The following is a 287,191-nucleotide window of genomic DNA, read 5'->3' on the forward strand; positions in this document are numbered from 1 at the left end:
TTGAGCTGGACCTGTGATAAATGTCATCCAGGTAGTGTATATAGTAGTATAGTCTAGTCTAAGTTCCTCTGCAAGAGGAACATCTTTAGTATGGAGGGACCTCAGGAAGAACTGGTATTTGATCCCAGTCTTGCTGGTGAGGCTTAAAGATGAGGAAGAAGGAATTCAGGTAGTAATAAGCACAGTTCTTTTTTCTTTTTTTTTTTTTTAAAGATTTTATTTATCTGACAGAGTGAGAGCAGGAACACAAGCAGGGGGAGTGGGAGAAGGAGAAGCAGGCTTCCCACTGAGCAGGGAGCCCGATATGGGGCTCGATCCCAGGACCCTGGGATCATGACCTGGGCTGAAGGCAGACACCTAACGACTGAGCCACCCAGGCGCCCCAACAAGCACAGTTCTATCTGGAGCAGAGGGAACCAGAAGAACTGTTTATGAGATAAACTCAGGTGACTGAACCTTGTGACTTCTGGATGCGTTAGAATGTACTCATCTGGGTGTTTTCAGAATATTTATTCTTTAAAACAACCTAATGAGGTACGTGGGTATCCCTGTTTAAAAGAGGCAAGTCTTGGGGTGCCTGGGTGGCTCAGTTAAGCGTCTGCCTTTGGCTCAGGTCATGATCCCAGGGTTCTGGGATCGAGCCCCACAGCCAGGAGCCGGCTTCTCTCTTTGCACCCCTGCCCCGCTCATGCTTGCTCGCTTGCTCTGAGATAATAAAATTCTTTTTTTTCTTTTTTTTTTAAAGAGGCAAGTCTTGAACGAGTAGGATTTTAAGAGTAAACTAAAAAGCTTCTTAAGTTTTACCCTAAGCAATAATCAGATGAGTTTGAAATCACACTGTTAGGCAAAGTCCCTTGTTTTCAAGAGACCAGTATTAGCCAGCATTGATAGCCTTGTGAGTGCTGTGCTCTGGGGGTGCAGACCCTAAGTGACTTACCTTATTTCTTAGGGCACTTCCTATATTCACCTACCTTGCACTGTGTGCTCTGTGCTGGGTATGCAAGCTGACTCAGTCCCCCTTCCTCATGGGCTCACAAATAATGGGAAACCGTCTAAGTATTTTAATTCTTACCTGGTGTTAGATTTTTAAATCCCCTGTGTTTGTGTTCATGTCTTAGAAGTGGCTAGCCATCATAAACCAGGAATTAAATTGACTAATAAGGCAAACATCTCCCAAGAGTGATGAACAAGTAAAACAAGGTAACTCCCAGCATGGTCCTTTGCAATCCCTAGGTAGCTATGCAAATGTTGCATTGATGCAAATGGTATTAGTGGTTCTGGACCAAAAAGTAATCAATAGGTGGTGGGCATTTGATGTTTCAAAGCATAACTAGGTTTCTTTTTAATTAAAAGAAGTATTTGTGGGGCTCCTGGGTGGTCAGTCGGTTGAGGGTCCCGACTCTTGATTTCAGCTCAGGTCTTGATCTCAGGGTCATGAGTTCAAGCCCTGCTTTGGGCTCTGCATTGGGTTCCACACTAGGCACAGAGCCTACTTAAAAAAGCATTTGTGTATTTGTGATTCTTGCCATCAAGCCAATAGAATTACTGCAAATATTAGATACGACCACATGGGGGAGGTTTTTAATGCCTTAAAAAATTAGTATACTTGATAGTAAATGTAAAAACATATGCAGTCCTTTTAAGTAGTGGGCAGAGGGGGCTAAACTTAGGTTTTCAGCAATAGCCCTGCCACTTAAAGGCTGTGCGGGTAAAATATCTAGAATCTAAATTATTGTGAGGATTACATGAGGTACTTAATCCGTGGTAATAGTTAAATCATTCAGAGAGAAAATTTGGTGAACATTCCTTCAGATAACTACCTGTTTAGATATTCACAAAGACATTCTTGGTACATGGACCTCATACTACATGTATCATTCCATTATCATTTTTTACTGATTATGTCCTGGTTTTGCAATTCCATAGGTGTCACCTACTGTAATTTGCCTTGTAGTTGTCTCAAAAACTCAACAGGAATGGGAACTTTGGCATGTATCTTTTATATTTTGTATATTTTGCAAAACTATATATCAAAAGTCTGATAAAGTTCTCAAAAAGTGCATGAGAATGTCATTTCTTCGCATTCTTTCAAAATTGGTTTTGAAAGAATGATACTGTTTTTATTTTGTTACACTCTGTTTTACTTATTTGATTAATGAATATCTTACATTTCCTTTTTGGGAGCTGCCTATTCATGCCTTATTCTAGTTTGTCTCTTTTGGAACATTGTAATTGTTAACCCTTTATCATGTGCTACAAATATTTTTCCCAGTTTTCTCTGTCTTTTCATCTTGTTTAGAAGTTTAAGAATTTTATTGGTACTGTCCCTAATGATTTTTCTTACCTGTTTTTAAAAAATGGATCAGTCTAATTAAATTGATTTTTTTTTTTCCTGCTTCCACTTCTGTTTAATATGGTCTTCATCTGTCTTTCAGACTTAGACATTTATTCATCCTTTTTATTTTTTTTATTTTTTATTTTTTTTTAAAGATTTTATTTATTTATTTGACAGAGAGAGACACAGCGAGAGAGGGAACACAAGCAGAGGGAGTGGGAGAGGGAGAAGCAGGCTTCCTGCGGAGCAGGAAGCCCAATGTGGGGCTCGATCCCAGGACCCTGGGATCATGACCTGAGCCAAAGGCAGACACTTAACAACTGAGCCACGCAGGCGCCCCTATTCATCCTTTTTAAACAAGTTTCCAAATGTCTTTTCTTTGTAATGTCTTTTCTGACACAGTTGGAAACAGCATATGCATACTATTTGTCCATATCTACCCATATGTGAGCAGCTAGGGTTTGAAGGTTTCCTTCAACAACTGTTCTCTTCATTTAAAAATCATCTTTTCTTTGGGATGCTTGGCTGGCTCAGTCGGTAGAGCATGCAACTCTTGACCTCAGGGTCCTCGTGAGTTTAAGCCCCATGATGGGCATAGAGTTTACTTTTTTAAAAAAAGGCAACTTAAAAATCATCTTTCCTTCAAGTGACAGCTGTTCATCTTTTTTTAAGTAAATTCTATGCCCCACGTGGGGCTTAAACTCATACGGGACCCCCAAGATTAAGAGTTGCATGCTCTACTGACTGAGCCAGCTAGGCGCCCCCCTCCTTACTATTTTTTAATCAAAGTTATGCATATGTGTGGTTTTAGAAGTATTTTACAAGACATCTAAAAACAATCTCTTCTTTCGCAGTCTGAACTCTAGCCTTAGATATGCATCTGCCTATTCAACATCCCTACTTAGATCTCTAATAAACACCTAGACTTTTTTTATCCCAAACAGAACTCTTGAGTTTTGCAGCCCAAACCTGCTCTCTCCCCAGACATCTCCATCTCAGTAAATGGCAACTTATCCTCAGACCAAAAACCTAAGTCCTTGACTTTTTTCTCTCTTAACACCACATATACTTGATCACCAAATCCTCTTAGCTCTACCTTTACAACATATGCCGACATTTAACACTTAGGACCTTTACTACAACCACCCCAAGTCACTTTCTACGCTTACTGCACTAAAAGCTGCCTAAGTGTTCTCTTTCCACCTGTGAGCCCCACTGAGGCATTCTGTACATCCAGCATCTAGAGTGATCTTTTAAAATATAAGTTATTGGGGCGCCTGGGTGGCTCGGTTAAGTGTCCAGCTCTTTTTTTTGTTTTTAAGCGTCCAACTCTTGATTTTGGCTCAGGGTCATGAGATCTGAGCCCACATCAGGCTCCGTGCTGAGCATGGAGTCCCACTTAAGATTCTTTCTCTCCCTCTCCCCCACCCTTGGCGCCCCCTACTCACGCACATTTTATTTTATTAAAAAATAAAATGTAAGTCACATGATGTCTCATAGGTTCAAAAACCTCCAGTGGTTTCCCATCTCATTCAGAATAAAATTGAAAATCCTCATCTTGCCCTATAAGGGAGTGTTAGGATCCTGGTGGAAAACAGATGGATGTCATACTCACATTGAGGAATTTGGAGAGAATCTACTAAAGGAACGTTTTACAAAGATGTGAGTGGGGTTTAGGGAAGCCACAGGGCATACTGCCTATGATTCCCTCGAGCTAGCAACCTTGGGGAAACCTTAGGCATTTCCACCCCTAGTCTGAAGACTGCAAGGGAACTCAGAGCTGGGGAGGGTCACCTGACAGAAGCTGTGAGCCTCACTAAGGACTGCTACCTTCTGATTGAATGCAGGAGCTTTCCATTGGTCAAATCTCACAGGAAGCCAGAGGTCAAGGGGGCCTATTGATATGGTACATGAACATCAGATTCCCAGGCAGCAGAGAACGGTGGAGAGTGGGTCTGGAGGGATAAGAGGAGAGTATCCAGCACAAAGGGCCCCTGTTACCTGGCCTCCTCCAGCCACCTCTATTCATCTACCACCCTTTCATGTCCTGGTGGCATGATTTCAGACACTTCCCAGAGCCATTGCACTTGTTAATTCCTCAGCCTGGAAGGCTCTTACCCCAGCTATCCACGTGGCTTGTTCCTTCCTTTAAGTGTGTTCAACTGTAACGTCATAGGCCCTATCTAAACCCTCCCACCCAGCACTCCTTCCCCTTAGTCCTGCAGTTCAGAGTACCGATTACTATGTGACACATTATGTTGATATTTTCAGATTATAAGACCCATTAGATCAAGGACCTTGTTTGTTCACTGCTATATCCCTAGTGTTTAGTATTATAATGTCTGGTACGTCCTAGGTTCTCAATATTAATGCACATAAATGTTAACTGAATGCACACGAGAGTAGAAAAAAATTTTTGGAGATCTTGGAAAAGGGCTTTTTTTCAACCCTCAATGATGATTGATAGAGAACCTGACTTGGAATAGAATCTAGGTGGGAAATTTTTCCTAAAAATTTTTAGCGATTATTGTATGTAGATTAAAAAACTGCTGTTGAGAAGTCAGGTGTCATTCTGTCTCCCACTCCTTTGTTTGTAACCTGTCTTTTTTCTTTTTTTTTGGACTCGCTTTTAGGATCACCTCTTTATTGCTTGCTTTTCTCAGTTTTGCAATAATACCTTGGTTTTATTTTTATTTTTTTTTAAGATTTTATTTGACAGCACAAGTAGGCAGAGCGGCAGGCAGAGGCAGAGGGAGAAGCAGGCTCCCCACTGAGCAAGGATCCTGATGTGGGGCTTGACCCCAGGACCCTGGGATCATGACCTGAGCCAAAGGCAGATGCTTAACTGACAGCCACCCAGGCGCCCCCTCAGTGAGCTATTTCAGTCTCAAAATTGCCTTGCAGTTCTGGGAGATTTTCTTGAATTATTCCTTTAATGTTTCTTTCACACTATTTTCTGTGTTCTCTTTCTGGAACTCATTATTTGCTCAGACATTCTGGACTGATCCTCTTATTTTTTCATCTTTTACCAACTATTGTTCATCTCTTTTCCTACATATTTTAAATTTCCATGCCAGTGGTATATTGTTAAGTATTAAATGTATGTCGGGCGCCTGGGTGGCTCAGTTGGTTAAGCGACTGCCTTCGGCTCAGGTCATGATCCTGGAGTCCCTGGATCGAGTCCCGCATCGGGCTCCCTGCTCGGCAGGGAGTCTGCTTCTCCCTCTGACCCTCCCCCCTCTCATGTACTCGCTCTCTCTCATTCTCTCTCTCTCAAATAAATAAATAAAATCTTTAAAAAAAAAAAAAAAAAGTATTAAATGTATGTCGTGTGTATACATATGTGTGCATACATGTATGTTGTGGGTATACACGTGTGTTGTACACATGCATGGATGTATGTTGGCGAATGTTTAACTCTTGTGAGGGAGGTGACAACCTGATTTGTAGTGTTTACTACTTCTGTGGTGTAAAAACTCCCACTATAGCCTATTTCAGGCTACCAGCGGGCTGTCATGATGTGGAGTTGGGAAGAGATGCTCAGTAGTAGACCATTATATAGGATTTTCCCTATACAGAAGCAATAAACGTAAGTGATTTCAAGACCATGGATAATAGTAAAACTATAAAACAATCAGGAAATAATAGCTTTTGAGTATTCATTATATTTGTTTTGAATATAATTTATTTACTTTTGAGTTTATATATTTTATTTTTAAATAATGCCTGTGTTTAACTGGCTTGCAGAATTCTTGAAAATTTAACAGTTGGCTCTTGTGAGCCCTTATGAGCCAGATCCAGTTCACCACTGCTCAGAGCTCATTTTTGTTCCTTTAATTTTTTTTTTTTAAAGATTTTATTTATTTATTTGAGAGAGAGAGAATGAGAGACAGAGAGCACGAGAGGGAAGAGGGCAGAGGGAGAAGCAGACCCCCTGCTGAGCAGGGAGCCCGATGTGGGACTCGATCCCGGGACTCCAGGATCATGACCTGAGCCGAAGGCAGTTGCTTAACCAACTGAGCCACCCAGGCGCCCCCTTTAATTTTTTTTTTAAGATTTTATTTAGGGGCACCTGGGTGGCTCAGTTGGTTGAGCATCTGCCTTTGGCTCGGATTCTGGGGGTCCTGGGATTGAGTCCCACACATGGGGCTCCCTTTTCCGTGGAGCAGGGAGCCTGCTTCTCTCTCTCCCTCTGCCTGCTGCTCCCCCTGCTTGTGTGCGCTCGCTCGCTCGCTCAGTCAAATAAATAAATAAAATCTTAAAAAAAAAAAAAGATTTTCTTTATTTGAGGAGTGCCTGAGTGGCTCAGTTGGTTAAGCGTCTGCCTTCAGCTCAGGTCATGATCCCAGGGTCCTGGGATCGAGCTCTGCATTGGGCTCCCTGCTCAGTGGGGAGCCTGCTTCTCCCTCTCCTTGCTATCTCTGTCTCTTTCAGATAAATAAATAAAATCTTTAAAGAAAAATCTTAAATAAAATAAAGTGCTTATAGTTGCACATTTAAAAAATATTTTATTTGAGAGAGCGCACAAGCAGGCAGAGCAGCAGGCAGAAGGAAAGGGAGAAGCAGGCTTCCTGCTGAGCAGGGAGCTTGACTCTTTCCCAGGACCCCAGATCATGACCTGAGCCACCCAGGCACCCCTAATTTTTTTTTTAATAGAAACCTGTTGTTTCATAGGTATTTCTCATTCTCAACTCTTTCTGCCTCTACATGTTAGGTTTTGCTGTTGCTTGTTTGTCATTTATGTTAGAGAGCTTCCTCAAATACCCAGTCGTCCTTGCAAGAAATTGAACTGTGATGCCTATAGCGTATAGTGTTTGAATTGTACCCTGATGCAGTTACTCTTTCTTGCCACCGGGTGGCACATACTGTTGTTGCTGGTGCTAACACTTACCCTATAATCTGTAGCTTCGTATAATTTAAATGTGCTTTCACATTTATTATTTCTTTGATATTCACAATTTCCCAAAAGTTAACTCCAGATATTCTTGGAAGGAGGCTTGGCATAGATTCAAAAATACATATATTCCATTTTAAAGGTAGGGAGGGGCATCTAGGTGGCTCAGTCTGTTGGGCATCTGACTCTTGATCTCAGCTCAGGTCTTGATCTCAGGGTTGTTAGTTCACACCCCACATTGGGCTCTGCACTGGGTGTGGAGCCTACTTAAAAAAAAAAAAGATGGGGAAATTGAGGTTCAAAAAAGGTAACTCAAACCAAGACCATTAGGAGGTCTAGTGTTCCTATCACTATACCTCGATGCCTCTTGCAATCCTTTTTTTTCAAGTGTTTTTGTTTTGTTTTGTTTTTGTTTGTTTTTATGAGGAGTGCAAATAATAAAGACCCATGTTCAGGGCACCTGGCTGGCTCAGTCAGTAGAGCATGCAACTCATGATATAGGGGTCGTGAGTTCAAGCCCCGTGTTGTGCATAGAGATTAGTTAAAATAATAAACACATACATACAAAGGTTTAAAAAAAAAGATCCATGTTCTTCTAGACAAATCAACTTAAAAATTATTAATAGTAACATTTTAGCTAATTCCTAATGTATGGAAATATATCCACTAGAGAAATCAAATTTATTTTATTTTTCTCTGTAGGCTCCACACCTAGTGTGGAGCCCAGTGCCAGGCTTGAACTCACAACCCTGAGATCAAGACCTGAGCTGAAATCAAGAGTCAGATGTTTAACCGACTGAGCCACCCAGGTGCCCGAAAAATCAACTTTTAAAATCTCCAGACATCTAAGTGAATTTAGGCGCTGCTCTCTTTTATATTGTTTCTCTCTAATTTTGTTACCTATAAGTAAAAATTCACATTCTCCCGAGCTAAGGATAAGAGTTGCCTTTCTGCTCCAAGCAAGTGTGTTGCCAGCATTCCAACCTCACCTGCACTCACTGCTGCTGGCGTGTTGCTGTAGCTCCAAATACAGTGACATACGTAGTGGTAGCTTGGGAGTGATAGCCCCACGTCGGGAGAGTGGTGCCTCTAGCGGGGAGGAGCTGAGCAGGATTGGGCGGGGCTGTGCAGACAGGTGCACCTGTGTCCGTAATGCTTTTATTTTTTTTAATTTATTGTTATTTTTTAGATTTTATTTATTAGAGAGCATAAGCGGGGAGAGAGGCAGGCAGAGGGAGAGGGGGAAGCAGGCTCCCTGCTGAGGAGGGAGCCCAACGATGCAGGGCTCCATCCCAGGACCCTGGGATCAGGACCTGAGCCGAAGGCAGATGCTTAGCCGACTGAGGCACCCAGGCGCCCCTGTAATGCTTTCTTTTCTAACCTCGGTTTAGGTACAAGGGGTTTTTGTTACAGTCTCTTTGTCTTTTTGTATGTCCAACATAAAAAGTCTCTGTGAGGTCTACAATTATAAAAACAGTTTGTTCACTCAGTAGATATTTATTGAGCACTTCTGGGACAAATATTCTTCTATACAGCAGTGAACGGCAGTCTAGCTAGGGTCTGGATTCATCGCTGATTCATTCACAACGCACATTGAACGCACCAGATGCTGGTAAGATGACCCATGCCTGGTCCTGCTCTTTAAAGGACTTGCAGACTAGTATGGGGTGGGGCACATTATCCATGAAGTATGCAAACCTCACAAGACAGAATGAGCTTCAGAAGAGAGATGCCGATAAGTGTTAAGGAAAAATCACAGAATTTGGAGGGCTTCACAGAGGAGATGAGGAGATGGCAGTTAAGCTGGGTCAGGAAGGACATGTTGGGCAAGCAGGGAGGGGGTGCACTGCAGGCAAAGAGCCTCCTAAGCAGAGGGAACAGCATGAGCAAAGAATGGAGGTGGAGAGTGTGCAGTGTGAGGGTCCAGTGAGTATTTTACTTTGATTGGTGAACTTAGTAGTAAAGTCTGGAAAAGGAGTTACGTCAACTCCCAGAGGGCCCAGGTCCAGGCCAAGTTGCTAGACTATTCTGTAGGAGACCTAGAGCTATTTGCTGTTAGTAAGGGCCGATAGGGCAGGGGAATGGCTCCTGGGTGGGCACAGACGGGACCTGCTGAGACAGGTGCAGGTGGGAGATGGGTCACAGGAGTAGAATCCACAGGACCTGGCAGCTGCTTCAGTTTGGGTTGGGAGTGCTCTTCCCAGGTGGTTATTCAGTGTCTGCTTGAACTCGTTCAGGGATGGGAAGGTCACCACGCACGATTTGGGTTTTTACTGCTGGATAGTAGTCCCTCATTTGTGTACTAGGTCTCACATGGAACTCTACTGCACAGGAGTGCAGTGAGGGGGAAGGAGGTAGAAGAGGAGGAACTTGGAAAAATAGAAAGGATGCTATCTATCTCTGCAAGGGACTGTCCTCTCTGGTTCTGGTAGTCAATGTGCCTGAGGGTGAGCCCAGCTGGGACTTCTGAAGGGGGAGAGGCTGCCTTGGGGCTGTGTTCCTTTAGTCATTGACCAACAGGCTGGAGGTTGTGGCTCGTGGATTGCTTTGTGGTGCCCATAAGGGGATGCCATGGTGCTGGGATTGGTATGCCCTACCTATGGGGTTGGGGGGGGGGACTTGGGGCAGAGAGACCGTCTAGTACAGGAGGTGGGCAGTCTTGTGTCATCCTGGGGGTCCTGCTCTGCTGGCATTTCCTCTTTTAGTCTCAACTGATCTGGGATCCTCTCACCATGAGCCGTCACATTGGCCCTCACACTCCACCAATATGAGTTTAGGCTCAAAGATTGGTCTCCTAAGGAAGACTGATAGGTAGGTACCCTTTGAGGGTCATTAGAACCTTCCCCGTTGCCCTAGATCTCTCCAGCTAACTTGTTGCAGTGCCTGAAATCCCTCACCAGAGAGGCACACACATTTCCTAGAGGGTCTGGCACATTATTTGAGAGCCTACTTTAGTACACTTCTTTATTAACAAGTTCACAGATTTCAAAGGGTGTGGTTTTTGTAAATTGTAAAGCCCTACTCTTAAGTAAAGTGTCATCATCGATGCAAATCATCCCTGAGCACTAACCACTCCTAACTCAGGATCAGGGAGTTCTGGATTATAAAACCTTTTGCCTCCATAATCTCACTGCAGCTTTATAGCAACCTTGTGCTGCAAATTATTAAACTTCTTTTTGCCTCAGTTTCCTCCTGTAAACCGGATATAAAGTCCCTGGCCCAAGGTCATATGACCAATATGAGGCCACAAAGACTGGACATTAGATTTTAGAAACAGAGGGCTTATTTCTTCTTATTTTCTCAAAGCAGCCTGGAGTGTGACACTCTCAACTCTGTTGAAGGACAGGTCTCCGACTTGTGAAAGCCCGGTGAAGAATGGGTGGGGGCTGGAAAGGGAAGCCATAGTCATCATGGGTGGGTGTGTGAAGGCATCCGGACATCATCGCAGGAGGTCACTGAGGAAGTTGAACTGGGACTTTGGAGTGTGGTCAGTTAGCCATTCAGGTGGTGAGATGTAGGTCCCACTACCCCAGGGGGAAGAGCCTGGGCTGGAGAGTCTGTGACTAGCACAGTCAGGATGGCCCCTGGTCTGTCAGGGCCTAAGCCCAGTTTTCTCCATCCCTGCACTGCCTCCCAGTGGTGGCCAAGTCTCACTGCTGGGCTGATCCTTATCTGGAAAAGGAGGTTGGACCAGGTAGGCATGCTAAGTTCTGGAAGCAGGTAAAACTATTCAAGTCTCCAACACCTCCAGAAGACAGGCGCTGGGGCAGGAAGAATGAGTGTTTCCAGTCCTAACGGAATCACTTTTTCCTCCAGCCTAACGGATGCCCTTCTGGCCTTGCATCTGCCTAAAGGTTGGAAAATCAGGTGTATTGTGAGTCATCTGGGCTCTGCCCAACCTGCCCATTTCTTCACTCAGCTACGTTCTCTAAAGGCTTCCAATGGCCCTGGCCCCTCTCCTCCCCTCTCCTCCCCTCTCTCATCCATCCATCCATCCATCCATCCATCCATCTATCCAATCAACAAATATTTATTGAACTATGTGTCAGGTAATGTTTTAAGGTTTAGGATACAAGAGTGAACAAAACCAGACATAGTCCCTACCCTCATGGAGCCTGCAGGGTTTTGGAGGAGAAAGGTATTCAAATAGTCACCATGCAAATGTGGATGCCAACTGTAACAAGTCCTACAAAGATTTGCCTGGTGCTCCAAGAGCCTACCAAGGTTGGGTGGGTGAATCTCACCAGGTAGGCAGAGAGGTCTTCTCTGAGGAGGTAACCCTTGAGCGGTTAATCTGCAGGGAGGGGGAGCAGAGTGGGCATTGCTGGCACAGGGATATGAAGGCCTTGTGGCAGAGGGAGCACAGTGAGCGTGGGGGAGGGAGAGTGGGGCTGGCGGGAGGGAGAGACTGAGGCAGGACTTTGTGGGCCTTTTAAACAACCTGCCTTTGCTTTAGAGCAACAGGGATAGAGGGCGTTAATCAAGGGGAGTGACATGATCAGCTTTACATTTTGAAAATATTCTGTCAGCTTGCTGTGTGAAGAATGGATGTGGGTGGATAGAAGGGCCTAGTGAATTTGCAAGACCAGTAAGGAGGCCAGAGTCCAAAGGAGAGATGACTGTAAGCTTGGACTAGGTGTTAGGGTAGAGATGGAGAAGAGTGGAAAAATTAGAGAAACATCTAGAAAGTAAATTTGTCAAGACTTGGGTTCAGGTTGGCTGTGGGGAGCGATAGAGAGTACGAGGTATGAGAAATGACCTCCAGGCCTCCGACATGGGCAAGAGGAGGGACGGTGGTCCGTTCCTGCAGGTAGGGGACACCAAGGAAGGGGCAGGCATGGGCAGCACATTATGAGTTCAGTGTTGGAGACGCTGGGTTTAAACTGTCTTTAAGATCTCCACACAGAGATGCCAAATAATAACTACCACTCACTGGGCACTTACATGTGTTAGGCTTGAGGCAGAGAGTATCAGCGCCTCCATTGTTCACAAGAACACACAGGGAGGGGTAGAAACTGAAGCCATGGTCAAGTGGAATTGCCCCTGGAGAGGAGTCCAGCTTCTTTCCTCTCTTCCACCCCACCTCCAGCAGGGCCCCACTCAGGGCTGCCCTCCCGTCCTGGGCAGTAAATGGGGTGCCTGGATCACCCCGGGTGTGGTAAATGGTGTCAGAGATGGCCACAACGAAACCCCCTGTCCCACTTGTCTTCTTGGAACCTTACTCTTCTGCAATCAAGACGTGGTGTCTAATCATCCTCCTCATCAATCTGGCAGGCCTGTGGCTTGCTTGTAACCAATAGGATTCTGAGAAGTGACACCTGAGGACTTCCGTAGTGAGGGCAGGAAAGGCCTTGTTGCCTGGGACACTCCTGTGTGGGGTCCTGAGCCGCCACGCAGGGCCGCTGGGACCCTGCTGCCTCCATGCTGTGTGAGCCGAGGCCATGCGTAGGCGCTCTGGAAAACCGCCACAGGTCCGGCCCGGGCAATAGGCAGTACTAACCTTGGGGCACGCGGGTGAACATACCTCCGCGAGACTCCTGCCCCCAGCCTGGAGTCGCCCCCAGCCACTGATCTTCCCAGCGGAGGCCCCAGACATTTCAGAGCAGACAAACCATTCCTGCCGCGCCCTCTGATTTCTTGACCTCCAGAACGCTGAGCAAAATAAGATGGTTGTTTGGAGACACTGACTATGGGGATAATGTGTTTCACAGCAAAAAGAACCGGAACACCTTACTGAGGAGGGGGAGGGGCTCAGTGGAGGGACAGGGCGGTGGCCTCCCCGCCTCTCTCCGTTTGCCGTGACTTCCAGTTCTCGCCTGTCTCACCCTGATTGGAATGACCCGGGGACGTGTCTGTCTGCCCTGTCAGGCTGGCTGGGAGCCCCCGCGGGAGGAGGACGGCAGCGCTGGCCTGGTCGCCCCATATCGCAGGCGCCCGGCTTAGAGCCCGACAAGAAGAGCGTCGGTAGACGCTTGCCGACTGCATGCAAGCCTGCACTTGGTCTGATGTTTATTTCGCCGAGAGTGGGGATCCCAGACTGCTTCCGAGGTTCGAGGTTCGGGGGAGCCGGCGGAAGCTCCGGCTTGCGGCTGCCTCACACAGATCCATGATGGGACTGGAAGCAGTTTTTCAGAAAGCATTCTCATGAATACAGCATTTTGATTGAAACAATGATTTGATTGAAAATAAAGATTCCCCAGTTGCTGGTTGTTGTTGTTTTTTTCCTATAGTGTCAGCTGTTTTCATGCTCCAAAAAGCAATTTCCAACCCTCTAAGAGTTTTTAAGCATTTTTGTCCATTTCAGAACTTTTCCGAGTTTTCCCCCTAAGTATTTGTAATTTGTTTTAGCCTGCTTTTACTGCTTTTCAATATTTGTAGTGATTGAAAGTTGGAAGAGCCTAAGGGTCTAATTGATGAGGGGACTACTTGGGGCCACTGACTTAGAATCTCAGAGGAGATGGGGCGCCTGGGTGGCTCAGTGGTTGGGCGTCTGCCTTCCGCTCAGGTTGTGGTCCCGGGGTCCTGGGATCAGGCCCCACATCGGGCTCCCTGCTCCACGGGAAGTCTGCTTCTCCCACTCCCCCTGCTTGTCCTCCCTCTTTCACTGTACCTCTCTCTGTCAAATAAATGGATAAAATCTTAAAAAAAAAAAAAAAAAAAAAGAATCTCAGAGCAGGAAAGCCAGGCACTTTATTGGGGTGCTCATTTTTTTGTGTGTGTATGATAAGTTGAGGCTCCAAGAAAACAAGGGCTTGCTCAGGGTCACACAGTGAGGGGACAGTGAGGATTAGAACCCAGTGTCCTGGCTCCTGGCCTAGTACCCTTTCCCTTCTGTTCCTGCTCCAGGTATGAGCAGAAATGGTCTCTAGGTGAAATTAAATCTTTTTCATGTCTCTGTTTTCTGATGTTTCTGAGGAAATATAAATTGCCTTTGGCAGAAGATTAAAAAAAAAACAAAACAGAGTAAAAGAAAGAATAAAAAAATCCTATTAAAGGCATTTCACCTGAAGGACCCATACCCCTCTCCAACTCCTACACACACACACACACACACACAGTTCTACTGCCTGCCCATACAGCATTGCCTCTTTTAAGACAGTGGCCTTTAGGGACATTCTGGCTCAGACTTATGATCACACAGATCCCAGCTTTGAACCACCGGGTCCAGGAAAAGCCAGTATATTCTGGGGGCACATATCCTCCCTGAAGCCTACCCACCCAAGATGGAGTAGATGCCAAGTGGAAAGTGGTAGGCCCTGAAGAAAGACGTGAGCCCTAAGGAGCCCCAGCAGAGGGCAGCAGGAAGCTGGCCCAAAGGCTCTTGGGAGTCCCCCCCCCCCCCCCCCCCCGGCTAAAAATATCACTGGGGGTCTGGAGGCCCCATAGAGGAGATTTAGGTCAGGTTCTGAGGAAAGGGAGTGGAAACGCTAGTTTCGGTTTGTGTATGGGGAGGGCCTGTGTAAGCTTGGGGAGACAAGAATTAAGAAGTCAAAATTGTCAGAGGTGAGGATGGGGATTAAGCTTTGTGCAGGCTGGGAGGGACTGGGTCTGTTTTATGCGAGCAGCTATGCTGTTAGAACAGTGCCTGGAATACAATATACATTAAATGAATATTTGTTAATCAAATGCACAAATGAAGATACTGTTGGGTGGGGGAGGGAGGGAAGGAAAGGGATGGCAAATGTTTGAGTGGAAGACAAAAAGGAATTTTTACTTGTTGAGCACCTGTTTGTTAGGCGATATACCAATAATAAGCTCTTTAAGTTCATGATCTCTCTTTTCAAGTTAGGTTTTTTTTTTTAAAGATTTTATTTATTTGACAGAGAGAGAAAGAGAGCGCGCACAAGCAGGGGGAGTGGCAGGCAGAGGGAGAAGCAGGCTCCCCGCTGAGCAGGGAGCCCAACGCAGGGCTCAATCCCAGGACCCTGAGATCATGACCTGAGCCGAAGACAGATGCTTAACCGACTGAGCCACCCAGGCGCCCCTCAAGTTAGTGTTTTAATTGAAAAATAGTACATTCTTAAGGGTAAAAAATACTAATGGGGCGCCTGGGTGGTCAGTCAGTTAAGCATCTGCCTTCGGCTCAGGTCATGATGGGGGGGGTCCTGAGATGGCGCCCCACGTGGGACTCCCTGCTCAGTGGGGAGTCTGCTTCTCCCTCTCCCTCTGCCTCCCTCCCCACTACCTCTGCTTATGCTCTCTCTCTCTCACATAAATAAAATCTTTAAATAAATAAAATCTTTAAATAAGTAAAATAAAAAATACAAAAAAATTTAAAAATTAAAAATAAACCTCCCTCTCATACCTGACCCTCAAGCCTCCTCAGAGGCTGACGATGTTTTTTGCATATCTTTGTAGAACTTTTATATGCATGTCCTTTGTGGGTCACCTGCTCCCTGCCATATCTCTTTGAACCTCCAGGCTGAGATCAGAGTGGCATTTCTCCACTTGATCTTAGCCAAAAGGCCGAGAAGCGATTAGAGTGGCATTTCTCAAGTACGCTCTGGGACCACCTTCAACAGAATCACCTGGTGGGGATATCACTTATTTAAATGCAGAATTTGAGGCTTCACATACACCACCAAAATCAGGATAAGGGAATCCCTGATTTTAACAAACTACCTTGGGCATTCTTTTCTTTTTTTCTTTTTTTTAAGTTTTATTTATTTTTTTTTTTAGTAATCTCTACACCCAACGTGGGGTCCAACTCACAATCCTGAGACCATGAATTGCATGTTCTTCCAACTGAGTCAGCCAGGTGCTCCCCCTGGGCATTTCTGATACCCACTAAAGTTTGAGAAGCACTGACCTGACTCACACAATCACTACATGGGGGAGGGTCCAAATAGTTCTGGGTAGAGGGGCGCCTGGGTGGCTCAGTCGGTTAAGCATCTGCCTTCAGCTTGGGTCATGATCCCAGGGTCCTGGGATCCAGCCCTGCATCGGGCTCCCTGCTCAGCGGGAAGCCTGCTTCTCCCTCTCCCACTCCCCCTGCTTGTGCTTTCTCTCCCACTCCCTGTCAAATAAATAAATAAAATCTTTAAAAAAATAGTTCTGGGTACAAATCGAGGATCCACTATGCCCTCATCTTGTGACCTTGACCTTGGGTACAGCATTTTACTTGTTGTCTCATCTGCTCAGGCTGTCATAACAAAGTACCTCAGGCTGGGCAGCTTAAATAATAGAAATTTATTCCCTTACAGTCCGGAGGCTGGAAGTCCAAGATCCAGGTGCCAGCAGAGTGAGGCCTCTCTTCTTGGTTTGCAGATGGCGGCCTTCTCCATGAGCCCTCCCACAGGCTTTCCTCTGTGCCTGTGAAGAGATGAGATGGAGAGAGGGGTATAGGGGTTCGGAGAGCGGGCAGGGAATCAGCACTCTGGTCTCTCTTCCTCTTTTTTTTTTTTTTTTTAAAGATTTTCTTTATTTATGAGAGAGAGAGAGAGAGAGAGAGAGAGCATGAGTGCCTAGCAGGGAGCCCGATGTGGGACTCGATCCCAGGACCCCAGGACCATGACCTGGGCTGAAGGCAGACGCTTAACTGACTGAGCCACCCAGGAGCCCCTCTCTTCCTTTTCTTATAAAGACACCAGTCCTAATGGATTAGGGCCCCATCCTTATGACCGCATTTAATCTTAATTACTTCTTTAAAGACCCTATCTCTAAATAGTCACATTAAGGATTAGGATTTCAATATACAAATTCAGGGGGTACATAATTCAGTCCATAATATCTCTTATTCCTGTCCTTCCCCCCAATTTGGTGTTTTCCTCCTCAAGGCATGTCTCTCCCATTTACTCAAGTTTTATAAACTTTGTAGTAACCGCTATTTTAAATATATATATGTGTTGGTTTTCTCCACATTGAATTTTCACATTTCTAATAAGTTTATTGCCAGCTACTTTAATTTTTTTTTTTTTTAACTTTTCCACCCCCCAATTTTTATTTGGTAAATGTTCTGATCTATAAAACAGTTGCAAGATAGGGGCGCCTGGGTGGCTCAGTTGGTTAAGCGACTGCCTTCGGCTCAGGTCATGATCCTGGAGTCCCTGGATCGAGTCCCGCATCGGGCTCCCTGCTCAGCAGGGAGTCTGCTTCTCCCTCTGACCCTCCCCCTTCTCATGTACTTGCTCTCTCTCATTCTCTCTCTCTCAAATAAATAAAATATTTTTAAAAAAAAAAAAAAAAAAAAAAACAGTTGCAAGATATACAATGAATATTCATATTCCTAGATTTATCAATTGTTAACCTTTTGCCACATTTCCTTTACCTTTCTCTACATAGCTCTACTTTTTCCTGAACCATTGTCTTCAGGCTCCTGCAGTGCTCCCCCAGCCGCTCCAGAGCACCTCTGGTCTCCCAGCATCTAAAGGACATACTTCTTCCACATAATGAGAATTCTTCAGGGGAAGGAACCGTGGTGTGTGCTCCACTGAAGCTCTAGGATTTTGAAGTGTCTACTGCCAATAGGTGTTCAAGAAATAGGAGAAGTGGCATGCCCAAGGCCGCACAGCCTTGTGAGGGCCAGCACTAGAATCTCACGCAGGTCTGACAGACCCCAAAGTTCATGCTCTTCCATAAGGCCATACTGTCCTCTTGATAGCAAAGCAGATTTTTTACAGGAGAATAATGTATTATTGGTTATCTGGAAGCTGAACGTTTGGGGGCACGTGTTTGGTTGACTGAATTGCATTTTGATTCATCTTTGAGCATGAACTATTTTGCATTTAAGTTGCTGGCTTAGTGCCAAGCACATCAGCAGGACTATCTCGTATAAAATGAAGTCCTTCACTGTGGCTGATCAAGGGAAAGAGTCTCTGTACAAAAGCTCCTTTTATCATAGGTGGTAGTGATTTGTCCTGAGACGAATTGGTTGGAAAGGGGAGGGCCTTGGACAGGTGTCAAAAGGTGTGTTCCAGTCTAGGCTATGTTATATAACTAGTCACACAACTTGCCCTCTGTGGGCCCCAATGTCTTCATCTAAAAATGGGGATTAAAAACTCTTGCCTTGGGACGCCTGGGTGGCTTGGTCAGTTGGGCATCTGCCTTCAGCTTGGGTCGTGATCCCGGGGTCCTGGGATCAAGCCCTGCATCTGGCTCCTTGCTCGGCAGGGAGCCTGCTTCTCCCTCTGCCTGCCACTCCCTCTGCTTGTTCTCTCTCTCCCCCTCTCTCTCTGACAAATAAATAGGTGAAATCCTAAAAACAAAACAAAACAAACTCTTGCCTTGCCCACCTCCTAGAGATGCTGTGATCGAAAGGGGAGAAAGCACACAAACCTTTGTGTTTTAAATCCATCATATACTCCATCCGCTCAGTACCAGTTCAAATATTAGTAACTGTGCTCTGAGAATCATGTAAAACTTGAAAAAAAAAAAGAATCAATTACTTCATTTTTATTAACTGAAAATTTTGCCATGGTCAGGCCACAGGCTGGGAAAAATTCACATCTTGTTTTGATCAATCACAGGAGGTATCTATCTGGAATGGAACTGGCACCACATCTGTGCTCTCATTCAAATGTTATTTCTTAGCCTAGTGAGTACCTTTCCTTAATTGTATGAAATGATAAATGTGAGAAAGAATTCTCTAGGGCTTGATAGCTTGAGGTCAATAGTGGTGGTTATTAACCTCGGGAGTACATTAGAATTGCCTAGGGAGATTGAAGATCATACCAATGCTACCAACACCAATTGTATTTCTTGGGAGTAGGGCCCAGGCTTTTTTCCTTTCCTTTCCTCCCCTCCCCCTCCTTTCCTTTCCAAGATTTATTTATTTATTTTAGAGAGAGAGAGCATGAGTGTGCGGGGCAGAGGGAGAGACAATCTCAAGCAGACTCTGCACTGAGCATGGAACCCGACACAGGGCTCAATCCCACGACCCTGAGATCACAGCCTGAGCCGAAACCAAGAGTCCGATGCTTAACCAATTGTGCCACCCAGGCACCCTTGGGCTTTTTTCTTTTTAAAGCAACTAGGTAGGGGCGCCTGGGTGGCTTAGTCGGTTAAGCATCTGCCTTCAGCTCAGGTCATGATCCCAAGGTCCCGGGATCCAGCCCCGTGTTGGGCTTCCTGCTCAGCAGGGAGCCTGCTTCTCCCTCTCCCTTTGCCCCTCTCCCAGCTTGTTCTCTCTCTCTCAAATAAATAAAAATCTTTAAAAAAAATAAAGCAACTAGGTAATTTTAATGGGCAGTAAGGTCTATAGGTACATGAAAGTGTGAAATGAAAAAGCTCTAACAGTGCTGTCCAATTGAAACATAACGTGAGCCACAAAGGTGAGCAAATATATGTAACTTAAAATTTTGTAGTAACCACTATTTTAATAATAAATTTTGCATAACCCAATACATTCAAAATATTATTTCAACATGTAATCAACACAATTATGAATGATATATTTTTTAAAAAGATTTTATTTATTTATTTGACAGAGAGAGATATAGCGAGAAAGGGAACACAAGCACGGGGAGTGGGAGAGGGAGAAGCAGGCTTCCTGCCGAGCAGGAAGCCCAACACGGGGCTCCATCCCAGGACCTCGGGATCATGACCTGAGCCAAAGGCAGATGCTTAACGACTGAGCCACCCAGGTGCCCCCATCATATAGATTTTATACATATATGTCTTGCATATATTTTTTCATTAGGATTATTCCTAAGTTGTTTGTATATTTGCTACTATTATAAGGGAGAAGAGTTCAGCAACTGATTATTGAGCTATTGATTTTGTGGTATCATCTTGGTCCTGGATTCCCTTATAATTCTAAGATTTTGGGGTTGTTTTCCACATTTAAAGCATCATGCCAAATTATCTGCAAATAAAGATAATTTTATTTCCTTCCCAATACTTAAATCTCTTATTTCTGTTTCAGATCTTACTATGTTAGCAAAAACTTCTAAAACAACATTAAATAATAGCATCACTATAGGTATGCTTGTTCTTTTCTTGTTAATGTTTTCTTATTTTAATGAGAATGTCTTTAAATGTTTCATTGTTAAAGAATGTTTCTTTTGGGGCACCTGGGTGGCTCAGTCGTTGAGCGTCTGCCTTCCGCTCAGGTCATGATCCCAGAGTCCTGGAATCAAGCCCCGCATCGGGCTCCCTGCTCGGCAGGGAGCCTGCTTCTCGCTCTCCCACTCCCTCTGCTTGTGTTCCCTCTCTCGCTGTGTCTCTCTCTGTCAAATAAATAAATAAAATCTTAAAAAGAAAAATGTTTTTCTTTTCTTTTTTCTTCTTCTTTTTTAAAGATTTTATTTATTTATTTGAGAGAGAGAATGAAAGAGAGAGATCCTGGGACTCCAGGATCATGACCTGAGCCGAAGGCAGTCGCTTAAACAACTGAGCCACCCAGGCGCCCCTCTTTTTTCTTTTTTTTTTAATAAAGATTTTATTTATTTATTTGAGAGAAAGACTGAGAGAGAGAGCATGAGCAGGGCAGAGGAAGTGGGAGAAGCAGACTCCCCCACTGAGCAGGGAGCCCAATGCGGGGCTCGATCCCAGGACCCTGGGATCATGACCTAAGCTGAAGGCAGATTCTTAACTGACTGAGCCACCCAGGCATCCCTCTTTTTCTTTTTTTTCCATCAAGATTTTATTTATTTGAGAGAGAGAGAGTGGGAGCATGAGCAGGGAGGAGGGGCAGAAGGAGAAGGAAAAGCAGACTCCCCACTGAGTGGGGAGCCTGAGCCCAATGAGGAGCTTGAGGCAGGGCTTGATCCTAGGACCCTGAGATCGTGATCTGAGCCACAGGCAGATGCTTAACCAACTGAGCCACCCAGTCGCCCCTGTTAAAGAATGTTTCTGAGAGAGATACTCTCAAAAAAAAACATTTGGTTATTTGTAATTTTCTAATACTTTTAAAAAACTTTTTGAGATAATTATTGATTCACAGAATTTTGCAAAGACAGTATGGATTCACAGAATTTTGCAAACACAAAATTTTACTCTCCACCCAGTTCCCCAGTGGTTTATATCTTATGTAACTGCAGGACAATAACAAAAGCAGAACACTTACATTGGTACAATGTATATTTCTATAGTCATTATTTTGGCTTGTGTAGCCACCATTGCAATCAAGATACAGAACTGTTTCATCACTACAAAGACCTCCCTCATGCCATTCCTTTATGGCCACATATTTCCCCTCCCCACCACCATCCCTAATGCCTGGCGACCACTAGTGAGTTCTCTGCCTCTATAATTTTTTTTTTAATTTTGAGGATGTATGGTATCAAGTAATATGTAGCCTTTTCAAATTGGCTTTTTCAGCATAATGCTTGGAGATCCATTCAAGTTGCTGTATCAATAGTTTGTTCCTTTTTATTACCAAGTAGTATTCCATGGTTCAGATGTACCATAGTTTTGTTTTGTTTTTTAATATGGAACGCTTCAGGAATTTGCATGTCATCCTTGTGCAGGGACCATGCTCACCTCTGTATTGTTCCAACTTTAGTATATGTGCTGCTAAAGGGAGCGCTGTACCACAGTTTTTTAAACATTCACCTATTGTAGAACATTTTGTTTCCAGTTTTTGTCTAATACAAAAAGCTGCTGTGACCAATCATGCACAAATTTTTATGTGAACATATGTTTCATTTCTTTTTTTTTTTTTTTTTTAAAGATTTTATTTATTTATTTGAGAGAGAGAGAATGAGAGACAGAGAGCATGAGAGGGAAGAGGGCACAGGGAGAAGCAGACCCCCTGCTGAGCAGGGAGCCCGATGTGGGACTCGATCCCGGGACTCCAGGATCATGACCTGAGCCGAAGGCAGTTGCTTAACCAACTGAGCCACCCAGGTGCCCCCATATGTTTCATTTCTGAGATAAATGTCCAGGAGTAGGATTGCTAGGTCATATGGTAAGTGAATATTGATTTTTTAAAGAAACTGCCAAAACTATTTTCCAGGATGGCTCTAAGATTTCACATTCCCACTAGCAAAGTGTAAGAGATACAGTTTCTCTGCATATTCACCAGCATTTGATATTGTCACTATTTTTAATTTTAGATTCTAACATAATTTTAAAAATCAGTGATGATTTTATCAAATACATATTTTGGCATTTATTGAGATAATTTTATGGGATCTCTTATTTGCTTTCTTGATGAATTGCATTATTTTATCCTTAAGTATACATATACTTTTTTTTTTTTTCCAATGTCACATTTTACTTTTTGCGGGGAGAGAAGAGGAGGAGGAAGAAGAGGGGTAAACAGGATCTCACTGGAATCTCCAAAGTGTATGAGACTGGTAGTACAAAGATGGGAGGAGATGGCTAGGCAGATTGGATGGAAGGCCTCCAAGATTCTTTTTTCTGATTTCTATACTCTAATGAAAATGATATGACATATATGTAAGTGCCTAAAACATGGTATTCAGTAAATGTCAGTTGCTTTTCCTAGCAGGGTTCTCCACAGGCTAGGTTGTACCTAGACATCATCATCCTTCTCTTTTCCAGGAATGAGGCTCACCTGGAAAACTAGGGCACTAACAGTACAGTAGTTTGGATGATGCATTTGGTTAGCTGGCTCAGTGCAGGGTCTCACTGTCTCCCTGTCCTCCCCACTCCACTCCGCCAGGGATAGGCTAAGAGTAGTGTCCCAAACGGCAGCCCTGGGGCCTAGCCAGCTTTTCCCAACAGATTCCAAGTGTAGGGCTGTGGGTTGCAACTCTCCAGTGCACAGTCCTCTCCTTCTGGTGATGATACTTGTACAGAGAGACACAGACATGTGTGCTGATTTTGCTGGCTGTCTTCAGGATCTCAACAGCCTTGCTGTGCTCAATCTCTTGGAAATCGACATCATTCACAGCTAGGGTCTGGTCTCTTTCCTGAAGTCCTGCTCAATGTGCGTCAGAGCTGGGAATCACCTTGGAAATGAAGACACCTAGCCGGGAGGCCTTTCCTCCTTGGATGTTAAATCCCAACTGAGCTCCAGGGGGCTTCTTCAGTGTGATGACTGAGGGCAGAAACTGGGTCAACTCATTGTTGTAGCCTTCATGGCACACCCTCTCCTGCGGAGGAATCCCTGCTGGGGGCGGGGGGGTGGGGGGAGGGCAGCGGTTCTAACAGGCAGGTAGGAAAACTGCCAGGTAGTCATCGTAAAGAATCTGGCTGTCCACCTCCAAGGCCGCACCGGCCAGCCTCAGCCACCTCAGGCTCTGCTCACTGCCAATTCCACATATATGTTTTAAAAGGAAAAAAAATATCAAACAGTACAAAAAGGAACACAAGGAAAAGTAAGTCTCTTCCCATCACTACCACTGAAAAAATCACTTTACCTGTTTCTTGTGTTTTCATCTACTATATATATTTGTATTTATATTTATTTATGTATTAGTTTTATTGAGATAAAATTGACATATAACACTGTGTAAGCTTAACAAGTACGTGTTGATTTGATGCTTACATATTGTGTAGTGATTACCATAGTAGCATTAGCAAACACCTCCATCACCTCACATAATTACCATTTGTTTTTTTGTGGTGAGAACATTTAAGATCTAGTCTCTCAGCAACTTTAGAGATTATTGTTAACTATAATCACCATGCTGTATATTAGATCCTCAGAACTTAAAACCGGGTGTTTGTACCCTTTGACAACATCTCCCCATATCCCCTACCCTCTGGCATCCACCATTCTACTCTCTGTTTCTAGGAGTTCACCTATGAATTTAGATTCTGCAGATTAAGTGACAAGTCACAAGCGGCATGTTATGACTGAATATATATCTATATTCTATATAGATATTCTATATATTCTCTCTCTATACGTCTGTATTCTCATATATAGATACCTGTATCTATATATGTCTCACAACTTCTTTATCCAGTCATCTGTTGATGGACACTTAGGTTGTTTCCATATCTTGGCTACAGTAAATACAGTTCATGCAGTTAACATAGGAGTGCAGATAGTTCTTTTCTTTGTTTTCATTTCTTTTGGATATACACCCAGAAGTGGGATTGCTGGATAATATGGCAGTTCTATTTTTAATTTTTTTAAGTTAGTTTGAGAGAGAGAGCGAGAGCACAAGTGGTGGGGGAGGAGGGGCAGAGGGAGAGGGAGAGAAAGTCACAAGCAGACTTCCCGCTGAGCACAGAGCCCGACATGGGGCTCGATCTCAGAATCCCGAGATCAGGAACCGAGTAGAAATTAAGAGTTGAATGCTTTCCAACTGTGCCATCTAGGTTCCCCTGTTTTTAATTTTTTGTGGAAACACTAGACTATTTTCCATAGTGGCTGTACAAATTTACATTCCCCCCCATGGTGCACAAGGTTTCCCTTTTCTCCACATCCTTGCCAACACTGATTATTTCTTGTATTTTTGATGGGAGTCATTCTAACAGGTGTGAGGTGATATTTCATGGTGGGTTTGATTTTCATTTTCCTCATGATTGGTGATGTTGAGCATCTTTTCACGTTATCTGTTAGCCATTTGTGGAAAAATATCTATTCATATCTTCTGCCCATTTTTTTTAAAAGATTTTATTTATTTGAGAGAGAATGAGAGAGAGAGAGAGAGAGGGCATGGGGTGGGGGAGGGTCAGAGGGAGAAGCAGACTCCCGGCTCAGCAGGAGCCCAACTTGGAATTCCATCCTGGGACTCCAGGATCATGACCTGAGCTGAAGGCAGTTGCTTAACCAACTGAGCCACCCAGGCGTCCTCTTCTGCCCATTTTTAATTGGACTGTTTTTGGCTATTGACTTGTATGAGTTCCTTATATAGTTTGGATATTAACCTTTTATCAGCTATATGATTTTAAAATATTTTTTCTTCCATTCTGTAGGTTGCCTTTTCATTCTGTTGATTGCTTCTTTTGCTGTGCAGAAGCTGTTAGTTTGATGTAGTCCCACTTACTTATTTTTGCTTTTGGTGCTTATGCATATGGTAGCATATCTGAAATATCATTGCCAAGACCAACGTCAAGGAGCTTCTTCTCTATGTTCTTTTTTTTTTTTTTTTTTAAGATTTTATTTATTTATTTGACACAGAGAGAGAGAGAGAGCACACAAGTAGACAGAGTGGCAGGCAGAGGGAGAGGGAGAAGCAGGCTCCCTGCTGAGCAGAGAGTCCAATGCAGGGCTCAATTCCAGGACCCTGGGATCATGACCTGAGCCGAAGGCAGCCACTTAACCAACTGAGCCACCCAGGTGCCCCATCTCTATTTTTTTTATAGGAGTTTAATGGTTTTGGGTCTTAAGTCTTTAATCCATTTTAAGTTAATTTTTGTGAGTAGTGTAAAATAGGGATCCAATTTCATTTTTTCTGGATGTGATTATCCAGTTTTCCCAACACCATTCATTGAAGAGACCATCCTTTCCCCATTGAGTATTCTTGGCTTATTTTGTCAAATATTAGTTGACCGTATATGTGAGGGTTTATTTCTGGGCACTCTATTCTGTTCCATTGGTCTATTTTTATGCAAATACCATACTGTTTTGATTACTATAGCTTTGTAGTATAGCTTGAAATCTGGGATTCTGCCAGCTTTTTTTTTTTTCTCAAGATTGCTTTGGCTATTCAGAGTCTTGTGGTTTCATATGAATTTTAGGATTGTTTTTACAACTTCTGTGAAGAATGCCATTGGAACTTCAGTAGGGATTGTATTGAATCTCTAAATGGCTTAGGGTTGTATGGACATTTTAATGATATTAATTCTTCTCATCCACAAACACGGGATATCTTTCCATTTATTTGTGTCTTCTTTAATTTCTTTCATTTAAGCCTTATAATTTTCAATGCAAAGATCTTTCATCTCCTTGGTTAAATTTATTCCTAAGCATTTCATTGCTTTTGATGCTATTGTGAATGGAGTTGTTTTATTTCTTTTGCAGATATTTTGTTGTCATTCTATAGAAATGCAACTGAGTTTTGTATGTTGATTTTGTATCCTGCAACTGTACTGAATTTGTTGATTAGTTCTAACAGTTTTTTTTTTTTTTTGGTGGAATTTTTAGGATTTTCTATGTACAAGATAATATCATCTGCAAACAAGACAATTTTACTTCTTCTTTCCCAATTTGGATGCCTTTTATTTATTTTTCTTGCCTAGTTGCTCTGGCTAGGACTTCCAGTGTTATGTTGAATAGGAGTGGTGAAAGTGGGCACCATGGTCTTGTTTCTGATCTTAGAGGAAAAGCTTTCAACCTTTTGCAGTTAAGTATGATGTTAGCCAGAAGTTTGTTATATATGGCCTTTATTATGTGGAGGTATGTTCCTGCTGTACCCAAGTTGTTGAGAGTATTTAATCATGAAAAGATGTTGTACTTCATCAAATGACTTTTATTTTTTTTTTAAAGTCTTTCTTTTAATCATTTTTTTAAAAGATATTTATTTATTTATTTGACAGAGAGAGACACAGTGAGAGAGGGAACACAAGCAGGGGGAGTTGGAGGGGGAGAAGCAGGCTTCCCGCCAAGCAGGGAGCCCGATGCAGGGCTCAATCCCAGGACCCCGGGAACCATGACCTGAGCCAAAGGCAGATGCTTAACAACTGAGCCACCCAGGTGCTCCTGCTTTATCTTTTTTTTTATGTCATAATTGAGGGAAAGTAAAAGTATGCGTGTGCACACACACACACACACACACACACACAAAGAAAATAAGAATATTCATGCCACCCAAAGATAATTGCTTTGTGAAGATTTTGGTGTAGGACTTTCAGTCTTTCCCCCCAATATTTCCAGACCTTACCTAGGATCCAACAACTAAGATATCGTCAGGTAGGATAATCCAGAGCCTTACTCTAGAACTATGGCTGGCATTCCTTCTGTTTACTACCTCTTTTTATTTTATTTTTTATTTTTAAAAGATTTTATTTAAGTAATCTCTACACCCAATATGGGGCTTGAACTCACAACCCCAAGATCAAGAGTCACATGCTCCACCAACTTAGCCAGCTAGGTGACCCTTTTAATTTTTTAAAAAAAATTTTTATTTGAGTGTAGTTGATACACAATCTTGTATTAGTTTCAGATGTATAACATAGTGATTCAATAGGTGTGTATACATTATGCCATGCTCACCACAAGTGTAGCTACCACCTGTCACCATACAGTGCTATTAAAATACCTTTGGGGCACCTGGGTGTACAGTTGGTTAAGTGTCCGACTCTTGGTTTTGGCTCCGGTGGTGATCTCAGAGTTGTGGGATTGAGCCCCATGTTGGGCCCTGCAGAATCTCCTTGAGACTCTCTTTTCCTCTCCCCTTGCCCCTCCCCCTTGTGCTCTCTCTCTCAAATAAATAAATAAATAAATCTTTAAAAAAAAAAATCTTTGACTGTATTCCCTATGCTGTGACTTTTATTCCCATGACTTATTCATTCCATAACTGGAAGCTGGATCTCCCACTCCCTTTAACCCATTTTACCCATTCTCCCATCATCCTCCCCTCTGGCAACCATCAGTTTGTTCTCTGTATTTATAGTTCTGACTTTGTTTATTCATTTGTTTTGTTTTTTAGATTCCACAAATGAGTGAAATTATATAGTATTTGTCTTTCTCAGTCTGACTTATTTCACTTACAGTACCCTCTAGGTCCATCCATACTGTTGCAAATGGCATGATCTCATCCTTTCTTATGGCTGTGTAATATTCCACTGTGTGTGTGTGTGTGTGTGTGTGTGTGTGTGTGTGTGTGTGTAATCTCCCCAATGTTTATCTTTCATTCTAATATGTGGTGTATCGCATCTATTGATTTGCATATGTTGAGCCATCCTTTCATCCCAGAGATAAATCCCACTTGATCATGGTATATGATCCTTTTAATGTGCTGCTAAATTAGGTTTGCTAATATTTTGTTGAGAAATTTTGCATGTATATTCATCAGGCTATTGGCCTGTGGCTTTCTTGTAGTGTTCTTTTTTTTTTTTTTTAATTTGAGAGAGAGAGACAGAGAGCAAGCATGAGTTGGGGGGAAAGGCAGAAGGAGAGGGAGAAGCAGGCTCCTGGCTGAGCAAGGAGTCTGATGCAGGGCTTGATCCCAGGACCCTGGGATCATGGCCTGAGCTGAAGGCAGACACTTAATAGACTGAGCCACCCAGGTCCCCTTCTTTTAGTCTTCTTATCTGGCTTTGATATCAGGATAATGCTGGCATCTTAAAATGAATTTGGGAGTGGTCTCTTGTTTGAGAAGGACTGGTATTAACTCTTCTTTAAATGTTTAGTAGAATTCACCATGGAAACCGTCTGGTCCTGGACTTTTCATTGTTGGGAGAGTTTTGATTACTGATTCAATCTTCTTGCTTATTATTGGTCTGTTCAGATGTTCTATTTCTTCATGATTAAGTCTTGGTAGGTTGTATGTTTCTAGGAATTTATCATTTCTTCTGGGTTATCCAATTTGTTGGCATGTAACTGTTCATAGTAATCTCTTATGATTCCTTGTATTTGTATAGTTGTAGTGTCCTCTTTTTCATGTCTGATTTGAGTCTTTTTTTTTCTTAGTCTAGGTAAAGATTTGTCAATTTTGTTTATCTTTCCAAAAAAGTAGCTGTCAGTTTCATTGATTTTTTTTTTTTTTAAAGATTTTATTTATTTATTTGACAGAGAGAGAGAGAAAGAGCGCACAAGCAGGGGGAGTGGGAGAGGGAGAAGCAGGCTTCCCGCCGAGCAGGGAGCCTGAGGCGGGGCTCGATCCCAGGACCCCGGGACCATGACCTGAGCCGAGGGCAGACGCTCAACCGACTGAGCCACCCAGGCGCCCCTCATTGATCTTTTTTATTGTTTTTCTGTCTTTATTTCATTTATTTCTGCTTTGATCTTTGTTATTTCCTTCCTTCTGCTAAATTGGGGCTTAGTTTGCTATTTCTTTTTTTAAGATTTTATTTATTCATTTGAGACACAGAGATAGAGAGAGAGAGAGCATGAGCAGGGAGAGAGGCAGAGGGAGAGGGAGAAGCAGACTCCTTGCTGAGCCAGGAGCCCGATGTGGAGCTCGATCCCAGGACCCTGGGATCATGACCTGAGTCGAAGGCAGACGCTTAACCGTCTGAGCCACCCAGGTGCCCCTGCTATTTTTTTAAAAAGATTTTATTTATTTATTTGAGAGAGAGAGACAGCACAAGTGGGGAGGGGCGGAGGGAGAAGCAGACTCCCTGCAGAGTGCAGAGCCCAACATAGGGCTTGATCCTAGGACTCCAGGATCATGACCTGAGTGGAAGGCAGACGTTTAACCAACTTAGCCATCCAGACACCCCTTAGTTTGCTATTTTGATTTCTTTTTTGACCCATTTCTTTTTTAACTCATACTTGTTCAGGAGTATATTATTTATTTATTAAAACATTTTTTCTTAATTGAGTAAATTCTACCCTCAACATGGGGCTCAAACTAATGACCTGGAGATCAAGAGTTGCATGCCCTACTGACTGAGCCAACCAGGTGCTCCAGGAGTATTTTTTAAAAAAGATTTATTTATTTGAGAGAAAGAGAGGGAGAGAGAGAGAGAGCAGGGGGAAGGGCAGATGGAGAGAGAGAATCTCAAGCAGATTCCCCACTGACATGGGGCTCTATCTCATGACCCTGAGATCATGACTGGAGATGAAATCAAGAGTTGGACGCCTAACCGACTGAGCCACCCAGGCACCCCAGGAGTATTTTATTTAATTTCCACATATTTGATACTTTTTCAGTTTCTTCCTGTTACTGATTTCTAGTTTCACATCATTGGGGTCAGAAAAGGTACTTGGTATGATTTCATTCTTCTTAAATTTGCTAAGACCTGTTTTGTGACTTATCACATGATCTCTCCTGGAGAATGTTCTCTGTGCACTTGACAAGAATATGTGTTCTGCTGCTGTTGGATGGAATGTTCTTTGAATGTCTGTTAGGTCCATTTGGTCTAAAGTGTCATTCAAGTCCATTGTTTCATTATTGATTTCCCGTCTGGATGATCTATCCATTGTTGAAAGTGCGGTATTGAAGTCCCCTGCTATTATTATATTGCCTATTTCTCCCTTTGGATCTGTTAGTATTTGCTTAATAATACTTAGGTGCTCTAATGTTGAGTGCATATATATTTGTGATTATCTTCTTGATGAATTACCCCTTTATCATTATATAATGATCTTCTTTGTCTCTTGTTACTGTTTTCAGTTTAAAGTCTATTTTGTCTGACATAAGAATAACTACCCTGTTGTCTTTCGGTTTCCATCTTTCCATCTGGAATATCTTTCTCCAATCCTTCACTTTGAGCCTAGGTGTGTCCCTACGCTGAAATGAGTTTCTTGTAGGCACCATTTTGTTTTTTTAATTTTAATTTAAAAAGATTTTTTTAAAGTTTATTTATTTATTATTTTTTAAAAAGATTTATTTATTTATTTTAGAGAGTGAGAGCAAGTAGGGGGAGGGGCAGAGGGAGAGAATCTTCAAGCAGATTCCCAGCTGAACATGGGGCCAGACTTGAGGCTTGATCTCACAACCCATGAGATCATGACCTGAGCTGAAATCAGGAGTCAGATGCTCAACTGACTGGCCACCCAGGCACCTCTATTTACTTTTAAGTAATCTCTACACCAAGGTGGGGCTTGAACTCACGACCCTGAGATCAAAAGCTGTATGCTCTTCAGCTGAGCCAGCCAAGCATACCAGGTCTTGTTTTTTAAATCCATCCAGCTACTCTATGACTTTTGATTAGAGAATTTAACCATTTACCTTCAGAGTAATTATTGACAGGTAAGGACTTACTAACACATCTTAGTAATGGTTTTCTGGCTATTTTATAGTTCATTTGTTCCTTTCTTCCTCTCTTGCTGCCTTCCTTTGTGAAATGATAATTTTCCTTAGTGGTATGCTCTGATTCCCTTCTCTTTATCTTTTGTGAACCTACTGTAGGTTTTTGCTTTGTGGTTACCATAAGGCTTACATAAAACATCATATAGATAGAACAGTCTATGCTGATAACAACTTAACTTTGGTTGCATAGAAAATCTTTACCCTTTTGCTCTCCTCCTTTTGTTTTTGATGTCACAGTTTACCTCTTTTTATATTGTATATTCACTAACAAATATTGTAGTTATTTTTAATATTCTTGTCCTTCATCTTTTATCCTAGAGTTAAGTGGTTAACATACCACTGCATCACAGTATCAGAGTGTTCTGAATTTGTCTACATACTTATCTTTACCAGCATGTGTATATTTTGAGGTGTTTTCCTGTTACTAATTAGTATCCTTTTTCAGCTTGAAGAACTCCTTTCAGCATTTCTTATAAGTCAGGTCCAGCAGTAATGGACTCCCTTAGTTTCTGTTTTTCTGGGAAATTCTTTATTTCTCCTTCATTTCTGAAGGATAACTTTGCCAGATAGAGTATTTTGGTTGGTAGTTTTTTTCTTTTAGCAGTTTGAATATATCATCCCATTCTCTCCTTGCCTCTGAGGCTTCTGTTAAGAAATCTGCTGATAGCCTTATGGGGGTTCCTTGTAAGTTACAAGCATCTTTTCTTTTCCTGCTTTTAAGATTCCTTCTTTGTCTTTGATTTTTGGCAGTTTTATTATAACGAGTCTTGGAGAAGGTCTCTTTGAGCTTCTTGAACTTGGATATCCAAAGCTCTCACCAGATTTGGGCAGTTCGCAGCCATTATTTCTTTAAATAAGCTTTCTTCCCCCTTCTCCCTCTGGAACTCTATAATTGATAAATTATTTCTTTTGATGGTATGCCATAATTCATGTAAGCTGTCTTCACTTTTTCATTCTTTTTTCTTTGTTCTCCTCTGATTGGATAATTTCAAAGTTCCTATCTTCTAATTCACGATTCTTTTTTCTTGATCCATCCTGATTTTTTTTTTAAAGATTTATTTATTTGAGAGAGAAAGAGAGAGTTGGGGCGGGGAGGGCAGGGGAGAGGGAGAGTCCCAAGCAGACTCTGTGCAGAGCACAGAGTGAGACACAGGGCTTCTTCATCTCATGACCCTGAGATCACGACCTGAGCCTAAACCAAGAGTCCGTGGCTTAACCAACATCACCACCCAGGCACCCTCTGATGATGGTTTCTATTGCATTTTTCATTTCATTCATTGTATTTTCAGCTCCAGAATTTTTTTTTTTGGTTCTGTTTTATTATTTCTATCTCTTTGTTAAACTTCTCATTTTGTTGATGTATTGTTTTCCTGATTTCATTGGATTGTCTTTCTGTGTTTTCCTTTAGCTCATTGAGTTTCCTTAAAACAGATATTTCAAATTATCTATTGGGTAAATTGCAGGTCTCCATATTGAGATTGGTTACTGAAAGATTATTGTGATCTATGTTTCACATTCCTTGAAGTTTTGTATTGCTGTCCCAATATTTGAAGGAACAGTCACCTCTTCTAGTTTTTAGTAACTGCCTTCTTCAATGCATCTAAACTTGTGTTTTTCCTCCAGCTGTGTGCTGGAACTTCTTCGCTGGAAACCTGGACTTCTACAAAGACTCTCTCATCCGTAAGTGATTGTCTAAGACAGTGCTTTCCAGGGGCTCCTGGATGAGAGGAGCTGGAGTTGATTCATGGGCCACTGCAGGGTCCACAGTGGGACCAAGGTATGTATGCCTATTGTCCAATGCAACATGTGGGTGAGACTCTTCCCAGGTCCCTTGACATATGGTACTGGATCCCACAGCTCCCACAAAAGCACTTTTGTCCATGGATGGATGCCAAATTACTGTTGTTGGGGGTGGGTGGGGACACAAACAAGGGATATCTTATTCAGCATGATGCTCCCTATACATTAATAGCAGTATACCATACACTCAGTTCTGCATCTTGTATTCCACTTAATATCTTGGAGACCATTCCACATCAGTAGACATCTAGCTCATTCTTTTTTAAAAATTATTTATTTTAATTTTTAGACTTTATTTAGAGCAGTTTTAGGTTCACAGTAAAATTGAGAGGAAGGTACACAGATTTCCTATATACTTCCTGCCCCCCTGCCCTCTAAACACATAGCTTCCCCCATCATCAACATCACTTATAGAATGGTACATTATTTAACAAGGATGAACCTACACTGACACATCATAAGCACCCAAAGTCCACAGTTTACCTTAGGGTTCAATCCTGGTGCTATACATTCTATAGGTTTGGATAAATGTGTAATAACATGTACCGATTATTATAATAGTATACGAAGTATTTTCCCTGCCCTAAAAATCCTCTGTGCTCTGCCTATTCACCCTTCCTCACCACCCCTGCCTACAGAACTCTTTTTCACAGAAGATATTAGCACAGAAAATGTCCATAATTTACCAAAGTGCTAATGATCCATTGATGCCAATGTCATATGAAATTCTAGAATTAACAGATAACTTATATTGTAAAGAAATATATTTCACTTATTCTTTTTTCCACTGCTACCTCATTCTTTTTAACAGCTGAATATCATCCCCTTGTAGGAGTATGACATAATTTAATTAACCTGTTATTTTCTATTTAAATTGAGGCATGATTGACACATGACATTATATTAGTTTCAGGTGTACAACATAATGATTCAATATTTGTATATATTGCAAAATATCACCACAATAAGTCTAGTTAATATCCATCACCATACAAACCTGTTCTTTTCTTTTTTTTTTTTTTTAAAGATTTTGTTTATTTATTTGACAGCGAGAGAGGGAACACAAGCAGGGGGAGTGGGAGAGGGAGGAGCAGGCTTCCCGCTGAGCAGGGAGCCCAACGCGGGGCTCGATCCCAGGACCCTGGGATCATGACCTGAGCCGAAGGCAGATGCTGAACCGACTGAGCCACCCAGGCGCCACCAAACCTGTTCTTTTCTGACAGACATTTAGGTTGTATACAGTCTTTTGTAACTGTTGACAATGCTGCAGTGAATACTCTGGTACACAAGTCTTTGTGTCTCTGTGTGAGTACTAATGTAAGATAAATTTCTAGTAGTGGAATTGCTAGGTCAAAAGGTATTGCATTTAAATTGTAATAGTTGTTGCCAAATTGCCTTCAAAGAGACAACCATTTTATAGTTCCACCAACAATGTCTTTCTCTACAATGTACATTTTTGCCAATCTGATATCTAAAAAATAGTATCTCACCTTAGTTTTAATCTGTTATTATGAGGTGGTTGAGTATCTTTTTATTATTTTTATTATTTTATTATTATTTTTAAAGATATTATTTATTTGTCAGACAGAGAGAGAACAAGCAGGGGGAGCGGCAGGCAGAGGGAGAAGCAGGCTCCCTGCTGAGCAAGGAGCCCAATTTAGGACTCGATCCCAGGACCCTGGGATCATGACCTGAGCTGAAGGCAGATGCTTAACCGACTGAGCCACCCAAGCGTCCCTCTTTTTGTTTGTTTAGAAGCCACTTGTATTACTTTTCTGTGAACTGTGTTCATATTCTTTGCCCATTTTATTATTTTAAATTAATATTTAAGAATAAAAACACAACTTTCTCATTGTCATTTGCTCAAGAACCTCCCCAAAGGCTGGAGGCCCTTTCAAACAGGTGTTCGGTGGTCCCCACAATCACACCAACTCCCTCTTTCTAACTTGTATCAGCCTCCTTCCCCAATACCACTGTCTGTCTCAAGGAAGGGCATCTTTATGGTCTCAACATCCCATACCCTTCCCATGAGCCTGTGTTTGCTCTCCCATCCTCCCCCTCTGGGATGCTCTCTTCTCAGCCAATCCTGACCACTCCTTCTGGGCCCAACTGATTGCCACCTGTCTAGGATGCCTTTCTGAATAAGAGTGCCTACACTACCTAGCGTCTCCTGTGAGCCTTTCCACCAATTACAGCCTATACCGCTGGAAGGTTGGCCTTGACATCTCCCAGAGCCCAGTTTCCTCTCCTGTCTATGCTCAGCATACAGGGGTGTCAGTGTGGAGTGTGTATTGTGCTCCTTTTCAGCATTTATTGAATGTGTACATGAGTCAGGCACTGCTCTAAGCACTGAGAATATGGCAGTATATGAGACAGAACAAGGTCCCGCCTCTCATCCTGCTGAAATTTTAGTGTATGTGCAGGTGGCTAATATACAACATACAAGGCAATAAACACACACGAGGATACGAATGTCAATTAAGTGTACACAAGCAACGGAATAGATAGTGAAGGCAGAAGGGAAAGGGTCTCCTTTGGACAAAGGGGCCAGGGGAAGGATGCCCCTGGAGCTGAGAGATTCGAGCACAGGCCTATGAGAAGGCTCCAGCTATGTAAAGAACTTCCCAGAGGCCCTACTAGAGGCCCACTCTGGCGGGTCTGCTCTTCTAAAGATAGACTGAGATGCAGCAGGTCCACAGCGTCTCTCTTTCTGTCATTTGACAGGAATTGAAGGCAGAAGCCTACACTCCAGTTAACTTCAGGGCTCTGTGTGGTGTATGTGGGGAGAACCTGCACCTTCCTGCTTCATATCCGAGCTGCAAACCTGGGAAAATGAAATCATGCTTGACCTGACATTAATAATGGAGCACCTGCTCCAGGCCAGGGTTCATTTAATCACTTTACACCATTGTAACTTCATATCTTCGCAACAATCCCTTGTGGTACTTACTAGTCACTTTATTTTACAGAGGAAAGAACAAACCGAGGCTGGCAATATGGATGCAACCTGTTTAGGTTTGCCTGGTTCAGAAAGAAGTACAGCTCCCGGAGGCAGAAGGTCTGTCATGGGGGTCGGGTGGGGTTCCCTGGAGCATTCGGGGAGCACCTTGTTTCCGGAGTTTGCCCGCGGCGCCCCGACAGCGGCCCTCGGCCCCGCCCGGGTCTCCCGGGCTCAGGGGCCAAGGGGCGCGCGGTGGGCGCGCCCGGGCCGGCGGGCTGGGGGCGGGGAAGGCGCGGGGACAAAGGCCGCGGCCACCGCGCTCCGGTCGGCCCGTGCGGCGGCGAACTCCGGCGGCGGTGCTGGGACTCGAGACTCCCAGGACGTCGCCGCGCGCCGCGATGAAGCGCCCCAAGCCGCCCCCGGGGCCCGCGCAGGCAGAGCCCGCCGGCCCGCCGCCCGCACCGCCCCCTCCGCCCCCTCCCCCGCCTCCGCCCCCTCTCCCCCGCCCCGCGGCGGCCGCGGCGGCTCGGCGCTCGGCGAACATGGCGGCGGCGGCGGTCGGGCGGGACACTTTACCTGAGCACTGGTCCTATGGCGTGTGCCGGGACGGCCGCGTCTTCTTCATCAAGTGCGGCGCGGGAAAGCGGGCACGCGGGCGTGGGCGCGGGGCCGGGCGGGGTGCGGGACCGGGCGGGCGCCCCCGCAGCGGCGGCGGCGCTAACAGGTGCACCTCTCTCCCGCAGTGACGAGCTCCGCCGCACGACCTGGCTGCACCCGCGCACCGGGGAGCCAGTCAACTCGGGCCACATGATCCGCTCAGGTGGGAGCCGGGCCGGCGGGGTGGGCGGCAGCGCTCGGGGGGCGCGCGCCCGGGCGGCTCAAGTTTGACCCGACTTTTTTGGCATTTCCGCAGACCTGCCCCGCGGCTGGGAGGAGGGCTTCACGGAGGAGGGAGCCAGCTACTTCATCGAGTGAGTGACCCGGGCGCCGCGCTCGCACCTGTGCGACGGGATCCGACCGGTTCCCGCCGCGCGCCCCCGCCCCCCGCCTCCCGCGCGGGTCCCGGGCGAGTTGGCGCGCACAGCGCCGCGGCCGCACTCCTGTGGGGTTTTGTGTGCCGGAGTTGTGTGGCGGGCTCCGGGAGAGGGGGCGGCGGGGTCTGCCTCTCCGCGGGGGGCCGCAGTCCGGGCCGCAGACGGGGCGGGGGCCGCAAACTGCCCCCTGCTCCTGCGGTTGCGCGGGATTCGGGCGCCGGTGTGAGGGGCCGGACACTCCTCCCCGCCGGGGTCCCGGGCAGCACCGCGCCCGGCAGTGCCCCACTGGGAGGGGGGGTGGGGGGGCGAGTGGAACTAGGAGTTGCGTCCGGGGTCCGGGAACTGGGGGCTGGGGAGTAGAGACGGAGGGAATCTCGTGTGGGGAGGACTTTGGCTTCGACCGGGTTCTCTGGGGTGGTGGGGGAGAGTCGGAGCCGCACCCCCCTCGCCCTCCAGAGCGCGGGCCAGCGGGGGAGCGGTGGGGGTGGGGAGGGAACCCATCAGCCAATAATACTCCTCGAACACTGCGCGTCTGGGAAAGCCGGTGCTCCACGGGGACAGTCACTCCTACCTCCGCTGGTCAAGCGGTAGTTGTTCAGAAAAAGCCCGCGAGCGTTGCGCCCCTAGCCAGGTTACCCCGGACCTGGGTCTGCGGAGATGGAATCGCGGGGCAGTACTCGAGGGCGCCGCCCAGCCGCGGGCACTAGTGTGGCCGTTACTTTCCCACTCCGCGCGGGTACCTGTGCTGCTGCGTTTCTCTGTAACGCTTTGCGTGCTCGCCGCGTCAGCTCCCTGCGGTCAGAAGGTGCTTTTGGTCCTTTGCCCAGTGCCTGGCACAGAGTAGGCACTCGGCAAATCTTTGTTTACAGAATGAATGAACTCTCCGAGGTCTGGACGGTGGTCTGACAAGTACTATTACTTTTGGGGCATGTGAGTCAGAATTCCTTTCTTCACCCTCTGGAAACACTGCTAGTCAGTAGTGGAGCAGCCTAGTCGAAGCTCGGTGGTCACAGAAAATCCTGGATCCTCCCTCCCTAGTTAGGGCTCTTGCCTGATGTCTGAAATTCTGGTGGATGAGATTTATACAAGTGAACACTAGGACTGTGGCTGGGGTCCTGCCTCCCGTCTGTGTTTGAGAGAGAAGTCGGGGAGCTGGCTAAGACCTCAGAGCCTCTCAGTCAGTGGGCCTGTCTGACCCTATCTGCATTCATTGATATTTATTGGATTTCTCCTTGTGTGCCACACGTTGTTCTAGGCATTGGAACCACAGAAATGAAAGAGGCAGACAACGTGTGAGTGCTCATGGAGCTTGCAGTCTAGTGGGGAGAGGGAGCAGAAAATAAGTTTAAAAACCAAGAATAGTGTCAGCAGTAACTATTATGCAGAAAATTAAAATAACGTAATGTGATATCAAGTAACTGGGTGGTGGTGGTGGATTGAGAGGTCTGTGGTGGTGTTTCTGAATAGGTGACATTTAAGGTAAAATTTGAATGTCAGGAGAGACATTGTGTTGATGAGATGGCAAAGCATTTCCAGAAGACACCAGCCAGTGCAAGGGCTTGAAGGCAGAAAGAGCTTCAAGTTCAGAGTGGAGAGGCCAGTGTGGCTGGAATATGGTGAGCAAGGGAGAAGGTCACAAGAGAAGAGGTTACAGATAGGAGAGAGCAAATGGTGTAGGACGTTAGGAGCCAGGGTAAGGGGTTTTTAAACTTGATTCTAAGCCCAGCGAGAAATCACGGGAGGGTTTTAAGTGGGGGGCAAGGTGATTTGATGTGCATTTTTAGAAAGATCATTCTCCCTGCTGTAGAGTGGGCTGTATGTAGGTGGCAGCTGTAGTGGGCAGGATAGTAGTAGCAGGCTGTGGCTGATGACTTGACGAGGGGGTAGCACTGGACATGCTTTCATCTGAAGCAGGCAGATTCAGGCTTGATGATCTGGACAGTCTGTGAGAGAAAGAGAGTCAAAGAGGACTCCCAAAGATGAGCTCCTGAGTGGATGGTACTCCTGTCACTCAGGTGGGAGGGCTGGGAGGAGGAGCAGGTTGGGAGGGGGGGTGTGGGGGCGTGGGGGGTGGGGCATGAGCTCTTGTTCTGACATGTGAGATATGAGTATGTCCACTAGTCAGATGGATGGATCCTGAAGCTCAGAAGAGAGAGGACTGCAGAGGTGTATTTGGGTATTGTAGGTGATGTTCAAGGCCACAAGATTAGTTGAACTCACCTTGGAAGAGAGCATAGACAGAAAAATGACCTAAGCCTTGGGACATAGCTGCATTTAGAGGTTGGGGAAAGAGGTGGATCCAGCAAAGGAGACTGAGAAGGTAGGAGGAAACCCAGTAGAATGAGGGTTCACAGAAGCTTAAAGGACAGAACCTGACTGGAGTAGGTAGAGGGGAAAATATGGGGTGCAGAATGGGGTCAATAAACATAGGTGAATCTTTCAGGCAGTTTTGTTATGAAGCAGGTTTGAGACATTAGCTGAGAATTGGGGAGGTTTTGGGTTTGAGGTGGGGGTGCGGGTGTCTGTTTTTTTAGTGGGAGAGGGTAGAGCATGTTTTGTTCTGCTGGGAATGATCCAGTAGAGAGGGAGAAATGGATGATGCAGGAAAGAGATGGGACCGTTCCTGGAGCAGTGTTTCTGACAAGGTGAGAGGGTGGGGATCTGGGGATCCTGGGTGTAGGTCTCAGGGGTCCCAGCTGGGAACAGGGCCTTTCATCCATTTGACGGGAGGGAGGGCTGCCCATGTCAGAGCCCATGCTAGGGGGCTGATAGGTTCAGTGAGGGGAGACATGGGTATTCCTGTCTGATAGTATCTGTCTTTACTGTGAAGTACTAGGCTAAGTCTTGAGTTGGGGGACTTGAGGGCTGGGTAGGACTCTGTCAGCCATTGCTGCAGCCTCCCGCCCTTCTCTCTTTTGCTGACTCTTCTGTGGTGACTCTGTGAAGTTCCTAGTGATTATCCTATAGCAAGCTCTGGCTCCCCACCCCGAGGGTGTCCTCCCAGGCCTAGGGGAAAGCAGTATGTGACTGATCCTCTACCTTCAAAGGCCAGCCATACGGGGAGGCTGGGACACTGTGGCAGCCCACTCTATTTCCTGTCTCCTGAGACAACTTCTTGAGAGACTGAAGGGTTTGGGAGTAATTGTTCTTCTTTTCCTCACATAAAAAATGCTTTGCTTTAGTCAGCTTTCTTAGATTTGCTCTGATCATTTCTGAATGTTCTATTTATTTATTTATTTATTTATTTACTTTTGGATCCTCCTCTAATATGCCTCAGTTAGAGGGACAAAGCATTGGCATAGCTGGTTTTATTTTCCCCAGTGGATCCTTGGTCTGGAAGGTTTTGTGAGGTTTTCAAGATGCATTAGTTGCTCCTGATATTTAGCAGATGTTTGATACTCTCCAGAGTACCTACATTTCTTTCTTTCTTTCTTTCTTTCTTTCTTTCTTTCTTTCTTTCTTTCTTTCTTTCTTTCTTTCTTTCTTCCTTTCCTTTCCTTTCCTTTCCTTTCCTTTTCTTTTCTTTTCTTTTCTCTCTTTCTCTCTCTCTCTTTCTTTCTTTTCTTCAATACAGGGTTCTTTAACCCTGCTGTACATAAGAAAACCCAGAGTGATTTTTCTTTTTTTTTTTAGTAATCTCTACACCCAACATGGGCTTGAACTCATGACCCTGAGATCAAGAGCCTTATGCTTTACCAACTGAGCCAGCCAGCCAGGCACCCCCAGGAGTACATTTCTTAAAGCAGGAAAACTCGAGCTAAGGCTGGTGCATTTTGGTTTTGATTTCTGCACTTGGGTTCAATTTTGGTGTTTAGGGGAAAAACATAAAAGGAATCTACTGCTGGTTCCCCTAATTCTAGACTTGGTGATGCTGATATCCTCTTTAAGAAGACTTATACTCTGGGGGTACCTGGATGGCACAGTTGGTTAAGCATCTGCCTTTGGCTCAAGTCATGATCCCAGAGTCCTGGGATTGAGCCCCAGGTCGAGCTCTGTGCTCAGCCGGGAGCCTGCTTCTCCCTCTGCCTGCCACTCCCCCTGCCTGCCACTCCCCCTGCTTGTGCTTTCTCTCTCTCTCCATCAAATAAATAAAATCTTTTTAAAAAAAGAATATCCTTAAAGTGGGGTGCCTGGGTGGTGCAGTTGGTTGAATGTCCGACTCTTGGTTTCAGCTCAGGTCGTGATCTTAGGGTCGTGAGACTGAGCCCCACATCAGGCTCTGTACTCAGTGTGGTCTGCTTGGGATTCTCTCTCCCTCTCCTGCCCCCCCCCCCCCGCCCCCGTTCAGCGAGGAGTCTTCTTCTTCCTCTGCCCCTCCCCCTGCTCATGCTCTCTCTCTTTTGCTTTTTCTCTCTCTCAAATAAATACATAAAATCTTAAAAAAAAAACAACTTATACTCTAAAACTTTTCCACTTTCCCATGAGTCTCTTAGCCAAGTAGCAAGATATAATACTAATGGAGGTAATAGTGTCATTAACAGCAGCAGCAATAATAGTAGTAGCAATTATGTAATAGCCTCATCTTTTCCAGTTTTTGAAAAATGCCAGGAACTGTTTTATCACTATTATGTGATTTAATTCTCACAACAATTTGATGAGGTAGGAATTGTTACCAGTTCCATTTTACTGATGTGGAAACTCATAGTAATCCTGGGCATACCAACAGTAGAGGGCAGTTGGCTTTTTTTGGTACCTTTTCTTACTTGGTTTTTATAGCAGCAGAAGAGCAGAGATTATCATATTCTTTTTTTTTTTTAATTATTACTATTTTTTTAGATTTTTAAAAAAATTTATTTGACAGAGAGAGAGCGAGAGAGGGAACACAAGCAGGGGGAGTGGGAGAGGGAGAAGCAGGCTTCCGGCTGAGCAGGGAGCCCGATGCGGGGCTCGATCCCAGGACCCTGGGATCATGACCTGAGCCGAAGGGAGACGCTTAACCAACTGAGGCACCCAGGCGCCCCGAGATTATCATATTCTTTAAAAGATTTTATTTATTTATTTGACAGAGAGAGACACAGCGAGAGAGGGAACACAAGCAGGGGGAGAGGGAGAGGGAGAAGCAGGCTTCCCGCTGAACAGGGAGCCCGATGCAGGGCTCGATCCCAGGACCCTGGGATCATGACCTGAGCCGAAGACAGATGCTTAACGACTGAGCCGCCCAGGCGCCCCTATCATATTCTTTAGATGATCAAACTCCAGTCCATGAAGGTTCAGTGATTTGTGTGGGGTGCTTAGAGCTGGGACCAGAAAGTAGATCTTCAGTCTCTAATATGGTACCCATGGTAGTGGGGTGGCTTCTACCCTAGGTCACAGGTGTGAGGCAGCATTGATGCTTGAAGGAGCCTTGTGCCAAGTGCCATTGCTCTGAGTCAGACTGCCCGAGGCTCACAGGGCCAGAGTCCTTCTTGGCTTTTGCTGGGGATTGAGGCGCCTGAGAAAGGCAGCAGCCTTTGGTCTCCTGAGCTGATTGGTGGTGGTGCAAGTCTCTGATTAGTAAGAAGTGGAAGACAATTAATTAGTAAAAGCAGTTTGGCAGACACAGCCTTTTCAAATGTGAGACCCATGAGGGTGAAGTTCTAGAACAGGCCTTGGGAGCAAGAGTGTTACACTGGGCTGGTTTTCGGGGGTTTTGTCGCACCCTGTGAGTTGGGTTCTCCCTACAGCAGGCTTTGAATAGGTCCTGAGTCAATAAAGAGGATGAATGGAGAGAGGAGGGGTCAGGCTGATACCCTGTTCTGCATTTCTGAGACATTGGTACCCAGCCCAGCGCTGGGCTCTGAGTAGGCACTAAATATCTGGAGTGTGATTTTGTATTCAGCAAACCCATTTTCTCTGAAATTAAAGGGAAAGAGGAATTGGGGAATGAAGGCTGAACCAGGGATGACAGAATGTCCAGGGGGGTACCCCAGTGGGCTGTAGGCACCAAGTATAGAAGGCCCTTTGGAAAAGTCTGTGAATACTGGAAGGCCCAGGAAGGTGCCCTCTTGAGATTTAATTATGCCATCACCCAAGGGACAGTCTTCCAGGCCCCCCTGCATTTCCTGTCTGCCACATTTTTCTCCCCAGACAAATGTTGAACTTCATGTTAGTGAAATTTGTCTTGTAGAGTGCCAAACTGTTGGTTCATTTATTTGCCCTCTTTCTCATCTGTCATCTTTATCATTGCTGGGAATAGCAGTCCCAGAAACTTTATTTCAAACCAGAAAGTAACACCTCTGCAAAGAATTTCTGGGAAACAGCCGCTCACATCTATTTAAAATGGAAATTCTGAAACCTCTTGTTGAAGGTTAAGAAAAGCTTCTTCCAGCTTGGCCAGTTTTGGCATAATCCCACACTTTCCGTTTCATTTCCTGGTTGTTTTATCAAGAATGAAAACTGGCTCAGGGATTGAAGCTTTAGGTCCTGTACAAAAGGAACAACAGCGGTGTTGTGCAGAAAGCAGAAGAAAGGATTAGGAGCCGTGATTTGTACCATGTTCTCAAAACCAGCCCAGAAAAGATCTGGGAAAACCTCTTTAAGAAAAACGGTTGCAAGAGGCTCCTAAGGCTCTTCACCCCTGTGAGGGGTGTGCTTCAGAGAAAGGACAGGAGTGGGTGGTGAGAAGAGGTGCTATCCCCGATTTCCAGGGCCGTGTATGTGAAGAGGGTGGGTGGAGGTTTCATGTGCATTGATGGAGCTCTGTCCATTCTCTCAATATTTATGGGAGTAAACTTCAGGCTTCTTAAATTAGGGCTTTGGAAAAAGGAGTCTCTTTGAGAAAGCACATCAGAATGTGACTGTTTGGTGATTTAATGAGGGGCTTGCTCCAGTTTTCCCATGTCTTCAGAAGAGAGCACGGGTTTGAATCTCTGCTCAGTAAATTGGCATGGTGTCTTACGTCAGTACTAGCAGAGGGAGAAACACGGAGGAATATGGTTTTATTTGACTGTTGCCTTTAAATGGCTGTCAAAACATTTGTTTCCGATTTTCTGAAATGACAAGTGTTTTGGGTTAATGTTTTATTGTTTACGGAGTGCTTCATGAACATTAGCTGGTTGGAGGCTCACAATTACTGTATTTTTTAGTGCAGAAAAGTTGGCTCAGAGGGGTAAAGGGACTTCCTAAAGCCTCATGCTGTGTTAGGTCAGCCTTTTCAGAGTTCAGAGAAGACATGGACATGTTGTTGTCTCAGACAAGGGCTTCTCAGACTTTTCAGCCACAGCTGAATGACAGAAGAGGATGAAGGTGAACTCGCCTGGGAGATTGGATGGTAGGAAACGTCATCAAAATGTGGGTACTATCCAAAAATTCACGTAGACTTGACTCTCAATTTAACTTATTATAAAATCCCTTCCCGTATCTTCCATTAAGATCAGTGCTGTGGTAGGATGTATCATGTTCGTTGTATGGCTTTGTGTTTTCCTAAACAGAAACATGTGTTCCCAGGACACCAATTCCCCTGTTCTGTCGTAAGGGCCCAGGGGAGTGTGGGGAGACGGCTCATCGGCTTCCAGCCTCTCTGGGTTGTGCATCTCCAAAAAGGGCTGTATAGGCTCTGTGGAAGACATCAGCAGCTGTTGAGACCTCGGGTCATCTTCTGAGTTGTGCCAGACCACCCCTCTGTTTCCCATCCAGCCTACTCCCGGTCACCTGGATACTGGCTGGGTTTTTCTGGAAGCCAAAGCCAGCCAGGCAACTTCATCATGCAGACAAATGTGCAGGGGTTGTGTATGCGGTGGTAGTGTGTGTAAGGAGGTGGTGGGTAGGTGCATTGGCTCTAGATTCCCAGATTCTAATTCCAGTTCCACCAGTTACAGCTCCCTGTCCTTGGTAGGTTACCTACTCCTTTTAAGCCTCACGTCCTCACCAATGAAATGGGGATAAATGTGGGGATTACATGAATTAATTGGTGGAAAGTGTGCCTAGTAGGTGCCTGACACCTAGTAAATGCCCAATAAATGTGAGCTCCTCTTTGTACATCCACACATCTATAAGATGGGGTGGAAATGTGAATTCTGAGTCCTTATTACATTCAGCTGCTGCTGGAGAAATCTGGTGTCCTTGAACTGGGGTTTCCTGGGTCAGGAGAATGCAAACTGTAGGACTCAACTCAGAATTTGGACCAATAAAAACTGCATAACCATTATGGTTATTAAAAGGATGTCCTCATTCTTGGGAAATACTGACGTATTTGCTCTCAAATGGTTGAGAAAAAACTGTGTGTGTGTGTGTGTGTGTGTGTGTGTGGTAGGGGAGCGGATGATAGAGCAGATGGAGCAACATGTTAACAATGGGTGAGGCTGGGTGAGGGGTGCTATTCTTGCACCTCCTCTCTAAGTTTAAAATGATTTCCAAATTAAAAGTTAGTTAAAAAAAAAAAAACCAACACTAACCTTGACCATCAGGGCTATGCTGTCCCAAGGCCACGGGTACCTTGTCCAGGCTGTAGGGACCTGGGGACCAGGAGCCCAGGGTAATGAGGTGTGAAAACACTCCTGGGTTGGCTGTTTCCTGGGCATTTAGAAGCCTGCACAGATGTCCGCTCCTTAATCTGGGTGGCCACCTGGTTATCGGCTCTGACTGCTGAAGGACAGACTTATTGTCTGGTGCTTCCTGGGCCCCAGATGTCAACAGTAATAATCTTCACAGTATTCTATAGTTGAAAAACACATACATTCCTTTTAAAGGCAGGTATTTTTATTAGCCTCATTTTACAGATCAAGCAGTGGAGGCTGGGGGAGGGACAGGGTTAAAAGGTCTTTCTGATGAGCATCAGTAGGGGAGCTGGGACTTAGAACCTGAGTCGTCTTGGCTCCAAATTTGTGCACTGTTTCTACCATGGTGTCTTCTGACTTGCATAGCCACTCCCTCTGTACTGAATCCTCCTGTAGGGTTATCCTTTCCAAAATTGGTCCTCTGTACTTTCCCTGATGACCCTTTGGGCCTCCTTCAGAAAGTCCCCTGCAGGGCAAATGAGTGATGGGTGGGTTGGATGGTCCCTAGGCAGGGCAGTGGGCAGGTCCCTGGTGCTCTGGGAGAGAGGACTGAGACCCCCTCCCCTACCCCAACCATGTCAGCTGACCACAGCTTAGGGGCTGATGAGCCTCTTAAGCCTGCTTATAGCCAGGCTGTCTCTTTCAGGTTCTGCCAGAAGAGTGTTTCCAGCGTCATGGCCAGTGTTCTCAGGGTTTCTTAGGGGCTTTTTCTGCCAAGGCAGAGCCCTCACCCTCTTGAGGTCTGACAGCTTGGGGTTAGCATGCAGTCTCTTCCAGGGGCTGCTGGCTGCCTCTTGTGCTTCCCTGGAACAGTCTGCAGTGCAGGTGGGGTGCAGTGTGCTTGGGGATGGAGGGGGCAGAGGGCCCATTGAGGCCCTCTACCTAGAACCCTGGCTGCACAGCCTCCAGCGTTCTCTCCCCCTGGGTGAAGTGGGAGGTGAGACAGCCTCCTTCCCAGGAGGAGTGGAGTCAGAGCAATGTTGTAGGTTAGCGCAGTCACCTTTGCAATAATCATATCCTCTTCACTTGCAAACCGAGTTGTCTGTGCAGATCCAGAGATGGAACCAGTGGGCCACCTTGAAGAGTGGTGAACACCTTACTGGAGGGGCAGTTTAATGGGAGGCTGGATGGCGTTTGGTCCAGGATTCACCTGTTGAGTCATCTGCTATATGCCATTCTCCACACTGGGCGCTGTGGAGAGAGATAGATGTCATCTCTGCCCTCCAGCAGTGCCCAATCCAGGAGGTGAGAGGGACACTGGGCAGTTTCAGTATAAGTGACTGGGGCTGGGGGCCCTGAGGACGGGGCCCTAGGGAGCTTCAGAGGGTGAGTATGAGGAAGGCCAGGCATCTGTGGAGCAGAGCAACAGGCAGCCCAAGGCAAGAGAGGCCAGTGGAGGAAATTGGAAGGAACAAGGGGGTGGGGACGAAGCTAAAGTATGTGTGTGCTTGTCTGCATCTTGAAGAGGCTGGTGCTGAGTTGAGGCATAGTAGGGACTGGTCCCGGATAACACCCTTCATTAGTAGCTGAGCTTCAGGAGAGTGGTGTATTTGGGGATATTGCCCCAGGGGTTCCCCGGCTCCTGTGTCTGAGGGGTGGCGCCACGTGGGGGTTATAAAACATGAATTCTGGAGTCTGAGTACCAGGGTTGAAATCTCGGCTCTGCTGCCAGGTTGGACAGGTCACTTAAACCTCTCTGTGTCTTCAGATGTTTCTTCATCTGTAGAATGGGGACAATGACTGTACTGTCTGTCCGCTTAGAATAGTGCCTGGCTAATCTCACATGTTATGTAAGAATTAACTATTACCATTACTGCTCCTAGAGAGGAAGCCCCTTCCTGTGGTGAAGTGTGGCGTAGTCAGCAGAAAGCTGTGGTTCATTCTCTTCGGGGAAATCTCCTAAGATCAGGCTCCAGGAGGGAGAAGTGTGTTTTCTTGTCGAGACTTGTCCTTAAAAGGAAGCTGGATACTAAATCATTGGTGCCTAAATACCAAAGAAATGATTCTTCATCTTTGAAGCCCTGTGTGGCTGTGTCCAACCAGAGAGAAAATGAATAGGTTTTTTGTACTTAACGATCAACACATTTTCCAAATGGGCAGATTTGATACACTCCCCTTTCACCCTCCACCCCCATCCCCTGGTGAGAGTGTTCGCTGGTGTTAGTATTAGTGTTTGCATTGCCTGGCAGGGCATCTAGCTCTCTTTTTGGAGGTAGTGACCCTGGGATCTATCTATGCCAGAGCACTTGATGAAGGAGTAGTAAGGATGGACATGAAGTAGAAACTGTTCTAGAATGCTGAGTCAGAGCTTCTAGGGGGTGGGATTGGGAATCAGCATTATTACAAGTTCCACAAGTGCTTCTATGGATGCTGAAAGTGGAGACGTCTCAGAGCTCCAGCTTCCCCACAGTAATGATATTGTACAATAATGATAATGCTACTTTACTTCCTGGTGTTATTGAGAATTTATGGAGAATCTAATGTGATGATGGCCTGTCTGCAGCTCCTGTAGGCACATAGTAGGTGCTTAGGCATTTCGAGCCTTTTCATTTACAGGAGGCCCTCTGTTGGAACTGATTGGATGAAGCTGTGGGAAGGGCCCTGAGAAAGTGTCAGTAGGCACAGCTGTCTGTTAATGCCCACCTGTTACCCAGAGTAGATCCCCTGGCCCCTGGTGGGCCTCAGGTTTCCCCCATGGAGGTTGGGAATGTGCTGCCATTCCCTCTGCCCAGACGATGCTTGGCAGTCCTAGAGGCAGGCAGTGGGTCTGGTCATGTGGGTGAGCACTGAGTGGGGACTACATCTGCCTGGGGGTGGGGGGGTGGCACATCCACATCTCAGAACCCCAGGACCACTTAGAGATCCTTCCAAGGGCAGAGGAAGGCCTGGAGTAAGGGGTGTGCTTTTCTGAGTGATTGACATTGAGTCAGAGCAGGCAAGCAGGCTGCAATTAAGTTGAGAAATGGGAATGCTACTCTGCGTGGGAGAACAGATGTGTCCCGGCGGACAGTGGTGATGATGAGGAAGTCATAGAGGTGTCTGGTGTTGTAGGCTTCCCTGAGCTGGTCCTGGGGGAGATGGAGCAGGGGCAGGATTGTGACCCTGAGCTGGTCCTGGGGAAGATGGAGCAGGGGCAGGATTGTGACCCGGAGATGGAGCAGGGGCAGGATTGTGACTTGGTGCCACGAATGCTCGCCAGCTCTTTGGGAACAGTGTCAGGCACAGAGCCAATCCTCAACCAAATTGGTGTGGGTTGGTTGATCTGACATTTGGCCTGACCTTCTTAGCATTGGCAGCCATACAAGGAGAGAGCGTTGATTGGAATTGGGAGTCAATTGGGGTTGTAAGCTGACCACAATGTCCGTGGTCAGGATCCCTGGGAGGGGAAAAGGTTTCCTTCCTTGCCTAGGAAATTGTTGGGAGAGATTTTTTTTTTCTCAGCGCATTCTGACCTGGGGATTTAAAGAAAGATGAATGCTGCGAAGCTAAATATCTGTAATCACTGTACCCATTAATGCGTTTCTAAATGGCATTGGTGGTACCTGAAATTACATCCATTTACCAAGGCTTTGAATAATTACATTTTTTGAGCCCTGGTGTGTGGGTGGGAGCTGGAGAGTGCTCAGTCGGCTTCTCTCAGCCCTCCTCACCTGAAAATGCATAGACGTGTTTGTGTGTTTGGCACCAGATGGTTTATAAAACACAGTGGGGATATTAATTCTTTGCGGGAGAGGAAAGTAATTGGCTTCCTATTCTGTGAATAGATAGATATTTAAATTAGAATCCAAAGCACACTCTTTTTATTTCAAAAGCTCCATGTGTCTGAGGAGCCCAGTGATTTAAGATGCAATAACTGTGTTGTGTTATCACCTCGCTGGGCCTTTTGGGGCTGCTCCTTGGGGCTGGCAGGACTGGTTGGTGCTGATTGTCTTCTTGAGTCCATGGAAAGGTTTGAGAATTTGTTTTTAAGGTCTGTATTGGGATTTGGCTTGGTTTTGGGGTTCAGTGAGCTGAGCGCTAGGGCAGAAGGACTGTCAAACCGAGAAGCCAATGCTTTTGTTGAGTCCTTACTTGCTTGTTTTACAAATACTTATCTAGTGCTCACCACGGGCATTGTTTTAAGGGCTTAACAGACATGGGCTCATTTAATCCCACTACCAACCCTATGAGGTAGGTACTTATCCTCATTTTACACATGAGGAATGTGATGCACAGGCAGGTTAGGGAACTCACAGCACAGGTGTTAGGTGGCAGGGCAGGGATCATCCCCGGCTGCCCTTAATTGGTGGTCCTCATGGTCCCTTTGAGCCCTGCTTGGCCTGTTTCCACCATGCTCCATGGTGGACCGTGCTGCGGTAGATTAGGGGAACTGTAGGGTTGCGGTTGAGCACGCAGGCTTGGCAGCCCAACTTTGTGGCTGTGGAACTCAGGTGAGTCATTTAACCTCTGAACAAAATGGGGCAAATGCTGATATCTGTCCCGTGGGTCTTTTGTACTGGTTAAATGAGAGTAATACAGACAGTCCCTGACTTATAATGGTTCAACTTATGATTTTTTGACATGACCGTGGTGGGAAAGTGATACACATTCCGTAGACACTATACTTTGAATTTTGAGTTTTGATCTTTTCCCAGGTTAGCGACAGGTGTTGCGACATTCTCTGGTGATGCCGGCCTGCGGCAGTGAGCACAGCGCCGAGTCAGCCACGAGATCATGAGGGTAAACAACCGATAGACTTACAACCATTGGTTTTTTTTATTTTTATTTTTTTACTTTCAGTACAGGATTCAGCATTACAGGAGATTTTCAACACTTTATTATAGGCTTTGTGTCAGATGATTTTGCTCAACCGTAGGCTAACTGAAGTATTCTGAGTACATTTAAGATAGGCTAGCCTAAGCTATGGCGTGGATAGGTCAGGCGTATTGAATGCATTTTTAACTTTGATATTTTCAATACAGAGTGAGTTTATCAGGGTATAACCCCACTGTAGGTTGAGGAAGTATGGACATGTGAAATACTCAGTTCCCAGAGCATAGTAGAGTTCAGTAAATTTTAGCAAGTATTTCCATGATGTTTTTCTCTGTAATGGCTGATTGGTCCAAGCATATTTGGGTAACTCCTTGACTTATATCCCACAGTGACTCTTATCTTCTGATATACATGGAGGGTACTTGCGTATACTGTCCAGCTCAGATTCTCAGTTACAGGCATTTTCTAATAGAGGGCATTGAACATCCTGATGCATTTTGCTGAGGGTTAAAAATGTCCAACTGTACTTGCTATTTTTAACCACAGCTGCACCCTAATTATGCCGTTGGCTGTTCCAGCTGAGGGGGTGAGGCAATTTGGATATAGTTGCACCAAAGGTTGTATCTCACCCAAGCTCTGGCTTGCTTCCCCTGGGCAAGAGGAGAAATAGCTCTGGTGATAATGGAAAAATGGAGAGGGGAGGCTGGGTTCAGTTTGGCCTTTGTGTATCCGTTTTTGCCGTGTATTGGCACCATATTTGTTGTACTCTGGGGGATGTCAGGGAGCCCAGGGAACTGGTGAAGCAAGGTATCTGCACAGCTTCAGGTGATAGGATGGTCAAATGGTGTGTGACTAAGAGTCAGGTAAATAGTGTGGATGTAGCATGGAAAAGAATGTCCAGGAGGAAACAATTCAGGGGTTAGAGGAGTCAGGGAAGACTTGGGGGGTTTTATGAGTTGGGATTGGGTGGGGACAAGACAGGGAGCGGGTGCTTCAGGGGGACTAGCATTCATCATTCAGGGGTCCCTTCATTTAGCAGACTTTTACTGAGCACTGTGTGTGTGCCAAACGTTGGTCTGGGCACTGGATACCAAAATGAGTAAGGCAAAGTGGAGAGCATAGTTTTGAGAGGCACAATGGCCCTTGGAGCATGGTGTGGTACGGGATTGCCTGGGTTTGAATCCCCGCCCTGCCACTTACTAGCTCATGGATCCTGAGCAGGTTTAGGTAATTGGAGCATCGGTTTCTTCATCTGTAAAATGGGGATAATAATAATTGTGCTGGAGATTAAATGAGTTCATATAAAGTACTCAGAATAGTCTTGAACATAGAAAGTACTCCCGTGTGTTGGCTATTTATTATCCCTAGAATGTGACCTCCAGGAAGGCAGGAATTTTCTCTCTCGGTTGTGTTCACTGTTATATTGCTGGCTCTCAGAAAGTATCTGGTACATAGTAAGCATTCAGTTAATGAATCAAAGTGCCATTGGTGTCCTCCAGGAACCTGGGAGCCTGATCTCTGGTGGGGACACAGACATGTCAACAGCTAGACGATACTGTGCGAATGATATGATAAGGAGAGCATGGGGACTAGAGGGGCACAGAGGAGGGCCGGCCGGGGAAGGCTTTCTGGTGGGCAAGGGGAGCCTGAGCTGGACCTTGAAAAGCAGGGATTTGTTGGATGACAAGAGGGAGTTTGGCTGTTTATGGGAGAGGAAGCACCATGGGCAGAGCTGTAAGAGAACACGACTTGTTCAAGATGTGAGAAGGAGAGGAAGGAGATACAAAAAAGGGCTGCACCGAGGAGCTGCGGGTCTGTCCGGAGGGCAGGGCGGATCCAGGGCATGAGCAGGGGCGTGACCAGGGCCCCACCATGGTTGTATGGGAGGAGGAGAGGATATACTGGGGTGCTGGGCATCCGCAGAGGTGGGGCTGGAGGAAGTAGGTTGGAGCCGGTGAGGGATCCCACTCAGCAGGTGACGGGTTGGCCTCCAAAGGAGAAGCCAGGTAACCCATACTGCTGCCTGGCAGCACTCCTGCCTTAAAATAGAAAGAGATGGGAGATAAAGAGTGGGTGGTGTGAGTGTCCTAAGAGTGACCTAGTTAAGACCTGCCCCCCTGGGAGGGTGAGAGCCACCCTCACCCTGCTTACCTGGTCCCTCCTCAGCTCTGGGCGATGTGCATAAGTCCTGTGGCTGGTGACCTTGGCCCCACCCTGCTTATAGGAAGTCTGGTTCCCAGGCTGTGTACTCAGTGCTTCTAGGGGAAAGGTGGGTGGGGGGGGGTGCTGTGAGTAAGGGAAAGGAACAGGAAGAAGCTGGAGTCAATTGAAGAAGACTTTGAGGAAAAACTATATTTAGGCTTTAGCTTCCTACAGAGTATCATAATTCCTCATAGACTTAATTATCTGACAGATAGTAACACCCTTCCCCTCCCTTGTCTCCCCACCCTGCCTCCCAACTTCCTTAAATGCCACCCAGAGATAGTGGGGAGGAGTAAACCTGGAGGCTTTCACTTTCTTAGGCCCTCTGCCTCATTTTCCTTTGGTCTGTCTGATTTCTCTGAGGCCTTCAGGACTTATTTCTATAGCTGATAATTCCCATGCAGGATCTGCCTAAGGTCCTTGTGCAGGCCGTTTTAAACTTGACCTGGGGGGGCACCTGGGTGGCTCAGTCGTTGAGCGTCTGCCTTCGGCTCAGGTCATGATCCCAGGGTCCTGGGATCGAGCCCCGCATCGGGCTCCTTGCTCAGCAGGAGGCCTGCTTCTCCCTCTCCCACTCCCTCTGCTTGTGTTCCCTCTCTCACTGTGTCTCTGTCAAATAAATAAAATCTTTAAAAAAAAAAAAAAAAACTGGACCTGGGGTTGTGAGTCCCGCACACTGTGAAGATGGCCTGTGCAGGCGTGTGGAGTGGAGTCCTCTAACCATTGTGCCTGTTGGTGTTTTCCTGGTCTGCAGTCTGGTGTTGGGGGCGGGGGTGCCTCGAGCTTGTTTCTGTAATCACGTAAGCTTACTCAGCACCTCCTGTGCCCTTCACGTGGGAGTGGGCTCCTAGTACTTAGCCTGACAGGAGGGAAGAGTGTGAGCTCAGGGTCTTCCTAATGCCTCAGCTTCCTCTCATGGTGGGCAGGTGGCAAGGGTGGACAGAGTTGGCAGGGGCGAGGTGATGGCATAGGAGAGGTTCAGTAGGATCAGATCACATCTTACTTACAAATGTCACCAACAGGGGCGCCTGGGTGGCTCAGATGGTTAAGCGTCTGCCTTCAGCTCAGGGCATGATCTCAGGGTCCTGGGATTGAGCCCCGTATCAGGCTCCTGGTTCAGCGAGGAGTCTGCTTCTCCCTCTCCCTCTGCCTCTCCCCTGCTCATATTCCCTCTCTCTCTCTCTCGATCTCGATCTCTCTCTGTCACATGAATTAAAAAAAAATTAAAAAACAAACAAATGTCACCAACATTTTTTACACATCATCTGCTTTAATCCTCATGGTAGCCCTAAAAGGTATTATTCCTCCCCACTTTATAGATGAGGACGCAGAGGCCCAGAGAGACGATACGTCCAGGGTCACACAACTAGGAGTCTCGGTGTATTCTGATTCACCTATTGGCCCGCTTTTGCACAGCACGCATTTAAACCTTGTAAGAACCTTAGGTTGTATGTTACGATTCTCATTTGCACCTGTGGCTCTGAGACCCAGACTCAAATGACTTACCCAGCGTCACACAGTGGGAGGTAGTGGAGCTGGGACTGGGACTTAGATCACCAAGCTGCCTCACCGGCATCCTTGTGAAGGCATTCTTCCACCTTTAGAAGCCAGGAGCAGTTTGCTCATGAGCCACCCAGCCCTTCAAAGGCAAGGGGAGAAGGATGGTGAGTCCTGCAAGGAGAGGCCCCTCCTGGCCAGGTGACGGCTTCTGCGCCTCTCTTCACACCCAAACCCAGAGTCACATGGCTTCCTGCCTGGCATTCTGCCGTGATGCACTTTCCACACTTGTGTGTCTAGGCTGGGGCTCTGGAGACCAAATTCAGTTTGTCTTTTGGTTTACTCAGTATAAACAGCTGGTTTACTCAGTATAAACAGCTGCCAAATTACTTGGCATCAGGCACATTTCCAGGGAACTTTTAAAATCCTGCCATCTCTACTTTGAAATATATCTAGAATCAGATTGTACCCATGACCTGTTAACCACCTTAGTCCACGCTATTGTCATCTGTTGCCTGGACTGTTGCAATACCCTCCTAACTAGTCCCTGTGCTTTTCGCCCCCTCCCCCCAGTACAGCAGCTAGAGATTGTTCTCCAGTGGAATTTGGATTATGTCACCCCTCTCAAACCACCTAAAGGCTCCCATCTCCTCGAGGCTCTGCGTCATCTGCTCCCACCCCTGTTACCCCTCTGACCTCATTTCTTCCCGTGCTCCCTGCTGCTGTGCTCTAGCCATGTTGGCCTCCTTGCTGTTCCTCCACCATGTGAGCACAACCAACCTTCGGGCCTTTGCACTCACTGTGCTCTTTATCTGGAATGTTTTCCTAAAGATATTCCAATGGCCCACTGCTCCCTCACTTCCTTCAGGTGCTCAGATATCACCTTTTCAGGGTGGCTTTCTGGACTCTTCTCCCCCAGCACACTCTATTCCCTTAACTCTCCTCTCTTTTTCTTTAGAGTTCCAGCCAACCCAGACACATTATATTTTAATTTGTTTGTCTTTCCCACTAGAATTTAACAGAGTGTGTCTGTTTTGTTCAAGACTGTACCTCTAGTGCCTAAAACAGTGGTTGGAACAAGTAGGTGTCTAGAAAATAATTTTTTTAGCTTTATTGAGATATGATTGACAAAAAAAGTATGTATTTAAGATGTACCACCTGATGTTTTGAGATATATATATACACACACACACATATTATGAAATGATCACAATTGAGATAGTTAACACATGCGTAACTTCTTGTCATTACTTTCTTGGTGTGTGGTGAGAGAAGATAATTGTTGAATGAATTTATTAAATGGTACAGTGAACCCTGTGCTATTCTCTCTTGGGACTCTGCCTGAGAAGCTAGTCAGCCACTGAGTGGTGCCTCCCTGTACCCAAGGGACCTGTAGCCTGAGAGGCAGAGGGATGGGCCTTGGGTACGCTGGCTTGGGTACACTGGCTTGGGTGTCCCCAAAGACTCCTCTCCAGTCTGGGGATTACATGGCATTCTTATTTATCTCCATGCTGGCTTCCAGTCACTTCTGGGGAATTTTCTGAAAATCAATGTATTCTATCATGCTTATCCACAGTGACCACAGCAAATTAAAATATGTTGGCTTACCAGCTAACTACTGCGAGTATCTGAATGCCCGTTGAGTTTCCAAAGCCATACAGATCCTTGTGGAGGCCAGAGGAGATACCATCCCATACCTTGAGGTTCTCCCTGCGGAGTTGGATTTGAGCCATGCCCAGGACAACACTGTGATTCAGAGCTGAGGGTGGACTAGACCAGAAGGAAAGAAATCAAGGTCGAGTGAACACCTATTGTATGCCGTTCACAGGCACGATATTTATGTAGTTATCCCACACTGAACCTTGAGGTTCACGATTGTATGCCCATTTGTTGGGATGAGGAAATTAAAGCTCAGAAGGATGGGACCAAGACTCTCACTGACTTCAGAGCCTTAGGAGTAACTGGGAAAGGCTCTAAAGGGGAAATCACAACCCGGCTGTGAAGGACCATTAGTATTTGGGTCATGGGGACAGTGTGGCATTGAGCAGTGGCACAGACGATGAGACAGGAGTGCTCTATCAGGTGTGGCTTGGATGGTTTTGAGACAGCCTGTTGAATATGAATAGGTGTGTCATTCTTTTTCCTATTATTAATTACCTGGGAACTGGGAGAGGATGTTTTTAATGAAGCCCCAGAGAACTGGGGCTGGAGAAACCCCGGCATCAGCCCTCCCCCACATAGGACCTCTCCATCTTGGGATCACCAGGGACCATCCCAGACAATGCTCATCTGACTACATGCAGCTCAGCCTGGCTCCAGGAGCAGATTAGAACAAATCTCACTAGTGTTGGAAGTCTTGTGGTTGGGGAAGGGAGAACGTTGCCATGTCCTGGGTAAGGGAAGAGCCCAAAGAAAGGACTGGGGACTGTCACCTGGGTTTCCCTGTCTGGGCGTTGGGGGGTAATGCTGGCCTGATTCAGCATAGTAAGCCCTTATGAAGTCAATGCTTCTTGCCACCCAGTTTGTGCTGGTGGGGTTGGAGCTACTAAGAGGGCAAAAGGGCTGCCTATCTTGATATCAGTTTAATTAACTTGTTCATATAGTCATTTGCTCATCAGCATTTATTAGCTCCTACTCTGTACCAGATGGCACCGTGCCAGATTCTGGGGCTACAAAGACAAGGATGTCTTCAAGGAATTCATAATCCAGCACAGGGAGAAACAAACCAAAAATGATTTTCAGTGGGTAAGGGCTGTGGGACAAGAAAACAGCCTGGGGCTGTAGCATGGTGCCTACGGCCACAAAGCTTTGTGTTGGCATACTTGGGTTTGACTCCTAACCACTTATCATCTTTGATCCTGGTATGTTCTTGGTCTGGGCTAGGTGCTTACATGCTTTGTCTCATTTATTCCTTGTGTGAGGAAGACACACAAGGAATAAGTCTCTACTAGACAGTAGAGCTTCCTAGTGAGGGAAAATTTTTCCTCATTTTTACTTGAGGATTTTAAAACTTGGAGAGAATGAATAATTTGAGTCGCTCAGTAAATAAGTAGCAGGACTAGGATTCAAATCCAGGTCTTGACTCCAAAGTTCCTGTACTTTCTGCTCTATCCAGCTGAGGAGAATGAGTTTTGTTCACGCTCCTGCATGGCTGGTGCCCTCTGGGAGATGTAGCTTGGGGAAAAAGGTGTTTACTGACCATGAACTGCATAGGAGTTGATAGGATGACGTGACCAACCAGAATGCTAATTTTGTTTTAGGCTGCATTAATGAAAGTATGGTGCTCACAACATGGGAGATGATGGTGCTGCTCTGCTCACGGATAGAGTATTAGGGTCCATTTTGGGATTACCTTTTTAAGAGGTTATGTGACTACTCAAAGCCCTTCTGAGATGACTGTAATGGGCACTGGAAACCTTGTCTCCTGAGGAACAGCTGAAGGAACTCTGGGGATTTCATGTGGGGAAGAGGAGACCCACAAGGAAATGAGGGCTGGTTGCAAATATCTGAAGGGCTGTCACATAGAAGAGCCTTATTATCTGGGAAATCTATAGGGAGAAAGGTTTTGGCTCTGGGTTTATAACAGAACGTTCTAAAATATTCAGTATATAGTGAGTGAACTGTCACCAGAGGTCATCATGCACAGATGGAGGCACAGTGGAGAGTGAGGAGTAAATGTTCTCCACCATTCCTCGGCCCAGAGTCCCTGTCTGTGGCTCCGTCTCTGCTGCTGTGGGTGTGGCTCCCGGGAGTGGGTAGGAGCGGGAGGATTTAGATCAGATCTCAGCAGGCCCCAGGACTGCATGCACCTCCAGGTGTGGTAGGGAGAACACAGGCTTAGAATCAGAATGAGAAGACCTGGGTTTGGATCCTAGCTCAGCCCCTTACAGCTGTATAACCTTGGACAGCACATTTGCTCTCTCTGTAGAAGGGGATCACATCAGTTCCTCCCCTGCTGGACTTTTGTTAGGTAGTGAGTGAGAAAGCTCTCTGTCAAGGAGAAAGGGTTCAAACACAGGCGATTAAGAGGTGCTGCTCTGGCCACCAGGAGCATAATGAACTTCAAGGAGCTTGGCCTTCACAGTGTCTAGGAAACTTCACTCAGTGGTATTGAGGATTTATTAGGTGCAAATGCTTTAGAGAACTGGCTCCAGGTTTGTGCAGAGCCCTCTGAAATATTTTGTGATAAAGTAAGTTCCACATTGCTAGCGATGAGTAAAAGTCCCCTGCCCTCGAGACCTATTGAATGGAGGAGACAGGAGATGATGGAACAGGTGTTAAGAAGGGAGAGATCCAGGAGGCCTTCATGGAAGAGGTAACATTTGAGTAGGGCCTAGACAAATACTTCATTATGTGGGGAGAGGGGCAAAGGCCTAGAGGAGGCACAGGCAAACGGGTACAAATGACATGGAGGGAGAGAACCAGATGCTGGGTGGGTGTTTCCTGCCAGCTGGAGGACTCTTCCCTTCCTGACAGTAGAGCTTGAAGCTCTCTGGTAGTTGAAAGAGACCCAGATTTACTGCAGTTTGCTGGTGACACTTGGGTCATGAAGAGGCGGGAAGAGAAGTTCCTGGGAAGCTTTTTATATTCTCTTTGTTCCTCAGAGGAAGGTGAGGCCAGAGATGGGAGAGCATTTCCTAGCCAGCATAGGGTGAGCTGAGGCTGGAACCCAATGCCCCATACCTCATCTGGGGGCTGTCTTCACTGTGCCGCGTGGATGACTCTGCCCAGATTCCAATTTTCCTGGTTCTGCCTCCTGGCAGCCTGTTACCCTTAAGAGAGAAAAGGAGGAGAGAACAAAGTTGTATTTACCAAAGGGGCTGGTTGGGCAGGTCTTCGTGCTGAGGCCAGAGTCTAGGCCAAGGTCGGCTGGGCTGGCTCCTGGTGGGTGGAAGTGGGTGGGGTCAGGCCCTGGAGGGCCATAAGCTGGGGGCTTTTGGTTGGAAGTGACTGCTGGTAGGAACTGAGGTTTGTCCAGGGCATTGCCCTTGAGCACAGTGGGCTGGAAAGATTACAGCTCACACATTCTTTCTCAGATTAGGGCCTTGGGAGATTATGGGATACACAGGAGGCTGTAAGAGTCCTGTAAATTTCCCATTTAGGGCAATTAATTTGATGGATCGTAAAACAGCTCACCATTTCCTCTCCCCCTCCCTGGGCTGGGCAGTCAGACTGGCCGGAGAATGTCCCAGAACTCGCCCCCCCCCCCCCCCCCCCCCCGCCAAGCCCTGCACTGCCTTCCAGGGCCCCTTGTTAAAACATTCCCTGGGGGCAGGGGCTGGGCATGTCCTCCCCTCTGGTACAAGGAAGAGCACACAGTAGGTGCTTTATAGAGCCATGCAGAGCTGGTACATATCTGATTGGAGCTTTTCCAGGGTGTTGTTAGGGGTGGGATGGGATGGGGCTCGTGGTGGCAACTCCGGTTTATAGATGGGGAAGCTGAGCCCCAGGAGGTGAGGTAACCTGCCCAAGGTCACTCAGATCATTGGCGATAGCTGGGACTCTAGCCAGATTTCTCCTCTCCTGGGCCAGGGTGTGTTCTCCCCAGTTCTGGTGTGCTCAAAGTGAAAGTGAAATAAATAGCACTTTCTCTGGTTCTCTCCCCTGACTTCCAACTTGCCCCCAGCCAGTCACTGCTTTGGTGATTGTATACAAGATGTGACATGGTTCTACCCCCATCTCCTCCAAGCTGTTTTGCAGCATGTACTCCTCGTGCATGCTCACAGATGTGCTGTGGCTCATCTCGGTGTGTCCCTTCTCGGTGGGGTCTGGCACCTGTGACTGGTAAGGCGTTCCTGTGCAGTGCCTTTCTCTGGTGCCTCCTGAAGGCCCTGCCCTCCCCAGCTCACACTTGGGCTGGTGTAGTTGGTCCTGACTGTTTGTCAAGCCTCAGCCTTGTCTTCCCTCCAGGGACCCAAGACCATATCCTAATGTGCCTCCTGATTAAGGCCTTCCCAGGTGTTCCTAACTTGGGGCTTCTCTTTGTGTGGTCTGCATCGAGTCAGATCACACTGTTCACCTTGGCCTGAGCACAGCCCAGCAACGTCATATTGTGTATAGCACTCTCCTGCTTCTATGCCTTTGCTCTTGCAGTTTCCTTCCCCGGGAATGCCCCTGTACCATCCGGACAGCTCCTATGCATCCTTCAGGTTCAGACATTACCTCAGGAAGTCTTCGCTGACCACCCTCCACCAAGGCTTCGTGATATCGCTTCACTGGTGCTTTCATTCTTTTGTTCAGCAACTATGTCCTGAGAAGCTGTTGTGGACCCACAGTGTTTTAAGTGCTGGGGAGTATAGCATGTGAATGAAACGGAGCGCCTGTACTCATGGAGCTCACAGCCTAGCATCCTCTCTTGGCACATTATCTTCTTAGTTTATACAATGTTTCTCTGTCTCCTACCTTAGCCTGTGAGTTCTCCTCATGCCTTAGTCATTCATCTCTCTATCTCCAGCACTCAGCACAGGGTCTGGCCAAGAAAACCTTAAAAGTTAGCATTGGATGAATGAACGAGAGTCCCCTCTAACCCACCTGCAGGGTGCACACGTCCTGAGGCTTGTGTGCAGCACCCCCGCCTTCCCTCGGACACTCCCGGCACCGTGCATGCCTCTCACATGACCATCCTGCTTCATTTTACACCTTTTTGTGCCTACATCCTTTCTTTCTTCCTCACCTGGTTGTAAATTTCTTCAAGGCAGTATCCATTTCTAGTTCCGTTTTGTGTAGTTGGAGTTTCTGCCCTTCCTTATAGTAAAAAAGAGAGCAATATGTGAAGTGCTGCAGAAAGAAATAAAAATGTAAGGAGAGACCAAGTGCCTAGAGGTGCATCAGTGTATTCAGAAACCTCTGGAGGGCACCTGCTGTGTACCAGCCCTGAGCCACGTGCTGGGCATTTTTGATAAAGGGAACAGAGGCATCTGCCTTGAGGAGCCCAGATGGAGGAACTTGAGGACAGGTGGGGTGTAGGATGCCTAGACCCTTCCCTTTGGTGGCACCACAGAATTAAAAGGGGTGTCAGGCCTGGAGTTCAGTCCCATCTCTGTCCCTTGGTATCTGGCTGACCTTCAACAAGTGAGTCAACTTTTATTGAGCTTCAGTCTTCTCATTTATAATAAGGGGCTGGTAAGAACATCTCCTTTGTAGAGCCATTCATTCATTCATCCACCCATGGAGTTCCTAATCTGTGCCAGGCATTGGTCTAGATGCTGGTGAGGGGATTGTGAACAAAGTCAGTAAAAGTTTCTGCCCTCATGCAGTTTACATCTCAGTGGGAGAAACACTGGAAACAAAATGGTTAAAATACGTAGTATCAGAGGATGGTAAGCTCAGTGGAGGAAAAGAAGCCAGGAAAGAGGTGAGGAGCCCTGGGAGAGCAGGCTTGGTGGGGAGGTACAATGGTCAGAGGAGGCCTCTCTGCAGAGATAACATTTGAGTAGCAATGTGATCAGGCAGGTAGACAACTGGGGGCAAGACATTCCATGAAGAGGTAACAGCAAATGCAGAAGCCCTGAGGCCATAGTGTGCTTGGCTTGGTGAAAGAATAGCAAGGAGCCAGTGTGGCCAGGATGAAGGGAGTAGGAGCTGAGGTTAGAGAGAGAGAGGGGTGTGTGTGTGTGTGTGTGTGTGTGTGTGTGTGTGTGTGTGTGTGTATAGAATAGTTTGCAGACCTTTGAAGGGACTTTGGCTTTCACCGTTGAGTTAGGTGGTAGTCCTCACTTGGAGGGCTTTGAACAAAGGAGTGATATGATGTGCCTTTTGGTTTAGGAGAAGGATAATTCTGGTCGTTGTGCAGAGAACAGACAGCTCAGAGACAATGTAAGTAGTGTGCTTAGCACAGGGCCTGGCCTGGAAAAGCCTCCCTTAAGTGGTAGTGTCGATCTTGATGATGATGTTGTTAAAGATTGACCTGGATGCCTGCTGGTCCTGGCCTGGGCCCTCATCCTGTCTACCCTCTGCCCTCCCAGGAGCTACAGCATCCAGGATGCTTTCTCCCTGAAGAGAGTGATGGGTCCTGGGCTCAGGAATGAGGAGGAAGAAGGTGTCTGAATCTTCGGCTGCTTTTTTTCTTGATCTTCTGTTTAGTAGTCATGGTGAGAGGGTGGTGGCAGTGGTGCAGGAGAGGGGGCAGGAGAAAAGTCCTGGCCTCTGTAAACCTGGACCAGAGAGCCCGACCTGGCCATCGGGAGCTGCCCATCAGTTGCATGGCCCACTCCAGGTCGCGCCAAGCCAGCTGCCCCTGGAACATCTGTCTTCTCCATCTCTGCTCCTTCCTTCCCCTGGTGGTCTAGGATTCTCAGGAGGGGCTGGAGCTCTGCACACAGAGCTGCTCCGCTCCTCCCAGGACTTCACCATCAGCATCCGCTCCTGCCTTCACCCCCAGAATCTCAGGATCTCAGGCCTTTATGGAAAGGTCTGGGTCCCTGATGTCTCTGAGGCGGTTTACCTGCTCACCCTGTATAGAAAGGCCTCCGGCAGCCTGCTGATCAGACTGCTTCTAATGGATTACTTTGGATAGCAGGAGGAGTGCACGGCCTGACAAGGCGGCCCCTCCTGGAGTTGTCATATCCTCACTCTTCGGAGGCCCCATTCTGAAGTTGAAATCTCTTCTGCTCTGACTTCCTCCTTTGAAATACAGGGAGTTACTGTGAGTGATGGTTCCTCTTACCCCCACTTCTGTCTCCTGCCCACCCTCTATTAGGTAGAAGTTTACTGGTTTCTCAAGAGGCTCTGTGCAGTTCTGGCTCTGTTACTCAGGGATCACCTGGTTGAGGAGGTCAAGGAGAGCTTTGTAAAGTACATGGTGCTTGAGTAGGGTCCTGCAGGGTGAGGGGTTAGCCAGATCGGGAAGGGAAGAAAAGCCTCTGAGGCAGAAGGTAAGATGGTGTCTTTAAATAGTGTGTAGAGTTCAGGAATTCTAGATTCTAGGTAGTTTGGTATCACTGAAACAGTAGGGGGTGGGGGAAGTGGGGGAGGGAGGAAGAGAAAGGGAAGGAGGGAGAAAGAAGGGGGGAGGGAGAGAGAGGGAGGGAAAGAAAGGGGGAGAGGAGAGGGAAAGAGAAGGAGAGGGAGGGAGGGAGAGGGAGAGAGAATGTGTGTGTGTGTGTGTGTGCGTGCGTGTGTGTGTACTTGTGTAGGATACAGGGTACTGTGGGGAAGATGAAGCCTGAGAGGTCAAGTCAGAGCACACCAGAGTCAGAGCATGAAGGGCCACCTGTGACCTGCCAGGGGTTGTGGACCTGAGGTCAGAGGGCCGCCTAGGAGAATGGGTTTCTGGGGACCATGGGTCTCACATTCTCCTAGAACTGATACATGGGTTTTTGAGTGCCTCTAACTCTCCTTTCTGCTGTGGTCTGGGGTTGCTGATTAAACCTGTCCTTCGGACTCCCGCAGAGTGGAGTTGGGGACAAGTCAGCACCCTGAATGTGCATCGGACACCCTGTTTCTGCGTTCAGTGTACAGGTGCGCCTGGTTCTGGGCTCCTGCCTCTCGATAACCCCTCCGTGGTTGAGGTGGAGGCCAGGATGCTGTAGCCAGGGCTGGTCAGCCTCAGTTTGTCTCTGTCGCATACTTGGCTGGACACACGGGCCTTTCTCTGCCCTGGAGGGTGTCTCATTTATTCGGGGACTCGGCATGAACAGTGTCTGGACTCCAAGCCCTTGGCCAAACATTCCAGATTCTTTGGCCATAAACGTTTCCTAAAGGGGCCTGGGACCCTTCCAGGGCTTGGCAGTTTCTGCTTATGCCCCCACACAGATAGCTGTTTGTATCTGATTTCTGTATAGTCCCCAAAGTACGTTTCCAGCCTCCTGGGGGAGGGGGGTCCTGTCTCTCCCAGCCTGGCTGGCTCCTCGGGAAGCTTCTGGCAGACCCGCCTCACACTGCTGGCATAGGGAGTGTCCTCCCACCCTGTCTGTCCTTCCCTGGTGTCCTGGATGCTGAAGCGCTGATGGTGGAGTGGGGCTTTTTGTTTTGTTTTTAAATAGGGGCACCATGGGTAAACAGAGCGGTGTTTCTGGTGCTGTCGGGAGGGCCAGGACCCCACATTCCGGTTCCATGACGACAGCCTGTTTCGTTGCTGCTTGCCGGGCTGTGGGCAGCAGTAGTTTAGACCGAGACAATGGTGGCTCTGTTGAAATGCTGCTGAGCTCCAGCAGAATGCATTTTAATTGAACACTTTCCACCCTGAAGTCGGCGGGGAATCTGGTGGCCCACTCCTCCTCGTCCACTCCTTTGCTCTTCGCAGCTCAAGAGCCAGGTTGTTACTGCTGCGCCTTTCCCCCCTCTAATATTAGCAGCCTCTTGGCGGGGGAATGGTTTCCAGCCTGGGGGTGGCTTGCCCTGGGCTGACTTGGCACTGGGCAGAGAGAGGAGGGCTGGGGGTGAGGGCTGAAGGTGGCTGGGAGACATACCTATAACCGGGTCTGGCTGTCAGCGTGGGGCAGGGAATGGCAGGTACTCCGGGAAGCTCTCCTACCCTGGGACGGGACTGGCTGGTGCACTGGGTTGCAATCCTAGGGTATGCTTCCCAGCCTAACCTCTCTGGACCTCAGTTCCCTCATCTGCAAAATGGGGGTAGGAATAGTGTCTGACTCCTAGGACAGTTGTGAGAATTAAATGAATTTTTTTTAAAGATTTTATTTATTTATTTGACAGAGAGAGACACAGAGAAGGAACACAAGCAGGGGGAGTGGGAGAGGGAGAAGCAGGCTTTCCATGGAGCAGGGAGCCCAATGCAGGGCTTGATCCAATGACCCCGCGATCATGACCTGAGCCGAAGGTAGACGCTTAACGACTGAGCCACCCAGGCGCCCCAGAGAATTAAATGAATTTAACAGTATCGAGTGTTATGGGTAATACCTGGGACCTAATAAATACTCAATAAATATATTTGTCATTATGCCATTTTACTTTTTATTTTTTTGAGATTTTGTTTATTTGAGAGAGAGAGAGAGAGCATGAATGGGGGGCGGAGAGAGGGAGAAGCAGATTCCCCACTGAGCAGGGAGCCCGATGCGGGGCTCGATCCCAGGACCCTGAGATCCTGACCTGAGCCAGAGGCAGGCGCTGAACGACTGAGCCACCCAGGTGCCCCATATTATGTCATTTTAATATTATGTCGTGATCATCATTAATATTACATTTTACCCTGCAAGGGTTTCGTCTGAGACTGCAAGAGGGACAGAGCAATCAATATTCTTTCTAAAATGCAAATTTGCTCTCGTCGTTCTTTGGCTTAGAAAGCCTCAGTGAGTCCCCATTGATGCCACTGCATAAGGAGGAAGGAATTTCTGCTTACTGAAGGCCTACTGTGTGCTAAGTACTGGGCACTTGATGTACATCTGCTCGTTTAGAGTAAGTCCAAAGTGTAGCTTTCATCAGTTGGCCGTATTTTTATTTTAGTAATTTGTTTATTTATTTATTGAAGAATAATTGAAATACAATACCGTGTTAGTTTCAGGTATGTAACATGCTGATTTGATATTTATGTACATTATGAAATGGTCACCACAATAAATCTAGTTACCATATAAAATATTACAATGTAATATTACACAGAGTATATAATTATATTCTCTATGCTGTACATTACATCTCTGTGAGATATTTATTTTATTTTATTACTGGAAGATTGTGCCTTTTAATTGGCCCTTATCTTGCTTATCTTTTCTCCCCTACTCTGCCAAACCAAACCAAAAACAAAACAAAACATAAATCTACCTCAAAGGATGACTTGTTCTTCTCTGATGTTTCATTGGCCTTCATCCTGTATGTCTTTGTGCATGTTTTGCCTTCTGCCAAGGATGCCCTGTGGGTGGTGGTTGTGGATCTGGAGAAGTAGACTGGACTGGGGAGAGTTTGGGGATTCCTACAGGGGATGGTGGACGCAGCCTGTGTGAGAGCCCACTGGCCAGCCTGACTATAGGGGGCTGGCTCTGGTTGAATCCTGCTCCATCACTCACTGTGTGGCCCTAGATACACCCTACTAATAGCACCTGCCTCATAGGCTTGTTGTGAGGAGTTAATCCCCAAGTTTTCCCCAAGTTTTCAGAGTAACATCTGATCTACTGTGAGTGTCAACAGATGTTAGCTGTTTTTGCTTTTGCAATCTTTCCAGAGATTTGATGTAATGTTTTTCTGTTTGGAGCATTTATCTTTCCAGGCTCAACACTGGACCGGTTTTCTTTGGGGGGTAAGAGGAATTGGAGAGGTTCAGTGGACCAGGGAGGTCTAAGGAGGGGTTCCCTGTACTGCCCAGCACTTCCTGTGGCCTTTGGCCGTTGCTGTGGGCCAGGGACGGTTTGCCTCACTCCATTCTGTCCATGGCAGGACCCCTTCCTTCTCAGCCAGTGACTATGCTCCTTGATGTGGCCACTCCTTATGGTGACAGCTAGGTAACAGACACAGGGTAGACTCACAAGGTGTGGAGACTCTGTGTACACAGACCTGCTTGCTTATGGATGGATTTACCTGTCAGTGGATGGGCCACTTGGTAACCAGATGAGAAGTCTTTATGGACCACAGCGAAGTGCTCTGATTTGACATTAGCCGGATAACCCATTTCTGCTCAAGAAGGGTGGAGTGTGTATTTTTTCATCTTGCGGACTTCACAGGGCCAAGTTCTCAGAGACTGAGTATCTTGCAGGCACCTCTCACTGAAACAGTGAAACTGGTGTAGTTCCTTAGAGAGAGCAAGGGAAACAAAGAGCGGGGGATTTAACTTCAGGAAGCCATGCTGATTGCAGTTCACGTCCCCCTCGGTTCTCTGATTACTGGGCTCAGCAGTCAGGAGAGCTGGGGCTTTATCCTGGTTCTGTCACTGACTATATGACCTTGAGCAAGTTGGGCCTTAGATTCTATATCTGTAAAGTGGGAATATCCATCTAGCTTTGCCTGGCTCCCAGAGTAGTTTTCAAGGTCTTGTGTTCTTGTGTATTCATATTTGTTCACACATTCAATTAACCTTTGCTAGGCCTACTGAGTCCCAGAGCCAGGCATCTAAGTATGGACTGAATATGATCTCCTCCATCCTGGAGCCTAGAGAGGGAGGTCAAGTAGGGAAATTGTGTGAGTGGATAGCCATCATGAACATGACTGGCAAGTGCTTTGCTAGAAGCACATAGAAGGTATGTTGGTTCTTAACTCTGAGAGGTCAGGGGAGACTTTCCAGAAGAGGTGACACTTGAGTGGGGTAGAGATAAGAAGGGAAGGGGGCACAAGGTGGAGGCAAACACGGCTCAGCACTATAGAAATATGCCTAGGGGTGAAGGTGGGGTTGTGGGCATGTGGATGGGCTAAGGAGATGGGCTAAGGGTTGAGTCTCTGTCAGGGCTAGTGGCAGAATGGCTTGGGGCACTGGAGTGCAGGATCAGGTTGGTATTTTGCAAATCTCGTTCTGGTGGCCCTGTGCAGGGAGACCTGCTAGCTGCCCTGACCATGATCTGCCGTGACGATCTACATGAGAGATGATCCAGACCTGAACTGAGGCAGGACTGTTGGCACCGAGGAGGATGCAAGGCACATTTGTGTATCGATGTATGTGTGCGGATTTATATGTATGTGTTCTGGGAAAGGGTAAAACTCTCTGTGTGCACAGTGGGTAGTTTCATTGCTGATTGAGATTATCAGAAAGAAGTACAGACACCTAGCATTTCCACTGCTATGGCTCCATCCTTCCAGGGTGGTAAGTAGACAAATTGCAGAGGTTTATGTACAGGGATGGTCATTTGCAGCCTTGTTTATAATACTGAGAAATTGAAAACAACCTAATTGTCCATCAGTTAGGAGTCAGTTAACAAAATTATGGAGACATGCTACTGTAAAATGTTGCTGCCGGCCTATTTTTCTGAACACAGCAAGATAACACCCATGTGTCACATGAAAGAATAGAATAACATATGTACAGCACCTAGCCTGCTACCCCTTTCCCGTTATTTTCCATGATTCAAAAACCCATCGAGGTCAGATTTGCTCTTTTTCCCTGTGTATGACTGTCTTATGTTACTTGATAACTGTTCTGTGTCTGGGTCTCTACAAATAAGGACCATGCCTTGTTCTTGCTGCCTTGTTTCCCTCAAGCAACAGGAGTAGGTGGTGGCTAATTATTGCGGAATTTAATTGAGGGATGTGAACAAAAGGCCTTGTTATCACCATTAAGTGATATTAAGCTGTAGGCTGATTCTCCCTCTTATAAAAAGAAACAGTGTGTCTGGCTCATAAAGAAGCTTTTAAACTAAAGTTGTGTTAACAAAGACCTCTTCCAGAGACCTCCCTGCTTGGGGGGGAGCCGGAGGACATTCAGGCTTTGTTTCCTCTGTCTTAGGGAGCCAGCTGGAGGTGAGGGGAGATGAGGTGTGCTTGCTGTCCAACCGGTTTTCATGCACAACATCCGAGCTAGTGTGTTTTTGTAGGAGTGGCAAAGGGGTTGGGGAAGGTTTGCCTTACGTCTATTGGGTGCTAGCACCTTATGTTACCTGTTTCATCCTTACTGCAGCCTGAAGATGAAGGAAGGACTCTGTCTCATTTTGTAGACAAGGATACCAAGGCTCAGAGGTTGAGTAACTGGCTTAGGTTGCCCAGCTAGGAATCGGTAGAGCCAGGATTTGATCCCAGCTCTGTTTGCCCTCAAACTTTGCTTTGTGCTGACTGCTAATGATTCTAGAGCAGGGGCTGGTACCAGGCAGGTAGGCACTGTTGCTGTGTGGTTTGGCATTGGTGGTGGGCAAGGGGTGGGAGCGTCTGAGTTGGGGCAGGGTGAGAGTTAACCAGTCAGGTATTTATTTCATATCTGCTGTGTATGCAACATGATGCTGGGTACTGGAGGACACAGAGAAGAGGCCAGGACGACACTGTCCTTGTCTAGTTAGCCATCTGGTTGAAGTCACTCATTCTTATCTGGGGAGATAAAGCGGGAGGTGGTGAGGGATAAATAAGGATGGCAGAAAACAAGAGGTGGAGGGAGCCTGAAGAGAAGCAGTCAGTGGAACAGAGGTGGGCAGCAAGAGGATGGGGGGTTGTGAGGAATGGTGTAGGGATGGCGGGTCTGGCCTGAAGTGGGGGTGTCTTGGAGGTGAGGAGTGCGAGCTTGGTTGGGAGGCTTTGGACACCGGGCTGAGGAGTTTTTGCTCGATTCTCCAAGTGATGGGGAGCTATTAAAGGCTTTTTTAAAAAATTGAGATATAATTGACATACATTATATTAGTTTCAGGTGTACAACATAACGACTCAATATTTGTATATCTTGTGAAATGATCACCACAGTGAGTCTAGTTAACATCCATCACCACACATACAGATTTTTTTTCTTTAATGAGAACTTTTAAGATCCATTCTCTTAGCAACTTTCAATTATGTAATACAGTATTACTAAATATAGTTGCCGTACTGTACAGCATATCCCCAGGACTTATTTATTTTATAACTGGAAGTTTGTAGCTTTTGACTCCCTTACCTATTTCATCTACCCTCCTCCCCCCCCCCCCCCCCACCTGTGGCAACCACCGGTCTGTTCTCTGTACCTACGAGCTTGGTTGTTGTTGTTGCATTTAGATTCCACATGTAGGTGAGATCATAGAGTGCTTGTCTTTCTCTATTTGACTTATTTCAGTTAGCATAATGTCCTCAGGGTCCATCCATGGTGTTGCAAATGGGAAAATTTCATTCCTTTTTATGACTGAATGATAGTCCATTGTGTGTGTGTGTATACACATACCACAATTTATTCATTCATCCATCAATGAACACTTAGGTTGTTTCTGGATTTTGGTTAGTATAAATGATGCTGCAATGAACATAGGAGTGCAGATATCTTTCTGAATTAGTGTTTTTTTGTTTTCTTTTTTTTTTTTAAATGTTTTATTTATTTATTCATGAGAGTCACAGAGAGAGAGAGAGGCGGAGGTAGAGGGAGAAGCAGGCTCCCCGCTGAGCAGGGAGCCCGATGCGGGACTCGATCCCAGGACCCTGGGATCATGACCTGAGTCGAAGGCAGACGCTTAACCATCTGAGCCACCCAGGCGCCCCTGTTTTTTTGTTTTCTTTGGATAAATACCCAGAAGTGAAATTGCTGGATCATCTGGTAGTTCTATTTTTAATTTTTTGAGGAATCTCCATACTGTTTTCCGTAATAGTTGTACCAATTTACAATTTCTACCAAGTGTGCAAGGGCTCCCTTTTCTCCACATTCTCGCCAACACTTGTTATTTCTTGTCTTTTTGATACTCGTCATTCTGACAGGTGTGAGGTGATCTCATTGTGGTTTTGATTTGCATTTCCCTGATGATGACTGATGTTGAGCATCTTTTCATGTGTCTGTTGACGGCTTTTGAACAGAGAGCTGATATGGGGGGGTGGGGACAGTCCTAGGGTAGTTCATCCAGCCATGGTATAAAATGTGGAGCGACAGAGGGAGAGCTGCCTCACTTCTCTAAAATGTTTACCCATTTGCGAGAATAATGGTAGGAGGGGTAGGGATGTCCTGGCTGAGGTGGACTGGGTGTGTCAGATCTGTTTTGACTTGGATATGTGATGGTCCTGACAGTAAACAAAACAGGTGTGTGTGCTAATCCAGGGGGCGTATGGGATCACACTTAGAGAAGGGTTAAAGAATGGTTGGCACGCATTCATTTAACAATTATTCATGGAGTGTCTACCATTGCACTTAAGCTAGAGTACATGGTAGTGAGGAAAACAAGACATGATCCCCTCCCTGTCTGGTTTTGAAAGTGAATGTCATGTGAGGAAAAAAAAAGGGACAGAAAAAACATCTGAGCTGCTTTAAGGAAACAGTGTGCTCCATAGCCTGGTTGTTCCACTAGAGTGAAAACATTGCTTCTCACTATAGCTAAGATCTTATAGAGGAAACTCTGGGACAGAGTTTTACTGGAGGTGTGGGGTTTTAGACAGCATCTAGTCCAACCCCCTTAACTTAGAGGTGAGTTAAACAATGAGGCCTTCCAGAGTTTGGGGGAATTCCTATGAGCTGTACGGCACATTCCTGTAAATCTCTGTGATTCTCTCACTCCTGCCCTGTACTGCGCTGGCTCTTCTCCCTGGATGAGCCAGTATTTCCAGCCTGGTTTCTGCCCTTGGGTGGGAGAAGGGGCTGGAGGAGAAAAGGGGGATAGAGTGGACATTAAAAATGGAACGGTGAGGGGCACCTCGGTGGCTCAGTCAGTTGAGCGTCTGACTCTTGGTTTCAGCTCAGGTCTTGATCTCAGGGTTGTGAGATTTAGCCCCAAGTTGGGCTCTGTGCTGAACATGGAGCCTGCTTGGGATTCTTTTCTCCTGTTCCCTCTGCCTCTCCCCATTTGTGCATGCTCCCCCCCAACCCAAGTAGATAAAACAAACAAACAAAATCTTAAAAAACAAAACAAAAAGCAAGGAGGCCAGGGTCTAAAATATCCATATTACTGCATTTTTCCTGGTTTCCAGAGAAACATTTTTAAAAGCCTAAAATATTAGATTGAATTTGGATATCTCACTAGAGCCTGAGTAGTACTAGTAATAGTGGCTGATATGGCAGTAATAATAGCTTACATTGACTGGGTGTATTCTACAGTTCCGCACTTGGAACACCTAAGCTGAATGGGTTGCTGAGGAGATTAACTATTTCCGTATTAGAAGTCAAACCAAGCAAAAAACTCCTACCACTCACTGGTGATAATAGTCATACAGTGAATTACCATGCATCCATTTAAAATGGTGCTGTAAAATATTAACTAATGATATGGAAAATGTTCCCTGTACCTTGGTAGATAAAAGAAAATTATGGAACAGGCTGGCATTTGGAGGTTCTCAGTGAATGTTTAAACCCACATTCATACAAAGCAATGTTATCACCTTCCTCATTTTACTGGTAAGGAAATTGACTTGCCTAAAGGTCACATAGGATTTTGGGTTTGGGTCTTTTGTAAGAATACAGTGTTGTCCTTACTGTCTTCATCTGTTTCTATTAAAAAAAAAATAGACATTCTATAATCAAGAATTAATTGCTATGTTCGGAGCAAAAAAGACCAATGAGGCAGAGATACCTGTTTAAGAACCACATTGCTTTGTTTCCATAGCTCTTACAATTGGCAAAACACTTTATAGAATTTATAGTATATATAACATATTCCTAATTTTAAAAAGAATACATATTCATTATATAATTAGGAAAATAGAGAAAAACCCAAAGAAGGAAAAAATATTTATAATCTTTCAAGGATAATCATTGTTAACATTTTTTCTTCCTGTCTTTTTCTTTGCAAATGTATCATAAATTTTATAAACTTGGGATTGTGTTGTACATGTGTTTTTTTTTTTTTTTAAGATTTTATTTACTTATTTGACAGAGAGAGACACAGTGAGACAGGGAGTGGGAGAGGGAGAAGCAGGCTTCCCGCAGAGCAGGGAGCCTGATGGGGGCTCGATCCCAGGACCCTGGGATCACGACCCGAGCCGAAGTCAGACGCTTAATGACTGAGCCACCCAGGTGCCCCTGTACATATGGTTTTGATTCTTGTTTCTTTCACTAGTCTGTTGCAGACATTTCTCCCCATCATTAATTGTTCTTCTACAGTGTCTAGTTTTTATAGTGATCCTCAGATCTTGGACATTAGGTTGTTTCCAATTTTTTTCATTATTATGAATGATGCTGTTATTTTTTTTTTTTTTAAAGATTTTATTTATTTATTTGGCAGAGAGAGAGGCAGAGCCAGAGAGCACAAGCTGGGGGAATTGCAGAGGGAGAAGTAGAAGCAGGCTCCCCTCTGAGCAGGGAGCCTGATGCGGGGCTCGATCCTAGGACCCTGGGATCACCATCTGAACCAAAGGCAGGCACTTAACTGACTGAGCCACCCAGGCACCCCTGAATGATGCTGTTATAAAACACCCTTGGCTTTATGAACATCTCTGGTCGTTTCCTTAGTATAAAATCTTGGAAGAGCCATTGTTGAGTCCTAGGACATCAGCCTCTGATAATTCATTCTCCGTTTACAGTTTCTCTTTTGTTCCCTAAAATAACCTTTGAAGCTGGTTTGGGAGAGATCCATTGTATAGATTGGAAGCTGAAGTTCATAGAAGTTGCAATTTCTCAAGATAAGAAACTACTTTGGAATGATAAAAGGCATTGCTTTTAATCCAGTGAGTTAGAGAGAATAGAGTAGGAGGTGGTTCAGGTTTATCAGTTTTGTCATCCTATACAGACTTTCCAGAAATTTCACTTTCTATGGCTTCCCCCCATGTCATGGATCTGGGATCTGCCCTCTGGCCCCACATAGAACAGGTTTCTTTGTCAAGTATTCACAGAGGCTCCCATGTGGCCATAAGGATGCCCTTTTCTGAGTTAAATCATCCTTGTTTGCTCATGAAGCATGGTTTTTCATTTATTTACTATCTTTGGTACTACTGTGGACATACAGTAATTTATCAGTAACCCTCTTAATGTGTGTATTAATCAGCCCTTCAGGTTGGAAGTGACAGAAACCCAACTCAAACCAGCTTACACAGCAAGTGTATCAGTTCCAGTAACTGGGAACTCCAGGGGTAGATCTGACTTGGCCTTGGCACTATTAGTCCCCAAGTGCTCACTCTCCTAGGATCTGTGTGTCACTTCTTAGAGAAGATGTTGATTGGCCCTGCTTGGATCCTGGGCTCACCCTTGGATGAGTACCCCTTGGGTAGCTGACAGTTGCAACCTGGCAGTGCGGGGAGGTGGTCTTCACTGAAGAAAAGTATGTAAGCAATGCATGCCTATTATATTGTGATATGTAGGATTGAGCATTGTGTGCCAGGTGGGGTCTGGCCAGCTCAGAAGAGAATGGAATCACCATCTCTGTTTTTCTCAATATTATACTTCTATTAATGCAACCTAAAATCAAAATAGGTCCCCTATTAATGTGTAGTCATATCACATCAAGTGATGCTGCTCAGCCTCTCTCTCTCCCCTCTTGTATTATCTTTGCTGGGATATTTTGGACTCAAATTTAGGTTTTTAAGCTTATCCCTGTTAGATTTCATGTAGCTGTATTGGGTCCAGAGAATCAGCCTGTTGAGATCCTTTAGCCCTAATTCTGTCATGTGGCATACTGGGCTCCCTCCATCTCAGTGTACCCTGTAGTCAGGTGATAGGTGTGATTGACATTTAGTGGGGGTGGGGTGGGGGAATGAAGGCCCCATCCAGGCCGTCTGCATTAAAAGAGCCAGAATCTTCTACCTCCCCCTACCCTGCAAACCTCTACAGTTTTGTTGTTGTTGTTGTTTTATTTTTTGCGTCCCATGAGGTCAGCCTTCTGGTTCATGGTATGTCAGAGCTTTCCAGGAAGGGCATCAGGCAGTTGCTTTCCTACCGAGGCCCCAAATGGACTTAAGTTGAAGTAGGAAGGATCCAGGTTAGATATTAAGAACTTGTTGGCATGGGTGGGTATGGGAGGTATGCTGAGAAAGCACAGGTCCATTTCCAGAGGCTGCCAGGCACTGGCAGGTCCCTGAGAAGTCTTCAGTGGTACAGGGTGGCGAGCAGCGGAGTGGAAGTCCCTGTGAGCCTCGTTGGGTTATAGGTTGATTGTGCCAGCCTCCTGCATGCAGGCATTCCTGGTGGTGAGCGGGTGGCATTGGTGTTGCTCTGCTGAAGGCTCCAGACTGTGTTGTTCAGCTGCAAAAACAGTTTTCTTCCTTTGCAAGCAAGAAACACAAAGCGGCCCTTCAGAGAGGACAGCTAGATGGGCAGCCGTTCTGGCAGTATGTGGTGCTAATCTGATGCAGCATCAGATGGCCTGGCAGAAGCGGGCTGGACAGCAGGTTCCAGAGGGACCCCTGGAGAACAGAGGGCAGTGTGGGGAGCCTTGCCCTAGAAGGCCCTGAGTCCACTAACAGTGACAGGCAGGAGGCCTGATCTAGGCACTGGCTTGTCTGTGAGTCGAGCAGGAATGACACCAGAGAATGGCCTTTTGTCTGTGGCCCGGTGGGTCTGGTGGTGCCTGGTGTGCTGTGTGTGTGTCTTTGTGTCTAGATCTGAGTCTGTGAGCAGTTCCCCTTTCGGTTACCTGGGGGGAGAGGGAGGCAGTTCCCTCTGAGCGTGAGCATTAGGGGTGCCTGGGCTCTGCTCACCTCAAGGTGGGTCTTCCAAACCGCTCAATACTTTGGCAGTCTGTCCTGTTGACATCTAGGTGACTTCCTGTGACTTCCCAGTAGCTCTGTGTCCTCCTGCCTGCACCAGATCCCAGGTGGACTTTTGGTTTTGGCTCGGGCTGAATGGGGTTCTGTCTGCTCATCCTCGCTCTTTCACTCTGTCTCTCTCTCTCTCCCTTCCTCCCTCTCCTTCATTGCTTGTGTCACTTCTTTCTCCTTTGCTACATGCCCTGAGCCCCCATTCCACCCTAAGGGAGGTTGGGGGTTGATTAGACCAGGACCAACTTCCTCATATTTAGATGAGCCCCTCTTTCAGGGCAGCAGGGTTAATGAAGGGTCTAGAGTCCGAGGCTGAAGTTGGCTGCTGAGGAGGGGTTGAGGTGGCAAGTTGGCAAATCTGGGTGTCTCATGGGGGTGCCTAAATCACTCTGGTGCCTGGAGGACGTGACAAGTGCTTGTCTGGGGCTTGATTTGGGCTCCTGGGCTGTCACACCAGAGGAAACTGGTTTGCAGAGCACTTCTGCATTGGAGAAGGAGAGTGAGTGGAGGGAGGTGAGACAGCTGTTCTTTTCTGGATCCAGGGTCCTGTGGGCAGGAGGTGACTTGTGGGTAGACCTCAGGAATGGGGGAGGGTCTTGTGGCATCAAGCAGAGCTGTTTTCTCCCTTCCCCAGCCTGGTGGAGAGCTACATGTTGAATGTCTATTTAGCATTTGTCCTTGATCAGCACTGCCCAGGCCTCAGATACCCAGCTGAGGGTCTATTTGAAATTTCCTTATCTCAGCTCCAGGAGAAAAGAAGCCAGTTTGGGAAAATCTGAGTGGGGGAGAGGAGGAAGTTGCTAGTTGAGGTCTGCCCTGATGAAATGCTCTCTGGCCTGTTCTTGGAGTTGCTGGAGAAATTATATGTTAATGGGAATGTGCTTTTCTAAACTTTAACTAGCAAACTAAAGAAGCGTTTGCCTGTTAATAATGTACCTGGTAAGCTGTTGAGCTGAACTTTCACAGCCAATTTAAAAAATAAGGGAGAGAATTTAAAAAATAGGACATCCAGAGCACGCGTGTCCTGGAATGATTTCCGAGTTTCTGTTGGAATAAGCGGTTTTGTGCTGACTGGGAGGGTTTCAGCAGCCCTGTTCTTGTTGGTGGCCTTTCCAGGAGGTGCTGATGCTAGGCTCCCTGTCCCTGAAAAGTAATTTACTATGCAGCCCATTTGCAGATGAACCCGGAAGCCATTTCCCCACTTTCTGAAGCCATAAAGTTGGGGCAGCTTTTCCCATGGTGGGACAGCCCCGTCAGCGCGGCTGAGGCAGAGCTGCGAGCTCTCCACGTCCTGCGCAGGCAGATGCTCTAGGCATACAAGAGCCATAAAACCCTCCTGGCCCAACAAGGGTGGGACTGGCTAAAGGAATAAAGCAGGGAGTGGAGTTTCTGCTCTGGTATCTGAGATGACAAAGTCCTTCTGAAGAGTTTGCTTTGGAAAAAAGAAGAGGTTAAAAAAAAAAAAAAAGGTAAACACCCAAATCTCTGAATGGAAAATTTAGGGAAATTGAAACAAAGACTCCTCTTGGATTCTGAGTGGTGTGTGTTACTGCAGGAGGTTTGTACCTTTTGTTAGAGTCCCTGGATCTCAGTCAGGCCCTCTCTAAGCTTAAGCACCCAATTTCACTCTCACACCCTGGCTACTGACTCCGGATGTCGTTGTACCTTGCTGGCTCTCGCTGGTGCCCCGGTGGGCTTGTGGTTCAGTGTGGCCCCCGGAAATGAGCTCAGAGAGTGGACTTTGCCTGGCTTGTGCCTGCGTCCCTCAAAGTGCCTGACGCTAGTGGTTGCTCAGGGCATGTTTGTGAGATGCACGGGGCGGTTACTTACAGCTGCGTGCGCACACACACACACACACACACACACACACACACACACACACACTCTACGCCTCCGGTCCTGCCCCCAAGTCCGTCCTATCTCCCCAGCCTCATCCAGAGTTCTCCTCTTCCCTCTTGTGTGTCCTCACCCCACCTGTGTGAGCAGGCATTGCACTAGTGTTTTATGTCGACTGCCTCGCTTACTCCCCACAGCCACCCTGGCAAGTAGGTGACCGTGTTATAATGTTGCCATCTTACAGATGAGAAAATCAAGGTCAAGAGGGATTAATTAATTTGCCACAGAAGTTAATGGTGATACCACGGCTTACCCATAAATATCTCTGATTCAGAAGCTGAGTTCTTAACTTCTAGGCTATAAGCCTCCGTTTTTCTGGGCTTGGAGCTAGAAGAGAGTAGGTACCTGGGGGGAGGAAAAAAATGCTTCCATTCTCCCCTCCCCACCGTTCCACTGTTTACAGACAGCTGTCTCTCACTTCCCCCTGGCATAGGAGCCCCCTAAAGATGAGTTGGCAGTAGAGAAGTGTCAGGCTCTGAGGGGTTTGCGGTGGTGGGTTTTGTGAGTTTATTTCCCCCTATTATCATTATCATGGTTGTCGGTATAATATATAAAAATCGGAAGGGAAAAATGGCAACAAAGGAGGGTTCGGTCTAAGGTAGGAGTCTTCAAACTTTTTGATCATGTATGTCCCATTAATAAATTAGCATGTACCCTAATATATGTAGACTCATTTATAAATTATATACACAAACTGCTGTGCTAATGTACCTATAAGACAGACGCATACACACACACTTAAAAGGATGATATAAAAATAAACACGAACAGGTGTTCTAATATTTTCTTCCTGAACTGCAGTAGATCATCTTGAGCACCTCAAGGTTGAGTATGCCCCACTTTGGAGACCCCTGCTGTCCCCCCAGTTATCTGATCAGTGCTCTGCAACTGTAGTGCCCTGTGGGAGAGGGCACACACGACTGAACCCTCCATTTTTAGGTGCTCTGATTTTCAGAAGCAGGCAGGTCCTTGCCTCACAGCCTCATGGTTTTTGGTTAGAGTTTTACCAAATTGACTGGAACCAAGGGGGAAGCTTTCCTAGCTGCTGGTCTGACTTCAGTCCCTTGCTGTTACTCCTGAGCCTCTCAGTCAGTCCTGACAGCTTGCAGGTCATCCTAGGGATGGTGAGGGAATGGCCATCTCCTGGGGCTTGGGTACAGCCCAAAGATGGGGAGGATGTGGAGAAATTGGGACGCAGTGCATTGCTGGTGGGAAGGTTAATGGTGCAGCCACTATGGAAAACACTGGCGATTTCTTAGAAATCCAGATAGAATTAACCACATGATCTAGCAATTCAACTTTCAGGTATATACTCAAAGGAATTGGAAGCGGAGACTTTACAATAGCCAAAAGGTAGAAGTATCCATCAACAGATGAACAGATAAACAAAATATAGTATACACATGGAATGGAATACTGTTTGGCCATAAAAAGGAAGGAAATTCTTACACATGCTACAACAGGGATGAACCTCGAAGACATTATGCTAAGTGAAATAAGCCAGACAGAAAAGGATGTGCATTATTCCACTTGTATGAGGTACGTAGACTAGTGAAATACATAAAAAACCAGAAAGGTTAGAAGTTACCAGGGGCTGGGGTGGGGGGGAGGGAGGGATGGGTGTTATTGCTGCTAATGGTTATAGTGTTTCTGTTTGGGGCAATGAAAAAGTTTTAAAGAAATAAATAGTGGTGGTGATGGTTGCACAAAAAGGAGGAGGAAGCAAGGAGGAGAGGCTGGGGGTTGGGTTTGAAGGACAGGCAGTTGGTTACTTCCTTTGTCTGAATGTGGTGCAACTGTGGATCAGATGCCAGGCTGTCCCCATCCCTGTGGGCACTGGTGCCAGGCATTAGGGCTGCTAGAATGGGACACTTGTGGCCACACCCTGGCCATTCTGACTGGCTGTACAAATAGCTCTCCAGGCCCCCCAGGGGAACGGTCATCAAGATTGAGGCCATGAAGTAGGTCCGTTTGTCCCCCGTCTTGTCCCCTCTCCCCAGTCAGCTGATGACAGCTCTGGAACTGCAGCCCAGCACCCTGTGATTGCGGACACACCTCTCTGGCTGCCCCATTGTCAGAGCTCTCTGATTTTCAGAAGCAGGTAATGGTTTTCCTGGGAGGGTTGGAATCATGAAGTAGGGCAGACAGGTTTCTTTGGAGTTAAATTTAGGGCTTAGAATCCAGGGGTGGCTGAGAGAAACTGTATTTAACTGCTACCCCACCACCAAAAAAGAAAAAAAAAATGTTCTAAATTAAGCACGGTACATGGAACCTGAAGATACCTCAACCAAATTGGAACACATCCCTCTAAAAATAAAATATGCTGAAATCTGGAAAATACCATGTATGGCTGCTTGGTCAGGTGCTTGCTTCTCCGCTTTTCTATTTTTGCCACCCCCGTCCCAGGACTGGAGCGGCACAGGGACAGCGTCACCCTCCTCCCAGAAGAGAATAAGGCCTTGTCTCTCACGATGCATGGTCCCTGGGGTGGGGAGTGGAGGCTTCCTGTTCTACAGATGAGGAAGCTGAAGCCAAGAAGTGCCGTGACGACTGTCCCCATGGGTCACCATGGCCGCCCCTGCTTCTCATTACTCCCTTTCCCAAAATGTCGGTTAGCCCTTGGTTCTCTTGGGGGTGGGTGCCCTTAACTCAGAAGCCCCCTTAGTACCACCTAGTTCCCAAGGCTCCAGTGGCCAACCCCCACATCTTGGGCACTGTGATTTTTCTTGTTGCTCCTGGGTGCTGGCAGACCAGGGTGCATGAGAGATTCTCAGAAACACAGGTTCAAGGGCCCTATCCAGGGGCCCGTGTGCACAGGCAGAAGCTGAGCTTGCGGGAGAGAGGACTTGGATTGTTTTAGGAAGTAAGTGTTGTATGGAGAAGATAGTAACTGAAGTGAAAGATGGGAACTTATTGCATATTGGGCCTGTCTCCGAGGGTCTTTGTCCACACCTGGGCTCACGACAACCCTGAGAGGTGCACATTGTGATCATGGCCAGTTCGAGTGATAAAACTCTTAAGTATCCTGCCCAGGGCCACCCAGCCGGCAAGAGGTAAAGACGGGATCTGAAGCCAGGCAGTCTGTCTCCAGGACCTGTCCACCTAGCTTTGTGTAAGCCAGTCATTTCTGCCAAATCCACAGGGCTGCCTCCTCACCTGAGGCACAGAGTCGGGACTCAGGGCCCTGGTGCTCTTCCCATGACCTCCTGATTTGGGAAAAAGGACATAATAAAGGTTGCCCTGCTCCCTTCCCCCACTTATTCCTCTTCTGGAGTGGTGGTTGTGTCAGCCTGACTTTGGCATGCAGGCTCCTGCTTTCCATCTGGTGCATTTTGGTGGGGCTCACCAGGACCACCTACTGTGTGCATACCCTTTGATAGGTGTTCACCCAATATTATCTCACAATGGCCAAGGAGGTAGGTATTACTGCTCCCAATTTACAGGTGAGAAAACCGAGGCTCAGAGAGGTGAACAACTTGCCCACATTAAATAGCTCATTAAGGGCAGAACCTTAATGTGATCTCAGGACCACGGACAAGAGTCCGTGGCCTTTTTCCTCTCTTCCCTGGGCAGTGCAGTGGGCCTGCCATTGGCTTCCCTCACTCTTGACTCTGCCGAAATCCTATCTCTGGCTTTGATGATGCCAGGGTAGGTCTGAGGGCCAAGGTTGAAACAACATTGCCCCTTTCAGGAAAGATGCTGGGGCAGAGATGGGTGAGGAGGGTCCTAATGACCTCCCCCAGGTGTCCTGCAGGTCCTGTCCTGGGAGAGCAACAGCTAGGGTGCCCCTCTTTGGGCGTGGCCAGGGGATGGTGGTGTACAGGACCGAGGGCCTCTTTTCTGGGCCACTTCTCCAGTTGCCTGTGGCCCGTAACTGTAAACTCTCTGGAGTTCTCAGCCAAGGGAAGCAGAGGGAGGATCAGTGCCTTTGAGGGGCCAAGGCAGGTGTGACAAGCAGTTGCTCTTCCCTCTCTGAGGCTTGTCCTCTGATGAGCTGCATGGAAGCTGGCACCAGGATCACTCAGGCAGGGAGCTTTTCTGCAGCCCTTCCTGGCTGAGTTGCCGAGATTCTGTCATTTCTTCAGGATCCTTGGTCTTCCTGGTGAGCGGCAGAGGAGTAAGCTTGGGGCAGGGGTGGTTTGGGAGACTCACTGAGGAAACTTTGCTGAATGATTTGATTTTTCTAAAATTTGAGGGCTTTGGGGGCGCCTGGGTGGCTCAGTTGGCTAAGCGACTGCCTTCGGCTCAGGTCATGATCCTGGAGTCCCGGGATCGAGTCCCGCATCGGGCTCCCTGCTCGGCAGGGAGCCTGCTTCTCCCTCTGACCCTCCCCCCTCTCATGTGCTCTCTCTCTCTCTCATTCTCTCTGTCTCAAATAAATAAATAAAATCTTTAAAAAAAAAAAAAATAAAATTTGAGGGCTTTGTGTTTTGGGTTTGGAGAAAGCTGTAGCCAGAAAATGAGGAGGGGAATATGTTTTAGAGAATCAGGCTCTTCAGCCAGAGACCCCCACGGGCACAGACGGCAGTGGGCTTCCTGGAGGGGTGCAAGGGGGAGTTGCTGGCTGGGGCTGTTCTTGGGGAGCACGGACTGGAGATGTGGAGGGTGAGGACAGAGGTGATGAGAGGAAGCCCAAAGTTTGAGGACAAGTCTGGGTTCAAGGAGCTGCCCGATAACTAGAGTGAGAGCTTCTTCCCCACCCTGGGCCGGCCCCTTGTGTGCCTCAGTGCCCCCATCTGTATGTCGGGGGTGAAATTCTCTGCTGGCAGCATTCCTGCCATGCGGCTTTCAGGCTGCAGCTGCAGAGTGTAGCCGTTACTCTCTTGTTGTCATTATTTATTATTTAAGCACCTCTCTTGTGGCCAAGCAGGGGCCTGTGGGTGGAGTGTCACCTTAGGCTGCGGGTCCCCTTTCTCTGCTGGACCCTGCGATCACCTGTTTGTAGTTTAGCACCTACTGCTTGCTGGGGTGTGTACCGGGTGTCCCACATGGGTTAGTCACGGAGGCCAAGGAGCCGTCCTGGAATTTCCAGGGAGGCTCTTCCCTCCTGTTTGGGCTCCGGCAGCGTCTGTGTCTGCCGGTACAGGTGTGCATGTCCCTCTCTCCCTACCCTGTCCCCCTTCCCTCCCCCCCAACCAGGGACTGTTGCTCACTGTCATGATGCTTTAGTAAATCCAGTGGGGAGTGTGGAATCCAGATCTTCAGTGGCCTCTCATCTCATTCGTTTCCTGGCCCAGCTCAGGCCCTGGCTGCCATACCTCCTGCTCAGGGTGCCAGGCACTTGGGGGCTGTGCTGGCCTCTCCCAGGGCGGGGGGTGGGGTGGTGGCGCTTGGGGCTTTGATGGCTGTGGGAGCAAGAGTGCTTGGGCATTTGGGACAAAAAGGAATAGGAGTCAGTGTCCAGGAAAGAAGAGGTCATGGGAACTGAAAGGACACGTGGCCCAAGGTGGACAGAAAAGCCAGTTCATAGCAAGGGGTGTGGTTGGCAGAGCCATGGGAGGATGTGAAGGGGTGTGTGTGTGCGCGTGTGCATACAGTCTTAGTGGCACTGTGGAGGGCTGTGATGTGGAGTGTCCAAGGCCAGCACTCATCCTTGGGTCTTCAGTGCGCCCCTGGGGGCAGTCAGTTTCAGCTCTGAAAATCCACTGGCGTTATCTGGGCTCTTTCCCCTGTGTTTGACCTGGGGTTAGCCATTTGGAGGTGCGGGCCTTTGAGGGAACCCTCAGACCCCCCACCCTGGAGCCCCATTTTATGGGAGAGCTCCAGCCAGGAACAGCATGCTGATAAAGAAGTGTTTTCATTCTCAGGGATGTTAATTACCACAGATTAGATTTCTTCTGAGTGGGCCTTTTGTTGCAGGACCCTTTCTAACCAAGGTGGTTTCAATACTCCTGCGGTTTCCATGAGCCAATTCAGGTTCATTACTTTGGTCTGTTACCACCTGGGGTATTCAGCCCTGATGTTATTACTTATGGCCCCACTGGGTCTGGTTTTTCAATCTTGGTTTAACTCCTGGTCTAGCGTCTCCCTGAGACATCACTCTCCTTGGGTGCTGAGCCTGGAAAAAGATAACCCAAGCATGTAGACATGTTTTCTTGGCTCTGTGAGTTTTATTAAACATTTACAAACGTGTTTCCTTCAATTTCCTGAGGTAATCTGGCACAAACAAGATGGGCTTTGAATGCTCTTTTCAGTTGTCATGTTCATTTATAATCCCGTCAGTTCCCCCTCTGTGGAGGAGACTGGAAATGAATCGGGCACTGGTGGTAAGGAATCCAGGCTGGAAGTAGGAAAGGGTGGGGCAGTTGGTGGCTGGTCCCCAAGTGTGAAGACAGGGAGTTCCTGGCTTGGGCCGGGTCTGGACTCTCACCCACCCGCTGCCTTGACACTTCCATTCTTGCAGTGGACACTGCTTGGGTTTCTGAGAGCCTTCATGCTTTTCCTTTTCAATATTCTTTCTCTGGTTACAGCTGTTGTGTGACTAAGGAATTAGCAAAGAAGAAAATAAGTCACCCATAATCCTACCATCCCAAGATAATAGATAATGATAGTCAAGATCTTATTTCCTTATTTCCTTAAGATATTTCCTTGTAGATTTGGGGGGGGGGATTTAAGAATATTATTGAGGTCTTAATACTCTCCATATATGTCTATATCTTGTACTTGCAGAACAGTTATTTCTTATTACAGAAACAATGCACATTTGATTGTGGAAAACTTGGAAAATACCAAGGGAAAGCACAGAATGAAAAGTAAAAATTACACTGATTATTCATCCAGAGCCAACCATTTTTTGACTGTTTGCATACACTGCCAGTCTTTTTTCTCAAGGATATACACACATTATCTCTCACCACAAATTGGGATCATGCATATACAGACATCCTTTTTCTTTTCCCTTTTTACTTAAAAATATCCCATAAATTTGTGTCATGATATATAGTTTTCCTGAGACATGGTTTTTGAAAAATAATTTATTTAGGTGAAATTTATGTAATGTGAAATTAACCATTTTGAAATGAACAATTCAGTGGCATTTAGTACATACTCAGTGTTGTGCAACCACCACCTCTGTTTAGGTCCAAAACATTTCCCTCACTGCAGAGTAAAACTCCTTACCCTTTAAGTAGTTTCTCCCCCATTTTCCCCAGCCTCTGGCAACTAACCAGTCTCTATCGATTTATCAATCCTGGATATTTCATGTAAATGGAATCCTACATGAGACATGTTTTTTTTTGTGTGTGTTTTTTGTTTTTTGTTTTTTTTTTTTTTTAGACATGGTTTTTAATGGCTGCATGGTGTGCTTTTTATCTATTTGAATAGGGCCCAGGTCTTTAATGGGGGGTCCACCATCCAGGAACTGGGGTTCTGTCATATGGATATACCATAGTTTTATCTAATCCCTTGCTTCTGGACACTGAAGTGGTTTGCAGTTTTTTTAATGCCTGCAGGTAATAATGGGTTGAACATCTTTGTATGTAAATTTCTTTTCTGTATTTCAGATTAGCAAGGACATGTGTTCTTGAATATATCCATGCAGTTTAATTTGACGTCGTTGTGAACTAAAATCTTTCTTTTTCTTTTTTCTTTTTTTGGGGGGTCTCCTTGAATGAAAGACTCTTGCCTCTAACCTTTGGGCTCCCTGTTGCTTTTTGGGAAGTTTTGTCTCTTCCATCAAAGCAGTTCCTTAGCAAGGGTGGCACATGCTACCTTAAACACTGCAAGGTGATAGTGCCTCAGACTGCATGAAGGATGGACTGAAGCCTGCCTCTTCCCTTGGGGTCATCTGGGCTGCTTTTGCAGAATCTTTCTGTTCTTCAAGGGCAGCATAACTTTTGCAGAGACTGGTTAAACTACTTTAGATGGAGTTGACAGGGCTGGCCAGTGCTTGCAGAACTTGTAACTGCCAGAGACCTCAGGTAAAGGTGATTTGCTACTTCTTGTCTCTCATCCAGGTGCAGGAAGTGCCAGAGTAAGGCTGGCTGTGAGAGGTCCCTGTAGACATTGTGGTGAGGGCACAGCCAGGAATGGGCTTCCTGGAGAGGCTTCAGACCTCCTGCAGAATTCAAGACTGGCACGATTTCCTTTATCCTTGTCACAGACCTGGATTAGGTATTATTAAAACATGAGCCACCTTTGACTCCTACTGTGGCCTTGTGAGCCGGGGATGCTGATGGAAGGAAGACTGAAGTCAAGTCTTAATCTTTGCTGTGCCATTAATTAGCTGTGTGACTTTAGGCAAGGCACTGCTCCTGTCTAGGAATCAGGTTGTCTGTACTTAAGTGAGTGTTGAGTTGCCCTGGGCATTTGTGCCCCCTTCAGAATTGCACTTGCTGGGCCATCAGTGATGACTGTTTTCTCCAGGCCTAGCACAGTGCCTGGTACAGAATGAGCATTCAACATGCCCCTGTGTGAGCATGCGCACACACACACATGCACTGTGCGTGCTCTATTATGCTCTGAGCTGCTCTATTATGACAATAGGATATACCTGTTTGCCTGGTCCCTATAGGATATATACAAAAAGAATATACTCCTACAAACTAGATCACTGGGTATGGTTCCATCCACATTGATTTCTAAATTGCTATGTATGGTCTCTAAAATCTCCCCTTTTCTAGGTGACTGGGTCTCTATCCATGCCCCGGTCATTTTAAATCCCTTGTGTTGGCTCATTAAGCCTGCCTCCCTTTTAGATAACTGGGAGTAGTCCTTAAAATCACATCCTTCCCCTCTGCCATTGTAGAGTTATTTGGGGGGCAGTCTTTACTATTCTTTATGGACATTATGAATTGCTCACTCCTGTTTGACATGGACTGGAGGAAAAAAAGCCTTAGAATTCTATCTAGATCAGTAATTTTCTTTAAGTTTCATTGATTCTGAGCTTAAGTGTATATATACTATCTTCTCTTTTAGTCTGTAAACAACTGACTTAATTCAGTTAATGCTAGGGAATCAAAGAGGAACAAATCATGGCCCCTCAAGATGTCATAGTCCAGGAGGGACAAACAGATAAACAACTGTAATGTAACAAGCATGCTCAGTAGGATTTGTATAGAATGTGGCAAACACAGTGGGGGATGTGGGGCATGGATCCATTCCATGGGATGGGCTCAGTTGGAAGCAGCATTTGAACCAGGCCTTGAAGGATGGATGGGTAGGAAGTTGTTTTATTTATTTATTTTATTTTTTATTTTTTAAAGATTTTATTTATTTATTTGACAGAGACAGACACAGCGAGAGAGGGAATACAAGCAGGGGGAGTGGGAGAGGGAGAAGCAGGCTTCCCGCGGAGCAGGGAGCCCGATGCGGGGCTCGATCCCAGGACCCTGGGATCATGACCTGAGCCGAAGGCAGACGCTTAACAACGAGACACCCAGGCACCCCTGGAAGTTGTTTTATTGATGGGTACGGGAAGAGTATTCTGGGAATACTCATTCTCATTCATCGTTCATTCAGTAAGTCTCTCATTTACCTGCTGCAGCCTAGGCCCATGGTTTGTTAGGAATTTAGATGTTCTTCTTTGTATTCTCTACGGTGCTTTGCATAGTGCTTTGTATATACCAGTTGTTTGGGAAGTATTCGAGTAAATAAAAAATTTCATCTGATAAGTAAGGGAAGTAAAAATTCTGACATTTGTAGAAACTGACTTTCAAATGAAATAATGTGTATGAAAATAAAGCATTAGGCAACTGTAAGGTATCAGTTAATATTTGACTCTCTTGTTGTTTTGTTTTTTTTCCCAAAGAGATTTATTTGGAGGACTCTTTTGCTCTTTCAAATAACTACAACATCTTATATTATTAGTTTTTTATTCTGTGCGTCGATAGTGCTGGGTAAGAGAACATTGATGGTGATGTTTTTAATTTATTTCATGATTTGTTGTTATTGATTAACACAATATATAGAGGCAGAAACCCTACAGATCTCTCTTATCTTGTGGAGTTTCCTTTGTGTGAAGTCTGCTTCTTACCCAGTGAAACCCTCAACTTCCATTCTCACGCCTTGATTCAGGTTAGCTTCCTCTGGGCCTGAGGGGTCAGTTTCTGAACTTTCTATAAGTTTCTGTTTGGTGAGTCAACTTTCTAATCACGATAAAGGTCAAATTATGCTTTTAGAGACCTGGTGCAATTTGGCACATTCCTGTCTTACCAGTTTCTTGAGGGGGAAGGGAAAGAAAAACATAAGCACCCTCTAAATCTGCTTTGCATTTTCCTGCAGAGTAAATAGTAGACTTTTTATTTATTTGAACCACAAAAATAAACACAAACTAGAAGAACATAGTCCAATCAACCAGGTTAATTTTCCTTTAGCAGGTAGCTTAAATTGTGTTTATAAATGCAGTACTATTTATTCAAACATTAAAAGCTATTTAGTAGGGACACGTGGGTGGTGCAGTCGGTTAAGTGTCCCACTTTTGATTTCAGCTCAGGTCATGATCTCAGGGTTATGAGATTGAGCCTTGCATCAGCTGTCGGCTCTGTGCTGGGCATGGAGCCTGCTTAAGATTCTCTCTCTTCCTCTCCCTATGTCCCTCCCCCCCCCCCCCCCCCCCCCCCCCCTCTTTCTCTAAAAAAAAAAAAAAAAAAGCTAATTAGTAAAGAGCTCTGATGTAAACTTTTGTCAGAAGTTCTTCTATTTCAGTATAAAGATGCATAGAGCATAAAATGAAACCTTACATTTTAAACATGTGATCAAGGGTCTAAGTGTATTACCATTCTGAAAAGCCCTGGTCCTTATCATTTGGTCTACCTACGTTACTTAATTTTTAAATTGGGGTGGTGCACGTAATTGTTCATATATATATATATATATATAGGCACAAAATCTTAGAACCTTAAGACTTCTTGTAAATTACAGTCACATTAGCATTCACAAAAGAACTTTATAACTTTTTCTGGTTCCTTCACTTACTCTTTCATTTAGTCAATAAACTAATATAAGATGATGAGCTGATTGCTGTGAAGAGCAAGTTTAAGACTTGTCTATGAAAATATATAATCCAGTGGAAACTAGATGTATCATTTCTATGCCTTTACATATGCCTAGAGTGCTCTTTCTTTGTCCCCTCTTGTGTGTTTGGCACCTTAATCCTTTGCCTTCAAGACATAGCTCAAGCCTCCATGAAGCTTTCCCTGACCTCCCTGTGTCTTTCAGGATAGTGGTTCTCCAGGGTAGTGGTTCTCCAATCTTGGCCACTCAGTGAATGTTCCTTAAAATAGTAATAAAAGGATGCTGGGGATGTAGGTAAGACTGGTTCCCTGCCCTCAGGGAGCTCACAGATGATTTATACCCAGTGTAATGAGTGCCAAAATGGAAGAATTCTCTGAGTGTTGTGGGAACTCAGAGGAGGGAGTAGTTGGGGAAATGTGAACAGGGAGGTGGGGTGAGGGGTGGGGTGAGAAGAGACATTTGATGTGGGGTTTAAAGGTCTGGGAGTTATAGGCAAGGGTACCTGAGTCAGGAAAAGATGTTTGGAAGAAGGGGTTCCATGCAGAGTAGCCGGCCTACTGTGTGCATTGTCCTGGAGGCGTGAAAGGCTCAGGTTGAGGGGACGGTTAGATGGTGTGTGTGGCCAAGGTGGGTGAGGCTAAACTACCCATGGGGACACAGTGGCAGGTCAGGTCTAGTGGGTACTTGTGCACTAGATTGGGCCATGCAGACTGTGCTTAGGAGTCTGGACTTTATTCTGTATTCAGTAGAGGTTTTCTTTCATGAAAAAGAAGAACTGATCTGATCTTCTCAAAGGTCAGGGAAGTAGGGAAATTGCTCCTTTCTGGTTATGCACAGCCTTTTTGATCCCCTGATGGCCTGAAGGAGTTGCTCCTCACATCCCTTTCTGTCCAGCTCCCTGGAACATCAGGGACAGCTTTGTGCCAGGAAGCACTGGTTCCCTGGAAGCTTCTCCACAGGGGGCATCTCCTCCCAGCACTGGGGTGGGAGCTGTTCTTCCATTCCTTTGAGGGCTCCTCGGCCTTCACCTGAGACTTCACCTGTAATGGTAGTCATGGCCATGCCCATTGGTTCTCCAGGGTCTCACCTCACAGATTCTAGGGCCATGGTCTGTAGTGAGGAGGAAACCCCTCTCGGCTCTCTGCCGCCCTCCGACTCCGACTTCTCCCTTCTCTGTGGCCATCTTCTGCCTCTACACACTCAGTCACTCCATCTTCACTGTCTGGTTTGTGTTCCCCACTCCACTCTGAGATCTGCTTGGCTTCCTGTTCACCAAGCCCAAAGGCTACTGTTCAGCCTAGTTCCCCTCACTCTTTGATTATTGACCAGTCTCTGTTTCTCAAAACCTTACCTTGGCTGTTGTTCCGGTCTCTCCCCTCTGCTCTCCTCTCCTGTCTCCAGTTTGGTTTCTCTCTCTCTGAATTTCTGTGGCTTATGATATCTCTACTCTAATGGCATTTGTTTCTTTTAATTTTAAGTAGGCTCCACAACAAATGTGGGGCTTGAACTCAGGACCCTGAGGTCACATGCTCTACTGACTGAGGCAGCCAGGTGCTCCAGGTTACTGTCTTTCTTGTACTTTGGTTTTCTGTGGTGATTTATATTCATGTCTTTTAAGTCCTGTGCTATACTCTCAGGCAAGATCCAATTCTTAATTCTCTTTATTTCCCCAGGGGCCTAGTACAGGCATATAGTGGGACATTGGAATACAGGAATGAACAAACAATTTTTTGGGATCTGTTGTAAGTTAACTGCTTAGTGGTGTTTCTCAAAGTGTTTTCCACAAACTGCATCAGATTCAGGTGTGTATACCTTTTTTTTCTTTTTAAAGATTATTTTATTTATTTGAGAGAGAACATGAGTGGGAGGAGAGGAGCAGAGGGAGAGGAAGAGCAAGAAGCAGATTCCTCACTGAGCAGGGAGCCCGATGTGGGGCTCAATCCCAGGACCCTGGGATCCTGACCTGAGCCAAAGGCAGATGCTTAACCGACAGAGCCACCCAGGCGCCCAATGCCTTACTTGTTAAAAACACAGGTTTCAGGGCCCTTTCCAAATTTTTTTTTAAAGATTTTATTTATTTATTTGACAGAGACAGACACAGCGAGAGAGGGAACACAAGCAGGGGGAGTGGGAGAGGGAGAAGCAGGCTTCCTGCGGAGCAGGGAGCTCGATGCGGGGCTCAATCCCAGGACCCTGGAATCATGACCTGAGCCGAAGGCCGACGTTTAACGACTGAGCACCCAGGCACCTCTGGGCCTTTTCCAAATTTACTGAACCAGAATCTCTGGGAGTGTGACTCTGGAGTCTGTGATTGATTGATTGATTGAAGTTTTTATTTATTCATTTGAGAAAGGGGGGGGAGAGCGAGAGAGGAGGGGGAGAGGGTGAAAGAATCTCAGACAGACTCCCCACTGAGTGCAGAGCCCAACCTGGGGCTTGATCCCACGACCTCGAGATCATGACCTGAGCTGAAACCAAGAATTGGACGCTTAACCCACTGAGTCACCCAGGCACCCCTGGAGTTTGCATTTTAAACAAACACCCCCCCCCCCCCCCCCCCGGCGGCTTATTCTCACTGAAATCTGAACTTCTGGTTTAAGGGTCAAGCTTATAAATGCATTTCAGTTGGGGTGCCTGGGTGGCTCAGTCGTTAAGTGTCTGCCTTCGGCTCAGGTCATGATCCCAGGGTCCTGGGATCGAGCCCCGCATCGGGCTCCCTGCTCCGCGGGAAGCCTGCTTCTCCCTCGCCCACTCCCCCTGCTTGTGTTCCCTCTCTCACTGTGTCTCTGTCAAATAAATAAATAAAATCTTTAAAAAAAAAATAAATGCATTTCAGTTGCTGAGCATCAGGTGTCTTCTAGATGAGGCCTGAGAGGTGAGCTGGATTGCTGTCCATCTCTTCTCACCTGCAGGGCAGATGGGACTTGGATGGAAGTCATGGCTTTTGTGAAGTGGTAAATGGGAGAGGAGCTCAGAGGAGGTTGCACAGGTCACACTGAAATGGGTGGATAGATGGGGCTTGCTAAATAGAGATGGACAGAGCATAAAGAGGGGCAGTTGGGAGCTTTCTGGGAGGGAGAGCCAACGTGAACAAGGCATGGAGGTGAGAAATCCAGAGTGTGGGGATGACAAGGAGTCTGTGTTGGTGGATGGAAATACATGAGGGAAGCAGAAGACAGACTCAGGTCATGAGGGCTTGAGCGCCCTCATGCTGAGGAGGTTGACTTCTTGCCGTAAAGATGCTGCTGAGGAGACTGGAGTGTGGGTCTCTGTGTGCACCTGTTACCTGCAGGGCCTGCTGTTTCCTCTCTGTGTTGAGAATGTCCCTCAGGAGTGGGGGAGGTGGGGGAGGTGGGGGAGGTGGGGAAGGGCTTCCTGGAGAGGGCAGTGAGAACTCTGGTGCTCACGATCAAGTTCTAAAACCTTTCCATCCATGTTTGATGTGAGAATGTATCTTCTTGTTTCAAATTTCTGTGCTTTTAAAAATCTTCTTCAGCTCTTGTGAATTTGCTGGAGAACCTGGGTCGGTGTGTGTGTATGTGTCCCCCCTTCATCCTGCCTCACAGTTTCCCCAGCCGTGTGTGTGTGTGTACACATACATGGGTAATTGTGCAGATACTGTTTTACCTGTCCTTTCTTCCTCATTGCTACCACTGCTGTCACCTTCCTGGTGTGAGGGAAATGGAGGGGGAGGTAATGCAGGACATTCTGATACATTTGGATGTGCTTTTAGTTGAGAAAACAGTAGCCTATTTGGTGGTCACCAAAGGGGCTTGGTAACGCTGCACCAGGTTGGGTGGGGCCTGGGTGTCTGTGTTCTCCCCAAGCTCCCAGGGGTACTTGCTGATGCTGACGTCGCTGCATTTTGGAACCATCAGCCCAGATAACCCAATCACTTTGTCCTTTCACCCAGGGATTAGGGGCCCTTGAATTCCTCAGCTGGAATGGGGGTTTTTGAACTTGATACTAACTCCTTCTTCCTCCACTTTGATCAGTAGAGAGGAAACTACCTTACAGAGGAGAGAGGCGGCCGAGGGATGTTCCCCTAAGTCTGCAGTGTGCGGTGGGGGTGTGTTGCCAGAGCCGGAGTCGAACAGAATGCTCATTAAGACCCACAGCAAGTTGGGGCCTGTCAGTAATGAGTACTCGTTGCTGTTTTCTACAGAAATTTCACTTCAAAACCTCATTTGCCTTCAAATACCCTGATTTGCCATTCTAATTAGGCACCGGAGTCGGGCTTTGTGGGCAGGCTTGTGGCACCCTCCGTGCATCCTGTTTCTGTGAACCTCTTGGGAGACACTTGAAGTGAAATTCTTTGAACACATCAAAAAAGTCAACACAGACAAAAAATCCCAGTGATTCCCAAACCCTAAAAATTTTGGGTGTCTTAATTTCAAAGTTCCTATCCCCCCCTCACTTTAAGGTGGGTGTAATCCTGCTTTGTGATACAAAGTGAGGAAAGAGGGTTTCACACTTTAAGAGGGGAGGGTCTCAGGGTTGGGGTCTCTGCAGGTGGGGGTGTCCAGTCCTCTTCAGGGCTGGTAATTCAGTGACTAGACTGTTTGGGAGAAGGCACTGGGAGGAAGCCTGGAAGCCTCAGTCCCAGGCTGAGTGGGCTCCCCCTTGCATGGGTGCCAGCTTCCCTGGTCACCTTTGCCCACCTTTCCTCATCTAGCAGCGTGAGGGCTGTGGGAGCCGACAGCAGAAGCGCCCCTTGTGGAGGGCGAGGGTGGCACCACAGACGGTTCCTGCTGCCCCCGTGAGGAGGCCTGGGGAAAGTGAGGAACTTCCCCACAGTGGAGGTCTGGCTCCCCCTATATGAGGAGGCTGAGGAAACCACAGTGGAGGGAATCTGGCTGGTTCCTGTCTGTGGCTCGGTCAGTGAGCAGACTGGGATTGCAAGTCAGGGAATGCTTTTTTTCTTAAAAACAAAACCAAAAGTACCAGTCACCGAAATGAAAGAGCAAAGCAGTGATGTCCTTTGAGGCCAGAGAGTGAAAGTAGGATATTTTGCAGGACTTCTGTTCCCAGTCAGGTCCTTACTGGGCTCATGGTCTAGCCTTTTCCTACACTCTGATTCCTTTGAAACTGCCTTTTAATACAGCCTTTTTATTCTGGCACTAAGCCTTCTTCCCTTCAGATCTGATATCTGTAGGGCTCCCAACCCACCTCCCCCATGTCTCCTTGCAGCCCCTCACCTCCAGAGAGCACCAGATACTCCTGACCAAAGATTTTATTCTGTTCCCTGCTTAGTAACCTTATGGAGCTTCCATTTATTTAGCTGATAAAGTCCAATGATCTATCAGGCCTGTATCCATCCATCTAACGCTTACCCAGTACTACAGGACTTTGTGAAGTTCCCAGGTACAGAGATACATGTGACAGAAAGAGGTACAATTCTTAACCCCCAGGCCACTGGAGAAGGCAGACAACAGTCAAGTACAGGAGTAAGTTCGGTGGGCTGTGGGATAACAGAGGACGGGCACCTGGGCTGGATCTGTTAATGGTCATTCATTATGTAAGATGAGACTACATTAGATGCTGGAATGAAACCTATCGATTTTGACTACTAGGAGGGATAATGATAGTGATGCTTTGTAAACAGACCTACTTCAAATTAAACTTGTTTAAAAGCATTAACTCTTATTGTGGTGCCTGGGTGGCACAGTCGGTTAAGTGTGTGACTCTTGGTTTCAGCTCAGGTCGTGATCTCAGGGTTGTGAGATCAAGCCCCATGTTGGGCTCTTCGCTCAGCGCAGTCTGCTTGAGATTCTCTTTCCCCCTCTTCCCTCTGCCCCTCCCTACCACATGCTCGCTTGTTCTCTCTTAAATAAATAAATCTTTAAAAAAAAGTATTAACTCTTTTGAGCCTCAGCTTCCTCATCTGTAAATTGGGTAAGGCATAGTAATAGCACCAGCCTCATAAGATTGTTATTAAGGATTAAATGAGATAATGTATATTTGTGGAACACAGTAACTGTTCAATAAATATTGGCTATTGTAATTATTATCAAAGAGAAGAAACTTTCTCTAGGATCCTTGGAGGGAAATCACTGAAAATGTAGAGAAAAACATCAACAATTTGTTCAGCATGAATTCTCCAAGTCTTATAAACCTGTCTGTTGCAACATGCTTCCGCATAAGTGAAAGGAGTAACACCCAACAGTGCAATTTGGTGAAAGAACGCTGCTAGATGAAGAGTAACACCCTGTTTGTCAAGTGTGGGTTTTTGCATGTTGGATTTTTTTTTTTTTAAAGGAAAGGCATTTTAATACTTTAAGGAGAGGCAAAATAGTACTTTAATACTTAATACATCTTAATACAAGATGGTTTGGTACAGTCATTCACACAGTGAGGCAATATCAGAATCATCTGGGAAATGTCTTGAAAATACAGATCCTGGGGTCCTGCCTTTCTCCCTTCCCCCAAACTGATCCAGTAGATCTGGGTAGGGCCTGGAAGTCTGTGTTTTAAGTAAGTGCCTCCAGACAATTCTGTTTTGCAGCTCAGTTAGGGAACCTAGGACAGAACCAGGGCTCTGTGGCCAAGTTCTAGGCTTAGCTTCTCCTGGTACTGCCTCTGTCTACCTGAGTGAGCTGCTGGTTACCAGGCCCTCTGAGTCCCAGGCTTATCAGGTGTGTGTGTTTGACGAGATGATGAGTGAGAGCACTTGTATGTGGGCTCCATAAAGGTAAGGGATTATCATTTCTGTTAATTCATTATGACAGTCTCTTCCTCTCAGTCTCATTTCTTCCCCTAACAATTTAATCAGAGTCACCACTGCACACATTTTATCTTTTAAGCCTGTGGTTGCTTCTCATAGGATTTAATGTTGTAAAATAAGGAGCAAGAGCCTGTGCTTTGGCCCAAGAGCAATTTTTTTTTTTTGCTGTTAAAAGCCTGTGATTCTGAGCTTGGGTCTGTTTCTATACTTTCTTGTATCAGGTGGAGGGAGAGACTATGCCAGGCATTTATGATTAAGGATTTGAAAGCTAGAGGTCTGTGCCGTCCTGAAAGGTAGCCGCTAGCTACATGTGGCTATTGAGCACTTGAAATTAGGCTAGTCTGGATTGAGACATGCTCTGAATTTGAAATACATCCCAGATCTGAAAGACTTAATGAAAAGAATGTAAAATATATCAATAATTTTTTATACTGATTGCATGTTGAAAATGATAATATTTTGGAAATATTGAGTTAAAGTATATTATTAAAATTAATTTCACTAGTTTTTACCTTTTTTTTTTTTTAAGATTTTATTTATTTGACAGAGAGAGACACAGCGAGAGAGGAAACACAAGCAGGGGGAGAGGGAGAGGGAGAGACAGGCCTCCCGCCGAGCAGGGAGCCCAACGCGGGGCTCGATCCCAGGACCCTGGGATCATGACCTGAGCTGAAGGCAGACGCTTAACGACTGAGCCACCCAGGTGCCCCTAGTTTTTACCTTTTTTAATGTGGCTACTAGAAAGTTTAAAATTGCGTGATGTGGCTTGCCTTATATTTCATCAGACAGTCCGGCTTTCTGGTTTAAGTCAATTTTGGGGGCCAGTTCAAAAAGTTTACAATGTTTCATCTGTTTGCAAATTCAAAAGGTGGGCTTTACATTTGAAATGGACATACAGAGCAGTTATTCCAAATCATTTAACTTGACCTTGAATATTTGAAGTGTTGTTCTGCTTTTTTTTTGAAGGGGAGATTTCATGAAATTCAGTCCAAAGGGCATTTGTGTCTCCTCTACTAATTTTAAAAGAGTCTTTTCTAACATCTGTAGGAGGGGCAAGAAGAAAGCCTAAGTGGAGAAATGGCTTTGCTCAGATCGGATCTTTATCGCAGAGCTGCAAAGCCCAGCAGACGGCAGTGTATAGTGGACACCACCGTTCATGTTTTAACTGTGGGCTTGGGATGAAAGCGCTGTGATACAGCAGTGACAGCACTGCTTACCCTTTTTCTAATCATTTTTGGCCTCTCCCTGGCCCTCTGCTTTCTCTCTCTCTTCCCCTGGTGTTACCGCGTTTTGTGATGACCGTGTGTGAGACCCAGCCAGGAACTCAGCGGTGAGGTTGAGAAAAACACATTTAGCAATTGGCCAGGTTGGAATGGGCACTGGTCACTTATTTCGCTCTCTAAATGGCAGCATTCCTGGGAATTCAGAGCATTTTCTTCATCTCTGAAGTGGCAGTGCTAAAAGCTCTTGTGTCTGCCTCACGGTGGAATTATGAGAAATAAAAAGGAAAAATAAAAAGGCAGGACATCTGGTGCACAAATAGTTCATAGTAAAAGTCCAGCTTCTCTGCCATCAACTATTTCTGTGGCAAACAGGCTTTCATCTGTAGGTCTCAGATCTTTCTCTTGCTATACACTAAGGAAATAGAATGGCTCAGTATAGCTAAAAGGGTACAAGTCTGACTCCAGATTGAATTCCAGTTCTGCTGCCTACTAGCTGTGTGACCTTGGGAAATGTACTTGACCTCTCTGAGCCTCACTTTCCTCATCTGTAAAATGGATAATAGAACCTCTTGTGAGGTTAATCGAGCTAGTTAAACCTATAGGATTCTTAGAACAGTGCCCAGAAGATAGTAAACACTCAGTGAACATTGGATTCATTCAGTCAGCAATATTTTTTGAGTGTCTTTTATGTGCCAGGTGCTGTTCTAAGCACTGGGCATAGCAGTAAAAAAGCAGTAAAACTCCTGGGAGAGAGGCACTTTTAGTAGAGGAATTCAAAGTGTATTTATTAATTATAATTACCAAAGTATGTCACTGCCTTAGGAGCCTTCACAGACTGCTGCTTCATTTTATTTATTGGATTTTGACAGTAAGATTTTTTTTTTCTTAAACAAAACAAAGCAAATGGAAAACCTTGGGTTTCATTCCTAGCTCACCTCGTACTGTGTGACCTTGGGCAAGTTATATTAACTCCCCAAGGCTTCATTTTCTCACATGTAAAGAATTTAACAAGTAATATCTTACTCAAAGGAGAGTGTGAGCTTTCAGTGTATTAAGTGAGCTAATGCTTGTAAAGCTCTTAGCATATGCTTAACTCCTAGGAAGTGTTCTATAAAGGTTAACTATTATTGCCATTGCTTCTAGCTATAGAGATTCTGGAAGTCGGTGGTTCTAAATGAAAAGTTCCCCAGGCTGGTGGAAAGGGAAATTGACCCATGTTCTCTGTGCTGCCCGCTCTATAAGCAAGGTTGTTCAGGTGTGCCTTGGAAACCATATAGTTTTCCAGAAACAAAACAACAGAGATCCAGAATTTCAGTAGAGCTGCCCAAAGATGTAGTGAGTTTCTTTGAGAGGTAGTGAGTCACTCATTATTGGTGATATCTAAGCCGGGCCACCAATAGGCAGGGATGTTGCAAAGGGATGGGCCTTGTGGTTGTGAGCTCTGAGGTTATGGAGGCTTTGTTTAATCGGCAACATATAATCCAACTGTGTAAGGAAGCCCCAGGGAGGGGCACCTGATCATCCCAGCACCCTGGGGCACTCATTTCTAAAGGGCAACTGGTGACCTTGGAGGCAGTCTGCCCCACCCAGCCAGGTGGGGGCGTTTGCTGTGACAGACTTAGTACTTTTCTTCTCCTGAGTGTAGTTATTTCTTGGAGGCAGGCCTCAGGGTTGAGTTGGAGAGAGGCGGGTCATTCTGTCACCACTGTTTATCCAGAGAGTAGAGGGCACCTGGGCTTGGTGCCACACCTGTGCTTCTCTGGGGATGGAGTAGACGGAGATGACTTCAGAACCAGGTGGCCAGTGGAGGAGCATGCCTGTGTCTGGACCCCTCGGCCAGCTCTGGGACATGCAGCCAGCTTTTAATTTTGGTCTCAATCACTTCTTCAGCTGTTGGCCACCCTGGACTTGCCTACAGGGAGTGAAAAAACAAAGGCACTTGTTTGCTGGATTCATTTGCTCTTCTTCTTCTTCCTTTTTTTAAATGATAATTATCTTTAAAAAACAAAACAAAACACTTGTTATATCAGGCAGTTTATTTGGTTTTAAAAGAACCATTTCCTGAGCATCTGCTGATACAGAGCACCTGCTAGCCACCAGAGGGCAGAAGAGAAAAGATGTGATTTTTGGGTTTTTTTTCCCCAAAAGTAGCCCAGTTCTTCCATTCCCTCAAAGTGCCTACTGTGTCCCAGGCACCGTGCTAGCGCCTGGCGATACAGGGCTGAGAACACACAAGCGGTCCTTCTCTTAGAAACTGTAGCCCAGCAGGGGAGACAGGCACCGAGTCAGGTATTTTAAGGTCCTGGTTGTTTGTGAGGGCGAGACAGACCCACACAGACAGTCCAAGTGGTGGCTCTTCCCTAGCTTTCTTGCTCAGGTCCCTGTGGCCCTGCCTTTGGTTTGGCAAATGTGGGACCATTGTCTGCTTTCCTGGGTTTCTGACTCACTTCCTGTGGCGATGTCTGGGTCTCACGAGATCCTGGGTGACAGTGAAATGTAACTGGTCTTTGTCATTCACCCTGGTCAAATACCTCTGTCCAGGCAGCTCAGGGAAATCCCCTTCACCCCACACATGTCTGCTATGCCCAGGCAGCCTTTCATCCTTCATAATCTGCAACAAACCAGGAATCCTCTGGCTCGTAATAGAAGGAAAGCCCGGAGGGCTAAGAGTGACATGGGGATGTGTGTTGCCAAGCTAGCTGGTCTGGAGGAACACAAGAAGAGAAAAAGGAGGGGAAAAGTGGCCTTGAATGTATTGCTTTATGAGAGGGACTTAAAAAAATAGACTTTATGGGGTGCCTGGGTGGCTCAGTCGTTAAGCATCTGCCTTTGGCCCGGGTCATGATCCCGGGGTCCTGGGATTGAGCCCCGCATCGGGCTGGGCTCCCTGCTCCGCGGGAAACCTGTTCTCCCTCTCCCACTCCCCCTGCTTGTGTTTCCTCTCTCGCTGTGTCTCTCTCTGTCAAAAAAAATAAATAAAATCTTTAAAAAAAATAAACTTTATTTTTTTGAGCAGTTTTAGGTTCTCAGCAAAATTGAGCAGAATTTACCCTCCCATACCTATCCCTTTCCCTCATATATCCACAGCCTACCCCATCACAGCAACCCCCCACCAGAGTGGCACATTTGTTACAATTGATGAGCCTACACTGACATGTCATTATGACCCCAAGCCTGTGGTTTACGTGAGGGTTCGCTCTTGGTGTACAATCTGTGGGGTTGGACTCCTGTATCGTGACTTCTAGGCTGCATCTGCAGGGTTTTATTTATTTATTTGTTTATTATTTATTTTTAAAGATTTTATTTATTAGAGAGAGTGGGAGAGAGCACAAGAGCAGGGTGAGGGGCAGAGGGAGAAGCAGGCTCCCCACTGAGCAGGGAGCCCGATGTGGGGCTCATTCCCGGGACTCTGGGATCATGACCTGAACCAACTGAGCCATTGAGGCGCCCCAGTATTTTTCTTTAAATTGACACACTTAAAACCACTAAAGTGAATTTAAAGAAATAATTTCATATTCATTTTTTATTAACCTTCATAGCTCTTATCGATGTTATGTATAACTATTATTTATAGTATTTATTTTTTCAAGTGTTCTTGCCATACGCTGCCTCAGGCACCCTTGGGTATTTGCTCCATTTTTAGGGAGAGTACCCAAGAAGTTAATGAATGGACTTTTAGGAGGTCCTTGAATCCCCTCAAACTGTCCGAAATTGTGTTTATGTATTTTTGTCCTGAGTGAGATAGTTTAAAGTTTTCATCATATAAAGGGGGCCAGGACCCAATAAGAAGAACAGCGTCTCAATCTGCAGTTCTTGGAATTATGTCTATCATTTACAAAGATTTTATCTTCCCAGGAAGAGGAATGGAGTTTTCTATAAGAAATGGACCTTTTACTCATAAAACATCCTTTTTTTTTTTAAATGGTGCAAATAAATGGCACATTGAAAATCAGTAACAGCCCGTCTCACCGCTCATCTCTAATCTGTTTTCAACTTTCAACATGAGAACATCAATTCATCACAGAAGAATGACTGTTTTCTGATCCAAAAATCGTGACGTATGTCCTGATGAGGGATTTGTATGTGTATATCATGCCTTTCAGAGGTATAAAGGGAATACTCCAGTTATATATTTAATGAGCTATCTTTATTAAACAGAGAAAATTGTAAAAAAAAAAAAAAAAAAAGTGGGGGTGGGGAGAGAAGGGAGCTCCTATCCTGGAATATCAAGAATATAGGTTCATTGTAAATATAGGTCAGTGAATGTTTCAGGGGAAAATGAGCTAAAGGAAAGCTGCTTGTTAGGATAGAAATGTAACATGATAAAGTGGCTCTGGGAAAAAGCACCACTGTGCTAGATCACACAATCACAAGGAGCGCACTGCTTGTACAAAAGTAGACCAAGCCACATGTCTTTTTCTGCCGCTGGGGTAACACACCAGGCAGGGATACAAAGGGCACTCTGTTAATTCTTTCCAGCTCAGCCCCTTAGCCTTAGGAAGAGTATTAATAAGTCTCTGTTTGTATCCTGCTTCCTTCTACCCAAGATCCATGAACACTAGATACAATGATAAAATAGAAATAAGAATTTGAAATCAGGACCAGAGAAAATATAAGTAAGAGGAAGAAGACAAACAAAAGGGGTTGGGGAGAATAGAAATACTCATGCCTTAAGAGTTTGTATTATTGTTGAGCTTCACATTTGACTTAGAGCTTCCTGGCAGCCAAAACAAAAAATAATACGTTTTCTGGATTTTACTGTTAGGAAAAACACCCTACTCATTAAGAGGAAGCCAAGAGCTTCCTACTTTGTTCCTTTAAGCTAAATATCTTATGTAGAGCCCACTGAGGGTGTGGCAACAAGGTCCTCTGTAGCTTTCTTCTTTGTCTTTGCTAAGCCCTCGTCCTCCGGCAGCTCCTCGGACTGGGCCAGTTTCCTCATTGTAGGTGGCATGTTACAGATGGCCATGTACTTCTCCTGTATGTACTCATCATAGACATACATTTACATCTACTCCTGTGTTTGTTTTGAAAGCTTGTCTTCTTCTTAGACTATAAGCCTCAAGAGGCCAGGCCATATTGTCCTCGTGCTTCGCATAATCCTGGCACACTGTGAGATCTCCGTAAATACTTGTTTGTGCAAATGTATGAGGCAAAAGCTGCCAGGGATTTTATGTGACTAATCCTTGTACCTCCCATAGAAAATTGAGGCCCTTTCAAGGTTGCAGACTATCTTTTATCCAGAGAGCTTGACCACCATGATGCCCAGAACATCCCCAAGTTCATTTTATTCCACCGTGCCCTTCAGGGATTGTTAATCGTAACAATTCCAATGTATCGTGCACCTGCTGTAAATCCAATCCTGTAGTCGGCACTTGGTACACGGTGCAGCGAGTCCTACCAAATGAGGGAAACTGAGGTTCAGGGGAGGGAATCAGCTAGCCCAAAGTCACAGAGCTGGTAAAAGTCAGGATGTTGGTCTGTCTGACTCCAGAGCGCATGCTCTTTCCTTTCTGTCTGCTGTGTCTGAGCCTGAGCCGTAAGTGTATGTGTGAGTTATGGGTTCTTAATCTCTTGGCAATTAGAGCTGCGCAGCCAGGGTATTTCTGGCATAGGCCATTGCTGTTTTCTGACAGCTGTTATGTTCCAGTCTCTCTTGAGTTTGGGGAAGGAAGGCCCACACCTGGGGTTGGCAAAGGCAGTCTCAGATCTCATTTTCGCTGGTTTTTGCACACAGAATATATGTTTATTGCTCTTGTCACATAGTCTCCTGAAGTGCAGGTGCATTAAAGTTGAATATTATTTTCATAAAAGTCACTAGGGAGAAGGGGAGAGGAGATGCACAGTTCGGTTGTCTCAAGGAATAATTGAATTTACCCAATGATTGGTAGAGTGCAGGTGGGAAATGACAGCATGCCAGGAAGTACATTTGATGGTGCATTTGAGTCCAGATTTGTCAGCATGTATTTTTAATGACTTTGTGCCTGTTGTCATTATTTTAATAGAGACCTAATTTTTAGAATGGAGTTCATTATTACATTAAACTTTCTCTATTCACCAAGGTTGGCACATGGAATATTCTCATGGCTCAGTGTTGCCACCTACTGTGTTCTGCATGGAGTGTCAATCCTCAAAAACCTAGAAGGCAATAAAACACAGTTCAAACTACAACAAGGCATAATTTGATCTGTCTGTTCTTCTACAAGGTTTCAAGTCCTCAGGGTGAACATTATAAGCATCTGTCATCATTGTGTGCTCTCGAGTGCCAAGACATTGGTTCCAGTGACTTCTGGTGATAAAAAATGTTAGTCAAAAATACCACTTTTCCTTTGCTCCCTTGAGAATGAGCCTCCTCAAAAACATTTGCTGCCTGCACATGGGGACCTGAATCATTACCACATTCAGGTTTATGTTAGAGAGCGTGTTCCCCAAGAAGGCACTTAAGGGGATATTTGTAAATGCGATGAGGCTTTTGGTTCTATCTTTGGCCCACTAGTCTCAGGAAGGATTTTGGCTCATGTCAGTGATTTAGAAAACCTAATAATTTTTATGTCTCCAAAGTTGTGTTCCCAGGCTGCTGGCTATTTCATATTCTTGAGCTTGTTCCTGCGTTTAGGAGGACACCAGAGAATATGCCTTTACCTCCCCATGCCAAGAAAGGACTGAGATTCCGGCTTTGTGGGTAGATTTAGATTGAGTCTTATTCTGATCTCCTTCAGTGGCTTTGACAGCTTCTTATTTGGAAGATGAAGCATCACAGTTATTGAACTGGCATCCTCTTGTTCCCAGTTTGGTAAGAGCCACAAAATCATACATACCTATGTAGGACATAAGATTTCACCCTTTTTCCCCCATACATTATTGTTTAGACAATTAGGGACAGAAATGTGAAAAATGCAAAAAAATGCAGGTGTTAATTATTACCATACTCAGTCTCTCTTTTTTTTTTAACATAAGGAGATCAGATTTTTAAAGTGTTTTACATATTAATTAGGGTATTTCCTCCCCCAACCTCCAATTAATATCCACAATAAACAGGCTTTATGGATTATGTGGATCTGTAAGTTTAATATCCAGGAATGTCAAGACTGTGCGCTATTTGTCTATTCATCTATTGCTTTATCCTATTCCACAGTGGATTCGAGGCTGCTTATGGGAGGGAAAGGGATAAAATATGAATAAAAAATAAAACAATCAGCATCAGCTAGAGTTGAGTATAAATATGTTAGGAGATTAAGCCTAAAGACACCAGGAGAATGAGAACAGCCCGGGTCTATTTCTGTTAAACTAAAAAGCCATTTCATTGGACTAGTTGATGTAGCCATTTTTTTACAGCTACTTGGAAGCGGGTCTCAGTTTTGGAAAGCTCTGTGTAAACATGGGCTGCTTCATGTTCCTGACATTTCAGCTGAACTTTAAAAGTTGCCATTTTTTCTTTCTTCCAACCTCTGCTTGACCTCTAACACACACACCCATTTCCTCTGAGCCAAGGAGGTGTCAATACCAAAGGTATTTTATCAAGTGAGGTTGCTATTTTTCTGGGAATGCTGTAGCCAGGACGCCAGCCGGGAATTTGGGAAGCCTGAATGTGGGAGGCTTATTTTGGAAACTCTTTCATTATCATCGCACTCAGGCCCTTGTGAGCAGTTGCAGGGACTCACACCCGGATGGGCTTCAGTGATAGGAGGACTGAAAAAAAACTGTTGAAGTGGAAGGGAGGGGGTCAGAAGTCCCCTTCTCACAAGCCAGCAAGATGCCGGATAACCTTCCTTCCACAGCTCCCATTTCCAGCTTCTCCTCCTGGACCTTCTAGGCTCTGTGTGTTGCCTCTTGAGTCTGGCTCCCAGGAAGCTGTTTCAGAGAATGGGGCTGGGGTGCAGACTTGACTGGACCACAGAAGGTGGGCTGGGCAGGGTGCTTTCTGCCTCAGAGCAAGTTGCAAGCTTACGTTGAGCAAGCCCTTGCTTGTTACAACCAACCAGAAAGGTCTGTAGCTGGGAGAGCCCTTTCCCCCACTCTCATAAACACACAGACACTAAAGAGTCACGTGGTGATGAGATTCCTGTGTGGAGACTGCTACAGCTCACTGCCTTTTGGACTTTTCCACTTGGACATCTAATAGACTCCTCAGACCTAATGTGTCCAAAACAGAGTTTTGTTTTTTGGGTTTTTTTAGATTTTATTTATTTATTTGAGACAGAGAGCACACAAGCAGGGGGAGCGGCAGGCAGAGGGAGAGGCAGGCTCCCCGCTGAGCAAGGAGCCCGATGCGGGACTCGATCCCAGGACCCTGAGATCATGACCTGAGCCAAAGGCAGACGCTTAACCGACGGAGCCACCCAGTTGCCTCTAAAACAGTTGATTCACTTGAATCCTCCCCTCCCTTTGGATTTGTTCTCCCCCCAGGCTTAATCATCTCAGGAAATTGCACTGGCATCCATCTTGCTCAAACCAAAAACTTGGGAGTCTTCTTTGCTTGTCTCGTCCTTCACCCCTGTCATAAATCCTGTCAGTGGTGGAGTTAGCTCCTGCTGCCAAGACATGCTGCGCAGCTGACTTCCCCTCAGCATTTACACTGTTGTCATCTTGCCAGCCACCCCCCCACCCCCCGCCCGTACTCCTGAGTGGTCTTTTTACCTAGTCTCTCTGGTTTTCCCCACTTCTTTTTAAGGCATTGGAGTGGAGTTGCAGTGAGACCATCTGGGTTTGTATATTAGATCCTCCACTTACTGGGATGGGCACGTCACCTGATCTGTGCCTGCTGCATTTGTCATCTGAAAAATGGGGATAATAATGATACTCACATTACAAGTTTTCATGAGGATTTAAGATCATACATATAAAGTTCCTTGGACAGTTCAGAGCACATAGTTTAAACACTAAGGAATTACTAGGTTTTTATTTGTTGTCCCCAACCCCCAGGCTATTCTCCATATAAATGCCACAGAAGTCTTTTTAGAAAAGCAAATTAGATCATGCTTCTTCCATAGTACAGTCTTTTCTTTTAACCCCTTCCATGGCTTCCTATTGCATTTGGAAGAGGATCCAAATTCCTACCAGGTAATACATGGCCCTCCTTAACCTTTGCTGTCTGACTCTTCAGCTGCTTCTCTTACTGTCCTCCCCACTGGTCGCTGACTTCCAGCCTCACTGTCCTTCATCCCAGGAATGTACTTTCTTTGTTCCCACCTGTTCTTGTGTCTAAAATGCTCTTCCCCTAGATCTTAGTTTAAATGACACATCTTAGGCCTTTTACTGATACATACCTTGAACCCCTATATCACTCTATCATATCACTGTTTCATTTTTTAAAATATTTATTTTTTGAGAGAGAGAGAGAGCATGTGCACATGTGAGTGGGGGCAGGGGCAGAGGGGGAGAATCTCAAGCAGACTGTGGGCTGAGCGTGGAGCCAATGTGGGGCTCAATCTCATGACTCTGACCCGAGCTGAAATCAAGAGTTGGTTGCTTAACCGACTGAGCCACCCAGGCACCCCTGTTTCATTTTCTTTTACTTTCTTTCCTTTTTTTTTCTTTTTGCTTTTTACCTTTTTTTTTTTTATTAACAGAATTATTATTTGTTTCAGGGGTACAGGTCTGTGATTCATCAGTCTTACACAATTCACAGCACTCACCATAGCACATACCCTCCCCAGTGTCCATCACCCAGCCACCCCATCCCTCCCACCCCCCTCCACTCCAGCAACCCTCAGTTTGTTTCCTGAGATTAAGAGTCTCTTCTGGAGGGGGAGACAAACCCTGTTTCTCTGAAATTATTTACTATCTATATTTTTGTCTCCCTGTCTCTTTAATCACTTACTACTGTGTCTTCTGTGCCTACAATGCCTGACTTGTAAAAGGCCCTAATAAACATTTAGCCATTGAATGAATGATCGCCACTATTTAGTACCTACTATGTCCCATTCACTTACACAATTCTGTTATTTCATCCTCATAACAAGTACCATGGGAGTGGGTATTTTTAATCCCATTTTTGGGCTGAAGAAATAGTGGCTGAGGGAAGAAAAAAGTTGGTAAGTGGGTGAGCACAAATTTTAACTCCATACTGGCTGAGTCCATGGAGTTTTTAGGTGATAACACTAGTGAATTCAGAGAGTTCATACCCGGCTTATGAGTACAAGGTGACTCTTAGACAGCTATCAAAAGTATACTATCCTCATCCTTTTCAAAGATAACAGTTTTAGAGCGTTTCCTATGTGCTAAGTGCTTCCGTGTATTTTCCTTGCTGTGGCATTCTTTATCATGCCCTAATTTTGTTGTAATTTTGTTGAGGTTTCACAAGAGGTATTAATTGGATTCATTCAGATTCAATTTTGAATTGACTCAAGCCTGCTTGGGTGATGCCTGCTAGAAGGCGAGGGGAGACAGGTGGTAGGCCCTCCTGGCCTTTTAGCATCAAGTATCTCAAAGTGTGGGCTCCATGTGACACACAGCCAGATCACCTGGGGTGCTTGCTAAATGCAGATTCCTGGGCTCATCCTAGACTTTTATCCTAAGGTTCTCTAGGGGTTGACCTCTGGGGTCTGCTGTTTTTAAACAATCACCTGGAGGTTTTTCTGATTAAAATGGATATATGAAGATCACTGATCATAGACATGTGGTCTAGTTATTTAGATGTTTTGTGATTTAGTTTTCCTGATTTAACAAAATTTATAAAGCTATAAATTTAGTTATTCATTTTATCAAAACTCATTTGGGTGGCTTTGGTCTCTGACCATGGAGCAAGTAGGCTTTCCCACCCACCATCTTAATGGTCCTTAAGCTCCAACTCCCAGGTTCAAGTTGGCTTCCTTGGTCAGTATTTTCAATGTTTCCCACTTCGGTGAAGTAGAGTGCCTTATTTCTGTCCCTGAGCTGTTGCCTGGCCGTGGGGGGCTAGTCTGTTCTCGAGGGGGCTGGATCGTTGTATAATGGTGGACTTTCTGATACATGTGTCCCTGTTCAGGTTATTTTTAAAAATCAGGTTTGTTCTTTTTTTTAAATCAGGTTTGTTCTTATTACTTCCTTCCCAGAAACAATTCTGGAATGATCAAAATTCCTAGCCCTTGACGTCTGAGCTTTCCTCCCCTCCACTCACTCTCTAAACAAAGGCCCCGTGTTTAATAGACACCATAACAGTAAAATTAGCTTTATTAGACTCTAGGTGGATTTAAAATGTAACCTATTGGCAGCTCTCTCTGGCTTGTCATGTGCTTTATTTTGAGCAGAGACCATGGGTAGTGGCAATGCCTGGTTAGGGGATTAAATGATTATTGCATTTAAATGGCCAAGTAACATAAGCATCCCTCATCTTTAGATCTTGCCCTGGTGGTTTTTGCCCATTGTGTTTTGAGAAACCTGGCCCACACCTTGGAGTTTTTATCCCACTTGCCTTCTGTCTTTGACTTCAGAGCTCCTAAGTTGTGCCCCAGGAGAAGTCCGCACCATTGTCTTTCCCACCCCCGCTCCCACATCCAGTGGGAGTGCACCCCAGCTTCTTGGAAAGCTTGAAAGGTGAGCCAAGTTGCAGTTTACCACAACTAGCCAGCTCCCTTCTTCCCCCCAAAAGTCCCAGAATATACTTTCATTAAATAATAACACCCTATGCTGACAGTGCTGTTCACTTTGTCCTAATGCTTTTCTGTTCACCCCTCTTAAAAGAAAACTAGAGCCTTTTTTAGGCTATTTAACAGAGGTGAATCTGAGGCACAGATCACCCAACTAGTTCTGGCTGAACCCAGTCTGATTTATGGCCTGTTCTTTTCCTACTGGTCCTTACTGGCATGATTGGTGGCACCACTAGGTCTTTGAAAAGCAGACTGAACAGTTTTTAGTCCTGAGGATCAAGGGTATGTGCTTTACATGTTCTCAGCTTATTTATTTGGTAGAGGTCAGGGGTAGGGGACAGCTCCATTAGCGGATGGGCATGGCTGCTTCATTTCGGACCCTTTAGTCTAAGCTTCTAAGCATCATTATAAGCACAGCCGAGGAGGTAAATGTAAAAATAATCTTCTTGCCAGGTTTTCCTGCATGGTATCCTAGCGACAATGTACTGTCTGTCCTTGCATGTTGGGGCACCAACTGGGGCAGAATCAGAGCTTGCAGGGATATGAAGGGCATGGTCAGAGTCACCCCTCTTAAAGTCAAGGCCTAGTTTCTTTTTATCTTTTGGAGAGTTTTTAACCCACTTATTTTTAAGCAACATTTTGTTTTCTGATTAAAAATATGTTTCTCGTCAGACAACTTGGAAAACAGAAAATCCCAAGGAAGGAAATAAAAATCAACTGTAATTCTAACGTTGTTAGTATTTTGGTAAATATCCTTCTGGTCATCTTTTTTCTTTCATACAGTGATTAGGTTGTAAATTCAGAATGTAAGGGGGCGCCTGGGTGGCTCAGCCGGTTAAGCATCTGCCTTCGGCTCAGGTCATGATCTCAGGGTCCTGGGATGGAGCCTGGAGTCTTTGGGCTCTCTGCTCAGCAGGGAGCCTGCTTCTTCCTCTCCTCTCCCCCTGCCCCTCGCCCCTGCTCCTGCTTGCGCGCGCTCGCTCTCTCCCCTTCTCTTTTGCTTTCTCTCAAGTAAATAAATAAAACCTTTAAATTCAGGGTGTAGGGGGAAAAAAACCTCATAAAGTCAAAATGACTCTAAACCACCCTGGATAGCAATATTTATGCTCTCTAAAGTTTGGAAACGACTGAACTAGACTCAAGGACAGCTGAAAAATCTATATGAAATGAAAAGTCTGGGGGAAAAAAAACCCAGTCTATCAAATCTCTATCAAATCTCTAATGGTGAGTGGACGGTAGTGGAGAACTGAACTATGTTCCTGACTACAAGGTTTATTTCATTCTGTCTTAATATTAAGCTTTTGTAATGTTAAGCTTTTGTGGTTATGGGTTAATAGATTTGCTTGTGAGGATGGCATGCCCCAGTGGCATCATGTTTTGCTTCAGGGCTTAGGTTCTGAATTCACTAGTAAGGAAAATGAACACAGTACAACTCCACCACAGGTACCACCCCGCCCCCGGACGCACACACATGTGCACGTGTACGTGCACACACACACACACAACTGGGATCATTTGCTTTATAACCTTTGTTTTGTTTAATCCAACAGTAAATATTCTATATATCATTTTTAAAGTTGCATATGTATATTCAATTGTAAAGATGCTTATTAACGAATCTCCTCTTGTACATTTAGTTTATTTCCAATTATTTGCTGTTCTAAAAATGGTGAAGTGAACATCCTTGTGGTTAAATCTTTGTGTTTATCCATAATTATGTCTTGAGGATAAATTCTTAGCTGTGGAATTGATGGTTCAAAGGATACGAACATTTTTAAGTCTTTTAATTCATATTGCTAAATTGTCCTCAGGAATGTCATATGTTTCCATCAAAGTGTCTGTTTCCCAGCATCACTGGAGATTATCATTCAAAAGAGTCTTCTACAGCATGCCTTTTTTTTTTTTTTTTCTTTTTTGGATGACCCAGGGCTTCTCTTCATTGCATGGTCAGTTTATCCTGGAAAGAATAAACAAAATGAGGCTGGAGATGATAAGTGCTGGTTGGCAGGTTCATGTGGGAGGGACAGGAACAGATAACTGGAAAAGGGTGAGCTTGGAGACCATTTCTTCATTCCTGCCTCCAGGTCTTCAGCAGGTATCTAAAGACAGAATATTAATATTTAAAGGACATGTAGTTTTTTAATTTAAATTCAATTAACTTATAGTATATTATTAGTTTCAGAGGTAGAGTTTAGTGATTCATCAGTTGCATATAATACCCAGTGCTCATTACATCAAGTGCCCTCCTTAATGCCCATCACCCAGTTACCCCATCCTCCCACCCACCTCCCCTCCAGTGACCCTCAGTTTCCTATAGTTAAGAGTTTCTTATGGTTTGTCTCCCTCTGATTTCATCTTATTTTTTCCTCCCTTCCCCTATGATCCTCTGTTTTGTTTCTTAAATTCCACATATGAGTGAAACCATATGACAGTTGTCTTTCTCTGACTTATTTCGTTTAGCATACTATATAGCTCCATCCACGTTGTTGCAAATGGCCAAATTTCATTCTTTTTTATGGCTGTAATATTCCCTCTATATATATACCACATCTTCCTTATCCATTCATCTGTCGATGGACATCTGGGCTCTTTCCATATTTTGGCTGTTGTGGAAGGGCATATGTAGTTTTAAAAGCATATTTAATATAATTTTTGATTTGGAAAATGATTTGATGTCTTCTCATTATAGATGCTACAGGACAGGAATGACATTTTTTGTATATTTACCCAAAAGGGAGTATGGTTTTATTTATTTTTATTTTTTAAAAGATTTTATTTATTTATTTGAGAGAGAAACAGAGATAGCAACAGAGAGCACAAGCCGGGAAGGAGAGGGAGAAGCAGGCTCCCCACTGAGCAGGGAGCCCCACGTGGGGCTCGATCCCAGGACTCTGAGATCATGACCTGAGCCAAAGGCAGACGCTTAACTGACTGAGCCATCCAGGCGCCACGGGAGTATGGTTTTAAAAAGATAAATGGAGGGGCGCCTGGGTGGCTCAGTCATTAAGCGTCTGCCTTCGGCTCAGGTCATGATCCCAGAGTCCTGGGATCGAGCCCCACATCGGGCTGCCTGCTCAGTGGGAAGCCTGCTTCTCCTTCTCCCACTCCCCCTGCTTGTGTTCCCTCTCTCGCTGTGTCTCTCTCTGTCAAATAAATAAATAAAATCTTTTAAAAAAAAAGAAAAGATAAATGGAGAAACACTGTCCTAATCCAACACCTCATCTTAGAGAAACTGAAACCAGAGAGTAGAAGGGATTTTTGTAGAGCCACACAGCAAATTGAGGATAGAGTTGAAGCCAGAAGTAAAGGCTCCTGACTGCCTGTTCAGAGTTCTTTTGTTGAGGTGGGCCATCATGGTTCAGGAGGAGATGAAATGCAGGTATAAGGTCTTCTGGATAGATGGCCAGGCTTTCTTCCAGAGCCCATGAGCTGCCCCATACCCCTCCTGGACAAAGACCCAGGTGTCTCCAGCATGGCAGTTCACTTCTGCTTGAACATCTCCACCTGTGAATAGAGTGAGCTTGCACTTTAATAACCAGGGTTTTTGCCTGAACTTTCCTTCCCCTTTGATACCCTCTAACTTCTCTTCATGCCTCAGCATCTCGAATGTCACTTCCTCAGGGAGGTCTTTCCTGACTACCAAGATAGTTTAGGGTCCCTGTGTGCATTCTTATAGAACCTCTTAACCTTTAATACCCTTGTCGCAATTATAATTACTTTACACTGTATTTAATATCTCTCCCTAACCAGACTATATGTTCTATGAGTGTTAAATGTTGTTTATCTTCTGCTGCTCCTGGCCTAAGCATTAATAAATGCTTGAATGTTTGATTATTTGGATGGATGCTAATGTGTGAATTGGAAGTGTGTGTGGTTGCTGGGCGGTGCTGTTTCTGATTGCCTGCAGAATCAGGAGAACTGTCCCCTATCGCCAAGGGCATTGAGAGAAGAGAGAAAGAAGACTCCTTTTTAGACTGCTAGTATAGAGACAAGCCAGAGGGTATGGACTGCTTTGCTGGTGCCCCATAGCGGCCTCCTGGGTGATGGGGTCAGCAACCTAATCCAACCAAGCATTCATTCCTGGCTTGTCAGAATCAGTCTTAGCAATTTAGTAGGGGTGGTTGGAGAGAAGCCTCCTTGAGTTATTCTGGGGAAGAGAATTCAAGGTCAGGGCTCTCCTTGGTCTGGAGGAAACAGCAACCCGGGACACCCGCAGCCTGGTCTTCACAGTCAGTGGGCATTTGCAGCAAGGGCTGTAAGGTCTGCTGGTGGCTGGCTGGGCGCCAGTGCAGCGCCGCTGTTAGGCGGCAGGTCTTGCCGCCCCTCTGCCGGTTTCCTTTCCCCTCCTCCGTCTCCTTACCCACTCCAGTTTGCAGCATCCTCTGCAAGGAGAGGAATGTGCTGCGCTCGGACGCGCCGTCCTGGCGGCGCGGCGGCACTCGGGGCGCACTCTGGACCGCCGGGGTCCGCCGTCTGGCGCTGCGCCACGTGTTTTGATCCGCGCTGATGTCAAGTGGGTGTGGGCTCTTAGGGAAGGCCCAGGCGAGGACGAGGAGGGCGCGCGATGCGCCGCGGGCGCGCTGAGGCCCCAGCGCGCTCCGCCGCCCAGCGCTGCTGACCGGTAGCCAGCCCGGGCTCGAGGAGCGGGCGCATGGAACGGTGGCGCTGCCCACCCGGGGACGCGTGCCCCGCCGCCCTCGGGGGCTGGCGGGGACCGCCGCGGGGGTCCTGCAGGTGTGTCCGCGCGCTATAACTTTCGGGGGGGCTGCAGGCTGTTGGGTTGGCAGGGCGCAGGGACTGCATTGGGGGGTGCTTTTGTGCCTGGGCGCGGGCGTGACGCGAGCGGGTTCGTCCCCGGCCGGTCATCCGCGTGGGAGCCGCAGCTCGCCGCGGGAGTTTCAGCGAGAGAATTTCTGGGGCGGGCGCCCGGCTGGGGGTTACTCATCAGGAAGGGCATCGAGGGAGCTGCCTTGTTGTTTTGAGAATTGGGTCTCCAAGTACAGCCTGCGTTCATGGTAACAGGATTAGCTCTCAGCAGAGAGCTCGGCTTCCCGAAATCGGCGGTGGTTGGGGGCACCGATCGGGGGTGGGGGGTGGGGGCCCAAAGTGGGCAAAGGCGATCTCTCCTCCCCCTTTCTACTCCCCCCCCCCCCTTCTTGCTGGGAGGCAGCTAAGGAAGAGGTAAGGGGTCAGCTTCTCATCGTTTGACAGGTCTGGTTTCAGACACACCTTCCCAGAGGAATGCGGAGGCTTTGTTCCAGGAGCCCGTCCCAGTCCTGAGCCCAGAAGCTTGTGGGCAAGGGGCTGGGGCTCCGGTGCCATTACTCATCTTTTATGGCAACGCCGGCAAGCTCCCGGGTAGGCAAGTTAATTATTAATGTGTCTAGGCTGGAGAGAGGGAATCTGGAAATGAGATTGGTGGGTTGCAGGTTTTTCTTTCCCTTTTTTGGCATTGGCACTGAGGTTTAAGCCCAAGGAATTGCAGCCAGTTTCGTGAGAAAGATGCTGGTGTTCCCCCAGTGACCGGCACTCCGCAAAGGGGTTCCCTTTCCTGTCTGTGGGACAGCACCATCATCCCCGGGAGGACAGAGACAGGGCAGCTCTCAGTTTTTATCTACTTTTAAACCAGCCTCTCCCTTTCCTCTTTTGCTTTCTGAACCCAACCATACTCCCACCCCTGGTCCCAGGGCAGCTTTCTGATGAAGCTTCTGGGCCAGGTGTGAGCCCTGGGTCCTCCGCTGGCCATCTGAGGTTTTCTGGAAAGGGCTGCCCTGCCCTAGCCCCAGCCCCAGTACCTGAAAATCTCCACACTTGCTCAACAAGTGCCTCTGGGTGTATTTTCAGGCCCCTGATCTGTAGGACTGTGGGCTGAGCACTTACTGGAAGGAGGAGGTCAAGGTGGGCAAGAGCTGAGGGCGGAGTGCATCTCCCCCCTCAGAGGGTTTCAGTTTCCCTCCCCCTTGGGTGGGAAAAGGTGGATTCTAAGACTGTGCTGTGTATTTTGGGTGGGACCCTACTGAGTGGGAATGGAAGAGCCCAGGCTTAAATCAAGGGCTGTGAATGGGGCTTGGCTTTGGGGGAGGTAGGTTGGAGGGGGCCGGTTGGAGGCAAGCCTGGAGAGATTTTGCCCCAGCTGGGGCCTGTGGAGAGTTGCCAAACTCAGCCCTCCCGGCAGCATTGTGCTTTAAAGACCTGGGAAACTGTTTTTTCCTGTCAACTGAGTGTACTCAGCCTTGTAAACCGAGGGGTTGATGGATCTGTAGTTAGTGTGATGAGAAGATGAGCATTATCTTGGAAGTTGGGGCTCTGAGGCGTGCAAGAGGGGCTGGGCTTTTTTTTGAGGCTAGGTGTGGGGAGGGGGATGGGCTTTGGGGTGGGTGAGACGTGTGTCAGAGGGGTGGGTTTATTGGGGGTATGGAGTGCAGGGAGGGAGAGTTTAGCTCTGGTTGTGGGCTGTGCATTGTGTCAGAGGTTCTCCGAGACAGGCTGCTGTAGTACTCCACATCTCTCCCCTCAGTGTTCTGCTCCCTACTTCAGCGACTTAGCTTGTCGGATTCACCTTCCTCCTGGTTCTGGTCTCTAGGACCTGGACTGTTCTGATGGCTGCCCAGGGGCACATAGTCCCCATCTCACTCCAGCCTTCCAGGGAGGAAATGAGTGAGAGGGCTTGGCTTCAGAAAGGCTGCTGACCCTGATACCTGGGTTATTGGGGAGTCTGTGCCACCTGTCCTCCCACCTAGGTTTGTGGTATGTATACTCAGTGGAACCCCTCCCCCAAACATACTTCAGACCGCCACTTTCTCCAGCAGGGCCCCTTTCTGCTGCTCATCTGCTGACACTCTCCAGGTTGAGGGTTTGGAGATGGCCCTGATTAGGAGCAAGTTTTTTCTATTAAAGTCTGCCCATGGCTGCCATCTAATGTCTGCTCACCTTGCAGCCTGCTGGTCATGGCTGAATATTCACTGGTAATGTCCTGACCACAGCCTGGAGAAGGTACTCAAGGTGATGCTATAAAGAGTGGGTGGGTAGTAGCGTCCCTGGGGTGTTGTGAGATAAGCGGGAGGTCAAGGGATTGTGGGGAAAGTGAGGCAGTTATCAGAAAGGCTGTGGGATTGTGGGGTTAGCAGGTGGGGGCCAGGATCACCATGGGTTGTAGGGTCAGAGGACCGAGCAGGGCTGGTTTGGGGAGCCCCCTCCCCCCGCCATGTGTCCAGTTCCTAATGTCTGTGCTGGACACAGCAGGCTGTGGTGAGTCCAGCAGCAGCTGAGGCCTCTGTGCTGGGGCCTGACTGGCCCTGGGACTTGGAAGAGAGCCAGCATGTTTATGTATACCAGCTCCTGGGCTTGTCTTCTCTGTTTCCTCTGAAAGGAGGCACTGGGGTTGCTGGTGGCTGTGACTGTGTTCCTCAGCCCCACCTGTAGCAGGGAGCCTTTTCCTGGGATGGACAGCAGGACAAAGTACCCAGACCAAGAGGGAGGTGCCATGAAGGTTGGTTCTAAATCAGATAACATCAAGAGGAAAAACACAGTAAAGACCCTGGCAGCCTTTGTTGTCTTGGTTTGCAAAAGCACAGAATTCCTCCCCAGGTTTTATACTGTCTCTGAAGAGAGAAGAGGCCAGTATTCCAGGCCTATGCCCTGTGGGTATCCAGGAGCAGGGGGAGAGAGAATGAGGGTTAATTGAGGCAGATGGTGTTTGGTTTCCTTGCCTCTTAAAGAGTTATAGGGATACCTCTGTTCAATACCCCCAACCCCCCAAGGATAATTGTGAGGATTATGAGATGTTTGTAAAGGGTTTAATTCAGTGCTTGTTAATTGGTAGCTTTTTTTTTTTTTGGTAGCTATTATTTTTTATTAATTAAAGGTAACTGGAGGATCCTTGGAACAGCTGCTGAGAAAGTTTTATGTAGAAAATGGGAATGTCAGAAATGCCATTTTTTGCTAACCCCAGAGGCCATACCCAAGCTCCTAGGGTCAGAAGTGAGAACTTCCCTGGAAGAGTTTCTTCAGACCTTCACATCAAACCTGTTTTCCAGCCTCCGATCATTTAAGGAGGCTTTGGAGACCCTGAATCCCTGATTATAGGCACACATCACAGTTGAACTAGAAGGTAACATGCTCAGACTCTTGCTAACCCATCTCTGGTCCAGCCATGATTATGGAATGTTAGTTGGAAGAGCAACCGGATACCTGGCACTTTTCAGCTGTGTAACTCTAGACACGTCCTTTTATCTCTTTGAGCCAGTGTCCTATGAGAATAGTTAAACCTGACTCACATAGTTCTTATGATCAAATGGGATCACATATGTTAAACTGTGATGCAGTGTGCAAATAATCAAGAATCCAGATACTAAGTGCTTTTGTGTGTTATCTCATTTAATTTTCACAGTAATATATGATGCAGTTAATTATTGATTAGGAAGTAGATGAGGAAGTTGAGCTGTTAAGAATTGTAATTATCATTGGCTAACTGACTCCCTCTGGAAATCATGCATCTGAAGACTTATCTCCCACAGTAGGAATAAACCAAAGTTTCTGCAAAGGTTCCCACACTGCCTTTTTTCCATTGACTTATTCTAACATCCTAGGCTAATTCTCTATATGTTTGTAAAATGAGTAAAAGAGGTCCTTATTGGTCAGTTTTGTTTTGTTTTTGTTTTTGGTGTCCCTTTCTTGTCTTCTCTGCTCCTCATCCGTAGGCTCTGTGGGGCATAATTGTAGGCACAGCACCTTCTTGGCTGTGACTTTTAAGTGTCATTTGTGTGGGACTATAACCCTCTTGTGCTCACTCACCTAATGGTCCCTTTTAAGAATGAGGTTGCTGGTGGACCAGAGTTGACATTAGGGTGGTAATGCAAAGTGTATTAAGGGGATTAGACATTGGTTTGTCTCAATGCTGTCCAACACCTAGATGCTGATAGTCAGTTTTATCTCCTTCCGACTTGAGTGTAATTCATATAAACAAACTGAATGTTTGTGGAGAGAGAAGGAAAGGGGTTGCTAGTTTGATTTGACTTTAGGCAAGGGAAGTGTTTGGTTTAGAGCCAACCGTTAGGCTCCAAGTTTCCAAGGTCTCATCCTTTCTGTTGGTTCTAGTTGGCTGTTTGCCTCCTTCCCTCTGCTCCAAAATGCATCTGCCAGTGAGCACTCAAGTCTGAAGTTTTAAATGTGTTAGGAAAAAAAGGAAGAAAGAAACACCCTGTGAAAATACGGGCTCATGGCTGGTGGTGTTTCCAGCACGGATAGTGCTCATTAACAGAGATTTATGATCACAGCCTCAAATCCATCCACATTACTTCTGTAGCACATTTATAGGATAAGGAAGAGGCTCCAGCTTTGTGGGTTATTCTCTCTTTTTATGACAAGAATAACATTTATGAGGGTATGACACAAAGAAAAGGAATAAAGGTCTGGTTAGGAATGAAAAGTGAAAAGCAACTGGTAGGGTTCCAGGTGTGCTCAGGAGGTTCTAGAGCTCTCGTTAGTGGAGGTGGGGTTTTCGTGGCATGGACCTGGGTATCCTGGCTCCCACAGCAGTCTGATGATGTTGTCAGAGGAGGTATTGTTACTGTCATTTTACTGGAAAGTGGAGGGACTCGCCTGAGGTTAGGTAGCTAGATATGTAGATAGGTAATGGCGGATACTGGACCCCACATCTCTCTCTGACTCCAAGGCAAGCAGTCTCATTTATCCTTGTAATAATTTAAAGTTTTTTCCTATTATGTATACATTTTGGAATATTTAGAATATTCCAGAGGAAGATTGAAAGGGGGCGGGATTCATGGCTCAAGCACTGAAGACAGCACTATTTATATTTCAGTGGATTTCTCAACTTTTTTTGAGGGGCGGGGAGAGGGAACATTTGTTTTTGTCAGGGAAGATTTGCTTGTTATCCGTACATCTCTGGGAATATTCGGTTTCCTGTCTTAGAGCAGGAACTCTTTCTGTAAGAGTGGATTCCCTACATATTCAAGTCAAGTTCTTTGATTTTGTGTGAAACACTGCTAGGCCCTGTAGGGGAGAGAAAGATGAACAACATGTTTCTGCCTTCAGAGAGCTTTTAATTAAGTGGAGAGGCAGATGTGCACCAAACCAGCTAGTCCAGGCCTAATGGTAATAGCAAACGGTGAGATCCTCCAGCCTAGGGTGTTAGAATAAGTCAATGGAAAAAAGGTGAGGTGCTCAGACAACGTTACTCGCACTTAATCCCCAAACAGCCTAGTGGAGGAGGTATTACCCGTTTTACCCATTTTACAACTGTAGAAACTACACGGTGAAGTGGCTTGCCTAAGGAGATAAAACTAACAACCACCCAAGCTGAGATGACAAAACCAAGTGCTCTGTCTCATGAGGAACTGATGTGAAGAGTCCCGTGAAGGCGAAGCACAAAGTCAGAAGCATACACTTCTTTGTCATTCTCTCTTTCATCCTTTTCTTCTCTCTGATTTTAAGACGGATGATTCTAATTATATTGAATGGTATTCATTACCTTTTCAAAAAGATCCCTGCCCAGATTCTTTTGCTTATTCAGACCACTTGATAATAAATCTCAGATTCTTGGAACTGGAAGGGAATGGAAAGTAGTCTAGTCCATTCTTTCAAGTCTGTTCTCTTATTTGGGAGAAACTGAGTCTCAGAGAAAAGAAATGACCTGAGCATACATGATAGTGTTTAGTTGAGCCAGGTTTTTTTCACCAGAGTTTCCCAAAGTGTGAAAGCATATGAGATAATACAGGGGTGAATATTTTTTTTTTCTTAAGATTTTATTTATTTATTTGAGAGAGAGTGAGCGAGTGAGCATGAGCAGTGGGGAGGGGCAGAGGAGAGGAGGCAGCAGACGCCCTGCTGAGCAGGGAGCCCAACACAGGACAACAGGACCCCAGGATCATGACCTGAGCTGAAGGCAGACCCTTAACTGACTGAGCCACCCAGGCACCCCAAGGCGGTGAATGTTTTTAATTTTAATAGCTTTATACATGAGTATATAATTTCTCATGTGATTTTGAAGAGAAGTATAGAACATCAAACTCATTATTTGGCAGCTCTTATTATCTATGTAGTCTATTAAAAGAAAAAAAGTGGAAGTACAGGTTGGGCCAGGAGGTGGCAGAAATCATGGAGGTGGTGTGTGGGTGATGTGTGGATAACATTAGGGAAACAGTGCGTATACACCAATTTGCACTCTCCTAGAGGATTAATTTGCCCTGCTAGCTTTATTATTTCAGGGGCAAGGGAAGACCATCTCCTAGTGGAAATATACTACCTGCTAAGCATTTTACCTGGGCTCAGTATGTGTATATTGAGGAAGCTCAGAGAGGTTGATTAACAAGCCCATGGTAACACAGGATAGATTGAAGAGTCAAGATTCAGATCCCAGCTTGGGTTTCTTCCACTGCCAACTCCTAGCCACCTATTATATTCTGTGAAGTGGGTGAACCCTGGACCCAGCCTGCTCCTCTTCTCAGGGGTTCCAGCATCTTCCTGTTCAGGTACCAGGCTCAAGTGGAAATGCATGTGGTTGTGTTGCTAGGTTGCTTACTGTAGGCTGCTAATTTAAAGCTTGATTTTGATAGAATTTCAAAGAATGTGCTGTATTTATAATATGTGGTATTTATCAAATCTGATTCATGCTGGTAAGTGATAGAACCCTTATCTTGCTGCCTTTTGGCTTTTGTTCACATTGTGATGCTGCCATGTGGATTGTGAGCTCCAGGAAGACATAGACTGTGCCTGTCAGTCTATCCAAAGGGCACTTACCAGATGCTTTTTGAGACTGATTCATCTAGCCATACTTTCAGAGTTCAGAAAAATAACTAGTAGATTTTTACCTAGAGTGGAGGTATGGAGATGTAAGTGTGGCCTGCTTCCAAGTTAGCTGAAGAAATCTGGAGTTTCAGGTTATATAGAGGGGACCCCTTTGGGATATTTTGACTAGAATGGGGGGGGGGTGGTTGCTGTCTAGGCTTTGGGACTTGGCTAAACCAGCCGAGAAGATTCTACTTCTCAATAGTTCAGGACCACATGAAGCATGGCCTCTTGTTGAGGCAGGCAGTCACTCTGCCCATTTGCTGTGTACTAGATGCTGTGATAGTGGAGTAGGCCAAATGATCCTCCTGCCCCCTCCCCAAAGATGTCCATGTTCTATCCCCAGAACCTGGAAATATGTTACCTCATGTGGTAAAAGGGACTTTGCAGGTATAATTAAGTGAAGGATCCTGCAGTAAGAGATTATTCTGGTTTATCTGGGTGGGCCCAGTATAATGAGTGGTCCTTATGAGAGGATCAGAGTGAAAGAAGGAAACATGATGAAGTTAACAGGTTGGAGTGATGCAGGGCCATGAGCCAAGGAATGTGGGCAGCCTCTAGGAACTAAAAAAGGCAAGGAATGGATTCTCCCTTGGTAGAAGATGTGCAGCCCTGCTGACATTTTGATTTTAGCTCACTGAAACTGATTTTGGACTTCTGACCTCCAGAATTGTAAGACCATAAATTCGTGTTGTTTAAGCCACTAAATTTGTTGTACTTTATTAGAGTTGCAATAGGAAACCAGTACAGATGGTACTGAAGATTGAAGAGCAAATGTAGCCACAGTCTCTGCCTTCAAGTGGCTCTCAGTCTAGTGGGAGAGACAGGCAAGTAACACAACCAATTTGGATAATAGTGGTGAACATCTGCTAGGACTGTAAGTCCAGGAATCTATGGGACCTAAGCCAGTCTGGGCAGATAAGGGAAGACTTCCTGGGTGAGCCGAACTCAGGTGCCACTGATGGAGGGTCGGGATTATGGCATGAAGTGGGGGCAGAGAAGGGCCTTTTTGGAGAGAGGAAAGCATGTTCAAAGTCATCTCAGTAAGATCTGAAAGCTAGGTGCAGGCTGTTGGCCAGGCCTTGCAAAGCAGAAAGCTGGTTCCATCTAAGTTGGTGTGGGCCCCGATAACCCTGTTTTCAGACATCATTTTGGGCCTTGCATAGTGGGGAGATAAGATGGAAATGCTGTAACTTCAGGGTTGTGTGAGTGCCTCCTAGCTCTTTTACATGTATTATCCCATTTAATTCTCATAGTAACTGTGCAAAGTAGCAGTTGTAATTTCTTCATGTTGCAATGGAGCAAAATGAGACTTAGGTTTAGTGGGGGGTGCAGAGGGAATGGGAGAGAGAGAATCTGAGGCAGGCTCTACGCTCAGCGTGGAGCCCGATACAGGGCTCAATCTCCCGACCCTTGAGATCATGACCTGAGCTGAAATCAGGAGTCAGACGCTTAACTGACTGAGCCACCCAGGTGCCCCAGAGACTTAGGTTTTAAGTAATGGGCCCAGGGTCACACAGCTTGTAGGTAGCAGGGCTGAGATTCGAATCTAGGCCTTCAGGCTTTAGAACCCAAGTTCTTAGTATTCTCCTCTGTTAGAAAGATCACTGGGCCAGAAATCAGAGGACCTGAGTTCTAGTGCTACCTCTGCTGCTTCTTAGACTTAGAACAGGTCAGCCTACTCTCTAACCTCAGTTTTCACATTTGCAAAAGGGGACAAGAGGCCTACCTTCTTCAGAAATGTGAGTGTAAAGGAGATTATCCTTTATGAATATAGGCATATTCATAAATATTCTCACCAGAGTTTCAGACACCCCCAGAGAGGGCCTTGTTAGTGAGCTTCACCTTGCAGTGCTGGGTCATTCTTAAGGGTCATGCAGCAGGTTGGGGAATTTGGCCATAGTAGGTCATTGAGGTGTCCACATGGGGTTAGAGTGTTTGCATCCATGGGTAGTGGTAGAGACAGAAAGTGGGCAAGACACAGTGAATGGCCTGTCTCAGGTGCCGAGAGTGGGGGTGTAAATCGAGAAGGAAGGAGTGTGCTCTGCATCTTGTTCCCTGTGAAGAAGCTGACGTTGGAGGTGACTTTCCTGACTTGGAGTTGGCCAGGCAGCATTTAGTCCCAACCCTGCCACTTACTGTCAGTGTGATTTGAGGTAAGTTGATGGCAGTTCTGGAGCCTCGTCTCTTCCTGTATAAAACAGGGCTAATGATTCCTACTTGGCAAAGTATGTGAAAGCATCCTGTCCAGTTCCTGGCATATAGTGGACGTTGAGTAAATAGTGACCGTCTCTAAATCTGGCAGTTCAAGACTTCTCAGGGTTAATCCAATAAATCCCCGTTCTTTGCAGGATTCCACCTTTCTCCCTCGCCTTTCAGACTCACTTAGGCATGTTGTAATTGGATGTGAAGGGAGGGTCTGGCCACAGAATGAGAGCCCCACGAATCTTTGAGGGGGAAGACCCCGTGCTTCCCAGTGGGAAATGGTGACGAGTGGTTTTCAGGTGGCTGCAGTGGGTATGCTGAGCCATTTTGGAAGCGAGAATATGTTTGTCTTGCCAAGTACGAGATTGAGTGTCACCGTTTTGCTTTCTGGGAATAATGGCCGTGCAGATGAAGTAGATTTATGGCGCTGAGATACGTCAGAGAACAGACTTTTTTTTTTTAATGTCTGCATTTTCTGATTATTAAGTAATGTGCTGATTTTATAATATCTGGAGAATACCAATAGGGAAAATAAAAATGTTTACTTCCACACTCAGAGATGATTACAGCTAACATTTTGGTGTATTTCCCGCCATTCTTTTTCAAAACGCACATATACTTTTTTTTTATGCACAGTTTATGCTTTATTCACTTAACATTAAATCATGTCATGTGCATTTCCCAGATTATTACCTATTCCTTAAAAACATTTTTATTTGCTACGTAATATTTGTGGAATACATGTGCCATAATTTTCTTAATCATTCCCCATTCAATAGTTGGGCATTTAGATTGTGTCCACTAAAACACATGAATGCATATTTCTCCTAAAATACATAAAAATATTTGACTGAGGTTTGTTACCATTTTCTTAGATTCCTAGAACTGGAATTCTTAGAACAAAGAATAAGTCTATTTAAAAGTGTGTATTGATGGGGATTATCAGACTGTTCTACTTATCTTATGCTAAGAAGCAGGAAAGTGATAGCATGTTAGATGGTTGTGGGTCGGCGCAGTGAGGTCCCTGCTTCTGATCATCGTGCCCAGAAGGCTGCCTCCCCGCAACTCACTTCTTCCTGGCGGACAGTACAATCAGCCCCTTGTGGCTCCCCAGTGAAATTTAAGTAATGGGTCAACCTTTCCAGTGCTTCCCTTTCTGTCAGGAAGTTCATCTGTGAATCTAACCTAAATCTCAACTACTGCATTTTAAATCCTCCCCCGCTGCTGGCTCCCCTCAGTGGAGCGGAGCGGAGCGGAGCTGTGCACGGTCTGCAGGCAGCCCACTCGTCTCTCCCCTGCTGCCTGACTGTCGCAGCTCTGGCCACCAGCCTTATGTTACCCTGGAGGAAACTCGAAGGTCTCTGGCTGCTGCTGTCTCAACTGGGAGGGCGGTCCCTGCATTGAGTTGCTGATGATAACGCCAGGTAGGGTTTCCAAACCTGAGAGTGCCCACGCTGTGAGGGCCAGCCTCCCGGCCTCTCCCGTGCCCTCTGCAGGACTTGTGGGGGCAATTAGCATTCAGAGTGGTGCTCCCTTATTGACACAGATTCATTCTCTGGGAAAAAAGAATTGTGGCTAGAGCGGGGATTAATTATGTTTCAGTCCCAAGCGCATTGGCCAAGTGGTAAATGTGCAGTGAAGAAGGACGGCCAGGCAGGGAGGGGCTTTTGAGTGCATTCTAGTGATGGGAAAGCCGGCTGTCAGTGTGGAGGGGTAGGGTCTTACCCTGGGCCTCCCACCCTTGGCATCAAGTAACTGCTCTGCCCTCTGCCCAAACAGCCTTGGCCACCTTTCTTAGCCAGCATCCTTTGTTGGGAGCTGACAGCTTTATTACGGGGCAGTAGGATGTTAATTTGGAAGGGAAATGAATATAGCTGCAACTTCACGGGCAGTAAGAGGCCCCTTGTGTCCCTTGCTTAGACATTTTAGAGCTGGCTGGCAATAGGCCAGCAGGGTGGACCAGATCATCCAGGAAACAGACTGGGAATTGAGTCCTGCCGCACCTGTGGGAGTATCTGAGTGTGGCTGGAAGCCCAGAGGAGGCTGGAGCCTGAGGCCCGAAGCACCCCTGGGGCGGGGCCCAGGCTGGCTGAGCTCCTCCAGCTCCTTGCCCTCCCCTGCAAGTCAGCACCAGGAGATCCTGCCTTAACATGAGCTGCTTCATGCTTCCAGTTTTCCCTCCTCAGAAGATCTACACTTGCAGACGAGATGTCTGGTTTCACACTTTGCTGGTTTTTTTTTTTCAGTGCCTGGTACAGGTCTAGCACTTGATTGAAGTAAATATTTAGGAGGGAAAACCCAGTGGTTTTATGTACTTGGTAAAGAAGCTACTTCTCTGGTCTTCAGCCCCCATTTAAAATTTCCATGTCAGATCATTCTTCTTCCTTTTGAAGAGGGGAAGCCTTTTCTTCTGCCCCCTGTTGTTTTCCCAAATCCACTTTGGGGCTGAATGTCACTGGTGCTTTTAGTTTTAGAAGCCCAGTGTCTGCACTCTGAGACCTTAGCCCAGTGGATGCCATCCCCGGCTGCATGTTAGAATCCTTTTGGAGCTTTTAAAAAATATTGATGTCTGGGACCCAGTGCCAGAGATTCTGATGTATTTGGTCCGGGTTGAGGCTTTGGCATCATTTTTAAAACATTCCACAGGTGATTCTATGTTATTTATTAATGTCCAGTGACTTTCCCAGAATAAGGAGTAAGATGTGCCTGCCGTGTCCTATCAGCAATTTCTCTCTATGAGAGGATTATCTACAGTAGTAGGTTGCAGGGGATATCTACAGTAGTAGGTTGCTCCAGATCCGCTATGGAAGCAGAAAGGGTGAAATGACAAATGAAAGGATTGTGTTAGTCCTTTCCTGTGTGGTATTGGCTTGCTGAGAAGTCCCAGCATCTCTGTCTATTACCAGTGTGTGCTCTGCCTGGGCCACTCTGCCTGGTAATTAAGTAGGGGACCTGGACAAGATGCAGATGCTTTCGTGAAGGTTAAAGATAAAAAGGTACAAGGGTATGAATCTGTTTATATTTGGTTCATTAGCCAGGGCCTGGATTCACTTTTCTCAAACTTGTGGAGCATGGGCCCCAGGAAGGAAGGAATGGGGAACTGGGCTGTGACTGCATGGAAGAGGATGGCTTTCAGTTTGGGTCTAGAGGGCAAACAGCGCAAAGTAGCAGGTGCTTGCAGTGAACATTCAACCCTTCGTGGCTCTCATTACCCCTTGTAGCCTGGAATTCCTAAGGCCTCACTTCTGCCAATGTCCTCCTGAATGTTGTAGAGATGTCTTCCCAGAAGCGTTAATAAGGGACTGAATTATTGCTGTGAGTGAATGAGCCCCTTCTCTAAGTGTCTTTGGATTTGCCTGTGGGTTCCTCTATGTGATTTGGGAATGGTCATGCTCCTTGTTGGCTAATGCAGTATTCTTGGTGCCCCAAATCCTGTCACCTTCCCCCACCCTCTCTGGAGTGTGTGTGGCTGGGGCTTTGTTCCATGAGCAGCTTCTCAGGTTGAGGGGTTGTTTTTGTAGTTTCTGCTGCTCCTTAGCTTGTCTTATGGTGGGGCTGCTTTCCAGGCCCTGAACCTTAGAGAAGCTGGAGCTCCCTTGAGAGAACCCCCATAGTTTTCCCACAGGTAAGGAGGCCTCTAGATTAACCCTAGCGGTTAACCCCTGCTGGTGGCACCATTCCTCAGACTCATAACTCCTGCTTAGAAAAAACTACACACACTTTATTTCATTTTTAAAAATTGTTCTCATGCTATTCAGATTGTACTAACTAACTATAAGAGATTCCCCTGAAGTGCTTGTTAAACATGAAGACTCTCTGAAATGAAATCTAGGAATTTTGCATTTTAGCCAGAATCCCAGGCCATTATCAGGTATAGAAATGTTTGAGAATCACTTTGTTAAAAAATGTTCCTCCCCCACCTCCCACCTTGTTTTACAGGGGAAATATGACACAGATTGGTCAAGTGACTTGCCTGGGATCACACAGTGAATCAGGGCTGGAGCCAAGCCTGGAAGAACCCAAAGACAATTCCAGAATGTTAATACCTCCTCATAGGTGTAAAGAGCTTTGTTCTTTGAAAGTGTAGTTTATCTTTCTGTTCCCCTTGTTGGCTAAGATGGAGAGTGTCATCCATCATCTGTTTTGAACCAGATTATTCTTTGTGGTGGGGGGCTGTCCTGTGCATCGTAGGATGTTCAGCAACATCTCTTGCTTCTACCCCCTGAATACCGGTAACATTCCCCGGGTGTGACAACCAAAAATGTCTCGAGAAATTGCCACATATCCCCTGGGGGGCAAAATCACCCCAGTTGAGAACCATTGCTTTAGCGGCAGAATCTGTGTGTCAGAGATGTTCCCTAATGGCATCCTAAGGCATTTATTTTCATGTTTAGGGACTTCACTTTTAAAATTTGCATTGTTGGCTTCTCCCCAACTTGGCTACTGGGCTGGGTTACACACATAAGTGAAAATCACGCTGGTTATAAGCTCTCTCCTCCTCTCCATTTTGGCTTGCAGAAGGAAGGCATAAATAAACCTGGAAAGACCACTGAATTTGGACTCCAGGCCACGGTTTGCCTGTCAGCCCTGCCCTTCCTAGCTGTGGGATCTTGGGCAAGTCGTTTAACCTTAAGCCCCTTTCCTCATCTGATTATGATAGAAAGAAGTGTTTGTTGTGAATGAGACTTAAGTGACACCTTGAATGTGTTAGTGTTTATAAAACATTACTCATATATTAAGTGGCGATGATAGATTCAAGTCTAATTACCAACACTTGAAGGTTTTTTCAAATTCAAAAGTGCAGAACAGCAAATCTAGACTTGTATTTGGCCAAGTATATTACCCCTGTCATCTTTCTGCCCCTAACGTTGATCTTCCCCTCTCTCACATTAAATTTCTCTTTCTTGGTGGCCGTCGCGATATGTCTTTTGGGTCACTGTCTCTGCAAGATTTGTTGTTAGTTTATTATCTGTGATTGGTGAGATGGTTTCTTTTTATGGTGAGATTTCTGAAGGGCTGTCAGATATTTTATGAAAATCAAAACCAGCGTCACCTTCTTTTTCCCTCATTGCTAGCAGCCACAGAGGTGCATGGTGACGGGTGTGCGAGGCTTGAATGCGGGCTGCGAAGCCTGCGCGGGGCTGCAGAGGTACACGCAGATGAGCTTGGAGATTAAAGGTCTCTGAGCTCTTCCGCACAGCAAAGCTCAGCTGTCCAGCACTAATTCTGCAGTCAAGGAAACTGAGCCCAGAGGGGGAGCACATCGGAGGTGTCATGGCGGCAGAGTTTGATTACTGCCCACGCTTTCCGGGTGCTGAGGCTCTCGGGGCGCTACTTAGCGTGTTCCCGCTGCTGCCTCGGCTGGTGCGGGGGGAGCAGGCCCCACTCCGTATCCACCGTGCTACGGCTGCCTTCTGTTTGACTTTAGATGTTGCCTTGTCGGTCTTGTGAAATCGTCTCTTTCTGTTCAGTAATTTATGGACGGAACTTCATCAGAATTCACACAGTACATGACATGATTTTCACTGATTCTTTATAGCAGGACATCTTGAGGGGAAAAGGCACCAAACATGAAGGGGCTCCCGTGTCTTTGTGAACACACTGAAGAGGAAGAAGACTGAGAAACTGAAGGTCCTTTTGTTTCTTCAGTAACCTTGAACGCCGTCTCTTGGCTATACGTTTTCTCCCGCTGTGATGTACCCTTACGTCATCATCACTGCTAATACTAATTATTAGTATTATTCATACCTGCTGCTGTCTTTTGAGTGCTGTGTGCCTGTGTGTGTGAAGTGTTTGCCACAATGAACACACCACAGTTGATCTGCCCAAAAACTCTACAAAGAGGGCATGATAACTATCTCTGTTTGTAAGTGAGGAAACCAGTTAAGTAACTAATTCACGGTCACAGAGTAGGAGGGGGAGCTGAGATTTAAACCCCTCCAGTGTACGAATCCTGACGAGGCTTGCTCCTGGTCTGTAGTTCCCGACTCCCACGCGGGCGGTTATTGTAAACCCCAGCAGCTGATTGTCCTCTCCAGCCGGAGTCAATGCCTTCAAGGATGTGCTGTTTGTCAGATGGCCTGTTTGAGCCTCTAGGGCTCTCCCCGCTGGGTGGCACCCAGCTTGCTAGGCCACCACCTCCCCCAGCCGTGTCCTCTCAGGCTGTGCCAAAAGCCTAAATGGGAAGAACTGTCCCTGACTTGGGAACCTAGAGGTCTGCTGTCAAGGGAGGCACAGCTTTAGAGACTAAGGCCTGGCTTTTGGCTACATGGATCCCTTAACCCTCCAGAGCCTCATCTTCCTCAGCTAGAAAGTGGAGGTGATTCCTGTCTCACGAGTTTTTTCTTTTTTTTTTTTGAGAGTGTTAAATGAAACACTTCCTTTTGAAAGTGTTTATAAACTCACGGTTTAGGTGGGATTGTGAAACTAATGATAGTAGGTTCCAGAGGAGGGGGAGTGGGAGCCTGGGGAAGAATATTCAAGGGAATGAAATACAGGGACAGCTGGGGGAAAAGAAGCAAACTAATCTCCCTTGCCAGTCATTTCAAAGGCCTTCTTGCCCAGCCTTAACCTTCATGACATCATGTATGGATGTGTTTCTACTTCCCAGCCCCCTCTGGAGGAAGTGCTCACAGGCATGGAGTAGGACCTCCTGCAGAGCCCTCCCTGCAGATACTCACCTGAGGGATCCATCCTGCTGTAGCCTGGGGCTCTGCAGCAAAGAAGGCTGCCTGGGGGACGTGGTTTTTTTTTTTTTTTTTTTTTAAGATTTTATTTATTTATTTGACAGAGACACAGGGAGAGAGGGAACACAAGCAGGGGGAGTGGGAGAGGGAGAAGCAGGCTTCCCTCTGAGCAGGGAGCCCGATGTGGGGCTCGATCCCAGGACCCTGGGATCCTGACCTGAGCCGAAGGCAGACGCTTAACGACTGAGCCACCCAGGCACCCCATGGGGGGACGTGGTTGTTTAAAGGGAAGTTGCTACTAGATACTTTGGATTATGGTGACTGTGAGGAAAGCACAGAATTAAAAAAATTTTTTTTCATCATCAAAGTAATGTAACTACATTACTTCCAAAATTGGATGATAGAGAAGAGGGGGGAAAGGCATTCATTTCATTTCATCTTAATGTATTTTTTCTGGATGTTTGATGGAGATGGGAGAATAATTATTTTCATTTGTTTTAAACAGGTATACATAACACAGCACAAATTGGACAGTACAAAGCAGTGAAAAATAAATATATATATGTTTTTAGTCATCTTGTATATACGATTTTTGACTCTTTCAGTTAACATTATTTTCATATGTCTAAGCATTTCTTATTCCTTCCCATTTTAACGATTTTTTAAAATTTTGCAAGCAACATATGTAAACTGTATTTGTGAATTTTTAGTCTTATGTAAGCAGACAGCAGAATACCAAATTGGTAACAGTGGTGACATGTTACAAGTGACTTATTTTTATTTTTTATGCTTTTATTTATTTTCTGTATTTTCTACAGTGAGCAGGAATATTCAGAGAAGTATGCCGAGAAGATATTGTTCATAATCTTAGAATTAAAATTCTGGCCTATTTTTATCCAGTATTCTTTGCATTTCATAAACATAGTTGAGATTATATTTTATATCTGTCTGTGGGTCCTGCTTGGTTTTCATTTAACATAAGCACTTACTAACCTTAGATTCTTCATGGATTTTGCTTTTAATGGCCGGGCAGTATTCTATCAAGTAGAAACACCATATTTTGTTTAACCATTCCCTTCCTTATGGTTCGACAATTGGGTAATTTCCAGTTTTGTTTTTTCTTGTTGGTTTTTTTTTTCTGTTCAAATAATACCATAATGAACAACTTGGGAAACAAAGCATTTAGAAGTGTTGACCCTGAAACAGTCTGATGCTTGGAGCAACCGTATTCCCAACGGATCAGTCTACAGCAGGTGCTCAACAGTTGTTTGTGCTTAGTGAATCAGGAGATGTGCGTGAAGCTGTGTTCTGCAGATGACTGAATAAATGATAATATGAAGGAATAGAGAATGTTTTACGGTTGCAGGCCTGTAAAGAGGGTCCCCCCAAATGGACCGTAAAGTCTAAACCTATCGTGCTCTGAGAGCTTCCAGGTCTTTGAGAGGGCTCTGCAGTTGGGGCCATGAAGGATACTGGGGGAAGATGATGGTTTTCAGAACTGTACAGCAGGAATGTTGGGCTTGCTCTGTCTTTGCACCATGTTGGAGAACCCAGTGGCAGTGGTGCTTCTCCTGTTGGAAGTAAGGGAACATGGCAAGGACAGAAGCCTAAGGGGCGGTTTGTTGTCTGAATGCACGTTGCCCCAAATGGCTGCTGAAACCAAATCCATTTGTGGAAGGCTGTGAGGGTTTTCTTGGCTTGACTCTCTTTTTTGGAATTGAATAGGAAAATAGAATTTCTCTGAAAAGTGTCTCTCTGTGTTTGTGCCTGGAGTGCTCTGTAATTTGGACCTTGTCAGAACAGCCTGTCTTTATTTTGAATTTGGAACCACTGATTCCCCTTTTCTTTACACTGTGAGCTATTTATACACCCAAAAGCATAAGTGGAGGCCTTTTCACCTTCTCCCTCATGACTTCAAGAAATAAAGGAAAGCAGCATTCTCTAGAATCTGTCATTCCTGAGTGTTGGCAATAAAGAGCTGAAAAATATTCCAGTGTAGATATCTGTGCAGTGGTGATGGGCCATGAATGGGCAGTGAGAAGCTTGGCTGCAGGGTCTTAGGTGCTGTTTCTCAGCCTTTTCCAGGGCCTTTTGGGGAAGGAGTCCTCAGTCACCCAGCTGAGCATATATCCCAAACACATTCTCTGTTTGTCCATTTATTCACGTACTCATTCTGTTTGGTTTACTTTGCTTATTGATCATCTAATGTTCTACGTCCTGCAGTTTTGCAAGGCCATAGTGATGTAAGTCATGACTACGCCTGCCTGCCTGTTTCAGTCAGGGTTCAATGGCAGTAACGGGAAACTCGCTTTTCTAAATAGAAATGGGTTTAATACTGTAAATTAGGTATTTTTTATCATTATTGAAAGGGTGGGAGAACAGGATCAAAGCTGGCCTTTGGCAGTGATTCCTAAAACAAGACTCTGAAAATGGTCCACTAGTAACTGTTTTCTTTTTCGTTTTCTCTCCTTCTTTTGAACTCCTCTTACCTCCTCTTCCCAGGTTCTCTGTCCTAGAGGTGACTCTCACCTTATGGGAAGAACTGCTTCCAAGAGTCAATGGAATGTGAAGTGTTAATGATCACGTCTGTTGTTCATAATACTCGCTGTCACTTGCTGATCCTTTACTGAGTGCCCAGCTGTGTGATTAAGTCCTTTACACGCATTATCTCAATTCTCACATCCTCTGTTAGGTACTGAGTAGTAATACAGGTAAGGAACCTGAAGCAAGGAAAAGTTAAGTGACTTACCCAAGATTGCTCAGCTAATAAGTAACATTTGAATTCAAGCAGTATCCCTGTCCAGAGGTTCTTGCAGTTTAAAAGAGCTGGGCCAAAAGAAGATACACAAACAAATGGCCAGTAAACATGGGAAAAGATGCTCAACATCATTAGCCATCAAGGAAATGCAAATCAAAGCCATATGAGATACCACTTCACACACACACACACACACACACACACACACACACACACACACACACACCTATTTAAAAAGATAATTAAGGGCGCCTGGTTGGCTCAATTGGTTAAAGCGACTGCCTTCGCCTTAGGTCATGATCCCAGGGTCCTGGGATCGAGCCCCACATGGGGCTCCCCGCTCCGTGGGAAGCCTGCTTCTCCCTCTCCCACTCCCCCTGCCTGTGTTCCCTCTCACACTGTCTCTCTCTCTCTCTCTGTCAATTAAATAAATAAATAAAATCTTTTAGAAAAAAATAAAAAGATAATTGAAAAGTGCTGGTAAGAGGGGCCCCTGGGTGGCTCAGTTGGTTGAGTGACTGACTGTTGGTTTTGGCTCAGGTCATGATCTCAGGGTCGTGATACTGAGCCCTGCGTCGGGCTCCCTGCTCAGTGGGGCATCTGCTCCTCCATCCCTCTCCCTCTGCCCCTCCCCCTGCTCTCTCTCTTTCTCTCTCTAAAATAAATAAATTTAAAAAAAAGTGCTGGTAAGAATGTAGAAGAATTGGAATACTAATACATTGCTGGTGGGAATATGCAGCTGTGTTGGAAACCAGTTTGCCGGTCCTCGGAAGGCTAAACATAGAGTTACCATATGATTCACAAATCCCACTCCTAGGTACATACCTAAGAGAAATGAAAACACATGTCCACATAAAAACTCATATGTGAGTATTCAAAGCGGTATTATTCATAATATCTCCTAAGTGGAAATAACGCAAATATCCATTAGCCGATAGTGGATAAATGAAAGGGGGTACATCCATATTACGGAATATTTATTACTTGGCAATAAAAAAGTGAGGTATATGCTATAAGGATGAACTTTATAAGCCTGTTATAGAAGATGACAGTGTATGATTCCATTTCTATGAAATGTTCGGAATAGAGAAACCTATAGAGATAGAAAATAGAGCTGGAAGGGGAATGACAGCTAAAGGCTATGGAGTTTCTTTTTAGGGTGAGGAAAATGTTCTAAAATTGATTGGGGTTATGGTTGTACAGCTCTGACTATGTAAAAGCCACTGCATTATATACTTTAAAGGGATGAATTGTTTGGCATGTGAATTATGTCTCCATTAAGTTGTTATCAACAACAAAAAAAGAAGAAAAGCTAGAAAGGACAGTGCTTATCCAAATAAATTGCTAATGGTGGAATTTAAGGAATAGTACATAAATCCCATCTAATTCTCTGAGACTTTTGGGTCATATTAGTTTGTTCTCGCTAGAATCTGGTCCGTGGACTTAGAGGTGATTTTTTTTTTTCTCAGTTGTCTATTTTTCTAGGTTTTTCGATTTTTCTTTAAGGGGTGTGTATTTTTATAAGTAGGGAACCAAAAATAAATTATGTCATAAAATATGTATTCCATTGGGTTATGCAAAAAGAACATTATGACTTCCACATGTTGTACCACTTGAACTAGTTTGAGAATTTTTGTCCTAGAATAGAGATTTTTGGGGAAAAAAAGAGGTATCACAAGTGTTAGTCCCTGCATTGAGCTGGTGTCAGAATCCAGTCACTCCTGGAAGCCGCCTGCCTTTTACCCTCTCATTTTTTACTTACCCTTTGAGTCTCACCAAAGACCACCAAGTTCTTAAATGATCACAATCTTGTGTACAATTTTGTACATAACTTTTTTTTTTTTTTAAAGATTTTCTTTATTTGACAGGGAGAGACACAGCGAGAGAGGGAACACAAGCAGGGGGAGTGGGAGAGGGAGAAGCAGGCTTCCCGCCGAGCAGGGCGCCCGATGTGGGGCTCGATCCCAGAACCTGGGATCATGACCTGAGCCGAAGGCAGACGCTTAACGACTGAGCCACCCACGCACCCCAACTTTTTTTTTTTTTTAACAAGGAAAAGAACCTGGGGGGATGGCGGTGGTGATAGATAGTCATGTCAAATTGAATGTAAGTAAAAGGAAGAAATGTAGTGGGGTCTCTGTGCCCTTAGGTAATTTGTTCCATTTTATTTATCCAAGTATAATTGCTGATGCCGGCATTTCAGAGTCTACTTGTAACCCAGTAAAATACCTCATGAAAGTTATAAGGCCCGCACAGAAGGGGAATTCACTGTGGCCCCTTCCTTTCCACCTGAGCTAAGGGCCAGCTGGACCATGAATATGCTTTTTTTTTTTAAACAGGATTTATGGTTAAGTGAAGCGAAATTTATCGAGATCCAACTGTATGTTTGAGGGCAGAATATGCTGTCAGGAAGTCAGAGTAAGGCTGAGGATTTACAACCCCAGAGAGGCTTAAAATGTGGAGAGTTGTTTCCCCATTACACAGTAAGTTGGCAACTTGGAGCACGACCTGGATTTCTCTGGCTCCAAGACCTTCTCATTTATTGTGTGCCTCATGTGTCTTTCTGTAAGTAAGGTCCAGGTGCCTTCCAGGTAAAAGGGGGAGAGAGAGTTGGGGCAGTATATGTCTGCTAGGGGTCTCTCCCCACGCTTCACCCTGCGAGCCTGCCGGCACTTTTCTTGTGCACCTGGGCTCCCTCTCTCCCTGCTGATACCTGAGACTACTAAGAACAAGCCTGAAACAGCTCACAAGTATGGTAGAAAGAGAAATCCCAAAGAGCAGGGTTCGGCTCCTCACTCTGCCACTCTCAAGGGGTCTTTGCCTTTGGGCAAATCACTTACTTTTCTTAAGGTTTTCCTAATCTGTATTTTTTAAAAACATTTTTATTTATTTATTTGTCAGAGAAAGAGAGTGAGAAATGAGCACAAGCAGGGGGAGGGGCAGAGGCAAAGGGAGAAGGACACTCCCCACTGAGTAAGGAGCCTGATGTGGGACTCAATCCCAGGACCCTGGGATCATGACCTGAGCCGAAGGCAGACGCTTAACCGACTGAGCCACCCAGGCATCCCCAGGTTTTCCTAATCTTTAATAGAAATAATGCTATCTACCTTACATCCTCACAATGAATATGAAATGGAAATCATATGGAAAACAGCACGGTGCTGGAGACACATTAGGCCTTTGATAAAGATCATTACATCTTTCTCAGTCTGCTTTTCTTCTTTGCATCCCCTTTCCCTGGCTTGATTCCTACACTGGTTGGCAGAGAAAGTTACCCAGTTTTCTCCACCTCCAGTCGGAGGCCACCTGTCAGTACTTTTATTAACATATTTTCTCCCTGCCTCCCTATTTTTGTGTTAAATTTGTCTATTTTGAACACATTTCTCCAAAATAAAACCCATTGAAACAAAAAATTGTTTAGTATAACACTGCCCAGTAGAATTTTCTACAGTGATGAGATGTTCTTGGCCATTCTTGTCCTTTTGCTCTTTAACTTAGATTTAAGATGGGTTTGTGAAGATCCATCCAAACCCTGTGGGACCTTGATTGGTGTCACACTGAATTTATAGATTAATTTAGGAAAGAATCAATGTCTTTACAACATTGGGGTTTTCTAGTTCTCCTTTCACTCAGGCCTTTTAAAATATTTTTCAGTAAAGCCATAGTTTTCTCCATGAATGTTTTGTCAGAGGTTCATCCAGAGCCAAGTGACCAGCACAGTTCTGGATTTTCGAATATTGGTTGGGTGGCCATGAGGACAGTGGACCCAAGAGAGCGGTGTCTGGAAGCAGGAAGGTCACTGAGGAGGCTGTTGCAGAGTCCAGGTGAGAGAAGATGAACGTTGGGATTCAGGCCTGTGAGAAGGGGGAGGAGCCAACACATGCCTGAGACATTTCCTAGAAGAGGGAACAGGACCTTCTTAATTCTTCCAGGGCAAAATAAGGCAGAGTCGTAGTAATACTTGCTGCCTTTTACTGATAGCCCACTACGTACTCGGCCACATGCCGCTGTGTTACGGTCACCATTGCTTCTATCCATGCTCTGAGGCAGCCAGCGTTACTTCTGTCCTCCAGATGACGAAACTAAACCTCAGAGAGGTTAAGTTACTGACCCAGAGTCACCCAGTGGAACAAAACAAATGTTTAAACCTGGATCTCCTCCTGCCCAAAGGCCACTGAACACTCGTCTAATCTTGGGTCCTCTCAGAGTTTATTGGAAGTACTTTATGGAAATATGCCAGACCTTTTGAGTTTTATGACTAAAATAAAAATGACTAAAATCCTGTTCTCAGTCATCGTCAGAAAATTAAATTGGAGTGTTTACCTAGTTTTATAATGTTTGATAAAAGATCTAGACGTGTCTGGATTTATGAGATCTATAAAATTTGAGTTGTTGAAGGGGTGGGGGGGGGGCTTTGGGGATGCAGATCATGTGACTCAGTGGAAAGCCTCAGAAGTATTTTTGAATTCTGAAAGTGTTCCTGGTCGTGTATTTCTGGGTAACATTTTTGTTGATGTTTTTCTTCCATTGGTCAGACCAAAAAAATGAATAAGCCTTAATTAAAATTTCTATTGTCTTTGCCACAGAGGAAGGAAGCCTTTCCCTGGTTGTCATGGTGATGTCTGAATGACACCGTTGAAGTGGGTAGTGGTTGCCATCCAGAGCCCTGAAATGAGCATTTATCATTTTCCTTGCCCCCTGAGATGCTTGAAGAACCAAACTGCACATTTCCTTAATCACCTTTAAAATTTGCATTTGAGCCAAATGTGTGTGTGTGTGTGTGTGTGTCAATGCGTGAACATGCCAGGGAGTATACTCTGCTGCAGCCATGGTTAGAATCATCAAGTGTGAAACCCCATTTCTGTTTGCTTTGTGCTCCTGAAGCCAAACGGCATATGGGAGGTGCTCATGAAAACTCTGAGAAAGTAATTAGGAACTATCAGCCTTTTGTGTGGCACAGCGGGACCGCTCATGAGGGAGGCCTCTTCCCTGTCCCAGCGCCACCCCCCCTCACCCCCCCCCCCCCCCCACCCCCCCCCCCGGGCCAGGCACTCGGCGGTCTTGCCTGACACACCTTCTCTGTACGCATTTAAAGGGGCTTGCACTTAATACCTGGCGACTTTAAGTGCTGCCACTTACCACCCGTCCTCTGCTGTCCCCCCTGCACCCAGCAGGCTCACTGGAGGCATCATCCTGCATGCAGCCACAGTGCGGCTGTTTCTGAGAGAAAAACCGGGCTCTTTTGCTGGCTTTGGGATTTTTGTACAGAGTGATTGGGGTGTAGGAAGGGGAATGCAGAAGAGTGATGTTGTACAGCTGGAGAATCTGGATGGGTTTTTCGGTTCTGTCTGCACGTGAGGCTACCTACCCCCCACCCAGGCCTTCGAGGACAGGACAATGACACCCCTCCTCCCCAATGGTGCTGTGCAGCTGCATAATGTAGATGGATTTTCCAGAGCTCTGTCTGCAGGTGAGATTACCCGCAGGTCTAAAGAAGACAGGCTTATGATACCTCCCACTCCCAACTGGATATCTGTGCTGTAACCTTTCATGTAGAATGGTGTTGTGACAAAGAGCAAAGAATTTGCCATCAAGTCTTGGCTCCACTTCTTAGCTAGCCATGTGAACCAGGATAAGAACTCAACCTCTCAGAGCCTTAGTCTCCTCTGTAAAACGTAAAATGGTAATAATGACAGTAACCGTCTCTCCAGGTCATTGTAGCTCATTAGATGACGTTTTGTCAGCTGTGTCAGCTGTAAGCTGTACATTCTACTTCATAAAGCTTAGATTGTATACTAGGCTGAGTGTTGGAGAATCGGGGCCAACAAGAGGCAGGGCAGGAACAACAATCAGGGTAAGTTGGTAGATGTGCGATTCCAGTGTGCACCAACAGGCACTTAACTCTGCCTGGTGTCAGGGAGGGCTTCTGGGAGGAGGTGATCCTTGCACTGACCCTTGAAGAATAGATAGATGTTAGCCAGAAAGACGGGGTGGCAGCCTTCAAGAAAAGGGAATGGTGTGTGCAAAAACACTGAGACACCGCTAAAACATAGGTCTCCTCAAGGGAGTGGTAAACCGTGAGGCAGGGAACAGATGAGGGGTGGTGTTTGCCTTTATCCAGAAGCACTGGATGACTTTAGGGCAAGGAGTGACATAATTTGTAGGTTCAGAGATATTACAGGTAGCCGTGTGGAGGACTGTTGAAAGTTCATCAGGAATAGGTGGGTGAGTACAGAGACAGAATGATGACCTTGGAGGCTACCGCAGTCATCCCAGTGAGAGTGCTGTGGGGGTGGAGAAGATGGACTGGTTGGTGATATGGAAGTAGACTTGACTAGTCTCTGACAGGCAATGCGGGAAAGAGGTGGGATGATTTCCAGCATTTCTAAATGGTGTTCCTGTTGGCATTTGGAGAGGGACAGATTTTCACTATGTAGGACAGTATTATTTAGCAGCCTGGGCCCCCTGCCCACTAAATGTCATCTAATTGTTATGACAACAAAAATGTCACCCATTTTTCCAAATGCCCCTGCTTGAAAACCACAAAATAGTGGTTTACCATCATGGGGAATGAAAGATGAGAAATATGGTGGGAAGGGCTCCATTTTGAAATACGTTGATATGATGGTGTCCAGGGGACATCTTGGGAGAAGTGTCCTCTAAGCAGCTGGATCCAGGGATCCAGGGCTCAAGAGAGTGGACAGCACTGGAGATACAACTTCTGGGAGTCCTACCCATGGCAGTGAATGAGCTTTCCCAGGGAGGATAGCATGAGAAGGGGGAGGTGGATGGCAGAACCTTGGGAACCATCATGTATCTTGTTTGATCTTGTGAGATGGGGAAGAGTGATAGTTTTCTGGGACCCATAGGGAAGAGGAGACTGAAGCTCAGGGAGAGCCAATGACTTTTCCTAGTTTCTCTTTTAATCAGGTTTGGCCCAGTCAGTGTCTAGATGAGACTGAGGAGAAATGGATTTTGCCCCTTCAGTTGAGGGTTCTTACTTTGTAGCCACTTGGCCCAATGTCTCAATGACCAGGGTGTTCTTATCACAGCCTCACTTTGGGTTTAGAAGTCTTTGTTCATGAATAAGGAGACTTCTCAAGATTTGCTTTTTTCCCTGCAATGGTGGATTTTTCCTTGGCGCCCTCTGTGTTCTTGGTTCACTGATTAATAGACACTTGAGGAATTGCAGAGAGGCGTTTAACATGCATCAGATACCATCACTAGCAGAGAAAGTGATTCACTGAGTATTCTCTCCGCCGTCTGCATCCCTCCCTGCTGACAGAGTTTGACGTTGGGGAATTGAGTCTGGACCTGGAAGAGCACATTGTAAATGTGTGATTCAGAGTCAGCGACAAAGTGCAGCTGTGGCCAAAGTCGGGGGTGCTCGAGAGTGGTGGATGGTGGGGTTTTCACTCCCATGTCATTCATGTCACCCTCTTCAAAGGTGGGAGTCATTTTGGGTTAAAGATCACCAGCAAGTTCTGGGCTCCGACCTTCAGGCTTTCCACCAGTTTTCGTATTTTCAGCAAGAGTGTTGGGACTTCCAGACAGGGACGTGGAAGGCTGGTGGTTTACTTTCAGAGTGTGGAGATTCTAGTAAGAATGGCTTCTTCTACTAAGCGCTTATCCAATAGCAATTTTTTTTCCTTGCCATGGAAAAGTAAGAGCTGGTTTTGCTATGTTTGTCTTCATGGGAAATGGTCTAACCTTTGACTCCAGCTCTGGAGGTTAAAGACCTAGGTTTGAATTCTGGCTCTGTCCCTACTTAGTTGTGTAATCTTGCATAAACCCCTTAAGTATCCTAATCTGTAAAATGGAGATAATAGTACCCACCTCCTAGGATTATACTCAAGAATGATATAATGTCTGTAGAGTGCCTAGAATATGATATGATACGCTCCCGGAAGTTCCAGTTTGTGATAATCTCTCGTATGTGGTTCTTTATCCACTACTCCTCCTTCCTGCACACATTTTTGGCTCTCTGCAGAAATCTGGCACTCCATTGTAGCAGCCCCACTGTTTAGGGATGTGGAGAGCTAGTAGGTTTTCTTTAGGAAGAGAGACCTTGATAAGACCAGCTACCCTTATTGTTTGTCTCCTTGGTGGTAGGCACCATTTAGAAAGTCTTCCACAAAGCCCACACTGGCATTGTGGGGTTGCAACTGGAACCCAGTTCTGGCTCTAAACCCACACTCTCCTATTGTCTGCCCTGCTGTGTCCTCTCTCAATCCTGCTTTGCCCCCTGCCCTAAAAAAATCAAAAAGAAATACTAGAATAAAGCCAGAAAAGTCTGTCAGGATATTCTCTCTGGGTTTGCTCACTGGGAAGTCTGGGTACTCTAGGTCCTGTGGGTCAGGCGCCTTCTTCCTGCTGTGTTTCTTGACCTGAGGTTCCCTTCCTGAATGGGCATCACTAGGAAATTCAGAAGGAAACTGGTTTGGGTGGGGGGTTTCCTTTGCCCTTTTCTAGAAGTGAGATAGGCAGAGAGAACCCGTCCTGGACCGGATGGCTGGAGTCCTTTTCCCTCCCCCTGCCCCCTGCACTGAATGTGGAGTGGTCCCTTTTCTCCGGGTCATGGAGGGATGCTGTGGGATTGGGCCTCTGGAGTCCCTTTGCTCTGACACCACCGAGAGCAGACTCTTAAAGAGGCAGGTGGGAAGTAGGCGGCCTGAGGAGGTCCTGAGCCAGCTGGCACGTGAGAAAGCAGCCCTGGCGGCTGGAAGGGTGCCCTCACCGGGACAGCTACAAGAGGCTCCTCCCACTGGAATGCTGCTGGACTGCTTTACCTCTCACAACCCACTGACAGCTTTATCTTTTCTAAACAAGGACCCTGTGCTTTAATTCCTCATGGACATCCTCTGGGCTCTGGGCACAGCTAGCCTTCAGATCTGTGTGCTGATCCTTTACAGCACACCCTCCCTCCCCCGGTTTATGGAGTAACGTGCTACGTGTCAAGATTTCTTCGGGTCATTCTATGCTGCACACCTGTGAGTGAGCTCATACGGCCGACTTCGGGCCTGGTCTTGGTTTCCTTCTTCCATTACTGCTCTGACCTCAAAGTAGCACGGGAAAAGTTGCTAGCTGTGTCCCCCTTGTGTTGAGTACCAGAGAATTACCACTTCCCCTGTCACCACTTGCTTAGCCCTACCAGTGTGGAGGTGACAAGGAGAAATGGAATTTAGTAGACCAGTACCGAGGGCTCGGTGTTAATCATCTCCAGCCTTTTCCCGTTTTACAGATGAGGGGACTGTGGACCAGACAGAAAAGCCATCTGTTTGCTTCCCAATTGGCTGGTATTGTTATTTACCTCGAGCAACTTAAATGCCCAAAGTAGGGTGCAAAAGAGATACCGTGGGGCGCCTGGGTGGCTCAGTCGTTAAGCGTCTGCCTTCGGCTCAGGTCATGATCCCAGGGTCCTGGGATCGAGTCCCACATCGGGCTCCCTGCTCGGCAAGAAGCCTGCTTCTCCCTCTCCCCTTCCCCCTGCTTGTGTTCCTGCTCTTGCTATCTCTCTCTCTGTCAAATAAATAAATAAAAAATCTTAAAAAAAAAAAAAGATATCATGATGTAGAAAAAAAGTTTGGCTTCTTGCCTTGGATTCCAACGGGAATCCTAAATCCTTCTGAAATGTATGACCTTAGACAAATGACTTAACCACTCTTAACCTCAGTTCTCTGAGATGATAATGCCGTTCAGTGTTGAAGTGACTGATAGAGGTAATATGTGCAGGCATCTTAAGAGTTACAATGATAGTTATGCAGAAAACAGTGACTGTTACTTTTAATATAGTCTCAGTGGCTTGTTAATGGATACTGACCACATTGGACTCTTAAAGCTGTGTATCTAAAAGAAAAAAGTATAAGCTTCCTGTGAGAAGGGGCGTGAGGAACCTAACCCAGCTTCCACTACTGGGCTATGACCACCTGTTCCTGCAAGGTGTAGGGAGTAGGCATAGGTTCTCAGCCATACCCGTGTACAGAGCCTTGTTTTTTTGTTTTCCCACCAAAATATCTCCTAATGCTCAGGATCTCTTCATCCTACCCATATACTTCAGATTGCACATAATTGCTAAATGGTATGTTTCATGGGTTAATAGATTCACTTCATCACTAGTTGATGAGTTGGAAAGGAGCATAAGGCCATCTTGGCCGATTACAGACCTGGGGTTTGTGTTCTTTCTTTAGCAACATCCTGCCAAATGGTTTTTGACCTAGGCTTGAAAACTTCCACCAACGGGAGGCAGCCAGCCAGTCTGATGTTCAGAAGCCACTCTGGCTTTGACATTGGTAGACACACAATTCCTTGAAAAATATGCTTCCCAGTGACTCCACCTACTGATCCTAGTTCTACCATGTTGGCCCTCAGGGAACAAATCGAATTACTCTTCCATAGGATAGCCCTACAGAGATGATGATAGCGGTCCTGTGCCCTGAATCTTCCCAGACCATAAAACTCCTGTTCCTTCAGTGATGTGGCTTTGACCCATTGGTGCCCTTCACAGTGCTGGCTTGTCTCTCCTCTAGCTTTTCACTCTGGCCTGTAGGTATGGTTACCAGAAGAGAACACAATATTTGGGTGGGGTCTGATCAGCTCAAGATAGAACATTTTTTACCTCCCTTATTTTGGATTATTACGTTAGTCCCCACCAAGGTCCTTGTAGCTTTGTGAAAGCTTTTCCATACTGTTGACTAGTTGGGTTTGGAGTAGATCAAAGCCATTAAACTCATACAGATTCCGTATTCTTTCCTAGGGCTGCCATAAGAAGTTATACAGACTTAGCAGCTTAAACATCAGAAGCTTATCCTTTATAGTTCTGGAGGCCAGAAGCCCAGAATCAAAGCATCAGCAGTTACTTGCTCCTTCTGAAGGCTCTAAGGGAGAACCTGTTCCATGCTTCTCCCTTCGCTTCTGGCGGCTGCTGACAATTCCTGACATTCCCTGGCCTGTAGATGCTTCGCTTCAGTCTTTGCCTCTGTCTGCACATGGCCTTCTCCCCTGTGCATGCTTTATATACCACTTGAATCCAGACCAATGGCTCTGGATTTCTGTGCAAGGTCTTTTGACCAGATACAAAGATTCCCAGCTCTAAAATATATTTTTCATGTTTGTTAGTGGATATTAGGTACTGGGAGATGGATTTTGTTTAAGGCGGAAAATTAATTTTAAAACAATGTATGATGTTTTTCTCATAATTCTTGTTTCCAGGAAGTTAATGTTAATTTACAGTAAGTAATCACGATGACCTTGAGCAATTGGCTAACCTTCTCAGTTTCCTCATTTGTAAAACAGAGATTGGATGAGGCAAGCTCTGTGTCGTTTTCAGCTCTAAAACTCATTACTGTGATTTCTGGAAAACAGGGGTTACCCTTTGTGACAAAAGGTTTCAAGTTGGCTTAATAAACTGAAAATGTACAACTCTTGACTAAGAAGACAGATTATGATGCATGAATCTGAAAATCTGAAAAATTCTACCCTTTTGTTCACCTTTGACAGGACGTAGAGACTAAGCTGTTTGTAACGCGTTCCCACCCTCTTCTTGGTTACTCACATAGTATAAGATACTATAGGACTGGCATCTCTTTGGCTCTCAAATATTTGTTACGTGAATGAATGAATATACTTATGTCACTTACCATTATTGGGAACAAGTAATGCAATATGATTCCAGTATGATCATCTAGTAAGTGTGGGCCTTTAAGATTCCTCCTGAAAATTCTTATTGATGTTATTATTAAAGGCTCCACGCCCACCATGGGGCTTGAACTCACAACCCTGAGGTTAAGAGTTGCATGTTCTACTGACTGAGCCAGCCGGGCAACCCCCCTGAATATTATTTTTAAAAGATGGTGGCCCTGTCTTAGAATTGCCTTCTGGAGCAGTTTCCATGTGTATGATGTGGGTGGCTGCTGAGGACCGGGCCCCAGGGCTTGTGCTCTGAACACCACAGCAAAATGTGCATTTTTTCGGGTTGGGGGAGGTCTGTGATCTTGTCCCAAGCAGCACTTGGTCAGATGCTTTTCTGTTGCAGGAGCTCCGTCCCTGATGGGCTGCAGCCACGGGTACCTCCCTTCCTTTGGATTCTTCAGGGACCTTCGTTGGCACTGCCTCTCTGGGTTTTTCATTTTGTGGAGGAAACAGTCTGCTGACTGTCTGGGGTCTTACCTTTTCAGGAGTCCCTTCAGGGAAGGCTAAGGATGAGTTCATTTGCCATTATTATTAGGAAGAGTCTTCTAAGAATTTTTTTGTGAGAGGGACATTTTGTGGCCTATTTTTGCCATCTTATTCTTTTTTTAAAAAGATTTTTATTTATTTATTTGAGAGAGAGTGAAAGCGAGAGAGATCACAGAGGGAGAGGGAGAAGCAGACTCGCCACTGAGCAGCGAGCCTGACGCAGGGCTTAATCCCAGGACCCTGAGATCATGACCTGAGCCGAAGGCAGCACTCAACCGACTGAGCCACCCAGGTGCCCCTGTTTTTGCCATCTTCTTTTAGTTCTTACTCTAATACAAGAAATTTTCATTCTTTAAAGCAGGACTCCTTTCTAAAAGTAAGATCTTCTCCAGAATCAGTGGTGGTGGTACAAAATAGGGGTTGCAAACTCAATGTCTATAGAGGCTTAGTGGATAACAAAAAAGCAGACTGTGTTTATGATCTCTAATTTGTTTTTGGAGTACTTGGCCTACTCTGTTTATCTTTGGTTTTCCTTATTCTGGTTCAGATATAGGTATAAAGAAATTGCTCTCCTGTAGGAAAATTAGAAATACAGGTGTGATGATAAATAGCACTAGGTGTACACCCTCAGCATTGGGAATCAGTAGGGAGTGGTGGGGACTGCAGTGAACTAGACAGGCCATTCTGTCTCTCATGGGTCCCAGCATTGCCCCAGTTTTGGTTTTTCCAAAGCAAGCTAGATTTTTATATGAAATGTTCCTGTTTTTAAACTTTGGTTCAGTAGAAAAAAATCTGTGTGGCTCAAATAAAACTCATTTTGGGGACAAATTGGTTTGCATGTCATCAATTTCAAAGCTCTGATAAGTGTTTGGGGCAGTTTGACATATCGGATGGCCTCTGAGGTCATTTCTGTCTATAGGTTGGTCTGGTCTGATCTGGTGTAGGGGTCCTAAGGAAGCTGTGATGTAGAGAGATTGCTTATGTTCATCCTTGCATATGGATATGGGGGAATCCAAGATACATGAAGTAAAAGGCGCGTTACAGAATAATACGTACAATTTTATTGTTTATGTAACTTTTTTCTAAAAAGATGTGTATGTAAAATTTAAAAAATGCATAAAAGTTTCATAAAAGCAAAAAATAAAGGATACTTAAGAAACTGGTAAAGGTGTTGCTTCTGAGATTGACACTGAATTGGAGGCAAGAAAGGGAACTTCTGCTTTTTTCCCCCTCTGTAACAGAGTAATTTTTGGAAGGTAAAGTGAAAAGAGTCGTTGGGATGTATAATTGCTACATAAAAGAGTGTGAGCCTTCAGTGATGACAGTGTTGAGGAAGAATGGAAGCAGCGTGGCCTGGAGTGATCAGGAAGCACTGTTGGAAAGAGAAGGGACCTTGGTGGTTGGGCAGAATCCATTAGGGAAGAGGATGGCCGCAGCCAAAGCCCGGGGTTAGGAAAGCAGGTGTCTTGGGGACTGGGGAACAATTGCATTTGGCAGGAGCTGTGGGTAGGGGGAAGTGATGAGAAGGAGGCTTTAGCAGTGAAGGAGGCTGTTGTATTGCAGGAGGTAATGGAATGTTTGCTGTGCTCCAGCATGATCCGTCTGGCAACAAGGATGAGGGAATTTGTAGGCAGGGCCCTAGGGTAGGAGCCTCTCATGTGGCCTCTTCTGGCTCTCAGGTAGCTGCCACTGATCCCTGCTAGGGTGTTGCCTGGCAAACGGGGTTTATATCTATATACCTGATGAATAAGCTCATGGTACTTCCTGTTCCTCCACTCCCAAGAGTGTGGGCTTTGGAAGCTTGCCCACCTCTGCCGCTGCCTGATGTGGTTCCTGGTCATCTGAAGCCAGCATGTCTCTCCAGACATTTTGGAGGTTCTGTAGAGCGACTGGCCATTGACTAAAGTGTGGCCGCTAAGAACAGGCCCATACTTTGGAGTCAGGTAGTTCAGGGCTTGAATTCTGACCTTGTCACTTACTGGTTATGTGGTCATGGGATGGCACTTGACCCCTTTGGGCTTCAGTACCCTCTGTGCAAAATGGGGATAATATGATTTACCTTCTAGGGTTGTACCTGGCAGATTGATACCTAAGAAATAGATGTGCCTTCCTTTACTTTTATATTATGGTAACCAGTCTGGCCTGTAGTTAAATATTTATATTATTTATGTTTAATATATGAAATATATACTTATCTGTATCTATTTATGACCATATCAGTCGATGCTGTTGGACTGTAGGCTCCTATTCAGTGGGGATAATATGTTACAATCATTGCTTTGCCTCAAAGTGCTCAGAGTGCTAAGTACATAGTAGGGCTAAATAAATGTTGGGTGAGTGGAGTCTGTTCTTTAACCTACTCCAGTCTTTACAGCAATTGACTTGTGATCGATTAGGATGTGTCTCTAGGCTAGGGCATATCTCCTGTGTGGTTAAAACAAGTTTCGTCAAGCCAAATGCCCTTGTTAGGATGATGTATCAAGATGGCTCGTGAGTCATTTATTATTTCATTCCACTGTGGCACATCTATGTTTGTGGGCCTTGATGTTCATACAATTTAGGAGGTCTTCTTTAAAATCATATAAAATTGCAGAAGGCATGTAAACACAGCACTAGAGCCCTTTCCAGGGCCTTAGAAGGGACTTTTGGAAGTGAGGGGTGCTAATGTTTGAACTTCATCGGTTTCAAGTAAACCATCTCTGTATTTCAAGATTCACAGAACACTCACTGTAGGCAGTAGTAGGAGTTATGAAGGATAAGGAGATTTCTTTCTTTTTTTTTTTTTTTAGTTTATTTACTTGAGAGAGACAGGAGAGAGCACAGCCATGAGGAGAGGGAGAAGCAGGCTCCCCGCTGAGCAGGGAGCCCAACAGATGTGGGGCTCCATCCCAGGACCCTGGGATCATGACCCAAGCCGAAGGCAGACACTTAACTGACTGAGCCACCGAGGCACCCGGATAAGGAGATTTCTAAAAGGGAAAAAATGGTGGCAGTGAATACAGGTTTTAGTAAAACTGTCCTCCCAAATAGGCTCAGAAGAAAATCCCCTATATGTTTTGTTTTTTTTTCATTAAACAAATATCGAGCACCTGCTGTGGACCCGGCACTATGTATGCATTGGAACATAGCTGTGAAAACAGAAGTCCTTGTCCCACGGAGCTTATATTTCACGTGGTGCCCTGCATCATGACTTGCAGACCTACTTGGACTGCGGTGAAGAGCCACAGTACTGATCTGAGGCTGTGGTAGTAAAGGCATTTTGGTGCCCTCGTTTCCCTGTCTGACTCCTCTCCCTTCTCCTCTCCAGGCCTGTTCTGAGAGGGAGAGCCATATAGTTCAACCTATGCTAAGAGGACCTGAGCCATCCCAAGCAGTGTTGAAAGACTCATGGCCGGTTCCCCGGGGGAGTGGGGATGGAGGCTTGGGACTGCGCAGGCCCTTCCCTGCCCTGCCGGTGGGACAGAGGGATAAAGGAGCCATCACCTTCCCACCCAAGGCTCTGTTTTAGGGCTGATTTCAGCCACAGAGGTAGCACAGCAAAACTGAAGGAGCAATTCACTCAGACTCCAGAGCCCATAAACGGAGGTGTTTCCTATGTCCTGCTTCCAGAGGGGCAGCCAACCCCACAGTCTCCAAGAAGAACAGCAGAGTCAGGAGACGTGAAGTGTCTACCGCACTGTTTACCCCCAGCCAGTGCTCCGCTTGGCCGCAGCGGGGAGTGACTCAGAGCTGGAGCTGTGTTCCTGTGTTGTTGCCAGATTTTGCGTGGGGGTTGGGGAAGAGGGAGAATGAATGAGTAAGAGCAAGTGGCTGCTGGATTTGTAACACTTTCGGAAGCAGCTCCTGGAGAACCGAAATTGAGAGTAGGCGGGCTGTGAGCCTCTGCCTCACCTCTTGCAGGCAGCAGGGCCCTCCTTCCCTGTCTGACCGGAACCCGGGTTTTCATAAGGCCGAGGCTGGGGAAGAAGACACAGTCCTTCTGAACATGGAGCTCAAGGAGAGAGTGAGTGTGTCTGCCGCCTTTCCCAGCGAGATTGGGAGAGCAGGTTAGTCCCGTACGGGTTTCACAGGCGCTCCCTTCACTGCGATGTATTCTGATTCGTGAAGGTCAAGTAATGACTGAAGGGGGTTTTCAGTGGCTTGGTTGGGAGCGCTTGCAGTTAAAAAAAAGAAAGAAAGAAAGAAAGAAACCCAAAAACCAAACAGTCCAATTTAATTAAGAATAAATAGGACAAAAGTATCATTAACTACACCTCCCTGATGTCATTACAAAGGATTTTCTGTTGGCAAGTGAGATTGGGGAGGAGTGTTCTGCCTCATTCCTTTGTGTTTTAATTATGTGTAGTGTCGTTCCAGTTCAGTCTGTGGCTCGGGCAGCAGTCAGAGATGAGCCTCAGCGTCTCAGGATGTGATAGTTGGAAGATCCCTACAGTATCGCTTGGTCCATCCTTCTCATTTTACAGTGGAACCTGACTCATTAAACAGAAGCATAGAACTGGGTATTCTCTGAGGTTGAAAATGTGAAGTTTTAAAACTTCTGTAGAGTGTGCATCCCTGACTCAGCGCAGCTTGTGGGGAGGCTGTTTTTCTTGGGCTGTTCTTTCTGAATGTTGGGGCTTGACCCAGTGAGGGCCAGAAGTGGGGCTGAAGGCAGGCGCCTACTGATCTTAAAGTACTTGGCCTGGCAGGCAAGTTCCTTAAATAGAAGTTTAAACAGGAGGCTGGGTAGAGTGCCTTAATTCAAAAGAAGAAAATGTGTTCTTGAGCCTCTGTCCTATGGCAGGCTAATAATACTGGCGTTTGCAACATGGAAAAAGGCAAAACAACTCTATTAGTGTGGGGTTTTAGAGCTAGCAAAAGAAAACTCTAGCAGGCACTAAACGTGGAGTGCTGCAGGCCAGGCCCATTATCAGTACTCTTCAAAACAATCTTGCAAGGTTGGAATTGTCTTCTCTTTTTGCAGATAAAGAACCCAGCACTCAGAAAGGTCAGTAACTCATTCAAGGTTGTGCACCGCCAAGTGTGCAGCCGAGCTGGGGTTTGAACTGCAGTCATCATGACTCTGAACAGCAGCATGGGGTTCATGCTTGGCAGGCTTCATGTGGCCTTTGCATTGGACAGATGAGGAAACCAAGACCCAGAAAGGCTGAGTGTTTGCTGGGGGTGTGGAACTGGTAGTAACAAGGCTGGTACCTTGGCTCCTAGTACATTGCTTCTCTGCCAACTTTCTTAAAAAAAAAAAAAAAAAAAAAAATTGGAGCAGGAGGCTATCTGGGTTTGATTTCCTCATTCTATCAGGAGTTTGGCTTTAATCTTTTCATGGTTCTTGAGGTCCTGTGAAGTCAAAATTAAAACTCCCTGTCAACCACGTAGGAATCCTAAGTACCAGGGCCCCGTGTGAGAGCGCAGGAAGAAGGCAGGTCTTACACATGGGTTAGTGGGTCAGAGGAGGTAATTTATGAAATGAGTTGGCCACTGAGTGGATCTCAAAACATTTGCAGCACCTAATGAAATATAGAGCTTTTCAAATCATGCTAGAAGACTTGAGTCTGTTAAATCCAGAGTTTGGAAAGGACAGCTCTCTTTGCAAGATATGTGAGCTTTGAGTTTGCTCAGTTAATTTTGTGCCTCCTTTATGCCCAGCTCTGTCCGTGCCAGGCTCTGCCCCTTTAGCGCCCCTTTAGAACCCAGGAAAGCAGGGACTGACTGTCCCTTCAGGTGGCAGGTCTGGCGTTTGGCTGGATTTCAGTGTCTCTGCTTAATTGGGTGTGTGAGTGAAAACCAGGTGTGGACAGCGTGGGGGTGGGGATGGCCCTTCCTTGGTCTGTGCCATGCTCCTCAGGGCTGCCCAGTGTCTCAGCCTGCATGTAGGAGCCTTTATCAGGCCTGCAGACCCGTCTCCCCCACTCTCTCTGGGGGAGCCTTGACAGGTTGGGCTGCTGTGATCAGAAAATGAGGTGGGTTCTGCACAGCCTGTCCCTGAAAGTGATGTGTGTTTGTGCTTAGGCTATTGAGAGAAAGAAGTTCAGGTGCCTGCTCCATGGGTATTACTCTATTAGTGTGTTCTGTGCTGCGGGAGATACATGAGAAATAAGTGAATGACGGCTCCCAGCCCTCCAGGAACTTAGACTCTCACTGGAGGGAGGGGGGGAGAGACAAACACACACATGAAGTAAGTAGAGAGCAGTAGAAGAGAGAGCATATAATCAGTCACCAAATTGTAGGTTTCGTACCAAATACTCTCCCAGTTCACGAAAGGGAGATACAGGTGATGTTTGTATTATCCTCCTGTGTGTTTTTAATCACCCAGTAATTTCCTCTCGGGTGTTTGCATTCCATTCTTTGATTCTCTCTGTTGAGTGTATTAACCTCCTTTGTGCGGGGGTTGGAGGGGGGTTTCAGGGGAGGGCTAAATTCTCCAAATTATATTTAACACAGTTGGGAGAGAGCCAGGGATGAAGCGTTCTTGGCATGTTGTTGTCTCATCCTTCTTTCTTTTGTCACTAAGAGCACAAGCCATTGCCCTCTGATGACTTATGACCCTTTAGAGTCTTGTTTTGTGACTTTTGCCCAGACTTCTGTAGGGGTTAGCTAGCCTGTTTGGAGGCATGGCCTCACTTTGAGGTAGTCGTTTCTCATTCATTCATTCAGCAAATATAACAGTGCCAGACTCTGGTATAAGCTAAGGGCGGTGAGAAGACAGACAGGGTCCACGCTCTCCTGGAGTACACGTATTAGGGAGACTGACCATAGTCAAAACACGTAAGTAAGAGAAATGACAGTAATGGTTAAAATAGGGTGCCATGATATGAAGTGACTGGGAGCCTATTTCAGTGGGTGGTTGGGAAGGGCTCTGAGATGGTTGTGCCAAGGTCTGAATGTAAGGAGCCAGTTACACGAGTATGAGGGAAAGAGCTTCCAGGTGGAAAGGCTAGGTAGTACAAAGGTGGTTAAGTTGGGAAGAGTTTGGTGTTCAAGGAGCAGAAGGGAGGCCAGTGTGGCTGGGGAGGGATGGGGAAGGAGAAGACGTCCGTTGTACAAGAAGGTGATGTAGCTGGTCAGGGGTCAAGTCACCTAGAGTCAAGCCAAGGTAAAGAGTTTGAATTTTACTCTGTGCTGTGAAGCTGTTGCAGGGTTTAAAGGAGGAATGTGACATGATTTTCAACTTCCATTTGAAGAGACCCATCAGGCTTCCAGTGAGAAGAGTGGGTGCTACAAAGGCCAGGGTGGAAGCAGAAAGAGCAGTTAGGCTGTTGCTGGAGATGACTGGGTGCTGGCCGTAGGACTGGGGAGATGTCTTGGAGATAGAGGTACCAGGGCTTGCTGACACAGTGTGTGCGGAGGTCCAGGTAGAGCAGAGAACGGAGAGCGACTCCCAGGTTGCTGGGTAGTGATGCTGTTAATGGAAATAGGGAAGCCGGGACAAGGAATATTGGGTTTGGTGGAAGTGGCGGGGAGGAGGCTCACTTTGTTTTTGCTCTGTTAAAATGTGGTTTCCTAGTAGTCACTGTGGTGGTCAAGGGACATGTTAAGCTGCGTGCCGTCAGTATGCCAGGCATTGTGCAAGCTTCTTTCATGTGTGTCCCTCATGTAGCCTCGCAACTCTTTGGAGGGATAGTATTACTATTCCCTGTTTGCAAATGAAGAAATGAGGCTCAGAGAGGTGAGGTGGCTTGCTCTGGTTTGAACCCAGGTCTTCAGGGCAGACACCGAAAGAGGCTGGTTAGTGCAGTGTTGATGGCTTTCACTTGGAGAGAGGATGGGGATCCTATGTTGGCTCATCGAGGCCCGATTCCCATGATTTCTGAAGAAGGGCCTGTCAGAGGAATGCCCATGTGCAATGAGCTGTTGAAAATCTTGACATTTCCAAAATCGTGCAAGCTCTAAAGACCATTTCGGTAAGATTTTCGGTCCCTTTAGGAAACGCCACATGAACAACGGTGACACTTTGTATTAAACAAGCCATTTTATAAAAGTGTTAAATGAAATAAAAGGAACTTGGAAATGTTGAGGGACTGTAGAGATGCTGCTTCAGCCTTTGGTTGTCACCTCTTTACTCTGTGGCCCAAGTAGGAACTGAAGAAGATAGGGAGGCAATTTCTTGTGTTCTTGGAATTTCAGTTACCAATTTGGGGACCTAAGTAGGAGCATTATTAGGTTACCCACAGTCCTTGGTTTTCTTGAGACACTGGGATTTAGAACAAAGACAGTAAGTGCCTTAACAAGTCTGGAGGCAGTGCTGAACGTGGCATCAGGCCTGCAAGGTGACACTCTTGCCATATTCGGGGAGCTGCACTGAGGAGCCCGAGGGGCCAGAGGGGCATACACTGCCGAGCATACCAATGAGAAGAGCCTTGACAGAGTCCCTCCTTAGGCTTTCAGGCTGGATCCTCTTCTTACATTTTAAGCTGTTTCTTCTCTTTATAGCTGGGCCAGATAAGAGCTCATGCTGACTGTGCGGATTTGTCCCACACTCAGCATACCAATACCACCCCTGTCCGAAAACCAGATTTATCAGGGTGCTCTGACCTCCACTTGTGAGCACCATTCACATAACTCCAGAACTTCTTGCTATGCCAAAAGAAATTGCCATGCTAAGTAGTTGGAACCTTTATGTTTAACCGACCGGAGTCTTACTGCTCGCATTATGGTCAAAATCTGTAGGAATGGAAAATTAATCTTGCAAAAATGTTGCAAGAAACTGTAGGACTTGTTTACATCTTGACTAGTCCTGTCAATGGTTGTAGGTGGGCTCCTCCTTATATTGAGCTCAAATCGGTTTCCACTGCTCCCTGGTCCTCACTCTGTCCTCTTGTCAAATCTCTCGTGTTTGCTGTTGGACTTCTTTAGGGCCTAACCCAAGTCCTTCCGGGCCCCGGGCTTGTGAAGACATGTTTATTTATGTGGATGGTTATGTATGGCCCGCTTTCAGGGGGATAATCCTTCCCTGTAACCTTCTGTGTGCCCTAGTCCTCTCCCAGGTGAGATTGGCTGCCATTCAACTTAGAGGGGCTGTTCTTAGGAGGAAGAGCAGGATCTGAAAATAAAGCCTAGCTTATGTTTTACCTCATTTGCCAAGTTACTTTCTCATTAGCCTGAAGAGAGACAGAAGCCCTTGTATGGAGGAAAGAGCGTTTCTGTGCTCCCTTGAAACTGGTCACCTGGCTCCCAGCCGGGCCATCTCCATCACTACCAAGGAGCAAGGTGGCAATTCAGGTTTAAGAACAGGTATTTCAGGGGATTTGTCTGTGCCTGCTTAATGTGTCTTGAGACACGGTGATAGGACATGAGATTCTTCATGGATTTCAGAAAATCAGGAAATGGAGTAGGGTGGGGGCTTTTGGGCTGAGGTCGGGAATGGCAGGTAAAGTCAGAGGACTTTGCAATCTCCAAATGGGTGTGGGGATCCAGCATTTACTCTGTAGCCTTTGTTTGGTGAGGGTGAGCTTGGGTTAGTAGAAGGAGACCAGAAGGGTGGTGGTATGCAGGAGTCCAGAAGTCGACTGTCATTGTGGGCAAGTCATCTACCCTTCCTGGGTCTCACTTTCCTAACCTGTGGTCTGGTGTGATGAAACACAGCCTGCCATACTGGGTATTTGGGAAGACTGAATTAAATAACCCAAGTACCTAACACTTCTTTTGCTCAAAAAGGGCTGAACCAGAAACTCTGCATGCTGGGCAAGCTTGATCAGAAATAATCATATTTAAGACCTCAGTATTCCAGGAGGTATTATTCTGGTTTATCTCTTTTCTCAATGTATGAGTCCTTTTTCCCCCCTTTATTTAGTGTTCCAGTAACATCATATAACCCAGATCGTCAGTTTCCTTATGTGTAACATGGGAATAAAAATATCAGCCCTGCTTATCTCAGAGGATACTTGGGAGGGTCAGATACAGTGATGAATATGACCATACTTAAAGCTTCATGGAAATTCAGGAAATGGTAATGGTGATACTATGGTTGATAACTATTTTTTGGCAAAAAGGGCAGCATCTATATTAGGGAAGAAGGGTTGGGGAGCTGCCTCTAGATCTGATCAAAGAACAGCTATATTTTTGTCCGCTTTAAAAATCTATGTATCTTCTAATGTTAGAATGTAAACTTCATCTTAGTGTCTGAACCTTTCAGCTCAGGATTCATTTACCCAAAACTCTAGGCTTATTTAAGTTGGTATAAGTTGGGTGTGGTGAGCCCAGGAGTTGCTATCAAGGTCATACAACGTATATGAAGTGGTTGCTGGATGCTGCTCCAGGCATATAGAAGTTTCGCTCTTTGCACATATCAGAGATCCTCCTAGCTGACCTTGGATTAGGACCAACGGTTGTTTGGGGGCTACTGAGTGCCACACAGGTGCTGTCATTCAGAACTTTGGTTCTGGGCACAATAGAAGGAGGGAGGTGCAGAGGAAGAGAGAGAGGGAGTAGCAGTGGATGCTGATGGTGCTGTTTTTCTGATGCTTTTGTCTTTAGGGATTTCTGGTCGTGGCCAGGAACCTGTGAGCCCCATAGACTCCTAAGCAAAGGGGACAGCAGGTTATCATGCAAAAAGAGCATCGAATCTACAAATAGAAGACTAGGATTTATGTCCCAGTCTTATCACTTATTGATGACATTATCTTGAGCAAGTCACTTAACCTCTCTGAGCCATTTCCTCATTCATAAAATGGGGGTTGACGGTGTTACATAATAGTAAGAGGTATAAGGAAAGGTTTTGTACACTGTAGAGTCCTTGAGAGGTAACAGTGGATAGTGGTGTTGTTGCTTCATTATTATTCCCATTATGAGCAGGGCATTTTTTTTTTTCTACAGGTGGAAATGAGGCAGGCTTAGAGTTTGTGTTTTCAGAATTCCCTGGTGAATGGAAATGACTCTCTAAAAGGAGCTGGGTATTAAAAAAAAGAAAGAAAGAAAGAAAAGAGAAAAAATGGAAGCTGGGTATAAATAAAGTCTAACCCTTGAACATGGTGCAAGGATTTCTGGACCAGGTGTTACCGGGGTCTGCTTCTCATCCTTGTCTAGATGCCCGTGCCTTAACCCCGCTTTTGGTGAAAATCAGGCCCCTGTCTGCCAGACAGAGTCCTGGGGTTCCATGGGCTTGCTTCAAACCTGGAGCTGGGAATTTGGAAGCTAGAGCGCTTGGGAGGGGTAAAAGGGTGGCAGGGGTTGTGCATAATCACAGGGCCAAGGAACAACCTGGTTTGATGGCTCTCACTGCTCACATTTGGCTTATTAGCAGTCAGGCTGCTCTAAACTCAGTGCCAGCTCACCCCAGCCACCCGAACACAGGACGCTCTGGCCAGGCCCCAGGGCAGAGTAAGAAAAACTTTGTAGGTATAGAGAGTTTTTTCTTTTTTAACCTTTATACTATGCTCATTAAACCTACTAATCTCTGGGGTGGCCCTGTGCTCACTTTGGAGATGGGGCTAATACTTTAACACTAGCAAAATGAGATGATAGATTGACTCTGACAGTGAAAGCATTTTAACCATCTGTATTAGGAGCCTTAAAAAATGACCATGCCCTTTGAGTAAGTAATTTTACCTCTGGGACCTTAACCCAAGGAAATAATTTGAATTGCGGGAAGAGTCTGTACTAAAAGATGTATAATGCACCTAAAATATCCAGCATTACATGAATGTAAATCTCTTCTAGAATGTAAGCACCATGGGGCAAGGACTTCTTGTTCACTCTGTATCTCCGGCACCTAAAGCAGCCTGGCACACAGATGGCCAATGAACATTTTTTAAATGGTTATAGACAAAAAAATTTACATCCATAGGATAAAACTCTTACTGGTTTCACCCGCTATCTGGAAGTAGAGCATTCTTTTTTTTTTTATTATTATGTTATGTTAATCACCATACATTACATCATTAGTTTCTGATGTAGTGTTCCATGATTCATTGTTTATATAACACCCAGTGCTCCATGCAGAACGTGCCCTCTTTAATACCCATCACCAGGCTAACCCATCCCCCATCCCCCTCCCCTCTAGAACCCTCAGTTTGTTTTTCAGAGTCCATCGTCTCTCATGGTTCGTCTACCCCTCCAAATTTCCCCCCTTCATTTTTCCCTTCCTATTATCTTCTTCTTTTTTTTTTTTTTTTAACATTTAATGTATTATTTGTTTCAGAGGTACAGATCTGAGATTCAACAGTCTTGCACAATTCACAGCGCTCACCATAGCACATACCCTCCCCAGTGTCTATCACCCAGCCACCCCATCCCTCCCACCCCCCACCACTCCAGCAACCCTGTTTGTTTCCTGAGATTAAGAATTCCTCATATCAGTGAGGTCATATGATACATGTCTTTCTCGGATTGACTTATTTCGCTCAGCATAACACTCTCCAGTTCCATCCATGTAGTTGCAAATGGCAAGATTTCATTCCTTTTGATGGCTGCATAATATTCCATTGTATATATATACCACATCTTCTTTATCCATTCATCTGTCGATGGACATCTTGGCTGTTTCCACAGTTTGGCTTGGAAGTAGAGCATTCTTATGAAACCTTTTGTAAGACAGAATGATGTAAGGCAAGGCAGAGATGACTGTAATTCATATGGAAAAAATTTTGAGCATTCCCAGACCCCCAAAATAACCTCTTAGGCTTTTCTGGTATCTTAGGACACGTTTTGTTAATAGATGCACAAAATAAATCTAGACAAAACACAGTTGCTCCCAGATACACAGTTCAAAGCTATGGCAGCCTGATGCTGAGATGCTTGTGTAGTTCCCAGGTAGGGAGCTTGGTGGCGACACTCACCGCTCTGGGTCGCGTTGCCTCAGTGAGGGCTACCTGCAAAACAAACGCTGGATGCGATTTTTGCTTTACAACTTGTTTTTGTTTTTGTTTTTTGGGAAAGCAAAAACTCTCTTCAGATTTCTTTCAGTTAGTGAAAACAGGTACTAATGTAGGTCTTTCCTAAAAATGAAGTGGCGTAACGTGAACTTCCAAAAAGCGGGGGACACATGGATTCAGCTATTTCAAATGATGAAGTCTTAAGGATGTAGGAAATTTTCTAGGTGAGTAGAATGTGAAAAAGGCATGAGACAGATTTCTAAATACAGCAAAATCAGAATTTTTTAGTAGAAGGGAAAAAGACTAGGGAAGGAGAAGATACTCAGGTATATCTGTAAGTGGTGAGATCATGGGTGACATTTTTTTCTTATATTTTCTAAAATTTCTAAAAGGACTGATTTTTTGATAGGGGAAAACACTTTAATATAAATCATATTCTTTGGGAGGGGGAAGGACGTCAGGTTAGTTTATTCATCGGGCAAACCAGCAGCCTCTAGAGCCCTCTCCTCGTTTCTTTCAAAGAACCAGGCAGCCTTTGTGAATACACAAAACACCTACACACTTTGGTTGTGTCTGTCAGCTTGGCATGGAAGCTGTTCACTCCTAACTTCAAAAGGATGATAGAAACTCCACAGTGTTGAAATTGTGCAGGTCATGTTGCCGAGACATGCCCATACATTTATATCCCATCATTGAAGTGAAGACATTCTGTAGTAGGGAGAAGAATTTTAAGAAGATAGATTTTTCTGGGTGGGTGGTTAATTCTTGGAATTCTTTCCCTGTTTCATGGTTTTGGGAAGCTGTTGAAAGTGCTGTCTGCTTTGCTTCATTCTTGTTTTAGCTCGTGCCATCTTAAGTAACTTGTTGCTGAGCGGTTCAGTCTGTCCGTACTTCACGGAATGTCTCGAAGATGCAGTGTTCTCTTGCAGCCAAGACTTTCCTAGAATTAAAATCCCTGTGTCTTAGGTGGGCTTGGGCACCTGAGCTGAAAGTTCTTGTTTTTTTAAATGCAGCTGGGTCCTGACAGATGAAATGCGTCTCTGAAGAAAAGGCCCACTTTCTCACCCTGGGAGGAATGTGTGATGATCAGGGGTCCTCAGACATTACTGACCTGTTGTGTCTGCAAGCCTTTCCATTCCCATGACTTCTCATTCATTATCTCTCTCTCTCTCTCTCTCTCTTTAGCCATAACCAACAGACCACAGCATTCAGGCATCCTGTGAGTGGGCAGTTTTCTCCAGAAAATAGCGAATTTATTCTTCAAGAAGAGTAAGTACTTCTGTGTGTTCTCCTTTTCCAAGCAGAGGTTGGGAGCTTAAAGGCGTTGGCTCAAAACAGAGCTTGTTGGACTATTTTCTCTCCTAGATAGAGGGACTTGGAGTGGGTTGATTGATTCAAAGTGGAATGCAAGAATTTTGTTTTTCAATCCCTGGACTCCTCTCAGTGGGAAGATGCAGAAGTGTGGAGATGACACAGGTCTGTGCCATGATTGGTACTGTCAGACAGAGCCTCTTGCAAACTTCCTTTCCCCTGAACGACCCCCCTCCTCACAGTATCATCTAACACACTACCTGTACTCTTAAGAGGACCCACTCATCTGGAGCTAAATGGCCTTAAATCACACCAAACTGAACCAGCCTTCCAAGGAAGCCTCAAATAAGAGTCCAAGGCCATGGCTTCGAAGGGAGGAGGGCTGTGGCACCCACTGTCCCTGAACGTCTAGAGTTCTTTCTGCTTGTTTTTTCTGATGTGGGGACTTTCTGGCTCCTCAGTCTGATTTCAGCAGGGCCCCTGGGGTGCTCAGAGGTAGGTTCTATCACCCAGGGCTCATCTCCTTAAAAATGCATATACAGCCCAAGCAGGATGTGTACTTCTCCCAAAAATGAAGGCAGAGAAATGTATGCAAGTGGCTGTTTCCTTTTGCTCATCTGAGACACTTCTGTTTGAAGTAAATAATTCTGTTTGAGAAATTAATAGAGATGTTGGCTTTTTCTCCCCTTCATATCATTTTTCTGTTCAATCATCTAGACCAAATATGATCTGAAAATAAATGATCAGTATTTATATTTTTATAGCATTTCCCTCCCTCAGTACTTACACTTTTAAACTTTCGATTATGGAAAATTTCAAACCTATACAAAAGGAGAGAGATAAAGTAATTAAGTCTAATGTATTCATCTCCCATCTTCAACAATTTCCAAAACATGGCTGATTTTATTTCATCTGTAGCGTCCCCCTCACCGCCTAGATTATTTTGAAGCAAATTCCAAACATCATTTTGTTCCTACAGTATTTTCAGTTTAGAATCATTATCTTTCAGAACTTTTAAAACTAGAAATCTGTAATAATGATACTGACATTCCTTGCCCGTTTACTCTGTGCTGGGGGTTTTACATGCACATCTCATGTAACACAACAAACCTGAGAAGTAGACCATTATCACCGTTTTAGAGATGAAGACACCAAGACTCAAAGAAGCAAGGTCACTTGTTCAAAGTTGCATGGCTGGAAGTAGAAAAAGCCAGGGTGTCACTCCTGCTTGATCTTTTCAGTCAGGGCTAACCCTTGCCACTAGTGAGAGGCTACTTGCTAAATTCTTTGGATGCTCATGGCTCATGGGTCATGATGCCAGACTGGGGTTGGGGGTCTGACTTTGAAAGCATCAGTACTATTAGAAAGTAGATGGGAGGTAAAGATTGTCTTGTCTCCTACATTGACACAGAACTGCTATGTAAAGACAGAGCCAGAATGTGGATTCTCTACATTCCAACTTGGAATGAGCATGTTTAAAGAATCCTGAAGGTCAGAAGCTCTTAGGAGGTCAGAGAGTTTAGCCCCCTTCCTAAGGCATCCTAGAGACACGGCTGCCTGTCATTTTTAAAGGTCTGGATGGAGAATCCATTAGAACACCTAGTTTAGGAAATTACCAACTTTAATAAAAGCTTCTAGAGAAATTCAGACTTCCCATCACTAAACACCCTTGTCTTATACACACCTCCTTTCCCTCGCTATTAAGACTTTGTCCCTGGCTACTTCTGAGAAGGTAGCCTCTTTTATCCTCCCAAAATATCTCTGTAGCTAATCTCAGTTCCGTCCAGTTTCCAAGAAAAAACTTTTTTTTTCCAGGGTCACTTTTCCCCTCTAGATCACATTTTTTGGATGTCGTAAGGACTGCTGGCTTGCCTCAGGTGGTGGGTGCAATGTCGGGTGACCAGACGTTCCTTGAAGCAGGCAGAATGTACTTTAGGCATTGAGAGGAGGGGAGGATTCCTATGAACTGATGTGGTGATCCCTGCATTTACTCTTTAAATACTAAGTGCCTCTGTTGTGTCAGGGGCATGCCAGAGTCTGCAGTTACGGCAGCAGGTAAGACAAATATAGTCCTGTCTGTGAAGAGTTGATGGTAGAGTGGGGAAGACAAGTAAACAAGAGATCACAAATGTGATAACTATTCTTGGTAGAAAAAACCTAGGGTTCAATGGGAGTTGATAAAAGAGGGTTCTAACCTGGCTTAGGGATTGTGGGAGGCCTCTCCATCACGGAAGGGATGCTGTTTAAATTGAGACCTGTCCGGTCACAGTGCCCCAATCTGGGCAACGACCTAGAGGAGAAAGACGGTAGAGCATGGGGGATCTATACCAGTTGAGTTAGAATGAAAAATGAAACACACCAGGTGGACTCTGGAGGTAAAACTGGACTTGGGAGGTAAAATTGACAGGACTTGATAATTGATTGGCTGTGATGGGGATGAAAGAGAGGGAAGACTTTCTTGAAGTGTCTGGCTCTAAATTGGAGGAAGGGGGGATTTAGATAAGTGAAGATAAGTGTGCACGTGCGTGCGCGGGTCATTCACAGCTGAGGGAAGTGTGACTGGCCTTGGTGGGGTCAGAGGCCAAGAGGGACTGACTTATAGCCGAGGTTTGCACAGGGGAGTGAGGAGATAAGGTTGGAGAGGGAATTGCAGCCAGTTATCTAAATTGCTTCCTCCTAAAATACACCCAGATTTACCCCTGGTGGAACTTTGGAGGGTGTGTGAGGCATGATTTCACCTCACAGAACCCCAGTTTTTTTAAAAATGTGCCAACAATGGGCACCTGGGCGGCTCAGTTGATTAAGTGTCTGCCTTTGGCTTGGGTCATGATCTCAGGGTCCTAGGATCGAGCCCCACATGGGGCTGTCTGCTCAGCGGGGAGTCTGCTTCTCCCTCTCACTCTCCCTCTGTGTGCGTGCTCGCTCTCTCTCTCATTCTCTCGCTGTTTCAAATAAATAAATAAAATCTTTAAGAAGTGCCAACAAATAAGATTCCTGTTTTGTTCCCTTAGAGGAGCTTAATTTTGTTGTGTAGTGTGTTACTTGGTGAGGAAAAAAGACTGAGATAGCCATTTGTGTGTCCTTTACACATCAGCTCTCCAATTAATGTGGTGGGTGGAAAACTGGCTCTTTCCTTTTTCTTCTCTGAGCATCTGTTGAGGCCACGTGGACTCCTCTTGCCAGAGCCTGCACCTGAGGTTCTTGAAGTGAATCCTTCCATAGCAGTGGTTTTCAGTGTGGTCTCTGAACCAGCATCACCTGGGAACCTCTTAGAAATGCAGATTCTTGAACCCCGTCCCAGACCTACTAAATCAGAGACCCTGGAGGTAGCACTCCGTAGCCCGTATTTTAAAGGCTTCAGGTGGTTCTAATTCAGGTAAAGTTTAAAAACCACTAATTTCGACAACTTGCTATTTTCATCCCTCCTAAATTACTCCTAGATTCTTCCTTTCATCCTTCAATCTCCTCCGGATACCCATTGTTCTCTGTGCTATGGTGCCAATCTTAGATGTATTTAGTCAAATAATCTTGGGCTCCTTCTTGTGTGGGGAAAAAAAAAAAAAAACAAACCAGTCTCCGTGGTGGCTTCCTTGAGAGCATTACTGTGTGGACAGATAACACATCTACCCCATTGTTGGCAGGTGGGGCTTACCTGAGCTGCTTGGTGTAACAGGTGTATGCCCACCCAAAGATGACTTCCCACCTTACAGATTGGAAGCATGGAGAAGAGAAATAATGTGAAAGCTATGATCAGTGGGTCCAGAGGATGTGAGCTCTGAGTATTTTAGTTTCTGTGTCAGTAATACAGAATCAGCCAGGATAAGCTAGGGTCTGCTGTGGTAACAATAACAAACAAAATCTCAGTGACATAAAAGAATTAAGGTTTATTTCTCACCTTTTTTTTTTTTTTTTTAAGATTTATTTATTTATTTGAGAGAGAGACAGTGCTCGGGGAGGGGCAGGGAGAGGGAGAGAAGCAGACTCCACTAAGCGTGGAGGCTGATGCGGGGCTCAATCTCATTACCCTGAGATCATGACTTGTGCTGATATCAAGAGTCAGATGCTTAACCAACTGAGCCACGCAGGCGCCCCTATTTCTCACTTTTGCTCCCTGTCCATCATAGGTCACCTGAGGGATTTTGTTCTGTCATTTTTATTGAGGGCTGCTCCATCTCTGTGCTTCCATGATGGCCAAAGCCAAGAAAAAGGGAACTTAGTGAATTGTGCATTGTGCTTTCACTCACACTTCATTGGCTAAAGCAAGTCACATGACCTCCCCTAACTTCACGGGGCCAGGGAAGTGCATTTCTACCATGCACCTGGGAAGATGATCCAAAATACTTGTTGGCCAGCACCCCAATGACTATACTTAATAATCCACAGTCCAGATTTATTAAGGGAAGTAGGACCTTTTGAGTCTATCACTGACAGGCTGCTTTTGCTCCTATGATTAGAGGATTTGATTTCTCATTTCACCTTTTTTGTTACACGATCTAGTTCTTTGTCAGAACCGTCAAGGCAGGTGGGTATCAGTCAGCAGGTCCTACAGCCTTGTTCCCCAGGGGACACCTCTGTACACCCAGGCCAATAGGCCTGTGGAAATCCCACTTGGAAGAGCTAATGTAAGTTCAGGCTGCATTAATAAAAGTACACGATGTAGAGAAAGGAGGATAATAGTTCTGGTATATCATGGTGTTTGTGGACTACTTCATTCATTCATTCCAAGTTTATGGAGCATCAAGGGCATGCCAAGCCCCAAATACTTTGATCTGGGTACTAAGTTTCAAGAGGGATATTGAGCAATTGAGATTGCTCTGGGGTGGGGGACCATTATGGTGAGGGGTCTGGGAACACTGTCCTGTGACCTTCACGTTTAGTCTGCAGGAGAGAAGATGGAGGAGGATGTGCTGTAAGTCTTCAAGAAGGGCTGGCAGGCAGAAGTGGGGTATGTTTTTTGTGTGGCCGCCAAGGGCAGGCATCAGGTCAATGAGTAAAAGTTCTAGGCCGGCAAATTTTAGCTCAGTTCATAATTTTCTAGGAAAGAGATTCCTGACATCCCTTGTTTTGGGATCTAGAATTTCATCTTTAACGTTAAATGAAGTAATCTACCTCCTAGAGTAAGAGTTGGCTTTTTCCATTAATAATAATATTATTATTTTTATAGTGAACATTTAGAGCCCTTACTATTTATTACCAGGTACTTTTCTAAATGGCTTACATTTATTCATTTTTTAAAAGATTTTATTTATTTATTTGAGAGAGAGAGAGCATGAGCAGAGGGAAAGGGCAGAAGGAGAGGGAGACGCAGGCTCCCCACTGAGCAGGGAGCCTGACATGGGGCTCGATCCCAGGACCCCGGGATCATGACCTGAGCCGAAGGCAGACGCTTAACCTCTGAGCCACCCAGGCGCCCCAGTGGTTTACATTTATTAATTTAATTCCCACAACGGTCTTATGAGGAAGATAACATTATGGTTATGGATACTGAGGCACACAGAGGTGAAAAGACTTGCCACAAGTCACACAGCTAGTAAGTGGCAGTTAGGATTTGAATCCAGATAGTCTGGCTCTAGATGCTGTGCCTCCAACCACTCCAGTTCTACCTCTCATTAGAGTGGTCTTCGAGAGACAGTCCTCTTCCTTGGCTGTCCTTAGGTGTTAATGTGCCAACGAAGTAGGCTAGAGATTTTTATTGTATCTGCAGTAATGAAATTTGATCTAATAACTTCATTCTTGCGTGAAAGATGCCAAGCCTCCTTAGTAGTCTTTTCTCCAAAAAATGTTCTCAAGCTTTTCTACAGAGCCTCATTTCCAGTGATTGGGTCATTTGAGCTCCTCCTTTTCAGCCTCTTTTCCTGATTCTCCATGATTTTCTTGAATTGGGAGCTTGTGGTTTGCCTTTGTGGCTTAATGGGCCACCCATAGGGGCCCTCCTAAAGAGATAACCTTGGCACGAGGGACTTCCAGGCCGTGGTTCTGGTGGTTGGGGCTACGCACAGGAGCATTTTCTCCTCAGAGCGGGCTGTCCAGGAAGCCGCTGACGGACGCCTCCGCAGCTCTCTGGGAAGAGGAGAGAAAAGCATTCCGGAGCCGTGAGGCTGGCAGCTGACTGACAGCTGGCTCTGTACACTGACCCCCAGGCTCTGCCAAGCATTTGATGTTGAGGTGGGGCCTAGTTGAGAGAGAGTATGTGCTCTGGAAGTTCAGAAGCCTGCTGCTGTGCTCAGAAGCCAGCTGTAAGGCACCCCAAATCTCCTAGATTCCCTAACCTGGAGGGAACCCTTTCCTGGCCTGCCTCTCCCTGCATCCTCGTGAGGTTAGCTTGCTCCTTCCATTGGAGTCTGAGCAGCTCCCTGTTTTCTCACTGGATTGTTTGGAAAAGAACTGTTAAGTTGGAATTGCCTGGAATGTCATGAGTGGTGTTTGGAGAATACCACTTAAAAAGATATCTTGCTGAAGGTAAGAATTACCTTCCCAGGGGCACCTGGGTGGCTCAGTCGTTAAGCGTCTGCCTTCGGCTCAGGTCATGATCCCAGGGTCCTGGGATCGAGCCCCACATCGGGCTCCATGCTCCGCGGGAAGCCTGCTTCTCCCTCTCTCACTCCCACTGCTTGTGTTCCCTCTCTCACTGTGTCTGTCTCTGTCAAATAAATAAATAAAATCTTAAAAAAAAAAAAAAAAAAAAAGAATTACCTTCCTGACCTTTGACTTCTTCATTTTGACGAGGCAGGGCACAAGACTCTCCAAGGCATATGCAGATTATGGGCCTGGGGGTGGGCTCTCTCCTGCTGCTAGGAGACCGGAGGCTGACTTGTGCTCCTCCTGCAGTTCCAAGTTGGTAAGCAGTGAGAGATGAAGAGCACAGAATGGGGGTGGGGGTACACGACAACTCTGAGCCCGGCAGGGTCTGCCCTGCTGTTCATCTGCTGAGCCGGGACTGCGAGGCTGATAGAACCAGCACCTTGTCTCTCCAGCCTGGCAGTCTTGGGCTAGCTTTGCCTGTTGCATTTGGTTGCCATGGCAGCAGAAAAACGAGGAAAAATGGAAACATCTGGCAAGCAGATGCAGAAACTTGACTGTTCAGTTTTCCTTACTGGTCTAGGAGACGGCATTTGTGACGGTCACAGGTAGGGAAGAGGTGGTGCCGGCGTCGGCAGTTCATTCAAACCCCTGGGTGTTGACTTGGCTCTGGCGTTGGTGTCTCCAAGGGCACTGGGGGTGCGGCCGTTGCCACGCAGCCCTCACGTCTCGGGCTCTGTCTTTGTGGGGTGAAGATGCTGCAGTGGTGGCTCTTCCGTGTGTGGAAGGGAAGCTGCTGCTTGCAGTCATTTTGTTTCTTCCTGGGACTTCCCCTCTAGTCCTCCTCTTTTCCCTCCCTGGTCTGGGAAGCACCCCACCCATCTCCATTAGAAAGGGCTGTTTTCTAGTAGGGGAGTGGCTGCCTGGTAAGCCAGGGGGAGCTGAGAGGCTAGAGGAGGACTTGCCAGTGGTTCGAGTTAGCATTGTAGCATCTCTGAAATAGCAAAGCAGAGGTGGAAGGAACAGTAGAGGTCAAGGTCTGGTGCTTCCCCAGCACAGACTGAGGCACGGGGCGTGGACAGAGGACAGCGGAAGAGACTGGTCCAAGGTCATACGGCTGAGCAGGACTCCGGCCGAGTTCAGAGCAGTGCTTGGGTTTTGGGGGCGGGGAGGGGAGCCCATGGGGCTCACTGGGCTGTTTTCATGCCAGGTGAGGGGTGCTCTTTAGGCTGGTTTCCAGCTCCTGAGGTGGCGTGGGGCGAGGAACTGGAGCCTGTGTTCCAGAGCGGAGTTGGGGGGAGGGGAAGGAACACGGGAAGCCACAGCTGAGTAACAAGGCCACACTTGCTGAATGAAGACCCGTGTCAGACAGCCTCCCCCGGGGTGTTGGGAGTATGCAGTGAGCGCTGGCGGTCTGTCTGTGTGTGTCTCTTTCTCTGGGAAGAGGGGGTGTGGAGGTGTCTGCCTGCTTGGGACAAGAACTTTCTTTTATTCTTGCTTTTCATTGTGCATTGCTTTTCCCCCGAACCCCTTAGGTGGTGGGTGTGAGCACTTTAAAAAATTTGCTGGTTGTTAGCGAGTGCGCCTCTTCTCATACACCCTCCTCTCATAACATTAGTTCTTGCTGAGCTCTCTGTGTAGAACCCTTGAGGACAGAACATGAATTTGGGGGCCTATTTTTCCAGGAATTGATGGGATACAAGCGACATCTAATGATGGCTTCTCAGTAGGGGATTCCCAACTCCCCATAGCTTTCTTTCCTTTTTTTTTTTTAAGATTTTATTTATTTATTTGAGAGAGAGAGAGAGAGAGAGAACGCTTACGCACATGAGAGGGGGGAGGGTCAGAGGGAGAAGCAGATTCCCTGCTGAGCTCCAGGGAGCCTGATGCGGGGACTCAATCCCGGGACTCCAGGATCATGACTTGAGCTGAAGGCAGATGCTTAACCAACTGAGCCACCCAGGCACCTTCCCCCCCCTCCGCCATAGCTTTCTAACCTCCTGGGGAAAGAATGGGAGTCCCGTCCCCCAGCCACAGGTTTATTACTCTTTAAAGGAGCCCCACCTAGATAAGGTGCTTATAGGGGTGTTTCTAGGAAATGATTTGTTTAGAAGTTAATTGTTTGGCACCTTGAGCTTTCTGGAGAGAAGCGCCTTGGAAATAAAAATAGAGTATACCTGAGATTTGAATTCTGGGGTCTCCACTGGTAACAGCCACAACAATGCTTTTCATTTAATGCAATGTGTCATGGTTTTCAAAAGGTCATTAGAATCCACACAACCACCTTGTGAGATGACAGTAGTTTTCACCCCATTTTGCAAAAATGAAAACTGAGGCCCAAAGAAACAATGTGACTTGTGGAGGTGTGACTAAGCTGCGAGTTTTGTTGAGGCCCAGGTATTCCAGTTTTCTGGTCTTTCCACCCCTCAGGATCCTCTTGGTTTGGGGATGGGGCTTGGGGCTGAGAAGAACAGCAATAGCCTGCTTCTGTCACACCTTGGAACTTGCCATGGGATGGTGTCTCTGTGGCAGAGCCCAAGTTTTGGAGTTTAGCTTCTGTCTCGGACAAGTCATTCATCTCACTTAGCCTCAGTTTTCTCATCTACAAAATGGATATGGTAAAGCTGGCTTTTCAGGGTTAAGTGAGATAATGCAAGCTAAGTGCCTGGCATGCAGTAGGTGCTGGACAAGTCCAGCCCAAGCCCTCTGCTTGCTTGACCTTGTGTACCTACCCTACGGGTTGCTGATTCTTGGCTTGGTGACCTACCTATTAAGACAGCAATAGGTTAGGGAAGGGTGTTGCTGTGATCCCACTTGAGCTTGCTCTTGTTCATGATGTTGACCGAGAGGCATCTGGGGATCCCAGTAACCAAACTCACCTAAATTCAGACCCAACAGAAAAAAAATGACTTCTGAGTTTATAACCTCCCTCTTACCACACTGTCGGTGTTATATGCATTTGCTCCTGGGTGTGTAGGTAGCAGAAGCAGTTCCTTTTATAGAGAGGGAAATTGAGGGACAGAGAAAGTGATTTCCTGTCCAGGCTCACTTGACACTTCCTTCAGGAAGTTTAGAGTAGGATGAAAGCACTTTCCTGCTGGGCTTCTCCAGACTGATTTTTGTCTAGTCCTAACTTCTTTTGTTCATTTCAGCTGGGAGGCAGTTGAGTTAAAACTCTAGCTCACTGTTTTGAACTTCAGCCCACACCCCTCCAGCAAAATAATCAGCATTCATGTAGCCCAAGCCAAGGAAAGAGACTTCTTTGTTCAGATCGTCCCACTGTACTTTGGGAATCCAGAAACCTGGCAAACAGGCTTTTAAGTTAATAGATTTTATTTAATGACACCAAGAGTCAGCCTTCCCATAGCGTGTGCAGGTGTTTTGGTCTCCTCTCTTGGGAATCTGTGTGACTCATGTGCCTGAGGGCATGCTGTTAACTGAACCACCTTTCACAGCTGCTCAGCTCAGGGGCACAGGCTCTTCTCTGGGGGAGAGGACGGATCTTGAGTGAAACCTGTCGGGGTATACCTCAGTCTGAGGAGTTGAGGAAAGTCAGTCTCTGCCCCACCAGACTCTAAAGTGGGAAACACGCCTCTAAGATGATTCTTTCAGTATTGTCTCACTTCAGGAGGCTATACACATCACACCATTGTTCAAAACAGTGTGATAAACGACCTCCAGAACTTTCCATCCGAGCCCGCTTTTCAGCCAAGTAAGAAAATTGTTTTTGAGACGTTTTTCTTTTTTTAGGTTGGGGGGGGCAAGAGGAGGGGCAGATGGAGAAAGAGAGAGAGAGATTTTTAAGCAGGCTCCATGCCCAGTGCAGAGCCTGACATGGGGCTCTATCTCAGGACCCCGAGGTCATGACCTGAGCTGAAATCAAGAGTAGGACACTTAACTGACTGAGCCACCCAGACACCCTGAAACTTTTTATATCCTTAGTTTTGGGGTACCAAATGGTGTCCCAAGCATGACCACCACCTGTTGTTGTTGTTGTTGTTTAAACTAGTTGTAATTACAGATGACTAGTTATTTCCCAAAGTCGTATTTGCCCTTGGGAGACCTAGGAGATCATTACCCTTATTGAGGAGATTCAGAGGAACATCCTCTGAAGGCAGATCTTGTCACTCGGCTGAGTGGGTAGCTGTGTGCACTTTGTTCTTTCAAAGAGCCAGGTCAGGGACTGCCAGGTAGAGGTTGAAACTGTTGTTTGAATTGGGAGCTGTCCCTGCCCCTGGAGAGCCCTGATGAAGACATTCACTGTTTATAGAGACAACACGGTCTCTTCTCTGGGGCAGATATAGTTTGGGCTTTAGTCATATCACCTGATAAGCCAGCTGTCTCTGGGTGTGGCTGAGCAGAGGTCTCTGAAGAATGAAGAATGGAATTGTCTTCATGTTTTTCTTTCTCCTCCTCTTGTACTCTGCCACCCCCGCCCCCCGCCCCCCGCCCCCCGCCGCAACCACTGTGTTCCACTGTCCCTCACTGACGTTCAGTGTTGGGACCACAACCAGTTCTTCTTCAGATGAAATCTTTTCATAATTGGCTCCCTAGGTGGTGGCTATACCGTCTTTCTTCACCCATCCAAGGCTGTAGGACAGTACTGTTGTCTGGAGGAGCTCCCTGGCCGGCCAGCATCCCCGAATGGGGTGGGGACACGGGGCTAGAAAGCAGGAGGTGATTAAAGTCAGAGCTCAAGATTGTAAGGTACAGAAAGGGTGCAAGTGGCCATGTATCCTGGATCTTCTGGGCCAGTCACACATCCAAATAGCCTTTTCTTTGTCCCACAGAAGAGAAACAGCATATCAAGTTGATGGAATGTGATGTGGTCATTTAAAGTGATGTGGATGTGGGGTGTCTGGCTGGCTCAGTTGGTGGAGTGTGTGACTTTTGATCACAGGGTTGTGAGTTCAAGCCTCATGTTGGGCATAGAGCTTACTTAAAAAGAAATAAAAATAAAGAAATAAAATGATGTGACTGTGTTTAAAATAATGGAGAAAATGTTTAACTTACAATAAGCTTTAAAAAATCAAAATGCAGAATCATAAACACAGTATGATGACAGTTACATAAAAACAAAAAAAAGCACTCTTTACCCCCAACCACCCCCAAAGCCAGACATACAAAAAAGAATGGAAGTATATATATCAAGTGTTAAAAATGGTTTTCCTTTGGGTAGCAAGACTGTGATAATTTTTTTCTTTCCTTTTAGCTTTTTAAAAAATATTTCCCAAATATTCTATAATAATTCTCTGTCCGTGTCTTAAAGGGGAGCAAAGTAAACTTGATAAATCCCAAACAAACCTATTTTATTGTCAGACTTTGTGTCCTGAATGTTGGCGTAGGTCTGTAGCCGCCATAACTGAGAATTCATCTTTGTCTCAACCTCTGGAAATCCGAACGTCAGGCAAGCCTAGGTTCCAGACAGACGTTTTGGGCATAGTTCTGCCTGGAGGCAGGGGCTGGACAAGGCAGCCTCTCAGGGCCCCTCTCACCCCCGGCTGGCGATTCTCTCTCTGCCGCATGCAGCCTCTGCCAGCAGTGAGCGGGCTGAGCATGGTGACATTCTCTGAGTGGGGAGCAGTAACAGAAGTCTGGCTGGGATGGAGGCGGGGGGCGGGGAATCTGGAGTGAGTGCTTGAGCTGATAAGGAGCCAGTGATCTTTCTGCCTGGTGGGACTTGCATCTCCAGCTGCCAAGCATCCGGTAGAGCTCAGCCCCCTGGAAAGCTGGTCCCGCTGTTGGCACAGCTCAGAGAGCACGGTGGTCACGGCTCCTTCTGCGAAGAAGTAATGGTGCAGGGTGTCGGGGCTCTGTCTTGGGGCACAGGAAGGATCCCTTATCCTTTGAGTGGTAGTGGTTTTGAAGGAAGCGGCCTATCTCCAAGGTGGAAACTAGGATTTTCCCTCGTGGCACCTCTGTAAAAGTGAGCCTGGTGAACGGACACCCAGAGTGCTGCTTCCTCGCTGTGTCTTGTCTGCATCCTCCATCTCTTCAGGCGCCTGGCCCAGGCCTCCAAATCTGATTTTCTCCACTCAGGCAGAGCGCCTCAGTGTACTGCAGCTGCCTGGATCGTGTTGCCTGTCAGAGAACCCAGCCACAGAACAAGCAGACTCACTCATTGAGGAAGGCTTACTGATCCTGGAGTTAGTAGAGTCTGGGAATCAGGCATCAAGCTGTTGGAGGACAGGCACTGAATTTGTTGGAGGCACTTGCTGCCACCCAGGCTTGGAAAGACTGGCGAATGCTGGGGCTGTGTGGAGGCAGGTGAGAAGGGTTCTCTGTAGTGTCTCTTGAGTGTCATACTGAGATGTTCCCAGAGTTCTGGCTCTCTCAGGGCAGGCGGACCTTCTTGATGGGAAGCACGGTGTCTCTGGGTGCTGTTGGGGACATACAGAGGGGATCTCCACTGGGGGCCCAGGCATGTTTCATTGCTTCCTGCTCCCAGGCATGGCACAAGGGGTTAATATCTCTGATGGTTCTATTTTGGGGCAAAAGAGTGTTCCTAGAATAGGAGTCTTTGTTGAGTAATCTGTTTTGGGAGGCAAGCCCCACTGGCGTTTATATAAGCGATTCTCTGTGTGTATCTGGGGGTGTGGATGTGTGCACAAGTGATTTCTTATTACTAATTATAAGCAGCTTCTTTTGGGAGCCAGAGAAATGGAGGGGTGTGTGTGTGTGTGTGTGTGTGTGTGTAAGGAGTACGGCTTGCTCTCCTGTGAAGAGTGGCACAACTGTGTGTGCCCATCTGATGGGGCAGTTGCCCCAGACACCCGAGTAAGAGAGTATATGTGGGAACCTTAGGACAGCAGGCAGGAATGCCAGCCTTGGCCCCTTTGTGGGGTGTCAGCGGCAAAGGTGTGCGCATCTAGGATCGTTGATTCCCTGAAGCACGTGGACATTAAGGTCTTCTAGCTACAGCCTGGAGTCAGGTGGTCTCTGGAACATCAGTCATGGCACATCAACCAGCTCTAGTCTCGAACAAATCTCAGATTCCACTGCCACTGCAGCCCAGGCTTACTTACTGGACTCTCCTATGTCTTCCCACAGGCCACATCCACATATGTCGAAGCAAGAGAGAAACCAAAGACCGTCCAGCATGGTCAGTGAGACGTCCACAGCTGGAACCACGTCCACTGTGGAGGCCAAGCCTGGCCCCAAGGTGAGCTCCTGGCCACTCACTCCTTCCTTCCACCCTTTAATATTTTGCAGATGCCCAACGACCCCCCACCATTGTTTTGTGAGGGAGGCTTTTCCTGAGACCAGTTGGGGGTATGTCACGTGTCCAGGAAAACAGGTGATTGCTGGCAGAACTGGGACTGACATCCAAGTCCTTAGATGCCTTCATCATTTTCCTGGCTTGTCTTGGGAGGGTCACACCTCTGTTCACAGGTGTGTTATGAGACTGCCTGGTGAGATTTGTGACCGATGGGCCTGAGGAAAGGTGAGAGATGGGACCATTGACTGAGGAGCAGGGAAAAGAACCAGCATTGCAGAGAAGGGGTGAGTGCTGAGGAATGAACCCAGATAGGACGGTAAATATCTGGAAATTGGCAAAATCTGTGACTGAAAAGTAGGTTTGCTCCAGAAAGAGTAGGACATATGAGGGCCAACAGCTGCTGGTGAAAGTTGATTGAAAAATCCCTTTCAGTTTTTTTTTCCTCCGTGACTCAGACGGGAAGCTTGCTAGGCCTTGGATTTGCTTTTTAATTAAAATACTATGGCCATGTGCCCGCCTGTTTTGGTCTCCTTGCTATTCTTTTTATCAAAGGGCACTGCCACTTAGAGTAAGGTGGGGGGCCTACAGCTTTCCTATCATGCAGGTGCTTTGTGTGACTCCCTAAGTCCCCTAAAAGCTGCTAGAATTTGAGTCTGCTTTTTCCTAGATCATGAAATCCAGCAATAAAGTCCACAGCTTTGGGAAGAGGGACCAGGCCATTCGGAGGAACCCCAATGTTCCAGTGGTGGTGAGGGGGTGGCTGCACAAGCAGGTGAGGAGACTGGGAGGGTCAGGTTGGGGAGGGGGAAGGCTCTTGCTGATTTCCTTCCTTACCCTGGCCCCTGGGAGCTGAGAACAGACTCATAATAAGCTCTCTGTTCCTGAGTTTGTCTGAGGCAGGTGTGCTGTCCATTTTTATGAGTGGACCATCTGCTCAATGGCTACAGCTTCCCTCCCCAAACCCACTTGACCCCTTGGGGCCCCCATTGCTATTGGCTGCCTTGGGACCCAGGCATTCATGTGGGTGGGTCAGCATGAATCCAGCCTTACCACCAAGCCCTGGCCAGCACTTGCCCTCTTGATGTTAAAGAACCTTTGCTATCATTTGGCTGAAGAATCCCATCTTTTCCTGTCCTCTGCCCAGCCTGGTCTAGCACACTTATCTAGCTCCCCTCGCACCTCAGATTCCGAATTAGCCAAACTCAGCTCATTGCCTCCTCACCCTTACCTCTCTTTTCTCCCCAACTTATTTTTTCTGGACCTTGGTGATGATACCACCATTCTCCTAGGCACCCTGGTTAGAAACAGCTCTTTCTTCTCCCACATCCCTTCACTCAGGAAGCCCTGTCAGCTCCCCTTAGGCTATCCTGCATCTCTAAACTCACCACCAATTGTTCTGTCTCTTGTCCTCTGGCCACAAATAGGCTGTGAGCTCCCAGGGCCAGAGAACATGTCCCTTTTGTCTCCTTCCTTCTCTCCTTGCCATCCACCCATCTGTTCTTCCGTCTGCCCATTTGTTTACCAAGTGCCTGTCAGGTTCTTTTTTTTTTTTTTTCTCCTCAAAAATTTATTTATTTTAGGGGCACCTGGGTGGCTCAGTCATTAAGCGTCTGCCTTCGGCTCAGGTCATGATCCCAGGGTCCTGGGATGGAGTCCTGCATCGGGCTCCCTGCTCCGCGGGAAGCCTGCTTCTCCCTCTCCCACTCCCCCTGCTTGTGTTCCCTCTCTCGCTGTGTCTCTGTCTGTCAAATAAATAAAATCTTTAAAAAAAATTTATTTATTTTAGAGAGAGGAGAGAGAGGGAAAGAGAGTGCGTGCCCATGCAGGGGGGAGAGGCAGGGGGAGAGAGAGAGAAAATCTTGGCAGACTCTGCACTGAACGCAGAACCCAACATGGGGCTCGATCCCACAACCCTGAGATCACGACCTGAGCTGAAACCAAGAGTCGGACGCTTAACTGACTGAGCCACCCAGGCGTCCCTGCCTGCCATGTTCTAAGTGCTTTCACAGCACAGATAAAGAGGTGAAGAACATGTGGTTCCCACAGTTGAGGAACTCAGTCTACTGGGGAAACTGGCACATCTCTCACATGTCCTATCATCGCCCTCACAGTCTCTCACATATCATACCATCCAAAAAAACCACAAACTCCAAGAGCTGTGATGTTAATTTTTACCAGACGCTTTGTGGGAAGACAGAGGAGGGCATTACATTGCACACCACACAGAAGAAGTCCCTAGAAGTCCCCTTGAAATCTCTCTCCCCTCAGACTCCCCATGGCAGCTTCCGTAGCTCTCTAGCCTTCTCTGTCAGACACTGTGTTGGCACCTCTCTCAGTGATACCCTCTTCCCTCACAGCCTCTTTCCTTGCCTCTCTGCCCATCTCTTTTACCTGAATAACCTTCTGACTTTTCCATTTGCATCCCCGTCCCCATTAAACAAAAGTATGCTCCTTTGATATCTGGAGGGAGAGGGAAGGGGCTATAAGTAATTCTTCTCCCCAGCCCCCACTGCCCAGCCTGGTAACTGTAAGAGACCTGTGTGGAGTGCTGTGGACACAGCACAGAGAATGTAGCTGTGCTTGGGGGAGTCCTGAAAGGCTTCCCAGAGGAAGTGACATTTGCACTAGGTGTGGAGGATGGAAAGGAGTTTTCCAAACAAAGCAATAGTGCCAAGATCTTAGAGATCATCTGATCAGAGCAGAAGATAAAACCAAGAAACGCGTGAACTCAGCAAGTTAAATTTGTTTTTAGCACTTTAGTAAGTGGAGAATGAACAAACTTCATGTTGTGCTTAGGTTTAGTGACTGACATAACTGTTATTTTTTAAATTTAAACTTGTTGAAAACTTTTGCAGAAGGAAAACAGTTTTAACAGCTAAGAGCAGCTCTGGAGTTTTCCTAGGTTTGGGAGAAAAATGACCCTATAGCACTGCTGTTTTCCTACCCTGGCTTTGTTCTTTTAGAATTTTCACACTCACCTAAAATGTTTTTAATAAATGTATTGATTTACATTTTAGATGCGTAAAGACAAATTCATGTTCTGAGGCAATTTGACAGCAAGACAGTCCAAGTCTCTTTACATTGAACGGAAGGAAAATCCATGGCAGAATCAGCCCCTTATGATAGAGAACTGAACTTAGTCAAATGAGAACTTTGCCTCATCGATTAGCTAACTTAAATTCCTTGTTCTATACTGTGTAAATCAATTTTCTCATCAGTGTAAGTGAAGATATTTTATAGAATAGTACCTAAATAAATAAATAGCTTCCTTTCTGTTAAAAACTGATTTCTTTCTTAATGGAAGAACTGTATTTTTTGAATTCACATCTTCCTTTTTTTTTTTTTTTAAAGATTTTATTTATTTGACAGAGAGACAGTGAGAGAGGGAACACAAGCAGGGGGAGTGGGAGAGGGAGAAGCAGGCTTCCCGCTGAGCAGGGAGCCCGATGTGGGGCTCGATCCCAGGACCCTGGGATCATGACCTGAGCTGAAGGCAGACGTTTAACGACTGAGCCACCCAGGCGCCCCTCACATCTTCCTTTCTAAAAGGATACTTACATTAGTCTGTTTCCAGGACACACATAAAACTTCCTGGGGACAAACCATCATTGAATCTAAATTTTAATGTCCTATTAAAAAATGACCTTGCAATAAAAATTTATGAATTCATTAATTTATTGAAAGAACGAGTGGATATAGGTAAGTCTTGGTTCTAGCATCATGCCATGCATGATTGGAAAGGGGTAAGAGTATGCTCAGATATTGTCTGATTAGTTTTCTTTGCTTTGCAGGACAGTTCTGGGATGAGACTGTGGAAAAGGAGGTGGTTTGTGCTTGCTGATTATTGCTTGTTTTACTATAAAGGTGAGCTAAGGCTCAGGCCACCAGGGGCTCTTTGTGCTGGAGGGGGTGGTGAGGTGATACAGGTGGTTATATTCTCAAATGCAGTGATTGGACCAGTGGCCTGAGCTAATTTATAACCTATTTACGTGCCAAAGTGTTCACTTTTGCATATGTGAATGGCTGGTGACTTACCTTACCTATCCTTGCACTCGAAGTGCCATTTGTTGAGTTAAAATAAATAGAATCCAGTTTATCTGCTACTTAGGCTCTCCAAGTCTGGAGTTGTCTCAGCTTCTACCCCGTTTGGAACAAAGGCATACCTTTGACACTATCTGGAGAGGTAGGAAGGATAGATAAATCATTTTTTTTTTGTAACTTGTTGTCTGGATCTATCCCCTATAATATTGGATGGACAGTTGGTCAATTGAGTTGGGCACATGTACATTTATGGAGCCCCAGTACATAGAGTTAGGGGCTGTGCAATAGTGAGAAAGAAGTAAGACTCAAAATATGGAGGAAGAGAGAGTTGACTCGTAAGACAAGACTAGGCAGCGTTAGGTGCTTTAGAAGACGTTCAACGTGCTTAAGCAATTCAGGGGGAGCAAGAAATTAATTCCATATTGGAGAATTGGGGGAGGCTTTTCAGAATAAATGGGATTTGAGTTGGGCTTGTAAAGATAGGTAGAGCTTTGCCTGTGTATGGGGGCAAATGGGCATTTCAAGCAGAGGAAACAACTTCAATAAAGTTCTAGAAGCAGAAGAAAATGGAATGACAGACCTGTGAGGCCAGAGTGAGTCTTGCTTGCAGGACATAGTAGGAAAGAAGGCTCAGGAGGTGGGTAAGGGCCAAAATGCAAGAGGACTGTGACACCAGGCAGAGTAAGTTGAACTGCATTTTGCATCCAGTGGGCAGTCAGCAAGTGCCTTTGAGTAGGAGAGCGACAGGACCAGTGCTGTCATTAGGAAGTTACCTCTGTCATGAAGATGGTTTGGAGGAGGAAGAGAATAGATGTAGAAGGTAGGATATTTCGCACACGCTCTAACTTTGCCTATGAGGTTTGCTCTTCCCGGAATGCCCTTCCCCATCCTTTAAAACACTTTAGATATCACCTTCTGAAGCCTTCTCCGCTTTCCCCGAATTTGTGCCACTCCTGCCTCTGTGTTCCCGCAGAACTCGGCTTACTGCCCTGTTTCAGGAGTTCACAGGTTGCGCTGAGCATGTTTCCACGCCTGTCTCTGTCCCTGACTCATCTGTGTCATTCCTGCTTTAGCGCAAAGGTCCCCAGGGAGCACCTGAATGGACGATCAGGGATTACAGCAGTCCTAGGGAGCTATAAGGAGCCCTGAACAGGGGCAGTGGGATGGACCAACCCAGGGAAGGTGCCACAGAAGGTTATTCTGATGTGTTTTTTCCATTCAAAGACAGCCGAGAAGAAGCGGTCCTTGGGAGCATCCCTCTGCCCAGCTATGTGATCTCACCTGTGGCCCCTGAGGACCGCATAAGTCGCAAGTATTCCTTTAAGGTACTGCCCCCTCCCCTCCAGGGCAGCATTTCTACCCTAAGAAACTTTGTGTTCCCAAAAATGTCTTCATAAAAGCAGTTGTTTTTTTGTGGGGAGTGGGGAGAAGTTAAGAAGCTAGAGCATTTCAGGTGCATGTTAACAATGTTGTAAATTCTTTAAATAAGAATAATACCAGATCAAAAGTACTTTAATTTGTTTCTGAGCTTCTGAGTCCCCCAGCTTTGCTCAAGTATTCAGATCCCTCTTTCCTATTGGTACCAATCCTGTGATTACTCGTCCCCTTCATGCTTTTTTATCACTGTAATCAGCCAGTCTAGTGTCCAGCCACTTACTGCAAGTGATGGTCGCTCATCATGGATTTATAGCAATTTTATTATGAAAACTTACATTGAGGGTTAGAAGCTCATGTTGAAGAGATTTCAAGTTTATCTGCTTTGTTTATCTTGTTAAAGAGCAAATAGTATCAAATTTGATTTGTGTTCTGGATCACTAAAGATTCTCAGGGAAATCCCTTCAATAGTAAAACCCCTTTTCTACTTTCTGCTTTTCTGCTTGGTCACATGTTAAGTGAGTGCGGCCATGATAATTGATGGCAGTCCTTTGACGCCCTCTGGCATCTTCAGAGCTGGGCGTGGAGGCTCCAGGAGGGTGGTGGTCAGGCCGAAACTTGGGGAATCCTGAGGCCATCTCGTTTGGTGACCTCCACACATTCCTTCACTGCTGCTGTTTCTTGGGTCCCCTAGAGATGGTAAGGATAGGGTGGGTTGAAGTTCTACTTTACTGGCAGCTGAGTGGAAGTCTCAGCACTGAAGTAAGTGGCCTTTGGTGCCGGTAGCCACAGGGAAACACCCTCTCACGCTGCTCAGGATACAAGGCAATGACGTGCATTTCAAGTCGGGGTAGGGGCTCCTGCCCCCACTACTCATGTAGCTTAGCTATTCCCATGTTGAGGGTATAAGATGAATACTGGACATTAGGTACTAAAGCAGAGATTGAACAGAAGTCAAGTTTGCCAGCCACAGGTAGTTAAAGGATCATGGAAAAGCACAAGAGAAGACACCCAGCGCTCTGTAAGGGTTAAAGAGAGTGTTGGTACGTGGTATCCATGGTGTCTGCATCAGCGTTTTGATCTGGAGTCCATTGTGGGGGTGGTGGTTGGAAGGTCAGTCTCATCTTCTACCTTTCCTTCCTGGACTGGTGCTTTAGCTTTGTTCATTGCCAGGTTTGAGCTGTCCCTCTCTTTCCCTTGGCCGTCACTATCCCCAGTGACTGCAGAGTTGCTATAGGTTGAAGATTCTGGGATCCTTCCCTATTTCTTGTTACATAACATAGTATTGCCTTATATTTGTAAAACCTTTTATGACCAGAGAAGTACTTCTATCCATGGGAGCTCATTTAAGGTCGTGGAGAGCCAGTGTTGTAAGGTCAGCGTTATTAGCTTTATTTTAGAGATTAAGAACACGAGGATTAGAGTGCTTAAGAAACTTGTTCAGAGTCATAAAGCTGGAAGATGATGGTGACAGAACTTGAACATGAACTCAATCCTCTTACAGTTGCATTACAGGGAGGGAGGACAGTTCCTTTCTCTACTTTTCTTCCACATCTTATTTTGGTCACCTCCTGCACACACATTGCAGGAGGTGGGAAGTGATTTGAATGAATGTTCATTGTTATCATTTTAGGGATACTCTTCTATGTAATCATTCAGAAGCCTCTCCTGCTGATTGACGGCTCTGAAAACATTGTGTTCAGTGGGTTTCAGGCTGGCCTTTTGCAGCCTAAAAGTCTTCCTCAGAAAACCTTCCTTTCTAGGGCTCAGTGTTGCTACTGGGCAGACAGTTGGGATAATGTTGTATGTCATTTTTGGGGACAGCGTTTGAAATATGGTCAGAGTAACTGATTGTAACTATATATATTTCATCTTAACACTTCACTGGGAGGTGTGAAAACAGATTTAGAAAAACATCTTTTATGTGTCGTAGATTCTTTTCTTTTTGAAAAACAAATTTTTTCTTAGAGGGACTCCACCAAGAGTGTTCCTTAGCTAAATTTTTGTCTGAGAGACAGAAGGTGTACGTGTGTTTGGGGGATCCCTTTGGGGGGATCCTCAGGGTCTGAGAACAGACAAAAGCTGCTGCAGGCAGGTCTAGTGGTGTTCAGGTGGTTCTCCACAGAGGGCTGTGGTTTCCTGAGTATCAAAGAGTTCCCTTTCTCTTGGGTTGCAGCGTTGTTCTTTTAAGGGCCAGGAAGTGGGACCCTTGGGCAGTTCAGGATCCATGTTCTTGGGCACACTGAGGAATGCACATTGTTTAGTGTCCTGGGCCTTACGCCTGCTTCTGATGTCAGCTCTTCATTATTTCCAGAACTGAAATTCTCTGACTGTTGTTAGGGCACCTTGCCTGAGATTGTTGAGAGTATCTGTGGTGGTAGATAGGCACAGCCTGAAAGGTTATATGGTCCTTTCCTTGTCTTTTTCAACTGTGCCCACAGCCTGGCAGCTCCTATGCATTACCAGCTGGTGCTAGACGGACTCTGAGATGCAGGCAGCTCTGTAGGAGAGCCAGGTGGGGCTCTTGGTGGCGTCCAGGAGACGCAATGCCCTGACCAGCAGGCCTTTCGTGCTCTGCTGGCTCGTCTGGATGCCTCCCCAAAGAGCTCCTGTTGGATGCACAGCCACCCTTGGCCTGCTGGTCACCTCTCAGCAAGCTTGCCCCTCAGATCCAGAATCTGGAGCAAAGAACATCTCCACGCAGCAAAGGGTCCAAGGATCCTCAATGGGGAAAAAGCCTTTATTGGCCTCCTCTGAGCTGTTCTTCCTCTCTTAAGCCAAGGGTTCCTGACCTGAGCGCTACAGATCCCCAGGTGTCAGTGGATAAATCACATCTTTGCTTTTTTAACCTATAACGTTTCCTTTGATTAAGAAAACAGAGAAAAACAGGTATCTGTAACACCTGTGCCTTGGTCACTGGTAGAAACCAGAAGGCGCTTCATATCACATTATGACTGGTGTAAATATCTTGAAATAGCATTATGCTCATTGCCACTTTGAAATTACAATAATTATTACTACATTTCTTATGCAATGAATATTAAAGAAGCACCCATATCATTACACCACATTTAAGAAAATTTTGATAACTGCATTTCAGTATAACAAATTTCCTTTGTTTTATTTGCATCCGTAGAAACATTCTGAGAAGAGTTCTTAGGATTTATGAAACCATCCAAAGGGTTCATGCCCCGGCCCCCCCCCACCCCGCCCCGCGCCAAGATTAAGACCCCTGCTTTAGATTCTGGCTGAAGGCCAGCCAAGACATGTGGTTTTTCCACTTATTTATATTCAGCAAACTTTCATTGTGCTCCATTGTTCTACTTGGTAGGATGCAGATTCTGGGGATACAACAATGAGAAGGATAAGGTCCTTGCCTTAACGGGGCTTATATTCTAGAGTCTCCATCAGCATGGAGGTTATTACGGGGTGAGAAGAGAACAGGGAAGAGCTGCCCTTTTCCTCTCCCATTTCAGTTTTGTCCTCCATCTACTCTCCTCTACCACCCTGTCACTATTCTGTCTTGGCTGTTGTCATCCCTCCTGTTGGAACTAAGTTTCTGCCAGAACCGTGCCTGACACATGGTGAGTGCTCTGTAGGTGTTGGTTACCCCTGCTTCAGCCCTCTTCAGACTCTGCAGCCTCCAGTCCATCCTCCACACTGTTTCTGAATTGCACATCTGTCCAGGCTGTGTGCTCTCACCATAAATCTGTCAGTGGTTCCCCAGTGACTGCAGGATAAAGCCCGGTCTTGGTTTACCAGCCCCACCTTACCTATCCAGTCCTTTTTAGCCACTCCATCTTAAACTTTCCCTCCAGCCCTGTGCAGTTGCCTGGGGCCCCAGGGCATTTCTTGCCCACAGGCCTTTCTTTGCCTGAGCTTCAGCCACAGCCCAGAATGTTCTTTCCCCAACTCTTACTGGTCCTTCAGGTCTTTGCTTGGGGGTCACCTCCTTCAGGAAGCCTTCCTTGAGCCCTCTGGACAGGTTAGGTGCCCTTCTTCTGTACATCCTCAGCTCTTCTATCACTGCACTGCAAGTGGTTGACTTACCTATCTAGAGCTTTCACCGGGAAAACTAGCCCATCAGCTAGTTGTGCCTGGGTAGATGGGGCTAGTCCCATTCTGTAAACAGAGACCACATAGAGCAGTCATTTGTATTCGGAGTCATGGTCAGGTAACTGCTTACATTTCCCAAGTTCAGGCTTCCTTGTAATTCATGTTTAGTTCTCTGTACATTAGAAATGGGGAGAGGGCAGAGAAGAATCAAAATTTCTAGAAAGTTCCTTCAGTCAGTCAGCTTGGATTACTCAAGTGACTGGTCCTATAATAACCTCAACTAACATATCTTTTGAACCTTACAAATGGTAGGCTTTTTTAACCTATAACGTAATAATTACTGTAATTTCAAAGTGGCAATGAGCATAATGCTATTTCAAGATATTTACACCAGTCATAATGTGATATGAAGCGCTTTCTGGTTTCTACCAGCGACCAAGGCACAGGTGTTACAGATACCTGTTTTTCCCGTTTTCTTAATCAAAGGAAACGTTATAGGTTATATTATCTCTTTTAATGCTCACACAGCCTTAATGTAAACATCATCATCAACCACAGTCCCATTTTAAAGACGAGGAAATAGAGGCCTGGGGCGGTTGAGCAGCTTGTCCAGGGCTGCCCTGGGGTAAGAAGCATGCTCACCATGCATGTCAGGCTGATTCTGGGGCCTGAGTTCCTACCCAGTTCATTGTGCTGCTCACAGTCAGCCGGAAGGTTGGGCATGAGGAGTTCCTTCTTAATGTCAACAAATGGGCACCACAGTCTTTTTGAGTCATGAACCTGGCAGTCTTATCCTTGACAATTGCCATTCTCAGCTCTCATGGCCAGTCCATCCCCAGGTCCTGCTGATATTACCTGCTACTTTTATCCAGACTTGGGGCGATCCTCTCCTTCTCAGCCCCTGCCACCGTCTCTCTCCTTACTCTTGTAGTGGTCTCCTGCCCCCTGTCCCCTCATGTGCCCCAGCCCGGCTCTAACCTCTTCATATTATAGCCAGAGTGGTTTTTCCAGACAAAAATCCGATCTCCCCACTCCCCCACTCAAACCCTTTAATAGCTTCTCCTTGCTCTTGTAAATGTGACAAAACCCTAACATGACCACAAGACCCTGGTGACCTGGCCTTGCCAACTCCAGTAACTTCATCTCACCCTGCTCTCTCCTTTTCTCCCTACCAGGCACTCTGGCTTCTTCCTTGAACATATCATACTCTTGTCCACACTGGGGTCCCACACGTCCCTCTGTGCTACTCCTACTAAAATATTTGCTTCCTATGTAGAGGGCAGCTTAAATGTCAGTTCCGTAGGTAGGTCCTTCTCTAGGGCAGGCCAGGCTCCCCAGCTGTCCTCTCTCACAGCATCCTGAGCTTCTTGATGACACTTACTACAATTGTAGCTATTTGTCCATGGTCTTTCTATGTGACTGTAAACTGTCTTGGCCTTGATTAAGGCTGTCCCTTCTGGTATGGTGCCTTTCACATCAACAGTCAATGATAAATTATTGTTAAATGAATGAGTTAGAGAATGAGTCAGTCAGTTGATAGGCCCTGACCTAGGCCTCTATGTTCTAAAGGTTGATGCTGGGGCCGTGAGGTGTGAGCATTCCAGCTTCCTTCCCTACTGTTGGATCGAGACCAGAGTCCTAAGGGCCAGGAGAGCAGTCATATCCTAGGGGCATTAAGTTTTTGAGGTAGAATGTTCCTTGCTTACGTCCTCATTTCCTTTAGGTATAGCCTGAAGTTTTTTCTTCAGTTGTACAAAGTTGCCTAGGAGGACTGTGTGAATTGGAAAGCGAAGAGCAGATGGGAAGGGAGCATCTTTGAGATGAGACTAGGGAAGGGATGAGAAGACTTCTCATCATCTTGGCTCTGGCATCTTCCTCAGCTCAGTGCACTTTGAACTTGGTTCACGTGGCCAACTCCCTGTACTTGTCACCTTCACAGTTAATACATCTTTTATGCCCAAGCACAGGCAGAACGTAGTCAAGAACCTATTCTTCAGAACCAAGGGCAGCTGAAGACAGCACATATTGGCAGTTTGGTTAGAAGTTGTTTGTGATCGTGTGTAGCTCCTCCGTAATGATGGATCTAACTCCCAAGGCCCATTTGTAGACATGCCAACTCTCCATGTTTGAAGAGTGTCCCATGTTGATTTCCTGGACAAGCCTGGCTCCATGAACGCTAGTATAGTGGGGACCTGCTCTCTCTATCATACCCTTGAGGGTGCCTTATGCTTATGGGTGGCCTTGTGTCTGGTGGGGCGAGTGCCTGTCCTAGAACTCTCTGTGACTGGGCAGAAGGTCTGGGAGGAGGTATCAGAGATGTTATGGGGTCATTGTCCAGGGGAACTTTTCCAAGAATTTCTGCTGATTCATTAGTAAGACAGAACACGTTCCTTTTTATTCTTTTCTCACTGTCATATCTCCACCTTGCTAAAACAGGAGGAATCTTTTCTGGGACAGTGAATAACCTCTTATACATGCAAGGAAGGATATCAGGTTTGTTTTGGTCACTGTAGGGACTCTTAGCTTCAGGCTGTTTGCCTGTACTCTCTTAGAACTAGCTAGATAGATTCAGGTATGTTAATGTCAGTAGCAGGCCCATATTTTATATGCATTTTGGACCTAGATGTTAGTGTGGGTTGCAGAAGCCAATGTTGACAGTTCATCTGAGAGGTTTCATCCATGACCATTAGTGATTCTAGAAGCATGTCATTTCCCAGCTCCTAATTGGTTCTTTCATTTTGTTTTCTCTGACTGGTCCTTGCATGAGGTCTGCCTTTCAATCTGGATCCAGATTATTGGACCAGTGATCTGTGTAATCATTACTAATTTCTGGGTAGGACCTGGGAACATTGTATAGAGAAGCTTGGACTCAGAATCAGATAGACCTAGGAATAAATCCTGGTTCCAACTCTTCATTTATTCAGCAAACATTTATTGAGCACCAACGATATGCCAGGCACTATTCCTGGGGATACTTTAGTGAACAAAATAGAGTCCTTGCTCTCCTGGAATTTCTATTCTGGAGGGAAGAGACAGATGATAAACAAACTAGTGTGTAAAATAGATAATGCCAGGTAATGTTAAATGCTGTGAAGAATCCGTTTCTGGGCATGCAGATCAGGGAAAGTTACTTAACATCTCTGACCTTCATTTGCCACATTTGTAAAATAGAGATTCTGTCCCTACCTCTCAGGGCTGTTGGGATTAAAATGAGATTAGAGTCATGGTAGTACCCAGGAGACACATAGTAGGCACTGATCAGCTCTGCTGATCTTCCTCCTTACACCATCATCCTATGTAGATTTGGTGAGGTTTTTCATTACAAAGTTAGGACAGGCCCCTGCCTATCAGAACACAGAGGGAGGAACTGGTGTTGCCTCTTGTTTGCACCCATCCTGGATGCTTTTCAGTGGTCGTTTCTGGTACCTCTTCACGGGCTTTTTGCAAGGATACATGTGGAAGCACCTTGAGGCTTCCTAGCACATAGTAGGTGCACAAGAATTTTCAGTCAAATGTCAAACTTTGTAGTGCCTCTTTGGAGAGAGAGAAGAGCGGCAGCTTCGATGGGCACACGTCACATTTCATGGCCAAGCTGGGAGGCCCAGTGAATACCTGAGCTAAGCCACCTGCTGTTACTGCTGATTGTTGGCTCAAGTCCAGTAATCACGTGCTTCAGAAGAACCCAAACAGGGATTCCAGAGAGTTTGCTTCGACAGAATGAGGGTTTTGAAAAACTCTCTCTCGCATATGCCTTGACTGTGTACCCCTCCCTGAGCCAGAGGAAGAGAAATAGGAACAGGTACAGCTGCAGGGCTTTACCAGGGGGACCAGACACAGCTGTCCCCGGGGCTGACTGCACTAGGAAAGGGGAATCCAGCCATGATGTTTTCCAGGTGTCAGAACAGGCTGGGTGGTGCCTGGGCTTTTAATCTGGAAGAGGGGAGAACATGGCTGGAGTGTCGTCTTGTTTCGGCTCCCGGAAGTAAAACGTGCGCTGACCTCTCTGACCTGGGTTTCTGCCTCCCGTTTACAGGCTGTGCACACAGGGATGCGAGCACTCATCTATAACAGCTCCACGGGGGGCTCTCAGGCCGAGCAGTCAGGCATGAGGACCTACTACTTCAGTGCCGACACCCAGGAGGACATGAACGCGTGGGTCCGGGCCATGAACCAGGCCGCACAGGTGCTGTCTCGATCATCGCTAAAGAGGTCAGTCCCAATGGAAGGTCCCTGTCAGAGAACTTCCCACTCTAGGATGGGGATCCAGATAAGAACACTTGGGTGCCCCAAATTCCACTTTCATTCACTCGTATATAAGCACTGCCCTTTATTTAACGATGAATTCTTCTGGGAGGAGAATGCATACACAGTAAGGTCCCCCAGAAGTTATCTGGTCGTCTTCATTGGGCAGAGAAATGCAAAGACCTGGAAGGGTGAAGTGATAGCCTGGGATATGGAGCCTTGGAACCTGGTGTATTTCTCATTTGTCCTTCTCAGATGTGTGGTGGGAGGGACAGACTGGGGAAGAGGGAGAGACAGATGAGAAAGATCTTACAAACTGAAAATGTGCCTCAAGACTGCCCACCGTGTTGCTGGGGCTAGCTAGGGAGCTATTGTCCAGCCACCCCTTCCCTCAAGGGGGCAAACCAAGGGTACAATCAAGGATCTTGAAATTCTTGAGTTTGTTGGCTGTGGATAATTCCTTGAGAGAAAGTGCAGGAGGATGATGAGTGGAATCAGGGGCTCAGAGAGGGTAAGGGAGCCCTGGAAAAGTTAGGGTGTGCTTTTAGCCAGTCCTCCTCTGACATGGGCCCATTTTTCACTATCTGGACATCTCGCTCTGTTTAGAGGCCTCTTTGACTGTGGTCTTTCAGTGAGGCCTCAAAACAAAAGGTTATTCTCCAGCAACCTAAAGGCAGGATTTTTCAGCGACTGTAAATGGATTTCATATGGTGTGTTTTAGCTTGTCAACCTTTTCCCCCCCAAAATCCTTCTTTATTAGTGTATGTGGATCAACTTTATTTTGGATTGTTGTACATGGTATTTTATTAAAGGACCATAACGCTCCAAACCTTGGTTTATTTTTTCTCAACCTTTACCATTATAAATAGTCCTGTGATGAAAAACCTTCTACAGGCCTCTGCATGTGTGTCTTTCAAACTGCTGGGTCAAAATACAATGCATTTTTTATTTTAATCAGTATACCAAATTGCCCTTTAAAGAAAGCTGTATAGTCCCCTAGTGAGAGTGCTCATCTCCCCACATCTTTGCCAGTAGTTGATATTACCAAGCTTTTAAATTTTTTTGCTGAGCTGCTGTATAGATAAATAGTACCTGGTTATTTCAGTGTGTATCTGCATGATGGTGGAAATCTTTTCTGTTTATTGGCTACTTATATTTCCCCTCCAGTGAACTGCCTGTACCTATCCTCTACCCATTTTTCTACTGAGTTGTATGCCTTTTCTTGGTTGCTTTCTTTCCTGGGTGCTGTGAAATCTGCCCGGCTTAGGATGCAGCTTAGCCTCTTGGTTGATGGTAGGCTGTCCAGTCTTATGGTGAATGGAATCTGATTTTCCCTTCTTTCGAAAATCAGGATGCTGTTTGCAAGCCTCTAATATTCTGCCCATTTTCCCATTCTCTTTGATTCCTCAGAGATCACCTGAGAGGTTTCTTGAGGCTGTTTCCGAGTTCCCTTCGGGCCCTGGGGTGCTGACACCTGGGGCCTTTCCCATCTTCCTCCCTGTCTTGGACTTTCAGTCTCTCATAACTAAGGTTGTTTTCCTTTTCATGGAGAAGATCATGCTTCTTGAGGAAGATATGGAACTAAATCCAGAAGTTAAAGCATTCAGCTTTATTTATGCGCATCATCTTCCCCAAGCAGAGTTACCTGTATCTCATATTCTTTTAAAGCTCTCCCCTCCTTCATTTTAATTCTTAGAAAAATAAAAAGTTTGTTTTTGTTTTGCTTTGCTTTAAATAAACCAAGCTCAGCTCCTTCCAGACTTTGCCCGTTTTGCCATCATTCCTGTGGGCCCATTCCGCCGTGCATCTGTGCTTGATTTTGTGCCTCACCTTCCATTTTTGTGCATGTCCTTTTCTAACTTGAGCTCTGAGAGCTGCCTGTGTTATAACACTGGCTTCTTTAGACCAGCAACGGCAAATGGGTTCTTTCTTGTGTCCCATTTCTGCTCAGTTCATCATGGCTGATTAGGGCACTGGGTCAAAGGTAGCCTGAGAATGAAATCAGGCTTAACAGGAAGAAGTATTGTGATTGAAAGGTGATGCCTGCCTCGAACCATTCAGGATTAATTTGATAGCTGAGATTTGGCTTTTTTTTTTTTTTTTTAACTTTTTCCTACCTGAAGATTTTGTAATTAACTCTCCCCAGATTCTGCTTTGGAGAGGCTCCATCCCTTATCTGTTGGGCTGCCTTCCTTCCCCTTTTAGGGTCTCAGGCTATTGTCCCTAGATTTGCTCTGAACTTTTAAAATTTGTTCTTATTATGCCCTTAATAAATTATTAAAATCCAACAGTCATGCTTGCCCAAGGTTCCTTCCTTAAAAAACAACAACAACAACAACAAAAAAACCCAACTTGTTTAACCTTCTGAGTCTGAATAAAGGCAGAATAGCATTTTCCTTTAGCTTTCTGAGAGATGAAATAGTCAGCTAAGCAAATCCAGACTTATTAAATGTTCTGTTTTCCCAGAATAAGATGTTCAGACATTTGGTTAGTTAGAATTATTCATCAGGCAGTACTAAATCTTCTCTCTCCTCCAGTTTGGTGATCTGCATTAGAAAACCTCCATCTGTGTTAGGTGGGGGGCCCCAGTGGTCATGTATCAGTCTCTGCCCAACCCGATTCTCACCAGATGCTTCTGTTCTTATTCATACGGGCAGATGCTTTATGTATGTGGTATATATAGTAGGACTCCTGATGGGTAGCAGAAAATGCAGAAAAATTTATCTTTTTTTTTTTTTTTTTTTAAAGATTTCATTCATTTATTAGCGAGTGAGAGAGCACAAGCAGGGGGAGGAGCAGATGGAGAGGGAGAAGCAGACTCCTTACTGAGCAGGGAGCCCGATGCCAGGCTTGATCCCGGGACTCCAGGATCATGACCTGAGCCAAAGGTGGATGGCTTAACTGACTAATCCACCCAGGTGCCCCCAAATTTATCTTAAAAAGGGAGGAATTCATTGTTTGCCTTCACTAAAAAGTTCAGAATAGGTCTAGCTTTAGAAACAGGTGGGCTCAAGGCTCAGACAGTATTGTAAGTCATTGTCTCAGGCTCTAGGCTCTGGCCACCTCTGGTTTGGATTCATTCTTCACTCCATGTGGAGGTCCCTCGCAGATCCTGGTGGCAAGTTAGCTGCAGCAACCCTGGACTCCTGTCATCTGGGTGGGGTGGGGGAAGTCCAGAAGGAAAGAGCCAGAGTCTTGTCCAGAGCCATTCTGATTAGACAGGCTTAGATCACATTTAAACCCTAAACCATGTACTGTGGCCAGGGAATGCACATGCTGATTGGCACAAGCCCAGGATACATGCTTTACTTCTGAGAACCAGACCACAGGGACTGAGGGTGAGGTAGGGGTGAATGCCCACATCAATGCCGGGGCTGTGGGCAGAGGAAGGAAAAATGACTCATTGGGATGGGATAAAGGAGGCACAGACAATTAACATCCACGCTGATTCACCCCTCACTTTCTTCTGTATTGGTTTCTTTTACCTTTCGTTTTCTACCCAAAGCTTAGTGTTTGAAGTCAGATAGATGTGGGTTCAAATCCCAGCTCTACTACTTTCTAGCTGAGTCACTTGTACAGATTAGGTATGCTTTTTAAACCTCAGTTTTTCTTAGTCCATAGAGCTATTACAAGTATTCAGTTAAATAAATGAATGTAGGGGCGCCTGGGTGGCTCAGTCGGTTTGGTGTCTGCCTTCGGCTCAGGTCATGATCCCAGGGTCCTGGGGTCAAGCCCCACATCAGGCTCACTGCTCAGCAGGGAGTCTGCTTCTCCCTATGCCCCTGCTCATGCTCTCTCTCTCTCTCAAGCACGCACTCACTCTCTCTCAAATAAATAGAATCTTTTAAAAAAAATAAATGTGTAAGGTGCCTACTTAATAGGATACCAAAGATACTTTGTATCAGACATACTACCTACCATAGGGTTTGGTTTAAGAATGTCATGGGCTCTTCCAGTTTCATCATTCATCCTCTGGATCACACTGATGAGGAGTCTTCTAGGAACAAATTGTACTGTCTCCCTTATCAGGATGTACTCATCCCCTAGCAGCTATGAGTTGTGGTTCTGTTCTGCCCAGGTTCCTGCAGCACCATCTCTCCACCTGCCCCTCCCCTCCTTCTTCCAGCCTCTTCCCACATCATTCCTCTGACCCGGGAGCAGAGCTGAGCACCCTTGCTGCAACTCCTGACTTTATCCCCTTGTTTCCTACATAGGCTTCAGAGTCCCTTGATAGAAGTTCATTCACGTATTCTTAAGGTCCAACCCCATGCACTGGAAGGGGTTGGACCTTAAGGTTTTTTTTTAGACTTTGGTAAAACCTCTTATATTAAGGATATAGACTTCTGCCTTTTACACTCATAAACTGTGGTAAGTGCAAGAGGGAGGATCAAGGATTACAGAAATAACATTATTTGTAAAGAGGAATAAATAAGAAACTCCCAGGTGATAGTATTTTCCCTACAGCCCAGGTTGCCTGCTCTGTTGAAAACTTTTGTTCTCAAAGCAATGTATAGGTGTGACAGCAATTGTTCCTGTTTAAGAGATAACCTTTAATGCAACTTTTTATCCCCTTTAAATTGGATGTACACAGTGTTTTAGCCTAGGCTCAAAGCTGAGTATTCTCCCATCACTCTGCCAATCTGAGTATTCTCCCATCATTCTCCCATCATTCTGCCAAAGCCTGCTCACTAACTCCTTCTGTTCATAATTTCTTCCCCCCATTTCCATGTTCTTCCACTTGCCGGACTTCGGACTGTCTTAAAGTCTGTCCTTCCCACTCCCCTGCATTGGTCTGTGTTTTATCTCTTGTCTAAGGATGTCTTATCCTTTCCAACAAGTTAAAGCACTAAGCAAGGAGGTCAGCTTGCCTTTACAGTTCACAAAACTGGCAAGCAGCTCAGATAGGAAGGCCTGTCAGAAGACCTCTCTTTTCTGTTTCCAAACCTCTCTGGTTTCTCTGTAACTGTAGTCCTGTCTTTGGACTGAAGGAACTTGTAGTCTAATCACCTTTGGAGTAAAAATCAATTTCCTCAGGGATTTTGAGCACTGCATGGATGTGGTCCCTATGACACCTTTGGCTCATGTCTTGCTATTTCCCATTCTCTATGCTCCAGCCGTACTGAACTTCTTGAATTGGGTGCATTTGTACATGTGTTCATCTATTTAGTCTTTTATTCCACAAGTATTTATTGAGGGCATATTGTGCATCAGACACTGTTAAAGATGCTGAGAAATACAGCAGTGTTCAAACAAAGAGGCAAAGTCCCATGCATTCTTGGGTAGGATGGTGGAGACAGATCATAAACAGGTAAACAAGAAGACAATATTCTATCATGATCCATGCAAGAAGGCAGTAAAATAGGGTGATGGGTTGAGAGGAACAAGGGGGCAGGGCAGGAGTAGCCACTTTTGTTTGGGTGGTCAGGGAAGGTATGAAGGGGAGGTCTGATTGATATACGAAGGTTACGGATGGAAAACTGAGGCAGAGTGCTTTAAGCAGAAGGAATGGCACTTACAAACACCCTGAGGCAAGAATGAACTTGGTTTATTCAAGAAACAGAAAGCTAGGGAGTGTGGATGCATCTAAGAGAGCAAGGGGGAGAATAGGCTGTGATGGGATTTGGGTGAGGGCCGGAGGTCCACCTCATGAGGCACCAGTATCCATCTGGGCCTTGCTCCTCTGCTCCCCCGGCCCTCACCATCATTAGGAAGATGTCAGCGCATCTTCAGGCCTTAGCCTAGATGTTATTTCCTCCTTCCCTGACCCTTCAGAGTGTAGATGCTCCAGCTTGTCATTCCTTTTTCACAGGACTTTCATGCTCAAGTTATGTTGTCCTGCTTTCTCATTGTCGCCCCTACTAGTCTATAAACTCCTTGAAAATGGAACAGTGTTTGGCACATAGTGAGCAGTCAGTTAATGGATAGATGCATGGATGTTTGGCTGACTGGGCAGGTGGGTGGATGGATGGATGAACAAAACAGCTATAAAACCTGTACCTGTAAGATGTTCAAATAAGAATTTGGGGTGTTTCAGAGCAATCTGACCACTGTTGTGGGATTGACGTGTGGGGGATCATCCTGCTCAGAAATGGCCCATACATTGCTGGCTATCTGCACTCTCTTCAGAGAACTAAATATTTGGCCTTCTAAACCCAGATCATTTTGATTAAAGTGTAGCAGGAACACCTGAGGTTGGACAAGCCCCTTGGACCCTGAGCAGAAGTAATTTATGACAGTGTTTTCAACCAGGTGCAGGGCTTTGGAGTCAGATCAGATGGGTTTTGAATCCTGCTTATGTCAATGGTTGCATGATTCAGGGCAAGTTGGTTAACCTCTTAGAGCTTCACTTTTATTACCTGTAATGAAAGATTAATAATATGTCTAGCCTTGGAGGATTGTACAATGATAAGAGGAGGTAATATATTTAACTTGCTTATTAGCTCAGGGTTTTGCATTTAGTGAGTGCTCAGTGATCACTGTTGCTGCCACTGTCCCTCTTCTTTAGTAGAGACGATTGTAGGTAATCTGGTCCTTATTGAGTGCCCTCAGCCCCTCTGGACTTGACAGTACTGATTGTTGTAGGGATTAGAGATGGTCTATGTCACATTCCTGGCACATAGTAGGACCCGGCATATGGTAATAACAACCAAGCATTGGCCACAAAAAAAAAAAAAAAAAAGAGTGACCCAGAATGACGACTGCCATAGGGTGATGGGAAGTGAGCGAAGTTGGCCAGAACTCCAGACTGGGTTGGGTTGAACTGTGATGGTTGAGCATGACTTACCCGCTAGAGAGCTATAAAGAAGAAGGAGGATTCTCTAGGTAGGAATGAACAAAGTGAGGAGACCTGGAGTGACCAGATCTCCTTGATCTGATTTGTCAGTCATTAAAACTTCCCAAGGGACTTTGCCTGTAGCCACTTCTCTGAGGCAAGAGGCATCTCAGCCTGGCAGTCTGGTGTTTCATTTATTCTCTAGCCTCGCTCTTCTGTGGGGGAGGACAGCCTGGAGAACTGGGGAGTGTGTCGTCAGAGCGGTCAGGCCTTCTATTGTTAATTTAGAGCAGAGCGTGAAAGGGAGCCAGATAATTGCTCTACTCCCAGGGGGACTGCCCTATTTAACTCTGGGGGAGAGAAGAAACAGACTCCTGTCTCTGTTTCTCTCCAGCCATTTCCTCCCTCAAATGCTAGGAATTAATTCAACTGAGCAAGCCTGCCATAGGCTCCCAAGATGCTTTGGGCCCTTTTCTCTTCTGCCTTCTGTACAAGTCTATGGACTTTGCCTAGGGTCAGTTCTGACTTTTGAGCCCACTGTCCTCCTGAGACTGGGATCAGTGCTCAGGACTCAGCGTCTGTCAACATAGGCTGAGCTTGTTTCCCAGGGCAGGACTTCTGCTACTTGATCTGGTCCAGACTAAACTCTCTAAGAATATCGGTGACCTGGGCCTTGTTCTTGGGTTCCTAGTTTGGTCATTTAGGTGTTGAGAGTGGGGAGGGATCCTCTAGTGGGATTTCGATAGAAGGGCTGTATCTGCCACTGGACCAAAGTCCAACCAAGGCCCCACAAGCTGTCATTCCTCTTTCTACCCAAGTCTTTGAATGAGAGTTAATGTGTATGGTTTGTGCGTGTGTTGAGCATTAAGATAGAGGAAAATAGTAGTTCTTATTTCCTGGTGAGATAAAGGGTTTAGACGCAGAATAAAATAATAATCAGTGCTTAGTATGATCTGTTGATTTCCAAGTTCTTGTGAAGAAAAGAAGAAGAGAGAAGTATCCCCGGTCTGAGGTGAGTGCTTTTCCCACTTGCAGGGGGAAACAAGAATTTGCTCTAAGCAGACATAGAGCATTGCTGTGATGTGCTAAAAATGGAGGGACCCAATCCCTGCTAATAATGTTTAGCCCCTTGTAACAGGGATTGGGTCTGGTTGCTAGTAATAGAACAACCCAACTTAGGATAGCATCATCAAATTGGGTTTTAGTTTCCTCACATAACACAAATCCAGAGGTAGTTAGTCCAGGCTGTTTTAGTAGCTCCCTGATGCCATCTGGGATCTGGGCTCTTTCTCACTTTCTACCCAGGTTTTGGTGGGTGGCTTTTATCCTTATTTTTGTCACCTTGCAATCCAGCATAGAGTCTAAATTCCAGGCAGAAAGAAGGGAAGGGTTAGCTAAGCCAGCTAAGCGTCACTTCTTTTAAAGGCTTTCCTGGAAGACCCACCCAGCAATTTCTGTGTACATCTTAACATCTTCTTGGCCAGATCTAAGTCACATGGTCACCCTTAGCTCCAAGGGAGGTTGGGAAATGTGACTTTTTGCTGGATACATTGCCATTTAGAAAAACTTGGGGTAAGGAAGAGGGAGAAAATAGATACTGGTAGTCAGCGCATGTGTATTTGAGGGCATGCTGTGCACTGTCTCCTTTAGTCCTCACTACAGTCCAAAAAAGTGGGGGTTGTTGTCCCCATTTTGCAGATAAGAAACCTGAAACCAGAGAAGTCAGAGACTTGCTTAAGGTCACCCAGCTTGTATTGGGTGGAACCAACCCTTGAATCCAGGTCTGACTGGCTCTAAACCCTCTGTCCACTGGGTTTGACACATTTGGCCCCAAATGGTCACTGAATGCCAAGAATTCCCTGTGACTTTGAATAGTCACTGAGTCCAGGTGCTCACAATAATAGTAGTGACCTGCAGTGGAAAGGCTTGTGTCATCTTAGCTAAATATGTATGCCCTACATGGCCAACTTCTCTGAATGACACAGTCATTGAAAGCTGAGGGGTGTTTCATTCTTTCCCAGCATTATGCTAAATCGAGCATTGCAAATCAGTTTTGTGACAGGTCTCCTGATTTGAGAAGTTGGTTGTTAAATTGTAGGGAATGCAGGGAGACGGGGGAAAACCAGAAAACATTATTGCCTTAAATCCTGTATCTTAGTAAGTTAACTGTTTAAGTCAGTTAAGATGGGGAAGTAGAGGACATTACCTTCATCTTTCTTACCTACAGCCATAGCCTGAGTTATTTTGGGCACAAAGGCATCTTATGTAAGTCCCAGCAGTCAGAGACCAAGGGTTGTTCATAATCCCAAGTTTGAGAGCCTAGAAGACTGCCAGGTGCCAAGCAGACTACCATTTTTTTAGCCACCCTCTTTTTTTTTTTTTTTTTTAAATTTTTTTATTGTTATGTTAATCCCCATACATTACATCATTAGTTTTAGATATAGTGTTCCATGATTCATTGTTTGTGCATAACACCCAGTGCTCCATGCAGAACGTGCCCTCCTCAATACCCATCACCAGGCTAACCCATCCTCCCAACCCCCTCCCCTCTAGAACCCTCAGTTTGTTTTTCAGAGTCCATTGTCTCTCATGGTTCTTCTCCCCCTCCGATTTCCCCCCCTTCATTCTTCCCCTCCTGCTACATTCTTCTTCTTCTTTTTTTCTTTCTTAACATATATTGCATTATTTGTTTCAGAGGTACAGATCTGAGATTCAACAGTCTTGCACAATTCACAGCTTTAGCCACCCTCTTCAGGCTTATTTTGCAGTAAATGGTGGTGTTAATCTGAGAAAAGGATTGGCCGTTCTCTATCAACTTTATCATCAGGTTGTACTGGCATATACGAGGGTGTGTATATCATATGTACACACATAGTAAAGACTAAGTTTTATAGTTATAAATTAGCTCCAAGGTGAGAAAAGACTGGAAACCTCCATGATTTGTGGTCAGTTAATGAGAACAGTATTAAATGTGGTTATCATGATTAAATCGGGCTTTAGGGTTGTCTGGCTTTGATGGCAGAGACCGTTTTCTCTGCTACTTTCTTATACCTCCAACTGCCCACCCCAGTGGGGATAGATGGTTGCTCAGTAGATACATGGAGGTTGATTGGTAAAGATAGGAAAATCCCCATTACAGTTGGTTGGGCTGAGGCATCATACCCACAGTCCTTGGATTCTGGAGTTGAGGAAACCCCCTTTTCCTTTTAGTTCTAATGTCCTGTATGTAGGTGGCATGTTTGTTTCACAACCTGGTTTTTGTGACTTATCATTGGGGTGGAAATAAGGAGGGACAGTTACTTAGGTCTCACAATTGGAGTAACTGGGTTATCAAGCTTCGGTGACTTGGCTGGGGTGTGATCCAAAGGGCAGCCAGAGCTCTAGTTCCCTGGGCAGCAGCCTTAGCACAGCCTCCCTGCGGGGTTTCCCAAGTCTGAGAAACAGTAGAGAAGATAAAGGCTAACTTAGGCAACCTGAAGGCTACCGGTTGGGGTTACACTGGTGCAGTTATGGAGGATTGAAGAAAGGACAAAGTTAAAACCTATAATGTACACTGTGGGAAAGAGTTGTCCCTTAATGAACGTACAGTAAGAATTGTTTTTTCTTAAAGTGTAGCCCCTGAATATTTCCCATATATTCCCACTATTGGAGCTTATAGACCAACTGGACATTAGGAATGGAAGGGCCCTCAGAGATCACAATCTAAATATATCATTATCAAATGATGTAATAGGACTCCTTCCACTAAGAGTAACAGAGACCAAACTCAAACTAGCTTAAGTGAGAAAGAGAATTTATTGGTTCACAACCAAAAAGTCCAAGGATGTCTGATTTAGGTATGGCTAAATCTCAGAGCTCAGGCCAAGGTTTTAGGATTCTGTTTCTCTCCATCTGCTTTCCTTGGTGTTGGTTTCATTTTCAAATAGTTGATTCCCATTTAGTTACAGCAGTTCGAGACCAGCTCCAACCAAAGCCCCAGAACTAACTCTGACTGGCTTGGAATAGGTGATGTGTCAGCCCCCGAGCTAATCGTTGAGACTGGGAGCCTCAGCTGGACAGGGACTAGTAGTCAGCAGCACCCAAACCATATGGATTGGGAGTGGGGGAGGTGATCCCCAAATGAAAATCGAAATGCTGAAATTGATTTTTTTTTTTTTTTTTAAACAAAGCTTTGGATTTTCATGGAAAAGTCAGGAGAGTACATGGACAGTGAGATGTGTGATTGCTTTTCTTAGGGGTTATATTGTTACTTTACATTGATATTTTAACTGTCTTCCGGACTGGATTGATTCTGCCCTGAGTCTGTGCTGATTATTGGTAGCTGAGGTTCCTAGGTTGTTGTAAGGATGCCTGGGGTGCGACCACTCAGATGTAAATGCCTCAGCGTTTCCATTGTATGCTTTCATGTTGAAATGGAGAGCTTGGCCATCTGAGGAGTGACAGATCGCAAGGCCAGGACCTTTTTACCAAAGGAAACTGGCTGCCCCAGCCAAGGGTCCTTGGTAATTTTCTGGTCTTTCTGGGCTGGGCTGGAGTGTGTTCTCCTTCCTCCCCAGTCTAAATTCTGCAAAGCCTATGGAGCTGCTGCTCTGTCCCTGGTACCAAGTAATGGGGATGTAGATATAACTAGGATCCTGCCCTAAGGAAAGGGGGGTGGGGTAGAAAGGTTTTACAGTAGGAGACAGGGCATGAAAGAGGAATCCTTCTCGATGCCCCCAGAAATTCTTCCTCTGGCCTCCGTTCACAACCTGACTGATGGCCCCCACCCTATTCTCCTTTACAGTTTCTAGGTCTGCACATATGTAGGCCATCTCACACATACAGAGATGCAGTGGGAACCAGATGGGCTCTGCAGCACTATGGTCTTGGGCAAATCATTTATCTTCTCGGGGCACCTGGGTGGCTCAGTCATTAAGCGTCTGCCTTCGGCTCAGGTCATGATTCCAGGTCCTGGGATCGAGCCCCGCATCGGGCTCCCTGCTCGGCGGGAAGCCTGCTTCTCCCTCTCCCACTCCCCCTGCTTGTATTCCCTCTCTCGCTGTGTCTCTCTCTGTCAAATAAATAAGTAAAATCTTTAAAAAAAAAAAAAAATCATCTTCTCTGTGCCTCAGTTTCCTTATCTCTAAAATCTGACTAGTGATACTTCAGAAGATTGTTGTGTTCTTGTGTTCCTGTTTGAGCAGTGGGTAAGAGGTCATCTGAAGAGGTTGCTGAGCCTGTTCATTCTCTGCTCAGCATCTTGGGAGAATGTTAATTATGTGCTAATTGTCCTTTGGGCTATGCTAGATGCCAGTGGGAGAGACCCTGGGCTCGGGAGCCTTCTATCCAAGCTGGACTGCCCCAGACAGATGGACATAGAGCAAAAGGGAAAGGCATGAGATTGTCACATGTATCATTTATTCATTCAGTAGTATTTATAAAGCACCTACTCTATACCAGTCATTGCATAGAAGTTCTGGGAATATTGTAATTGGCCAGATGGGCCTCTGGCCTGAGGGAACTCATGGTCTACTTGGGTGTTAGATGAGTAAACACAGTTATGATCCAGTGTGGTTAGTGTGATGGTGGAGTCAGCTAAGGTCCCAGTCTAGAGTGGGAGTGTGTGTGACTGGAGTGGCTTCTTAGAGGAGGTAACATGTAGGCCAGGTCCCAAAGGAGTAGAAGTCAGGCAGGAAGAATGAGGGACTAGGTGTGAAAGGTATTCCAGGCGGAGGGAACAGCCCATGCAAAGGCCTGGAGGAAATTCGAGTATAGAGTGTGTTCTTTGGGGAGTCTTGGCTGCCCGTGGTGCTGTCTGGAATGGGCTGAATGTGGCTCTGTCATTGCAGGGATGTGGAGAAGGTGGAGCGGCAGGCGGTCCCCCAGGCCAACCACACCGAGTCCTGTCGAGAGTGTGGCCGCGTGGGACCTGGACACGCGAGGGATTGTCCTCATCGAAGCCATGAGGATTCTTTTGGCTTTGAGAGGCGGGAGCAAGAGGAAGAACGGTACCGTTCCCAGAGGGACCCACTGGAGGGCAAGCGGGACAGGAGCAAGGCCAGGTCCCCATATTCACCGGCTGAGGAGGATGCCTTGTTTGTGGACTTACCTGGTGGCCTGAGAGGCCAGCAAGCACAGCCCCAGCGGGCAGAGAAGAACGGGGTGCTGCCCGCCATGTATGGCCCAGGAGAGCAGAACGGGACCGGCGGGTATCAACGGGCCTTTCCTCCCAGGAACAACGCTGAAAAGCACAGCCAGAAGAAGAGCAGCCTGGCCCAGGTGGAGCACTGGGCGAAAGCCCAGAAGGGGGACGGCAGGAGGTCAGTAATGGACTCAGGATGGCTGCTACTCATGAGCATAATAATGTAATAGGAGCTCTCATTTCCCCAGCACGTGCTGGGGACATGCAGGCCTTAAACTGTCCACCTCCATTAGCTCCATAAATTCCTGTAGCAACGCTGCAAGGAGGGGGTGATATCCCCAAGTTATAGACAAAGAAACTGGGGCTTGGAGAAGTGAAGGGACCTGCCCAGGGCACACAGTAAGTAGCGAAGGCAGGGTGCAGCCCCGGGTCTGTGGACCTCCCAAGCCTGTGTGAGATTACATCAGGTGGCGTCTTGGCTCCCCAGCGAGGGTGCCTTGAGACACAGTCAGTATGTCCATAGTAGCTCATCTTCTCCTCTCCTCTACTTCTCCGCATCCGGGAAGTATTTGTAGAAACTAGAGTAAATACAGATCCATTTTCAGTTCCAGGCACACACAAGAGCTTAGGCACTGTTGACAGCAGATTCCTTCAAGAAGCAGTTTTTAATTATTTAGGGGGCATGCGGTTTTTGCTATTTGCAAAGCACTGTTTGTATTTTATTATAGTTTTAGATTAATAAGGGCGCTTTTCTGAATGTAAAGAATTCAGGGTCACCGGCTTCCCCCATTTTCTCCAGAAGCCGCTGTGTTTTGTCCTCCTTATGAAGACAGTAAATCGTTTCATCATCTTCGGGCTTCTAAAACCAACCACTGACTGGAGAAGAGATAGCGAAGCCCTGGTGCTTTCAGAAAGCTCCCCGGGGACTAGAGGGGCTGCAGTGGATGTGCCAGAGCTCAGGCCAAGTCTGCCACAGACTGACCTGCCTGATAAACATGTTCTCAAAAGCACACCACATTCTCCCTGTTGGTGGAGCCCAGACTTTCCCCCTGTGGGCTGTGGAGGCAGGAGTGCTCCTGCAGGAATAGCCTCGGCCTCTTTCCAGGTGTGTGGGGATGCTGTGTGTGTATGCAGGTTGTGTAACCTCTTTAATCTGGTCTAGGTGGGCAGTTGTGAGGGTAGATGGACGGAGAAATTACAATGGAAATCCCCCAGTGAATTGGTAGACATTGTTGTGGGACAGACTAGGAAAAGGAAGGCTTTTGGTGGTGTAGCTAAGATACCTTCCCATTCCCACCTAGGACTGACCAGGTGTCAATTCCATTTGTTCAAATTTTGTGTCTTCTTAAAAACAGAAAGCTGCCTCCCAGGGACACGGGGGAGAGAAGCTTCTATTCTTGGTGCTGGGCTGGGTAGACACCGCCCCCCCGGGAGGTGATTCTAAGTGCCCTCACTGCTGAATGAGGTCGGAAAGCTGGCAGGCATTATATCATGCAGGTCTCCTACTTCAAGGTAAAACAATTTGGATTTTATTTGAAAAAGCAATAGGGGAAGCCACTGGAAAGTTTTAAGCAGGTAAGTGATGTGATCTGATTAATAATTCAGGAAGAAGAGCCCTGGGAAGATGCTGTTGCAATAGTCCAGGATGGTAACAATGGAAATAGAAAGAGAACGATTTGAGATACATTTTGGAGGTCGAAACAGCAAAGTTTGTTAATGAGTTGGATGCTCAGGATGAGAGAAAGGGAGGAACAAGGATGATCCCTAGAGTTTTGACTTGAACAACCAGGTGGTTGCTGAGACAGGGAAGGCTTAGGAGCAAGATCGGGGGGAAATCAGGGTTCCCATTTTGGACAGTAAGTTTGAGAAGCCTATTAGCTATCCAATGGGAGATGTCAGGTAGACAGTTGGGTATGGATTATAGTGTTGGGGTTTGAGGTCTGGTTGGGAACAGTCAGCACATGGTACCTCAACACTTACAAGTTAGCAGCAGAAGGGGGATCTGGTAGAGGAGACAGTGTGGTCAGAGAGAAGCTACTCATGATAAATTAGCTATTTTCTCTTACGTGTCACACCTCCTAGGAACTGTAGTCAATATGGGCAGGCGAGGGCAGGTAAAAGCAGAACTAGGGAGGATAGGAAAGCTAAGGGTTTAGCTCAGATGAGCCTGTATTTCTTGCTAAAGAGTTTGGATTTAGTCTTGGAGGCCTGTGAAAGCCGTCGATGGTCTGAAGGGTATTGGCAGGAAAGAGGCATCGGGACACCTGGGGAGATTTTGCAGGCTAGACTGTCCTTACTACATCCCAGCTCCAATACAGCAGGTCCGTGTATACGGTGAAGAAGTCTGCCAGGTGATTCTGATGTGCCCTGCCCAAAATGCGAATGGTAGTTTTGGTTACCCCTTACTCTTAAAAGTTTTTTTTTTTTTTTTTAAAGGTTTTATTTATTTGACAGAGAGAAAGACAGCCAGAGGGGGAACACAAGCAGGGGGAGTGGGAGAGGGAGAAGCAGGCTTCCCGCGGAGCAGGGAGCCCGATGTGGGGCTCGATCCCAGGACTCTGGGATCATGACCCGAGCCGAAGGCAGATGCTTAACGACTGAGCCACCCAGGCACCCCAAAAGTTTTTTTTTTTAATTAATGTATGCACATAGTTTAAGGATTTAAGTAGTGTGGCCCCCATCTGTCCCTACTCCTGATTTCTGTGCCTTTGAGGCAGCCACTTTCAATTCTTCCAGTAGTTTTCCCAATTTATTTCTGTATTTCCAAATAAGATACTTACACTGCACTTTCTTGATTTTACAATTTTAGTTATCAGTAGACATTCTACTATAGAAGATAAGGATTGAAGTCTCTTGTTCCCCGCTGTGCCTTTCCAATAGACATACGCTTACCTTTATCCTAGCTTCACAATATAGCATATTTTTTGTACAGATCACTAGTCAGTTTTTATATTATTATGACAATATAAATATTCACACCTGGGCCATAGTGTTCTATAATTAAATTTCATTTGTTGAACAATTTTTTGTTTTTGATGTTAATTTTCAAGCTTGTGGTTTACTTGGTTTTCTTTGTACCAGTTACTAATTTCATCACCAAATTCATAGCTACATGTGCAAATCTCCCTTTGCTCAGTACCCCCAAATAATCAGTAATCCATCACAAAGTAAAAAAAAAAAAAAAAGATCCAAATACCAAAGGATAAATATTGAAAAATAAGGGTCCTTCTACTTTATTTCGGAAACCTACTTTCACTCCCTAAAGACCAGCAACCTTGTTAAGAAAAATAAACCCTGTCCTTCACCTTGCTTTTTTCACTTAATGTATCAGTGTATGTGCAAGTCTGTATGTAAATATCTGAATGTATCTTGGCTGTCTTTCCGTATGAGCACGTATAGACATATATCATTACTTTGAAATAACCAGAGTACTCCATTGAATGGATCTACACTGGTATTTATACCATTCCCTATTGATGGGCAGTGAGGTTGGTTACAAACATTTGCTATTACAAACTATGCTGCAGTGAATATCCCTGCCCCGTTGTCTCTGCATAAAGTGCATGTGTACTTAAAGAACAGATTACTTGAAGTGGAGTGACTGGGTCAAAGGATATATGCCATTTTAATTATGATAGTTATTACAAGATTGCCCTCCAAAAACACTGTTTCAGTTTATACCCCACCCAAAGTGTCCTTGTTTGTCCACTCCCACATTAGCATGGAAAACTACTGTTTCAGGTTAACTCCTTCCTCCAGTGATAATATGGAAGATGATTTAGATGGAGAAGAGCCTGGAAAGAGGCAATGATTGAGTATAAGGTGGTCATAGCTTGGGTAGGAGGCGGGGAAGACCCACACCAAAGCAGTGAAGATGATGAGGATTTTGAGGAGGATGGGTAGGACACACAGATGTTGAGGTTGGGTAGGTATAAGACTTGGTAAATTGCTTCATCGAGGCTAGGAAGGTGAGGAGGGCCACAGGTGGAGCTGACATTTAGCAGTTTGGCTTGGTTAATAGGAAGATGTGGTACAGCCTGGATGTCAGGAGTTTTAACAACACACCCCTCCCTGCCCCCCATGTGATTCTGATGTGGGGTTCGATCCCAGGACTCTGGGATCATGACCCGAGCCGAAGGCAGATGCTTAACGACTGAGCCACCCAGGCACCCCAAAAGTTTTTTGGCTTTTATTTGACTGTATAATTCTCCAGCCAGGCTGGAGAATCCCTAGCTCAGAGTGAGCCATAGCAGAGGGCCAAAGGCAGAATGCTGAGGACCTCCAGCCCAAGGGGTGGACAAAAGCAGTGTCCGTGAAAGGTGTGAGCAGGAGATGGGGTGGAGGGTGGAAACTGGAGTGTTGAAGGGAGTTTCATTTAGAAGGAGTCCGGTTTGTGCTGGGAATGAGGACTTCTCCTTGGGGCTGGTGCCTTCTGAGGAGGCTGGGAGCCACTGAAAGAGTGTCTGGAACCTCAAGGTCTCTGCTGTCTTTTGCTCAGTCACTGGGGCTTTTGGTTCCACTGAGCTTCTTGATGGGCTTACGTGGGCAGACCTGACCTGTCCTTCTTAGTAGAGCTAGGATTTTGAAGTTAGGTCAGGAGGCAGGAGAGGAAGACAGGAACAAGTCAGAAAAGGTCACATGGCCAGTGAGAAACCCTTTGTGGCAGGGGCACAGAAAGAACTTTCAAAAGCTGTGTGACTGATACTTACGTTATAAGTTGTTGGTTGAAATGTCTCTACGTAACTGCTTCTGGCAGTCCACAAACCTGTGTTACTCTGCTACACACAAGGGCCTGTAGTTGGGGCTCGGGGGCACATAGGGGAGCTAAAGGATGATAAGTCAGTTGCAAGTAGATGACAGGGCTGGGGAAAGCGTTGTTGGACTTTCCTTGCATATGAGCTGGAAGTTTAAGCCTTTCTTGTCTAAGGGGCAAGGTGACATGAGGTCTGTAGATGAAAACAGTTCATTGGCCTTGGAGGTCACTGAGCGCACAGCAAGAGGAACTTCACTCTAGTGATGGAAGCAGATCTCACTGGGCTGAAAGGGAAAAGTGAGGAATTGAAGACACCCTTTTGAGAAGAAAGCTGTCTGTCTCTGAGTAAGCCAAGTGCAGAGTCTCTGATCATTCACTTGTATCTGGAAAGGACTGCATCTTGCATTCTCAGAATTGCTGTTTACCTTAAAGGTATATTTGTAATCTCTTACAGTCAAATAATAAGTACATCTGGCTGTTTAATGAAGGAGCCTCCAACATTTGAAAATACAAAAGAGGGATGTCTGTGCTTTGTATGATTGAGACTGTGCCAGTCTCGTTAGATTGGGCACATTAGACATTGGAAGGAGAGTTGTTTGCACTGTAATATGATCTCATATTGGTGGAGCTAGACCACATAAGAAATTATTTCTAACTGTTCCTTTAGTATTGGAGATATGTACTCTGTTTCCCATCATTAAACTCCTTTAGAATGATATTTTGCAAGGACAGACTGACGTACCCTTAGAATTCTACATTCTGAGAGATTGTTTTGAAATTCTAGCCTTCCATTTTTCCCCCCTGGTATTTCAAGTAATTTACATACTTGTAATAAAAAGGCAGAGGTGGGAATGGAATCAAGGACTCAACTATTATAATGAGGAACAGAGTAGAAAGTGAGAGTCCTGCACAATTGATGTGGAGGGTAGGGTGAGGAATATCTTCTGCATAAGTAATTGGTTATAGAAATTGATTTTACATTTTGATATGACCAGTTTGTAGTGGCTGTATCAGAATATCCTGTTTGGTGCCTTTTGGAACAGGGAGGCCCCTTGGCACAGAGCAGGGTATGAGGGCAGGAGACCTGGAGCTTTCTTTTTGGGTAAAGATGGGTTTAGGGGCCAGCAAATGGATCTGCTCTCGGGCAAAGCTGCTCTGGGGATCTCCTACCTATTTCAGGGGGGTCTTTACCTCTTCTTGCAAACCTTCCTCTTGTGTCTCTCACTCCACCTTTGGTTAGTTATCTTGGTTTGGCCTCTGGAGCTCACCATTGCACTGGGATTTTGGGGGTTGCCACCAAATGGCCAGCAGTGAGGACTTGGGAGATATGGCAGACAATGCAGAAGCAGAGGGCACAGGCTAGAGGATGAGCTCAGGGCTTTAGGGCCCCACCCTGTGGGGGACTCTGACTGTCAGGGTGGCAGGCACCGAGAGCAGGCTGCGGAACCAGACTGAGGGGGTTTGGGAGCAGAGCTAGGACATACTTTGCATAGTCTGAATTTTTCTTCAGCCAGAGCGAACAATGGTTGGTGAAGTCATGGAGTCCCCAGGGGAGGCCCCCAGCCTGGTTTCTGCCTCTGCCACCACTGCTGTTTGAGGATTCAGCCACTGCCCCTTCCTCAGACGCACATTCCCCTCTGACTTTGGGAAATCAGTAGCAAACCCTGCCACCTAGTGGCAAACAGACACGCTAGCCGGACACACTAGACCAGTCTGGCTGAAGAGATCTTTAAAATTACCTCCCATAATTGCAAAGATAACAATAAAAAACAATAAAAAAAAAAAAAAAACAAAAAAAAAAACCATTTTTGAATGACAACTATTTCTAATCCCCACAACAATCTGTTAGGTTCTTAGTATCCCTATGTTATAGTAGGGAGGGTGAGAACATAAAAGACACTTATGAGGTCATAGTGAGGAAGTGATTAAATGAGATGAATTTAAGAACAATTAGAATAGCACTTCTCAAACTTTGGCCACCTGGAGGGCTTGTTAGAACACAGGAGGCTGGGCTCTTACCCCCAGGGTTTCTGACTTGGCAGATCTAGGGTGGGGCCCGATAACCTGCATTTCTAATGAGTTCCCAGGTGGTGCTGATGCTGCCCATCCAAGACCATACTTTGGATGCACTGGCTTAGAACAATGGCTGGCTGGTTATGCATCAGGACTTTGTCAGACTGTGGACAATACCGCAGAATGTGAGATACAGTTCCTGCCCTCTGAGGATTTACAGCTTGGCTGGGGAAGAGATGTCTTGCAAGGATGAAAAGGTTGCATCAATGAAAAGGCCTTGGACAAGTTTCCTACACATAATAACTAGGTCAGAGCAGAGTGGGAGCCCTGAGGGCTGCAGAAGGCCTCTCTGGAAGGAGTGTCGTGGAAAATGAGTGAGATTTGGGTGAATAGGGCAAGGGGAGCCCATACAGGTAGGGGAGGGCAGAACAATATTATGAGAATAAGGAGAGGTAGAAAGGGAGAACCCATTGAGAAGTACCTTCTGTGCATCAGGCATGGATCCTGCATTTTCTTACTTGTCTCATTTACTCTTCAGAACAGCCTTATGAGGGAGATAGTTCTGTCCTCATGCTGCAGGTGAGGAAGCTGAGGCTCAGAGCAGTCCAGTAAGCTGCCTAGGGTCATCTAGCCAGTGGATGGTAGAGCTAGCATTCAAACCCAGGTCAAGCTATCTCTGTGTTTTCCCACTCTGAGAAGTTGCCCAGGTGTGTAGGAGGCTAGGTGGGATTAGGGTGAGGCTCTCATTCCTAGATCCCAGCAAGTGCAGGGGTGCACCTGAGTGAATGTGTCTCTTTAACTGTTGGGCCCTAGATGCCTGGCTTGCCCCAGCCCAGTCCTGTTGGAGAAGCAGTGAGAAAACAGCAGGACTGCAAGGTGGGTTGGGATCAGGTGCTAGAGAGTGGTGAGTTCCAGGCTGAAGGGTTTCAGTTTTCTTTCATAAGCAGTGGGGAGTCATTGACGTTTTTGGAGCAAGGGAGTGATTGGATCCAAGCAGTTGACACTGTTCAGTGTGGACACTGGTTAGGAAGGTCTCAGAGCGATCTGGGGGAAGATGATTAAATCAGTATGTGGTCTAGAGTAGTAGAAAAAGAAAAGAGCTGGTGCCAGCCACTTCCTTTAAGAACTTCCAGAATTTGGTGTGAGGATACCAGCAGAGGACAAGTCTCGGTGACTGGGGAATTATGAGGCATTTCCTAGAAATAGACACACACCCATTTGGAAGAGCTGACTGACAGCGAGAGGGAGAGGAGGAGGCAGGTTTCATCACCTTGTACTTGAAGCGATGGGTGTGGGGCAGTCAGGCTGCCTGGTAGGGAGGTTGATGCTCCCAGGTTGTTGGAGAACAACGGTTTTGGAGTCCTCCACATAGGGAGGGAGTGACTGAGGTCCTGAGCGTCTGCTTTGATTGTTCTTTGGGGGTTCTTACAGGGCTCCCTCATGTGCCTGGCGCTGAGGGTTTACTCAGCCGTGTTTCCAGAAGCCTGGCAGATCCCGTGCTGGTCGTCTTACCCGTCTTCCTCCTCTCTCTGCAGCCTGCCCCTGGACCAGACCCTTCCTCGTCAGGGTCCTAGCCAGTCACTGTCCTTCCCAGAAAACTACCAGACTCTGCCTAAGAGCTCCCGACATCCCTCAGGGGGCTCCTCGCCTCCTCCCCGCAACCTGCCGAGTGACTACAAGTACGCGCAGGACCGAGCCAGTCACCTGAAGATGTCGAGTGAGGAGCGCCGGGCGCACCGGGACGGCACAGTGTGGCAGCTGTATGAATGGCAGCAACGCCAACAGTTCCGGCACGGCAGCCCCACGGCGCCCATCTGCGCCGGCTCCCCAGAGTTCACCGACCAGGGCCGGAGCAGGAGCATGCTAGAGGTGCCGCGCTCCATCTCTGTGCCTCCGTCTCCCTCTGACATCCCTCCTCCGGGCCCCCCGAGGGTCTTCCCACCCCGGCGGCCGCACACGCCAGCAGAGAGGGTCACCGTGAAGCCACCGGATCAGCGGAGGAGCGTGGACATCTCACTGGGGGGCTCTCCCAGGAAGGCACGGGGCCACGCCACCAAGGTGAGACTCCGGAGGGCTGCCAGGCAGCTGGGTTCAGCATGAGGGCACCAGGACCCTCACGTGGTTTGAACACAAATTTGAGCAATTTCGAATAAGGAGAGGTGACACCTCTGTGGTACTCTTAGGTGCCAGGTGCAGTACTAAAGGCTTATCACCACCCGATGAGGTAGGTGCTATTATCAAGCACATTGCACAGATGAGAACTCTGAGGCATTAAGAGATGAAGAATCATCCAACTGGAAGTCTGCAGGAAAAGATATCTGTGTTCAGTCGGTTCAATAATTTATAATAACCCAACTTCAGCTTTACCTCTCCAAGGGGCTCCCCCAGTTTACCATGGTTTATAACCCAGTAAGAAAGACGTGGACCCCCCCACAGTTGAAGAGGGGTAGTGCTGTGCGGCAGGCCGCCCCGACAGAGAGGGGCAGAGGCTTCGGCCCACAGGCTGACTTCTTGTCTCCCCCTTGTAGAACTCCTCTCACGTGGACCGCCGCTCCATGCCCTCCATGGGCTACATGACCCACACGGTCAGCGCTCCCAGTCTCCATGGAAAATCGGTAAGCCGCTCCTTGTCTCCCCCGCCCCATGAGTATCAACCGCCTGCAAAGTGCTGGCTCAGCCAGTGTTTCCCCCCCCCTCGCCCCGAGCCAGTCACCTGCAGTCTGCAGGGCAGCTGTCAGCCCCCACGTTAGAGATGAGAACGCTGAGGCTCAGAGAAGTCCAGTGACTTGCTCTGTGTCATCCAGCTGACTTGGGGTCCTCCCCAGATCAGAGGAAGAGCTTGGGGGAAGTGAAGGAGAATGTGGGCTTTTCTTCTCTTTCAGGCAGCGTTTTCCCAGGCACCTGCCTTTCTGCCATTAGCTCCTCTCCTCTCGTCCAGGTCTTGGCTTTGGTTGGTTAACTTTGTCTTCAAAGCTTGAGTCGGGGTGAGGTTGCACTGTTGGTTGCTGTTTCCTGAAAAAAAAACCCACAAAAACAAAAACCTGCTTCCTGCAGCCCCTTTTCTGCCAGTGCCTTTATTTGTCCTAGAGAATTAATGCAGTAATTACTTAATGGTGTCACATCAGTGCTGTCCCGGCACCGGGGTGAAGAATAATTATAGCGTCGTGCTCCTGCGGTGGCTAATTTCCTTGTGATGTGTCTACGCACCTGCAGCTGGAGGAGCTCTCGCTGCTTCTCACCCGCTTACGGCGGCACCAGGCCAGGTTGGCCAGTGTGCGAAATCTCGCCGTCCGCCAGTTACTGCAGCACCAGCTGACCTTTCCCGCCTGCCAGGTCAGCGCTGCCGGGCTCTCTCAGGGCCGGGGCCACCCCGGTGGGGGGCAATGGAGTGACGTGCCGGCCCATGTTTTCTTGTGCCCACGCTCTAGTCTGTATTTGCTGTCTGGCTCGTTCCCTCCTTCCCTGCCTGTTTGCTTCTGGTCGCTATTGCCAGACACTGCACAGTGGTGGGGGGGCCCACGCCTCTTGGTGCTGGGGAGGAGCCTGCATGCGGTGTGAGGGACCTCAGCTGTGGCTTCTCCGGCTGTGAGTAGTGACTGCCAGGCTGGTGTGTGGTCATGTCCGAAGGGCTGTGCTGGCTGTCATCCTTGTCGCCACCGTGGCCATCCTTGGGATGTGGAGAGGTGTGTTTCATTGGTGTCAACCCGGAGGGGAGAGGCAGGGTGCCCTCTCTGATCTGGACAGTGTCCTGCTGATGGAAAAAGCATCCTCACATCCCTTATCCTAGAGAACCTCACTGTACCTGGGAGAGGTTAGGCAGGACAGGAGTTACTACCACACGCAAGGCACTGGGTCCAGAGGGGGAAGTGACTTGCCTGGGATCCCTCAGCCAGTGGCATGCGGGCTGGAGCCAAAATTCAGGTCCTATCTGGCATAGTGTTCTAAACCTTCTGGGACATGGAAGTTTGCAGGCAAGCTCCTCAAGGAGTGGCCAGGGAATTGCCCTCCCAGGCATCTTGAGCAGTTTATTTATTTATTTATTTTTTTAAGATTTTATTTATTCGACAGAGAAAGCACAAGCAGAGGGAGAGAGAGGGAGAAGCAGGCTCCCTGCTGAGCAAGGAGCCTGATGTGGGACTCGATCCCAGGACCCTGGGATCACGACCCGGGCCGAAGGCAGCCGCTTAACCGACTGAGCCACCCAGGCGTCCCCATCTTGAGCAGTTTAACGATGTCCATACAAGATTGGTCCCCCTGGGCTGCACAAAAGTAGGCAGGGGACAGAGGAGGAAGATGACAGGAGTGTCACCTTCCTTAACTGTCCTGTTTTAGTGAGACCTGAGGGACTCAGGAAATATACTTGGAAAAATGAATGTAAGGGAACATGTGAAAAACCCCTAAGGTGTGAATTTGGAGGATTTTTAGTAACATTCCTCTGCTCAGTCCTCTTTACTGCTGTTGAAAGTGTATAGGGACTGGGCTGATTGGGGAAGTAGCGATGGGTAAGGGGACAGTTTAGGGATAGAAGTAGCATCTCGGAAGTCACCAGTGTCCCTCTCCATGGTCCTTCAGGTCTCACGCTTAAAACCCCAGCCTGAACATCTCACATTGTTTCCTTGTTTGACATCAGAGATGTAAACAGGGCCCTCTCCCGCAGCCCTGACTTGCCTCGGTTTGCTGGGAGACCTCTTAGCTGGTTGAGAAAGTGGTGCCTGGGCCATTTTTTCTTAAGCTTTACAGCCCCTCTGCCTAACAGCTTCTGTGGTCTGTACACGGGAAACACAGGTCCTAGAAAATCAGAGAGTCTTTTGCTTATTTTCACTGTTCCTGGTAATTACACTGAAGAACTCAACAGATTGTCAGAGACCGTGCAAGCAGAGAGGTCTGACACTGAAACTGCCTCAGCCAGCTCCTGACATGGCCCCGTGCTGAGCAAAGGGAGCTGAAACTTCCAGTAGCTCCTGGGGCTTATCATCCTAGAACCCAGGGTCATGTCAGGACCTACCTGGATCCCCAGATCCTCTTCCTGCCCCTTCAGGGCATTTAGTCACACTAATCAGAGGGTCATTTTGCTTCATGCATGTGAAGTGGGCCAGTACAAAGGTTTGATGACAAGGATTGGAGCATTGGTGATTGATGGGCCTCTAGCTCAGGTGTTGCATGTCCTCTTCCAGCTAGACCTCTCCAGTTCTGTCTCAGGAGCTCACCGCTGGCCTCAGCTGCACTGCTCTCCTAGCCCTGTGGTGGTATGTGTGCTGTCTCCCTCCTCCCCACCAAACTGTCCCCCCAGCCAACTGCGGGACGAGCTGGATCTTCCCCACAGTGACCTGCAAGATCCGCCGTGCTGAAAGAAGGCTCTGAGCTACACTGAGACATTTGCGCTTCCTCCATGGCCCTGGATGTGTTAGCCTGCCAGCCTTGACCCCAAAGCTGTGTAATGTCAGTGATTCACACACGAAGCCCCAAGTTCTGGAAACCCTTGGTGTTCACAACTGGCTTTTCTCTTTCTGTGCTTCATTTGAAGGCCGACGATACCTACCTCCAGCTGAAGAAGGACCTGGAGTACTTGGACCTAAAGGTGAGGGACGTCGGGCATCTTGTCTCCCTTGGACTCTCTCACCTTTCCGAGCTCAAAGCCAAAGGCTGTGCAGGTCTTACCAAATCTGGATCCCAAATGAAGACATCTCCTGTCTAAGTCAGAAGAGTTTTATTTCTTACTGCCTCGAGCTCTAGGCTCAGTTCCTTGTGAGTTCTGCTATAAGATTTCAGCCTTACGGAATGAGGGCACAGGATCTTGATCTCTTCCTATCCTTGGTGAGGACCCAAAGACTTCTAAATAGTAACTACCTCCTTCTTCGGAGCTGCCAGTGGGGTTGGGTTTGGTTCATAGGGTGCCACTGACGTGTTTTCAGCTACGAGTATTTTGGTGGATTTTTTGGTTTTGTTGCTGGGGGAGCAGGTTCCACATGGAATTCTGCAGCTCTGGGGCCCACCGTGGTCTCCCATATAGGAGCCTCCCGTATGGATAGTCTTCCATCTGCATTCAGGAGATGAGCGCTGGGTGCCTTCCTGTAGGTGATAAAGCTTCAGGCTCGAAATCAGCCTTCAGAGCACAGAGACCAAGAGAAAGCTGGTGGAGAAGTGTGAGAGGCATTCTGCGTGAAAGAGAGCCGCTATTGTTCCCTTACCACAGCTCTCTGAAAGCTCCCACTGTGAAAAGCACATCTGAAGCCTAAACCATGAAATTGACTGAAGGAATGTGACCTTTAATTAACTGTGCGCGTGAGAGAGTGGGGGGCTGCTGTGGGAGGACACCCAGGTGACTGCCACGGGGTGTGCCTCCCCCAGCTCCCCTGGGTGCTTGGCTTGAGGTATTTTTAACATGGGGATTGTCATCCAGCCTTGTAGAAGCAAGAGGATGAACATTAGGCCCTGCGGCAGCAGATGGTGGGGGGCCTCCCCATACTGAGACAAGATCAGAGCCTTTGATTAGGAATCAACTAGTTAGCTTCCGTATCTGATGAGTACTTGCTGTGTAACCAGCTCTGGAGAAGCCTAAGGGACATGTAAGAGAACTCGCAAATGGCCTTGGTTAGAAAAAGAAAATCTCCCAAAATAACACAGACTTGTTTGTAATGAGCTTACAAAGATCTGTCTGGCCTAGTGCTCAGAGTTGAGATAGTGAAGGTCACCGTGGGCTGTAATGCTGGAAAGGCTTCTAGAGGAGGTGGCATGTGTTTGGAGCCTTGAAGAGCCAGAGAGTTTGAGTTGGTTGAAATTAAAGGGAAGGGAACAGTGGGAGCCAAGGAGAGCCAGGGGGAGGGTGGTGTGGCTAGGGCTGGAGGAGGCAGACTGCCCATGTTCCTGATTCTTTAGGAAGGAGGGGTGCAGTGAACGAAAGTCAGACTTGGCTTTCTGATATGAGCAAAACAAGGAGGGTTCTCTCAAAACCAGGACATTTTCTAGCTTATGTGACAGATCACACAGAGCATGAATAAGTATTATTAAGTATGGTAGTAATACCTCACGATGCAAAATGTGCAGCCCAGCCCATTCTGCTTTGCTCTGATCCTGGGCAGGGTCCTTTCACCATGCTCACCAACCCCACCTGACCTGGAGAGAGGTCCACCACCTTTGCCGGCCCTGTGTTACCACCTGGTCTGCATTCCCTGGCCTCCCCAATAGCCAGTCACCATGTTAGCTCTCAATTCTTCTCACCCCTGCCCCGGGGCCATGCAGTCAACCAGAAGTATTTATGGAACGTTCATGGTAAGAGAGCTGGTAAGAGAAGTTTGGCTCCCCAGCAGCACAGGTGTACCTTGAAACAGTCCTCAGAGTGCTTGGTGCATGCTGCAAGAGAGAGCTTAGAGAGCCTGAGCTGGAGTAATAGGAAATCTCTGTCTTCTGATTCCTGTTTGTATGGGAGAGCAGAAACTCACAGCTGATCCTGGAGGGAAGATTCAGTTCAGGTCTGTTTTATTTCAAGATCATAGAATTTGAGTTAAAAGGGATTTAGAGGGAGAAACTGAGGCACAGGATAGCAGAGCCAGGAGTCCTTGGGTGTCCTGACTACCAACAAAAGCTTAGTAACAATAGAGGGTATAATGTGTGACGGTCACTGTGTGTTTTACTTCTGTTAAATTATGTAACTCCCACAGTAGCCCTAGAAGGAAGATGGCGTTATCTTTTTTTCACTAAGGCTCAGAGAAGTAAATGACTTTCCCAAGGCCACATAAGTGGCTACCGGGAAGTTGGTATTTAGGTATAGCTCTGACTCTTGAAACTTGTGCTCTTGAGTTGCCTTGCCTCCCAGCCTCTCTTAAAATTCTGCTTCCACTACTGTGGACCCAAAGGCATTTCAGTTTTTGATGGAACTGAACTGGGGTCATTATCCCAGGAAGTGTGTTTAATGTGATAGAGGCAAGGTGCGTCCTTGGGGTGTTTCACTAGCTAGGAGCTGTCTGCACCCAGAACATTAACTGGTGACTTTCTGGAAGTTGTCACTGTCATGGAAAACAGCTCTGTTGATACCAGAGTTTCCCCAGTCTTATTTTTGTTATTCTAGTTGCTAAGCTCCTCTCAGAGAACTGTTCCCCCAAATGAGCTGCACTGGTAGCAGGGAGATGCTGGGGTTTGTGCTGTGTGTGAGTTGTCTGTCTGGCGTGGCTGCCAGAAAGGTTGGCACCACCTTGGCCTCTCTCCAAGGTACAGAGTCCCCACATCAGGGAGGCAGTGAACCTGCTCTGCTCTGCTCAAACCCAGCTGGGGCATAGGGTTCCCAGATGGTGTCTCACTTCAGGACCCAGATGAAGAAAGGGCCAGAAGCAAAGCAGAGGTGTTGAGGGCCTATAGAACCATGGCTGAGGATGTATTAGGCAGGATGCTTTTGTTTGAAGGTGTCTGAAACCCAAATCAACCCGCTAATAAGCCAAAGAGAATATACTGCTTCTTTTAGCCAAGGGCTACATCCCAGGGGCTCAGGCCATGTCACCAATGTTCTAGTTTTCCTGGTGTGTGGGCTGTGCCCACATGGCAGGGAAGGTGGCCACGTGCAAACCCAAGTTCACTTTCTCCCAGCCCAGCATCCCCATGGGTGGCCACTTGCAAACCCAGACTCCCTGTGGCGTGAGGGAGGGGTTCCCTAATGGGAAAGCATGCTGGGCAGAAACAAGAAAGTCAGCAGCAGTTAGCACAGCTGCACTGCAGAGTGGTGAAGAGAGTTCTGGGTAATTCAGGAGACAGAGACAGTGGACAAAGCTCTGAAATGCTACCATGTGTCTTCTGTAGCTGCAAGGGGGAATGAAGACAAATGGAGAGCATGTGTCAACTGTACTTCAATTAAAAAAAAAAAAAAAGACAAGTGGATAGCAGCTACAGGTAGAGGGGTTTCTAAAAGGGCCTGCTCAGGTTGTGGTGAGCCCCCCCATCTCTGGGGTGCAAACGAAGCTAGATGAGCCCCACGGGGCAAGCAGGGTGCGTGACTGTGCAGGAAAACCCCAGGGCCCGTTGGCTCTTGAGATTGCAACATGCTCAACAAAATGAGCTGATGCGGAGCTCAGCCTGGGTCCCTGAGGTGAGGGCCTCTGTGGACACAGCTGAATGGGCCCTGAAGCCCAGCCGGGGTGTGGGGATAGTGGTGACACAGCCCCGCCATGCCCAGCTGCTTGTGAGAGGTTCCTCTGGGTTCTTGGGGCAGGGAGAGGAAGGAGGGAAGCCTAGCTGGAGAAAAACAGCCTCCCTATCCCCAGCTGGTTGGCCTAGGCTCCCCTATGTCCCTGTTCCAAAGGCCACAGACTTAAGGATCCAAACCCTCCCCTCACCACCACCACCACCACCACCAGCAGTCAGCTGATGCTCAGCTTCCAGAATCAGTTGGTGGTGTTTGCTTCCCCACATGTGGTGGGAGCTTTTTCTCCCTAACGTGAGCCTTTCTGTTGTGGTGCCAAGTGCTCAAACGAAGGTGTACTGCATTCTTTTAGAAGACACTCTGGATTAACATTCTTTTTGCACAATGTTTACTTGTCTGGCGTTTTACTTGGTGGTGCCAGGATGGAAAGGGCTCCACCTTGATGAAGCATCTGTTCCTGCCTGGTGGTGGTTGGGTGCCCATTATTCATTATTGCACTTGGTCTTCTCAGCAGCTTCGAGCAATAGGAATGATTCTCCCCACCTTCCTAATAAGCAGGAATCCAAGTATCAAGAGAGGTCACTTCCACAGTGATAGGTCTGGAATTTAGACCCAGGGTCTAACTTTACTCCTGCCTCCTTTCTTCCATGTACCATGTACTTTTCCCACCTAAAGCTGTAGTCACTGAATTGTTTCTGGCATCATGGTTCTGCTCTTCAGAACCGTATACCCTGGCTAGGTCGGAAGAAGCAGGTGTGGGGGTCACTGTCGTTGACAGCTTAGATTGCTTTAATGCACCTGTGAAGCACAGCTGGGAAGGGGAGGTGGGGGGAAGGGTATGTGCTGCTGTTCGGGTGGTGCCTTTATAGGTAGAGCAGGTTGCCGCCAACCCCACAGAGGCTCTTGTTCCTGGATTGAGGGATATGTCGCCAGGGGCTCTGATCGTTTGGCCTCTAGCGGCTTCCCGACTGAGCCTGAGATCAGGGCTGCTCTGTGCAGGGTCTGTTTCCAGAGTTAGCTTCTAGGGCCAAGTTTCTTAAGTTGTGGTCTAGGACACCATCTATTTCAAGATCATCTGGGAGCTTGATTTTTTTTTTTAAAGTACAGATTCAGGGGGTTCTGTTAAATTAGAACCTCTGGAAATGGTGCCCAGAATTCTGCTTTTTTGTGTTTGTTTTTTAATCAAGCTCTGGGATGATTCTTGTGCAAAAAGAAGTTTGAGATCGGTTGTTCTGGAGCAGAGATTATTAATCCTGGCCATGAACTAGAACAACCAGGGGAGTTTGAAAAATAAATATTCATGCTTTGACCCTACCCTTTAGAGACTTTGATCTAATTGGTAATACTCAGGTATTATTCTTCAAAGACCAATAAACAGGAGCATCTGGGTGGCTCAGTCGGTTGAGCGTCTGGCTCTTGGTTTCAGATAGGTCATGATCTCATGACTCGTGGGATCAAGCCCTGTGTTGGGCTGCGTGCTCAGCGCTGAGTTTGCTTGAGAGTCTCTCCCTCTCCCTCTGCCTCTCACTCCCATTCACATGTGCTCTCTCTCTCTCTCAAATAAATAAATTTTAAATTAAAAAAAAAAACAAAACCAAACTCCCTTTTAAAAAAACCAAACACCTCCCTTAGGTGTTTCTAATGTATGGCCAGAGTTGAGAAACATTGTTTCAAAGCGATGGTTCGCAGAGTGTGATCCCAGACCAACAGCATCAGCAATACCTGGGAATTTGTTAGAAATGCAAAATCTTGGGTCCCACCCCAGATCAGCTCAGTGAGAACCTCTGAATGTGGGGCTCAGCAAATCTGAATAGTGTTGACCCTTGAACATTGTGTGGGTCAGGGGCACCAACTTCTTGCACAGTTGCAAATCCAGGTATAACTTGATCCCCCCAAATTTAACTTTTAATAGCCTACTGTTGACAGGAAGCTTTACTGATAACTAAACAATTAACACATATTTTGTATGTTATACGTATTACAGACTGTATTCTTATAATAGAGTAAGCTGGAGAAAAGAAAATGATAAGAAAATCATAGAGAAAAAAATTTATAGGACTGGACTGCATTTATTGGAAAAAATCCACATATAAGTGGGCCCTCATGATTTAAACCCATGTTCTCAAGGGTGAGCTGTATTAACAAGCCCTCCAGGTGATACTAAAGTTTGAGAATCACTTTTTACAGTAGTAGCAGTTCCCAGTCTTGGCTGCAAATCAGTATCATCCAAGGGGGGGCTATTAAAGGATCTGGATGCTCAGCCTCCACCCCAAACTAATTTATATCTGAGTCTCTTGGAGTGCGACTCAGGCATCAGTTTGTGTTTTTTTAAACCACCTAGGTGATGCTGGTGTTCAGCCAGGGTTGAGATGCACTGTTTGAGCGGGTAGGGACAGTGTTCCCTCAAAGGAGCTGTAAGCATTTGGGATCACTGGTAAGACATCATTATTTAGATGAACATAGTGTGGAGGCGAGGGTCTGGGGGACTGAAGGTGGAAAATATGGGGCAGGGATGAGACTAATGCCTAGCGCCATCCTAGTGATTCAGTGTCTCACGGCATAAGGTGAAGGAGGACAAAGGAAGAAGCAAAGTTTCCTCTTGCCTTCTGCAGGAGGAACTGGAAGGAAATGGGCCCTGACATTGGCCCTCCCCCATAAACTAGCCTGCACAAAGATGCTTCAGGCAGAGCTTCTTGTCCTCCATTTTATCGGCGAGGGAACGGAAGTCTGGAAAGGCCAGCAGCTGGGAAGCAGCACTACCAGACTGAGACATGATCATTTGAATTGCACAGCACACATCCTCCTTAAGGTTTCCCCTGGCCAGTTCCCCAAATTCTGACTCCTTCAAGTGTCTTTTGATGTCTCACCTGTTACGTTTTGTTATATTTGCCTTTTTGTTTGGAACAGATAAAAAATAATGAACCTTTGATCAACGTGCTTTACAAAGTGCTGAAGAAGTCAGCACGGGGCTGTCGGCCCAGGAGAAGCGTAAGATGATCTGATCTGTGTCTCCAAGCGGGGCCATTCCATTGCTTCTGGCTCAGCGCCGACCTCATCACTTGCTTAACCAGGGGCTCTCCTGACTGCCCCCAGGCTTTCTGCAAGTCATTTTGGTTTATTTTTTTTCTCCTTTTGAAGCTCCCTTCAGCATTTTGGCTGGCGCACCAGGCTGAGCCTCTCATCTGCGGTATTCTGTGACTCCATCTTTTGTGCTGCCACAGGGGAGGGGGGGGCTTGCCTGGCTTGCCACCAGCTTGTGTTGTGTTTCCATTCTCTCTCATCTGCCTCCATGGTGAGGACTGACCTCGACCGACACCAGTGTGGTCTGTGTAGTCTTGGGAAGGAACAGCAGTTCCTGGTCACCTTGGAGGAGCTGGGGCATCCTGAGATTCCACCGTGGCCCTGGGATTAGGGTGGCTTTTCTTCAGCACAGGGTGTCGGTATTTGAAAACAGTCTAAAGCAGGGCTAGAACAAGATGTCCCCCCCCTGCCCAGGGTCCCCGCTTTGACTGATGCAGAAGTAGGACCCGAAATGTGGCCGGCTTTTATAGCTTTCCAAGGGAGGCTGCAGGTTGGGAAGCAGGTGCTATGTGCAGTAATCCTGAGCCCTGAGAAGAGGTGTGTTGGGATGAGGTGAAGGGTGAAGTAAAATGCTTGGGTGGCCTTCAGTTCTTTTCTGGTGCACAGACTCTTTCAAAGGGATGAATGCCCACTGACTTCCACTTTTTCTGGTGACAGAGATGCTGGAGACCCATAGTTGACATTTTAAATGGATCAAAACATTGCTATCACAAAGCACAGTTTAAAAAGGAAAATTAGATGTAATAAACTACTTGTGGATACTTTGTAGTAGCCTTGACTCTCTGGAACAAAACTAAATTCAGAAGTTTCAAGGGCCTCTGAGCTGTGTAAACACTTTCATGAAGCTCATGCTCTAAAGCCTGTGCCCTTTATTCCATAGGAGTAGAGCCAATTCACTTTATTTTGTTACATTCACAGGTTCATTTAGCAAACAGTTCCCAAATATCCTTAATATACTGGGCCCTGACTGGACTTTAAGGATACAGAGAAAATATGAAAATATGTCACAGTCCCCATAGTCACCCCTAATCAGGTTACTGTCGACTGAGGGGAGACAGAGCATATCATCTGATGTATGAAGGCCCATAGACTGGGAGACACGAGGTATGGAAGGACCTCCCCTGAAGGGCACCAGACCCATTGGAGGGAGGGAGTTCTGGAAAAGCGGCGTGTTGACTGTTGAATCTCCAGTCCTAACAGATTCAGCCATTTGAATTCCTAACTTACAGCACCTTAAATGCAGCCCTTAAAAGGGGACGAAAGAGATACTTCTTAGAAAAGAGGGGGTACTAATATTCTGAGAGGGGAAAAAAACCCATTATGTGTCAATCTACAACGGAAATGAAAGCACAGAAATTTAAGAGCATTTAATCAAGGGACACATAGTCCTAAAACACTGACTTCTAAGAAATTCCATATTACTGATTTTTATAATGACTCTGATTCATCCCCGAAAGGTTGAATTTATATTCAGTTCTATGAAGGCAGCGTAGGACTTACTTTTAGAAACCTTTCCATCAAAAGGTTTAAAAGGTTCAGCTTTCTCAAAATGCCCTTTTTGTGTAGAATACGTCATTCCTTTCCTGATGGTGTTGGGTAAATGAGGCATTGCTCAATTAGATTCTCTGCCTTGCTATTTCAATATCAAAAAGATATCATCTTTTTGATACTCCAGTGAAATAAAGGGAAGAGTTTTGCTAGGAGGAAAAAAAATCTCCACAGCATATCTCAATCTGAAAATGATTTCTTCCTAGGAAGTGAGCCAAGGGTCAGCCCCTTGGAGAGTAGGCAAGCTCATTGTCCTCTGCTTTGATGGACTGTGACCCAGAGTGACCTCCTTACCTTTACCTGCTGGGTTCCTCTGAGTTTAAAGGCCCACCTCCCGCCTGGGAGGTCAGCTGTTGGGGTTCACCAGGATTAATTCCACCCCTCCCCCGCCTTCTCCCTCCGCTTCCTCTCCGCACCTTTCCCAGCCCTCTGTCCTTGCAGGAGCCAGCAGTTTGTTTGTGGTTTGTGGCAGTAGTCCATGTTTCCCGTGACTGTGTGTGTGTATGTATGTACACATAATCTGCCAGTCTGAAGAGCAGAATTTGGCTGGAGTTCTACTTTTTCCAGGAATTCTACTGACCTATATGTGTTTCCTTTTGACCTACCTCCAATGCAATAAGCATTTGGCCAGTGCCTTCCAGCGTGCCAGGCTTTATGTTCAGGGCTGACTTTACCAAGATAAATAAGACGGTGGTCCCTGCCCTCTGCTGTGTGACCAAAGGGAGCATGGGAATGGGTTGGGGGTGTGTCTGCAGCCAGACTCCGTCCTCAGCCCAAGGCATGGAGAGGGCATCGTCCCTTGACCTTGACCTTGACATTTGCTGATGATGATAAGGAGAGGGAGTGCAGGACAGTTGGGCACATGAATGGCTTGAGTTCTGAGGGGAATGTTTGCCAATATATTTTTGCTTTTTATTCACACAACTTACTGGACCTCTCAGATGGAGTAGGGAGAAAGTGAGCACCATCTCTCCAGCAGCTGTCTGTCCATCAACACTGGGACCCTCAACATAGTATACACACCATCTATCTCATGGAAGAGAGGGGTTCCACCCTCTGTTTCCCTGTCACATCTGTAAAATGGAATTCAGCAAGATGGCCTTCCCTGCATGGGGCACATTCAACCTGGCTCTCTCTGACCATGGCTTGGCTGTGGGGGGTGGGGGTGTGCATCTGTGGAAAAGTCTCCCCACCCCCATCCCACACAGCTTTTGGCAAGTAGGAGATTAGGGGAAGTGAAAACATGGACTAAAGAGTTGGGTTTAGCTTTGTAGGGGTCAGTGGGAGATGCCAGCGTGATGCCCACATGAGGTCAAGGGAAGGATGGACAATGTTGTGAATGCCCACTGACCCATAAGTTTGGTGATTTTTGTCTACTGCTTTTTGGTTTCCTTTCTTGAGAGGACAGGGTAACTTGTGACTTATATAAATATGACCTGCCTCAGTTACTCAGGAATCAGTTGAAAACCCCAGCCAGGAATTATCCAGGTTCCTTCATCCCTTGACCTGATTTTCCTCCCAAATGATGTAGAGTGAGAAAGGCTGACCTTGCCCATGGGGAGGTAAGCAGCTCAGGGGCTTCCTTAAACTAAGGCTTAGCGATGCCCCAGGGACTCACTGGTTCCTCCTGGTCCGCCTCCCTGCCCTGGGCTGGGGGTCGTAGACTTCTGTAACTTGGTTTTGACCCCAGGTTCGGTAGCAAAACTCTGTCTTTTAAATCTTCCAGGATTCGTACTGAACTCATTTTGGGCAAATTAAGCTTCTACAGTCAATGTCTACTTTTTCTTTAAATTTGAGAAATTTACAAGTGCTTCTTGGATCACAAAAAGGTTTTGGTTTTTCCCTAAAATGAAGTAGGCATAAAAATCAGGCCTCGCCTGAGTTTTTGCCCACTTCATGCCATGACCCTACCTGCCAAGACTTCCACACTCGTCCATCGTGGGGCTAACTCTCCTTCTCGAGATCTAATCCTGAACCTCATGGTTAATCTCCTTTAAATTGTTCACCTCCCAGATGACGGGCCGGGACCTTGTCAAGGATCGAAGTCTGAAGCCAGTGAAGATCGCGGAGAGTGACATTGATGTGAGTGAGCAGGGTGACAGGCTGACCCTCCCCCATCCCCCGGCTGCCTGCTGCCACTGGACCCGAGGCGGGCAGCTTCACGCAGGGCTTGGATGGTTCCGTAGCCAAAGGCTTTCTGATCACGCTTCAAGGTTGTACCCTTTTCTCATCATCCCAGGCCCTCTCCAACCTGTTCTTGCTCACAGGTCAAACTAAGCGTCTTCTGCGAACAAGACAGGATCCTCCAGGACTTGGAAGACAAGATCCGAGCCCTCAAGGAGAACAAAGTATGCATCAGTTTTGCATAATCTTGGGCTGAGTGGAGGGGGGTTTTGTCATGCTGTCTTTTCTCAGATATAGGTTGGACTCTCATGTCACAGGTATTCATTTATCCAGAACAGGTATTAGTTTATTCAGAACCATTACTGTGTTCGTTTCCAGGGGCATTTCTGCCTAAACCTGGAGGAAATTTTATGGGGAGACTTCAGCCTGCTTATTCCAAGTGCCACCTACCCCTCCTCCACCTTATTTCTGCTCTGGTCTACCTCTCCTTGGAGGCCTCGTGAGGTCAGCCTGGGAGAGGAGGGCTCTGCTGGCTTATATGTGATGACCCCAAGCCCTTGAACTCCATGGAAGGGGGTTGCCTTGGAGAAAGTGGCCACGCTTATAACAAGACAGAGGCTGTCATTTCCTAAGCTCCTTTCCTCCTAGGATCTGGGCTACAGAGGAAGCGAGTCTGGATTGGAGGGGAGGAACAGGCCAGGGGCTCCCCATGTTTGGTTTCTTGGATACTTAGTGTGATTTTTTTTTTTCTTTGTTGAACTTTAATAAGGTATTATACTTGTGATGTTGGAGATTCATGACATGCCCTTTTCTCCAAGAAAAGTTAAGAGAATTTTCCATCTAGTCTTTGATGTATCCTCATACATCATTTATCACATAAAGAGTGGATGACCTTATACCCACTTCATAGAGGAGAAAACTGAGGCACAGAGCTGTTAGGTGACTTGTCCCAGGAGGCCACCCAGTGGGCAGAGTTAGAGCTGGAATCAGAGGCCCCGGCTGGGCAGTGGGCCCTTCAGCCTCAGATCCAGCAGGTTTGTTTAGTTCCCGGCATGGGATGGGGAGGCCTCCAGCGGCTGTCCTGCTATCCTGTTGTTCTTTGGCCCTTGCCCGGTGCAGGACCAGCTGGAGTCTGTGCTGGAGGTATTGCACAGACAGATGGAGCAGTACCGAGACCAGCCCCCGCACCTGGAGAAGATTGCTCACCAGCAGAGGTTGCTGCAGGAGGACCTTGTCCACATCCGGGCAGAGATCTCCAGAGAGTCCACTGTGTGTAGAGGGTGTGGAGGGTGGCAGACACTCCCCTGCCCCCATCTCCCACCCCCAACTGGGCAGGGGGCTGGGCAGGGGGCTGCTTCTCCTATCTCACAAGCTGTAGTTGAGTTGGTGGCCAGGGACGAGTCTTGGAGTAGCAGAACTTCTCCAGGTTGCCTCCTGACGGTGGCTCACCTTGTCTGGGGCTGACGGGTCTGTCTCTGCTGGTACCTCAAGATGCTTTCCGTCAGTGACTGCTGTATGGCTACAGTGACACCCAAGGGACCAGATTTCCCTGATCTGTGTGCAGTTAATTCCAAGACATCAGAATTGGTGCAGGCCCTTTCTGCCGGGGCTGGGGACCAAAGCATCTCCAGCGGTGGGAGAGGGGACAGTTCAGGTGACCAGGGTCAGAGCAGGAATGAGAAGACAAGCCCTGTCTCTCTCCTCCCAGGCCTGCCTGAGACCGCTGGGCTCCCCTTCCCTCTTGCCCTGGCTGGGTCAGCAGTGGTCAAGAGCACAGGTGCTCATGGGGCCGTCTGGGAGACAGGGGATAACTAAAACTCAGGAGCATTTCCTTGGCCGACAGGAGATGGAAAATGCCTGGAATGAATATCTGAAGTTAGAGAGTGATGTGGAGCAGCTGAAGCAGACCCTGCAAGAGCAACACAGAAGAGCCTTTTTTTTCCAGGTGACCCAAGGGCGCCTCATCCCTTCTGAGCTCTCTTCCTTCTGAGAGCCTTCACCTGTGGGGCTGTGAGCCCTATCCAGGGGCCTTTTCTTCTTCTACTGGGACTCAGCTTGCTTGCGCCCCCAAGCTCTCCCTCAGGGATCCCTGCCAGGCTGTGATGAGAAAACTCACCTCAGCAACCCCTACCTCTCTCCTCTCGAAGACAAGTTCTTGGGTTTTTGTAAGGGTTTTACTACTGATCATTTTGGGAAACAGCCCTGAGAGGAAAGAAATACAAACTTGAGAACCTTACAGACTTGAGAATGATCTATGTTCCTGTGATTCTCTGCCCCATCTTGGCACTACTCACTTAGACAGCAGCAGGAACCCCCAATTCCTTCCTTCCTTCCTTCCTCCCTCCCTCCCTCCCTCCCTCCCTCTGATTCCTGAAGTTAGATGCTATCAGCCCTTCACCTGAGGAGGTAGTGTGAAACCAGGTCCATCTTGGTGCCTCTGGTCTCCAAGTGGTCATTTTGTTTCTGGAGCCAGGCTGGGAGATATCCATCGCTGTGGCCACTGCCTGGCTCAGGAAAGGCAGCTAAGCTTAGAGCCCTGGCTCCTCTACCCTTACAAACCAGGCCATTCCGATGATGGCTGCCTCTGCCCCCAAAGGTGAGAGAAGAAAGGCCCTGTGTGGTTTTTGTTCTTCCCAGTTGGGTCCTGCAGCTGCCCAGTGTTTCCCCATTGTGCCTGATCAGGCTTCTGCCCCACCCTCAAATTTTTAAAAATGGAAAATAACCTGCTTTTGAACCCAGCTTCAGCTCTACCATATCTTCTCTGACATAAATCCAATGTATTTGAAATCAGCAAGCATTGATGGAGACTACCTGTGCCTGAGGCACCGTGCTAGGCCAATTTTGGTGCTAAGTTTGCTAATCTATGAACTAGTGCTAGCCCAGGCTCTTCCTTCAAGTGATTTCATGAATATATTGACTCTGGATATCAGCCTGCCCAGAGAGTGAAGGAATTCAGGAGGGGGATTAGGTGTGTGGCCTGGGAAAAGCCTGCTGTCCCTCCACTCACCATTGGGAGCTGATTCCCAGAAAGCCTGGTCCAAGGCCATGTGGAAAAGACGCTTGCCTGTAGCTCAGGGCTGGCCTGCTAGGTCCCCCAGAAGTTGTCCATCTCCTGCTGCTGCTGTTTTTTTTTCCCCCCATAATTTCCCTGTATCCAAGCTAACATTTTCCTATTCTTATTTGGTACCCCAGCACTTGGCATAGTGGCTTAAAAATACTAGGTGAATATTGTTGACAATGTCTTTCAAATGATTATTTCTAGTTACTAGTTCCTTAAACTGTTCTATCCCATTAAACTTATCTGCTTGGATTTTCTTTAATTAATTTTAGCAGTGATTTTTTTTTTTTTTTTAGCTTTTCATTCCTTGTGTTTCTATAACTATAAAAATAACACATGAATGCATCTCTCCAAAAAGGCCAAACAATAAGAAGCAAAAGCAAAAAATGAAATAAAAGCTCCCCTGCCTCCCTTCCCTTTCCCATCACCTTCCCTGTATGTAATCCGTGCCATCACTATGTGGTATCGCCTTCCATACCACCTTCTGTGCGTTTTCAAACATATGCCCATCCATATAGAGTCATATAATTTATTTGGAGATGGGAGTTGGATTTACTTAAAGAGGAATCATACTTACACATTGCTCGGTAACTTGCTTTTTTGTCATAACCTCATGTTGTGGAAATCTTCCCAGGAAAGATACCCCCAAGTTTATGTTGCCTGATACAGTAGCTATTTAAGTGTAAACATAAATTAATTGAAATTAACTAAAATTAAAAATAGATTCCTCAGTCACACTAGAATCTTTTCAGGTGCTCAGTAGCCCCATGTGTCTAGTGGCTACTGTATTGAACAGCACAGATTATAAGATTTCCATAATCTCAGAAAGCTGTGTAAAGTAAAAGAAATTAGTTCCTAGCTGCTGCATAGTATTTCATAGTCTCAATATTCCATACTTTAGCCATTCTTTTCTGATGGGCGTTTAAGTTATTTGCAGTGTTTTGCTTTTATAAATGATACCACAGTGAGCATCTATCTAACTGCCCTTTCAAACTCACTTATAAGCATTTATCGAAGATGCACTCCTAGGGTGGACTTGCTAAATTGAAATGAGTGTACATCTTAAATGTTGGTGGATGCTGGCCAATCACCCTCTAAAAGGCTGCACTCATTTGCCCTCCCACTCGTGGTGAACGAGGGTGCTGAGCCTGTTTATCCACATCCTCTCCAGCACTTGATGTTATCAGTCTTTTTAGTCTTTGCCAGTCTGCTGGTTGAAAAAGGACATCTTGTTTTAATTTGCGTTTATTTAATTACTAGTAGGTTAAACATCTTTTTATATGGTCATTGGCCATTTGTGTTTCTACCATGCCTTATTTCATGGTGACTTAATGTACCACAGTCAGAGAATCCCTTTTTCTGCCCTGGAAAACAAATGGGTACAATGTACAAGTCTTGTCACGGACTCCCTGAAGAACTTAACCACGTAAGTAAGTTAGGAAGAGATAGGCTAGTTTGAAGCCTAGCTCTGCAACTTGATTTCCACCTAGCCTGGTGTCATTGCTCATGCTTTCCCCGATTGCCACAGTGATCTGGGAAGCTCACAAAGCCCTTCTTTGAACAGGCTTTGTGCTAACTTCTTTGGTGTAATTCTAGGCCAGGCAAGCTGTTAGAGTCCTGAATAAATCATGAGCAGTGGAGATATGTGTGCAGCCCCATATACACATTCTCAGGAACGGAGCTTGGAATGTGCCTCCCTTTAGCCAGGTTTGGCTGTGAGAAAATTCACAGGCTTTTCAGTAAAGATGAGTGGCTTTATTTATAAAGATCCTTGTGACTCCCTGCACAGGGAAGCCAGAGGATAAAAGAACATTGAGGTAACTGTGAGAGACTGATAGTGAGGCTACCTGTGTGTGTCCCTGCTTCTGAACAATGAGTTCAGGCGTTTGCTGAATGCAGTCCATAGGAGCCTTTCTGCCCAGCATGGTGTGAGGATCCAGGGATGAAACACCACCCCCTGCTTCCTAAAAACTTTCTTCACCTTGTTATTAAGTTCTGAAATTCCATCGTCCTTGGAGAACCTTAGAGGTTCTCTGGCTTTTGCTTGTCCTTGCTCTTCTCTTACATGTGGGGGTGACAGAAAGGCTAAATGGGGGCAGGACTGCAAACTAACAGGTAAAAATATGCCAGGTAGACTGCCAGAGGAGAGGGGAGAGAGTTGATTTTAATCTGATGCTCCTCCTTTACCTGTTCCCAGCACTCTACTTGGGGACCTCTGCTCCTGAGATAATCCTGGTAGCACGCGTGCATGCGCGTGCACACACACTCGGGGTTCAATACTATGTCTGTCGTGCTTTGGTGTGGAGCTGAGCATCAAGCCCGTTCCTTATTTATCAGCCCTGAGGATGTGCGCTGGTGTTGGAAGGGTGGAGAGAGTGTGAGAATGTGAGCTCCCTTAGGAGGGAGGCTTCGGACATCTGTTGTCTCAGCTGTTGGACAACATTTGATCAGGGAATTTTATGTGATTGGGCCTTTTTTTTTTTTTTATGTTATGCTAGTCACCATACATTACATCATTAGTTTTTGATGTAGTGTCCCATGATTCATTGTTTGCGCATAACACCCAGTGCTCCACGCAGAACGTGCCCTCTTTAATACCCATCACCAGGCTAACCCATCCCCCCGCCCCCCTCCCCTCTAGAACCCTCAGTTTGTTTCTCAGAGTCCATAGTCTCTCATGGTTCATCTCCTCCTCTGATGTCCCCCCCTTCATTCTTCTCCTCCTGCTATGATTGGGCCTTTTTTCACTCACCATCCATGTGCTGAGAACCTGTTGGGTTCCCAGGCCTGTGGAGATATACCAAGGGCACATAGTCTACTTGTAGAATCAGGAAAGTCCTTAAGTATCACACGTGTAAGAATTCTTCCACTCGAGGGTGGCTGGGTGCCTTGAGAGGACATGGGGTGTGAAGCCTTTGTTTTTAAGTCCATGGGGAGTGATCAAGGCTGCCTTCTCCCACGACAATTTAAAAATTAAAAGAATATTTGATGTTTAAACAACTCTATTAAAAGGTGTCCACAGGATAATACCCAAAATATATAAAGGACTTATACAAGTCAACACCAAAACAAACAAACAAACAAAAAAACAACCCAGAGAACAAAAAACATTTAAAAATGGGCAGAGGACCCTAATAGACATTTTTCCAAAGATACACAGATGGCCAACAGACACATGAAAAAATGCTCAACATCAGTCATCATCAGGGAAGTGCAAATCAAAACCACAATGAGATCACCTTATACCTGTCGGAATGGCTAAAATCAAAAAGATAAGAAATAAATGTTGAAGATGTGGAGAAGGAGAACCCTCATGTACTATTTGGTGGGAGTGTAAATTGGTGCAGCCACTCAGGAAAACAGCATGGAGGTTCCTCAAAAAAAATTTGAAATGCCATATGATCCAACAATTCCTCTACTGGGTTTTTAGGCAAAGGAAGTGAAAACTCTAATTTGAAAACATATATGCACCCCTGTGTTTATTGAAGCATATTTACAATAGCCAAGATATGGAAGCAACCTAAATGTCCATTGCTAGACAGATTTCTAAAGAAGATGTGTTATACACACACACAATGGAATGTTATGCAGTTATAAAAAAGATGAGCTCATGCCGTTTGCAAGAACATGGATGGACCCAGAGGGTATTATGCTAAGTGAAATAAGTCAGACCGAGAAAGACAAATACCACATGATTTCAGTCATGTGGAATCTAAAAAACAAAAGACTAAACAAAAAAAGAATCAGAGCTATAAGCACAGAGAACAAACTGATGGTTGCCAGAGGGAAGGGGGTTGGGGGGTAATGCAGAAATCAGGTGAGGAGTGGGAGGTACAGGCTTCCAGTTATGGAATGAATAAATTGTGGGAATAAAAGGCACAGCATAGAGAATATAATAATATTGTAATAGTGTTGTATCTTGACAGATGGTAGCTACACTCGTGGTGAGCGTAGTGTAAGGTATAGAGAAGTTGAATCACAATGTTGTACACCTGAAACTAATGTAACATTGTGTGTCAACTATACTCAGTAAAATGCCCAGAGTCCCTTAATCATGATAAAACCTGCTCACCTCTTTCTAGGACCTACCCCTATCTGATATCATTTGTGACTTGTCAGAGTGTGCACATGTACTTTTAAAAAAATAACGATTTTATCACATAATTCACATACCATAAAATTCACCCTTTTAAAGTCTACAATTCAGTGGTTTTTAGAATATTCAGAGTTGTGCAACTAGCACCACAATCAATTTTATAACACTTTCATCATCCCCGAACTCCCCAGCCCTGCTCTAGCCAACCACTGTTGTACTTTGGGTCTCTATGGATTTACGTATTCTGGACATTTTGTGTAAGTGAAATCATATAAAATGTGGCCTTTGTGTCTAGCTTCTTTCACATGGCAGAAACATTTTCAAGGTTGGTCCACGTTGTAACACGTATCAATACTTCCATTTCCTTTTATTGCCAAATATTCACTGCCCATTGTGCTTTTAAATGAACCTCAAATCCCAGGATTCAGCTTTGTCTTTTCAAAGATGCTCTTTATATTCTGGGGATAGTGTAACCTCTAGTCTCTGCCTTCTCTTCCCTTCTGCCATGGTTGCCTAAAACAGTCTATTTTTTTTTAATTGTGATAAAATATGCATAACATAAAGCTTATTACCTTAGTCATTTTTAATGTGCAGGTGAGTAGTGTTAAGTACATTCACACTGTGCAGCCAATTTTCAGAACTCTCCTCATCTTGCAAAACTGGAACCCTGTACCCATTAAACAATACTCCTCATTCCCATCTCTACCCCGGCCTGTGGTAACCACTCTTCTGTCTCTGACTTTGATTACTGTAGATACTTTATAAGTGGAAGTGTGCAGTATTTAAGGCAGTTTATTTTTAAATTAGGGGGAGCTAGGCAAGGTGAATCAGAGAAAGCTCCTCTGAATTTCTCCCCTGGATCTTGGGCGTCTTCTATATGTGTGCTTCCCTGTGAAGCTCCGAGGCAGGCATGGGTCTAGCCCTGGTGGAGTTTCCAAAGGGGATGCTGCCCACCCCTGCCCCCCACCAGGATGGGGGGCTATGTCTGAAATGACAGCATAAGTCCTAATGAGAAACTTCTGGTGAAGTGCTAAGAAGGAAATGAACCACCACCTTGTTTTTCTCAGGAGAAATCGCAGATACAGAAGGATCTCTGGAGGATTGAAGATGTCATTGCCGGCCTGAGTGCAAATAAAGAGAACTTTAGAATCCTGGTGGAATCGGTCAAAAATCCAGGTGAGGGGGCACCTGGGTGGCTCAGTCATTAAGCGTCTGCCTTTGGCTCAGGTCATGATCCCAGGGTCCTGGGATCGAGCCCCGCATCGGGCTCCCTGCTCTGCGGGGAGCCTGCTTCTCCCTCTTCCACTCCCCCTGCTTGTGTTCCTGCTCTCACTATGTCTCTCTGTAAAATAAATAAATAAAATCTTAAAAAAAAAAAAAAATCCAGGTGAGTGGGCAATCTTCTTGGGGGTGGGGGTGTTGGAGGCCAGCAACCACGTATATGGACTGACCCTTGGGGAGGTCAGGTCTTTATGGCATAAGTCACTCCCCTTGTCTCCAAGGAAGAAGGTCCTTGTTGCAGCCCATCTTTTGTTTCCCTCCATGCCCCTTAGAGAGAAAAACGGTGCCTTTGTTTCCTCACCCGCCTGTGCCTTCACTCTCGACTTCTGAGAGCAAGCCGCCCCCACAGCCCAGCCCTCCCACCAGCCCCGTGAGGACCCCTCTGGAGGTTCGACTCTTCCCCCAGCTGCAAACCTATGTGCCGTACCGACCTCATCCACCCCAACTGAGGAAAGTGACATCCCCTCTTCAGTCACCAACCAAGACGAAGCCCAAAGTTGTAAGTATTGATGACCAGGAGCTGAGCGGCATTGTTTTCTCTCTGGGATATGATTGTCTCACTGTCCTCAGGTCAGCCTTTGTTGGAAGAGAAGCTTTTGGGGAAACCTGGAGAGACAGAACCAGCCAGAGTCCCAAGCTATGAACAGTTAAAGAGTGGTGGAGCCAAACGTTGTGCTTTAGACTTCCAGAACTGGAAGGGCCCTTAGAGAGGATCTAGCCCAGTCTTCCCATTTTGCAGTTGGGAAAACTGAGGCCCAGCAAGAGGAAGTGACTGTGCTAAGTAGGATGGAATTTGTGATATATATCACACAGAGCAGGTGGTTGCCCCACGTGGACTCCATGCAAACCTGTAGTTACTCAAGCCTGTGGGTGATGGGACTCCTCTCAGCAAAAAAAGTGTCTTTGTCTTCACTGGCAGTTGAACACTCTGCTGGGTTGTAGGATACAGTTGATCTTCACAATAACCTCATGGAGTATAGACAGGAAGGTCTATATCCCATCCCCCACAAAGGAGATCTGAGGCCCAAAGGTATTAACATTTGCTGAAGGTCTCCATGTTAGTGGATCCAATCCACATCTCCTGTTCTTTGTGCCATCTACCATCTAATTGGACATTCAGCCCAGATCCTCAGATCAGGTTTGTGGCCCCTGTGGTTGCCTGAGCCAGTACCTTGGCGGCTTGCCTGGCAGAGAGAAGGGCCAAGCTTTCGACAGAGTCTGGGAGCACAGGAGACTTTAAGAAAATAGAAGATGTGGTCAGGTACTGTGATGGTTCACATCTCCAGTGCCAGGCCAGCCTTGGCTGGAAAATACAAGGGATCTGGTCCAAGTGACAGGGAAGCCATAGTAGAGGGGTCCTCCAGGTTTTGCCAACAAAGGCTTAGAGGAGCTTTGCCTGGGCACGGGGTGTGCCTAGGATCTCTGACAAGGTTGGTGTGCAGTGCTGGCTAAAACACGCAAGTTCCCATACCTTGGTCCTCACTGTCTACCTGCTTCCAGCCATCTCCCAGGGCCCAGAGCTGGAAGACAGATGCTGGGACTGAGTCATTGTGAATTTCTTCACATTGAGGTCTCCTTCCCAATTTTATATCTAAGAAGTCAAAAAACAGGAGGTGGGAAATAGTAAAACACAGCAGGAATGGCTAGGGCAGAATGGCTAGCTTCTGACTTAAGGCAAAATGCCTGCTAGCCGGGATGAGGAGCAGAGGGGAAAATATGGTAGCCTGGGAGCTGGACTGCCTGGATTGCAGTTCTTGTTCTCTCACTGGGTCCTTGGGCAAGGGCTTCCTCAGTTTCCCCTTGTGCACAACAAGCAGCTTGGAATAGATGGTCACAGAGGCTCTTCACAGCTGAGTCCTCTGTGGCCCGCAGGCAGGGCTTTTCAAGTTGGCTGAACATCAGAGTCCTTGGGAGGGTCTTCTTTCCCTTCCTTCACCAGGTTTAACCATTTGTTATTGTTGTTTATTTGTTTTATATTTTTGTTTGTGAAACAATGATATCTTGAGATTGACATAAAACATGAATATATAATTTAGCAAATAATAAAGAGACCACCCATTTATACCAATACCCAAACCAAGAAATAGAACTTTGTCTGCAACTAGAGACCTTAGGCCCATCAGTCCTTTTTTGCCAGAAGTAACCATTATCACTATCTTGACTTTTTGGATAATTTCCTTGCCTTTTTTTTTTTTTTTTTTTTAATTTTGCTACCTGTGTCTAAACACGTGAGTTTTGCCTATGCGCGGTACTGTATTCTTCTGTATCTTGCACCTTGTCTTCAACATTATGTTTGTGAGACTTATCCACATTGTTGCAGGTAGCTACAGTTCTTTCATTTTTATTTGGCTTAATTTCTTGAATTTAATGTCACTTACTTTTCTATTAGATAATATTCTCAAAGGGCACAAAATCAAAAGATACAAAAAAGTATATAATAAGACGTCTCTTCCCACCCTCCATCTTTTCTTCAGTCCAAGGCAGTTTTGTGTTTGTGTCAATGTTTTATGTTTCTCTTTCTGGGGAGCTTTTTAGAAATTGATGATTCCAGGACATTGTCAGGGTTGGAAGCCGCTGATGCTCAGGGAGCGTGTGGGTATCTAGGACAGGAGGCTTAACTTTCACACAATAGTGAACTGTGTCACTTTACTAGAATGCTGATAAACCTTCATAGAGCAAGCTTAAGCACCCTTTTCTGACCTTTGCAAAATCCTGAAAAACAAAGCAGAATTAAACTAAGGAAGGGGGGGCAGTTAGGAAGGATGGTCCTGGTTCCAGGAGTGGGTGTTCGTGGCAGTCAGGGGCCAGGCTGTTGGTCTGTGCAGAAGCCACAGCCCTCAGAGAGCGTTTATTAGGGGGTGGGGGGTCAGTTTCAAGGAAAATAGTTCTATTCATCACTACCCAGGGAGTGGGCTGCCAGGAAGGCAGTGGCGAGTCACCCGTTGCTGACTGCTTATTCAGTCCCTGAATGAGGAAGGAGGAAATATTTTGTAGCCACCCACATTTCTGATAGAAAGGGCATGGACAGCAGATGTAGACTGTCCTTGCTCAGATCGCAACCTGTTGAAGGATCCAGAGACCATGCAGGGACAATGAGCCAGCTCAGTCTGAGAACTTTGGAGTGGGGTAGATGTTTGTTCTCCAGGCGGTGGTGGTGGTGGTGTGCTGGCATAGACATACAGATAAGCACAGAGTTACCAGCCTATTCCCCCCTCCCCACCTTGGTACACTTCAAGGAAGTGGAGTAAGACCACGGACCCAGGAGACCGGATTTTGTATAGGTAACGCTTTGAAAAGTGGAAAATGAGTGAATTGAAGGGAAGAGTAGGATTAGAGCAGAGGCATCCCCCTTCTTTGCAGCTCATCCGGGGGAAATGTTGGCATCCCTGGGCTGAAGTGGTCCTACTCTGCAGGCCTGAGGTGGCCTGCTCAGGCCCGCTCCAGTCTTTTGGGCCACCACTTTAGTGGTGCCACCAGGCATCTTCCCTCCAGCTCCCTCTAACTGGGCACTGATTCTGGTTCTTTTTCTGAGCAGGAAGACGAGGCACCTCCCAGGCCCCCACTCCCTGAGCTCTACAGTCCAGAGGACCAGCCCCCGGCTGTGCCACCTCTGCCAAAGGAGGCCACTATCATCCGGCACACTTCAGTGAGGGGTCTGAAACGCCAGTCGGACGAGAGGAAGCGAGACCGGGAGCAGGGGCAGTGTGTGAATGGGGACTCAAGGGTGAGCAGGGAGGACCCCTGGGGCTGCCCCGCTGTGTGTGAGGGGAGGGAAGGTGGCATGACACTGGGCAGGTACGACAGCCTCAGACTCTGCCCACAGGTGGAGCTCCGGTCATACGTTAGTGAGCCTGAGCTGGTGACTTTCAGTGGGGACATGGCCCAGCCCTCCCTGGGACTAGTGGGCCCTGACAGCAGGTACCAGACACTGCCAGGCAGAGGTAAGGCAAACCTGTCCATGGAGGCTTTCTGGGAACCCCCGCTACTACCATACCACTGCTCCCCGGTCGCTCACCGGGTACCTTACACCCTTCTGCCTGCAGCTTGGGGCCTCAGCACGGGCAGCAGTTGTCAAGGAGACTCTGGGCTGCAGGGAGGGCCTGTCCTTCCTTCCTCTGGCCCACATCCTGATTCTCTTCCTCTTTTATTACATCTGCCCCTGGAAGTAATGATAATAGCAATTACTTTAAAGCCCAGCACAGTTTCAGGCTCTTTATATTCACCTAGTTAATATTTATAATAATTCTATGAAGGAAGTACTATTATCATCATCCCCATTGTAGAGATAAGAGAACTAAGACTCAGAGAAATTAACTAACTTGCCAAATAGCCCGCAAGTGATGGAGCCAGAATACGATCCCAGTGTTCTGGCTCCAGAGCCATGCACCCTGCAGGCTGGGGTGTTGGGTGACTGCCATCAGTTTGGCCATCTCAGGCCTTCCAGAGGGATTTTTGCTCTCCTGTGTCACTCCAAGACTCCATGAGTCCTTTCTTTAAACAAACACACTTTTCTCAGTTGGGCCGCCTCCTCACTGTTCTCCCCTATCCCTCCAAGATGGGGATGGGAACAGACTTAGGCCCTTAGGGTCTCCCGTACACCCTTTGTCCCCATAGCAGACCCTCTTCTCAGAAATCCCCTTAAAGGGAGGTCTGACCTTTTTGCATCTGGGTGTCCTGGAATCCCTGAGCAGGCTGACCACACTCCTTCATCTGTTCCCCACCTGATCGTCCTGTCTGCTCCCTAAGGTGGGCGGTCAAGTGCTTTCCCCCACTTCTGGCTGGGTGCAGAAGCAGAAGGAACCACAGCTATGGTTCTGGCACCTGCAGGGTTATGAGACTCCCAGCCCGCCACACTGCCTTGGCATGCTATGGCCTGAGCTGGTCCCTGGAGGGTATAGGCTCTGGACTTTGCTGAAGGGGGCCACAGCAACCCTTGGCACTGTGCCCAGGGACACTGTTCCCTTAATTCAGTATATCAATGACAGTGTTAGTAGTATTTGGGGCAGGACAGTTCTTTGTTGCTCAGGATTCTCTTTGCATTGCAGGGCACTGATCGTTCTTTTCCCTACGTGCTAAGTGCTAGTGGCGTCCTCAGTCGGTGTGATGCCCGTTTCCAGATGTCAGGGACCACCGCTGATCAGAACTGGTGTTAGTGGAGAAAGCACAGGCGGTGGCACCAGCCGGCCAGGGTGACATGATTTCTCTAAGCCATAGGACCCAGACATGGGAAGCACATGGTCGATGATATTCCTACCATGTGACTTTGGACAAGTTCCTTGACCTCTCTGAGCCTTAGACTGTGCATCTCTACAATGGTCAGGTAATGCTTACATGGTCAGGCCAGTGGAACAAAATCTATATAAAACACGTCGCACAGTGCCTGCCTGTTACATAGTTAAGTGCTCAATAAATACTTGGTGCTGGTGCTTTTCCTTCCTTCATTTATTCATTCAGTCATTCAGTCAGTCGGTCAGGCAGGCATTGTTAAATTTGCAGGCTAGTTGGACAGGTGTGTTGGCGCTGTGGTCAGTGCGGTAACCAATGCATATACTGAAGGATATAGAGGATAATAAATTCTGCCTGGGGCATTTGGGAAGGCTTCACACAGGCAGGGCATGCAGGTTGGGTCATGCAGGATGCATAGGAGTGCATCAGGAAAAAAGGATGAAGGGCATTCCTTCCCCTTCATCCTTTCTACCTGCCAAGCAGCCCAGGTCTTCTGCATGTGAAGGAAGACTAGGGTGGTCTATAGAGCTCCAGAGATGCTGTTCCCCACTGGGGACAAAGAGCACCCCTGGGTTGACCCCTCATCCTCTACCGAGCCTTTCTCTTCTAGGCCCTGGGGAAGAAGAAGAATGGGTTGTTGGCTAGGTCCTCATGGTCCCCTCTCAGGAGTGGGAGGTGGTTCAGGCGGGGCTGGTGGCCTGTCCACCCCATCGCAAATAATTTGCACTTCTCTTTCCTCATTAAGGGCTCTCGGGGTCCACATCAAAGCTCCAGCAGTCGTCCACCATTGCTCCCTACGTCACGCTCCGGAGGGGTCTAAATGCCGAAAGCAGCAAGGTGACCTTCCCTGTGAGTGGCCTTGAGAGGGAAGGGCTCTGAGGTGGATGGTGACTGGCAATCCTGTGAGCCCCAGGGATGGCCTCTGAGGTGACCTCAGCCCCTCCTGAGCTCAGGGTCCCTGTCACCATGTGCTCAGTGATACCTTTCCCACTGCCCACCTAGAAGGACATCATCTGGCTCTCTCCATTTCTTGAGGACCACCCCTCATCTTTCTCTCCTGCCTTTCAGGCTCACAGGAGGAGGGTACTCAGAAAGTCGGTACCCTGAGTTCTGGCCCCATCACATGCTACATGTGTGTCCAGCTGGACAGACCTGGGCCTCAGTGTCTGCATCTGCAGAATGGGGTCCTCTCCAGAGAGCCTGAGTGTGCTTAGAGGAGCCAGAGTGTGCGTGCGTGCGTGTGCGCGTGCGTGTGCATGTGCGTGTGAGAGAGAGAGAGAGGATAGGAATGATGGCTGCCCTCTGGGTCCCAGCCCAGCTGTGCTGCCTCTCACCCTCCTGCTCCGCAGAGACCCAAGAGTGCCTTGGAGCGCCTGTACTCAGGGGACCACCAGCGGGGCAAGATGAGTGTGGAGGAGCAGTTGGAGCGCATGAAGCGGCACCAGAAGGCGCTGGTCCGGGAGCGCAAGAGGACGCTGAGCCAAGGAGAGAGGACGGGTCTGCCCTCGTCCCGCTACCTCAGCCAACCTCTCCCCGGAGATCTCGGCTCAGTATGTTAGGAGGGTCCAGGCAGGTGGGGCTGGGACGGGGAGCAGAGCTTCCCCGAGTTCCCCAAACACATGAACATCACACCCCGGAGAGAGTAGGCTTTCCGCCGAGATGGTTCAGAGAACACCCCACGGGCTACGTGTCCACAACCCGGGCCACTTGTGTGACCTGGTCAGAGGGTGATCTGGAATCAGAGAAGGAGTGAGGATGTCACGGCAGGAGCCTAGCAGCCAGAGAAAATGTCCCAAGTTTGTTCCCCAAGCTGAACTTGAGAGAGGACTTTGTAGCATTTGGAGTCTCAGCTGGATCAAGGACTTGGGAGTACAGAGTTCAGGAATGAAGGAGGAAGATGGTGATATGATTTGGTGAGGAGGAGTGCAAGCCAGCCAGCCTCCCAGACCTCTGAGCGATGCCCTGCGGAGCAACTGAGCACAGGGTCGGGCTCCACAGCCCTGAGGGCTGGCGCTCTCCCCCAGCTTGTGGTGCTGGCAGGCCTCACGGTGCCCCCCGAGAGCCGGGGGGGACCTGTGCTGCCCCCTGGTGTGCTTGCGGGCACTGCACCCTGCCCACAGTCCCCTTCTGTCCTTTTGGGAAACATTCCATTTGACTTTTCCCTGTTGTTTGAAATCACGTGTTTCCCTAGACCTCTAGCCAGATTGCTCTTTCCCTAATTCATCGCACAAGCTCTTTTGCTTTTAGTGTTACCGCTCATTGCCTCTCTAATCCTGCCTGATTGTGTTGACGGAAGCTTCTAATTTGCGTTGAACATTCCCTAACGGGCCTGTGCTCTTTGTCACCAGGCTTGTAATAGCAGCTCTTGTCTCCGTAGCCTAGCTAGCACTCCCATGTGTGACTCACCTTTCTGCTGCCCCCATGATGCAGGCCTACTGACTCATAATTCACTTAACCCAAAAGCCGCCCCACAGGGCTGAGCCATCCTGCTGCCTGAGGGCCGTGATCATGGGCAGAGGTCTAGGCATAATGAGTTGATCAAAGTCCATGCCTTACACCCGGACGGTAGACACAGGCTTCAGAGATTGCACGTTGAAATAAATCCTACCAAGTCTAAAGTGGTTCAGTGTTAATTCTTCCAGTCCTATTGCACAATTTCTTATGGAAAACTTTTTGTGTTTCTAGTATATAATAATCTGAACGGATGCCAAGATATGTTCTGTATTCAGAGGGCCTCTCTGTAGGTGTTAGCACAGACACCAAAGGGGTAAGACCCAGGACACTCATATCCTGAAAAGCTGCAAAGCCAGTTAACTTTTAAACTTTATAAGCAAATGTCATTTGGGGTAACACTGACCTTTTACAACCTGATGTCTCAAATGTAGAAAGATTATCTAAAAATCGTAACTTGAGTATCTTGTAATTTTTCTCTTAAAAAAGACTTGTGTAAGTCTCTGCATCAACGCCAATAAACGTGTTGCTTAATGACAATGGATTGGCGTGGTTCTTCCCCAGGATACATCATAGAGTCCAGTGAACTTTTGCTGTTTGTGGAAACAATCAGGCTGGGTTTCAATGAGGACTTGTCTCTATTTGGGGCATTTGTGAGCATGTAAGAAAATGTGCATTTTCTTTGGGAATCATTAAATTAATTTTTCATCCTTAAAACTTCAAATGCCTAATCCTTTCACACCGTAATTGGAAATCATCACCTAAGAGCAATTACATTGGCTTCAGTCGGTATTGAGAGCTTGTGCATGAATGGGTGAAATGTGCCAATATGGCTATGGGTTTGGGGCTTTGGGGTCACTTGAGGGGGCATCAAAGACAATCATGACCACTTGGGGCTCTGTGAGCTGTATGGGGTGGGACGGAGGAGGTCTGCTGGGATGAAGAAGCATCTGCTTGGTTTCTGCTCAAGAAAAGAGAGGCTTTGAGCCTGTTCCCTCCTCTCAACAATCTGCTCAGTGTCAAAGGCCCGTGAGGACATAGACCATAGATGATTTGAAAGGCCCCTCTAGAGTTGCAGGGTTTCGTGTGGATCTTAAAATGGCCAGTTTAGTTTTTCCCTCTGTGAAGAGATGCTTCTTACATAGCTGATACTAAGGAAGAGCCTGGGAAATGTTGCATTTGATTTAGCATTTCAGTTTTACGTAGTTTCATTTTTTTTCTAACTTAAAATATCTGCCCCCAAATAGATGTCTGGGTAAGCAGCAGTTTAGCTGCCTCCCTAGGCCCAAGCTAGACCTTCCCTACCCTGATGTGGGTGCAATATCCCTCACCCCTAAATGTATCCTCTTGGGAGTACCCATTAGAGAAGGTCTTGGCTATTGGTACATGCTTACCAGGGCCTCAAAGGGCTTGTTTTTTTCATCATTTCTGGGCTGAGTTATATGGCTCCCGAACCAGAAAGCCTTCTACAAGCTATGGGGCAGCTTCTCTGGAGCTCTGTCGCAGGTTCTGTTTTGGGGTCACCCTCTTAGACCTAGAAACTTCCTGTATCTCCGGGGACCATTGTGAGTCTGAAGTCATGGGTCTCAGAACTGGGCCCTAGAGGTATATGTGTGAATCCTTTGGGGGTGCAGATGGGAGAGAAATTAGCAGCCTGGCATCAGGCCATATAAATGGGGGCAGAGGTCTCCTCCATTACATGGGTTTACAGCACCCTGCAGGGACCATCTATGTCCCACAACTACAACCTTGTTTTAGAGGTGAGGCTGAGGGGCTCATGGTCACACGGCTTTTTCCCAACGGGTCACAGGCCCCCTTCCCAAGGACCCCAGTGCCTGCAGGCCCCATCCGAAAGGGGACAAGCCTGGCTCTTTTAGCAGTCACGAAGTGACTACACTTAACCTTCTTGTTCTGTTGCCAGTGGAAGCGCGAGCAGGACTTTGACCTGCGGTTGCTGGAACGGGCCATGCAAGGGGAGAGAAAGGACAAGGAGGAAAATGGCTGGTTGAAAGTGCAGGCCATGCCTGTCACTGAGGTGGACCTGGAGCCTCAAGACTATGACTTGGACATCAGCAGAGAGGTGAGGGCAGGGTCTTCCTTCGTGTCCCCTCAGGAGAAATAGCCTTTGGCTCGTGGCCTGACCAACCCTCCCAGTGGCACTGGGGGGGGGGAGGGTTGTCCTGAATGGGGACAAGGCTCAGCTTCAGTGCGGCCAGGAGAATGGATGAATAGCGGCTCGAGGCAATAAAAGGAGCCAAGACATTTTTTTAAAAAGATTATTTATTTATTTATTTTTGAGAGAGAGAGAAAGGATGAGCAGAGAGCGAAGCAGACTCCGTGCTGAGCAGGGGACTGGAAGCGGGACTCAATCCCAGGACCCTGGGATCATGACCTGAGCTGAAGGCAGACACATAACAGACTGAGCCACCCAGGCGCCCCAGAGCCAAGGCATTTTGATGCAGATTCAGATCTATCGATCTATCTCCATAATTGAGGGCAAGTCATTTAACTTCTCTGAGCCTTGGTTTCCTCGACAGTAAAGTGGTTGTGGTGAGGAGGAAGTGACTCAGCACGTTGCCTGGAGGATGAGCAGTGGTCAGAAAACCATGAGCACAGGGCCTGGCATGTAGTAGGCATGTGACATGTAGTAGGCATGTGATGAGATGTTGTTATTGGGAAATGCTCCCCGGAAAACTAGGAGTTGGCCTTGCGACTGGCCAGTGAGGCCAACTTGGGCAATTAGACGTAGGGGGGCAGGGGGCTGGTTTGTGGAGGCGAGCAGGGTTGAAAAATCACAGGTGAAATTTCCAGCCCTGGAGGAGCCTCGGAGACCTGCGTAGTTCTGGTCTGAGTTCTTCTAGTGCCCTCTGGTGGCACAAATGCATCATGACTGGCCAGGCCCGGAAAAGCAAGTAACCCCTGGGTCTTCTATCATTCAGGAATGTGTCTTACCCAAGGGAAGAGCAAGGAATTAAGAGGATGACAGATTCAGGGTCTTCAAGACACGGGGAGGTCTCCTGTGGCCTATATTGTGCCGTTTGTAAGCTCTATAGAACAGTGTCTATGGCTGTTTGGTTCATCTCTGTGCACATAGTGCCTAGCACAGGGCCTGGCGCGTAGTAGGTGCTCTGTAAATATTTCCCAAGGGACAACTCTGTTGAATGAAGTACACAGGGGTCCACAGATACCCTACAAATATTTGTATGAGGACTTGGCGTGCCCTGAAACTGTATGAGAGGAAATGTTCTCGCTACTTGAAGGATAGATTTAGCAGTCTGTAGGAAAATTAATACCTGTGGAGTTGCTGAGTTCTGGGGTCAGCTGGGGCTCCAGAGGTTAAGGAAGCTGGTCCCCCACCCTCAGACCTTTCCCCCTTGGCACCTCTGCAACAACCAAAGGTCTGTGCTTTCTCAGATTCACACAAGAAGCTTCTCCCTGCTGCTTTGGCAATGGAAGTATGCTTCGCGGTGTGCTAATTGGCCTGCCAGCCAGGGGAAAAAGTCCTTTCTTATCTCTAACCTAAATCCCTCCTGCTACAATGTAATCTACTTCCTTCCTCTGGATCTGCCCTCATTGGAAAGAACAGAAAAGAGCTGATTTCTTGCCATCTTTCACCAGAATGAAAGGTTCTGCATGGGTTTAAATTCAAGTCCAGATGTGCCCTGGGATTGGATTTAGCTTGTTTTTAGAAGCTTCAACCAACCTCATTTTAATGTGCTTTTGTAGTTCAAGGAGGAAGAAATTCCCTGGGGTATGCAGAAGTTGCCTTTAGCATTCTGAGTTTAAGCAGGGTGTCAGCAGGCTGAGGTTGCTGCTGGGCTCACATCAGAGACTGGTTGAGGGGAGCTGGGGACATTGTCCTCTTGCGACCAGTGGATACTGCATGGCTGCTTACTGTAGAGCAGAGGAGCTTCTGTAGGGACAGAAAGTATTATCACTTCCTTTCATCCACCCACCCACCCAAGGAGTATTTGCTAAAGGGCTACTGAGTGTCAGGTCCCTGCACTAGACAGCAGAGAGACAAACAGAAAACAGGACAGGATACCAGGGGTGGAGTGGGGAAGGGCAGGGAAGACTTCTGGAAGTGAGGTCCAAAGGGTCACAAGGAGTGGAGCGAACAGAAGAACATCCCATGCAGAGGAAAGAGCAGGGGCAGAGACCACATGGTGGGTCAGTGTGGCTGTGTAGGTTGGCAGGGCTCAGCTCATATTGAAGGCGGCATTAAGGATAATCATTTTATCCTGAGGGCTTCCGGTCTCGCTGTCTTGCCTTTCCCCTTCCCTTCCCTTGGCCTGAAGGAGGTTATCTGGTGTGGTGGAAAGAACACAGCTGAGATCCCGACTCCACAGTGGATTGCATTGATCTCAGCAAGTTAACTCTGTGGGCTCCGTGTGCTTCCTTGTGCTGGGGAACAGGGCAAGGAGCAAGTTCTAAACCCAATATCTGAGCCCCCCGCCACCGCCGCCCGGTCCTTTCCTCAGCTGGCCAAACCAGAGAAGGTCTCCATCCCAGAGCGTTACGTGGAGCTGGACCCTGAGGAGCCGCCCAGCCTTGAGGAGCTGCAGGCGCGGTATCGCAAAGCCGAGAAGATCCGCAACATCCTTGCTCGTTCCAGGTCAGCTCTTAACGATGCTCGAGTCTTGACAGCCTGCTAGGCCGACCCCGGGGGTGTCTCTACTACCTGGACCCTGGCCTAGGCTGACTAGGGTGCATGTTTTGCCAGGTCCCTGACTCAGGTAAGCCCTGTTTATTGCAAAGGGCAGGCTGGCTCTCAGAATGGCACCAGTGGATCTGTGAAGAGGCTTGCTAGGTCATCTGCAAGTCCTGAAATACGCAATAGAGGGCCACCCTGGTCCTTTGCCCCCAGATCTGTGTCTTGTGATGCTGGCAAATGTAGGGAGCGGAGCCAAGTGTGACAGTGAGGTGGACACAGCTGGAGATCAACCCCAAGGCTGGTCCTCCGGAGTTAGAGCCTATGTTCCCTCACACAGATCCCTAGACCAGAGCCAGGGGCTCAGCCTTGTCCTGAGGTGCCAAAGGCCTTGCCCACTTCCCTGGAGGCCAGGACAGGAGGCTTTCCTATCTCCCCAGCCCCTGGAGCTTCAGAAGCATAAACCTGGTATTGGAGGGCCTCTCAGAGTTAGATTAGCCTTTTCATTTCAGGATTTAATAGGAACGCAGAGCTGGCACTCTCTTCTTAAGGCCGTGATCCCCCAGAGGAGGAACAAAGCTGTGGCTGGGTGTTTGGGAGAAGCACATACACCTTTGTCTAGAGAGAAAGGGCACTGGGTTTATCTGATGCCCCCTAAAAGGGTGAGAGCCTCTAGGCCAGGGAGACCCTCCTCTCCTGGGGCAGACGCCGGGGTGGGGAGTGCCCATAGCCTGCTTTCTGGCCCTCCTGCAGCGTGTGCAACCGGCCGCCACCCTCAGGCCAGGACCGGAACAGCGTGGCCGACCTGGACTCGCAGCTGCTGGAGCAGGCGCGTATCATCAACGTCTCCCACGCGCTGGCCTCCGAGGCCTCCCGGCGCAGCAAGCAGGTGGCAGGTGAGGCCAAGGAGGCCAGCCTCCAAGTCTGGCTCCCACTTGCTGCTTGGGTTCGGAGCCCAGCATGGCCGGTCAGGGAGTGTGCAGAAAACCAGCTGTCAGGCTTGGTAGTTGAAGGGCAGTGGCGTGTTCTCCTGTCCCACGAACACCCCAGGGCTTGGGAGGTGAGGTGGGCCGGGGCAGGTGGTGGGAGAACTGAGGCTCAGGAGTGTCAGAGGCAAGAGGTCCGGGAGAGGGTGTCTCTAGCTGCTGCTTAAATCTGGGAGTGGTGCTGCTGTTCAGCTTTCTCTGAGAATGTGGGTTAAGAACAGGTTTTTCTGGGGCCTCAGGGGCCAAGGCTAAAGTTTCTGGCTTCACGAGAAAGGGGGCAGGAAAGCACTGGTGTTTGGATTTCTTGCTAGGGCAAGGTAAAGGGGGCCCCTCTAGTCCCCCCTGAAACCCCTGCTTTGGCTCCCAATCAGAGCCACTGTCCTCTTTGTCAGAGTGGCCTGTGCCAGTAAGCAGGACTTGGGAAGTGGGACTTTGCTGGCCAGTGGGGAAAAAATTACACCATGGGATGGGAAGGGGTATGTGTGCATGTGCACACGTGTGTGTATGTGTGTGTACAAGGCTTTCTCTTCAGCCAGGACACAGACGCGTGGCTCCTCCCTCCCACATCTCTGCTCCCCGTCTGTGCCCTCCCAGTTGACCCAGTGCTATTTGTCCCCCAGACACAGGGGCCACTGTGTGTCTGGGTAGTGCCCATGGCCAGGTGTGCGCTAGGCCTTCCAGGGAGGGTGTGATCATAGAGCCTGAAATGCTGTCACAGTCCCCCTGGGCCCCCAACCCTGGCCAAAGGGTCTGGAAGTGATGAAGGGTGGGGCCTGCTGGACCCTGAGGGGACTGGCTCTGGAAGTCTGGTCTGAGGAGCAGAGCTTGAACATCACTTCGAGAAGCCAGGGGAGTAGCCTCGGGCAAGGGGAGAGCTGTTTCCTGTTCCCCCCATGCTGTGATCCTGCAGAGTCCCTGCAGTCCTTGCTGTCCTCACTCCTTTGAAGACATGCTAAGTGGGCTGAGCGGTGGTTGGTGTGGCTGGGGAGACCGTAGAAGACTCACCCAGACCCCTCCTCCCAGTGATCCTGGGGGCTCCCTGTGGCCCATCGTGGTCACTTTGACTCCTTTCCATGTGGAGGGGTCCAGCAGGGCTACTCCCCCTGCCCACACCATGAGGTATCTAGCCTGTGCTTGCCCTACCCACGTGGACCTCGGCTTCCTTCCGGCTGGCAGGCAAGCCTGCCCTGGCGCACACCCTGCAGGCAATTAGCAGGGCCTCCTGCACCTCCCCACCGAGTGGCCACCTTTGCCGCAGCCTTTCCTTACTCTGGCTCCCTCTCTCTAGCTCAGGGGCATATCTGGGAACTGCGGGCCGGTGCCAGCCGGGCCCCCGCTGGGCCCCCACCGGGCCCCATGGGTGTGCTGCCCAGGCCATTAGTGGTGGGCAGCGCGGCCCACGCCACTGCAGCCCTGCCGAGCGTGCGGCATCTGGTGCTGCCGGGAACAGATGAGGAGCCTAACGCCCCGCTTAATTCCTGTGTGCCCGTCTAGCGCAGCAGCTGGCCCTCTTCCCGCCTAAAGCCCCCCTGTCCTCCAGGACGGTGCCACCTTACCCCCCCTTAAGCAACGGACTCCACTACACCTTTGTCTAACACCTTCCAAGTAAGAGCCCTGCCTGGCCTGCCCCTCCCCTAGCGCCGAGCATGCCCTCCCCTCCCCTCCCCTCGGCCGCCGCCGGGATGATCGCAGTGCCACCTGCTGACGCTTCCTGCTTCCTTCCGCAGGCAAAGCGGCCGCTGGGGAGACCGCCCTGGACTGGCAGGCGGGTGGGGGATGGATGGTCTTGAGGAACTCAGCTCTCAGTGGCTTCGCTACAGGAGAGGCTGGGTGATCCAAGCCCCCTGCTTCCCTGAAATAGAAGCTACAACGGTATTCCCTCTCCCCAGCTCTCGTCCCTGCAGGGAGCCCAGTGCCCCAAGGGACCAGTGCAGGCCAGGCTGCCAGCTTGGGGTGGAAGAGTTAGTCTCAGCCTCTCCGGGCTTTGGCCAGAGAATTGGAAGAACTGGAAGACCAGAAAAATCCCGGAAACGGGCCCAGTGAGGAGATGGAGGCTCACTCCAGGCCAAATGGAACTGGTGTTGGAGCAAGGACTAGGACTGCCCTTTTCGGCACTTGAGCACCTCAGGAGGGGAAGAGGAAGGGAAGCTTCAGGGGGAGGCCACCCAAGGCAATGTGAAGTTGGCCCTCAGCATTCAGAATGTTCTGGGACCACTCCTTGTGGGGCCTCCCCATGAGAGCATTTAGTGATGAGAGGCAGGGAGGGATTAGGAGTCAGGAGGCCCAGCTTCTGGTCCAGTCTTGTGGTGAGTCCGTGGCCTGATGGGGGAGGATCAGACCAGAAGTCTCAGCAGTCCTCGCCCTGACGTTCCGTCTTGCCATCAGTTTGTAGGATTTCCCTCTTTCCTCCGGATGTACTCACGGTTGGCAGGGTTGAGTACCTGCCATGTGCCAGGCATTGTGCTAAGCCTCTCCTTCGATCCACACAACCACCCTATGAAGATACTCACCCCCAGATGAGGAAATGAAGCTCAGAGACCTTGAGGGACTTGCCCAAGGAGTTGAAGCTGTGTCAGAGCCAGGGTTTGAACCCTTACGGTGCAAGTTCAGAGCCTTTGTTCCCTGTCACCACTGTGGACTCATCTGGGCCACACCAGGAGCTCTAGGTGTCTGCAGAAGGGAGGGACAGAGAGTGTGTGCATGGGTGGGGGGGCGGTTCGTGATTTTCAGCAGGTGTCCCCCAGCCTGGTGCCCTGCCAGCCTGAGGGTGGAAGGAAGAGGTTGGCCTGCTTGGGCCAGGCTCTCGGAAAGTGTGCATTAGAGACCCCGCGACTGAAGAACCACAGGGAAATGCTCCAGCCACGTCCTTTGTAAAGGCCACAGGGACCTGTTGGGGCCACAGTAGGGTGTGTGGATTTCTCCTGGAGATCTGAGTGTGGTGACACCATGCCAGGCTACGGAGAGGCCGGGGAGAGGCCCTGTTCCTCCAGGCTTTTGACACCCCCGTAGGTGTGAGATAGGCCTTTAATGCTTTTTTCAGAGTGCATCCACATTCCCGTTTGCCCTCCTGTTAGGGTAAATCCTCATTAGGAGGTGGGTATGACCATTCTGTTTTTAGGTTAAAAAAATGAGACTCATGGAGGCTGAGAGCAAGCGTTACTCAGAGTGACTCAGTGAATGAAGGGCAGGGCCAGAACTGACCCCAGAGTCCTCTTTGCTCAGGCCTTTTGCCCTATCAGAGCAGAGACCCAATCTAGGGGCCAGCATGTGTCTGGCAAAACTTTCTGGAAGTGGTAGGAGTAAAGAAAGGGTGGGGCCCGGGGTCCAGGGCCCATGAGTCCTAGAAGCTGAGGGTCCCCCAGCAGCGGCCGCATTGCCCTAGCCCCCTGCTCAGCTGCTCTCTGTCTTGTCAGCCTGCCATTCCCTGTCGTGTGCATAACAGACATGCCCACTGCCTGCTACCCAGATGTGGGCTGGGATCCGGCCAGCCCCTCACTGTGTCCTGTGCTTTTTGCCAGCCCAGGCAGTGACTGACCCGTGACCCAGCGTGCAAAGAAGTCTGGAGCCAGGGACCCAGTGGAACCAGTTTCTTCTGAGAAGATTGATCTTTCTTCCCCCAAGGAAACCCCTTCCAGCTCAGCAGGGGTTCTGGCTGGAGGAAGGAGCAGCCCGCCAACTGTGGGGAGTTCACCATAGGGCTAGGTCCTAACAACCACCTACCCCCCCCGATTTGTTTTAGTTCAGACTCCTTTTTACATATGACAAAGGCACTTTTGATACACACTGTAAAATACTGACGCTGTATTTTAGAATCAGAATATATTTTATAATGTTCACCTCAAGGGCTGAGTGGCTGGAAAAGGTGAGGATGCAGGATTTGGGAGCTGCACATACAGATTCAGGTACCGTGTGGGTGGTAGGTGTGTGTTAGGGAGAAGGGTGGGGCAGGCAGAGGCCAGTCCAACATCCAGTGAACTCAGGTGAAGGTTGGATTTGATATGTGCTTCCAGTGGAGCCCAGCATTGGGCTCATTGGCGTGCTATCTGGGGGAAGAGGGGTCCTTAGCTGCAGAGGTCAGCTGTCCCTGACCTAGCCAGATGACCAGCTCTGAACGGGGAAGCTCCACCAGGCTGCCATTTGGAGCCCAAGTCTGCGCCTTGGCCCTTGGGTTTGGTTTAGGGGCAGTAGTGTATTTAAGAGCTTGGCTCCCAACCTGTTCATGAGGCTCTCTCAGCAAAGGGCTCTTCTTGGGAAAAACAGAACAGTTTGCTTTAATTAAAAAATATATATATATATACATTTTGAAATACAGAAAAGGTGAGAGGAAGCACCTTTTGTTGTATCCTAAGCAATAAACTTCACACTGGGTGGCGTCTACCTAAAACTCCCTGACTCCACACTAGGCTGTGATAGGGCTTTGCTGCCTGCCCTGGAGCACCTAGGTCAGCTTCCGCAGGACATGGGTCTGGTGGCCAGAGGGCAGGCATTGTGCCCCCAACATCCCTGATGGAAGGCAGTAGGATTTGGACTTGACTTCCAGTCTCCAGTGAGGATGGGGCTGCCAAGCCAGGCGCAGTGTTTGTGGCCCTTTAGTTAAGTCATGAGCTCATGATATTCTGCATACAGAAAATGATGTTTTAAGAAAAAAAAACAAACAAACCTCCATTGGGTGGGGCCACACTTTAAATGAAAATTTGTCTTTGACTATGGTCGGGAAAAAAAAAAATCTTAACTATATTTAGACATTGCTGTCTATTTTTAACTAACTCCATATGCTGCCAGGATCAACTTCATGACATTTGCCAAAATAAGATTTTATTTTTGCCTTTATAAGATTTTGTTGGAAAAATGAAATGAATATTTTGCAAGAAAAAGTTAATTTAAATAAAAGTGTAATGGTTTGCAAAAAAAAATGTGATGTACAGATTAAAATATTAACCTGATATGCTTCCTGCTTCTTGCTGGCTCTATCCTCATAAGTGGCCTGTATTAGTTTTTTTCCGTTTCTTTAGAAAATCCCCAGTGTCAGCTCTCGATCTTGCTTGTGTTCACCTATGAAAAGTTTCTCCTGCTGACAGTTCTTGACACTTGATTGACTTCGGAGGCCCTGGGGGAAGAAGGCCTGTGCTTTTGGGCCCTTGGCGGGGCTTCAGCATTTGCTCACAGTGGCTGCCCACCTCCACCCCAGTCGAGGGGCCTCCGGGCTGTGGACTCCCGCGTGGGGTTGGTTTGGCAGGCAGACTGCAATCCAAGATAGCAAGAGGGACGCCAGGGGACCCTTTCCAATCCACACGCCGCCAGCTCGTTCCAGTGAGGTGGGTTAGTGACGGACCATTGCAAACTGGATTTGTATTTAATTCATTTTGACTTGTGATGTAGGCTTAAAACAGAAGCCAAGAGGCCAGTTCAGCTTGGGGATGTGTGTATTTCCAAGTTTGTTGTTACGGCAGTTTTTCTCTATTGCCAAGAAGAGCACCGAAGGTTTAGAGGGAGTTTCCAACTATTTAAACTGGGGAGAATAGATTCCAAGGCATTCTGAGCAGGGAACACTGCTGCTTTTTAGCTACTGATCTCTTTTTGAATTTTAAAATAAAAAAACTCCCTGGTTTTAAGCATTATTTGGAGATCTCTCCGTAACAGATGAAAGAGGTTGGGCAGGGGAGGGAGGCATGGGAGAGCAGAGATTCCTCAATAACTGAGTGCAAAAGTTAAAAAATTAAAAAAAAAGATACAGGAACCAGTACCCCCTGCACACAGGGTGGCCATCGGCAGACACAGCCTTTTTTTTTTTTCAGCGAAAACATGTCCACGTTTTTCTTCTGTTTGTTGGTCTCAGTTTCTGTTTCGCACATACAATCCGGTGTAGGAGGGAACGAGGCGGCTCTCTGTTCTCTCCAGCTCCAGCCCGGAGAAGGGGTAGTCTCTTCTGTAAGAACTGTGACCCAAACTTCAGTCTACAGAGAGCATGACAGGCCCTCAACTCAGACTCCATGAAGAGCACGTGTGGTTTGGAAGAGGCCTGCTCCAGCCACGTCATGTGTAAGCAGGCAACAGGGCCCGTTCTCAGCCCTCTCAAGAGGATTCGTTACTTGAGGTAAGATGGGGCCACCTGTAAAAGCACGTGCCAACTGGGGACCTTCCAGGTGGAGACCAGTCCGGAAAACCCCATGTGGCCTAGTGATTCCAGCTTTGCTTCTTAACAGGGGCACAGGGCCTGAGCAGAGGTTGATTGATTGATTGATTTTTGTTTTTTTTCTGAGCGGAGTTTTAAACAATGGGATCGTGATTGACAAATGGTGCTTCTCCTGCATCCATTTGCGACATCCCCTCCCAAGTTATAACTTTAAATTGAGTTCAGGATGTCTATCTAATTTTAGCAGGAACAATGGGAACACTTTAGGATCTAGTATGCAGTGAGGGTTAGGGATAATTCCCACTTTAGCTTCCTGAACTGCCCAGGTCCTCAACATGTCCAGGGCGTTGTTTCAGTGATTAAAGCTGAGTTGCACCTGCATTTCTGAGTGCACGTGAAATAGAGGTCCCCAGACTAGTGTAGATGCTGAAAACCTTCTGTTTGCTCCCCATCATCTACTTCCCTGCCTGCCGTCATGGCTGGCTGTGAGAGTAGAAATTTCCCTGAGCCTGTTTGCCTCCCTCTAACCCCTTGGCTGTGGTCTTCCGTTACACTGGGTTCTCTAGAATTTTCCTGGCTATTAAAGATTATAGCCCAAGGCCAGGGAAGCCTCTATCTGCCCAAAGTCAGTTTGGGGATGGCAGGGGTGGGGGTGGATGTGGACCCTGGCTCAGCTAGAGAAGAACCCATTTTGGGCTTTGGAATTTTCCTCTACCCGTGGTTACAGGACTCCATGGCAAGTCCTTTTGTGTTCGCACCAAGGGTGAGAAAGAAGCAGCAAATTATTTGTCTAATCCACAAATCACATTTCTGAGACATGGTAGGCAAATTCTGGGAGCCCCCTGCTTCTGATTCAGCATCAGACGCCGGGATGCTTGAGGGACTTTGCCCATGTGGGTTTCGTGCTGTTATGAAAAGAACAAAGAGACAAGGCTGGGGGGTTGGGAAAAAATGGCAGCCCTTCCCGGCCCAGTAAACACACCATTGCTTTGCTGCCTCCACTCTAAAGGCTATCGCTTTCATTGCTCTCCGAGCAAAGAAACCTTTCTTCAGAGCGAGTGGCGGGGTACAAAGGCAGAGTACAAAATGTGTGCACATCACAGTCCCTGCAATTCTGTTTGAACAAGCATATTGATTGGGTCTGACCCTGTTACATTTTTTCCCTATTATTTGAAAAGGTGCATCTAAGTGTAGTGAATTGAACCCACAGAGCTGAACTTTCCATGAAAACTTCTCGAGATATTTCTTTAGTTCAAAGCTTTTGAATTTTAAAGGGCATTTTTAATATGAGTCTGTTGAGTATTCTCTGCCACAGCCCAACAAGGGATGTTAAATGCAGATGAGGCTGGAGCCAGGGCGCAAGTGGGGGTGGACTTGCTGTGAAGGGTGCAGGTCATGGTTGGAGGGTGCGGACGAGCCCCAGAAGGGCTGGGCTTTGGAGCAGCCCCTAAAAAAGGATCCTAAAAAGGACCCCTCTGAGCTCACTGGGTTCAGCTTAGGGGTCAGAGAAGAGGCTCCCCAGCTGAGCTTCTCAAAGGCTTTTACATGGAGAGCCAGAAAAAGCACTTGCTAAGAGCTCCTCCTGATAAATGAGGGTTTTAGCCTCATGAAGGGGCTCCTGACTGCTCGGCTGCTGGCTTTCTCCCACACTCTGCTTTAGAACTGAGAGGGGATGAGACACAGTCCCTCAGCTGAGGTCACAGAGTCAGACACGAGGCTCCCATTGTCCTCAGCCCTTGGGTTGACGTCACTAATCAGTCGCAGATGCTTTGCCAGAGCCCTGAGCCGCATCTCGATCCTTAACTGTCTTGATATCTTGGGGTGTTTTGCTAAATCTGTGGGCTATAGCAGTGGTTCCTCTCGCCATCCTGGCCCTGGGCCCTGGAAGCTTCCACAAAGTCTCATTTTCCCCACACATAGCAGGGGTTCTCCTCGCCCCCTGAAGGCTCACAGCCCCCTTTGAGTCCCTGGCTCACTGTTGGTCCAAATCCCTGTTTGCCTCTGGAGGCTTCTTGGATCTAGAGAACATCTCCTTCCTAGACCTCGAATCCAGGTTCAGAGGCAGACTTGTCTCTGGAAGGAGCTAGAAAATTAGGTCCTATGCCAGGAGAATGTAGACTCTGGGCATCTCAGCAAAACCCGCTTAGTGTCCTTGCCAAATCCCCAGCCTTAGAAGACTGTGGCCCATGGAGGTCAAAACAGGGTCTGAATCACATTAATAAGCAGTTCTTTGGGTATCTTCTCTGCCCAGAGTTGCGGGAAGACCAGCCCTCCTCAGATTCCTCCTGCCTAATTCTGGGAGCCGGCAAAGGGGTTTCCCACACACGCCAACATCTTGCTTTTACTTTCAGGCCTTCTTGCTGTTACCTGTGTTTCCTGGGACCACGTGAGACAGGTGGGCACACATGAGGGCCCAGTGACAGTAACTGCAGCTTTCGGGGCCTCTGGCCCCTTCTGCCCACCGTGCGGGGCATCTGCCCAGGTCCTCCCTGGTCTTTTCAGGGCGTCCCCAGGCATATCTCACATGAGCTCACAATAGTCCTGTCAAGTTGGAGCACTTCTACTTACAGCTTCTTGCTGCCTCCTGGCCATGAGGCCACTGCCCCTGTGCCTCAGGAGAGATGCCTAGCTTGTAGCCCCCTCCCCAGGCTGCAGAGCCCTGAAGTGCCAGACAGGTGATTGTCTCTGTGGATCTTTCCCTTGCCAACCCTCCCCACCCCTCCCAGGCTGCATCTGTACATGAATGGAAGATCTTTTGCTCTCTAATTTTGTGTCTCATGGGCCCCAAAGCAGGGCTGTGCATGCTCTGGTTCACTCTGGGGAGAAGCTTCTTCAAGCTTCAGGTCCTCTGTCCATGGGGACTCACATTCTCTATGTCTCCTCCAGCTGGCCCCAGACCATGTCTTATTTCTCATGATTCTGCAGTCTGGACTGGGTTCAGCTGGGCAGATTTTCTCCATGCAGTGATTGTAGGTGTGGGATGTGCAAGGCGGGGGTTCTTCCCTCATGTGTCTGGCACCCCAGCTGGGAGCTGGCTGGGCATCTCCATCTTTCCACACAGTCTCTCCAGGCAGGTGCTTGGTCTTTCTGACAGCAGGAAGGTCTCAGGGCAGTTGGACTCTGGATCTGAGCTGCCAGCTCTGGGATTGGCATAGGGTCACTTTCTCCACATTTTCTAAAGAAGGCAAGGCTCAGGGCTAGCCAGATTAAAGGGGAGGGAAATAGACTCGGCCTCCTGAAGGGTGGAGTGTGGCATGCACAGACCGGAAGGGACGGCATGGACAGTGGCCATCTTTGGAGACTATCTAGCCCAAGATCCTCTCCTCGTTCTCCTACAGCCACACTGAAGCATTTAGGAGCCCGTGTGGCTCCCTCCAGCTTTCTTTTCCTCTGCAGTGGCCACCTGGGAGCCACATATTCTGAAAAGTGCAGCCACAAGATGCAAGCTAACGGGTCCTAAGTCCCCACTTGGGAGGGGCTGCCCAGGAGAAGCCCCGAGGTCTGCAGCTAACTTCGAGGGAGTGAGAAATAATGATTTATCCCTCCCCTGGGATTTTAGGCTTTCTTTGATCTGGTCACATAATCTAGCCTACCCAGATGGTAGGTATTATTATTCCCATACTACACACGAGAAAACTGAGGCACAATGGCTCCATGACTAGTAAGCAACTGGGTAGAAATTTGAGCTTGTATCTGACTCCAGAGAGCTTTTAACCATTATATTGGTTGCTGTTACCTTGGAAAGAGGGGTTGTCCTATGGCCCGGGATTCTGGGTCACTTGAAATACAGTTGCATCTGGTAAGAACGGTGAGCTCATGGATAGCCTGCGGAGAGGCCTACGGGAGAGGCCCAACACAGCGCCTACCGAGCAATATGTGCTCAGCACACGGAAGCCGCCACCGTGGCTGTGACTGGACAGTGAGCGTCTCCTGGGACCCCATGGAGAGCTGTGACTTTGGCATGCTTGACCCAGCCCTCTGTCCCTGGACTTTGGGGCTCAGAAACCAGATTTGTCAGCAGCAAGAGTTGGGCTGTTTCTCAGGGCAACAATCACACTCACTGGGCTCAGAAGACAGATGGAGAAAACTGGGTGAGAACCTAACTGCCAGGCCGCTGGTGTTCACTGACACACACCCCCTTCCCGAGGCCATGTCTTCCTTGGAAGGTTGCCTGGTAGTCTTGAGACCAGCGCAGTCTTGGACAATCCTGGTGTCCCTGAGCAGCATCAGCTGAGGTCCTGTCTCCACTGTAGGATGCTCCCATCCCGAGACCTCATGCCCATGTTTCTGGAGCAGGGCTTCCTCTCTCAGGACAGAATAAGATGCACCAGCCCTCAGGTGCTCCCTTCCTCTGTGGCTGTGGCCAGCCGGTCTCCTATTAGTAGGTTGACACCATGGAGAGGAGGCAGGCAGGAGGCAGAGGTAACAAGCACGGGCTCTGGAGCCAGGCGGCCTGGAATCTAACCCTGGTTGCTGCATTTGGTCAGCTGTGACCTTGGGCAAGTTACTTAACCTCTTCATGCCTCAGTTTTCTCACCTGTAAAATAAAGGTTTATATTAGCGACTAACCTCAGTAGAGTTGTTGTGAGGATCAAATGTTATTACACAGAAAATGCTAAGCACAGTTTCCGGCTCCATAGGAAGCATTAGAAAAAAAAATAAGTTATTCACCTGCGTTTAAGTTATGATCATTTAATACATATCACACTCTTATTCTTTGTGTACTTACTCATTGCCTGTCTCCCTCACAAGAATATATGCTTCATGAGAGCAAGGGTATTGTCTTGTTCAAATTATCTCTAGATAATTTGCCCAGAATGATGTCTGCCACAAGAAGGGGCTAAGAAATAATGTGTTGAACACTGAATGAGAGAAAGAAGTCAAGGCTTGTTGGCCAGGGAGCCTCCTCTCTTCTTCAGATGACTTTGGCTATCTCTGCTCTGCTCTGTTAGGTGTTTTATACTCTAGCCCCCGGAGAGCATCGCTATTACCCTCTTTATAAGTTCCTTGAGTAGTAGGTAAGAGGAGGGAGTGTGGAATTCAAAGCTACCCTTATTAACTCTGATCTTGGGCAAGTTCCTGAACCTCCCTAAGCTTCTGTTTCCTCCTCTGAGAGATGGGAATCATAGTACCCCCCCGTCCTAGGTGATCGTGAGGGCTGGATGAGATCACGCTTGGACACTGTTGCTGGTGTGGGAGCACTCAGCCCGTGTTCACTCTGCTGCTTTGCCCTCATGTGTGATCCTTACTGTGAACAGCGGGGCTCCAGGTGCCTCTTCCACATTTCTACCATCTCCTTTCCCTGGTTTGGCAGGATAAACAGGTTCAGGGTCATCTGTTATCCCCAGTCTGCTGCCCTCCACTGTCTGTCTGCCATTTTATTTATTTTTTAAAAGATTTATTTATTTGAGAGGGGGTGGGTAGGGGCAGAGGGGGAGAGTATCCAAGCAGACTCCTGCTGAGCCCGACGCGGGGCTTGACTTCACGATCCATGAGATCGGGACCTGAGCAGAAACCAAGAGTTAGGTGCTCAACCAACTGAGCCACCCAGGCGTCCCTGTCTGCCATTTTAGACAGGTGCCTGCAGCAGGTGAAAACTGCCCAGGGCTTTTGAAGTTGGGGTTCACAAGGCCGTGCCCCTGCCAGGCTGCCTCCCTGAACTCTCCAGGGGCCGAGGACAGGCGGATCCTCGGAGGCCTCCCCCTGCAGCCCTGCGGCTGTCCACCTGACATCAGATCAACCTGAGCCTGCCCCTTTGATGTCAATTCCCAAACTGGAGCCTCGTGCCCTGCGCTGAGGACCTGGGCTTTGAAGTTGGCCTATAAACTGAGCATTCAGGAAGAAAGTTGTCTGTTGTGCCTCAAGAGCACGGCTGGGCCCTGTAAAGGCACTCGGAGTGCCATGAACATCTTCTGATAAATAATTCTTTCTGGGCCCAAGAAAGATTCATTCCATTTAAAGGGGAGGAAAATTCCCTTGACCTTTTCGTTGAAGTTCTGGGGGCGGTGGGGAGGTGGATAGAGAGGGCCTTTGCAGCTGCTCGCTGAAGTCACGTGGGGCAGGCAGGTTGTCTCTGAGAGCTGAGCTCCAGTGACTGCTCGAAAAGGGCTCCCTATCCCTGACTCATGACCTGAGGGCCCCTCAACCAGTCCTGCTCCCCCTCCCATTCGCTGCCTCCTGCTGTGGACAAGAGAGAAGATGGGCCCTCTCAGGGGAAGAGAGGCCTCAGCTCCGCCCCCCGGCCCCCCTCGGGGCCAAACCCTGCGGCAAAAGGCAAGCCTTCCTTTCCTTCTTGCGCCCGTCGTCGTCGTGGTCAAGAGGTGAGGCAGTGAAATAAGCCAAGCAGAGGAAGACAATTATCATGTGGTTTCACTCATATGTGGAACATAAGCAATAGCACGGAGGACCACAGGGGAAGGGAGGGCAATCCGAAGGGGGAGAAATCAGAGAGGGAGGCGAAGCATGAGAGACTAAGGACCCTGGGAAACGATCTGGGGGTTTCAGAGGGGAGGGGGGTGGCTGGGTGATGGGTATTGAGGAGGGCACGTGCTGTGATGAGCACTGGGTGTTAACTAATGCATCACTGAACGCCACGTCAAAAACTAGTGATGTGCTGTACAGTGGCTGACTGAACATAATTTAAAAAACAGTGAGGCCGACAGGACTTCCTACCTGTGGGAGTCCTGGAAATGGTCCTGGTTCACATCCACGGAGCACTTAAGGCCAGGCCCTCCGCTGGGCCCCCTTTTGTGCACTGCTGGATAATAGGATGTGTGTTTGTGTGCGGTTTGGGGAAAGCTGTCCTTAGGGCAAGGCCTCACACACAGGTAGATGTGGGGTACAGCGCGGGAGAAGATCAGAGCACCAGCACCTGGCCAACGGCTGCCTCCGTGGAGAATGCAGCCCGCCAGGAAGCCGGAAGGCCCTCCCACTCTCCTTCCCGCTCAGGAGGCCCTCCCTCCCTCTCCTGTGAAAGAAAACGTTTGTGGTAGCTACTCCCTTGCTTTCTCTTCATAGTTTTACTATCTCAGCAGGTATCACCAAATTCTAGAGCTCAGTTTTGTTTGTTTTCTGAAATGTGCACGAATGGACTAATAAAGAATGCATTCCCTTGTGTCTGGCGTTTTTCCACTAAACGCTGTATTTATGATAGTCATCCTTGTAACTCAGTTTCACTTGTTTTGCTGTTGTGGAGTATTCATAGTAGGAGTATTCGACGAGTGTTTATCCATTCTACTGTCAAAGGACATTTGGGCATTTCCAGTTGGGAGCTATTACAAAAAGACTGCTATAAAATTTTCGTGTGTGTCTCTGGGCACACGTACATTCATATATCTTTTGGTATATACCTAGTGTAGAGTTGCTAGGTGATAAGATAAGCATATCTTCAATGTAGGTAGAAAATGCAAACTGTTTTCCAAAGTAGGAGTACTAATTTATAGTCCTACCATGAATGTGAGTTTTGCCGCGTCCTCGCTGTGGTGGCAGCCTCTGGAATAAGTGTTGATACTCCAGCCCCCAGTGATCTCTGCCTTCTGGTACTTGCATCCTGTGTAAGCCCCTCCCACTAAGTATGGGCTGGACCTAGCAATTCCCTTCTAATAAAAAAGATACGACAGAACATAACAGGATGTCACTTCCAAGATGAGGTTACAAGAAGACTAGCTTCTGTCTTGAGCATCCTCCCTTGCTTTCTCACTTGCTTACTGTGAGGGAAACCATGCCGTGAGCTAACCTATGGAGAGGCCTGCAGGGCAAGGAACTGATGTCGGACCAACAGCCAGCAAGGACCTGAGGAGGGCAGCAGCCACGTAAGTGAGCTGGGAGAGTGGGTCCTTTCCCCAGGCAGACCTGAAGATGATGGCAGCTGGGGCTTGATCACAGCCTTGTGAGAGACTCTCGGCCTTGTGAGAGACTCTCGGCCAGAGGCACCCAGCTAATCAGATTCCTGACTCATGGAAACTGTGAGATAAATGTTTATTGTGTTAAGCCGCTAAGTTTGGGGGTAACTTATATAACAATAGATAATCTACACTACAGAACTTTTTTTAAACTTTAGCCATTTTGATTTGTATGGGGTAGGTTTATTAGTATCTCTCTGATTATTAATGATATTGAGCATCTTTTCCCAAATGTTCATTGACCATTTGGATTTCTTTCTTTCTTTTTTTTTTTTTCTCTTTCCTTTTTTTTTTTTAGTAAAGTACCTGTCAGGACTTTTGTCATTCTATGGGATTGCATATCTTTTCCTTGTTGATCTGTAGGGTTTCTGAATATAAGCCTATTTTAGCTTGGGTTACTCCTGGAAAGCAGAGCCTAAGGCAAGGACTTGCAGGATGATAGTTTACTTGGGAAATGATCCTATGGAACAGAAGTGGGAAGGAAAGAGAAGAAACCAATAGAAGGGTGCCTTTTCAACCTGGTGACTGTAGTGGGAAACAGGCTCAATCTCTTTGGGGCCTTCTGAAGAGCCATGTAAAATGCACCTCAAAATTAACCTGAGGTATGAAAGAGAAGACCACTTATCTACTAGCTCAGGGACCCCAATGACCAAGGGTTTCACCCATAGGGTGTCCCCATATTTCCAGATCCCACATGTGTCTCCTATATGAACCCCATATTGGGGCAGCCAAGAAGCCATAGGGCATCAAATGAGAGGTGAGGCTACATGAGATCCCACAGCAGTAATAGCTAGAGTAAAATGGGGCCCTAGAGGATGTGCAGTGGAGCGCGAGAAGTATCTGACACAAAGCCTCGTATTGATAACAAATTGCTAATACTCTGTGGCTTGTATTTTTACAGTGTCTTTTAATGAGTAGACATTACTAATTTTAAGGTAATCAAGTTTATAAATTTTTCCCTTTGTAGTTTGTGGGGTGTTTTTTTTTTTTTTTTTTGCATCTTATTTAAAGAGTTTCCTATACTTAAGTCATAAAAATGTTCTTCCGTAGTATTAATTTTTTGCATAGTGTTTTCTAAGAGCGTTATTGTTTTGCCTCTTACACCTAGAATTGATTTTAAGTAAGGTGTGAAGTGGACATCAGGTTTCATTTTTCTATGTAGATATCCAGATTATTGAAGAATCTATCATTTCTCACTGCTGTACTCTGCCACCTTTGTCATAAATTAAGCATTCGTATATGTGAGAATTTATTTCTGGGCTCCTTTTTTTCCTGTCCCATTGTCTATTTGTCTATCATTGTATCACACTGTTTTAATGACTAGAGCTTCAAAGTAAGTGTTGATACCCAGAAAAGCAAGGTATCTGTCTTTTTCTTCACAAATATCTTACCTATTTTTGGTCTTTTGCATTTCCTTACAAATTTTAGAATCAACTTGCCAAGTTTCGCCCCCCACTGTCAAATGGAATTTTTTTTATTGAGACTGCATCACATGTAGATTACTTTGGAGAGAATTGTATCATCTCTATAATACTGAGTGTCCTAATCCATGAACATGATATATTCCTTCATTTACTTAGGCCTTTAAAATTTTGAAATAATTCTGCTTCCAGCAATGGTGGACAAGGTGACTTTGAATAACTTCCTCTGAGAATAGAAAAGGAGGCTAAAGTACAAAAAAACAAAAAACAAACAAAAAAACAACAGAAAAAAAACAAAACATATTTGAAGGCACTGGAGAGTTGTCAAAGCTCTGTATGGAGCCACGATTCAGAGGAAAGGTGAAAGTGTGAGGTCAGCATTTGGTACCATTTTCCCCTTGAGGACATCACCCATTCCAAAAGCAGTCAGCCAAGAACCCAAGGCTGTGCCTTTGTATAGATTTGGGGCTTTACAGCTCTCCCATCTCCAGTACTCTTCCTTCCAAATCCCAGTCTCCCCGACAACCTTGCATGCTGGTCTCTGTTTCTTACACCCAGTGAATCTGCTGCTTCTGTTTACACTCCTTTCCTTGACTGTGGTTGGAAAATGACCTCAGGGAGAAAGGAGGGTTGAATGTGGAAATCACAGTGTGTGTGCTTCCTTTCTCTCAATGATCAGAAGCCCTGTGTGGGTTGGCCAACACAAATTCTTAATCTTTACTCTTGAAGGATATTTTCACTGTGGATAGGATTCTAAGTTGGTGGGTTTTTGGGTTTTTTCTTTGTTTTTTTCCCCCCAGTGTTTTGAAGTTTTCATTACATTGTGTTCTGGCTTCTTTTATGTTGAAAAGTCAACTGTCTTATTTTTGCACCCTTAAAGATAATGTGTCTTTTCTTCTCTGTCTGCAGTTACTTTTTTTCTTGTTTTTGGTTCACAGCACTTTTTTTTTTTTTTTTTTTAAGATTTTACTTATTTGACAGAGAAAGAGAGAGAACAAGCAGGGGGAGTGGGAGAGGGAGAAGTAGGGGAGCCCAATGTGGGGCTCAATCCCAGGACCCTGGCATCATGACCTGAGCTGAAGGCAGACACTCAACCATCTGAGCCACCCAGGCGCCCAGTTCACAGCACTTTTACTAGAATATGTCTAGATGTGAGTTTGTCTTTATCCACTTCGGAATTTAGAGATTTCAAGTCTGTGAGTGGATATCTTTGGTTAGTTTGGGAAGATTCTTTCATCCCTTTAAAATAAATTTATTTTGCTCATATTCTATTTTCTCTCTTTAAGGGATGTATGATTGTATGAATGCTGGCTCTTTTTACTCTTATTTCCCTGCTAGGAAACAATACTGCATTATGCAAGAATTACATCTGTGTAAGAAGGATTTGACAAATCAATTAGTCTCTTACTGAAATGCTCTTGCCACTCAAATTCTCCCATACTCTGAAGCAGTGTCTGTCTCTGACATTAGCAGTGGCAAAACTCACAAACCATCATGTAATTTGGACATAGTCACCTTTTGTTTCAAGGACAAAGGGCAAAATATGTGGAGGATTTTTCTGGTCACAAGGTTAAATGTTTAAGGTTTTAAGCTGTGCTATAAATGTTTAAGGTTTTAGGCTGTGCTATGCCAGCCCTGAGTGGCAGATTCTGAGCGATAAAGGTACCTACTTGCTCTTTGATAAATGTGTGTATTTGTGATATGCAGGGCCCTTTAAGGCATGGGCCCCAAGGTAGGAGCCCATCTTACCTGGGCTTAAGGGTGGCATTTCTCAGGCTCAACACTGACATTTGGGACCAGATGATTCTTTGTTGTGGGGGTCTGTCCTGTGCATTATAGGATGTGTAGCAGCACCCCTAGTCTCTACCCACTAAATAGCAGTAGCACCTCCCAGCAGCAACAAATGAGTATCTTCACATTGCCAAATGTTCCTTGGGAGGTGAAAGGCCCTCCTGGTTCAGAACCACTGGTCTAAGGATAATACTCCAGACAAGAAAGACCCACATGGTAAGTTCCACTTAGAACTTAATGCCAGTAGTCTGCTTTATAAAAGAAAGCACATAACCAGTTTAACTAGAGACCATGTGTTATATAATGAGTTGTGTCTTCCTCTGGCTTTGAAAGGAAAGCCTTCCTGTGTGGAAGCTCAAAGCTAAGTTTCATGTTTATTACATTAACTGTAAGCCTCAGTTTTCAGGACTGATGGTTTTATTTCTCATATAAGAATCCTTTTGGAAATGGCTTCACGTAATTTGAAGAGTGGCAGGCTGAATGACTCCATTTGAATTCAGCTGCGGAGACAACATCTTAGTACTGGTAAAGCACAAGAGGCACTGTGTTCAGTAGGGCGAAATTAGGCTCCTTGAAGCAGCTTTGAGGGCAGTGAACAGCAGTTTGGGGAGACGGAGAGAAGAGGGAAGGCACTGTTTGGTAGCCGTGGGGGGGCATACCTTGAGGGGAGCATACAGATGTTCCTTTGGTTTATCCTGTGCCAGAACTAATTGTGGAATGTTTTCTGAGAGTGGGCTGGGGAGCTAAGTTCAGAAATCAAACTAGTGGGGGTTTAAGCAGTAATAATTTGGGTGATAAGTTAAAGTGGACTTACTTCCAGTTTGGAGACAGAAGAGTGAAGTCACTTCTCTCTTCTTTTGGAAATCACCCAAAAGCAATGAGGAAAATGAGAACTGGAACTACAAACTCCAGCTTCAACAAACCTAGGAGACATCTGAAACTTGTAACTCTCAAATGGTTAAAAGAATTGAAAAAGTAGTGAATATCAAATGAAGAGTACAGGAGAATGCTTGCTTCTGTAGTAGCTGAAAAACCTAGCTAGTGTCTTCTCTAAGGGGAGGCTATTTGCAGGACCAGTCTGTGAGAGGGGCAGGGAAGAGAGGAAGACCCTGCATGTAAAGAGCCCTTTACTGTAGCATATGATCTTCATTGGCAGGGCTAGAAGGGTTCACACACATAACTCTGGATCACGCTAAAAAATCTGTTAGCTTGTTCCCTCCTCAATATGAAAATCCTGCAAATACCTGGGAAGAGCTTAATTTAAAATGAGTCATCAGTTTTCCTCATATAGGTAAATGGGAACTCATTTTTGACTCCTCTCTCACATGCTAGTCCAGTCTTCTGGCAAATACTAGTGGTTCTACCTTCAAAATGCATCCAGAATCAATTTTTCATTACTTCCACCATTACAGCCTAATACACATTCCTGTGCTCACCTAGAATATTGCAATAATTTCATAACTGTGCTCTCCATTTTGACATTTGACTCTCAATAGTAATTTTTTCAAACACAGCTGCCTAAGCTACATTAGATCATGTCACTCTAATCAATAAACTCTCTCCAATCTCTCTTCTCAGCATAAAATCCAAAGTTCATATTATGGCCCTAATGATCTTATTCCTTACTGCGATCTCTTTGAATCATCTCACAACTCTCTGTGGCCCCTAGCTTATTCAGTTACTTACACTGCATCCCTTTACCATTTTCTTAATATTTATCTCATCTGATATATGTTTGTGTGTCACCCCTCTACCAGAATGTAAGCCTCATTAAAGCATTAAACATTTTTGTTCATTGCTGTACTCCCAGTGGCTAGAACTGTGCCTGATACACAGTAGGTGCTCAGTAAATATTTGTAGTTGATAAAAAACAGCAACAAGGAACTAGCACAGGCTTTGTATGAGGATATTACAATAGAGGAAAAGATCAAGAAAAATAGACATTACATAAAGAACACCAAAAAAATATTGCCTCAAAGTAGTTGAGAATTATGATCAAACATTTCATGATAACCTTAATATCTTAATGGAAGATTCATCTCTATAAGAGCAGGCATCAGAAATACAAGAGGATATGGTCAAACAACAAAGAATGAAATGTGAGCTGGCAGAACTCAGGAAAAAAAATTCACAAAAATGAATATAAAATTGGAATGACAGAATATACAGTGCTCAAATCACAATGAGGGGAATAGAAAATAGGGTTTAAAAATAAAAATGACATGTAGATAGATGGAACATGCACATAACTTGGAATTCCTGAAGGAGAAAATTCCTATTTTCTATTTTTATAGGTGAAAGCACTGAGAAACCTTGCTCATATGAAGAGTTGGTAATAACTTCACTCAATCCTCTCAACTCTTGACATCTAGGCCAAACATCATAGTGATCTTTCACCAGAGTGTATCCCTAATAAATTAGCTGACAATTCACTTTCTCTACCGATTTTTTATTAAAGGCATAGAACTGGAAACCACCTGACTTGCATTCAAGCCTCAATATCAACATTTCAAATTGTCCCTTTTGGAGCCTTGACAGACTTCACCCACTCGGAAGATAAATCACTGTGAGGTTTGGGATGAAGAGGTATTGCCTTTCTTTCCTTTACCAAGAAAGTCTACCATGAAAGGAGAGGTAGTTTTCAGGAAGATCAATTTAGGAACAAGAACATGTGGATGTACAGAAATTCTGTTGAATCCCTTCATGTACCCCAAGAGTGGATATTCATCTGAAGAATGCTGGTTAACAATGCCAAGTGCTAACAGGTCAAGCAAGAAATTAACTAAAAATTATGTTTTAGGAAAATGAGATCTCATCACCGATTTGATAAAAGTAGTTTCCAAAGCAGTTCTGTCAAGGTTGGGTAGAAACCATTCTGAAATGAAGAGGGAGGGGATGGCAGTGAAGCAGTAATAGAAGCAAGTTATTAAAACTGGATGTGGAAGGCATGAGGTAGGATGACAACAGCTGAAGTATATATTATCTAGGAACAATTATTTTTAAGATGTGAAATACTGGGGGTACAAATGTTGACAGAAAAGGGTCAACAGATTGAGAGGTTGAAGACTCGAAGATAATCAAAAGCACTAGGTTCATAAGACGCAAAGGATTAACTATAGCTAGTATTTATTGAGCACTGAATACCTACTAGTGTGAAAAGCTTTTAATCTGCTTTATCAAATTCTCACAGTAAACATACAAGGTAGTTGCTATTGCTATCCTCATTTTACAGACAAGGAAAGAAGACCCAAAGAGATCTAGTTATGCCCAAGGTCACTCAGCTTCTTCACTATGGTGATAGAGCTGGGCTGTGATCTAAAGCAGTGGGGAACTTCTCCATGGTTGTGAATTTAGAAGGCAGAAGTTGAAGGAATTTCTGCCTGATAAAATCTATTTCTTATGTAAGCTAGAAAGCAAGGCCAAGTTAAGAATGAAGGAGGGTTACAAGTTTATGAATAGAGGCTTTAAACAATTGTTAAGAAAATGGGAGAAGAGTTGACTAGACAAAACAGTATTGATAACATGCAGTGTTGAGGCCAGTTAACATTAATTTTTAGCAATACTGGGTCTTCTCCAGAAATAATCCATAGAGGATTGGATACATACATCTAGGGATGGGATTTTCCAGGAAGGTATGACTGAAGAAGATTATTTAGGACACTGACAACAGTGATACTGAATTGATAGAAGTATTAATAATCTAGACCGGGCTTGTGAAGCAGGTGAAAACAGACTGACAATGACCTAATTTGAACATGTGTAAAGGAATAGAACTGTCATGGTCAGAGGTAATTTCTAAATTAGCAATTTCAGAGGTCAAGTTGTTTTGGATATTGGAAGTATCTAGGATGTGGCTGTCGTGGAGACAATGTAATGGAACCAAAGCCCTCTAAGAAGCAGTCATTGAAGTCAACCAAGCAGTTGAAAATTTCCTTGAAGAATGTGACCTATCTTTCTGATCTCAAACTGCTGTTTAATCAGAAAAACAGTAATTTCAAACTTTCTTCTGTAACTCCATTTCTCCCAGGTTTAAAAAAATTACAGATTTGAGGACTTTTACCTATTACACAAAAAACTGGAAACTGTGTTCCTAAAAAACTTTTCAATAAAAAGACTGTTAAGTCATTGGCATAGGTAAACACTTGGGAGAAGTGCCTTTCACGTAAGAAATTATCAGTGATAAGGCAAATTTGCCATTAAACTTTTGACTGAATAGTCTTTCACTGCACAAAAATAATTTGTATTTTCCCACCTGATTCTTTAATAGGGATATCAAGATGGCAAAGCATTTGTCTTCCTGTTTTTTCCCTAAATTTGGTAAGAAAAAAAACACAACCCTGATATTCATGCTTAAAAGATAGCCTTGATGTTTAATGTGGTGCTGGGACACTAGGCCACATGGACCAACAGACCTAAATTTATTCCAACCCTGAATTATGTAAATGGTCCAATAATATATGAATTAGTTGGAATAAGAATTTCTCTATTTGGACATGAAGAAGAAGGTCTTCCGGTGTAGTTATTTTAGAAGGCTCTTCTTACATATTAAGAACCAACACTTATCAACAACCTAGCATGTTTCAACAATAAACTAATGAAAATACTTTTTAAAATGTAATACTGATCTCTCCCACTTCCATTCTTAAACATAAATCAGCCTTCGTTTACTATTTAATTTAGTTGTAATAGGCAACCCTAGAAACTAGATATTTAAAAATCTGTGGCCAATTGAAATTTGAATAAAGCCAAACATACTCAAACCAAGTACCTATTAAAGGTCGTATATCCTGTCTACTACCCACTGACTCGACATTTTACTATGTAAGGTAGCACCTATTATAAAACAATATAAGAAATAAGAAAAATCAAACCCCAAACGTTGGGGGGTCTAATCTATGAATGGATTGCATAAACCAGATTATCACCTGTTCTAGTTGCTACACTCCTAACGTTTTAAATTTCAAAGTGACATAGGAATTTGTTTTTTAAGTTCAACACATCAAACACATACTTAAGTATCTAGAATATAAAAATTCAGCAAACAAACAGGTTTGACTCAAGCCTTTGAACATGTTACTTAGAAACCTTTTGAACCCAAATATTCAAAGATCATGGACCAGCCCATGATGCAGTTTGTTAATGTGCTGTACATATCAACCACATCACCAGTCAGAGGATTCTAATCTCACTCCCACAGAAGCAGCAATAAAATCAGAAAGCAATACTACTTTCCAGTAATTCAATAATCAAGATAACAGCATTGGGATAAAATGAAGAGCGTTTGTTTCAGCTTCTTTTTCAATAAGGCTATTCCTCATTTTAGATAATGAGGATAAAGGTATCACAAACCAAATATGGGAAACTGCTTTTTCTTTATTTAGGCCTTAGGAAGAAAATTAACTTTGGTCACATATTACCTTAAAAAAAAAATTCCAGTTTTACATATTCCTAGATAGGACCAAATGATCAGAGAAATAATTTCTTCTGTAAAAATTGGCCAAATTTTATCAAAAATCAAACAGACAATGTAATTCAAATTATATAAAGACTGCTTGGGATCATAACATTCCAAATGTATGACAGTTGCAACTCCATCCTAACAGGTGTGAAAGTATTTGCTCTCATGTTGCTTTGGTCCAAAAGAGTAGAGCTGAATCAGTAAGAGTACACTAAGTACCTAATCTTTTGCAAACAATTTAGATAGTTACTGGCAGCAGAAATATCCATGATGAATAGTTCTACTACAACAAAGTATAATAACTGAATATTTTTCATGAACACATCACAGTATCAGATTAAACTTCTTATAAGAGAAAAATATTAAAGGAACAAAAAAGATGAAACAGCTACCACAAAAAAGTGTCTCTTCCATAACTATCTGAAGGGGTAAAAAAGGTGAGATTAGAGTTTGATGATGCTACTATGAAAGGAAATTGAGTATTGTATTTATTTCTTATTTTATACAACTCTTACTCTTTACAAAAATGGTTATAGTCATGCCCATAAAAGTGTAATCCATGGCATCTGAAAGCAAACACTCTTTGTAATTATTTAAAAGGGCCTTTTTAAAAATTATAATACAAAGGTCTGTGCTCTATAAGCAGTCCTCCACTGTGCATTATAACAATAAGGCTTACTTTTAATACAAAGACTAAGTGTTTGGGAGTTATGAACCACTGGATTTAACAAACATCATTTTATAGTTGCTTTTTGCATCTTTTTTGTTTTTGGGATCCTCCACTTCATCAGGGTGCTCAGTAGCTTGGAGTTCTTCAGCAGACTCTTCTTTCTCTGACTCTGAATCACTTTCAGAGTCATCTGGACTTTCAGGATCAGGTGAATCATCATCATCATCATCATCTCCAGCCACATCACCTTCTCCATCATGATCTTCTACCTACAAACATCAACCAACAGGCTCTTCTTAAATACAATTACCCAGTACAAAAACTGGGAAAGACACTAATTTTTGTGACAGTCTCAAAAAACCCACTCCCTGAGCCATTAACATCAAGTTTTAAGACTGTATTATGATCAGAGGCTGCCAAAGGAAGACCCGAGGACTCCGGAATCCCCATGTATTTTACCCATTAGGATTTAAGTAGTATTTTGTTTTAAGAAACAGCTCTGAAGACCACTCACTTGACTCCCCTCCCCCTTGTTGGAAAACTACCACATCTTCCTGAAAGAAACAGTATTTTTTTTTTTTAAAGTAAATAAGGCAAATTAACTATTGACCCATGGAAATATGGAAAAGTTATCAATGTTTTACATATCATATTACTTTGGAGTAGTTAACCAGCACTTATAATATGAAAAGAGGTCACTGGGAAAACTGAGGAAGATCCTAAACTAGTATTTACATGAAATATTTCCTTTAACGTGTATGTTGCTCATGCTTATTAAAGATGTGCCATAATGATTATCTGAGCAGAATTTACATTAAGCTTCTATCAGAAAACATTTGTAAAACTCAAAAATATCTTTTCTCATTATCTACAAAGACCTATTGGGCATATAGAAAATTAAGTAACTGTAAAAAGAAAGCTTTCTACATAGGATTCTTGATTGCTAATCTAACAGAAATAAAGGATATCAATTTAGAAATTATCTTCCCATTTAATGAAAATGTTAATTACTACCTCACTGAAGCCAAGTCCACAATGTCGTCGATATCTTCCTGATAATTTACTGTCCATACTTTGCTGATATTGAGACTCCAGTTCTTCATTAATTTTCTTGTCTTCTTCCCCTGCATGTCCAGTGTACTTTGGTTATGTTTCAGTCAAATTAATAAAAACATTTGATTACACAAAAAAACCCATATTACAAATGCTATTATATTCAGGGCTGATTTCTCTGTGACTAATTTTGTAACGCATTTTGTGGATGGGTTTCCTCTATACAGTAGGTGGTTACCTAACAGATATTAAAAAATTGAAGGATGTATTTATGATTACTTCTCTAGTAACCACCCTCTGAACTACAAAAGTGTTTATAAAAGATGAAGAACTTCTATTTTTCTATGTGATAAGTTAAAACTAGACAAGTCTCAGAACTGCCTGAAGTTCAAATATTATAAATATTAATAACTAAGAACTTTGGGCCTTAAATATTTTAGCTTATTTATAGTCTAATAAATAACTGTTCCCCTGAAAGTGAGTTTTCTCTCACATTTAAAACACCAGCAACAAACAAGTTTCTGTCTTTTAACAGATATATAATGAAAAGGCAGGCAATTCTGTTCAGAGAATGGCTAAATAAATAATGGCTCTATTTCATGCCTTTCTTACATACTAGTTTAATGAAACAACATAAACTTATTTAGAACTAGAACATTACTAATACCATCAAAGCTTTCTGAGGGGTTGCCTGGGTGGCTCACTCAGGTGAGCATCGACTCTTGATTTCAGCTCAGGTCATGATCTCAGGGTCCTGAGATCAAGCCCTGAGTTGGGTGCCCTGCTCAGCGGGAAGTTTGCTTGAGATTCTCTCTCTCCCCCTCGCCCTCCCCCTGCTTGCAAGTGCTCCCACACTAATACATAAATCTTTAAAAAAAAAAAAAGAAAAAGCTGAGTATGCCATTTTAATTTGTAAATATAAGAAATAAGAGGAATTTCATTTTAATCACAAATGGTGGTGCTTGCATTATTTTTATTCATAAAGTCCACAGTTTTAAAAGAATAAACGCAGTAAATATTTTTCCATTCCACAAAGCTCAGTATTCTTTTTGCCTCAGAAATTCTTTTTCTAACAATGCAAATCAATTTGAAATAATTATTTGGAAAAATAAAAGACCTGTTAATTTCTGAAATGTGCTACATATTCTAGGTCAGTATAAAGTTAATTTAAATAATTTAATTCATTGTTAAGTATGATCCAGGTCATTATGCCCTGTTATTAATAATGTCCAAGATTAGTGTCAATTTTATATAGGAGAAAATTTCATTTTTCAGCAGCCTGAATTCAAATCCAAACTCTTCGTTTTTAGTTTTTATTTTAAGTTTTTCCTCTAAAATTAAGTTCATTTCTTCAGGCTTTGCAACAAGTTTATATTCTTTATTAAGGATTTCAAAACAAAACTTAGTGAATAAATTCAAAACCAGTTTAATATACCAACAATAACACTGTATGTTAAATAATTTATTATGTAAAAAATTCATAAACACATACTATGTAACAGTTGGCAAGATGAGACATAAAACCTCACTACAATAAATATGTTAGGAATCCGTAAAAACGAAGACAGTAAAAGGTCAGTTCCTTGGTTAGAGTATCATTGATATACAATCTCAAATCTTTAAAAAATTAAAGTATATGCTGATTGTTACATATACACGTTTACATATACATTTCCAGATCTAATATTTTAATCATTAACACAATTATACAGAGAATATCCTGAAATACATACGAGTATTTCATATTCCAAATCTAGCACCACCTCTTAAATATTTTACTTTCTTACCTGTTCGGAAGTGAGATGTCGATTTGTGGTCTCCTATGACAAGACGACCAGTGTGTTCTTTCTGTAAGAAAGTAGAAAATATATTAGAATTTGAGACCACTAACTTAAAGTAATTACTGAGTGTCTACTATGTGCCCAACATTATTCCAGGCTTCTGGGATACAGTGAAGAAAAAGAACTAAATTGAGATCCTTGTCTTTATGGAACTTACATTCTAGCAAAGGTAGGGATGAGGAGGGGAAATGAAATCAGTAAGTAAATTATAGTACGGTAGAAAGTTGTAAGTGCCATTAAAACAAATGCACAGAGCAGAGAAAGGGAGGGGAGAGTATGCAGAGGTCAGCCTGGAATTTTAAATGGGATAACTAAAAAACTGCATCAATATAAACATTTTCTTTCCTAAAAGGCCAATTAAATGAGTTGCTTTAACTTTCCCACCTCCTCTTTCTGATGCCTCAGGCACACTTCATAGAAAGAAAGCAAATGAAATTATTTAGCTAGATAAAAATGAATAGACTTATAATGAACAGTGACAGATCTTTAACAAATAGCCAGCTCATTACTGACTACAATAAATACCCAATCTTAAACTGTCAAAAAGAACAGAATTTAAAGCAATCTAATTCTACTCTAAAACATACAAATAAATCCTGCTTCAATGTTACTAATTGATCAGGCTACATAATTACTCTCAATTATCAGTTACAATCCACTCCTTATGGTTCATATTTAGTTTCATAAGGTAAAGAAATTCTTCACTAAAACACAGTGAAGGAGAGATTAAATGTGACTTTGCAAATCTTAACCAATCACCTGTGAAGATATAGGACATAACAAATCTTCCTATTGTGAAAGGATGACAGACATATTTTCCATATTACAAGACATTACTGAAAGGCTTCAAGCATTAATACTTAACTGCCTTACATGCCATTATTACAGAAGCAAATCAATGACTCAGTATGCTGCTTCATTAGATTGCAGAAGACACTACATTATCAAGATTTGAAAATGTATAATACATTAAGTTATCTGAGAATGATGACAGTAGCGCACTAGTCTATTCATAATTTCTCCTAGCTGGTCCTCCCTGTGACCAGTAAAATACTCAGGGTAGCTGGCTAGGGTTAGGAATATACTTCGTTGTCACAAAACAGAATAAATCTAAACAGCCTATATTTAAGATCAAAGCTATAATCTTGGCCTTGCTAGGAAGGAATTTAACGTATGCTAAACAGCTCATATATTTGCAGTCAATTTTTAAAAAACTGTTCCATCTGTTCTTTCTTCCCCGCAGTTTTAATGAGATACATTTGACTATGTATCTGGTATATAAAACTGGTAGCCAAATTTCATATACTTTATGTTAGGGTATTCTTCCTAAGTACTCAAAGAGTTTTCATTCTACTAGGTTGAGCATGTCCCCTAAATTATTATTTACTTCATATATTCTTAGCAAATATTTTATTTGCATGAATCAAGATAAACTTCAGACTACTTTCTATGATAAATCACAAAATTATTGGGAAATCTGGATTAAAAAGATATTATAAAAATGCATCCTTATACAGGTCTTACTATGTTGCACGATCTCTCCCTACCCTGAACCCCATTGTTCTAGTCTGGCTAAGTCCTCTTTGTTTCACCAATTCTATTTCAGGGACGCTTTCCTGTACCACTAAGGCAGAGTTAGCTACCCTTGTCTCTTGATTCCACAGCACTATGTGCACAGTTCTTTCATAGCAATTATAATTCTAAATTATCTGGTTTCCTCTATTACATGATGGCTCCAAACATGTGTTAAAGATCTATGTGACCCCCCAGGACCTAGCATGGTCCCTGGCATCTTGCAGATAGTCAATAATTGTTGGTAAAATGAATGAATGAATCCCCATATGAATAACAAAAACAAAGGGCAGAATTTAATTTTGAGGAGCTTAAAAGAGAAAAAAAGTTTTCTTTTTTATCTACATTTTGTTTGTAAATTTTTGGGACAGGGGCGCCTGGGTGGCTCAATTGGTTAAGCGACTGCCTTCAGCTCAGGTCACGATCCCGGGGTCCTGGGATCAAGCCCCATGTCGGGCTCCCTGCTCAGCGGGGAGCCTGCTTCTCCCTCTCCCACTGCCCCTGCTTGTGTTCCCTGTCACGTGTCTCTCTTTCTCGGTCAATTAAATAAATAAATAAAATCTTTTAAAAATAAATAAATAAATAAATTTTGGGGACAATGTTAGGAAAATAAATTGACTTGCCTACACAAAGTAAGTATCTAGAGATAACTGTATTTGCATGTAAAAATTATTGCTAGGAACAAGAAGGGTTTTTCCCCAATAGGTGAAGTCTTCCTGGCACCTATATTTTCTATCTTCTACTACGTTAATCAAACTGAAAAGGATTTCAAAATATATTGAACATTTTAAAAATTAAGTTTTTGATAAAGGCTTGGCTACTACTTCAAGGGCTAGAGGGAGCTATAAAATATGAAAGGCCTACCAATTTGGTCTGCCCAGAAAAGAACTTCTATTAAATCATTAAGCTCACAGATAGCAAATCATAAACTTTCCTCCCTAGGAGTCTCCTCAAGCCAAGGTTTCTCTCTATTCGGTCTCTAAACCTTACTGCCCAGTGGCACTAAGAATCCCAGAAGTGGTTCAGAAATAATAGTATACATTTTATGTGCTTGGTTAGGTCAGCTGTATTTCCCAAGCAGAACAGGAAAATGGGATCCAGTATATTCAGTCTGGCTCACTCAACAGACAAAATAAGGATATTATTTTCACAGAAAAGACTTAAAAAACACATACTGTTTGATGCTTACCTTTCCTGCACCCATAAGTCTCAGGAACTTTTGTTTTCTTTCTTCATTACCTAAGTCTGCTGCTTCCCAATTGCTAGATCCAAGCTGCAAAAGAAATTGGCCAATTAGGTTTTTTTGCATAATAAATATTTAAAAATTTAAAATCTACCCATAACTCCCAAGGTTTTTTTCCTCTGTCATTTTTTTTTTTTTTAAAGATTTTATTTATTTATTTGAGAGAGAGAATGAGAAAGAGAGAGCACGAGAGGGGGGAGGGTCAGAGGGAGAAGCAGACTCCCCGCTGAGCAGGGAGCCCGATGCGGGACTCGATCCCGGGCCTCCAGGATCATGACCTGAGCCGAAGGCAGTCGCTTAACCAACTGAGCCACCCAGGCACCCCCCTCCGTCATTTTTAACCATAAACAGGGCTCACTGATTTTGTTTAAGTAATTAAGCATATACATTATACTCAATTATACTCCTTTTCTGTTACCTCAAGGCAGAATCCTTTATTTCTTCTGCAGCCAGAGCTTTGATTCTAAAGTTTGCACTTATCAGAATCACCTGGAGGGTGTGTTAAAACCCAAACTGCTAGGCTACACCCCAAGAGTTTCAGATCCAGTAAGTCTGGGGTGGGTTCAAGGGTTTCATTTCTAACAAATTCCTAAGTGATGATGATGCTGTTGATGTTGATGTGAGGACCACACTTTTGAGACCTACTATCCTAGAGCCTTGCAAGGCCCGAGAGTACCTAGGATTCCAGAGGCTGCCACAGTTGTTACTTAAAAGTTAGTCTGGCTTTAGTGATAAAGGACCATGGAACACAAAATGGACCAAATTTTAGGTTTTCAGTTTCTTTTTTGTGCAGTTCTAGTTATTTTTAAGGATTGATATGTTAAGACTTATTCTTTCTTAAAGGTCTTCTGAAGAGAAAACAGAAAGAGGAGAAAACTTATTTTAAAAAAGAGTAAAACTCATTCTACCTTGTAATTATCAATTGAGCCCTTTTACAAATCTAAGAAATATTATGGAGTCCTAGTGATATTTTTCCCTACATCCTGAAACAAATGTAGGAAATATTTCATTATGATTTATTAGTTATTGCCAACTATGCTAAAAATGACTAAAATAAGGGAACAGAAAAATGGTACATGAGTTTTCTCAACCTGTTGTCCAAGGCAGTGCATCATCTTTCAAGAAGACGTCACTCCTCCATTGTATGCTTCTAGCTTTCATGGACACAATTAAGAGTCCAGAATTTTTCATTTCTACCCATAATGGTAACCGGGTAAAAACCAGAAACTGACAAAAGTCATTTAACAATTATTAGATGAATAAGGTGAATGCAAAATGATAGGTAGTGTACCCTAAACTAATGATAATGGCAAAATTAATTGTATACGCAAAAATCTTAGACTGAATTTTTGGATGTTGAAACACTATGACTTTTCTCCAACCCAGGGATCAAGGAGACAAAGAAGAAAAAAAAAAAAAAGACAAGAAAAAATATGGCACGCTCATCTAGAAAGTCATTCAACAGGGAGACTTCATCTTGTAAGAGCCTGGACCATCCTGTTTTTCTAAAAAAAATGTGTGACTGCTTCATCTTTTATATTTGTACGCCAATATTTACTTGATAGGATTTGAAACTGGACAAGTGCTAAAGGCAGATGTATATACAAAGGTGACTGGAAGGAATGTAGAAAGAAAACATTCATTGGATTGATCATTCTAATTGAGTTTATAATCTAAAAATGAAAATGTTTTGCAATTATGGAGCAAAGATGAAAACCCCATTTCAACACAAAATTATGAGCACTAAGGTTTAAATTCTTCATATTATATTTTGATGATGCAAATGCTGGAACTACAAATAATGATAAAGCTAAAATCTATTAGAAATTATCTGTAATCTGGAATTATATGTTCCAGTTTTACACACAATTGACAAGCAGTTAACTGTATTCAGAGGATGCTAACCATTTTGGGTATGTATGTCATGAAAATCAGGAAGCCATGTAATAGAAATTTGGGTTTACTATGATTAGATTCACATTAAAATTTTCAGTAAAATTGTTTTTCACTATTTTTATTCTTTTGGAAATTATCTGTAGAAGACTTAGAAAATACAAAAAACAATGGTGACCATTTCTCTAGGGATATGAGTGTTAAAAGTATTTGTATCTGGAATATTAGCCATCAAAAAAAAAATCTTCCCATTTGCAACGACGTGGATGGAACCAGAGAGTATTATGCTAAGTGAAATAAGTCAATCAGAGAAAGAATTATCATATGATTTCACTTATATGTGGAATTTAAGAAACAAAAGAGAGAAAAAAAAAAAAAAAAAAAAGAAACAAAAGAGAGGATCATAGAGGAAGGGAGGAAAAAATAAAGTAAGATGAAATCAGAGAGGGAGACCGACCATAAGAGACTCTTAACTATAGGAAACAAACTGAGGGTTGCTGGAGGGGAGGGGAGTGGGGAAGTGGGATAACTGGGTGATGGGCATTTAGGAGGGCCCTTGATGTAATGAGCACTGGGTGTTATATACAACTGATGAATCACTGAACTCTACTTCTGAAACTAATAATACACTATATGTTAATCAACTGAATTTAAATAAAAATAAATTTTAAAAAATTAAGTAGCTGTACAACAATGGACACTTACTTGTGGTTCTTCTAAATTCTTTTTGGTGGGAAGCTTATATGCTTTCATGATTTTAGCTACCTAACTTCCAAATCTCCACTTCTTTCCATCTGACAACTCAATATCTATTTTTTTGTTTTTGTTTTGTTGTTTTTTTTTAATATGCCAGTTAGTACTTAACTATTTCTGGCTGAACATAGTTAAGAAATAAAAAAAAATAAAGTACTAGTGAAGGTCAAGTTCTGATTCTCACTAAATCACTTGCTCTCTGAGCCTGAACAGGGCATTTAACTTCTTAGTTTTCATTCCTAATCTACACAGAGTAGCTTCTTTAAAAGACTATCTTAAAAATAACAACACCTAAGAATTGCAGTGTTTTACAACTTACAAATGACTGCTCATATATGTTCTCTCAAGAGTCCAGTTAATAAATAAGAACACTGAGGCAAAGTCACTTAAAAGTTTAAGTGACTTACTCTGATCCTCTTGCCTTAAGTTCTCTGCTCTTTCCACATCATACTGTACATGACCAAATGAGACAGAATATCTGAAAGTAGTTTATGAATCACAGTTATAAAAGTTATGGAATCAAGTTAAAAACAAAATGTCTAAAAGCCAACTTTCCCAAACTCTCTATTAAAAGAGCAAATATCTTCCAATGTCTTTACATAAATAATCCTATCATTTACCATATCTAATCCTAGTATTTTTTCCAATCATGAAGTCCTTCTGGTTCTTCTTTCAAAGACCTTAGCATACAACAGCCCAAGTGCTGCATTCTCAAAAGCACATGGGTGCCTGATACATTCTTAGAGGGTCTCCACCAGTTACTAAAATTAACTTCTCCTCACCTCCTACTCTCTAAAAAATAGCTTTCATTTCTCCACTCCAGTCAAACCAATGAGACCATTTTTAAGTTACCCTTAATACCTTTTACTATAGAATTGTAGTCAATTTACCTCCTCCTGAATACATACCTTAGTAACTCTTAGAATTTACTTCTAACACCGTCAGCATTTTTTTAAAGCTGGATTCCATGTTTAATATCTACTTTTAACATCTTTCTTTCTTTTTAAAAGTATTTATTTGAGAGAGAGAGAGAGAGAGAGAGAGTGCACAAACGGGGGGAGGAGCAGAGGGAGAAGCAGACTCCCTATGAGCAGGGAAGCCTGACGTGGGGCTCCACCCCAGGACCCTGGGATCATGACCTGAGCTGAAGGCAGACGCTTAATCGATTGAGCCACCCGGGTGTCCCCTACTTCTAACATCTTTCAAAATGCTTTGTTATCCCCATTTAATATGTGAGATCAGTAGGCAAAAAAACCGATTATCCTTTACATGCAGTGTATGTTCATTAGAAATTGATGACCAATTACAACTTCAATTATAATTAATTGATTTTCTACAATTTAGATGTGTATTTCAAAAACATTTTTAAATTTTGTATATAGTATTTAAAAATGTTTTTAAAACAAGTAAAGATAACTCCCAATTACCAGTAAAAGTAATAGTCACATTTAACTGACTTAAAAAAAATCACTATCAAAAGACAAGTTACTCTATTGCACTTTAAATTAGCAACATAATCATTTTTAGATAGTATGTTAAAGTTGCAGGACCTGATCTTGAATTGCAACTATAACCATCTCTTTCAAAAGAGAATGCTTATAAGATTGGAAAAGGTCTTAAAGGTCATCTTAAACTGATCCCAACAGAAGCTGTAGAGTTAATTACTTAATCCCTTTAACTCTGTTAAATTACCTAACATCAAGAGTTTTCTGTCAAGCTAAAAGATATTTCTAAGTCTAGCAAAACAGATGCCTCACATTCTAGGAATCGTCACAGTTAACTACCAGGAGGAAAACAATGTAATAGCTTTTAAAATGGCACCCAGGTTACTCAAATGCCTTAGATAAATGCCTAACAAGTACTGGATTACCATATTAACAAGAAAAGATCTAAGAGCCAGTAGCAGGGAAGAACAGAGGGCACCAAAAATCTCACTATATAATTATTCATTCCCAAATCTTTCCTGATTACTATTCTTTCTGCAGAGTTAAATTCAATTTAAAAATCTTGGTATTCCTTTCCTAACCCCACCACCCATCCAAAGAGGGGTGGGTCTTATACAACTTAAGCACTAGTAGTCTTTAGTGAGCTTTTAACGGTTCACAAAGTAAGGTATTATGAAAGGCACTGAACTGCACTATAAAGAACTCTACATATTCAGAAATTAATAGTGCTTTAAACAATAACTGAAAGAAAAACAGATGTTCTTTTATCATCCTTAAAGATGACCTCTCCATGCCCCCACCTACCCGTCCCCAAAATTTCTCAATCAACGTTTCCGTGGCGTTTATCCATTGTATGAAGGACCTAGTTTTCCGTTTACTGCAGTCTCCATGACACTGCGCTAAGAGCTAGGACAAATATACAAAAAGACCTAAGATAAGTACCGTACTTACTCATCTTTGAATTCCTAACACCTAGCATAGCAGTAAATATTTAATGGATTACTTTAAGGAATGAATGGTTTGCTATTTAAGCCGACAAGCTTGGGGTGGGGGAAAGAGGAGGAAGGTAGCTGAAATCAAAATGGGCTTCTAGGTCTCAACATCTTAGACCTCATCACCACGCGTCAGTACGAAATGCCTCCCCTGGTACAATTTTCGGTTCAATACTGTTCTCGGTTTACCCTTAATAGTACACTGTGAAAATAATTCCGGCCGGAAAAATCTGTCCAAACGTGCACCAACATCTTGACATTGTCACAGGAGCATTTTAAACCTCCAACAGGAAGGATCTTGCCATCCCTATCCTAAGTAGAAAGGCCCGACAATGAAGCTTCATCAGCCCCGAAATACGCTTCCCGACCCTCTCAGGACTTCCTTCCTCCAACCCCCTTCCTACGCAGGTCTCTGGCTCTTAGGATGTAAACCTCTTCAAACCTTCAGACCCTAAGTAAAGAAAGGAGACATTTCCCAGTCATTCGTCTGGTTCCCGCACCTCGGCCCTCCCTCTTCGGGCCACCTCGGGCGCTTCCTCCTTCCTAAACCACCCTTCCCGGCCTACCCCAGCCTTTAGTAGGCCTCAACCCTCATCCACTCCGCCATTGTTATTTACATCGTCGTCTGGGGAGGCTGAACGCTTCACCCCGTGCGGATGGGACTCCCTGGCAGCACTCATCGTTGCTGGGACCCCGACGGGAAACGCCGAACCCACTCTCCGTTCTCCTCAGCAGCGGCGCCAGCAGCCTGCAACCTGCCACCCGCCCAAGCAGCGCCACTCCAGAACGCAGAGCCCCTCCAGGCCTTCTCCGCCACAGTCGTCACCGCCGCGGCTACTCGCCCTTACGGAGCACTCTGGCAGTTGTAGTTTTCTGGTTCACTCCATACCCGTCTGAACAAAAGGGATGGATGGGGAAACTAAAACTACAATTCCCAGGAAGCTCAGCGGCGCCGATCGCGCTGTGTGGCGGGAGTGCCCTCTGAAGTTCCGCCTTCTTCGGCTGGTGGAGGGAGCTTTCCCGCGGATGGGTATGGCGGTGGGCGTTTGTTCAAAGCTTCGTCGCCACAGAAAGCGGCTTAGAGGCTTCGTCGCCACAGAAAGAAGCATTTCGTTCTCAGATGCTGCGCGACTGACAGAAGCATCTGTCATAGTTAAGCACCTAGGTTTAAATATAATGTTTGAAGATGATTGAATCCTTACTGGTACCGTCCCCCGCGACAAAAACCTTTTAAAAAAATATGGCTTCTACTGATTCCACCCTCGTGTTCTCTGTTGCTCCTAAGGGATTTCTAGATGACCGGCGGTGCGGCTCTTTAGAAGATTCTGATGAATATTTTGCCGCTTTCTCATTCTCACCGAAATGAGTTCAAGATGGTGCCGGTTAATTGGCTATTACTGAAACTAGGGTCCGCCTGAGGGAATTCTGTAAACTGTTCACACAGCTTTTTGTGAAGTGGGAGTGACCCTAACCGACCTCCCTGCTGGTATTGTACTTTTGGGGCCTTCACGAGGTAAAGTCCCTTTCTACCAGAAGATCCTGTATCTTTCAATTTTCCTTTAAAAAGTTTGTTTTTGTTGAATTGATGTGAAATCCACATAATGTAAAATTAACCACTTTAAGGTGTACAATTAAGTGGCATTTGGTACATTCACAGTGTGTGCAACCATCGGCTCTATCTAGTTCCAAGACATTTTCATCACCCCAAAAAGGTCAGTCCCCCTTGAGTAGTCCTTCCCCATTCCCCCCACCCCACCCCCAGCAGCCACTTGTCTACTCAGAAAGTGCTGTATCTAAAGGTTTTATTCAGATATTGGAGATACATTCATGCAGTATTAAGGTGTCTGATTTTTTTAACCTGGCCTAAACCTGTGTGCCTTGAACCTTAACATTCTGCCAGGATCCTCGTCTTTATTTATTCTGAACCTTTCTGACCTTGATCAAAAATTTATTTTTTTTTAAGCAAAAATCAGTAAATGGTATGACAATACAGATCTAGTGTGCATTTTGGTGATGAGAGGAGCCTGTGAAACTGCTTAACTAGCAGCTTCTGAATTTAGCAATTATTGTAGCTTTCACTGCCTCTGTAGAAATAATATTACTGTACTAGATTTCAGATGATCTTTGTACCATTTACAGAACTGTGACTAGTGGAAGATAGTTCTTTAATTTATGCAGTCATATATCCAAATTCTCCTTTATTTTGGAAGCAAAGGAATGACAATGTGAATTAGGATTATATGAAAAAAATCTCAGATAGGGTCATATTTTATAACCAAGGGCACCTTAATCAATTAGTTCTGTGGTAAGAATAAAACAAGTGGAAGAGGAGAAGAGCAAACCTATGAGGAGAAGTATTTTGGAGAAGTGGTTACTTGCTGTTCACTATGAATTAAAATATTTTGCATATTAACTGATTCTACAAAGATTCTATAACTATAATTACAATGAAATTACAGTTAAGTTACAGAATTTTCTAGGATGAACTACAGTTCACATCCAAAGGGTTTGACAGACTATAAATATATACAATTTAGAACTTAGCTTTATTAATAAATAAATAAATGAGGTGGCTGAATGGGTAATTTTGAACTGCTAAAAGAATTCAGAAATAAAAAAGGACTATCAATAAGGTTAGTAGTTACTAAATAGCTCTAACTTAAATTGGTGAAGGTCCAGAAGAGTTTAATGAGCTTGCAACCTGCCTTCTATTTCTTTACCAGATTGTTGGCACCTGGATGACTAAATCTTCAAGTTATAAATCAAGACCACAAGCCATGGGCGCCTGGGTGGCTCAGTTGGTTAAGCGACTGCCTTCGGCTCAGGTCATGATCCTGGAGTCCCGGGATCGAGTCCCGCATCGGGCTCCCTGCTCAGCAGGGAGTCTGCTTCTCCCTCTGACCCTCTTCCCTCTCATGCTCTCTGTCTCTCATTCTCTCTCTCACAAATAAATAAAAAAAAAAAAAAAAAAAAAAAGACCACAAGCCAAAAAGTAACGTAGGAAATAAAAAAGACTGGATCATTTTATCAGGTTTTACGCAGTTTCATTACAGAAGTCTGTATAGGTAAGGATGGAATTATAGTGCAATAGAAATTCATATATGGCACAGAAACTCAGTAATACTCTTCCTCCTTGTTTTGTAAAACAAGGAGAAGGTACTCAGTGCAACTGTTCCGTTTTGGGGGGCAGGGGTGTGGGGCAGAGGGAGAGAGAGAATTTTTTTTTTTTTAAGATTTTCTTTATTAATTTGACAGAGAGAGAGACCGTGAGAGGGGGAACACAAGCAGGGGGAGTGGGAGAGGGAGAAGTAGGCTTCTCGCTGAGCAGAGAGCCCGATGTGGGGCTCGATCGCAGGACCCCGGGATCATGACCTGATCCGAAGGCAGACACTCAACGACTGAGCTACCCAGGCGCCTCGAGAGAGAATCTTAAGTAGGCTCCAGCGTGGAGCCCCATGCGGGGCTTGATCTCACAACCCTAAGATCATGACCTGAGCTGAAATCAAGAGTCAGATGCTTAACAGCTTAACCGACTGAGCCACCCAGGCACTCCAACAACTGTCCGTCTTAATTTTTTGTTTCTGTATCAACAATGTGCCACAGACCTTATGTTCAAAAAACATAAGTTTTTTTAATTAATGAAGTATGAAATTATATAATGTAACAGAGTGGTACCTCATATAAGTCCTAGAAACTCAGCAATAGCCTTCTTTATTGGATAGTAAAGACAAGGAGAGGAGGTCCTGTTCCTAATAGCACTTTGAAATACTTTCCTGACCATGCCTTCTTCATTTTTATATACCCAATGCTTTAGCATGTAGTAGGCATTCATAATTGTTTGTTGAGTGTGTACATTAATTTTCCTTCAACCAAGAGCAGTCATAACAGAACATAGTTAACAAACCTAAAGAAGACATAAAAACTCTGATGAATATGATCTGTACGAAAAACTTGCTACTATTTTATCTGAGACTAAAAAAAAAAAACAACAAAAAACTCCTGGAGCCATAGTTATAACTACTATTTATTGAATATCCACTATGCACCTGTACATTGCTAGATGCTTCTCAAAGCTTCACAACAATTTGCGAGGATTTTTATTTTATACATGATGAAGCTTAAGAAAAGTTAAATGCTTGCTCATGATCATATAGCTAATGAGTGAATGGCTAATCTGCAATTTAGTCCTTAAGTCTGTCTAACTCCAAAAACCTGTGCATTTTCCACTGTGCCAATATAACTCAACATTTATATAGGGAGCTTAGTATGTGTCAGGCAGTGTGCTAAATTTGAAGAAAACCAGAATAAATAATGTATAATCCCTTACCTCGAGGATTTTATAGCTTGGTGGGGGAGGAATGACTAAATGGCACCAGGAAGTTACAGATAAAATGCTATGGAAGCAGTTCATTTTAGCTGAGGGAAAGGGGGAAATTGTTCCCTGAAAGTTTTTGAGCTAGATCCTAAAAAACTGTGGAAGCAGGGTGGGGCATTCAGGACTGGTTAGTGTCTTGTGAAACTGAAACCGGATAAACACAGAAGTATATTCTGAGACAAAACTCTATAGGCTGGTCAAAGCCTTGGGTTTGAATCTCTCACTGTGTGTGTTCAGGTTCAAATCCTGTTTCATAGATTTATAGTAACCTTTTCCCATGCTCTAATAGTTCCCCAGTTAAATCCATTTTACATATCATAGCCAGACTCATCATCTGAAAATGGAATGTAGAGACTCTCCTGCTCAAAAACGGCCTAGTTTCCCATTTTGTACAGAATTAAGTTGATAAAGTTGATATAATTAGCCTACAATTGAGGGTCTATATTCTGACCTCAATCATCCACTCTAATCTTATTTTCCACTGCTACCTTTTATTTATCTTGGTTAGTCTGTCGTTGCTAGTTAAAATAAAATTTTTGTGCTATAATAGAGGTATGAACAAAGATACAAGTCTTGCTGGCTATTCTAGACTAAGAATCTTTTGAGTAGAATCTAAGCTTAGCACCATGACTTGTTTATGAACCATGACTCAATAAATTTTTGTTGTACTATATGAATGGATGTTGTCAGAGAGGAGCAGGTTTACATGGTAAGATAATGAATTTTTTATTTTAGACATGTTAAATTTAAGGTATTAGTGGGGTACTAAGTGGAACTATCTAGTAGGCAGTTAGAAATACAGGCTTCAAAGTTAGGGGAGAGCCATAAATTTGGAAATCCCCAATGTAGAGATGATGGGTAAACTAGGAGAGTGACTGAGCTTACTGAGTGATCACACAGAAGAGAGGTCCTTGGAAAAGGAAAAAAAAGAAAAGAACACTTAAGGGTAGGAAGAGCCTGAGATTAAAAGATAGATGCAGAACAAAGAGAGTTAAGTATCACTGAATCCAAAAGAAAAATATTTGAAGAATGCATTGTTTAATTGGGAGACTAAGAGATGAAATTTATCTTAAACCTGATTTTAAAGGCATCATATAAAGAGAACTGTAGGGCCTAACATAAATCCTGAAGACAAGGTATAAAAAAATAAGTATTTGTGATTGATGATGGTTGATGATGATGAGATCAATTCCCATTCTGTCCATGGAACATGCACATTTACTACATTGCTACTGTAATTTAAAATATGGTGACATAAATATTGGGTTGATTCTTTTACATATACCTAGAAACTTAAAAGAATAGAGAATGAAAAGGGAAATGAAAATGTATTTGCTTATAAAATTGCTTCAATAAAATTGTTGCTGTGTCTCTCTAATCTGGTCATAAGGCCTTTAGATACAAAAAGCAGCAATATTCCAATAGTTGTTGTCAAAAAGAGTTTGTGACTTTAAAACAATGGTGATACCTTTTTTGGGAGGGGGAGTGGAATTTGAGAACATTTTAGTTTATTCTCCAAAATTACTTTCTTGTTCTTGCCAAATATAAAAGTAATCTGTCAATATGAGACTGGCTAAATGAATTATGGTAAATCCTTAGAGTAGATCACCATTAAAAGGAAAGAGGAAACTCTCAAAAATTAAAAGTAGAACTACACTATGATCCAGTAATTACACAACTGTGTATTTACCCCCCAAAAATACAAAAACAGTAATTCAAAGGGATACATGCCCCCTATGTTTATTGCAGGATTATTTACAACAGCCAAACTGTGGAAGAAGTCCAAGTGTCCATTGATTGATGAATGGATAAAGAATATATGGTATGTGTGTGTGTGTGTATTTATATTTATATATAATGGAATATTATTCAGCCATAAAAAGAATGAAATCTTGCTGTTTGCAACAACATGGATAGAGCTAGAGAGTATAATACTAAGCAAACTAAGTCAGCCAGAGAAAGACAAATACTATATGATGTCACTCATATGTGGAATTTAAGAAACAAAATAAATGAGCAAAGAAAAAAAAGAGAGAATCCAAGAAATAGACTCTTAACTATAGAGAACAAACTGATGGTTACCAAAGGGGAGGTGGGTGAGAGGATGGTTGAAATAGGTGAAGGGAATTAAAGAGTACACTTATCATGATGAAAAAAATAAAGTAAAAAAAAAAAAAAGGGACGCCTGGGTGGCTCAGTCAGTTAAGTGTCTACCTTCAGCTCAGGTCATGATCCCAAGGTCCTGGGATCAAGTCCCGCATTAGGCTCCTTGCTCAGCAGGAAGCCTGCTTCTCCCTCTGCCTGCCACTCTCTCGATTTCTCTCTCTGACAAATAAATAAATAAGAAAAAATAAGGTAAAATAAAATATAAATAAATAAAACAGTAAAAAAAAAAAGGAAACTTTTAAATACTGATGAGGGACAGTCTCCAAGATATGCTGTTGAACAAAAGAAGTAAAGTGGAGAACGCTACATATATTATAACTGTATTTGTATTAAAAAGACAGAAGAGAGTCTATATATAAAGTATTTCCACAAAGATACCCAAGAAACTGATCATATTTATAGATTCCATGCTTGGAGTGGTGGTGGCTGGGGAGCTGAGGTGCAAAGGTGGCAGGGAGACTTCTCACCATACTTTCTGTATCTTGAATTTCAAATTGTCTGACTATATTAACCTATTAAAAATTAACCATAAATGAATGTGTAAGTAAATTAAATTGCGTTTAAAAAGAAGAGTCGCAAAGATAAGCAGACTCATACAAAGATAAAATAAGCCCATTGTAAAAATGTGGAAAAGAAAGTATAAACAAGAAATAAAAATCACTCATAGTGTCATAGTAATGAGGTAACCACAGTTAACTTGTAAGTGTAATTCCTTCTAATTTATTTTTTCTAGTGATTTGGAGGATATACATTTTGGTTTTAATACTCTTAATTGTCGTATTTTAGTTGTTACTCTAATCAAGAGTAAAACAATATCTCAGTGTCTCATGACTTCCTATATGTGTGAGGAATTTCACACCTCTCCTTTTGCCCTGTTCTTCCCTCCCTCAATTCCAGGATAGTATCATTTATGGTTTAGGTGCAGATTATTGTTATTGCATCAGTTTTTATATCACATATATTTTCCATCAATAATATTTGGGCATATGCCTTCAGCCTTTTAAAATAACAGCTTTATTGAGATATAATCCACATAATTCACCTATTTACACAATTAAATGTTTTTTGTTTTTTAAGTAAGCTCCATGTCCAATGTGGGGCTTGAATTCACAACCCTGAGATCAAGAGTCACATGCTCTACCAACTGAGCCAGCCAGGTGCCCCAAATGTTTTTTAATATAGTCTCAGAGTTGTGCAGTCATTATCACCATTAATTTTATAGCATTTTTATCACCCCCAAAAGAAGCCCTGTATCCATCAGCAGTCACTCTGTTTTCCTCCTACTGACCCCAGCCCTAGACAACCACTAATCTACTTTCTGTCTGCTGCTATGAACATTTGTATTCAAGTTTTCATGTGAACATGTTTTCAGTTCTCATGGGTATATGCTGGGTCATGTGATTACTCTATGGTTAACTTTTTGAGGAACCATCAGACTGTTCTCCAAAGTGGCCACACCATTTTACATTCTCACTAGTATTGTATAAAGGGGCCAATTTCTCCATACTCTGGCCAACACTTGTTATCTGTCTTTTTGGTTATAACTATCCTAGTGGATGTAAAGTTGCCTTCAGTTTTGAAACCAAATCTTTTAAGTACCTTAGGCTTTATATAAGTCCAGAGAGAGAGGGATAAAAATCTTGCTAATTTGCACCAATGGTTCTCAAGCTTTTGTGTGCATCGGAACCACTTGGAAGACTTTTTGTGAGTCTGTATTGTTGGGTCCTACCCAGAGCTTCTAATTCAGTAGGATTGCGATGGGTGAGAAAATTTACATTTGTAACAAGACACTTGTTTCAAAACTGAAGGCAACTTTACATCCAAGTTACTTAACCTTAACCTAAAGACCACAGTTTTGGAACCATTGATTTCATCAACATGATGGTAATGCTTACTTTGAGTCCAGTTTCTTCCTTAAGTGTTTTATATATGTTAATTTATATAATCTTCACGCAGGTATGCTCTATTATTATATCATTTTAGGGGCGCCTGGGAGGCTCAGTCGTTAAGCGTCTGCCTTCAGCTCGGGTTGTGATCCCGGGGTCCTGGGATCGAGACCTGCGTCGGGCTCCCTGCTCGGCGGGAAGCCTGCTTCTCCCTCTCCCACTCCCCCTGCTTGTGTCCCCTCTCTCGCTGTGTCTCTCTCTGTCAAAAAAAAAAAAAAAAAAAAAAAAACTTTATTATATCATTTTACAGATGAGGAAATGGAGGCATGGATAGATTAAGCAACTTGCTCAAGGAAATTGATTGCATAAAGGTTAAGTAACTTGCTCAAGATCACATATCTGAAATTAGTGGAGCTGATGCATGATCTGGCTCTAATATTTATGCTCTTAATCACTATGTGATGCTGCTATACATAAAGTTAATTCACGTGGTATACATGATGTTTATTGAGTGAAAACTTGAGAATAATCCATTTCTTGCAAATTTGGGATGCTTAGTTCCAAGAAAGAATTCTTTTCTTTCAAGGCAATAATCTAAAAAAATCAAGGTTTCCTCAATGTGCTTGTATCTACTAATTCATTCATTCATTACTGTGTCCAGTAATTCTCAAAGTACTTTTGTGTTTATGATTCAGTTTTATGTAACATGGGACTACTGTGAATTATAATTTTTATGTTAACAAGTATTGTTGAATATCTAAGTAATTGTGTGATCTTGGAGAGTCCCTGAAATTCTCTGGGCCTCAGTTTCTTCATCAAACTATGCTTCTATGATTTGGATTTAGTTGTCCTATTATAAAATTCAGATGATGACAATCGTTTCTTAGTTGAGAGGGAAATTTAGTTTAGTAGATGGAATTTCCTGTTTTAAGATTTTCTCCCTTAAAATTTTCTCAACTTTGGAAGTTACTGATAGAGAAACTCAGAGTTGATAAGCTTTCTTTGACAGCTTGCTTTTTTTTTTTAATGGACATTTGTGTTTGTGATTGTGATTTTGTATTCCTTACCTATAAATTACTCATAATTTCTTACATGGTTTTTCCTATTTTGTATCAGTATTTCATGATTTTTTAAAAATAATTTACTAATGTGCAATCATTTAAACTGGTCTGAAGTTTCTAAAGTTTGTACTACCTCAAATATTTTGTGATATACCTTGATTATATACATATTAAGTTCAGAACACTTTACTAAACATTTCTAGAACATAAGTATGAAAGAGACACTATGTTTTCTGCCTTCAAAGAATTTACATTTTAATTGTAACAGTTTTAATTCAGTTTACTAATTATAATTAGTAAAATATATCTGGAAAATTTGTCAAACTTGGACATGAACAAAAGTGATTACTGGGTTTCCTTTCAAGGGAATGCTGAATGTCTAGGGACCCTGAAATGTTTATCTGAGTCTAGATAAGTGTGCACTTTGGATCATCTTTGATTGACTAGGCTATTTTATAACTCTGTAAGGATAAAAGTTAAATTGTAGAAAACTGAAAACGTTGCAAACATTTTCTGCCTTTGACACTGCAAATGATTCTTGTTCTTGGCAATACAAATGGATTTTGTCCAGGTGAAAATATAAATCTCTGTAAGTCAGATTCTACTATGAATTGGTTTTCACTTCTTTCTGATTTCCTCATTAATTAATAAGGAAATGAAATTTGACACTTAACATTTTGATTCATGGTCTTTTAATATTTACATGAGAATCATGATTTTACCATTTTGGAAATTATGCTTTAGAATTTTTATCTACTTATATAATGCACATATACTTAAATATAAATATATATGAATTTTAAAGAAGTACCCATATATATGCTGAAAAGCAATGAAATAGCACTTATTTTTTTAAACTAAGAGTAATATTTTCCCTTATCACAAATAATTCATGTACATATAAGATGAACTCAAATATATTCATGAGCAAGAAGAAAATTAAAATATTTTGTAGTCTCAACATCCAGAAATAATCACTGTTAAGACCTTGGGATACAGTGTTTCAGACTTATTTTTTGTATTTATGTAATTTTTTTTCTAAAGTAGGGTAATACTGTATCCTGTATTGATTTAAGCCTTTTTTGTTTTAAGTTAGAAGTATATAAATGAGCACCTTTTTGACATTTTGTTTTTGAAGATTGTATTTTAGCACTTCTAGAAAGAGGGGGCTAACAAAGGTTCTTGTTAGCTATCTTAACTGTAATTACTTAGTAGGTGACATATCATTATTTTTAACATGACAACATGTTAAATAGGCACATGAAATCACCAAGTATAGAAGAAATTAAAGTAAAAATGTTTGAATACTTTACAAGAGGTAGCCACTCTGTTAGGGATCTTAGAAGTCTGCCTGTACACACATCATGATGAAATAAATCTTTTTTTGTTTGTTTTTGGTTTTGTTTGTTTTGTTTAAAAAAAAAGAAGCTGATAGGGGCACCTGGGTGGTTCAGTGGGTTAAGCATCGGACTCAGCTCAGGTCTTGATCTCAAGGTTGTGAGTTCAAGCTCCATGTTGGGCTCCATGCCCAGCGTGGAGCCTACTTTAAAAAAAAAAAAAAAAAAGTTGGCATACAGGTTATTGGGGAATTGAGGGTGAGGTAAGAATCCAAGACTACAAAGGAAAGGAAGCCTGGAATATCAGTATAGGAAAGCAGTCCTATCCTACCTGTTAACATTTAAAAAACCCTTTCAAGGACTAAAGCAATAAAGGCTACAAATGTCTGGAGCTTGAAATGGCTTTTATACTTTTGAACCTGTTATGAAAGCTTTTCTTAGAACTCTCTTTCCTCCCCCTCCTCCAAAACAAAATAGTTTTAAAAAAAGAAATTAAACAGGAAAAGACCAGATAAAAAGGATGTTGTCGCAGTCTGTTTTAAATTTCTGAGCCA

General features: G+C 45.7%; 2 protein-coding genes and 2 non-coding genes across 5 annotated transcripts; 2 read left to right on the plus strand and 2 right to left on the minus strand.

The window, feature by feature from the left end:
* Positions 1 to 21,592: 21,592 nt before the first annotated feature.
* On the minus strand, positions 21,593 to 21,696 carry LOC116646592. Its single transcript, XR_004302141.1, has one exon. It is a non-coding gene; the product is annotated as a U6 spliceosomal RNA (small nuclear RNA).
* A 14,539-nt stretch (positions 21,697 to 36,235) lies between these two features.
* Positions 36,236 to 236,659, plus strand: PLEKHA7 (pleckstrin homology domain containing A7). Of its 2 annotated transcripts, XM_032427128.1 has the most exons (25): positions 36,236 to 36,321; positions 36,437 to 36,513; positions 36,607 to 36,664; positions 156,782 to 156,865; positions 170,477 to 170,588; positions 171,313 to 171,417; positions 174,437 to 174,509; positions 175,911 to 176,011; positions 184,150 to 184,325; positions 196,959 to 197,429; positions 205,553 to 206,075; positions 206,546 to 206,632; positions 207,231 to 207,350; positions 209,542 to 209,595; positions 216,052 to 216,132; positions 219,787 to 219,855; positions 220,041 to 220,121; positions 221,017 to 221,166; positions 221,741 to 221,842; positions 228,119 to 228,227; positions 228,605 to 228,831; positions 231,868 to 232,056; positions 232,156 to 232,273; positions 234,304 to 234,407; positions 234,908 to 236,659. In XM_032427128.1, the coding sequence occupies exons 1-25, from the start codon at positions 36,236 to 36,238 to the stop codon at positions 235,115 to 235,117; spliced, it is 3,567 nt and encodes a 1,188-aa protein (XP_032283019.1). In that variant the 3' UTR covers positions 235,118 to 236,659. The 2 variants fall into 2 exon arrangements, with proteins under 2 accessions (XP_032283019.1, XP_032283020.1); XM_032427129.1 differs by lacking the exons at positions 207,231 to 207,350; positions 216,052 to 216,132.
* On the plus strand, positions 168,283 to 168,355 carry TRNAK-UUU. The gene has a single exon. It is a non-coding gene; the product is annotated as a tRNA-Lys (tRNA).
* A 21,678-nt stretch (positions 236,660 to 258,337) lies between the features above and the next one.
* On the minus strand, positions 258,338 to 276,653 carry CUNH11orf58 (chromosome unknown C11orf58 homolog). The gene is made up of 5 exons (XM_032427197.1): positions 276,430 to 276,653; positions 270,676 to 270,759; positions 267,861 to 267,921; positions 266,035 to 266,144; positions 258,338 to 265,289 (listed from the first exon to the last, which is right to left on the minus strand). Exons 1-5 carry the CDS (start codon positions 276,490 to 276,492, stop codon positions 265,059 to 265,061), a joined length of 549 nt encoding a protein of 182 aa, XP_032283088.1. The 5' UTR covers positions 276,493 to 276,653; the 3' UTR covers positions 258,338 to 265,058.
* Between the last annotated feature and the right edge of the window lie 10,538 nt (positions 276,654 to 287,191).

This window comes from Phoca vitulina, unplaced genomic scaffold (assembly GCF_004348235.1).
Source record: "Phoca vitulina isolate PV1807 unplaced genomic scaffold, GSC_HSeal_1.0 scaffold36, whole genome shotgun sequence".
In the NCBI taxonomy this organism is placed as follows: Eukaryota; Metazoa; Chordata; class Mammalia; order Carnivora; family Phocidae; genus Phoca; species Phoca vitulina.

What these genes read in the sequence shown, in the direction of transcription:
- PLEKHA7 (XM_032427128.1), top strand. Translation starts at nt 36,236, where the DNA reads ATGGCGGCGGCGGCGGTCGGGCGGGACACTTTACCTGAGCACTGGTCC. An exon ending in TTGCTTGTTTTACTATAAAG is followed by an intron (nt 174,510 to 175,910) that starts GTGAGCTAAGGC and finishes TTCCATTCAAAG; the next exon opens with ACAGCCGAGAAGAAGCGGTC. An exon ending in CCAGACACTGCCAGGCAGAG is followed by an intron (nt 232,274 to 234,303) that starts GTAAGGCAAACC and finishes TTCCTCATTAAG; the next exon opens with GGCTCTCGGGGTCCACATCA.
- CUNH11orf58 (XM_032427197.1), bottom strand. Translation starts at nt 276,492, where the DNA reads ATGAGTGCTGCCAGGGAGTCCCATCCGCACGGGGTGAAGCGTTCAGCC. An exon ending in GACATCTCACTTCCGAACAG is followed by an intron (nt 266,145 to 267,860) that starts GTAAGAAAGTAA and finishes CTGGACATGCAG; the next exon opens with GGGAAGAAGACAAGAAAATT. An exon ending in GTGGACTTGGCTTCAGTGAG is followed by an intron (nt 265,290 to 266,034) that starts GTAGTAATTAAC and finishes TGATGTTTGTAG; the next exon opens with GTAGAAGATCATGATGGAGA.